This window comes from Rhea pennata, chromosome 15, assembly GCF_028389875.1.
Source record: "Rhea pennata isolate bPtePen1 chromosome 15, bPtePen1.pri, whole genome shotgun sequence".
Lineage (NCBI taxonomy): Eukaryota > Metazoa > Chordata > Aves > Rheiformes > Rheidae > Rhea > Rhea pennata.
The window spans coordinates 15487862-15750517 of NC_084677.1; the positions used below are offsets into that span (position 1 = coordinate 15487862).

General features: G+C 54.5%; 10 protein-coding genes and 3 long non-coding RNA genes across 27 annotated transcripts; 7 read left to right on the forward strand and 6 right to left on the reverse strand.

The window, feature by feature from the left end:
• The first annotated feature begins 213 nt into the window (after positions 1 to 213).
• Positions 214 to 11748, forward strand: AP5Z1 (adaptor related protein complex 5 subunit zeta 1). 2 transcript variants are annotated; one of them, XM_062587911.1, is made up of 17 exons: positions 225 to 283; positions 618 to 758; positions 1118 to 1304; positions 3346 to 3490; positions 4549 to 4661; positions 5156 to 5324; positions 5787 to 5927; positions 6318 to 6355; positions 6435 to 6597; positions 6873 to 7051; positions 7822 to 7964; positions 8811 to 8960; positions 9209 to 9320; positions 9716 to 9813; positions 10266 to 10398; positions 10568 to 10782; positions 11093 to 11748. In XM_062587911.1, the coding sequence occupies exons 1-17, from the start codon at positions 243 to 245 to the stop codon at positions 11361 to 11363; spliced, it is 2439 nt and encodes an 812-aa protein (XP_062443895.1). In that variant the 5' UTR covers positions 225 to 242; the 3' UTR covers positions 11364 to 11748. The 2 variants fall into 2 exon arrangements, with proteins under 2 accessions (XP_062443897.1, XP_062443895.1); XM_062587913.1 differs by lacking the exon at positions 618 to 758 and having other exon boundaries at positions 214 to 283.
• Positions 11749 to 11908: 160 nt separating this feature from the next.
• RADIL (Rap associating with DIL domain) lies at positions 11909 to 26981 on the reverse strand. Of its 2 annotated transcripts, none has more exons than XM_062587910.1 (14): positions 26349 to 26981; positions 22045 to 22352; positions 20285 to 20908; positions 20088 to 20125; positions 19371 to 19531; positions 19167 to 19279; positions 18711 to 18948; positions 17975 to 18147; positions 17725 to 17875; positions 17260 to 17450; positions 16558 to 16897; positions 16291 to 16430; positions 15282 to 15421; positions 11909 to 14552 (listed from the first exon to the last, which is right to left on the reverse strand). In XM_062587910.1, exons 1-14 carry the CDS (start codon positions 26896 to 26898, stop codon positions 14444 to 14446), a joined length of 3276 nt encoding a protein of 1091 aa, XP_062443894.1. In that variant the 5' UTR covers positions 26899 to 26981; the 3' UTR covers positions 11909 to 14443. The 2 variants fall into 2 exon arrangements, with proteins under 2 accessions (XP_062443894.1, XP_062443893.1); XM_062587909.1 differs by lacking the exon at positions 26349 to 26981 and adding an exon at positions 22765 to 22973.
• Positions 26982 to 27825: 844 nt separating this feature from the next.
• Positions 27826 to 54822, forward strand: LOC134147096 (uncharacterized). Of its 2 annotated transcripts, XR_009959941.1 has the most exons (5): positions 27826 to 28523; positions 31170 to 31349; positions 47021 to 47185; positions 51985 to 52036; positions 53550 to 54822. It is a non-coding gene; the product is annotated as an uncharacterized LOC134147096 (long non-coding RNA). The 2 variants fall into 2 exon arrangements; XR_009959940.1 differs by lacking the exon at positions 47021 to 47185 and having other exon boundaries at positions 27839 to 28523.
• Positions 37679 to 55366, reverse strand: MMD2 (monocyte to macrophage differentiation associated 2). Its single transcript, XM_062587860.1, has 7 exons — positions 55228 to 55366; positions 40837 to 40918; positions 40130 to 40290; positions 39361 to 39435; positions 38942 to 39043; positions 38401 to 38470; positions 37679 to 37932 (listed from the first exon to the last, which is right to left on the reverse strand). The coding sequence occupies exons 1-7, from the start codon at positions 55272 to 55274 to the stop codon at positions 37729 to 37731; spliced, it is 741 nt and encodes a 246-aa protein (XP_062443844.1). The 5' UTR covers positions 55275 to 55366; the 3' UTR covers positions 37679 to 37728.
• A 4814-nt stretch (positions 55367 to 60180) lies between these two features.
• Positions 60181 to 83632, forward strand: WIPI2 (WD repeat domain, phosphoinositide interacting 2). 5 transcript variants are annotated; one of them, XM_062588340.1, is made up of 14 exons: positions 60386 to 60437; positions 61459 to 61575; positions 68859 to 68941; positions 73122 to 73207; positions 73573 to 73742; positions 75343 to 75439; positions 76022 to 76119; positions 76550 to 76642; positions 77436 to 77506; positions 78613 to 78720; positions 79466 to 79630; positions 80589 to 80696; positions 82021 to 82151; positions 82929 to 83632. In XM_062588340.1, the coding sequence occupies exons 3-14, from the start codon at positions 68937 to 68939 to the stop codon at positions 83039 to 83041; spliced, it is 1245 nt and encodes a 414-aa protein (XP_062444324.1). In that variant the 5' UTR covers positions 60386 to 60437; positions 61459 to 61575; positions 68859 to 68936; the 3' UTR covers positions 83042 to 83632. The 5 variants fall into 5 exon arrangements, 4 of the variants coding, with proteins under 4 accessions (XP_062444322.1, XP_062444323.1, XP_062444324.1 ...); XM_062588341.1 differs by lacking the exons at positions 60386 to 60437; positions 61459 to 61575 and adding an exon at positions 61597 to 61703; XR_009959986.1 differs by lacking the exons at positions 61459 to 61575; positions 73122 to 73207; positions 82929 to 83632 and adding an exon at positions 80823 to 81126 and having other exon boundaries at positions 60181 to 60437; positions 82021 to 82100.
• A 556-nt stretch (positions 83633 to 84188) lies between these two features.
• Positions 84189 to 87792, forward strand: LOC134147403 (uncharacterized). Its single transcript, XR_009960003.1, has 2 exons — positions 84189 to 86635; positions 86963 to 87792. It is a non-coding gene; the product is annotated as an uncharacterized LOC134147403 (long non-coding RNA).
• A 10637-nt stretch (positions 87793 to 98429) lies between these two features.
• On the forward strand, positions 98430 to 103784 carry SLC29A4 (solute carrier family 29 member 4). Its single transcript, XM_062588523.1, is given in 11 exon segments — positions 98430 to 98592; positions 99734 to 99865; positions 100217 to 100330; positions 100413 to 100541; positions 101128 to 101202; positions 101587 to 101863; positions 101998 to 102125; positions 102448 to 102635; positions 102997 to 103180; positions 103183 to 103236; positions 103368 to 103784. Coding segments are annotated over 11 exon segments (1587 nt in total). The 3' UTR covers positions 103511 to 103784.
• A 2015-nt stretch (positions 103785 to 105799) lies between these two features.
• On the reverse strand, positions 105800 to 162950 carry TNRC18 (trinucleotide repeat containing 18). 7 transcript variants are annotated; one of them, XM_062588100.1, is made up of 29 exons: positions 162936 to 162950; positions 161554 to 161971; positions 147384 to 147509; positions 145060 to 146862; positions 140724 to 140826; positions 140070 to 140275; positions 139717 to 139863; positions 138868 to 139052; positions 137806 to 138229; positions 136343 to 137287; positions 135530 to 135705; positions 134494 to 134630; positions 133916 to 134044; positions 131869 to 132043; positions 130441 to 130804; positions 127169 to 127459; positions 119549 to 119788; positions 116624 to 117066; positions 115622 to 115786; positions 114595 to 114736; positions 114038 to 114155; positions 113693 to 113768; positions 113209 to 113317; positions 111919 to 112035; positions 111477 to 111641; positions 109630 to 110924; positions 108928 to 109164; positions 108382 to 108456; positions 105800 to 108216 (listed from the first exon to the last, which is right to left on the reverse strand). In XM_062588100.1, exons 2-29 carry the CDS (start codon positions 161756 to 161758, stop codon positions 108010 to 108012), a joined length of 8805 nt encoding a protein of 2934 aa, XP_062444084.1. In that variant the 5' UTR covers positions 161759 to 161971; positions 162936 to 162950; the 3' UTR covers positions 105800 to 108009. The 7 variants fall into 7 exon arrangements, with proteins under 7 accessions (XP_062444084.1, XP_062444086.1, XP_062444087.1 ...); XM_062588102.1 differs by lacking the exon at positions 162936 to 162950 and adding an exon at positions 162752 to 162838 and having other exon boundaries at positions 135530 to 135702; XM_062588103.1 differs by lacking the exon at positions 162936 to 162950 and adding an exon at positions 162752 to 162838 and having other exon boundaries at positions 130555 to 130804.
• Positions 162951 to 195017: 32067 nt separating this feature from the next.
• Positions 195018 to 212458, reverse strand: LOC134147292 (F-box/LRR-repeat protein 18-like). 2 transcript variants are annotated; one of them, XR_009959985.1, is made up of 4 exons: positions 210939 to 212447; positions 207830 to 208048; positions 195657 to 196090; positions 195018 to 195054 (listed from the first exon to the last, which is right to left on the reverse strand). XR_009959985.1 is itself a non-coding variant. In XM_062588308.1 (3 exons), exons 1-3 carry the CDS (start codon positions 212429 to 212431, stop codon positions 195934 to 195936), a joined length of 1869 nt encoding a protein of 622 aa, XP_062444292.1. In that variant the 5' UTR covers positions 212432 to 212458; the 3' UTR covers positions 195559 to 195933. The 2 variants fall into 2 exon arrangements, 1 of the variants encoding a protein (XP_062444292.1); XM_062588308.1 differs by lacking the exon at positions 195018 to 195054 and having other exon boundaries at positions 195559 to 196090; positions 210939 to 212458.
• Positions 212459 to 213248: 790 nt separating this feature from the next.
• On the reverse strand, positions 213249 to 214418 carry LOC134147293 (F-box/LRR-repeat protein 18-like). The gene is made up of 2 exons (XM_062588310.1): positions 214269 to 214418; positions 213249 to 213588 (listed from the first exon to the last, which is right to left on the reverse strand). The coding sequence occupies exons 1-2, from the start codon at positions 214401 to 214403 to the stop codon at positions 213358 to 213360; spliced, it is 366 nt and encodes a 121-aa protein (XP_062444294.1). The 5' UTR covers positions 214404 to 214418; the 3' UTR covers positions 213249 to 213357.
• A 5433-nt stretch (positions 214419 to 219851) lies between these two features.
• On the reverse strand, positions 219852 to 224742 carry ACTB (actin beta). Its single transcript, XM_062588759.1, has 6 exons — positions 224617 to 224742; positions 222974 to 223102; positions 222395 to 222634; positions 221437 to 221875; positions 220935 to 221116; positions 219852 to 220582 (listed from the first exon to the last, which is right to left on the reverse strand). Exons 2-6 carry the CDS (start codon positions 223094 to 223096, stop codon positions 220439 to 220441), a joined length of 1128 nt encoding a protein of 375 aa, XP_062444743.1. The 5' UTR covers positions 223097 to 223102; positions 224617 to 224742; the 3' UTR covers positions 219852 to 220438.
• Positions 224743 to 239648: 14906 nt separating this feature from the next.
• LOC134147391 (uncharacterized) lies at positions 239649 to 242354 on the forward strand. The gene is made up of 2 exons (XR_009960001.1): positions 239649 to 239740; positions 241482 to 242354. It is a non-coding gene; the product is annotated as an uncharacterized LOC134147391 (long non-coding RNA).
• Positions 242355 to 250533: 8179 nt separating this feature from the next.
• FSCN1 (fascin actin-bundling protein 1) lies at positions 250534 to 261366 on the forward strand. Its single transcript, XM_062588612.1, has 5 exons — positions 250534 to 251416; positions 257423 to 257579; positions 258169 to 258290; positions 258467 to 258634; positions 258840 to 261366. The coding sequence occupies exons 1-5, from the start codon at positions 250594 to 250596 to the stop codon at positions 259040 to 259042; spliced, it is 1473 nt and encodes a 490-aa protein (XP_062444596.1). The 5' UTR covers positions 250534 to 250593; the 3' UTR covers positions 259043 to 261366.
• Positions 261367 to 262656: the final 1290 nt, after the last annotated feature.

The window sequence follows — 262656 nt, forward strand, 5'->3', positions numbered from 1 at the left end:
CCCCGGCGCCCCTTTGGAGGTCAGGGGGGTTTGGGGAGGGGGGGACGATCCCGCTTGGGGCGGGGGGGGAGAGAGCGGACAGTGCTGCAGCTCTCACCCCCACCCCGGGGCCGGCGTGACGGGCGGAACCTTCGCGCGGCGGCAGCCGCGTCCCTCCGGAGTCGGCACGGCGCGGACCGCCCGCCTGCGGGGGGCCGCTTTGCCGGCGCACCGAGGCGGCGGCGGCGGCGCGGCGGGACGGGATGTTCACGGCGGCGGCCGAGAGCTTCCTCAAGCAGGCGAGGTACCGGGGGGGGGACGAGGGAACCGGGAGGGGCCTGGGGTACCGGCGGGGGGACGGGGGAACCGGGAGGGGTCCGAGGTACCGGGGGGGGGGTTGGGGGGGAACGAGGGAACCGGGAGGGGCCTGAGGAACCGGGGGGGGAGGGGGAACGAGGGAACCGGGAGGGGTCCGAGGTACCGGGGGGGGGTTGAGGGGGAACGAGGGAACCGGGAGGGGCCCGAGGTACCGGGGGGGGGGGTTGGGGGGGAACGAGGGAACCGGGAGGGGCCTGAGGTACCGGGCGGGGGTTGGGGTGGGGGGGAGTTGGGGCCTCACGGCTCTCGCCGCCCCGCAGGGAGATCCCGGCCGAGGAGCTGCGCCGGTTCGCGTCCCGCGTGGCCGCGCTGCTGCTGCCGGGCCGCGACGCGGGCCCCGAGGCCGTGGACGGCCTGCAGCGCCTGCACCTCGTCGTCGCCGCCACCAAGTACCCCCGCCCGTGAGTGCTGCCTCCCCGCCCCGCAGGAGAGGCCAAACCTGACTTTCCTGAGGAAAGAAGGGGAAAAAAAAGCTCGGTGCTTTGAAGAAACTCTCTGTTTTGACAGCACTGAGCTAGATGCCCCTGCAAAAATCCTGTTTGCCTTTCTTCCTGCTGCAAAGAGAATGCTACCTCCTTTTTCACCGACAATAAGTAGTGTTTGTCAATGAGCATTCTTAAGTTCCTAAGGGGAAAAAAATTTGGAAGTGACTATAATAAGTTAGTTGGAGTCACTGTCAAAAGAGACCATCCCAAGACCAAGAATATGTATGTTTGCATTTTCCTTGCCTGGCAGTGATGCTTTACTGTGGTTCTTGCAGGCTAGATGGCAAGTTAGTGGAACTGCTGCAGACGGTGCTGTGTTTACCCAAGTGTCCTGAGCAGGTTCAGGTGTTATGTGCTGCCATCCTGAGAGAGATGTCGCCTTGCAATGAGCTGATCCTCTCCTGTGATGAGGTTCAAGATACAAAGCTCTTGAGTCTGATATCCTCCATCCTTTTGGCTCAGGTAAATAACCCGTTGTATCAGAAATCTTCCCTCATCGATATGGATTTGCTTTCTGGTTTTTTTGCCTGTCTGCTAAGCTTAAGGAGAGTGAAAGTCTGCTGACGATCTCTAGGAGAAACTAGAAGTGTTTCCATGTTTGTGTAAAGAACCTAATAATTCTACTTTATGTAAACTTAAATGGCAGCTTTCTTGTGTTCAGTATTTGATAGCAGGTTGCTTAAAGTTGTGCTGTGTAGGGCATGAGCACATAGGAGCAGTAGACTTCTAACTTGGAGCAGAAACGATCATTTTGATGCTAGCTGCTGTTAAAGACTTTGAGTCAAGCCTGTTTGTACCTGTAAGAAAAAGATTTGAAATTGAATTTATTGCTTCTACTTTTTTTTTTTTTATGGTTCTGGCTTTCACAGTCAAATGTAGAATATTACACATATAGCCCGATATATGTCATAGGTTTTAATTGTGGATGTTGTTTGAAAGATCTAGATTAGTCACAGAGAAGAAACCGTTAGGATGTTCCTGTTTGTAATGCTGCCTGAGTGCTCCCAGTTGCCCTCTGGGAAATAAACTAGAAACACTTTTTCCCCCTTCTTCTTTTATATGCTGTTATCATGCCTATTAAGGATAAAATATTTTTTGTGAAGTGCTCTGAAACTTCTCATTCTGAGTTTTAGCATGTGATCAGAAATGCTTCCTACATTTCTCATGACCTTTTTTTCAGTATTTAACTATTTCAGTATCGCTTCTCTAACACATGGCTAGAAGTGATGCAACCAGCAGCAGCCCTACTCAAGAAAGCAGGCAAACTTTAGCAGAGCCTTTAAAAAGGTCTTCTGCTCATTCTCATTTGTTACTGCTTTGTCTAGAAACCCTCTTTTTTGCCTGCCTGCTGCCCCTCATCCCTTTGGCTTTGCAAGGCTGTTCTTTATACAAAGTTCTGGGCTTTCCAGAAATCACAGCCTCTGGTGTTGTATTAGGAACTGGAGACTTTCTGATGATATGAGTTCAGTCAGGTTTTGCTCTGAGTAGCAAGAGGTGTGTCAGCTACACATAAAGGTAGCCCATCATTTGCAGTGGGCTGCAGTGATATATCTGCAGGAGAGGGGTTGTCCCTTCTATTTTTCTTCATTGTGCATGTTCCAAGACTGATATGCCCTGGTTTGAATGTTGCTTTGGTCAGTCTATCCACATCTATTGAAGGGCAAAATACAGAAAGTAGCCCCGGTCGTGGATCAGTTTGCAACATGAAATTTCCTCACTGGAAGCTGACCTGAAACTTCCTAATTGTTTCCAGTGATCAGATGCAAATCTGACTATTAGATGGGGAGTGTTAGAGACTGGTGTTTGTTCCCTGCCTTCAGCAACCAGCTGAAAAACCCTGAGCACACAGAGAAGGTTCTTTTTTTTTTCTTTTCTTTCTTTTTTTTTTTTTTTTTTTTTTTGGTGGCTGGTGGCATTCATGGGGAAAGAAAGCCTCTCAAAAGGCTGGTCCACCTGTAGTCTGTAACAGTCGTCTTAGACAGAATGGTTTGACAGCATCTCAAAACTGCAGCAATAACAACTCCAAAAGAGGAAGCTGCTTTATTTTCCTTCTTCTGAGCATAGAGACTAACCAGAGAGTCCTGGAGTGTGTTACAATGACCTACTTTATGATCATAAATTTCTAATTTAACAATTGAACTAGCAAATCGACCACAGGGGGAGTAGTTAGTGCTGGTACTCACTGCTCTAGAACTGATGAATTGAAGTAGCATTTCATTTTAACAATTAAAAATAACAATTAATATCCATTGCAGCTGATAATTTCCAATTTAGGTGATGGTTGTCCACAAACCTGTTGCTTCATTGAAGTATTCTTCCCTACTGGGAAGTATGAATTCACATTACAGAAGAGCTTTGGAAAGCATAGTAAAATAGCCTGTATTGTGAATTCTCTTCATGTTTAATCCTGGCATTGCTACCTGATGGAAGGGTTTGTAGGGTATTCATCTCTAGCCCTGGCAGAAAATCACCTGCCTAGCTTTACCTCTGCTTTGTTTTTAAGGGCGATAAGAAGGCTGAAGTGTCTGCTGTGGGGCAGCGTATTGTAAAAGTTCTTGAGGGGAGACTACCGGAGGGTCAGAGTTCTCGGCATCTTCTTCCTGTCCTGTCAAATGTCATCAGTCTTTCGCCAGTATCTTTAACTGAAGGTAAATATGAGAGGGCCTGAGCTTATGATCTGTGTGGTGATCAAAAGGGCTTCTGAATGGTTGGGCTAGGAGTATGGCTTGGAAACCACCATTATAAGCAATATCTCTGTCGCAGGGGGAGTAAGTTTCTTGGATGAAGTGTGTTCCACCATTCTAAAATTGCACTGGGCCCTCAGGATTTCTCCTGGGAGACAGACAGAGTCCCTATTCTGTATAGATTTGTGTCAAAATGACACATACCCTAGCTGAGGTCTCCAGATACAGTAGGAATGTTAATCTCCTAAAGAGCATCAGGCCAGGTGCTGAGAAATGAAGAGAATTTTGTCTGTGTTGCTGTTCAAGGGGTCAGCAAAAATAACTAGGAAGTGGAGAGGTCATAAGAGAGGCAGAACAGTAAGGTAGTAATATGTCCTGGTAATAAACTTTAGGAGAGACTGTGGGCATAAAAGGGTGAGGAGATGTGTTGTTTGGTTGATCAAGAGTTTGTTTCTAGGAGTTTCCTGTGGGGTTTGCACATGTGCAGGAAGTAGGAGAAGCTTTGGGGAAGACACTGGGCTGGGGCATATGGGTTGACTGAGCAGGCAGAATTAGCTGCCTTAGCTTCTGTGTGTTCTCTGTGATGGATTTATGCTTTTGTGTGCAGAGCTGAAGCCAGCTACTGCATGAATATACTTGACAGTATTCTAGCACCTTTCCCCTTATAGCAGCTGTGGTTAGAGGCACGAGAAAGGAACAAGTATCTCTAGACTGATCTAGTACCAGAAGTCCTTGATTTTAGTGCTTGCTTCCTGTTTTTTTCTGACAACAATGAAACTAACTCAGTGGCTAAGAATGAGAAAAGAGCACATAGCTCTGAGGTGGGTGAATGATCCTAGACTCTGAAATAGCGTGAGGAGGAAAGGGCGTCCACCCAAGGGGTACCCATTTCTTTGCTGAGTGCTGATTCAAAGAGATCTAGACTGGAAGAAGAGCACAGCAGTCAAAAGGCAGCAGGTATATGCTGTGGAAGCCACTTCTGTGCCTGCTCTAGCAATGAACTTGTGATTTTCCTTCTATAGAGCAGACCAATGTGGTCAGTAAAAAGATGGTGGATTGGCTGAGGTATGCGAGCACTCAGCAAGGAGTCCCTCAGTCCTCTGGAGGCTTCTTCTCCAACCCCAGAGCAAGACAGGTGAGTGCTGACTTGTGGTTATTTCACATGGGCATTTGCTAGTCAATTCCCTGCTATTTTGTGTTCCCAAATCAACTTCTTCTGGGAAATGGTGATCTAGAAGTATTGCTGTTCTTTGTTGCTTTGTCTGAGGGAAGTGGTCAAGACACGTAGGAAATCAAAGTAGGGGGCAATTATAGCTCCAAAATTCAGGAAGTGCTGTCAGGCCAGAACTTTTGTCCGTGGAGTAGGTGTGAGGAGGGAGTGTCTTCTGCTGATCAGATACCTTGGACTAAGGATATTGAAAATGGGGCCTTTGTCAGATGGAGGAGAAATGTTTGGGGTGTTTCTGCTGGAGAAAATTAATCTAAAATTCAGCAGTTTCTCTCTCTGGAGAACTGCCCCTCTGGACGCCCCTAGGTACATATAAGCAAGGGCTGCTTATCTCCATGTGGTAGGTGGAGTCTTGCTTAGCCTCTTCCCGGGGATCTGACTTAGTGCATCTTTTCTCCCAGCCTGGCCCTATCACAGAGGTGGATGGTGCCATTGCCACAGACTTCTTCACAGTACTCTCACTGGGTCAGCACTACACAGAGGACCAGTGGCTCAACATGCAGGCCTTCTCCATGCTGAGAAAGTGGCTGCTGTGCTACGGGGGCGAGGGGCTGAGCACCCCTAATTCAGGTGTGAACTGAAAGCCTGTGGGCCAGTGTGGATTGCACCCTCAGAGAAGTGAGCTGATTTGATTGCTTCACCAGAAACCCTGGTGAAGTGGCAGGGTCTGGGCAAGTGATAGCTGTGGGTTGCAATTCAGGGGTCTTGGACTAAGAGCAGGAAAAATTAGGGAAGGAGTATCGCAGAACCTCCTGACTGATCTTTCCACAAGGAGCTACTCATGCAGTCATTCCCAGAATTTTAGGCAAAACCCCTGTGGCTACCTGGGAAGACAGTCCTGGGTGGTGGGACACAACATTTCCCTAGTGTTCCCATAATACTCCCATCTTCCTCCCTTCTTCCACAGGCTCCTTTATCTCATAGTGCACCTAGTAACAGGCAGCTCTCCCTCTGTTGCTGGGCAGCTGTGTGGATCTGTATTGTCTCTACTGCCTGTTGTATGGCTGATACCTGGTGACCTTCACTTTGTAGATGACAGATCAGAAATGGATGGCTCTGTCATGTCCATGGTGTCAACGACCTCCACATCTAGTCACCTGCTTCCCCCAAAGGAGCGTCTGCGTGAGAAAGCCTTTGAGTACTGCCAGAGGCTTATTGAGCAGAGCAACCGGCGTGAGTCTTGCCGTTAACCTTCCGTGGAGCCTTCTTGGGCATGTTCTTGAAAATGCTTCTGTTTACTGCCTCTGTGGGCTGGGATCTCACTCTCTAGAGTTTAGAGTTAGGGTCTGGGCGTAGGACCAGCTTTGGCTGCTGGTGCAAGTCATTGACCAGCCTTGAGGTAAGTGTTGGGAGGGACTTGGAGGCAATGCCCATTTCTGCCTCCTGCCCTTGATTTCCAGGGAGTGTCTTCCGTATTCTCTGTCTCTTGGCTCTCATTAGCCTAGAGCCTGGAATTGGGATCATTATTCCCTCTCAGCTGTCCTGAAATCTGGGCTTGTGCTCAAACTGACAGCCTAATGCACCTGTTTGAACAGAGTTTAACTTTGACTTCTTTCTCCCCAGGGGCCCTAAAGAAAGCTGATGGGGAACTGCAGAAAGCTGTAAGTACACAGAGGAGGGGTTGGAGCTTTGGGAGATGGATCTTCCCTTACTCTGACCTGTCTCTCTGCTCCTCTGCAGTGTCTCATCGAGGCGGTGACGATCCTAGACATCATCTGCAAACAGGACTCCTCCTATGTGTATCGCACGCTTTCCTCCCTGAAGACCCTGCATGACACAATCAGTGGGGACTTCACTTATGCCAGGGCACTGCTGCCCATTGCCCAGTTCTTCCTAAACCATGGTAAGTCAGCAATGTTCACCCCCTTCTCCATGGTCTAGTCTTGCATGCTCTCAGAGCAGCCTTTTGTCCTGGAGACTTGCTGGCTGCCAGACGTGGTAATTCAGCCTTGATTATACTCCAGGGTGAGTGTTCCCACTCCTGGAGACACTGGAGCTGCACTGCCTTGCACTCTCTAGAGTAACATACACCAGACTTGGGCTTTACCTAGCCATTGGAGCCTGTGCCAGCAAAGCTGCTGGGTGGACTGTGCTCAGGAGTGTGTTGTATTCTCCCAGGTGAGATGGCAGCTGTGGACTCCGATGCAATCTACAAACACTTGTTCACTGAGATCCCAGCTCAGCTCTTCCACAACCCATCACTGGCCTTCGAGTTCATCCAGTTCTGCAAAGACAATAGCCAGCTTTTCACTGTCACCTCCAGCATATTCAGACAGACCTTCCCAAATCTCTTCAAGGTACCGCTTGTTGGAGCAGCACAGAGGAGAGCCTGCTGTGTGTGCCTTTTGGTGCCCCCACCGAGCCCTCCATGCGCCTTTTGGTGCGGTTCAGAGCACCAAAAACCTGTTCCTTTGTGACAGTGCTAGAGAGGAGGAGGACTGTGATAAAAGCAAGTGTGAGTTTGAGAAGGAAAGGTGATTCTGGGTGTGATTAGTATAGGAGAGTCTGGGTTAGTGTCAGTGGGGTGGGAAGTACAGTGATTTAGCAGCTAGAAAAGGAGCAGGCTGTAGTGGAGGGGAATGTCTGGCTTTTGGCACAGAGAAGATCCCTGTTCCAGGCAATCGTATTCCCTTCCTGTGGAGTGCACTGAGTTTGGGTACCAGTGTTTAGAGGCCATGAGAGCTTAAGTTACCTGTAAGTTCTCAAGAGAAGTCTTGAGATCAGCCCTCATATAAATGGTCACAAAGGAGCTTGTGGTGCCCTCATGTTGGGGGATGGCCAAGGAAGGCTCACCATGCTGGGTCAGTCAGCACAGTTAGGAGCCAGTATTTTGTTTTTTGAAAACTTCACTAAGTTGCAACTTGCCAGCCACTGAACCAGCTGCCAGGTACCAGTGATGAGCTACCAGCAGCCTCCCCAGCTCTTGACTGAACCCTCAGTCTTCTCTGTTCTTGTTTTTCACAAGTGACTTTGCCTTCCTTATCCCCTTTGGTCACAGTGGGAGAGTCATCTGGGCCACAGAGCAGAGGGACAGGTTAATGCAGCAGTTGATGCTTGTTCCCTGCAGTTTCTGGCATGGAACAGCCCATCCCTTATCTCTGAGTTCGTGGACCTTCTCCCATTTCTGCTGGATGCAGGCACAGCCATTGAGATCTTCCATTTGCTACTCGACCTGCCCTGTTTAACAGCAGCTCTGGACATCCAGCTGAGGTAAGGCTGCCTTCCTCGCCTCTTGCTTCCTAATCGGGGTCTTTACATTGACTACAGCCTAGTACCCACTGCTTTGAGCCTCAGCTGCCATCTGGCTGCTGCTGTTGTGGAGTGGGAGGCATCTGCTACAGCTAGGTTAAAACAAAGCTGCACATATGTCAGCCCAGTTTTCGTAGTCTTGCTATGCACAGGGAGAGACAACTCTCTCACTTCAGTGCCAAGTTGTCTTTGGGGCTCAGGATGTTGTCACCCCATTCCCTTTATCTACCTCTAAACTATCACAAGGTGCTGTTCCCGTTAGGTGTCCAGCATTAGCCACTGCCACAACGTGAAGGCATGGGCTTTGCTGGTCTTCTCTTCCTGCTCTTATCTCTCTTCGTTGGTTTTGTGCTCCTGGATGCAAACGTAAGTTCCCTCTTAAGGTCGTGAGGGACTGGACAAGTCTCTAGGGAGGTGGCATAGGACTGGGAATGACTCTCACAGCTGTACCTCTTCCCTTCCTTGTCTTCCCTGATATTAGCACCACTTTCTGGAGTGCTTAGAAAGGGGAGTTCACCCTGGAGGCAGGAGGTCAGTGGGCTCTAGAGGATACAGAGCACCATTTTCTGCTTTCCCAAGAAGGATACAGAAGCAATTCTTAAACTACTACCTGAGCCTGAAGGCTGAGGTTGTCTGGGGGCTTTTACTCAACATTCCTGACATCCTGGTTTTCTAGCTTCCAGGAGGCCTGAACTGGGCTGACTTACTGTCCTTGTTTCAATGGCAGGGTAGTTATCATTATCCAGGATCCCAGCTAAGGTCCAGCCCATTTTCCCACTGCAGCACATCTTGTATGTCTTCTGCTAGGTCACCCTCTCTCCATGTGTCTGAGAAGGCTGCCTGTGACCCATCTGTGAAGCCAGCTACCTCTCTGGAGGCCTTTCGCCATCCCGTCTACAAGAGCATGTTCCAGTACCTTCTCCGCATTGAGGCTGCCCCTGAAGACTCCCCAGAGAGGTAGGAGATAGACTTAGGAGGCTGTTGCAAGGGTTTGATTGAGCTGCCCAGATCTGGGAGGCAGCACTGGGATTTGTGAGAAAGGTGTAGCTGCTCTTAGCCGGGATCAGCTGGGGTGTGGTGGGCTTGACTTTCCTGTGTTTTCTTTGCCAAGCGCTCAAAAGCCTTGCAGGGGAATATGGAAGGAGGACCTAGGAAGAGTAGGTGGGAACAAGCCAGCTTCAACAGTAGCTTACTGTTGCCCACAGGCTAATTCCACTCCGGCAGCTGCTAGGATCACTGGCCAGCAGCCCAAGGGTTGTGCAGTGTGCAGAGACCGTCCCTGTCTTACTGGAGCTCTTCTTCAGTGTGGTGGCAGAGGTAGGTGAGGCAGTTTGGCTGCTGGACATACCGGGGAATTTCATTACATGGATAGCAGCCATGAATGGAAAAGTGTTAAGAACCTGCAACCTTGACAGAGGTGAATACATCTGTGAGAGGAGAGAGGGATGGTCTAGTGCTGGTATGAACATAGGCTGAGCCAGCTGCTTCATCCAGAGAAGCTGAAAAGCTCCGTGGTGTAGCATCAGTGTTTATGCTTTCTCTCAGCCAGCTATAAAGCAGGCAATCAAGAGTGAAATGAGTGCCTCGTGCCTGCTTTGTACATTGTTCCCCTCCTGCTGGATCAAGTTGCTTCTGTGTCGGCCTCGTCCGCTCTGGCTGGGTAGTTTGATTTTTGGCTGCTGGACGTCACTGAAGCAAGGGCTGTGTTTCAGTTTGCAGATAAGCCACTGGTAAACCAGCTGGTGCTCCTGGTGCTGCAGAGGAGTGACCAGCTCTATGAGACCCCAGCATTTAAAGATGACGTGCACAGGTGAGACCAGACAGGAGGCACAGCCGATCTTCCAGCCCCAGGACAGCCTAGCAGCCTCTTCCGTTGTGACCAAATTCCTGCTGTCACCTATCTTTGGAGAGTGCGGAGTGGGAACTGCATCTTCACCCCTGCCATAGATGTACTGAGCATACTGCCTGACCTGTGACGAGGTGGCTCACGAGGGAAGCCTCCTTCCCAGGGAGGAGAAAGGTCCAATTGGCCTTGGGGATAGGACTCACTGTAATGAGAGGTTCTGAGCTGTCTTGTGGAGATGTTAAGGGGGATGGCACTGCAAGAGAAACAGCTTGAAAAGCAGTAAGTTGTGTTGCTCTGGACACCATTTTTGGGATGTGTCTTAGGGTGATGGTCAATTCTATGTGCTTATGGCCAGACGCTGCTAGCATCTCCTTGGTTTGGCTGTGATCTAGGTGTTCCCCCCCTCTCTGCTTTAGGGTGCTGAGTTCACAGCTGCTGACTCTCTGCAAATTGCACCCTGCGTTCATCGTGGAACTGTCCAAGGAGCTTCTGGAGTTCTTGGGATCTGTCAGCAACATCCGGAACAAGGAGCCTCTCTTCACCCACCTGGTAAGTGGGGCTTGCCTACTTCTGCCACAGGACACTCCAGCTGATGTGCTCTGCTGATCACTTTCCCTTTCCTTTGTCTTAGTGTTCGCTAATCTGATGTATCATTCCTTACAAAAGATTCAGACCCCTTTGCTTTGGCTTGCCCTGAGCACATCTGCCTTTGTTTTAGGTCTGGGCTGTTGGAGAGTACATGTCTGTGTCCTACGACAAGCGCTGCACCGTGGAGCAGATCAACCGGTTCTTTGAGGCTCTGGAAGCCACGTTGTTCGAAATCACCCAGCTCCGACCACTGGCCAGCATCCCCAACTACGCGCCCCGCGTCATCACTGTCCTCATGACTGCGTTGACCAAGTTGGCGTCTCGCAGCCAGGACTTGATTCCCAGGTGAGGAGGGATGGCAGGAAAGGGCACAAGGCTGAGACATACAGATCTGATGGGTTCAAACACAAATGTCTGCCACTGTTAAATGACTTAGCAACTTGTGGAACCTGAAACTGAAACAGGACTGAGGAAGCAAGCTGTGGAGGAGCATGTTTTGGGGAAGTGGTGTTTGGTGGCTAATACTCTGTGAGAAAAGGAGGGGCCTCTTTTGTTTGCCTGCAACAAAGTCTTTTAAGGGAACACAGGCTTGAGTAGTGACCTTGCTGGGTGTAAAGGCCTTGCCTGCTGAAGACTGCATCCTTCTCTCCTGCAGAGTATCCTTGTTCCTGTCCAAGATGAGAATGTTTGTGCAGAGCCCTGCTGTCACTTCTGTGTACTGCGAAGAGGACCGTGAGGAGATCCTCATCCGGGCGACTGAGCTCATGAACCTGCTGAAAATGCCAAGTGTGGCTCAGTTTGTGTTCACACCACCTGTGGACGTGGCTAGTACACCATTTCAGAGAGATACGAATGCATCCCTCCCTTTTGCCCTGAGGATAGTCAGCCGGCTCTTAGAAGGGGGCACTGGCTTCATGCCGGGGTGAGAGAACAGGGTTTCTGAGAGGCTCTAGCTTCTTATAACTAATCTGCTGCTGACATTTAAGACTGAGGCCCTGCTCTGAACTGGAAATGAGGAAGAAATAATTGTAAATAAAATGGAAAACAGGAATAAGAAGAGCTGAGGCATCTGTTCTGGCCTGAGCCTGTTCTACTTTTCTTTCCTTTCTGTTGCTTATCTTAGCATTCCTTGACCACTAGATTGAAAACTCCAGTGGATTTATATGAATGTGGCAGGAATGTAAGTACCTGCATCAATACCCTGCCAGCAAACCTCCTCCCTTGGGAGATGTTCTCTACTTCCCTCTACTCTGATTTATTTCTCCCTCTCCTTTTTTCTTGCAACACCCTGGCTATGCATATGCTTCTTCTCTTCCCCTCCTTCTTTGGAGCAGATGGGCCAAGCAAAGCCTCACCTGTGTGAGGTGGAGATGGCAGAAGTGGCTCCACTAAGTCTGCTATGAGCCATCAGTAGCTTTTTGTCTTACTAACACAGTGAATATGTCGAGACCCAAAATATATCCACCAGACAGAAGGTTAGACAGATTTATTGACACAGTTTATTATTGACACCAAGAGCATTTTTTTAACATACATCAGCCCCATGTCAAACAGGTGCCATGCTGTTCTGTATCTACACTAGAAGTTTATACACATTCAAGCTGTACAGTATTAACAAATTGGGGAAGTATGTCCCACTGCTCCTCGCAAGAGAAGCAAGCCCTCATGCACACTAGTAAATAGCAGGGTTTATTTACAGTTTATTTTAATACTTGACTGCACTATGAGCAACATACAGCTCTAGGGCTGTCTCCTGTTTCTGGGGGTCATACTCAGCAGGAAGCAGAGGGAGCCTGGACTGTGGCTGCTTCAGTACCGCTGAAAGGAGCCTGGGTGCAGCTAGTGCAAACAAAGCCTCCCCTGAGCCCTGGCTCCTGGGCAGAGGGTAATAAGGAGAAATGCAGTTGCCCAGGGACTCTAGATAGTCCATTTGCACCTCTCCAGACCTCAGGAGGGCCACTGCTGACTCCGTGGAGGATGACTAGGCCAACTCACTTGGCTCAAGGTTTAGTGAGTCACCAGGAGCCCTGTGGTGCTCTGAGTGTTTGCTCATCTGCCTTGTACAGCTGCCTCAATGGCAGGAGTGATGCATTTTTCCGAGTCCCTGCTGTGGTGGTGCCCCAGGCCACTTGGTGCAAGCATGGCCCAGCAGGAATGCAAGGCACTAGCATTTTGGTGAAGGTGCTTTGTCCATCTTGGCCTAGAAAAGGCAGTCCAGGCTGCATTCAAATTCAGTCACCTGGGTGTTTCCACTGCATGCATTATTTTGATACCTCTAGCCTTCTGCTACCTGTGAAGTGCAGGACTAAGAGCACAGAAACCAAAATACAGCAGTGAAATATCTAAGGTTTAATTAAGGCCAACCTGTTAAGTACCCCCTTTTAAGCATCGCAATCCTTGGAGAGTTGCTGATGCAAAATGCCATGTTAGTATCTAATCTGCTGCCAGAGCCTGGACCATGCTGGCTTGTTAAGTGCAGGATGTAACGTGGGGCCTTGTGGCAGTCTGTTTTAACAGGGTTTGGCTAAACTAGGTCTCGGTATCTGTCTATATGTGGAAACCAGGTCAGGTTTATCCCGTTAATGTTGCTAAAAGCACACACAGCTTCTCAGGCATAGCCTTCAGGAGGCCGGGTGTGCCGGCAAGCGGCCAGCCGCACGGTGGAGCTGCGGCCTCAGCTCTGCGGCCGCCGTCTCTGCTGGCGGTAGAGAGCGGGGCTGTTTCTGGGACTTGTGAGACTGACCTTCGAAAGGGAACCTGTGCTGCCTGTCATCGCCTGCACTTCCGAGCTGCTCCGCGCGAGGCAGGAAACAGGGTGGCCTCGCGTGGGCTAGGAGAGCTGGCGGGACAGAACCAGGACACGGTGCCGAGCTGCTTTGGCACCAGGTGCGGCCGTGGTCAGTCAGGTCCCTGGTGGCAGCAGGCACGGACCCTCCAGTCCCAGGATGCAGGGGCCAGAAGCAGGCATAGAAGCGTTAATTGGGCTGTAGCCTGTTGGAGGCGGGGGGCGGGGGGGGGCGACAAGGCCTGTGCGGGGAAAGCGCTGCTGTCTGCTCCCAAGCGCCCTGCTCTGCTGGGCTGGCCCTGAGGAGAGGAGTCGGGGGTCTTCTGCTAGGAGCGTGTGCCGGAGCTGGGCAGTAAAGCTGCTGCCTGAGAAAGGAAGAGAGCTCTTCTCGTGAAGGCTCTTCCCCCAGGACTTGCAGGGACTTGCTGGTGGTGTCAACCCACTGCTGTAGCTGTTTTCCATCCTGAAGCAGGATGCAAAAATTTCCATCGTGGGGCAGCACAGCTGCGGCCCAGCAGCAGTAAGGCACTACACTAGGGCTCCTGACTTAGGGTACGGTACCAGGGGGCTTAACTCCTAGCAAAGGCGTCCTGCTCGGGCTCCTTCCCTGTGCTGCGGTACTGCTCCTGGACCCGTGTGCTGTGTTTGCCACCCGCAGAGCTGGGCACTGCTCTGACTGCCCCTTTCCAGCCTGACCTGCCACAGCCTCAGGTGGCCGAGGTCGCAGTGAAGCCCAGGCCTGGCCCACGTGTAAATCTTTAAATTCCAAGGGTGTTTCAAGCCTTTCATCTGCCAGCATTAGAGAGTAACGGGAAAGCTAAAAGTCTCTCCCCAAAACCTGTGTCAGAATGAGAAAGATCATGCAGGGCTGTCAGCCTAGAGGAATGGAGGAGCCTGCTTACAGCCGCCACAGAGGGGACATCCCCTTCCTGCGCTCTGCCAAGAGCAACGTAAGAGCAGGAAAACTCCTGAGAAGGAAGATGCAGGGTATCAGGTGAGGCCGCGCAATAGATTAGGGAGTGATGCTCCCAGCCAGCGCAGCGGGAGAAGCTTACGCCACCTTTGCATCTCCTTTCATCTGCTGCAGCACAGAGCAGGATGCTGAAAAACAAGTTGAGGGCAGACGTAGAGTCCAGGTTCTCCCTCTTGCACTCTGGGCTGCAAGACGTCAGCCTTAACCAGAACTGCATCCAGAAACTGCTGCAGAACAACCCACAAGAACTAAGAGGAACAAGAGGAGCTGGAACTGATTTTTTTGGCTATTTCCATGTCTGACTTGGCAACCAGGAATCGCAATTTCTTCCCTCCGGAGCGGATGAGGTCCACCGCACTGCAGAGACCAGCAACAGGGAGAGGTGAATTCTGGTGCCCCTAGGAGCCTTCCAGGTCACGGCTCACATGTTAAAGCACCAAGTCTCCGTCTCCCTTGGACACCCAGCTTACAGCAGCGGTCACGCTGGGCAGCGCAGGGCAGCTGTTCTCTAGCTGCAAAACACCCCCCACCCTCCGTTTTGTGCCCGCACAGCCTCGTTCGGTGCTACGAGCAGGGCCTGCTTCCCCTCTGCGTTCAGCGTCACGGAGAGTCTGGCCTTCACGCCGGTGCTGCCAGGACAGGGGAAAACGAGCCCAGAGCCGCTCTTTGGCCCCCGTGGCTTGTCGCGAACAGCAAGGCAGGGTGCAAGCTGCCTCATCCCGTGGCATCCGAAGGAAGCCCGGGGCCGGATGAGGCCGGGCAGGACTGGAGCAGCTCTGCATTGCTCAGAGGCCCCTTTGGCGGGGGGGGGGGGGGTCATGTTTATCTCCCAAACATGGGCCTTTCCTCCCTGCATCCTCCTGCAAACTCCCCACACAGCTGCTTTCACCACGTCCCGCTTAGGTAGCTCTGCTCTCTGCCGCCTGCCTTCACCGCAGGCGCCAATGTTTTGTTTGCTGCGAGCGTAGCAACAGGCACTAGGAGACCCTGCGCAGCTCCTTTTGCCGCAAAACAGCAGAAAACCTGGATGCAATAACCCCCTCCATGCCGATACCGGCGCGGCCCCTCCATCAGGCTGGGACTCACCTCTGGTAGTCTGCCCCGATTAGACTGGTGCCATTCACGGCCAGGATGCGGTCCCCGACGGAGAGCCGGCCGTCGGCGGCCGCGGGGCCCTCCGGGATGAGGGTGCGGACGTAGATGCCCGGCGAGCTCAGGGGAGTGTGCTGCGGACGGGGACGGGCAGTGAGCGCCCCGCCGGGGCGGCCGGGCACCCCCCCCAGCCCGGCCAGCGCCTCCTCCCCGCGGGGCGCAGCAAGGCTGGTGCCTGCTGGCGGGCAGGACCCGCAAGGCGCTCGGCCCGCGGCGGCCGCGCGCTGCCGAAGCACGGCTAACCGGCAGGTATGAGACGCGAGCCTTCGGGTTTTGCAGTCCGCGTGCACGCAGAAAGGAGCGGCAGGGGCAATCTTTCCTCGTTCAATTTAATTACGGGTACCACGTCGTTAACAAGCCTGCCGCCCCGTCTGGGGAACGGGAGCCCTTTGCGCGAGACTGTCCCTGGGGCTGAATGATGCCCTGTTTCCTACTGACTACCACACCGCCCTGAAAGGCCACTTTGTAAGACGATCCACTGCACGAAGCCAAATTGCGATGAGCCCTTCTGCCAGGGCAGGGAGGGCCGGAGCGCCGCTGGCACCCCGCGAGCCTCCTGCAGCCCCGCCTGCAAGGGCAGGGCGAGCTGCCGCGCTGCTCCCGCGCCCTTCGCCGCTCGCCGAAGGGTGGAGGAACGATCTCGCCTGAGTCATTTTCCCTCTGCAACAGCTTCAGGCCCGTTTTTGCTCTCTCCAGCTGCAGGACAGCTGGGCTGGACTCAGCACGCACAGCGCAGCGAGCCAGGAGCAGAGAGCTGTTTCTCCCAAGAGATCCCTCCGTGCCTCGTTTCCCCGGGAGAAGCAGCCTACCCCGGCGCTCGGGTTGGCATTACGCTCCTCGCTGGCTTTGCCCGCGGTACAAAGCAGCCCCTCCCTCCCGCCCGGCCCTCTCCAGCTGCGCGGTGGGACAGCCGCCCTGGCCTGCGGCCCGCGCCAGCGCTCACCGAGCCGTCGATCAGTCCCATCCCCAGCCCGGCGGGGCCTCGCTCCAGCTCCACCACGAAGACGTAGCAGAAGTCATCGGTGGCAGAGCTGCGGCTGGAAGATGCCGGTGTGGGGTAGTCGTAGGGCGTCGGAGAGCATCCTGGCGGCAGGGAGACCGTGTTACTGCTCCGGTGTCACCCGAACTCTGCCCTCCGACTTCCACGGAAAGCATCCCACCGAAACCCCATCACCGCCGCCCTCGAGTAGCCCCGGGCTGGTTTCGATACCTTCGGGGGTGCCGGCCTTGGTGCCGTTCAGCCCGCTCCTGCGTGCGTCCTGGAGGCTGGCGCCCTGGGGGGGCTCCAGGCTGCGGCAGTCGAAGTTCAGGGGGGTGGTGGGTGGCGTCAGCAGGCAGGAGGGGGCCGTGCCGCGTCCCAGCTGCAGCTGCTTGAGCTTCTCCCGGAGCTGCGGCTCGCTGCCGGGCGGCTCGCGCGGGGGGCCCCCGTCCGCCTCCGGCTCCGCGCAGCCGCCCGGGGAGCGGCAGGCCGGCGGGCCCAGGCTGCTTCCCAGGGCAGGGACGGGGCTCTCGCCCGCCTCCGGGACATCGGGCGCCGCGGCTGCCTCTTCCTTCGGGAGGAGAAGCACGCTCAGCGTGCGCCCGCGCGGGCGCCATCCAGGTCGTGTCCGCCCCCCGCCGCCCTCCTGCCCGCGCCCCCCCGGGCGCTTCGCCCGGCTCTCGGCTCCATCCGAAGCCCGAGCAGCGAGGACGCGGGACGGGTCCGTCCCTCCCGCTCCCCGGGTGCGGATTAGCGGGGGCTAAGCCCTCCCAGCGGCGCGGCGCGCCGAGTGGGCGGCCGAGGCTTGGCCACGGGCAAACGAGGGCAGCAAGCCCTCGGTCCGGGCTGCCCCGGCGGGTACCGCGGGAGGAGCCCCGGCGGGATGGAGAGGGACCCCGAGATCCTCCCCGGCCACCCCAGGGCCAGCGCTACCTTCGTGGGGGCCGGGCCCGGCCCGTCGCCGCCGGGGGGGCTCTTGCTCCGTAGGCTCCAGAGGAAGTGGCGGATGTAGAGGAGGTGCCGGTAGATGTTGTCGTCCAGCGTCTCCACCTCCAGGTCCACCTTGAAGCCGCCGCTGGGCAGGATGATGGGCGGGTGGTTATCGAAGGACTCCAGCACATCGTCTGACGGCGGAAAGGCAGGGGGGGGGGGGCTAGCGCCGGCCCGGGCTCCCCGACCCCCCTGCTCTTCTCCTCCAGCCCCACCGCCGGCGCCCCTCGCCATCCCTCCGCATGCTTCGCCAGAGCCCGGCGCCCTGCCAGCGTGGCTATTCCCAACGGCAGCAGTTACCCGCGGGAGCCCCGGGGAGGGGAGGGAATTGCCTGCCGTAGGCGTGAAAACCTCGGTGGTGGCCTGCAGGTGCCGGGAACCGCGCTGGGCACGAAGGCGGGGGCTCACCGTGCCGCGGGGCGGCCGCGCTCTCCTCCTCGGCGGGCTGCCAAGCCGCGACGCGGCCCGCGTCCATCGCCGCCCGGCACTGGCTCAGCAGGCGCCGGAGCTGCGCGGGGCTCAGCGCCGGGAATTCGGCTCGCAGGCACGGCCACGTCATCTGAGCGGAGGGAGGCGGTGCGGCGCGGCCGCGTTACCCCCGGGGCGCTCCCGGCGGGGCCGCGGCCGCCCGAGCTCCCCCGCGCCGGCGGCCCCTCACCTGCAGCAGCCGGGAGCCGGGCATGGCCAGCAGGTCGGCCGCGCCGGCCAGCTTGGCGAAGAACTGCTGCGCCAGCTGCTCCAGGCCGGCGCCGCGCAGCCACTCCAGCAGCAGCCGCACGCAGGCCCGCAGCTTCACGCCCTTGGACCAGTGGAAACAGCCGAGAGAGGAGCCTGCGGGAGGCAGGGCGGCCAGGCTGAGCGCCTCGACACGGAGGAGCAAGTCCAGGCTCACGCTGGCGGCTGCGGACATGCTAGACCCCGGCCGGCACTAGCAGCAGGGAAGAGCGCCCGGGCACTCGGCAGGGCTGCCGTGTTCATTAGGGCTAACGAGCACCATCTTGCTCCCCAATTAAAAAGCAGGTGGCTTATTAAGCAGGTGGTCCTGGGAAAGGTGCTGCGCTTGGCTTCCTCTGCTTGGGCTCAGGACAGTGGCCCTCCCGCGGGGGATGAGGGCGGCATACCTAAGGAGGCGTAGGGCTTGACCTCTCCCAAGGAGCGGAGCTGCGCCAACCCGGAGCTGGGCTTGGGCTCAGCTTCCCCGTGACGACGGTGCCGAGACGTGCCCCTCGCCAGCCTTCGCAAGCTGCCTGGCAAAGCCCCTTCTCCCAGCCCCACAACCTCTCAAGGGAGGATAGGGATGGACATGCTTTAAAATGCCCCGGGATGGTCCCTCAAAGCCATCGGCTTCAACCGGGCAGGGAGAGGGCGAGGAGCACCTTGCCGGGTGCACTGACCCTTGTCCAGGAGCTGGTTGAAGAGCAGGGTGTTGGAGAAGAAGAAGAGGTAGGCGAACATCTGCGAGGTGATCTCCGGGTGCACTTCGTACCGGCGCAGCAGGTCCAGCGTGGCCTGGTAGACGAGCACGACCCTGCGGAGCTCCTCGGGCAGCGCGGGGGGCGTTCGCCACGCCTCGCGGCCCTCGGTCTGGAAGGGGTCGCACTCCAGCAGCGCGGGGAGGGACACGTACAGACACTGCACCGGGACGTGCCAACAGCTGGAGACTCGCAGCAGGACTGATATTTTTTTTCCCCCCTTTCCCCCCCCCCCCCCCCCGAGCCCTCGCCGCAACGTGATGCTCTCCCCACGCCGCCACCCAAAGCGGAGCCTTTCAGCAGGAAACTCAGAGCTGGCTCAAGCTCCTGCCCGCCAGGGAAGTGCCGGCGGCCCCGTGTCCGCCGCCGCGCGCCTACCTTGGAGATGTAGTAGACGCACTGCTGGAAGGTGTACATGATGACTTCCTCCAGGACCGTCATCGCCTCCTCGCTGGCTGTGATGGTCGAGGAGAACAGGGACTCCTTGGACCCTAGGGCGGAGCAGACGGAGGTGAGAGGCGGGCAGGGGGACGGCAGCCGGCTCCTGATCGGAGCGGAGATGGAGAAGGGCCCGCGTCCTACCCTTGATGTCCAGCTCTTCCTCCATGCTCTGGATGTAGGCGGGGGATTTCTGCTGCACGAAGTAGAGGATCTCGATGGCGTTGGACATCCAGAAGACGACGTGCTGCAGGTCCGGGAGCAGGTCTGTGATGGTGAAGCGGGACAGGGATGCGGGATCCTGGCTGGGGAGACCAGGGAGAGCGTTTCTGGGTACGGATCCACTCGAACCGCGGTATAAGAGCGGCTGAAGAGCAGCTCCCTGGGAAGTACGAGCTGCTACGCCAGCTCTGGAGGTTTGAATCCAGCCTGACTGTGCTGGGCTGCTCAAAAATAAAGCAAAATAAACAAAAAGCATCTGGAAAGCTTTTCAGCTGCTGAACTGCTGAACTGTTTTCTTTTTTTTTCTTTTTTCTTTTTTTTTTAAAACCTATTTTTTCCTGCTATAAGAAAGTCTGGGAAGCTTCTCCTAGAGCTAGCCGGGGAAGAGACCTGGGAACAAGCGCGAGGAGCTTCTCCAGCCGCCGCTTCGGAGCCCGACCGCCGGGAACGGCCGCCAGCGCGGCCCCGGGCTGGCGAGAGCTGCGCCCCAGCGCGCCGCCTGGCCCCGGCACGGCGGCACGCGGCTGCTTCGCCGCTGGCCCTCGCCGGGCCCCCCGGGAATCGCTCTCTCCCGGCGCGCTGAATTCGCCCCCGTGCCGGGTAAAGCAAGCGGGGGTGGAGGGGGGGGGTCGCACTTACTGCTGCGACTGCTTCTCCGCCAGCTCTTTGGTCTTCTCCTGCGATCGGGGAGGAAAAGAGAAGGCAGCAGTGAGCGTACGGGGGGTGGCAAGAGACCGGGCAGCAGCGACGGGCGCCTTTGCAGCGGGGCAGAGGAAAAGCCCGGCGTGCGGTGCATGGGGGGGGAGGGACGCACACACGCGGCCCCGCCGACTGACCCGCACCGTCCGCTGGATCCTTCTGGCCGCCTTGAGCAGCAGCTGCCCGAAGTCCCCCGGCTCGAAGGCGGCGGCCGAGTGCTGCACGCAGAGGCACAGCAGGAAAGCGGGCGTCAGCTTGTGGTCGTCGCCCGCCGGCTCGACGAGGCTCAGGATGCGCCCCAGCAGCGCGTCCTCGGCGGCGCGCTCGAACTCCAGCAGCGGCTTGCGGCGTGCGGCGGCGGCGGCGGGGCGCCGGGGGCCCGGGTGGCCGCCGCAGCCGGCGCAGCACGGGCCGGCGGCGCGCTGCAGCGCCCGCAGCCCCGCCAGCGCCGGGGCGGGCAGGGGCCGAGCCTCGCCAGGCTCCTTGTAGAGCAGCAGGTAGTAGAGGCCCAGGGAGAGGAGGTCGCCGTGGCGCAGCGCCACGGGTCCCGGCGCCTCGCGGAAGTTGACGGCCACGGCGGCGCCGGCGACGGGCTCGAGGAGCAGGCGCTCGCCGGGGCGGCGGCGGGCCGCCGGCAGCCGCCGGATGGTGCAGTGCAGGGGCAGGATGTCCGGGGCGCACAGGGCGATGCTGGGGCTGCTGGCCGGCGTCCGCTGCCCCACCGTGTGCTGCTCGCGGGTCAGCAGGTACACCAGGCTGTCCTGCGAGGCGGGGGGTGCGCGGGCCGTGAGACGGGGCGGCCCGCTGGCGGCGGCAGGAGGTATCGTGCAGCCCCCCCCCTCCCCCCAGGAGCCCTTGCACCCCGTGCACGGGCGGCCGCCCACGTGCCAGCACGCCGGCTCCCCTCCCCGCACCACCAAGGGCACCTTCCCCCTGCATCCCGCTGCAGAAATGCCTCTGCTCCCCCAAAACCCACTGCCGGGGCTGCAGGGAGGGGAGGAAACGCTGCTAAAAGCATCATTTTAAGGATGCTCTTCCACAGCACCCCGTGCCCAGCGGGGCCATGCAAGGAGCCCTTTAAGGATGCTCTTCCGCAGCACCCCGTGCCCAGCGGGGCCATGCAAGGAGCCCTTTAAGGATGCTCTTCCGCAGCACCCCGTGCCCTGTGGGGCCGTGCAAGGAGCCCTTTAAGGATGCTCTTCCGCAGCACCCCGTGCCCAGCGGGGCCATGCAAGGAGCCCTTTAAGGATGCTCTTCCGCAGCACCCTGTGCCCAGTGGGGCCGTGCAAGGAGCCCTTTAAGGATGCTCTTCCGCAGCACCCCGTGCCCAGCGGGGCCATGCAAGGAGCCCTTTAAGGATGCTCTTCCGCAGCACCCCGTGCCCAGCGGGGCCATGCAAGGAGCCCTTTAAGGATGCTCTTCCGCAGCACCCTGTGCCCAGTGGGGCCGTGCAAGGAGCCCTTTAAGGATGCTCTTCCGCAGCACCCCGTGCCCAGCGGGGCCATGCAAGGAGCCCTTTAAGGATGCTCTTCCGCAGCACCCTGTGCCCAGTGGGGCCGTGCAAGGAGCCCTTTAAGGATGCTCTTCCGCAGCACCCCGTGCCCAGCGGGGCCATGCAAGGAGCCCTTTAAGGATGCTCTTCCGCAGCACCCCGTGCCCAGTGGGGCTGTGCAAGGAGCCCTTTAAGGATGCTCTTCCACAGCACCCCGTGCCCCGTGGGGCCGTGCAAGGAGCCCTTTAAGGATGCTCTTCCGCAGCACCCCGTGCCCAGCGGGGCCGTGCATGCAGCTCCCACCCCACGGGGCTCGGCAGCTGCAAAGAGCCTGCGGGGAAGACGGGCCGGGAGCAGGGAAAAGGGGGGCCGGGGTGAGGGGGGGCCGGGCCGCGCGGTGCTCACGTGCTGCTGGCTGTAGCCCTGCAGGAGCAGGAGGTGCGGGGACTGGTAGAGGGAGAAGCACGCGTTGCCGGCGGGCCGCTCGCCGGCGGGGCCGTCCCGCGCGCCGGCGGGGCCGCGCAGCGTCTCGGGCAGCGTGGAGTAGTGTCGGCGGAGCGGGTCGTCGCGCCGCGGCGCCGGGCGGCCCAGGCTGGTCTCGCTGAGGCTGCGCCGCAGCGTCGGCGGGGGTCCGGGCGGCTCAGCGCCCGCCGGCGGCCGCGCGGCCCCCTTGGCCCGGTTGCGCTGCAGCTTCCGGGCTTGGGCGTTGATGCCTGCGGGACGAGAGCCAGGATGAGTCCCGGGCCGCCGCGGCGCCGCCGTCCCCACTGTCGCAGCATCGCCACGGCGCCCGGCTGGGAGGAAGCAGTTCAAGCCCCCCCGGGAGCAGGGCTGATGTCCCCTCGCCGCGTGCCCGGCCCCAAGGATGCTGCCCACCGCCCAATCTCCTCCCCGCCGAGCGGCCGGGCCGTGGCTCGTCCTCCGCAGCGGAGCCGCCCGCCGCAGCAGCCGGCTGTCGGTAACTCCGCGCAGCGCCCGCGCGGGCAGAGCCGTCAGCAAGGCGCCCGGGAGCTCGAGCGAACGAAGGGGGCTGGCGCAGGCGGGGAAGCAGCCCCGGTCCCCGCGCCGGCACCCGGCGCCGGCAAGGAAATCCGAAAGGAGCGGCGGGGGCGGTTCGGGATGTACCTTGCACGGGGAGCATCCCCGGAGCAGGTCGCCGGCATTCGGAGATCGAGGCAGAGGACGAAGAGGGTGGGGGGGGGGAAAGGGCCCGCGGGAGCCGGGTCCCCGCTCTGGCCCTCGGCTCCGGGTGGGAGCCGGCGGCGGGGCCGGGGCGAGCGGCAGGCTGGAGCCGGGAGCCACTTAAAGGGATGCTCGCGAGCTCAGACCCCCAAAATGCCATCTGCCTTATTTGGTGTGGAACGGGCTGCCGGTTCTGAAATACATTTTTTTGTTTGTTTGTTTTAAGTCGAGCGCTCCTTTGCTGGGAAAACGAAAGAGACGGGGCTGGGAGAGGGAGAAAATAAACCCTGCTGTTTACATGCCTTAGGATTAGGGCGAGCGATGGCCAAGCAGCCCGCAGCGATCCGAACTGCGGCCGGCCGCCTCCGCCGGCAGGGGCGGAGCGGGCCAAGCCGGGAAATGCCCTTCCGTGCACCCCTCTTCCTCCTTAAAAACGCAACCAGCCACGCGCCGCGGCACAGCTCGCGCGGCCGGCGAGCAGCATGTCGCTGGCACGTGGCGAACGACGCCCTCGGCCGGGCTGCGGGCCGAGCTCGCCGAGGGCTGCGCGGGAACGGGGCGCGGGAACGGCGGCGGGAGGCTAACGCGGCCCCCGCGGCTCCCAGGGAGCCTGCGAAGCACCAGCTTTCGGGGTGCAATAGCTGGGGCCAGGCTGGGTGCCGGGGGGGGGGCTCACCGGCGGCCGGGTCCTGCCGGCGGTGGTTATCGCCCCAGGTAGCCCACGCCGGGCCGGGAGCGAGCAGGGCCGCCGGCTCCCACGCCAGGACGGCCAGGCCGCCATCGGCCCCTTATCTAGGGGAAAGGAAGCTTCTGTATTTATTTTGTGGCATTAAACCCAAAAGGAAAAAGCTGCTTTTTCGCTCCACGCAGCGGCCCCGCCGCGGGCTGGCTGCTAACCCCGGAGCGGCGCTGGAAAGATAAACACAGCTCTTTTCCTGAGCGCAGCGCCGGCCTCCTATGAACCGGGGCATTTTTTTCGATCCGCTGGTACCGGATTTGGGTGGTTAACGCACCCAAAACACGGGGCAAGCCGCGCCGAGGCCCGGCAGAGCCAGCGGCTGCCTGCCTGCCGCAACGGCAGAAAAACGCAGCGGGGCCGGGGGCGAGGAGCCGCGCGCGGCCCAGCCGCGACGGAGAGGACGGGGGCCTCGAGCCCAGCCTCCTCGCTCCTCCTCCCGCGCGGCCCCGCGGACGAGCGCCCCGGCATCCCCGACGGCGCCGCCGCCGCAGACCTATTTCGTCCCTACGTCGAATCCGAAGGGAATCCCCCCCCTCCCCCGGATGCAATCATGCTAAGGGTTTTTTTTTTTTTTTGCTTTCTAATTGATCTACAAAGTCAGACCCTCAACAATACCCTTTAATATCTGTATCTTTTAACGCAACAGGCTTAACTTTTGCATTCCCCAAAGCGTGCATGCAATTCTGCCTCCAAACTCCGGGGAAGTCGGGGCCAGCAAGGGCCGAGGAAGGAGCGAATGGCAAGCCTGGGACACGTTTCAAAACCAGGCCGCTGCGGCAGAGGTCGGACGCGGTACGGAGGCCGGGCGCAGCACCGCGACCGCGGCTCCCGCTCCTGGCGAGCAGGGCTCCTCCTGCCTCCTCTCTGCCAGCCGGGAGCCGGGCTGCGAGCTGATGCTGCAGGAGGAGGTCGCCCCTCGTTTGCAGCTGATGTGCGCAACCTGGGCTGCTAATTAGTGGCGCCAAGCGGGAGTGACTTCCCTCTCAGCAGGGAAGCAGCTAATAAACTAATTAGGAGAATGGGTAGCCGAGCATTTAAAACTCTTTAAGCTGGTTGCTACGAGGTCACAGATGGATGCAGAGCCCTTCCTGCCAGCTCAGCAGCGGGGCAGCAAAGCCGGGCCCTCCCGGATGGCCCTGGCGATTCCCCAGGCTGGGAAGCGCCTGGATTGTGTTTCCATGTGGATTCTGCTCTCCTGCGTTGCCCTGCTTTGCTCCGGGGAGCTGGGAGCCCAGAGTCCTGCTTTCCTCGGGCAGATGCTACGTTTTGCACACCAGCTCCTGGGAGCCTCCGCCAGGCCTACCGAGGTTCCTCATCCCGCTCGCGCGCCTCCGGCAGCGGGAGGGCAGGGGAGCTGCGTTGCCGCCGCCGTGCGGCAAGATGACCGATGGAGCCACCAGCAGCCCCCAAAGAAAGGTTGTTTTAGAGGAAAAAAAAAAATGCAGCTGGACAAGACCAGTCAGGGCTTGGTAGCCTGCAGAGCAGCTGCCCTGGGCGAAGGTTGGTGTCCTGGGGCAGGTTCTCTCTCAGAATAGAGAAAACCCTCGGAGGTAAGAAACGGAGAACTTCCTTCTGCCGTCCCCGCGCGAGACTGCCTGAACACACGAAGCGCCGTCCGCGCATCAGAAGCAAAACCAGGCTTGTTCCCAGGTCCGGGGCACGTGAGCCGGTCAGGAGCTGCTTTTTACTTAGAAATAGCGAGAGGCTGCCAAGGCTGGACCCGCGCTGCCCGCTCCCCCGCGGGAAACCGGGGCGGAAAGCCCACCGGAGCCGCAGCCCTGCGGTTCAGCGAGCCGGGGGAGGTCTCGTCCCCGCTGGCCGCAGCACCCGAATTCGCCGGCGCGTTCCTGCCCTTCGGCTTCCCCCGCGGGGAGCGGGACCAGCGAGGGGGGCTAAGGGCCAGGCTCTGCCGCCGGCACGGACCGCGGCGCGGCTCGAGCCGAAGAGACCTCCAGCCCGCGGGCGACCTCGGCACCCGCAGCTAGTTTTTTCCCTTTTATCCACTCAAAAGGAGCCATTTTTAGAGTCCGTCCAGCCTGTAGCTATTCCAAAGCTCTTAATCTCCCTCTGATCCCAGCTGGAAGAAGAGCAGGAGCTAAAAGCAGACCTCTGCATCCTCCTCCCTCGCTCACCCGAGCCCGCGGCCCGAGCCCTGCGCCGGGCGCGCGCCAGGAGCAGCCCTGCTTCCTCCGTCTGCATCACGCGCCGCAGGGCAGGAACGAGCTCCTGGAGAGCCGGATGAGCTATTGAGCCACTTCCAAACCCCGCACTTGGATTTTGGGGCATAACTAGCAGTTTCCAGTATGAAACCACGAGCCAGCGAGTCGCAGCCGCCGCCCGGGGCCCCGGCGGCCCATCTCCCGCCGCGGGCTCTCGCAGCCCCTCGTCGCCCCCATCGAGGCGAGACGAAGCGCGGGGGGGTTTGCTTGAGGGCCGCTTACGGAAAACGATCCTCCGGATGCTTGGAGAACCAGCCACCGCCTGCGCCAGGGAGGCAGGTTCCTGTGCTCGGCGGGGAGCCCAGTTTGCTTAGAGCCCAGCAGCGGGGACCGCGGGAAGCGCGGAGCCGGCCGCTCGCCGTGGCCGCACCGCCCGTATGCCGGGCGTCTGGGCTCCCTCCAGCCCGCGTTAAACCTGGCGGGGAAGAAGAGCCAGTTGGCCGTCAGCTCCCGACCCCGGGGCGTCCTGCCCGCTGCCCGTCCGCCCCGGCGGGCTCGGCCCCCGGGAGCCGCTCCGCGCCCCTCTCCCGGCCCCGGGCAGCTGCCGGGAGCTCGCGCCCGGCTCTGACCTGCGGTCGTGGTGTCCACGTCCCTGGACGCCAGCTCCTCCACCTCCGCCCTCTTGCGCAGCTCCAGCCTCCGGGAAAAGCCCTCCCTGGGCTTCCAAAGGTCCTGGATGAGGAGCGGCTTCTCGGTGTCCCCAAGGACCCTCAGGCCTTCAGTTTGCCACTGCTTTTCCGAGCCTTCGAACCGCCCGATGACATCGCACAACACGTACTGGCCCACGTTCACCTGGCTCAGCCCGTAGCGCTCCAAGGCTTCCTTCACCAGCTCCCGCGCGCCCGAGCTCCCCGTCGCCAGCACACTCTTGTAGTTGGTGCCCGCGCAGATGTTGCCTCCAAAGATCTTCAAGACGCCCGGGGCAGAAAGCTGGGTGGACAGTTCAGCTGGATCGTCACTGCCAGCTGTGGAGAAGGAGGATGCTGAGCTCCGGTCCTTGTAGCTCAGTGTGCGGTACAAGACCTGGGAGAAAATCCGGCTCTGACGCTTCAGCCTGCTCTTGGATGGTGGAGCCATGGTGGAGGAGGACCCATAAAACATAGTGTGTGAGGCTGTCATGGGATGCTGCTGGGCAGGGGAGAGAGACAGAAAGGGAAGAATCAAGATTTTGAAGGCCAGGTGCGTGTCCAGTAAGGGCAAAGCAGCCATCTGCTCCAACGGGGCATGGAGAGCACACGGCAGCCTGCTGCTGATGGCCCACAGAGGATCTTCCTCCTCCTCTCTCCTGTGACATGGAAAGAGGAGAGCAGAGGAGGGTGGTTTCCCTTGGGAAACCCAGGACACCAGCAGCCAGGTTCATCCAAACTCCTTGGGATCAGCACAGTTAGCCCCAGGAGGGATTTGTCCTCCCCCCTCCCTCCTCCCCCCAAAAAACTGCCCTGGAGCAGCCCCAAACTTCTGCATTGCACATATTAATAGTGATTGCCTCTTGCCTAAGCAGGAACGTGCTTATCTGCAGCTGGTCTTGCAGCGAGGGAAAAGCGGAGCCCAGCAGTTTTGTCACTCTGGGATTCGAGAGGGACCTTCCTGGTTGGGAGCCAAGGCATTAGGAGTCACTTTCACTAAAAGGTTTATGGAGCAATCCCATTTTTTAAAGGTGAAACGCAGAGCTCAAATGCAAATTAAATTGCGCTCAGAGGTCGCTGCTAAATGCCTTTGCCAGCTAAGAGGCCCTGGGTGAAAATGGGCTTTAATTAGCCTTTCTAAAAACGTCCTTACGCTGTCAAAGCTTTTGGCAGTTGCTGGCGTGCTAAGGACGTTAAAACAGGCCGTGGCATCGCCGGGAGCAGTGCCCACGATGGGGGCCGCCCGGGTCTCAGCCGGGGTGGGACGGCGGGAGCAGCCTCCGCAAAGCCCCTCACGTGGATTTTCCTCTCCGAGAACTTACCCCCCACCGAGAAAACGGAGCACGTGCTCGCAGAAAAATCACCGACCCGCGCAGCCCGTCCTGGCGCTCCCGCCCGCGCCGTCCCCGGCGGGACGCTGCGAGGCCAAAGCCCGTGAGGTTTTATTTTTATTTATTTATTCGCTCTAGGCAGACGACAGCGGAGGCGACGCCGCTGCCAACATCTGGGACTGGCTCTTAAATCGCCTGCTGCATGCAGAAACGCTCTGTTTGCACAGCGTGACGTTACGCAGGTTAAATACCGGGCTACACAACGAACCACTGATGGGGACGGCGCAGAAACCGCCTCCGAGCACTTCGGGTCTGGACAGGGCCGAGTTTGCCCAGCTCCAGCGTTACCAGCGGCTCCCCGCTTCTGGACCTCTTAGACATCGCTCCCCCGAGACCGCCGCGATTAGGAAGAGTGATGTCAGTCCTGGAAAGCCTCCAAACCACCATCTAATTCAGGAGGAAGCAGCGTCCCTGCTGCTAACGGAAGAGGTCACCTTCTCGCCCAGAAGCAGCCTCCGGGCTGCGTGGGGGGACTCGCGCCAGGCGCCCGTTCCCCGCCGGGCTCGGCCGCCGCGGGCCCGGACCCCGCGGCTCGGTTTACGAACCGCTAACGGCGCTGACTGTCGATAGCGTTGGAGCACGGAAACCTGCCCTAGCGTCCCTGGAAGACCCCGCTGCCAAGGATGCAGGAGGCCGAATAACCTGGTTATCAAACCGCCGCTTTCGACACGCAGATCTAATCTCATCCATCCAGCGCAGAACGAAACCTCTTCGCATCTGCCGTCGGGTAAAATCATTCCTCCGAGCCCACATCACAGGCAGCGAAACCGCGCTGGCGTCTTGCAGGTCCCCGCCTGGTTTTGAACACGTTATTTATAGCTCAACTACTTCCCTGTTCTTTCTATCAAACGCCGCTTCTACGGCGCGCGGGGGCAAAGCCATTTGGCAGAGCAAGTGTTGGGGGGGGGGGGAAGAAAAGACGAAGCTTGTCTCGAAAGAAGCTGCCAGCCTGGCCCTTCCGCTACCCGATGGTCAGAGCCGCCCCGGGCCGGCGAGGCTGGACGGGACGCCGCGCGCGAGGCGGGCGTCCGTCTGTCCGTCCGAGTCCGGGCGCGACCTTCTCCCTGGCGTTCGCTGCTGCGGGTTACGCAGGAATTAGCCCGAAGCCTGTTGCTGGCTCCCTGCGGGATTGGTGCCAGGCGGGACCGTGCCCCGGCACGCCGCGCCGGCGGGCGCCCCCGACGCAGCACCCGTGCCCCGGCCCCCTCCGGCCTCGCCGTCCTCCTCCCCTCCGTGCCCCGGCCCCCGGTGCGCGCCGCCCCGGTTAATCGAGCCCTCCCCTCTCCCTCCCGTTCTCGTTTTATTTACAAACGCAGTAAACGGAGGCTGTTCTCGTCTCCTGCTGTAAGGTGTTTTCCGCATCTTTTTGGGGGCAGTTTCCAGTGTTCTCCGCTTTCCAGCCCTGCTAACGGTGCACCCAGAGGCGCAACGTGCGTGGGCGCAGCGGCCCCGCGTCTCTGCTTCCGACGCACCCAAACTCCGCTTTTGGCTGTTTTCGGCTCCAAATCAATTCTCACGGGGCTGGGACAGAAAATGCCCTTACTGCAAATGACTTTTTTTTCCCCCCCACCCCTCCAAGTGAAATTTTTTGTCACCTGGAAAATTGTCAGCCCCCCAGCAGAGCAAGGACGGGACGGGACTCCCCGTCGGCCTCACCCAGCGGCTGGAAACTGGCTCCTACGGAAAAGGGCGAGTGTCCAATCCGCCATCCCTGCTAGGGACGGGAAAACGTTCAACACTCCGGCTGGGATTTTTTTTTTTCTTTTTTTTTTTTTTTGGTGCAATAAGATTTCCATTCTGCTCTAACTACGATGCTTTTCACATGCCCAGTTTACAGTCTGGATGCTATTAACACTGCACTGACTTCTGTATCATCTACAGACTTTTCCAGAAATGATTTAAATCTCTCTTCTGATTACTGATAAAAGCACTCTGAAACTACCAGCTAGCAATGCCCAGCAGTGGGTGATAATCTCCTCCGATAACTGCCTTTGCAATGCATCAGGTTTATTTAATACAGGCTGCTTTGACGCTGTAGAACATCAGCTCTCAACACTGCAGAGGACTGACTTTTTTTTAATACCATACAGCGCAGATTTTAACAACAATATCACATTGCATAACTCAAATGCCTGACAAAAGTGTACCACAGTCACCTCTCTCATTGGAGAATGAAATCACTCTTACTTGACAAGAGTTATATTCCGTGCTGCATGGCACAATCTTTTTTTCATGATGTTTAAGTCTTTAATCAATTAAATCCTGAGCCAGGTATCTCCTTATTTTCCCCAGGTAGGATGCTATCAAGCCAATCAACCTGTAGCTACCAGGTCATCTTACTCCCTTTTGAGAACAGCAGCAACACTATTAAAACACTTTTTAATCTTCTGGAATTTCCCAAGGGTTTATCCCAGCGTAGACGCGGCTCCATGCGGCAGCGGGCGCGTGTGAGCGCACGGGCAGGCAGGCGAGACTTCAGCTACAGCCATCCCCCAAGTACAAGCAGAAAAACTATTTCCCCAGATTTTTATTTGATTTTTTTTAATGGAAACCATGCAGATTTGCAGCCTCGCTGCAATGCAAACGACCGCAGCCTGGATGCTCCGAGCAGAGGGAGAGGCCGCTCCAGCGCTACAGTGTGGAACAAATTACAACTCGGAGAGCAAAGGAAATGAGAACGCTCTGGGCTCGGCGGCGGGGACACGGGCTCCTGCGGCGCGAGTCCTGCCCCGCTCTTGCCCCGCTCCCCAGCCCGCGCAGCCTCTCCCCTTAATTTCAGATCGAGCCGAATCGAATTTCGGATCGAGCCCAGCGTTTCGTCGCCGGTGTTTTATCTGTCTAATCCAGGGACAGATCCAAGCCCGGTAATGTCAGTGCCAGGCTGGCTGCTGCCTTTAGCCGGATCAGAGCCGTAAACTCCTTACCGCGTTATTATTAGCAGTGGGCGCCCTGCAGTAGCGCCCCAGACCCCGCACCCTGGCGCTGTTAAAGCGGGATATAAAGGCAGTCCCAGCCCTGCAAAGGTTGTTTTTTTTTTTCCTAAAAGCAGCTACAGCTCCACAGATTATAACGATTTGGGACCCAATTCTGCCGGGAACACGCTGCAGCACGTTCCGCTCAAGGCAACGGGGGTCCTTTCACAGTTCTTCTCTTGCAGTTTTCATTATTTTACAGGGTCGTCCTAGCTGCCAGCGTGCGTCAGCTCGGTGGTAGCGCGAGTGCTAACGACAGCCCCGCGCCTCTGCCACGCTCCGCTATTCACACGCGCGCGAGCGGCGTAGAGCCGGTTTGCCTTCGGCTGCCTTTCAAGCAGCTGGGTCTCGGTAGGCTGCCTAATTATAAGATCTTAGCGGTATTTTTTTTTCTTTTCCAGTGATGATTAACTGATCCTGGAGAGCCCTGAAAATAGGCACTTTGAAGGCAAGCGACAAACTCCCCCGAGTTTCCTCTGCGGCAGTTACAACTCTGCAGGAAACTGCTTTGGCCTCGCTGGACACGGACGATCCTGCCACCCTCCCCGGCGAGGCCGAGGCGCCAGGGCAGCGGCGAGCAGGTGAAGCGGGGTGCGCGCAACGGGAGAAGGCTCCCGAGGAGGGAGCGTGCAACGGGGAAAGGATCCCAAGGGTCGTGCAAGCGGAGAAGGATCCCGGGGCGCCGCACACGAGCCCTCCCGCCTGCCCTCCGCCCGGGGCCGGGCGCCAGGCAGCAGGGCAGGGTTGGGTCTCCACGGGCAACCACGCAAGCCTCAGCTCCCGCTGCTTTTCCTCCCGCCCCTACTTCCTAAGGGGATGAAAACAGCTCCTCCCGCCCGGGCCGGCGCGGGGACCGGCCCGCCGCACCCCGAGCGGAGGCTCTTGCTGCCACGGTCCGCGGGGCTCGGGTGCCTGCGAGCAGGGGGGGGTCCTGGAGGGGGCGGCCTCTCTCGGCCCCCTCGGGGCTGCAGAGGGGGATCTGTCCCCCTCCCCCCCCAAAAAAGGCGGAGGGGGCCGCTCCGCGCCCTCCCGGCGCAAGGTACTCACCGTGCGGGGGGCTCCGCGGGGCCGGCTGCGCGCCGCCCCGCCGGGCTGCAGCGCCCGGAGCCGCCGGGGCTCTGCGGCGCGTCCCGCCGCCGGGGCGGAGCGCGGCGCAGCGCAGCGCAGCGCGGGGGAGCGCGGCTCGGCGCGCAGCGCGGCGGCACCACGGCGCCACCCCGCGGCCGCCCGCGGCAGCGCCGCGCAGCGCCGAGCACCGCGGGCGGTGCCGTGTCGGCGCCCGGGGCCCCTCGCTTGGCCCGGGGGGCAGAGGCGGGCGCTGCGCGGGTGCGGAAGCGAGAAGGGCGCGGGGAGCGCCGCGGCTCGCGTGGGTTCGCCCTGCCGGCCCCGCCGGTGCCTGGGGAGGGCGACGGGGCCAAAGCCCGAGCGGGCGAGAAGGACGGGCCGGTGCGGGCGTCGGCGCCCGGTCTGCCTGGCCCTGGCTTCGTGCAGCGGTTTGGCCGAGCGGGTTTTATCCGACAAGTTCTAAAGCCGACCTGGACGCTCCCGATTTGACGGTGGCTTATTACAGGTCGGTAACTGAAATCAGTACGGAATCGATTTTGACTCAGCCGAGGAGTTAATCAAGCCAAGGTCGTTGCTGATGCTCTGCCTTGCTCGGGTAAAATTCCTCCTTTTAGTTGAAGGAGCATTTTGGTGCTTGAGGCGCCTTTTGGGTGAGAATCCCCCCTGCCGTGCGACCCCTCCGCAGGGCTGCCCGTGCGGCCAGGCTGGTGACAGCCCACCCTGTGACGCCCTTGTCGCAGCGCCCTGCGACCCAGGCGCCCGTTGGGAATCACGGTGTGAAAGCAAAGCCCAGCCGGGAGGCGGCGCGGCGCAGCCGGCCTTGGCGATCTGGTGGCGATCAATCGTAGCCCTCCCTGCCCCAAGAGGTGACGGGGGGAGTCATGGAAGATGTGGAAAGGCCGGGCCAGGTTTCGGGATGAATTCAGCAGCTCCCTTGGAAAGCAGGGAATCCCCCCCCCCCAGGTCTCAGGAGATGTTGCTCAGCACCTCACCCTATGGGGACCCCACGCCAGGCGAAGCGTGATGACAGTGCAAGAAGGTCGAGGGAGAGGTGCGAGCGAGAGGGTAGCAAGCGGACGTGCACAGCCCAGGGCACGTCCCAGAGGAGGCAGCCACCGCCTCCTTGCGTGGGGCCAAATCCTGCCTGCAGGCCAGGGAATGGGGCAGGCGGTGGATGGGGGGTATCACGTGCGATGCCTTTGGGGTCCGCGGGGAGCGGCGGTTGCCTGCTCTGCCCAGCCTGCCGCAACGCTGAGCTTCCCCTTCTGCCTGCGGCAGCAGCGCCGCATCTGTCGGGTTTGGCGTCCTTCCTCCCCCAGCGGCGGTGGCCCCGTGGCCTCGACATATGTCAAATGCAGGCTCAGGCGCTGCGGGAACAGAAACAACAGGCCAGAGCAGGAGCCCAGGGCTTTACACCAAAACTGCTTCGGTGAAGGGCTTGAAACCCCTTCAGCAAGTCAAACACAACAGCTGGAGTCAGCAAACTCAGCAACTTTATTTTTTCCCAATGAAGCTCCATGGCTTGCGGACCAGCTCCGACCTTGGTCCCCCAACCAAGGCCAGGCTTGAGAGGCGGCTCAGAGCCACGGCCCTCGCCCCGGCCGCGACGGCTTCTCCCCCCACCGAGCCGCGGGGCTCGGAGCGGTCCCTCAGCACCAGCAGAAATACCGGCTCTGCTTGGGGGAAATTCACTGCGCTTTCGTCCCTTAAAACGATGCCAGTCAGAAAATGGGTTTGGGTTTCTTTCCAGATCCTTCAGGAAAACTCATTTTGACTTAACAAGCAGGCAGAAGCGAGGTATCTTGAGTTTTTATTTCAATCCTACTCCACAGGAAACAATATTCACTAGTGTTACCTTTCTTACGTTGGGCTTTAATAGTATCCAGTACTGTGTTAAATATAAAATACTGATAGAACAGGAATGGCGGGTGAAAAGTAAAGGATGCTAAAAAGATCTTTCGAATCCTCGTTCACGGACGTCCTGAATGTTACAACTCATTTAAAGTTAGTATAAAAGGGGATGACAGTCCCATAGCACTTCCCCCTGAACCTCCCCCGTGCTTTACAAGGAAAGGACTCGTAAAGCGCGAGGAGACGGCGAACGTATCAGCAACGGAGATGCCTGCTCCGCAAATTGAGGGTCTTTGCGAACCGGCTGGATTTCGAGGCAGGGTAGGGATGTTCCCGCACCCTCCAGCAGACCTGGTTCCCTGTTCCCGCAACTGCTTCTCAGTGCATCTTCGCTCCTGTTTTCCAGGTGGGGAAGCTGAGGCACAGAGAAGGGTCCCGACTCGCCAGAGAGCAAATCAGCAGCAAAAACGGCAGCTCGTGTTCTGGGTTCATGCATCCCTCAAGTCCAACCCAAAATTTGCTCCACAAACAGCCAGTTTTCAATTCAAAAGCTTTATCTTCTCCTCTGACCAGTAAAACTGAGACCAGCCAAGGGCCAAGAAGCAAGAACGGGGTCCCAGAGGGCGTGGGGAGAACCAGCAGCGGTGATGTCCACCTCGGACGGGCTCGCTCGCCGCTGCGGGCCCTGAGCCTGGGCCAGGAACTTGCTGCAAGGGGCACGAAGCTGGGTTGCTCGCCTTGGCACGGCACGGCACAGCACGGCTCCGGGCTGGGGGGACCCTTCGCTCTCCTGGGGAGTAGTCAGGCAGGGAGCCTGGCTCCTTGGGCGGGCCGCTGGAGAAACGGGAGCTGTAAATCTCCTTCGCTTGCCAAGTCCAGCTGAGGCTGCTGCAGCTGCAGTTAATCAAGGGGACAAGCGGGGCCGATGGGCCATGGATGCCTTGAGGGACTCGCGAGGGGTTTGCAGGCAGGCCTAAGGGCAGAGGTGTCAAAGCCCGGACGATGAGCAGCCCCCACGGCCAGCAGCGCTGCTGGCACGGCTGGGAGGTGGCATCCCGCGGGGGGTTTCTGAGCCTTGGCTAGCTGGCGTGTTCCCCCTACTAGCACCGTTGTATCTTAGAAATTGCCAGCACCAGAATCGAGGATCTTGCAAGGTTTCCCTATAACTTCTTGGCAAATAATATCCTCCCTGTTTATTTACAGGAGGGAAACCGAGGCACCAGGCGATTAAGTGGGTTGTGCAAGGAGGTGCAGCAGTTGGTGACAGCGATGTGCGCGTGCCACCTGGCAGCCTGGCTCCCCGGCCCCACCACCGGCCCCCACCGCAGGGCCCAGGGAGACTCTGCGGGGCGAAGGGCTGGCGGCAACGGCCCCAGCGCTCCGGGCTCGCCTCGGAAACTTGGGCAGCGGGAAGGGTTTGGAAAGGAAATTTACTGCGGCTCAGTTAGGTTGGAGACGTTTCCATTTCGCTGCTCCAGGACTCTTTTTGCACGGTTAAAACGAAGGCTGCAGCTGAGCGCTTTGGACTCCGGGGACGCACAGCTCCGCTCTCAGCTCGCTCCTGGCTCTGCTGCCAGGAAGAAGTGGCAACGCGTTGCCCAAAGAGCCTGCTCCCGGAGAGGAGCCTGTGCCGGGGCTCGCGTTCCTGGAGAGCCGGGCTGTGGGACCGCGGCGGGGACCCGGCAGCGCGGGAGCGGAGCCGAAGGCTTGGCAGCGGGCGGCGCGGCGTTTTCCCGTTAAGCGTAGCTTGGCTTTGCAAGCAGCCGGGCGAGCGAGGAGTTCGGTCCTCGGCAGCGCGTTGAGCAGGACGAGCGCACGGGGAGGAGCAAAGCTCGCGCCCGCGTGGCCCTTCGGTGGCCGAGCGCGGGAGGAAGAGGGCCATGTCCTCCTTTCCCTGCCTTGGCAAAGCCCGCAGCGGCGGCGATTCATTCGCAGGGGGGTCCCGCTCCCTGGAAGCGCGTGGAGCCGCTCGGCGCTGCCGAGTCTCTGCCCGGTGGCTGTTTGCTCCCTACCTGGCGAGCGAGCGCCGGGCTGGCTCGCGCCCCGCCGGCGGCGAATCCCCCCTGCCGCGGGGCCAGCCGCTGTGGGCGCCCTGGACCCAGACACGTCTCCGTCCCGGCCGAGGGCTGCCCGATGCTCCGTGTCTCCTGCCGGTGACTGCTTCCTTGCTGCCCCCCGGGATTACGTGTTCTTGTCCAGGAGTTTGGAAAGGAAGTATCGCTAGGTCTTCCCTGCCTTCACTGCTCCTCTCCAAGCGTCCCAGGGATGCATCCTTTCCCTGTGGCCTTCCTGGGAATGCCAGAAGTCCTCCCACAGGAGGATTTGATCTAGGGATCAGCAAGAGACCGGAGCAAACCCAGAAACTACAAAGCGGGAGAAGAGAAAGGATGCAGCCCCGGAATCTCGATTCAGAGAGGTTCACTTCCCTCCTTGGAGGGCAAAAAAGAAAAAAAAAAAGAAAGAAAAGAAAAAGCGTTCATGCAGATCCTCTGAATCCAGCCAGATGGGCGCCGAGAGCCGAGCTGCCCTCTCCTCCCTGCGGGGCAAAGGCACGCGCGTGGCGGATGCTGTGAGCGGGGCCCTTGCTCCTGGGCCGCCGCTGCGACCGCGGCTGGGGAGAGGAACAACGCGCCCCACGGAGCGCGCGCCCGTCGGGGCTCCGAGCGCCCGGCCAGAGGAACGCGGCGCCGTGTGCACCTACTGCTGGCTTACACAAAGGCGTCTCCAGTGCTCCGGGACTCCGGGGAGACCTGGAACGCGGTCAAGCCTCAATCGCACGTCGGGCCTTGTTGACTCTGGCCCTTCCAGTCGAGGATTTGGGAGGGGGGAGCTTAAACCCAAAATGATTTATGAGCGTTTAAGAGCAAACCGCGGCCGAGCGCTGGGGCCAGCTCACAGCCCCCTCCTGGGGCCGGGTGCAGCGCCGCTCCGCGCTCCGGCCCGCGGCTGGCCACGTTGCGCGCTCGGGGCGCTGCCGGCGCGGCTCAGCTGCGGGCGCCGGCGCCGGCTCGCCTGGCCGGCAGCGCGTTTGCTTCCCGACGCGGGCGGCTCGGGCCGCTCGCGCTTCCGCTGAGGGATCGCGGGCAACGCTTTGACGGCCCTCTGAAATCACGGGAGGAAAATGCAGCGGTCCCGGACCGCCTCTGCTCAGAGATGTGTCTCGGCTCTCTCGTGCCCTAACCAGGAGACACCCTTGGCTTCTCCCTGCCCCGTCTTCCTGGCCCCATGTGCTCTCCTGCCCTAGACCTGGCTGTATTCCCTCTCTCAGCTGCAAGCCAGCCCCAGACACCACTGCGTGGACGTCCCAGCCAAGGCAAAGCCCAGTTTCCACCTGCAGCTCCAGTAAGAGCAGTAGGACCTGCTAGTGCTCAGCGTGCCAGAGATCAGGTCCTGCTTGATTCACGTGCCAGCCACATCCACCTCTGCCTGAATGAGGGTTTCTCTGGGATGGCCACCACAGGATCGGACCTTGGGGCTGGTCTTTCTTGTGGGAATGCTCTGTGTAAGGGGCATGTGGTCCCTAGATCCCCATGGCCACACACCAGGTGAGACAGCCCTTATCACCCCCCTCACAAATCCCTTGCACCTTGTTCTGTGGCCCTGAGGCATCAGACCAAGGCTGGGTCCAAAAGCAGCTTCTCAACTCACGTGGACCAAGCTGAGGGCTCCAACAGCCAAACCCAGGGTGGGCCTAGCCAAGAATGTGCAGAGCTGCCAGCTCCTACAGGATGCTTGGGGACAGCTAGATGAACAAAGTTTTTGAGATGAACCTCCCTGAGACCCTGGCAACCCCTTGGTTGGTCATCATGTTATGAAACCTTTGCCTACAAAAATAGACAGTTCTCAAAGTTACAAAAGAAATCTGTTTAAAATCAACCTTCAGGTTCTTCTCCCTGTGCAGGAAGGGCACCAGAGACTGCTGCTTCTGGGTAGAGCAGGTGATGGCGGAGGGCTCTGTGACAAGTCCATGGTCTAAGCCCCCGCTCCCTGCTCCCCCTCAGTCCCCCAACATGCCAGCTGGCATGAACAGTGTCTTTAAAGTGTCTATCGGGACATTTTGGCCTCCAGCGCGTCAGGTTGGTAGAGGTACCTCCAAATGGCATAATAGTGGATACCAGCTCCGATGGCCACGAAGAGGTGCCAGATGGCATGAGCAAAGGGGATGCGGCCGTCGCTTTTGAAGAAGACCATGCCCAGGCAGTAGAAGAGCCCGCCAGCCACCAGCTCCAGGAGGCCATCTCTGTTGGGCTGAGAGCAAGCATGGAGGCAGGGGTCAGCAGGAGCCACGCCAGCCTGCTCGTTTGCTCCTGCCCTGTCCCCGGAGCACAGTCAAGACCAAACAGCAGCGACAGCTGAGAGACGCGAGCAAGCCTCTTGCCTTCCTGTCTACTACACCCTCTCCTCCAGCAAGAGAACGTGTGGCCCAGCAGCACAGCTTTCCTGGGACCCTTTCAGCACCAGGGCGTTCAGACAGTAGGTCCACTGGAGAAACCTAGTGACACACGTGGATGTCTGCTGGGCACCCGAAACGTGCAAAACTGAGCCAGGCCACATTGTACACAGGCATCGCTTTATCCATCATGCAGCCGCCTCTGGTCTGGACCATGCCAGCCCGCAAACAGCCAGGAGATACAGCAGCTCAGCTGAGACTTGCTCTTCAGATGTTATGGACCCAAGTATTGAGCTCGTACGCTTCCTGGGCTGGGAGTGACTTACCATGGACAAGATGACCAAGGCGGGGAAGAATCCCATGATAACGTAACACACCAGCTCCACCAGCTTGTACCTGCAACGGGGAGAGAACAGCCACTTGGAGGCAGGGTGTGGAGGGAGTGTCGCAGCCTGGCCTTACAGTGACTGCCACCTCGCTATAGGTGCCAGCAGTGCACTGAGACCCTTGAGGCGTTTTGCTTTCCATTTGGTGCCTTTTGCTTTCTATTTGGTGCCACCACGTGGAAGAACCACCTCACAGCAGCATGTCCTCTGTTCCCACATCCCGGCTGCCAGAGCTGTGTCCTCAGCCCTAAAAACAGGGTGCAGATGTGAAAGGTCGTGGTGCAAGAAAGCCCTCCACTGCCTGCTGTTCAGGACACTGCCCAGGGCCCCCAGACCCATCTACCTACCTACCTGTCCGCCTCCATCTTTCTTGCTCTGCCCTGCAGCTCGGCTACCATCGGGGCGTTAAGAGGGGACGGAAGGGCTGAATGAGGCAATGCCGTGCACCCCTGCGAGCGCAGGGCTGCGGGGAGGCACTCACCGCTCGTGGAAGAAGAAAACGTAGATGGTCCCGATCGAGGCCATGATCCAGATGATCCAGCGCATGTGGGACGCCCAGGGGCCCAGCTCCCGCAGGTTCAGCCTGCAAAGCCCGGGGTCTGCGGTGAGGCAGCTGCGGCGGAGCCGGCGGCAGCGGCCCCATCCCGGCTGCCGTCAGCGGGTGCGGGGGGGAAACGCTGCCCTCGCCCCACGGCGAGGAAGGAGGAACCCCCAAATCGTTCGGGAAGCTGCAGCGCTGCCCGGGACAGCTCGGAGGAGGGAGCCCTGCAGCCAGCGCGGGTGCAGAGCCAGCACCAGCGGGCCAGGTTCGTGGCCCCGTGCTCAGGGAGGAGCCGGTCGGAGGTTCCCCGCGGCGGCAGGACCCGGCGATGGCTCCCGCTCCCCTCCCCAGCCACTCACCAGGGCGCGTAGGAGGCTGCTATGAAGAAGTAGATCACCATCCTGTCGAACATGTGCAAGCAGTGCTCCACCGTCCTGCGGGACGGACAGACAGACGGGCGTTAGGGTGCTGCTGGGCCGGGCACAGGGCCCGGGGCGGGGGGGACGGCGAGGAGGGCGTGGAGGGGCACGGAGCTGCGCTCCGGCCGCGGGGCCGCGATGTGAGCTCGGAGGCTGGGGCTGCTGCCGATGCCGGGGGCACCCGTAGCCCCTGCCAGTGCTGCCCCTCCTAGGCCAGCTTGCTAAATTTGGGGTGCTCGGGGCTTGGGCTGGCGTGGGGCACAGCTCACCCCTGGCTCCAGCCCCTCCGTGGTCTACTTGCTGCTAGTGGCTTTGGGGACTTTGGCCTCCGTCTTTGGCAGGGGAAGGAGTCGGTGTCATTGGGGTCCCCATGGCACCACATGGAGACACCAGGACCTCAGGTCCTCAAAATTTTTTTTGCCTGGAATATTTCACTGATTTTTTTGTTCTTAGTGATTGTTTTCATTGGGAGATTTGGAGACTTTTAAAGGGAAAAGCAAGGTGTTCTATAAAAGCAGGGACTTTTGCAAAATTTTTACTTTGTTGCAGTAGTTAAGAAAAAACTCTTGACCCAGAGGACTTGGCTGAGCAAGAAGAGGGGCAGCAGGGGAGGAGGCAAGATCTGCTTCGCAGGGCTCAGGAAACGACAGCTCCCGGCCGCCACCACGGCCCTTCTCCACTCGCCCCGGCGCGGCCAGGGCCGGGCTACCTGAGGTGCCTCTTCTTCCAGGAGATGGTGTGGAAGATGGTGGAGACGATGAAGAGGCTGGACAAGCCGAAGCCATAGATCCAGGCTGAGATGGTTTCCCAGCGGTCGTCAGAGAGGACGTAGAGGATGGAGCTGCCGAGGATGCTGGGCAGGATCCAGAACTGGAAGGGAGAAGCACTCGTGTCGCTCGCTCACCACGCTTCCACCGAACGGCACCGTCCGGTCTCTGCTTTTCCTTTTGGGATGTTTTTCACCTCGAGCTGAAGCCACCGCAGTAAGGGCGGGGGGCAGAGAGCGACCGAGCGCTTCATGCCGGTGGCGGTTTTATTTGATCCCCGTAAATCTGAGAAAAGGGGAGACCCTGTGTGGCTCGGCAGGCTGCTCGCGGCCCCGTCCCTGGGGGTGGACCCAGACTGCCGAACGCACTGCGCCCTCGGGGAGCAGTATTTCTCGCTGTTAGCATCGAATTCTCCCACCCTAACGCCATCGCTTTGGGAAAAAACGTTGTGTTTGCAGGGAGCAGCTCCCAGCAAACCTTCTTGCTTTGCTAGCCGGCGCGGAGCGTGGCGAAGGAGCTCGGCATCCCAGGGCAATCCCAGAGCACATCCCTGCTCCCCAGGAGCACTGCGCCGGCCCTCGCGCCCTGCTCCGCATCCCCGAGCCCCCGGCATGGCCCTCGTCCCGCCGGCAGCGGGACCGGGACTCACTGCGTGGGTGGCGCAGTTGGCCGCGTGCTCGTACTCCGTCGGCTGGTACCGCCGGTTGGATGGGACGCGGTGGTTCATGAACCTGCGGGGAGAGAAACAGCGTCGGGGACAGGGCTTGGGGGGAAGCGCTCTCGCGCGCGGTCTGCACGGGCGCAGCTGGCATCACTCGAAGAGCAGGGGAAGGAGCCGGCTCTGCCCGTTGCTCCGGGCAGGAGACGACAGATGCAATGACGGCACGCAGGATGCAGGCAAAAGCTGTTGCAGGTACGGTTTGGTAAAGGTCTGGAGCACTTTCTGCCCCAGGATATGGTGTCCCAGTTAGAAAAGTTAAAAGGCGCAATCCCGCAGCAGGAGCGAAGATGCTGGGATGGGTCAGACTCACCGTGGGGCCAGCGCTAGCGGGCAGCGATGCCAGGGTGGCCGGCCACCGTGCCCAGCTCTGGCTGCTCCTCCAGGTGATACCCTCTGCGATGCCTCGGCTTTGAGCTGTCACCTGCGCCTGTTTCCAAGGCCTCCGCTATCCGCAGAGGCAGCATCTCGGCACAAATCGCTGCAAAGGGAAACCGTGCCGCGTGCTCTCTTGCAAACTTCTACCTTTTCTTCTGTTTCTCTCCTGAGCCAAAGTATCGGATCGCTCCTGGCATCTGGAGGAACGTATCAATTTCCCTTGTCAGATCAACACGCACAGCGATAAAAAACGGTCTCGGGGTAGGCTAGGCTGTTGCTAGGTGCATAACGCTCTGCCAGGCGGCAAATTAAACGTGCAGCTGTCAGAGCAGGTCGGAGCAAAGGGCCGTCTCGCTCAGCACCCTGGTCCCAGCAGGGTGCAATAGCGGCAGCTTAAAGGCAGAGTATAAGGAAGGGGCAAAAACAGGGTGATCGGTCCCAGGTTGCGCCCTGCTGCTCCTGCTGAGCAGCGGTTTAAAGGCTTTTCCGGGGCAGATCGGATCCGGAGGGCTGAGGCCAGCAGGCCCCAGCGGAGCCTCCGTCACCGGCGTCACCGCGCTCACCGAAAAGTGGCGTGAACTCAGAGCGGGAAGCGGAAGGGTCAACGCTCGCGCTGCTCCGCCGAGAAAGGGGCCGCTGCTGGCAGCAGGCGAGCGGGACGGCTTGCGAAGCCACCAGGAAGGCTGGAAACGCGGCACGGCTTTGAGGCGGTTGCTTATTTTTTTAGCGCCGCGACCTGCAGCTTCGGGAGGCGGGCGCGCGCGTGCGCCCAAACCGTTCGCGCCCGCTGCCCCGTGCGGCCGCCCTCGTGCCGGGTGCCGTGCAGCACCGCGGCCCCGGGGCACCCCCCACCCCACGAGGCCGGCAGGGGGTGGGCGGAGGGCTCTGCTCCGGGCCCCGGGGATTTTACACGCTCGGAAGGCACCAAGGGGCCGGCCGTGGCGCGGCGCCGCTCGGCTCCGGCACCGCGCTGCCTCCCAGCGCGGCGAGGCCGTTCCCGCGGCCGGCGGGAAGAGCATCCCTCCCGCCGGGGGACATCGTCGCTCTCCCGGCGTTGCCAGGCGACCGTCCCCAGCTCCCCTTCGCTCTCTTTTGCCTTTTAATAATAATCAGCAGGGAAAAAGAAAAAAAAAAGGAAAAGGCCGTGCACGCAGCCCAGGCGCCCGGCGTGACGTCGCGGTTGCCGCAGAAACGCGCAGGAGCCCTTTGCCATTAATTTATTTATTTTAACAAAGCCTCGCTCTGTCTCTCCCGCCGTTCCGGCCCTAACGATTGTTATTGCTATTAGCAGTAGTAATAATTAAGGCTGAGAGAAGCCGGTTCCCACAGCCTGGCGGGGCCCGGGGGCGCCCGGCGGGGGTTTTTTGTGCGGGAACGCAGGCAGGGCCCGGCCGGCTGCTTTTTTTTTTTGTTGTTTCCCCGCAGGAAGGTGCAGAGTGGCGGGATGCTCTGCGGGCAGCGCCGTGCACCGCAGCCCCGCGGCACCGGCGGCACCGGCGGCATGGCGCAGCACGGCGCGGCACGGCACGGCACGGCACGGCGGGCTCGCCGGGAGCTGCTCCCGCTGCCGGGGGCACGGGAGGGCGCTGGGCGGGAGGATGCCTCCTCCGCGGCGCTCAGCCCAGCCCTTCTCGTGAGCGTTCAGCGGCCACAAGCGCTTGCGAAGCAGGGAATGGCAAAGGCGGAACAGCGGAGAGTGACCGACGCCGCTCGGGCAGCCAAAGCGGCGCGGGGCAGGCACGGTGCAAAAGCCTGCTTTTCCTGCCGGGTGAAACAGCCTCGAAAAACTCCGGTTATTTTGGTTGCCCAGAGTATCTCTTTTTGACCTCCGAAGAGATTTTTCTCATTTTCCCCATCTGGTTTTCTAATAAGCATCAAGGGAATTGAATTCTCCTCTCCCTCGGGCTGCTTTTCTCCTTGAACCTGCAGCCGGGAGGCTTACGAGTCCCCCCGGGCCTGTCCCTTTGGGGGTACAAGCCCCGGGACCACCCTGCCTGAGCCCCGCTGCGGGCAGGGCAGCGAGCGGCTCCCCGGGGGCGCGGGCCGGGCTTGCTGGCCTGCAGCGGGCGAGCAGCGGCCGGGCGCGGGGAGCAGCGCGGCACCGGCCGGCCGCTCGGGGACGACGTCCCGCCGGTGTCCTCAGGCACGCTGCTACCGCGCGTGTTTTGCTTTGCAGGGGGGGGCTCTGCAGAGCCATCAGCCCTCGCTGGGGCTCGGCGGGGAGCCGACGCGCGGGTGGGTTAACTGCGGCCCTGGGGCTTTTGCCTGCCCTCCCTGTGCCCGCCTCACCCTGGCCCCTTTCCCAGGGAGGGAGAGCGCAAAGGGCCCGTCCCGGAGTCTCGGCCCGGGAAACAAAGAGCCCCTTGTCCCAGGGAGCCGGGGAAAGCGCGGAGGCGACTTCCCAGGCTTGTTCCTTTCTCCTTCTCTTTCTCCCACTCTGCTTTTCTGTGGGATTGTTTTGGGAGTTTTTTTTTTTAAGACTTTTATCCAAGAACAAAGTTCTGACCTCAAAATCATGCAGATCTGCAAATTGCCTCCTGGCTCTTGCTTTGCTAGGGGTGGAGGAGGAGAAGGTGAAAGGAGGATTAAAGTAAAGTGTGCCTTGAGGCAAGTTGTGTGGGAGCGCTGGAGCACCTGGGCTCTCCAGGGCACCCGGGGCTGGGCACCTGCACGGTCAGGATCACGCGCGCCCGCGGGCGATGAGACACAGCGTGCCTGCCGTGCGGCTGCTGGGCACGCGTGCACCCGCGGTGGAGGCACGGAGCGAGACGGGCGCGAGGGGTTCAGGGGAGACGGGGTGAGGATTCAGGGTTTTGCTCCTGGCTTTGATGATGGCTCTCTGTCTGCCCTCTGTCAAGACCCTTCAGCTTCCTTCAGCCTCAGTTTCCCCATCTCCGAGATGAAGGCAAGAAATTTGCCATCTCCTTTGGCAAAGGAGCCCCTGAACAGCTCACCCCCTAAACCCGTAGCCAGCTCACTCCCATGCCATTGGCTTGCTGCAGGCTGAAACGAGGTGGGAAAAAGCAAAAAGAAGCAAAACATGGAGCTTTTCAGGCAGCTGTCAGTGGAAGGTTTGTCAGGGAAACCCACCTAGCAGCTTCTCGCAGGAGCAGGCACCTCCTCAGGGCTTGGAGGAGGTCAGCCAGCCCAGGGGACCAGGCTTGAGCCACCTCCTAAGAAGAGCTGCACAAGGGTCTATGCACCCTCAGGACTCCCTCGTCTCACTTCAGTTTGAGCAGGCCACAGCCTCGTCACCCAGACACATCTCCTGGCTGGATGCTCCGAGAGCCACTCTGTCCTCCGCTCATTTAAACAGGATAGATGTACCCTCAGCAAGACATGTAGGTGCCCTGGGGTTCCTCCCTGCTGAGGCCTCGGGTGAGCACTGTTTTTACAGCGGAGACTGGTTTGATGACTCTGCTACGTAGAAACAGCACGGAACAGATAGAGGAGGTGGCAAAAGGTCCCATCTGGCCAGAGGAGGGTTGAGGAGCAAGAGGCTGCTCCAAGAGGGTCCCTCATGAACCTTCATGGTACTGAAAAACTGAGACATCGGGTATCTCATCACAGAAGGAAGGTTGACGTCAAAGGCCTGTTAAATCCAGCCGACTTCGGATCAAATTTGGGGACATCCCTCTGTTTGCTTTCCAAGTCCTTGAAAGGAGCTGTTGCAACACTTGACATCCTCAGTCTTGCTACATGTTTCACTGTATATGTGACATACAGTTAAGGTGCTGAGCTCTCTCTGCACATTGCTGAGTTAGTGTCCATGGCTATGACATCTGAAGAGCCAACACACCCGGCATGTAACTCGCCTTCCCACTAAGCAGTAACTCTGGGCTATATGTTGAGTCACGGGCTTGGGTACTAGGAGGGCAGCAACTTGGTGTCATTGGGAAAGATCTCTCATGGCTGAATAAAAAGATGTGAAAATCCTGGTGAGCCAAAGGGTAGCAGAAACCACATGGGAAGGAAATGCAAACTGGTAGGTGAACATCCAGCTCCCATGCAGGATTTGGCTGAGGAGGGGCTTGTTCAGGGCTGAAGGCAAGCTAGGAGGCCAGGCTGGCACTGGAAAGAGATGGTTCCCAGGTGATGTGAATCCTGCTGTGGCTAATCCCCCACAGGTTTCAGCTGTGAATGACTTAGAAAAGGGCAGGGTTTGGGTGAGATCTAGCTTAGTGTCTTCAGAAGCAGGGGTGCTGGTTTGATGTGCACTGCCCTGGGAGCTGTAGGTGTGAAAGCTATTTCTAGGTGGGGCCTGTCCTGGATTTCTTGCTGGCTGCTCTGCAATGCTTTGGGATTTGACTGTGAGTTTAGAGGATTTATTTATCTCCTTGTGACAGTGTGTGTGACAACTGCTTTTAAAAGGGTAGTAGAGCTGCTAAAGGATTGTAGTACTATAGTGGCCTATTGACAGAGAAGAAAGCTGCAGAAAGCACAAGCCTTTGGCAGGAGGTGACCTACAGTAGTGGTGAGGCCTGCTATGGCCTTTCTGGCCTCTTGGTCATCCCTCAGTGGCCCTTTGGGCCCACTTTAGGTCCTTTGGGTCTACTCGAGGCTTGAGAGTGTGTATTGCAATGCTCTGAGGTAAGAGTGACCCAAAGGACATGTCTCTCTGGGACAGACTGGCTCCTAGACCCACTTCTCCAAGGCTCCTGAACTTCTAAAACTTGCTTTTTTTAGAGCAGTGTGGGGAGCCACCAAGAATGCACCTCCTGCATGCTCTCACCCTCTCCCAAAGGCAATGTACATACTTGTGAGGCTGGAAGCATTTCTGCACCAGTGCAGCTTTACTGCTTCTGTGTTGCCCCTACAGGGTGCCTTCACACTGTAGCCTGGTGCGTGGACTGGGCTAGCCCTAATAAGCCCCTGGTGATGCCACCCAGCCACAGCAAACGCTGGAGCTTGAGCCTCAAAGTTGTGCTCATGTACAATGAGCTGCTGTGGATACTGCTGTAAGCTGGAGCTTGGCATATGCTATGCTTTTGGCCTGTAATCTGATAATGCTCCAGTTCTGGTCCCTGCTAATAGGATTCATCCTCTCAATCTCTTCTGTGACTTGTAATTAGCTCACTCCTGGAGAGCTGAGTGTGATTGGTACTGAGTAGAGGGCCAAATGTGGCTCCTGGATGGGGCATGCTACCCAGGCTGAGTGAGACAGGGAGCAGGAGGACAAGGAGTTGCTTGCGGCCTTCTCGAGTCTAGGACGTGACATCTGCAACTTGATGACGTGGGAAAAACTTGGCAGTTTTCCCCCCTGCCAAACTACTTCAGCTCCCTGAGTAGAGCCCCCAAATTCTGCAGTACCACAAACCACTTTCTCCAGACCTGGAGCACTCCAGAAATCCTGCTTTTCCTTCCTACCTGCCACAAGAACACTTTCCTTTGGAAAGCACAAGAGGAAAGGCTTGGGCTGGCACTGCCCAATATTGCCATCTGCAAGGCCACCCACGCAGGCGTGTGCTCGAATGCATGGCACCCCATTAAAAGAGATGAAGCCTCTATTTCCATGCCTGTTTCTTGATGTCTGTATGTTCCTATGTGAACATATGGTGCTTCAGGTTTGGAAAGATGAGCTGTGCATGCTGCAAGTCAGCTCCCTGTGCCTCCCAGGCAGCCAGAACAAGCTAGCTCTGTTTCTCCTTTGCCTTGACTCCAGCCCATGTCGTGTCAGAAGGGGCAATAAGGCTGAGGAAGCAAGACAACCCACTGTTTTCTTTTCTACTGATTTCAGCGTTATGCAAAGAGCTGACAACTTGGAGAGGGAGCAAGTGAGGCAGGAAACTGAAAAGCTCCCAGTCTATAGCAGCCCTCTTCACCCTTCCTTGTGGGTAAACCAGAAGATCACCAAATCTTTGGGTATCCAGCCCGGAAGCCTCTGATGTTCTCCTTCCACAAAGTAAGTCAAAATGGGCTGCAGCTTCAATGCTCTTTTATCACCTTCAGTTGTCTCCATCCCTGTTCTGCCTGTTTCTGCTGTTCTGACACGTGCAAACGTGCTGGGCTGGTTGTAGACCACTTCCTGGCATTATACAGTCTGCATGCCACAGGCTAAGAAATGCTGAGCAAGATCACTTCTCGTCTTAGAGACGCTCCAGGCCAAGGACTATGTATTCAGTTGTCTGTGCTGTGCCTAGCTGGAAGAGATCTGCCTGCCCTGACTTGTCCTCTGGACCCTTGTCAGTGGCAGAAATGACAGTGTTGCATATGCAAGGCTATATTTTTATGGAAATGCCCTAGTCCTCAGGGTAAGAGGGAGCAGACTTCTCTCTCTCCTGCTGGAAGACGGAGCGCTTCCAGGCTCAATATAGAGTTCAGATCAGCTCCTTGGTGTAGCAGAGCTGCTGCCACAGAGCAGGTCATGAGTGAGATGGATGGTGTAAAAGGGCAATTCTGGCAAGCTCAGGGGTTAAGGTGGGGTGTTTGGTCCTCTTGCTCTGAGAGCAAGCTGTGATAGCAGTGTGTTTGTGAGGGACCAAGACTGGAGGAAGGATATGTGCTGCTGCTCATCTCTCATGGGTTCAGAGAAGTAGAAACACTTTTTATTTTCCCTTATAAATCAATAGGACTCTACCAAAGGTACACCAGACTCGTCTTACTTATCTCTTACTCTAGCAGAGACAACCTTGGAAGATTCCAAGCCAGGAATCCAGACTATTCCTATGCCTGTGGAAGCCCATGTATCTCTGGTGGGGTTTAGTTGGTAGGTGGAAGGAAATTCAGCAGGTAATTCTCAGCAGGATTATATCTGTCCCCATTCCCACCCTATTTGTAGGGATATTTATTTTTCTCCCCAGTGGAACTTCTGCTGTTTATGTAGATGGTATCTCTAACTCCTCCATGTCAATGCATAACCCTGCAACAACAGCAGATCAGTTTATTCACAACAGATGGGATTGAGTGTTTCCCAAATTATTTTTGGAGCTGGGACTTCTTGTTTCATTTGGTACTCATGAGACCTCCAACAGCAGCTGATTAGTCACGAAATGACTCTGATGTCCCAGGTGTTTCACAAATGCTAGGAAGACTGCTTTCATAGCCAAAAATTCCCTATTCATTATTTTCTTGCTTGAAAAGTTACTGTGCATGCTCCTTGTTGCCTTGCCTGTATTACTTGTAAGCATAGAAGTTAGTGTGACAAATTTTGGTGTTAAACCTGGTTTAAAACCTCTGTGACAGCCCCTAGAAGACAGGAAAGTGAGCTCAACTGCTTGCCCCATTGCAGGGGTGAGACCCAGCTGGCTGTGCTCCCTCCATCAAACTTGTGGCACAGGTGTTGGGCAGACTGGGAGGCTGGAGCTTTCCTAGACCTCTGCTTCCAGGCTTCTTTAAAGCACTGCTGTTAGCAGGGACCAGAGTCTGGCTCGAAATCTTGAAGGAGATCCCTTGTTCCCTCTAGCCAGCAACATGCTCTAGTGATTAGATGCCTCCAAGTTTAATCCCTTATTTAGCCCTGACTTCTACCACTGCTGCTAACCTACATGAGTAAGTTGCTCTGTTTCTCAGGTCTATGGAGTCTCCCCATAGCATCCGCTGAGACGCATGGTCTTGCTCTCATTTAGGATTTCTAGATGCTACTGAAATACAAATAATCTCTGTAAATTATTCAGCAAATGCCTCTGGACAACAAATGCAGAGAAGGAGAATCAGCTGTTTCAGAAACCAGGAAAGCAGATGCAGTGATTTTAATTAGTATTATTCACAGCCAATAGTAAGGCTCTGTAGTGCTACTGTAGCAGCCGGTGTTGTTGACTGCAGCAGAGGGGGAAGCCAACTATGGAGGTAACTATTTACCTCTGACTTGCTGATGTCTCTGTGTGTAAAATCCTTTCATCACCAGGAACAAGCCTGCGCTGCAGACTTGAACAGGGACACCAACTTTGGTCTAAACTTTGCTCAACTAATTGACTCCTGAGGCAAGTACAAGGAAAATGATGCTCACAGTCCTTTTTTTGTCACAAGAAGCTATGCCATGTCACACTGAGCCCGTTTGGATTATGTGCACTGCATGAAAGTGTTGAGGTTCAAGTTTTGCTTATGCCTGCTAAACCCCGAAGGGAGACCTGAAGGCCCTTGCAGCCCAGCTCTGGCAATGTCTGATTTCTTGCACGGACCTGTGTGCACTGGGCTCCCAGCTGTGTGGTGGTTTGAATTTCCCATGCATCACATTGGCTGCTATCTTGTGAGATGTGCCACAGCGAGCTGTGCCAAAAAATCACATCAGGCTGACATCCAATACCGGTGGCAAGAGGGAAAAGACCATTGTGCGTCTGCTTCCCTGCCAAGGAAGAGGCAGGCCTGAGCACAAGGGGCAGGGCTTCTCGTGCCTGCTGCTGTATGCCTCCTATGGGTGGTCTCACTTGACCCTGCATCTGGTCCCTTCTGGCCCTCCCAGCGAGGGTATATGGGCAGTGTAAGGGAAAGCCTCATCTCCAGCGTGCTGTGCAAGTCCTGCTCTGAGTACTTGTTCTCTGCCGAATAACTGGCTCCAACGCTAATTACACTCTGGACATCTAAAACTACATGAGACGAGTCCTACTAGTGGCATATTAAAACGATATCTGAGTCGAACTGGCATCACAGATTAGGCAATATTCAATTATTCAACAAGATCAGATGATCCTGGTTTTTATTAATGTTTTTAGGGGCCCTGTATGGCCTCTCTCATCTCCTGGAGATGCATCTTTCTCGGACCTGCTCTTCTGGAGGCTGGCTTTGGATAGCACTGGGCTACACCAGCTGCGAGGACAGTAGGGTGGTCCTCAGCCCGGAGGAATGGGGCAGCTGGCCCTCCCTGCGAGGGGCACCGTGAAGAACTGCCACCTTTCTGGTGGCTCAGAGCCATGGTATCGGTGCTTTAAAGCATTTCCCTTCTTGCTGTTTCATCCTACTCAAGCCGCGGGGAAGAAGAGCTCTTGGAAGGCATTTTGGAGCACGTGGGAGCTGGCGAGGGCGGATCGCGCTTTCTTTGCAAAGCAAACAGGGAGCGAATCTTTCTGATCCAGTAACTAGAGAGCAGGAGCATTGATTGGGCTGTCAGCCTGCTATTGCTTTTCTTTCTTGTTTAGGATTTGAGTATCCCAGTGCTTTCTCTCCCACCTATTCCTGCTGTGCCTGTGGGGTGTTGGACATGCTGGTTCTCCTTGCCTCCCTCAGCATGGAGAGGGAGGTGGAGGAGTTTCAGGGGATGTTGATGTCTGTCTCCATAACTGGGAATAATGAGGGAGGCTTTTCCAGCTGCCCTTCCCCAGATTCAGAAGATCTGTTTTTGAGGAAATATGGGGTTTGGATCTCTGTCATCTCGTGCTGGAGAGGAGGTGGTGTGGATACTGGGCTGGCAAGAACAGCTCCTAAAGGCAGGAGAGCCAGACCTGGATCCACGCACCTGTGAAGGTGGTCTGTCTCTCTAATTTCCTGTCCCTTCCTGGCTGAGAAATTGATGTCAACTTTCCTGGCTGCTCATCTTTTTCTTGTTATTCTGTGCAGGGCAAGACAGGCAAATGCAATAGGATTTAGAGCCTTTTACATGCATAAATCAAATCCTGAATCTGTATCGGTTAATTATGATGATTCAGTGCCCTGCATAGCCAGCGGCTCCCGGCAGACCTCTCTCCACCGCCTGAGCCAGGGGGTGGTGAAGCTGGCCAGATACACCAGCTCCCTGTCTAATTGTGTTTCCCTTCAATTACAGCTCTTGATGACCAAAGTCCAGGAAGCACTTTAGGTGCCTGCAGGGGGATTTGGGATAAGCCACAGCTGGATGCTTGCAATGCAGGCAGGAGACACTGGACCACTTCTGAATCTAGAGCAAAAAGTGGGACAAACCAGTGACAAAGCGGTGATGTGGAGGATGGTATCAGTTACCAGCTTGGTGTAACTTAGCTGATGAGATCAAATGATGAAGATGTGCAATTGGCACCACTCTGTTAATGTGGGGATGTGGAAACAAGCACCACTTGTGGAGAGAGTAGGGAGAAAGGGAGGGGGTGAGGGCAGGGGCAGAGGGTAATGAGAAGGAACTAACAGAAGTGGCCAGATGAAGCAGAAGGAGGTTTGAGGGGGGGGGGTTGTTTTGTTTTTGTATGTTTTTTACTCCCTTTGCCTATGGTCTACTGCTGGAGGAGGAATGGAGAGGACTCTGCTCTTGCTGACCCTGCCTGTGCCTCCCATGTCCTTTGGCTCCAGAGGAGGGCATACCGGGCCTTCAACCATTGCTTGCTCCCACTATCCTATATTGGAGGCAAAAATCATGAAGAGCTTCACTTATAACCCAGTCTGCTCAAAAGGCATCGCGGTCATCAATATTTCCCTCTCACTATGGTGACGGTCCCATCCAGCTTCTTCCTTCCCATCCACCCCAGCTGCAATGCCCCATCTCCAAACCATGAAGCCAAGCTGGGAGGCATTCAGGGACATCTTTGTGCCCCTTCAGCCTCAGATTTTCTCCTGGCAGCCCACAAAGTGCTCTCGCATTGATTATTGCCTTTCATCTCTTTGTTCAAAGCCCGGTGCCTTCCTTGCAGCTTTTGCCCAACAGGTCTTTCATCATGATGCTGCATTTTATTTATTCCTTTTGGTGTGCATATTGATGGCTAAATTCCTCCTTTCTTGGTCCTCACTTGAAGTCAGATAAAATGACATTAACAATGACTTTTCCACTGCAAGAAAAACTATCTGCTATTTTCTTTTGTTTTGCAGGATTGAGGAAGGCTACAAGCAAGTGTTCCCCATCCTCCTCCAAAAGGATGAGGTGAGGTGCTTCAACTGCCTTCCTGCAAAGCCCAGCTATTTCTGTAGAGCTTGTGCCAATGTGTGCAGCAGCGACCCCCGGACTCCTGCTCATGCCAACCTCCTTCATAGAGCCCAGTCCTGCCCCCACTGTTCACTGCCTGCTGGAGAAGCAGAGAGGCAGGGTCCCTAGATTAAAATAGCTATATATATATATATATATATATATATATATATATATATAATAGGATCATTCTTCCAGCATGACCCAGCATGGTTTGTCCATGTTTCTCCTCTCTGTCAGCTGGGGTGATCCTGACCCCCTGTCCTACAAGGCACCATGTCCTCTTTTAGCCTCAACCCACCGGCTGCCCAAAGTCAGACACCAAGGGAGGATCGATGGAGCCAGGCTTCCTCCTGTGAGTGCACTGCTTGTCAAAGCCAGCTCTTTCCTCTGGGATGTGCCATGCTGGAGCACAACCAGAAAGCACCCTTCCCCTCAGCAGTGGCGATGTGATGTCTCCCAGCTTGCCTCCAGGGCACTTTCTGCAGAGAGGCAAGCCTGTACGTGAAGCCCTGAGAGAAAGGGGATTAGCTGATGGCTATTTTTAAGTGATAAGCTAAGAGGATCTCTCAGGTGATGTAGGAAGCTCTGGGCTAGTGTCACGTGTTGACAGTGCATCGGCGTTCCTCTGGGTGAAAGCTGAGGGAGCATGAATCCCATCCTGCTTGCTGTGCTCTCACTGGTGGTGTGGAGCTGGCCAGGGACCTCATGGTGACACGCTTGGTGTCCCCTCCATGCCAGGAGTCTACATGGCTGCTTATCTTCCCCTGACTTCCTACATCACCCAGTTGTTCTTCTTTGTCTGTTTTTTCCCATCTCTGAGTGAGGAAGATAGTCCAGTGAATGGGAACCATGCTGGGAAGGGGAGAAAAGCAGGGCAGAGTGTCCCCATCTCAGGAGAGAAGCAAATCTCTTCTCTTCTCCTCCTGCATTGTCCAGAGCTTTTCAAAAGTTTATTGAAGTCATCTGTAGGATGCATCCAGTGGCTCAGTTCTCATCAGTTCAACTGCTAGCACCCAGAAACGTCCTGTGGACCTGACCCTTCCTGTGCCCCACAATGTAAAGCTCTGGTCTCGCCCCAAGGCCTGCTGCAGTGCTACCATCTCATGTGCTCTGCCACCTGGAAGGCCCTTTTTAGTATGCTGGGCATATTCAACAAGCTTTCTACATGAAGGACTATGAGGTTTGAGCAAGCTGGATTGGGGGGAAATCAAAAGATGTGGCTGACAGGTTTTGCTAGGGGATCATTGAAGTGGGAGGTAACTGCCACCCAGCTCCCAAAGTGCCTTTGTGCCACTGCTGGAAAGTACCTGTACCTCTCCGTTCTGCTCCCATCTCTCACTGGCCATGTCCTTTGCACAACAGCTGGGAGAAAAGTTTTGAGTTCTCTGTGTTTTCACAATGAGTTTTGGGCCAGCTACGTCAATAAGCATCATGTACAACTGCTGTGTAACTTCTGTCTCCCCCCAAGGCACAGGTAATCCAGAGAAAGCTACAGCATCAAAATAGTTCTTGGACAGAAGCACCCTGCTTTCGGATAGTCTCTGGAGGTGCAAACAGATTTTTCCCCATGGAAACCTGGAAGCAAGGGAGCAGGCATCTTGGGGAGGACGGGATGTCTCCAGCAACACTGCACTTAACCCAGCCCAGGTAAACGTCTCCTGGGAATGCTCCTGCCCAGGGCAAGAGAGGAAACACCATTATCACTCCTGGTGCTCTCCAGACCTATTTTTCTGTGGATGTCTGCCTCTAACCCCAGCTGCATGGGAGTCTGACACCACCAGAAGTGGAGATCTGGGTGCCACTTGGAAGAGCACAAGCCAGCTAAGCCCCTCCAGAGCCACAAAATCCTTCCCCACCACTATTATGAGTGGGAATGCTACAGAGGCTGAACCCTTCTGGACAAATGCTGCAGGGGTCTTGCAAAGCACCAAAATGCCGGGCTCGCTCATCGCCATGGTCTCTAGAGCCAACCTCAGTGTAAAACCCTGCTAGAAGATCTCAACCAGCTACCCCCACCGTCCCTCTCCTGCAGCATCCTTTGGCTATAGCTTGTGCCAAGGGCTCTGCTTCCCGACTCCCCCTTCAGCTGAGCTGTGTAACCAAGGTATGTGGGGCAGCTTTTCGCCCTGGGTTACCTGCCAGCTCGCCAACCTCGTCCGCACCTGAGCCCTGCAAGTGGTGCAAGCACGGCTGAGCATGCTCTTTGACCTGGCCCGAGCGTTGCTCAGGTTTCCTCGTAAGCAGATAGCACGGTTGCCTCCTAGCAGCCCTAGCCATTAAAATGTGTCCTGCTCCTGCAGGAGACAGCTGCTCTGGTGGAAACCTCCTGTGTCTCTCAGCAGGGAAGGAGCTGCATCCCAGCCCCGTATGGGAAGCACCAGACAGTGCTCACGGACCGGTGGGTCTGCAGATGTTGGTAGCTTGGTCCATCCTCTGTAATCCCCTGCCTGTGGGCAGCCCTGGACACCCACCAGGGTCCTATCTCTGCAAGCGGGGAGCGTGTGGAGCAAGGCGTCCCACATCTCCCCCAGGTGAGCTTCAGGTTCAACAGCATTGCAGTGACCCCAGTGGGGAAATGTCTGTCCCCTACGGGGAGGGTTTGCACCCCTGTCCCCATCAGGACCTGGGCTGCCTGGAAGTGGAAGGACAGCCTCGAAGCTGAACCCAGCATGGACTGAGGGGAGAAGCCCAGGACCTAGCCTTAAACCCAGCACCAGCTTAAACAAGCTACTTGATTCAAATACCTTTATTCTGAATGGAGGTTTTGGGGGTCAGGATGCCCAAGCAGCACCCAAATAACAAAGAGCTCCCCCATCCCTAGTCACTCTTGGCTTATCCTCTCCAGCTGGGAGAGGGATCCCAGCTCCCGGAGCAGCTGCTGGGCTGAATCCCTTATGGATGCAGAACGGCAGGTTGTGTTATCCCAAAAGACAAACTGTGCAAGCACACGAGGGCAAAGGGACCAGCCTGCACCTGCCCTCCCGGGCTTTGAGGAGCTCGGCATCTTTTGAAGGTCTTCTTCGGCTCGGTGAGAGCCGTACCCTTCGCAGGGAGAGGCGCGGGCTGGGGACTCTCGGGGGGGGGGGGGGGAGGCACAAGCACAAAGCAAACTGAAGGAATCAAAACCGCCGGGCGGGTGGCTTTACCTGGCGTATCGGGTCTTCTGGAAATCCAGGACTCTGGACACGAACATCTCGACGGGGCCATCAGCGTCCCGCGCCGGTCCAGGGCTGGCCGAGGGAAGGGGGAGGACGGGCCGGAGAGCGAACGCGGCGGCGGGCAGGGCAGCCGGGGCCGTCCGGGGGCCGAGCCGGGGGGGACCCGCGCCAACTTCGTCGGCCGCCGCTTCGCCTGGCTGCCGGAGGCGGCGGCGGCGCCCGGGACCGCGGAGCTGCGCGGACCCCTCCGCGCGGCCGAGGGGGCGAAGGAGGAGAAGCGAGGGCCGGCCTCGGCTCCCCCCCCCCCCCCACCCCGCCGCCCGCCCCCCTGTTGCACGAGAGAATAATCCGGTGGAAAGGAAGGCGGGCGAAGAGGGGGCCAGCGCGCCCGGCCGGCTCCCGACCATCGCCCGCTCGGAGATGAGGAGGCGGCGAAGCGGAGACGGGTTGGGGGGGCGGGGGGGACCCCGTCCAACTCCGCCTGGCCACGGCAACCTGCACCATCTCCCTCATCCACCCAAGCGGCTTTAACCCCCCCCCCCCCCCCCCGGCGCTGTCATCCCCCTCTCCTTCCCCGGTGGATCAAATAGCAGCAGTTTTGAATTGAAAATGTAATTAAAGCGTATGGGGGAAGGGAACAGCGAGTTCCCTCCCCCCCAGCCCCAACCTGCGCCCATCACCGGGGCTCCGGGCGCGGAGGGGACCTGCGTGTCCCCGCCCAGCGTCCCCACCCTCCACGGGGCATCGCCGCGTCCAGCTTTGCTTCTGTTTCTTGTCGTTCATTATTTCTGTGTTTATTCGCCGGGGGCCCCGGGAGGGCTGCGCGGCTCCGGCGAAGTCCGGCCACCTCTCCGTGCTCGGAGCAAAGGGATGGGGTTAGCCACGGGCTGGAGAGCCCGGCGCCGCTCTCCCCGTCCCCACCCAAAGCTTGCCGGCGGGTGCTGCGAAGGGGGTACCGCTGCCGAAACACCAGTTTGCAGCAGGTTCAAATCACGCTTTTAAGCCACTTTGTGCGTGCTGATGAACCCTGAAATCCCTCGGGAGGGGCGTACGCGCGTGCTGCCTGCTTTCATCTGGGGCGTTTTGGGCTTTCCCTTCGGCCACCATGTGCAAAACCCGGGGAGGCTTCCAAACGCAGCGTCTCCCTCCTGGAGCCAGGCCGGGGGCGCTGGAAAGGGGGTGACGCTCTGCGGCACCCACCCCTGCGCCTGCACGAGCGCAAGCAGCACACTGCTTCCCTGGCGCGAGGGGAGCTGGAACCTGGCAGCAGGTCAAATTAGACGCTTAAAGCTGGGCATCAAGGTCTCCTCCAAGTCTCTGATGCACCGCAGTGCTCATTGCAGGAGACTGGCAAGGAAGCGTGTAGTTTATCTAGGAGAGGTTGCTGATAAACAGCTCTGGACCATTGGAGGTGAAGTCTCGTAGGGATGTTCAGCTCCGCTTGGGGATGGAGAAGGCACTTCCCGGGCTGTGACAGGTTTAAAAGAAGTCCTGCTGGACGCGATGCCTTTGGGGTCCCTTGCTTTGCTGTGGAGATGGTCCAAGCACCAGGTCGAGGTTTCCAGGCTGACTTGACTGCCTGCTGGAGGTCTCCTGCACAAGCGGTGCCACCTCTCTTTTCCGGCTGAAATCAAGGCCTCTCCTTAGCCTGGCAGAAACCCTGACATCCCCAACAAGGAAGCATGTGCAGGCAAGCAGAAGGCTTCCTCCTGCAGAAAATGTCGGGTGAAATTTTGGGTGCTCTAGCAAGCAAAGATCAGCGTGAAACTTGGGGCAACCACAGCAGAACGCCAAGAGAGACCAAGGGCACCAGGGGATTTGCAGCACGTTTCCACCGTGGTCCTGTCTCCTGGGAGTTTGGACCAGTTTGGCCTCCATCCTGCAGCCTCTCTCAGCACATGGGGAACCAGCAGAGCACACGCATGGCTGGGGAGCTGGAAGAAACCTTCAAAGGCACAGGGCTGATGGCAGTGAGACCCCAGGAGACACGAGGAGGAGCAGAACATCCCCATCTTCAGTAGGATCTTCCCAGTTTATCTGGGACAGCCAAGCCCTGGCTGAGAGTGGCAGGTCCAAACTGAGATGTACTGCGAGATCATCTCTGAAAACCACTCCTACGCTCTGCCACTTAGCTGTGAAGATTTATTTCAAGTTCTTTCCCCAGCCTGCAAGATGATGAGGCTTTGACAAAGGCTATTTAATGATGCCTCTTCCCTCTTTTACCTTTCTCTTGGGTTTGGTGGGAGAGGGAGAGAAAATGGTGATGAGCCATATTTAATGAAATAACCCCCATCCCCAAAGCCACTGTCCCGTCCCCAGGATGGGGCCGGGACTGCAGAGTTCATCGGGAGAGGACACCTGGAGTGAACCATCAGTCTCAAAATAGATCTGCCTCAGAGGGCAAAAGGCAAATTGAATGAAAAATAAGTTACTATTTTTGAAGCCTGAATTCAGTTGTTATGGCAACGAAAGCCTCCCGAATCATGCTGCAGAATAACTCCAGACCGAGCATTGCCTCCAAATCTCATGGCCGGAGAATTGCACGTGGCCGAGACCTGCTCGGTGGTGGGAGTCGGAGCGCCACCGCGGGAGCCAGCCTGGACACATCCCTCCCGAGCCAGCGGCCTCCCTCCTGTACCGGCTTGCTTTCCTTTCCTCCCCCATCACAGGCTGCCTCCCTCCTTCTTGCAAAGATCTGAATAATTGCTGATTATATTGAGACACAAGGTGCTAGGGGAGGCACTGGTGCGCCTGCGGAGGAGCACGGGCAAGGCTTGGAGAAGCCCTGGGGTCTCCGGCGAGGCTGGAGCTGGCCGTCCCACAGGGGCAGGTGGGTGCAGGGCAGGGGAGCCGGCATGTCCCCGCGCTGCCCGCTGGATTTTGCAGGCAATCGATCCCAGTGGCTCCAGCATTCCCCGCTTGCAAACGTCCCTCACAGACCAGACTGGCCAAGCCAGCCCAAGGAGGGGGAATACCCACGTCCCCTGCTCTCCCTTCAGGAACGCACTGCACGGTTCACTTCCCAGAGATTAATTCTTTTCAGGAACACGCACTTGATTTTCATCCAGTTCCCAAGCTTTCCAAGTTCAGTTGTGACGCTGGCTGCACTTCATTTCATCCCGTACAAAGCTTCTCCCTGGATTGCCCAGCCTGCGCGTCTCCTCGCACTGAAATTTTCCCCTGGCAGCGCCTGCCTGTCCTAGCAGCTGGGGAATGCTCGTAATCCCCAACGGCAGGTGAACCCTTGGGCTCAATAAGGCCATTGGCAACTGCACGCCGTCGTGGGCTTTGCAAAACGCCATGTGAGTAACACGGGCACAGCAGAGCCTCTCCTCCTGCCCGCGGAGCCACTGCGTGCACTGCTCTAGCGTAAGAAATAAAACCCAAGCACCAGCAGTTAGACAGAGATTTGTGGTCACGTTAAGAAAAGCCCAGATGGGGAAAAAATCTGTCCCTTGCCATGAATAACTTTGCCCACAAGAATTTATGGCACTCTCTAGCATCCTTGGCATATGCCAGCCTACACCCAGCTGCAATCTGTTTGCAGGCCTGCATGCCAGAAGATGGGAGTTTGAGGAGTCAGGGCGCAGTGTGGGGGGCTGCTGCATCTGCTAAGCCTTGGTGACCTCCCGTGGTACGAAGCAGAACTGCAAAGACACTGGCAGGATGGAAATGTGCAGTAAAAAAAAAGATCGCTGGGCTCAAAGCTGGAGACCCTGGGGATGTCTCTGGTGCCTGCTCCTTACATGGCCTCGAGCCACTTTGCACCCCACCCTTGAGCCTCTCCATCCGCAAATGGCGCTTGCACGCCTGGCTGCTCACTCTCTCTTCAGTCTTTGCCAAATGCCTCGAGTCCCCCGGGTATATTAGGGTGAGATAAGGGGCAAAGTATTAAAAAGCAATAATGTGAGCAAGCAGCCTGTCCGGACGGCACTCAACTTCGTCTTACTGAGTCTAAAAAGAGATCTGCATTTTTCTGACATTTGTTCATTCCAGCAAGCACACCTGAACTGCAACGGTTCCCGTCTCACCCGTCCATCGGGCGCGCTGTCCCGACTGGCACCTGGAGACCAGCCAGGTCCTGCCTCGTCTCCGCAGAGGTCTCCCGCGAGCCTGCACAGGGACACGGAGCGGGATCGGCAGCCCAAAACTCTCATGCATGTTGCCATATCCCTGCCTGCTGCAAGCACCACCGTGCCCGTGGCACAAAAAGGGAGGAGGGACTTGCTGGGGCCAGGCAGTTTGGCAGGGAGGAAGGATGGAAGCAGCTTCTTGGAGCAGAAGCGGGGCTGGAGCAGAGGCGTAGGGCAGGGGCTCCCTGGGATGGTCCGATTGGAAGTGTTGCTGCCTGCCCAGTGGAGAAGGGCTTTACCCCTGAACTAAGCAGGAGATAAAGAGTCTGGGATAGCTGGAGCTGGCAGGGAGAACTATGTTAAATGAGACAACTCCAGCCACTGATACTTGGGGGTAGAGCTTGTAGCACAGGAAACCAGGCTGGGTTTCGGCCAGAGACCCGGTCTGCGTGCAGGGAAGGAGAGCGCTGTGCACGGGGGAAAGCGAGGTATCAGGAGCGTCGGGGAGGGGCCTTGGCCACGCTACGCCGACAGCGATGCATCAGCAGTTCCCTCGCAGCAGCCCGCCGTCCCCCCGGCACGGGGCGCGTCGCGCCTCCGCTGTCTCCCATCCAGCGGCCGACCCCCAGGGCGCCCGCTTAGCTTTACAGCGCCGCCGCGCCCATTCTCCCAACCAAGTTCGGCGCCGCCACCTGGGCGCATGCGCAACTGCTCCCTGCCGTCCACGCCCCCTTCCCCCCCACCGCCGCCGCAGGGCAGGCGCGTGCGCAGCGGCAGTACGGTGGCCGAGAGGCAGGCGGCGCATGAGGGCGCCTGCGCGGCGGCGCGGGCCGCTGGGGCGGGGCGGGGCGGCGCAGGCGCGGGGCCGCGCCGCTGCGCGGGCCGTAAACAAGGCGCTGGCGCGGGCATGAGGAGGCCGCGGGTGCGCGGCGGGGGCCGGAGCCGCAGCCGCAGCCGCCGGGGCTGAGCCGCGCCGCCGCCGCCGTCTCCTGCTGCGGGCGTCCCCATCCCGCCGGACGGGGGTGGCGAGGCCCGTCCCGCCACCGCCGCCATGAACTTGGCCAGTCAGAGCGGCGAAGCCGGCAACGGCCAGCTGCTCTTCGCCAACTTCAACCAGGACAACACGTAAGGGGGGCGGCTCGCGAGGTGGCCGCGTGGTTCCTTCCCGCTGTGGGGGCTCCTGGGCCCGCTCCGCTCCGTGCCTCGCAGCGGGGCGGGGGTCTGTCCCGTGCCTGCGGTCAGCAGAGGTGCCCGCCCCGGCGCACGGCAGAGCGGAGCTAATGGTCGCTGGAGCTGTGGCTCTCAGCGCGCTGCCTCCCTCCCTCCCTCCCCCAGGCTCTTCCCTCAGGGAGCTCATCCTTCTGGTCGCCCTTGCGAAATATCGCTGCCTCTTGTTTTGAAAGCAGGCGGGGGGGAGGGGAGAAGGGGGGGGTTGCTTGTGCTTCTTGGTGATGCCCAGCCCTTCAGGACAGGCTGAGATGATTCGAGGGCCCAAGTCTTCCTGGAGTTGCTGAGACTTAGTCTGCAGCTTGTTGCAGCTGTCTTCTCGTATAGATTTTTTTTTTTTTTTTTTTAAAAAAAGATCACCTGCCGTCTGTGGTGAAGCAGTATGCTGCAGGCTTAGGGGTATATTTATGAGCATATGCTTCTCTTGAGTTTTGACTTTTCCCAAAGAATCTCTTTGTCTAGAGAGAAATACAGTCCTTGAAATTGTGGTTGCTTCCATCGTTTGTTTAAGTTCTAGAAAGAGTCCGATAGTCTGTGCTATGCATCTTACAAAACATGTGACTGTTTCAGTGTATTTAAATTGCAGCATAATAATCTTACATGGGATATTTTAGTGCAATATTTTCCATTTAAGAGGTGTTAATAGTAGGGACTGGATTAATCTAGGTTCTTTAAAGGAAGATGGGACTGTTTTGAATACTTAAGAGATGAGACTAATGGGGATAACCTAAAGGGACTTGTACATGAGAATGAAGGAGGAGTTTTGTTTTAGGAAGTGAGTAAGAGGAAATGATCTCAGACTGGGATCATAGAACATAATCCACTTGTGGATTTGGGGGAGGGGGATTCTGACAACTTATTTGTTAGTTTTATAAGCTATAGTAACTTATTCTCACAATAGCTTTGACTTTCTTTTCAGCGTATATTGTAGTGTTTGGAAATTTTGAAGGCAAGAAGATTGCTTGTGGTGACTGCTAAAATTGAGGAGAGAGGCCACATCTCTTGCATCACAGAAGGAAAAGCTGTATTTGCTTTTGTAGGTTATGTTGGGGATTCTGGGGTGAAAAGAACAACAAGTGGGGCTGAATGCACTTGAGACAGGAGACTTCTAAAGTAAATAACTTATGATATATGACATGGGGAGAAATAGCCTTCTACACATTTGTAAGTAAATCATTACCAGTATTCTGTTGTTTGAAGCTGAAGATTTTTACAGCTGCTTTTCAGACTTTTTATTGAGTAGCATGTAGAGCTCGCTCTGTCATTGAATGTACACGCCCTCGTTGTGCTCATATATGGTGCTTTTTTTTTTTTTTTTTACTCATTACTAGATAAAACAAGTCGTAATAACTGGGAAATCTATCACTTCTGTTTGTTGGTATTTGTAAAGACCATTATATAATTTCTGAACTGTGTTGCCCTACTTGATGATTTAAAAACTTCAGTATTTCTGCTTGCTTAAAACTGGTGCCTGTTTTCACTTTTTCCTTAGCTTTGTGGGATACTGTATATAGTTAAATATCACCAAGTTGTCACAAGACAAGAATGTATTTCTTTTGAACAAGACAGTTATAGGCTTGACTTGAGAACTGACCTGAGACTGAAGGAAAAAGAAAACATAGTATAAGCTTATCTCAATCTTCTTTGGCTTATGCAACTTGAAACGTTCAGTTAGCTTTGTACGGAAAATAATTTTCTGGTGCAATTTTATTTGAAGGGCTATTAGGAAAAATGCTTCTCCCTTAAGGAAGAGTGAGGTGTGATTTTCTTTTTAACCTCTTTTTATCAAAAGGAAAAAATGGGGTGAGATGAGTTTTCTTTTGTCTTCTAATTTTCAATTGTATATCCTACTTTCCACGCTTTTTTTCATAAATTCATTTTTTTTTTTGTGTATTTTCATGTTAGAGCTGCATTTTGCTTTCAGCATTCTGATTTCCATTGTGTGGGTAGATTTAAAAAAAACACCTTGAGAATAGCTGACTGGGAAATTTTTGTGATGTTGCAATTGTATTTTTATGCAATCCAATTCTAAAATCTTGAGCTACTAAGTCTTTCTCGTCTTCCTGGTATCTTTTTGGTTTTCAGTTATCCATTACTGAAGCTATATACTGAGGAAAAAAAAGTGCCTGTTCGTGTGTGGGGTTTTTTTTTTTTTTTTTGTCTCAAAATCATTCTCTTACTAAAACATTGTCCAGTGTGTTGTGACCTGAAAAAAACAAGATGTATTCTAGATCTTTGTTTGTTTTTCCTTCATGCATGATCTGTCTTCATTTCTTGTTTGAATAGAGAAACAAAAAGTCAACTGTCTGGGTCTGTTAGCATGTTGTTATAGGTATCTAGAAAATACCAATTTGCCAGGTGGAAAGAGCTGAGATGAAGTATTATTAGGAATTAATTACGTTTTCCAATGCAGAGCCTCAGAAAACGTATTTATTTTCAACTTGTGTTATGGGTAAATAGAATCCTTTTTTTTCCTTCAAGATAGACAAGGTGAACAAATGCACATTCTTTCAATTGGTATATGAAAGGCAAGCTTTATTTACATCTTCCTAATCAGTAGAACTCATGTCATATTTTAGGGTGTGCTCTTGGAAAGATCACTGACAGAAAACTGAAAGGCAAACAGCATGGGTGCTTTGGTATTACATGTAAAGCTTTTGCCTTCAGTTTCAGCAAGGTTCCAGTTCCACTTACATTCAGATGTGTCTTCCTTACCTAGATAGTAGTCCCAATTGCCTTGTGTAAGGGAAAGATGGTACTTGTTGCTGGAAAAAAATAGGTCTCACCTAACTTTTTTTGAGCTTACCAAAGAGTTTATTACTAAACTACTGCATCCTTCCTAGAGGAAATGAACCTACAGTACTATTTTACAGTCTTGTGAAAGTTGATTTGTTGATAGTTGGAAGAATGCTGTCAGCATAAAAGCTGCTGTAAACTTTCTCAGTTGTTGCAATTCCTCTTGATACAAGCCAGTATCCTCTTTATCTTGTATTTTTTCAGACCTGCTATTTTTTTTAGCATTCATTCATGAATGCTGTATGTAGTAACATTAACTTGCAATGACATAGATACTATTCCAAGAGACCTGTCTTGCCTCTTCATTTCATGTTGCCCAAAGCTTTATTTACATTAGAATTTTGAATTTGTGACTGAGACTGGGGCTCTGCTTGAAAAACGCCCCATCTATAATGCAGCAGAAGCAGTTGCTTTGTGCGTTCACTTTGATGTAATACATTCTTACTAAGTAAAACATGGAGAAGGTCATTTTTGGAAGATGAGAATTTGCTTGTTTTGGACCTTTCTACCGTGTGAATCAATCATTGTACAACTCAGTGTGACTGGCATTTTCTGATTAAGAGGCTGCAGATAAAAGTGAAATAACTGATCAGAACTCAGGTATTCTGGCAAAACTGTGCAGTAGAAGCTTGTAGCTGATCTTGGTGCAGGTATATTCTAGCAGCTACAAATCTTTAGCTATATATATTTAGTATGATTAAGCTAACCATTGTTTGTATTATGTCTGGGAGAACTATTAAGTTACACACCTATAAAAGTGTGTAATATTTTTAAATATTTAAACTTTGTAAAAATTTTAAATAGTTAAAAGCTCATATGAATTTCTGTGAGATGAGTTTAACTTTTCAGTAAATGTAATCATGACCAATGGTAATGGAATATTCAACTTTCTAACCAAAGCATAATTCTAAGATCTCAAGATTTCTATATATACCTATAAAATAGACAAAGGTTTTAGTCTTTAAATTATTACATAAATATTTCTAGAGAAATACCTTGAAAAAAATAGATTCACTTAAAAGGCCTACACGTTCTATTTAAGAAAAAAGCAACCTACCTTTGAAGTTACACAAGTTAGCAGATTTTTAGAGAGGTTCTGGTTGCTGTTTAAAAAAGAATGACAGAAGTTGCAAACTGCAGTGACCATTTTGTTTGTAAAACGGACTCCTGACTAAAATACAACATAAAACCTTGATTATGGACTTCTAGTTAAAACATTTATGCATCTTATTGACAGCATCCTCTACAGTCTCTACTCCCATTTATGTATGGAACTACATGAGACACCTATCATCCATGTATCTGTTCTTTCTGATTTAACTCTGTCCTTTCTTGCCCAAGTAAACCACTTTAATTCTATATTGTGAGCAAAAAGCTGGTACGCTAATTTTATAGTGCTTCATGTTACTGAAATTGCATTATAATTCTCATGCCGTATGATGGTTGGACTTCTGTATTACAACTTCTTTTTAATTATTTTTTTATACCTGCTTGTGATAAAAGAAACGAAGTGTGATGAGCATTTACTTCTATGCCTTCATTTCTCCTGGGTCCAGGTGTCATTTATTGCAATTCCTGACAGAATCGGGACAGGAAAGATCTTTATTCCAAGAAGGATTTAAAACTAAAGGAAAAATAGAGGGAAGAGAACATTTAGCTGTTAAGAGTAGTGATGTTTACTTGGATTGTGAAGTTTCTGTAGTGCAAAACTATTGCTGCCCGTTAAATGATGGAAATTTTGGCCTTCTTTCGCTGTAGCACATTTAAATTTGTGGGTTTTCTGTTTTTTCTTCTTGTTTTTTCTTTTTTAATATAAGACCAATGGGGAAATCTCCTGCAGTTTTTTTGGAGTGGTGCTGGTACATGTTGAACATCTGTATTGGCTCTTGCCTTAGTAGAAAGGTCATGAATGTTTGTATTTCAAACATGTCTGCAAGATGTTATAACTTTGGTTTCATCATATGTTTAGGAGAGGGGGAAATAAAGCAAAGTAAGCTTTTTAAATATTTTTTTTCTTTTCATTGTTTTTTCTTCCCTCTTCATCCTAAGCCTTTGCTCACTTTTTTTCTCTAGAAATGTACATTGGTTTTGAAATGGGATAGAACAATAGTGTAATGAGCCTGTATTGTCATGAAAGTAGGTTTAATGAACAAGTTAAAATAGTAGTGACTTCTCAAGTCATGTCTATGCTGCAGCTGCAATTGATTTTAATCTTTGAGAGGGTTGCCCTTCAAATCTTTCTGATTATTAATTAGAGTTCCCTATGAAATGGAAAGGAAAAACTTGTTTTCTTCATTTGGTTATTTATGTTAAAGAAGCAAAAGAAAACCTGTACCAATTTCTACCTCATTTGAAAACTTGTTTTAAAATAGCCACAGAGATTGAATCAGCTGATTTCTTGCTGTAGGTGAGTGTACTTCACAGTGAATGTCAGCATCTTGAAATGAGTGTGTGAAATATCTGAAAACGCTATTTGCTTGATGTGGTTAACTTTATTTACGGCAGCTTCTCTTAAAAATGCTCTCAAGATTTATATAGTCTTAGATCAGACTACAGTATTGTCTTTGAAAAAAGTGACTAAAAACAGCTTCATAAATCATGAATATATTGGTAATTTCGTATTTAGTAGACAACTGATGATGAAATAGCTCAAAATCTACAATATAAGGAGCTTGTAATAGAGGCTACACATGATAGGGCTAAAATCGCATGTGTGTACCATAACATTAGAAGGAAAATGGTATTTTTTTTAGATATTGATTTTTATTTTCAATTTCAGTCTCTCATCAGCATCTGAAAATTGGTGGTAATAAAGCATAACGCCTACACTGTAAAGGGAGCTTCTATTAAACTTCAGTTTCTTCTTGTTGGCCACTCTCTGTTTGGGCAATAGCTGAATGGATTATTGATCTTATTTCTTCCCATGTGGTTGCACATTTTTTAGGAGGTGAGGTAATTTTGGCTAGATACTTAGACATCACTGTGGGATTTGGTCATTTAAATAGGTATTAGGTGTCTTAAGGGCTTAAGTGTAATATCAGTGTGAGGGAAGATGAGGAATCTAAATCATTGTGATTATAACAGTATAACATAGTAGATCCTTTTTTTTTTTTTCTTTTTTTACATATACAAAGCTCTTTTCCAGTTGCCTAATAAGTAATCTGAGAGTATTAAAAAAAAAAAAAAAGGCAAACCCAAAAATGGTATTTTTGAACAAATTTGGTTAGTTTTGTTGTGCCTGTGTACTGAAACAAGTTGAATTATGCTGACACAGCTTGTGAAACTTTCCTACATAAGCAAATGTCTTCTGACTTCTTCATCACCTTGATTCAGAAAGAAAAAAGTCAAAATCGGTTGTAATGGACGGAGAGAGCAGTTCTGTGGCTTTTTCTTTTGGGCTATTACTCTGCCTAATTTTTTCTTTTCTTTTTTTTTCTTTTTTTTTTTTTTTTTTTTTTTTTTTTTTTTTTTTTTTTTTTTGTTATCATAAATATAACTTGGGCCTTAGCAATTCCTTGTTTGAAGCTCAGTTAAACTATTAAGGGTGGTCAGTAGGACAACATGGGGGAGTGCTTTCTGGTTCCAAGGATTCTGTCGCTGGAAGAGTGATGCAGTAATGTTGTGTATTTAAAGTTATAAGTGCAGAACAGGAATGAACTTGGCTATTTGTTAGTGTATTACTAGGCAATGTGAACTTCTCTGTGAGGAAATCATCCTAGGTCTTTTGCAGAACGTTGATATTGCAAGGAGCCTTGTGACTCTGCATATTTTTAACTCAGTTGAGTGCTTGTTTACCTTTGAAGTGACAATTTTAATGTTATTCTGCATTCAGCTTTCTTTCGAGGGAAGCAGTGGATGATCTAAGAAGAGCTAACTTGTGACTTTTTTTTTTTTTTTTGAATTAGGTTTGTATGTTTCATGGAATTCGTCTTTTTTCATTGGGTTATCCAAAAATTTGTTGAGAATGATGCTAAAGAGTTTTTGGCAACTCATCAGATACAATATGTTGAGCTTATCAATTTTGTCCAAAGTAAAACTAAATTTAGTGTTTTTAGGGTGACTTATAGTAGCAATGGAATTTTTCGCAGCTGCTTCTCTGTCTTTAAGCCTGATATGCTTATTTAATATCATGGTTATTGACTCTAGAGAGGCTTATTCTTCCAGCCTAGATGGTGCACACTTTTTAATTTGAGCACCTACATCTTCTTAAGTATGTTTTCTTAATCAAACTGTGCCAATCCTATTTCTTCCAGAAAAGAAGACCATACTGTAATTCAACAATTCACTTAATAGCTTGGAACTTTAATTTCAGAGAGCCATGTTAGTAACAGTTCTTAATCTTCTGAGAACCTTGAAGCTTAAAAAAAGGCTCACTTCTGGAGCCAGGAGAGGGAATATAAGAGCAAGAAATCTAGGAATCTGCGTTATATTCTAAATGCAGAACTGATTGTTACTGCATCTGAAATAGTGACTCATCTTGCTGAGTACTGCTTGGGAGGGTGGTGTGGCAGGTGACTGACTGGCTTTGGTTTGAGCTTTGTACTGCATGACTTGACAGTTTAGTTTATCAAAATACAGCAAATTGGGAGCTAACGATTTATTTTTTTGTGTCCCTGATAATGCTTTTAGTTTATATATATACTTCTGTAAAACTATTCATTGTTTTCTTTTTCTGTGATTTAAAATCATCTTCCAAGGAGGGAGGAGAAATAAGAATGTTCCATCTTGGTACATGAAAGTAGCAGAAGATCATCTGCAAGATAAGCTTAAAGGTTTTGCTAGCTGGAAATTCAAAACCATCTCTTTGACTCTGACTGGAAAAGCAAAAGCAATTAAATGGTCTATGAGCTAAGTGTGAAAAATTAGTAGAGGAAAGAAGGATTTGTAGTCAGTTTTATAATGTTTTAATGTTAAAATCTGTTTGAAATCAGTGACTAGCATTTTTGAGAGAATGCCTCCGATCAAAGATTTGGCATGAAAGTTTCTGAGATTGAGACCTAACTATGCTCTTGGGACATGCCTGAATGCCATCAGATAAAACCAGAGGAAAATTAGTTGGCAGTCTTAATTCCTTTTTATTTTTTTTAACTTGAAAATTGTTTTGGGGTGGTTGGGAAAGGTTGCAATGTGAAACTTTCAGACAATCCCAGTTTAAAAGGAGTTTCTTGTAGGTCACCTTTCATGATGAGGTAATGATGTAATTGGTTTGCATTACATTATTCAAGTCATCTTTCAGTTTCAGTTTATATGGGATGGTAGGGAGAAATTGCCAGTAAGAATTTAATGGTAGGGTTAAATTAAGCTGTGAAGTCTCATGTCTGAAGACATGAAATAGGATTCCACACTTGGGACAGCTCTAGAGCTATTTGGGCTTTTCATACTTCAGGAGACTTGTCTATATCTTTTTCTTGCTGTTTCTACTGGGCTACCCCAATGAGAGTTGTAGAATAGGGTAGGAATCTGTCCAAGGGTAGTTCTTAGCAGATTTTATTTCTGTTCCTGACTGGTTTGTTTCTTTTCCAGATCCCTTGCTGTTGGCAGTAAATCGGGCTACAAATTCTTCTCCCTTTCTTCTGTGGACAAACTAGAGCAAATCTATGAATGCAGTGAGTATCTATTTCTTTCCTCTTTTGTGTTTTTTTTTTAATTCCATCAGCTGACTTAATTCAGGATGAGTAAGACAGATTTCACTTTTTCACAGCTTGAGAGTCACATAAGAGGAACCTTAAGTTTATGATGAAATATCACACAAATACAAAACAATTGATTGCTGACAGGGTAAAATCACATGTCAGTGTTATATATTTAAGATTAGAGGGCATGCGGTGAAATCTGATAATAGCTATGAGAAGGACTATTTGCTTTTGTAATTTTATGACCAGTAGTCAGGTTATCAACTGAGTACAACAAAGTTCAGTGAGTTGGGAGAGTGTTCTGGGTCTTTATCCTGACTTTTGGGGCAGGTTTTGAGCATGATAACTGAAAGTGTTCTCATCCAAAATGTTCTCATCCAAAAGGGGAATAATCTAAATACTAGAAACTCTTCTGTTCCTGATCACAATTGAATAGGATATGAAATGGAAAGGGGGGAAGGCTCAGTGGAGAAGTGTTACTAATTGTTTTGGCAGGAGTTCATCCTCTTCCGTTTTTTGAGATGCTAATACACTATGAATGCTATGCATGAGTGTTCTTACTGTCCTACAAAGTCTATGTGAATGGATAGTACCAGTAACTATGATGCCAGGGTTTGTAGTAGGATCCTAATGTATCATGCTGCAAAAGAGTTGTCTTCAGACTCCATTCCCAAAGTGGCCTGACCTTGTGGCATCTCAAGTTTGAAAATGATGTGACTCACCTTTTACCTCCAGCAACAGCCTGATTCTGTATACAGTCAATGGAGAGAAGTAATTGTGAAGGGCAAATTAGGCATGTGTGATCAGCTTAATTTGAATGTTGCAGCTACATCTGTCCATTTGAGTCATGGTCTGGTTGTACTGGTTAGTAGAGGTACTTGGCTTCTGTAGTATTTTAGGCATTTATAGTATCTGGCCTGATATGACCCTAAAACTTCATTGATGATGGTTCCCATTATATGAGATGCTGAGTAAATGTACTGAGAGAGACAGGAGTATGTGGAGCTGTTTCTTCTAAGGTGGTCCTTGAAAGGAAAAAATGTAAATTAATTGATATGCTCAAAATCTTGTGGCAAAATGTTGAAGTAGCTGAGATTAAATTTAGATCTGCTGATTCCAGTCCAGTGGTGGAATTGTTCTAGGCTGCCTTTATTAGCTTAACTTCTTTCATATTAGAAGTCTTCTCTGTGAGCATTAGGGCTGTAAGTGTAGAACACAAAGCAAATAACTTTTAGTAGAAAATGGATAGTTTGAGCTGTGTAAGCCATTCTGTCTTCATAGGGCATGCAATTTCTGCAGCAGATCTGAAGACTTCGATAGTTTTATTTTTTTCTGTGTCATTACTTGTTAAATAATTTTTAGTCTTTTGGTTGAAAACAATGCCTGTTTAAAGCTGTGCTCTTGGTATGGAGGTAGAGGACTTCATGCCTGTTGGGTACCTCAATCCATGAAGGAAAGATATTTTGAGGCTTTCTGTTCTCTCCCCTTGTCCCAGTTTAGTTGGTAAGTGGTTCCCACTTTTTCAGGACTTTTTTTTTTCCCAAGAAAGATTGATCTGCAAGTTTCTATGTAAGTGTCTAAGCTGGGGAATATGCTGTAACTGTCTTGCGTTTTTGAAAGCGTGACTGAAAAGAATGGGAGGCTTCTCTGTCCACTCTCCTCACTGTAAAAATCGCTTAACTCCCAGCTCAGTTGATTCCCTTGTAGAAATAAGTATTACGGAGGAGGATGCTTTACAGCATAATGAATGCTTATAATCTGCTTTGTTCTTGGATTAAAAATTGAATAAAAGCACAGCTGATCATTATCTATGTGGTTCTTACCAGCCCTTGTCTGTGATGCTGCATGCTTGTGTTTATGAAGCTGTAATCTTGTTATGTATTTACTTGTTCTCCCCTTGCTGAAACTTAAATCACTTTACAGTTCTGCTCTTTGTTCTGACTGTATTTTCAATCTTAGTTTTTTCATAATCCTCACTTGTACAGAGTAAGGAATGGCATACAAATAGGTAAAAACTGTGTTTAACTACATTACTGTGGGACTTAACTAGTACTTCTGAAAACATGGTTAATTCAGGTCAGCTGGACATAAGATGTGCAGTAGAGCCTGGCACTTTACTTGAATGATTTTTCATGGAAATCATTCATGACTTGGCAGCTATGAAAAGATTGTATCACTTGCTTCTGTTACAGGAAGACAAAGTAAGAGATGCATCCCTTATTTTTAAAGCGAGCTTGTTTAAAAGCCCATCACAAAGCATTTCTCTAAAAAGACCATCTGTGTTGTAGTATAGTAAGTCTTTTCTTGCAAGACTGAAGAAATTTCTCTAGTTTTTAAAGATCTTCTCTGAAAGTTTTTCTTCATGCTTTTGTGGCTGCTTAATTCTTAACAGTGTTCTTCCCTGCTTGCTTTCTCTGCTGGCTAACTTGCATCATTGCAGCAGAACACAGCACAACACTTTTTTCCATCTAAATTTCTGCTGCTGCTCTTTCTGCTCTCAATTGCCTGTTCTCCTGCCAGCTCTGGGAGAGGTTTTCTTTAAAAAAAAATAAAAAATAATCCCAGCAACTCTACCACATTTGTTCCTGAATGGGGAAAGAAGCTGACTTCTTCCTCCCCAGGGATATAGAGCAGCCATACTGCGTTTGGGGTCTTTTTATGCTGGTCTCCTAACTTGTGAAATTAGGAAGGGCTCCAGGATAGATGGAAATCTGATAAAAGATTAAGCATTTTACAATATAGGGTATGCGGCCAGACTGGTTCAAGGGAACATGGACCTGTGCCTCTTTTCATGTGGTGTTTGTGGCAACAAGAAAATGATGAACAACTTGAAAACAAAATTATTGCTAAAACACACTATTCCAGTTACAAGAATGAGGAAGCAATGTTTTCAAAGCCTCTCTGGAAAAGTATTGATAGAATATTTGGATAAAAGTTAATTCTGTTGCATAGAATAGTGAAAAAGCTTAGTATTAACCAGCTGCTTCTCCTTAAGGGGAGGCTATGTTCGTGTGCTGTCCTCTTGGAAGAGCTTACAGAATTTAAATATTCTCAATATTTTTCTGAAATAACTGTTGAGAGTGATCACTTTAAAACCAGATACGTTAAACAGTGGTGCACTGTTACATGCTGAGACTGTAGTACAGATAACACTTTCTCAGGGAATTTCCGTCTTTGGTAACGGGAACATGTTAGTTGTTTGTATCTATTGGCCAAAACAGAAGCCTTGAGAAAAATATGTATTTATTTTATATATATACTTATGTATATAAAATATTTTAATATATTTTTTTTCTGGCAGTATTCCTCTTTGGAAAGTGTTAAGCATTGTGCTCATCCAAATACTGGTTTCTGAAAAGTTTAACTGCTCTAACAGACCAAGGCTGAAGGCTCAAATAGCTTGTTTTGATTCAGTTCTGTAACAGAATGGCAGATGTAGCACATAGTAAAATTCTCTTCCGCTTCCTTCTAACTCTCTAGGGCTGATGTTTAACAACTCCTTCATTTTGCTTTAGTATCAAATGCATACATGCAGCTAGCTTTGCTAGCAACTGCCATTTGTCTAGCAAGGGAGTAGGCTTTCTGTTTTCTTTGATTGCCTTAGAGCTCAAAATGCCCCCATACTGTTTTGAACTGTTCCTCTTGACTATTTAAAAACTACTCTGAAAAGTATATCCAGACAGCTTTCTGAGGGAAACCTCAGGAAGGGAGGGGGAAAGAAGTGCCAGGCTAACAGATGATGGGCCTTGACTCCTACCACCTTGGTCTAATGCCAGACTATAATCAGATACTCTGGAAGCACTTTGCTGAAGAGCCTGGGCTCTGCTCCCTCCTGCTGTTTAGCACAAACTTTGAATTGTGACTGTGTTCCTCCTTTGCCTCCAGTGTTTTCATGGTAGAATGCGTGGAAAAAAATAAAGCTGCTTTATGGCTACACATACGTGCTGTGCTTCCAACCTCAAACCATTCAACCATTCTGTGGTTCTATTAAAGTGTTTTTAGCAACTGTCAGGTAAAAGGTTTGTGGGTGTGTTTTGTGTTTATTTTTACTGAAAAAAAAAAAAAAAAAAAAGACACACACCCACACACCCCTACTGATTAGTGGCTGAAGCAGTCTTAGAGCAAATGAGTTTACCTGCTTTTTTGACTACAGTAATCTTTCTTCATGGATCCTTTGCGCAGAAGTGCTATGCTGTTTGTCACCAAAAATTCTTCAGGCACTGCATCACAGAAATCTAGGTAAGTGTAGGTTTTTGGCAAGGTATATGAAGAGATAATCGAAAGGTTGTAAGATTCTGGAATTTGACACCCTCGTATTTTACATAAGTTTGCAATTTTTCTTTTGGATCAATGGAAAAAATAGTAGTAGATGCTGTGTTCTGAACCACAGGCTTGCGTGATGTCTGGAAAAAGCCCTTGTGAATCAGCTTTCACTGATTTCAGCTTTTTTGCTTTAAAAACCCATCCTGCATCCTATCTTCACTTAGACCTGTTGCAGCGGAATGTTTTTCTTAGAAAATACTTTTAGACAGTTATTTCCTGATAATGTGTGTCATCTTCCCTGAAATCTTCCTCTCTTTTTCCCCCTTACTGTGGTGTCTCAGCTGACACAGAAGACGTGTGCATTGTGGAGAGACTGTTCTCCAGTAGTCTGGTGGCCATAGTTAGCCTTAAAGCTCCACGCAAGCTGAAAGTTTGTCACTTTAAGAAGGGGACTGAGATTTGCAACTACAGTTACTCCAACACCATCTTGGCTGTGAAACTCAATAGGCAGGTGAGTAGTAATTTTGACTGGGTGAAAACAAGGGGAGGGATTATGGGTCTTCCTATGGCACTTCCTCTGCCTACTCCCTCCCACCCTTGGTGACGGAGTTACTATTTGAAATTTTTACTTTTCCAGTTATAGCTTGGAAAGGTGTGTAGACACTTGATATGATTTCACATAAATGAAAAGGTTGAGTGTTAATATTCACGTGAAGAGTCTCCCATGGCATCTTCTTCAAAAGCAGATAGGAAACTCCTATGCGCTTCTTAAATACCTTTTATATGAGACACTAAAATGTTAAAATTGTTAGTATGGCCCTCAGATATGTACTCGAACCTAATTTAGACAAAGCTGCTTGATCTGTTCTTTCACAGTGCAGATGTTCATTATGTCTTGATTTGGGGACATGGGGATTAACATCATATATCTCATTGAGGAAGTGGGTTTCAGGCTTCTGTAAAGTCATATGGCATCCGAGTAAGCGTATTAGGTTAAATATTTTTTATTCTGTATTTATGTCGTTCTTTAGAAAGAAGGTCTTGAGTAAACTGGTCTGACCTTGTAGCTGACCCTGTTTTCAGCAGGAGGTTGGGCCAGTGACCTCCTGAAGTCCCTTCCAACCTGAATCATTCTGTGACCCTAAATGTAAAAACTAAGTGAGGCTGCCCATTCCTGTTTAGGCTTCAACTTAAAATTTGAGTAGATATACATACACACTTGTAATGTTTTTAAATACAGTTTTACTGAATTCTTAAGAAAGTGGAATCCCTGAACTAGTAAAGTTTTTGTGCTGAGTACCTGGAACCGTGCTCAGATACAGTACTAAATCATCAGTAGCTTCTGCTGCAGGTACAGGCTTCTCTGTATTCAACTAGGTCATTCAAAGTGAGAAAATGGTATCTGAAGGAGGAGATCATCTTTCTCATTCTCCCACTGCAGTAAGGTTTGAAAAGATGAAATTCCCATTTAAAATCACAAAGAGCATAGTGACCAGTTAGATTTCTGGCATAGTGAGGTAGCATAAAATAGGTGATTGTCTTGTTAGTCATCCAGATGTAGTCTAACAAAGCACAAATGAGATGGTGAACTTAATCCAAGTTCTAAAAAAAGTCCTTCACTAAGATTAAAGGACATGAGAAAACAATAAGTTCTGTAACTAATTTTAAAAAGGTATGTCTTGCATATTTTTCTATTTAACCAAAGCAGAAAATTAAGTCCACACGTAAGAATCTTCCTTTTGGGGAGGAAAATATATGAGGGCAAGTGTAGAATAACAATGAAATAGCATTAAATGAAGGTTTCTAGCCTGCTGATTTAAACTAGTAATTTAAATTGTTTTAATTTAAATCAGTTTGCACTAGTGTGATTGAGAGAAGTCAAGTGCACTGGTCAGTTCAAGTGACTGAGTGTAGTATTGCACTGTTGAAGCCTTGTCAAGAGATGTATCTTGTCTATCTTCTGTCAGACTCTTATTTCTTCCCATCAGGTGGGTACAACCTTTTCTCGATTAGAAGGTACCTACAGCATTTTGGGCAATTTTTTTTAGGATTGATAACTTTATATAAACTCTGGTTTTATACCAGCATTTCATTTTTTTTCCTATATCTAGAGGCTGATAGTGTGTCTGGAAGAGTCTCTTTATATACACAACATACGAGACATGAAGGTATTACATACGATCAGGGAAACACCTCCCAATCCTGCAGGTAAATATTTTGTTAGACCCTAACATAACTCTGGAAAAGCGTATTCTGTGTCTGTTTATGACTGTGTTCCCTAGAAGGAACTAAAACATTGTTAGATTAAAGTGACAGGTACGTAAGCAGTGTAATAGTCTGCCCCTTCAGTCCAGGTGAAATTTTTAGGAACAAATGGCAGATTATGCCCATCTCTTGAGCTGTATCTTTCTGATATCTTTGTTTCCTAGAGTGGATGTAACAAAATGTTAGTTCAGAAAGGAGAAGTAGAGGTCCTTACAAGCTAGATACTGCCTGAATTTGGTACAATTAAAGCGTATGTCGGGTCAGTGCTTCCGGAGCTAGGGTGAGTTTGGGAAATTCTACCTCTTCTTCAGTTATCGTAGTTCTTAGTGTTTTTGTACAGTTCTTTGTATTTCATTAATCTTTAAAGTTGGTTGACCCTGAGATTACTTGTCCTATTTCCTGTTTCTGTCAATGCCTTGTGAGGATGTTTTGAATTAATATTTGCAATATACAAACACAGAATCAAAAGCTCTGCTACACAAGTTTTGGAATTTACCTTTTTATTGTTTTTTCTTATCCCTCTAGGATTGTGCGCATTATCAATAAACAATGACAACTGTTACCTGGCCTACCCTGGGAGCGCAACCATTGGAGAAGTACAGGTCTTTGACACCATCAATCTGGTACGGGTCTTCATGAATGCTATTTCCACTTTTAAAGATGCAGTTTTTGGAAATGATTTACCCTCAGAGAAGAGTTAGTAGATACTCAGGTTAGCTCCCCCTACTACAATTTACAGTATCTGTTGTAGCCGGACTTCCCAGAAAGTTGACAAAGACATTAATGTTTGGGTGGAGTTAAGCATATAGATAGAGTAGAAACACAGTAACTTACATTTTAATTTTTAAGTAACCTCCTTCTGTACATTGGTATTCATACCTCAGTGATAAGTTTTATACTGTTATCAGTCACTGAAACAAATATCCAAGCTGTTGCATGCAAAATAAGACCTGTTTGCTTTAAATGCTCTTGTATATAAAGGATAGAGCTACTTGTTCACAGCTCATAACCTGTGCTATACTAAGGTTCTATTCTATTGACTCACTCCTGCAGAGAGCTGCTAACATGATCCCAGCTCATGACAGTCCCTTGGCTGCTTTGGCATTTGATGCAAGTGGTACTAAACTTGCCACTGCATCAGAAAAGGTAAGGTGGCTTTTCATGGACTTACAGACTAGCAATCAACATGAAATTTGTTTCAAAGCATTTTAAGTAAGTTTAAAAAAAGAACGATTGCTGTACAAATGCCAAAAAGGAAGGCTTATGGTTATAATGACAAAACTAAGAACTGTTAATGATATTTAACACAATTTTCATGCTGTTAAATGTTGGGTAATAAGGTTATTTAAATAAGTACATTTTAATCTGGCTAATCAGGGCAATCCTCTAAGCGTTCCTGCCATTAGTGCAGGATATTCATTAGATATTGTCTTATTTTGATGCTGTCTTTCTAATGAGAGCAAGACAGTTGAAGTGAAGCATCTTTCATGTCTTTAGCACATGATGACGAATTATTGTCTCTTTGAACAGTATAAACTGGAAAATGTGAGGCCTCCCATGTTTAGCTAATATGCTTAGAATCTAGAGATGCAACATGCTTTCACCTGATAAAGGCAGAAATATGTCCAGGTGATTATACTAGTAGGTAATATGATTGTTTTCATGATTAAATATGATAAAAGAAGAGGCTATGCTTTGATGCCTAGCTTGTACTTATATTAGTAGCTCTCACCTCTCATTTCTCTGCCCTTCAAATACAAAATATTTACAGAATTTATTCCTAGGATGTATTAGTGTATGATGTACATCAACTGTGGTAAGTTTATAGCAAAATGAGTTATTGCTTGTGATTCCAATGTTCACCACAGCTAATGTCCAATGCAGGTACTTGAAATCAAAAATGGTTTGGGGATGATTTTTTTTTCTTCTTTCTTTACAGGGGACAGTGATCAGAGTATTTTCCATTCCAGAGGGGCAGAAACTCTTTGAATTCCGAAGAGGAGTGAAGAGGTAAAGTTCAAATAGTCAGTTTTAAGGCTCATTCCATGCATCTTCCGTATATTCCACAGTTGAGTTGACATCCTGATATTTTTTCTGCTTTCATGTTCTTTTGCCCTACCTGTATGCTTAACATCTTCAGATTGACAGTCTGTTGGGGGGGGGGAGGGAAGATGTATCTGTCCTACAAATCAGTCCATTCACAATTGTACTTCTTGCCTTTCAAAAATGTATTGGTAAGGGCACTTGTTTAACATAAGTTGCCTTTTGTAAGGTATATAGTGATAGTATTCTTATGGCTTTACATATGGCTGCAGTGTTTTCTGAATAGTTACTTCAAAGCAACTGATTCCTCTGTCTGATTGCCATAGTGCAACTTCTCTTGAGATTATTATGCTAGTTTCCTTAAGCTCACTGGGGATTCGTTTGGGAAAGATTGCAGTTCCATCACAAAACGGAGATGTGAAGCAGAGGCAGTACAGCTAGTATTTTCTCTCTCTTCTAAGTTTTGCTAGCACTGTAATGATTGGAAGTCACTGTGATGTGATACTGCAGCTTATGGTAGTAGTAACTATGTAGTTCTTCTGGATTCTGTGCAGAGATAGGACTGGGTTCGGACTTACTAATTAACTTATATCTAACGTGTGTCAGAGTTGAAAGTCATTAATGGGGATTTTGCTCTTGAAGTGCCCTAAGATGGTATCAGTGAATAGGAAGGCCTGCTGTAGAAATGTTCTCTTTGTTATCTTCAGAAGTAGTGATGTTTGAGAAAGCTGCTTCATTATACAGATCCTTTAGGCACTTTTACTTAATTGTGTGTGACCTGCTGCCTGGGAGGGGGGAGAGGGGGGGAGCAAGTGATTCTGCCATGCTGCCAGAGTACTTGCTAGCTCTCACATTGCAGCTCATGCGAGCGTCTTGGAACTTTAGTGTTGAATGTACAGAGAGACTCCTGCCTGACAATGTGGAGAATTAATACTCCCATTAGAAGCCTCATGAGGTACTTAACAGTACCTTTTTTCTTACAGCACTTGATGCAGCATTTGAATGTCAACGCTGATGCCCCAATGTTTTGGGGGATGGGGCTTTTTGTTTGTTTGTTTGTTTTTTCCCCCTAGGTGTGTGAGCATCTGTTCATTGGCTTTCAGCATGGATGGCATGTTTCTGTCTGCATCCAGTAACACAGAGACAGTGCATATCTTCAAACTTGAGACTGTGAAAGAAAAGTAGGTTTCAAAGGTGCTTTAGATTATTCGAGAAAGGCTTTTAAACTGATTATACTTGAGTGGATATGTTCTCCAAAGTATAGACGGACTTCTTTTGAACACTTCCTTAAAATTAAGGGCGTAGCAAGTAAATTATGAATCTGTTGCTGCTGCTGAGTTGCAAGCTGTTCTGGTGAATAGAAAAGGTATTTCTACCAAAGAGAAATTGGATGTCCTTGGCAAAAGAATGTGAGGCAGTTAAATGTTTTCAGTATGTTTTGCCTCTTCCCACATCAATATGGGAGGAACTGCCTCAGCAGTACCTTCCAGCTGCCTATAGGGATTTAAAAGGCAACAGGCTGTTGAACGTTCTTGTTTGTTTAGGAGACCTTCTTATTTGTAATTTCTCTGGAAGGTTTTGGAGACAATGATTGGTTAGTGATAAAAAGTGAATAAAAACTTGTTGATCAGGTGTAGTACTTCCCAGTGGATTCTCCTTGTATGTAATAAAACATTGAAATGCATTTTCGTAAACAGAAGTGTCAGTTTACTGTAAATGTTCTTCAGCAACAGGTGGAGGATAGTGTAAATTGGGTGTATCAGACTTCTCAGCAGTATAAGTTTTTTTTCTGAATAGAAACAAGATAACTGCTTAACATCTTCAGAACTAAAGATTTCAAAGTGCTTACACCTCTGTCTCCTACAGTGTGAAGCCAACATCAGTCTCTTCTCTCCTCCCTCCCCCTTGCCTTTTTGTGCACTGTAGACCTCAGGAAGAGCCTACAACCTGGACAGGTTACTTTGGAAAAGTGCTCATGGCCTCAACAAGCTATCTGCCTTCTCAAGTTACAGAAATGTTCAACCAGGGTAGAGCCTTTGCTACAGTTCGACTGCCGTTCTGTGGACACAAAAACATCTGTGCGCTTGCTACGTGAGTAAAGGAATTGAAACTGCGTTCGCCACCTAATGGGCTGCTGCTATTGAGCTAGGGAAACGCTGACATTATAGGAGGTACCTCATCTCTGCCAAAGCGGGTAATATGCAGGGCATTGGTTCATCTGTAATTATTTCAAGGCCTCTTTCAGTTTAAGAACTGTGTGAGAGCTCTAATCTCACAGTCCATGGAGGAGCATAATTCTTGAATGTGTGATAGGCTGTTTCTAAGCATTGTTTAAAGATGATGATATCTTTTAATTTTGAAAGAAGGGTTTTGAGAATGCACCCATGAGCTTATGGCACTTACTTTAGAGTTATACAGAGTAATATTGTATTTTATGCTGCTAAATTGCAGAATCTGTTAACTCTGTGTTAAAGTCTTTGAAAGTAATTTCATATTATTCTTGTCTCTAAAATAACAGCTAACATCATAGCATTCACTTAATTATGATGTCTAAATGTAGCCTTTATTCTGTCTTCACCAAAGGCAGGGCCCGTTTGGCACAGCTACTAAAGCAATAAGCTGAGCAATAGCTTATTTTGTGGGGTTTTATAGTTTTATGCTAAACTGACTTAATGTTTGTACTTCTCTGATCTCAAGGCCCAGTTTAAGCAGTATTTAAGCCTTGTAACATTTATGAAATAAGTAAATACTTCACGTTACAATGCTCGTCCACAGAGTTGCACAAAGCTGGTAACAGGGTAGTAACTTCTGAATTTGTTTTACTGTGTTATATAAGAGTTGTCTGATTTCCATGGCATCCTGCTAGCCCACAGAGTGGTGATGCCCTATTCCTTTGTGCACTGTTCCTTCCTATGTGCTGTGTCTGTGCATTCCTTATCTAGAAGTAAGAATGTGTAAAAATAATGGCTAAAATCACAGAGGGAGGAGGGATGCTCTTTGATATGAAACCTGTGTTCTTTATTTCTCTTCCTCCCATAAACCCTGCTAGAATTCAGAAGATCCCTCGTTTATTGGTGGGAGCTGCTGATGGGTATCTCTACATGTACAACCTAGACCCCCAAGAAGGAGGAGAGTGCACACTAATGAAGCAGCACAAGTAAGTTCACGTGAGATGAGGACTATTGCATTTCTTTACAAAATCCAAATGATTTTTAAATTTATTTCCTTGCTGCCATAGTCTAACCTAGAACAGCTCATTTCTTTAAACTAATTTTTTTTTCAGGCCTGTGACATGAATGAGTAACTCCAGAATCTTTCTCCCTGGTATCTACTACACTAAGCACCGCTCTACTGGCAGAAAATTAACAGTGTCTGATTGCAGTGGAGAGTCAATCGTTGTTAGCCATATTCTCCTGTTTCCTCTTAGATGACAGTTTAAGTTGAGTTACTTTGACAAGAACTTGAAATGTCTGACACACCATGCACTTCATCAATAAATGAAGTGGTGACAGATGAGAAAAAGGCATTATTTTGATTTTACAGAGGGAAGTCTAACCTATGGAATTACCTGTATTCTCTCTCTACAGGTACCTTTAATAAATTTCCTTGCTCATATAAGACCAGCCAAACAGTGTATTTTGTAGCAGTACTGTAGAATGGTTCAGGGAAATATAACAAGGCCTTGTTATTTTTCTAAGCACTGGAGAGAACAGACAAGGTAATATGATTGGATTGCATTTATGATCAATCATAGAATTAAAGCCTCGTGCTGATGATTCAGATCTGCAAGTTCTGTCAGCTGTGTAATACTGGTCAAGAATGGATCTTTTAGAAAGCTTTTATCTGAACGCTTCAAGGCTTGACCTGTGCTTTCACTTGCGGATGAAGTGATGTCTGTTTAGAGTGAAGCTTTTTGTCAAGTTCTTAATCTTTGAAATAGTCTAATACCCTCACTAGGAGGATTTTCCAGTACATGTGAAGCCACCGCTTCTGTTGTGGACACTGCTCAAGAGACAATCTGTAATAGTGCTGATTGGATTTTTTTTTTAACTTGCTTGCTTGCTTTTTGTTTTGGGGGATTTTTTTTTTTTTTTTTTTTTGGTTTTCTGTTTTAAACATGTGGTCTGAGTCATTTTTTTTCCCTAGGATCAGCTGCTAGGGTTCATGTCCTGATGCTATGTCAGAGATAAATGCATGGCTGACACGTCTTCAGTGTTAAATATGAAATACAGTCAGAAAAGTGTCTTCTTGACCGTCCTCTGGCATGGTGTGATACTTCTCTCATATGCAAGTGATGCATAGTATAGGGATGGGAAAAGATGCCTGGCATTCCTGAAGAGACAAAGTTTCCCATATTATATGTGTACCTGTATTATTCTTGCATGTCTGATGGGATATTCTTGTGTAGCTGTTAGCTAAAGCTGTATTGTGCCCTGGTAGATCACCTTAACCTCTCCAGCTAACCTCTCTCTGCTTGGTAGGCTTGATGGCAGCATGGAGCCGGCCAACGAAATTTTAGAGTCTGCATCCCATGACCGACCATTGGTAGCACAGACGTACAGTGCTGCTGTGACTAAAGGTACATATGTGCCTTCCTCACCCACAAGGCATGGTAAGGAGAGGGCTGGAAATGGGGTGGAGAGCACCTCTGCGTATTGTTTCGTTCTAGATGGCTGATTGAGCTCTTCTGTTTCAACTCCGAGCTCTTCATAACTATCGATGTGATGTGAAACATTGGTGAGCAGTAGGGAAAGAGCATCTGTGATGCACAGTTGCCTCAGCTAAATGGATCAGTGATCTTTGCTGCTTCCTGGGTAGATCTTTGTCTTGGATTGTGGTTGGTTACTGCAATATTTGCAGTATTTCTGAAATGGTTTTTTTTGAGATGCCTAATACATAATTACTTCATACAAGGGTTCTGCTTCTAGGCCTTGTGGAAAGCATCTGAACTACAGCCCTTATTTTGCAAGGGCTGTGGTAAGTGCTTCCACAATTCCTCTGTGGAAGTGGTGACCTTTTACCATGATTCACTGTTTTGTTAAATTGAGCAGATGAGAATTTGGTTAATGCTGGAGTTCCTCAAGTGAAGGGAGCCTGTGCATGCAGAGTTACCATCTCAGTATGGTGCTAAAGTGCTGCAGTTGCAGCTGTTGTAGTTCATGAGTGAGAGTAGAAAACCAGCATGCATTCTGCACACATGGAGTTCAGAAGTTTGATCAGAAACTGCTTTTGACTTGGAGAGGCATGGTTCATGATGAAGGCAAACATAGGATGGCAGTGAAGCTGTTTCAAGTAACGTTTGGTACTTCAGCTTGAGTCGGTCGCTTTCTTGGATCCGACTTTCAGTTTGTGCTGCTGATCCCTCAACTACTTACTCTTTTCTCTGCAGCCTATTCAGATGACCTGGGTGCTGTGGGTGGAGCTTGCCTGGAAGATGAAACCAACGCACTTAGGCTGGATGAAGACAGTGAACATCCTCCCATGATTCTTCGGACGGACTGAACTTTGACCTGTGAACTCACTCCTGAAGCAGAGAACACTGGCTTGATGTTTCTTGAGGAATCTCGTGTTATGCTGCTATGAACTTTGACATGAGCTGGGAGAGAGGATGATAGACTCTTAAGTTTTAAAAGTCGTAGCTGTAGTTCTAATTCTGTACCATTGGAAAAATATATGATTTTCAATTCAGTGGCTTTTAATCTTGCTTATCTATTTTAGCTGTGGTTTTTTTGTTGCCAAAACCTGCTGTTTGTGCAGCCCTCAGAACCTACTAGCTTTGCATGCATTCATGTGCCAAGCAAGCATAGGAGAGGGAGAGAGAGAAAGAGAGAAGCCACTTTATAACAGACTCAAGTTTGTATTTTTTTTATATATGTATATAATATTTAGCTTATATAAGGAAGGAGTAGAGAAGTGGTTCTGGAAGCTGAGACTAGTTCTGCACTGACAAAGGTCCAAATGGTTTCCTGTGCATGGGCTTGCAGGCATACCTAGTGACTGACACGCAACCTTTCAAATGCAATGGCCTGTCTTTTGGGTTTTTCCTCCCCTTTCCTGGACCATTTTGTTAATTAAAATTCCTTCTGAATGTTGTGTATTTGTGGGAGTCTTCTGTTTGCTGGGATGGAAAATGAAGTCCTTCCTTGCACAAGGATATAGAATATAGAAAGTGCCTGTGCAAGGAAGAAGAAAAATCACTGCAGGAGGAAGGCTTGAATAAAGGAGGAATTGTTAGATTCTTATTTGTATACCTTTAGTACTTAGCTGTCTCTAGTTTATAGTAGCTGGTACACTTGTGGGTATTTTTAAAGATGTGGCATGCACTTTTTCTTCTGTAGATTACTTTATGTCCATGTCAGAGTAGCAATAATCTTTTTTTATATAAGCTTTTGAAAAAATTGTTCAAAGCCAAGACAGTATCCTTTCTGTTTGGCTTTCTGTCACACTTTAGAGTACGTCAGCCCTGCTCTTTAAATGGCCTTAAGATTTTTGACTAGAAGGCATAACTCTTGCTTTTTGTTCCCCTCCAGCCTGGGGCTGAGTGTATTGCTCTAATACTGAAGGTTCAGGATTTTTTTTTTTTTTTTTTTTTTTTTTTTTTTTTTTTTTTTTTTACATCCATTGATGTAAATGTAAATGACTTCAGAAGTTTAATTTTCTTCTGGGCTCTCTTCTGTTGGATAACCATACTCATCTTTCATCAGAGTACCTCTTGTGATGCTCTCCAAAGAATGGTTATCTTTCTGGCAGCTTTGGAACGAATCCTCAACTGCTCTGACTCTGGCTAGGCCTGTCCAAGGCTGAGCAGTGCTGCAGTCTATTTTTAGGGTTATAATGTGCCTTCTCTTAAGTTCTGGATAACAGCTAGTGAGCAAATGATTAGCCAGTCACTTCGGTGAGTGTTGCTTTTCTTTGCCAAAATGAGCCTGTTTTGCATTTTGTGCAGCAATGCGGGTTGCTTCCTTTTCCCTCTACTAACCTTTTACAAAGAGATAAAAATAAAAGCAGAAAAGGAGATGACTGATTTTGAAAGGAGGACAGAAGCTGGACTTAACTGAGTACTCTGTGCGTAAACTTCCTACTGTAACAAGACGGTGATGTGCTTTTAGGATTTGATACTGTGATGTGTCCTCTGTCAAGAAACAGAGCAGTGACACTGTGTCCCCAAAGCCCACTGTGGGCATTTGGACTTTCCCCTCTAAAAGAGCAGAGGGGGTTGGTAGCCCATACCGAAGAGCTGGGTGTAGTTAGTCCCTCTGCTGTCAGTGTACAAGGGAGATGTTCCCACATCCATGCACGTGGGAGGGAAGGGATCAGGCTTGCCTATTCGGTGAAGACCTTTGACTGTCCTAGGTAGTTGGCTAGAGTGACTTGTAGTGTCTTCTTTGGAACCCGCTGCTTTTAGAGCAAACCACTGAACTATGCTGAAATCTTGTTTAGTCTCTCGACTTTAGGCTCTGGCTGACAACTAAATTCCATGGACTGGAAGAGTTTTCACTACGAGTGCTGTCAGTTTTGCTGTGGAGCTCAAAACTGCAGAGTAAAATGTAAATCTTAGAGTAAATATAAGCCCACTGAGTTTTGCAGGCAAACTGAACCACCTGGGAGCTGTCAGATGGCTGCTTGTTCCAGACTAAAGCTAGTAACATTCCTGATAACATACTTGGAGACTTGGTGTAAACTCAAAGTTAGTAGTAAACACTAGTAAGCAATACAGGTCTGATAAACCTACAAGTTTTACAACTCTTCAGCTTTAACAAAGGCTGTGAAACCTAGCAAGATACTGCCCTTTAATGTATTTACTAACTTCTGCTGCTTAAACTGGGAGCATTTATCATGCTAATTCTAACCTCCTCTTAACTCTTGGGCCTGCTTATCTTCTTGCACATGTGGTTTGGAGATCCCAGTGTCTTCCATATGCTGTAGTCCAGTCACTGCGCCCTGCTTGGCTCACTCTAACTGGAAGCCAGTAGGAGTGTCTAGTTTTTTCCTGTTGTAACGGATTAAAAATCTGCAAAAGTAGCAATGTTCTGGGGTTAGTAACCAGCATGCACCTAATAGGGTGGAACAGCTGGTCTTCTGGTCAGTGCTGACAGTGAATTTAAAGTGGTGACAGCAAATTGTGTTGTCCAAGTTCACGGCGTGAGGATATAAAATTTTTCAGATGAAATAGGACTAATGATCTCTGCCCTTATGGCCTTAGGCCCATGTTAGGCCCTCAGTAACTGCCCTGTTGCAGTACGCTACCAAAGTTGAAGCCTTTAAGGATGGGGTTTAATCCCAGTGACGCAAAGGCTTTTTCTTTTTTTCCTTTTTTCCCCCTTTCCCTTAAACATACCAGAGATGTCGTTTGCGGCTGCGTCCTCATCCGCGTTTGGAGTACTGACTGAATTGTTAGGCTCCGCAGGTCAAGCGGTGTCTAAATGAATTTTTGTTCTGATACCTAACCGCCCTGGATTCCCCAGGATGAGCCAGGGAGGCTGCAGACCTGTGCTGTGGCCCTCGGCTTTGAGTCGTACGGTATGGGAACAGCTATACAGCCCCCCTCATTTTAGACTGACCTTCCTCAGAAGGACAGTGTTCCTCTGAAAGTGTCTCTCTTTCTCTCTCTCCCTGGATGCTGACTGCACTTCTCGGCAGCTTTTTTGTTCAGTAGTGCCTGGGGGGCCAGACACGGACAACGGAAACAACCAAAGCTGGGGGTGGGGGAACTTCATAAACTTGGATTTCTAAACTCAGGTCGTAGGTTCTAGTGGGATCTGTTCCAGGTGCGTATCGCCGGGAAGGAGCAGTTTCTCTTCAGGTGTAAATAGGTCGCAAGTGTATGTACTGTGTCTCGACATCAGTCTGTTTAACCTGCTTCGGCTTTCAAGTCCTGAAGCCGAGAGTTTCTGTGTGCTCTGGGCTGTTATGTCACTGCTTACAAGATACAGATACAAATCTAACAGTTAATTTCCTTCTCTGCCAGGCCCAGCCATTTGAAAGCGTGAAGAGGTTAGTAAAAGCCATTTCCTCTGACGCCCTGGTCAGCAGGACACTGCCAGTGCTCCCCCCGAAGCCGGGTGCGTGCGTGCGCCTTGCTGGTCCAGATCCTGCGTGAGTGAGTTTCTTAGGCTTGTGCTCCTATGGAGGGGAAGGGGGAAAAGCTGCTCAAAACCTACCTAGATGCAAATAAATATTAGAGAAGGAGCTGAATGCAGTGATGTGTCTCTGGTTCACAAAGGAAACTTGTGACTGACCTCTGCCTAACAGGGAACCCCTAGCTCTCCAAATGGGTTAGCCAGAGCTCTGAGGAGCTCATCAATAAAACCCTTTTTTTTTATATATGTATGTTGGATCTCATGCTGTGCTTTCTTGGCTCTAATAGTGGTGTCAGCACCAAAGCAACGTTGTAGTAGGACTGTAGAATTTCTTTCCTTGCAGGTCGCCTGAGCTATTCAATACACCACTCGTGCGTGCAGGCAGTCTGCTGCTACTCGGACAAAGACTCCTGTTGCTGTGCAAAGCACGGAGGGGGGATTAGTTGCTGCAGAGATTTGGAAAGTTTTATTCTTTGCTCCAGCTGTCCTGGCTAACAATCGCCTTGACTTAACCCGCTACCATCCGCGAGCAGCACAGAGCGTCGTCTCTACGTGCGCAGAGCAGCCTCTGCAGTCGGTACCTCACCGTGAAAGGCTTGCAGCGGAGAGAGCGTGGCTCTCTGAGCCTGAATAAATCCGTCCGGATGCCAGTTGCGCAACCAAAGGAATCTAGTGAATTCCCATTTTTCTGAACTGCAACATGCTTTCATTTTAACACTTTAAATTGGCAAATACCGTCTTACATTGCCTTGAAAACAACAGGCAAGAAGTTTTTATTCTGGCTTGCAAATAGTAGTGCAGTTGTGCTCGCTACCGCTGTCTCGGTTCTGTGACTGTGACCGTGTGGCTGCAGTAGTCTGTACGCTGACTTCCCCTGCGCTGCCTCTGCGTGCGTCCGATTCATCTCGGAGCAGCGAGTTGTCCCCAGATCCGCAGCTCTGGGATTCTGGGGGATGTCGACTCAACCCTTCGCTTTGATCTATTTGCTTTCATGTTTGCCTCCTTACCTAGCGGAAACCGCATCTTGCGGTGCTCACTTAGGCTATTCAATATCTGTCTTCGGTGGAAAAAGCTAACGTTCCACATCGCTAGGTGTCTGGCTCTCACTGCTAGCCTGTTGCTGTTTGTAATTTTATAATTGTATATGAAATTAAACCTGTGTTGTGATAAGTATTCAGCGTCTTCCTCCTTTTGTTTGCTGCTTGAAGATGGGGCCAGATAAGGGTGATGCTACATGTGTTCCATACTTTGCAGCCCAAACCGTAAAATCCTGTTAGTAATAAATCTTAGTCCTGGCTATGTGACATAGCAGCTCTTCAAAGCTGTCAGCATGGATTTTTGCAGAAACCAGGAGAGGTCCAAGTGAGTTTCTACTGGCGCATGGTGCACTTTCTCTAAAAATACCTTTTTTTTTCTTTTTTTTTTTTTTTTTCCTCCTTGCTTTTCCTTAGAACTGTTCTTGAGGGACTCAGTGGTGCACTCTTCCGCTTGCTCTTCAGGTAAGTTTAGATACCTTCCTTTTTTCTTTTATGGGTTTCAGCTGTGCTAGTGCTGTTTAAATATGCACTGACTGAAGCTTGTAAAGAGAGCAGAGCTCTCTCTCTCCTCACCTTCAAGCCCAGAGGGAAGACACAGAGCAAGCCCGTGAGGAGGTACCTCCTCTGGTTGCTCCTTCCTTTTATCCTGTATGAATGCTTTCCTCTGCAAAGCCGGCATAAAGATCCTGGTGAGGGTGGGAGAAGTCTTTCTGCTGTTACTAACAGTGGAAGAGTTGCAGTGATGGGACCCTCCGTGTTTCCCTTCCTCATCCTGTAGGGAGTAGGTGTGCAGATGCCTCCTTTCTCGGATCCGGCTTGGGCGGGGAATGGTGCCTGGCTGGCGCTGCTGCTGCGCGTTCATTTGCTTCAGGCAGAATCAACTATGTTAGCTCAGATAAGTGATTCCAAACTGTTTGTTCAGCTGCTGATGACTTTTTCCTTTTTCTCTTGCCTGGAGCAAAGTAAGGATCTGAGACAAACTGTTTGCTGGCAGATTTAGTGGGTGGCAGCAGCTTCCAGTCAACGTGGTCATGCTGGCAACTCTTCCTGTCCCCAAAACCCTGCGTGGATCGAGTCTTCCAGAGCTACTGATGCAGGGGAAGGTCTGACTGCCCCTCCCCTCCTGCCCTAGGTCTGCCGAATGCATAAATGCAGATTACCATTCAAAAATGGAAACGACTCTACTTGCTAGCAGAGAAGTGATTTTTTTTTTTTAATGACATCCAGCCAAATGGCAGCAGCCAACTCTGCTGTTTAAGTGCTGCTACTTAACGCTAAGTATGATCAGCCTAGGAAGGAGCTCGTGGCTCCAGGGAGAGTCACTGGAATGCGGATACTGGACACCAGATGAAGGGAGAAAAACGGACTGTGTATGAAGGCAAAAAGGAAAAAGAGGTTTGGGGCAAAGCAGCTTTCCAACTGTTTGCCAATAAATGCTGATCAAGAGCTTTCAGGTGAGTGTTGACTGTACTTAGGGTTCATCATTAGGTCTATAATTCTCTGCCATTTTCCCCCTCTCTCCACCCATTCACAAACTAAAGATCAAGAAGGGGGGAGCTCCTAAAGCAGTAGCTCCATACTGGAGCTAGTCCCAGTTCTCGTCAGCCACTGAGTCTTGCAAATCCCTCTGCATCCCGCAGACATATCAGAGGCCTCCAGGGTAGTTTGATGTTGACAACAGTTACCCTCGACTCTTTCTGGACTTGGGTGGTTTCATTGCCTTGGTCTTGTCAGTGAAGCATTTCCTCCTTCAGGCTGGTGGAGCAGGCGCGGAGAGCTTGGCGGCGGTGTGCCAGCCTGCTGGCCACAACGCGCTTGGTGCTGGGGTGCAGCTGGAGGATGGTTGCAGAGCTGTAGTTGGGTCGCAGGCTCCTGTTGTAAGCTACAGTCTGGGCAGGTTCCTTCAGGTACGAGATCCCTGGAGAGTGGGTTCACACTCGCCCCTTCTATCGCCACCCCTTTCTTTGATTCCAAATTGTGGCAAAACACCAGAAAATGTGAACCTCTTGGCCAGACTCTTCTCTAATGACCCACCGAAAAATCCTGAATAACAGCTCAAAGCAATGAGAGAGGCAGCTGCCCTTCTGCTGCGATCGCAGCCGCCTGCGCTGTTCCCGAGTTTGGCCCCGTTAAGCCTGATTGCCCAGGGAAGGGGCTGAGAAATCTCCTGTGCAATTATTTGCCCTATTACAAGGGCAGGCGCCCTCGCGCCCGCTTTCCCCGCCGGCACGCTCTGCGTGCTGCTGAGGAGCCGGCCCTGGAGTTCGGCTGGGTTGCTTCGAGCGGAGCGACGAGGTACCAATGCTCTTGGCTACTTTTCCTCGCTTGCGACCCAGGACTCGAGTCTGAGATGGAATTATTCAAGCCAGAGCAAACAGTCCAGCTCCGTGCCAGAGACAAGCTTGCTGCTAATGGAGCATCGCTGCTTTTTGGAGAGCAGGTGGAAAAAGCCGCAGCTGAGCATCCCCCCTTGCCCTCGCCCGGCTTTTGCAGCAGACAGCTGCTGCAGTGCATTCAGCGTGTGCTCGGGGCCCTTCTCCCCAGCCTGGGGCACGGTCAGGTGGAGAACAAGATGGGGGAAAATAATCCAGTTTGGGTTCAGCTGAAGGGGCTGAGAGCAAAGCTGCTGGGGGGCCGATGCCCGGCCGTGCGGGGACGGTGCCGGAGCGGGAGCCGCGCAGCAGGGAGCCACGCTGGCGCCAGACTCTGCCCCTCCGGCCGCGCTTAAAGCTGCGTTTCTTCCTGCGGGGCCCCGCAGTGCCTGCCCCATGCGGGAGGGTGGAAAGCAAAGCAGGGAGCTTCGCCGGCCCCGGCCGGAGCTGCTGCAGCCGTGCGCCAGGCCAGGCTCTGCAAAACCGGTGCTGTGGCGGGGGGGGCGGAAATTCAATAATCACCTCGATTAAAAAAAAAAAAGGAGGAGGGGAGCAATAAAACCTCCCTTCCTGTTCAGCCTGGAGCAACTGCGGGGCTGGGAGCGGGCTCAGCCGCCGGCTTTGCTCCCGCCGCGCGCCGCCCGCTCTTATTTATATCGGTGTGTGCATTAGCGGATGCACGCTGGGACATTCAATTACCTACCGCGTGCGGTGGCAGTGCGAGCCTTTGCGGCAGCGATCGAGGAGTTTTATGGGTTTTTCTTTTCTTTTTCAACTTGCTTTTAAGAGATGCACAGCACGGGGATGGGCAAAGCGGTGGCGCCGAGTAAAACAAAACAAAGCAAAAAAGGTGGAGGAAAGAGGGGGATAAATAAATAAGCCTGTTTATGAAATGAAACAGCTGGGTAGAAAAATGATCTCCGGGAAGAAAGCAGCATCCAGGGGCTATTTTTAGCTCTTCTATTTCTTTTCTCCCCTCTCCCTTGAACACCGGAGCAGCCTGCCCTTCTCGGTGTGCGTCAGTCTTGCTTTTCTCATGCACCTCTTGAGAGCCAGGTGCTGCTTTTTGTTGTTTTGACTTTTTTTCCCCCCTGATTTATTTATAGCACAGAGCTGAGGCGGAGAGGCCGGGAATTGCCCCTTCGCAGCACTGTGATTCCTTGCTCACGCCGCGGCTCTGGATGCAGCTCCGGGCTGCCAGGCTCAGACCCGTCTCCCCGTGGCGTCCGCTCCCGTGGCAGTGCACTAGGGCAGATACCCGTGCGGGCTCCCATCCTTATGCCTATGTGGAATAAATATGTAATTCCCTTATTATTCAATTAGGAATTTAATGTGCAATCAGGTGCTCGCTTTAAGAGGATTTCCTATAAGATGGGATTTGAATAAACAGGCTACGAGTAATATATCCCCCTAACTGGTTTATGCCTTTATCAGGTTTTTTCCCCCCCTCTAAGCACTTTAACGCAGTGACTTTCCCATTGTCGCCGCTTTTCTCCCGGCTCCTGCCCCCTCCCCGGGCTTATGCAAATCCCCCGTAAGGCGTTTAAGGCGCTCGGCGGCCGCGGGCAGTGGAGCGGGGTGAGGAAGGGGCCGTGCGAGGCCCTGGCTAGTGCGAGCCAGAGCGGCTGCGTTTCCTCTAAAATCGGTGCCCTCGTTTGCCTGAAACGGGTGCTGCCCGCGGCGCGCAAAAGGCCCCGCGGCGGCGGCGCGTCCCGGCCGCCCTGCGGCCACGGGCTGGGCATGGCTCGCTCGTCCCTCGGAGCGCTGGATTTCGCCCAGATCCCAAGGGGATCGGGGGATTTCCCCGGAACGGCCCCCCATCGCTGCCGGAGCGGCGCGGGCCCCCCGGGGCGCTGGGGCTTCGCTTGCTGCTGGGGGGCTCTTCTGATGGAGGGGGGGAGGTGTCACCGCTCCCTGCCTTCGGGGAAAATCTCTCTCTCGCAACCTGGGTCTTCGAAAAGCCCAGAGCAGGGGGCAAGAGCCCGGCTCGCCCCCCCCCCCCCCCCAGGCCCTCTCTGCCCCCCCCCAGGCCCTCTCTGCCCCCCAGGCCCTCTCTGCCGCTGTGCCTGCTGCTGATCGTCTCCTCCCCTTCCACCCCGGGGCTGTGCAGCAATCATGCAAAGTTGCAATCAAGGAGCTGAATTAGCAGCTCGTCTTGGATTAATTAGGGACGGATGCAAATCTGTTCCAATGGGGAAGGGGGGAGGGAGGCTCAGGGTTTCCTCTGCGGGTTTCTCCAGCTCTGCCAGGTTGGCGTAGCTGGTGCGGGGGCCGGAGGGAGGCCGAGAGCAACCCTGTGCAGGAGAGAGTCTCAATCAAAGCGGCTGAATGGAGAAAGTTTGTCACCGTCCTTGGTAAGCGACTGGGACCCCAAAGATGATAAATTCGCCTCTAATTAATCCCTGGTGGGATTAATCCATGTTTGACTGGCTCTGGGAGAGGTGAGGTGATGGTGTGAGCAGCCAGGAGCCGTGGCGGGAGGCCAGGGGCTGCGGAGCTGCCCCCATCCCTGCGGCAGGGAGAGCCCCTGGTGGGGGGTCTGGAGTCCCCCAGTGCCCAGGGAGCTGGGGGTGCGCGGGGCCATCCCTGCCGGGGCCATCTTCGCCCTCGCAGCTGTGGAGCATCGCGCCTGGTGGCTTTTCCTAGCTTTTAAAGTGGGTCAAGCAGAAATGCAAGGAGCATTCAAGCTCAAAAACCACAAGCGAGCTGCGTCGGAGCTAAATTATTCAGGTCTGGGTAAAAAATTTAAGACCCCAGCGAAACTCAGAGAGAGAGATCAGATTAGGGGATCCTTGAACGAACCCCATCCTCACCCTCCTCCCCCCAGAAAAAAACCCCTTGGCACTGCTGAAGGCACCAGGAGCTGCCGCACTCAGCAGCCATCAAGCTTCTCCTGCGATAAACCATCCTCATCATGGCCTCAGGGCACCGTCGCACCTCGCTGCAACCTGTTGGCCCAGGCGCGGAGGAAACGGGAGCCGTTTTGGAGCAGGGCCGCGGGCAGCCCTGACCGAGGGCTGCCGAAACCTCCGTGGGGGCCAGCAGAGCTCGGAGGGAGCTGTTGCCCCGGGTCCGCGCTGGGGGAGGTGGCGCAGGGTGGTGGTGGGGTGGCCCGTCGCACGGGAGCAGCATCCTGTCCCTGCCCCAGGGCCATCTCTGCCGCCTGCTGCAGATGAGACCCACAGAGCGGAACTCGGTAGGCTGGGGATGAAGGCAGTTTCATCCCTGTGCGAGGCAGATGATGATGACTGATGATGATGATGATGATGCACCAACCTCATTTGTTCGTGCACTGGGAAAGCCACAACCTTTCACACCATCATCTTGGGGCAAAACATGTTTCCCATGGAAATGCAGGTGCAGGAACCCGCCAGGGCTTAGACACTGGCATCAGCTGTGTGTCCGAGTCCTCCGAGGGCTGAGCCCCTCACGGGCTCTTAGAGCAAAACTGAGCATCTTGCAAAGCCCCTGGGTCAGTGTCTGCGGCTTCAGGAGGGGGAGAATTGGTTAAAAAGGGGGAATTGCTGCAAAAAAAACCCAGTGAGTAACACTGCTTAGAGAGCGATGAGACAGCGGGGCCTCACCAGGGAGCCAGGAAAAGGCACGCGCACATATGCTTCAACACATCCTGCTCTTTTTTTTAAAGTATTCACATCTTCGCGATGCCAGTCCCAGGCATCCAAAGGCACTAGGCAGCCTGGAGGAGCCGGGTTCCCGGCCCCGCAGCGGGGCAGTGCGCGGCCTTGCTCCTGGTGGACTCTTTGGTGTCTAACAGGGTTGTGCTGAGCCCTCTTTCCCTCGGAGGTGGTACCAAGATGGGCTCTCCAGGGCATCTTCACAAGAGCGTCGTGGCTTGGCAGTCTCTCCTTTGCTGGTTGGATGGGGAGGGACAGCCCAAGCGCAGCAAAATCGCACCCTCTTCGTGGGAACAGAAGGGGCCATTTAAAAGTGTTCGGTCCTGTTATTGTTATAACACGGTGCCACCGCCGTCTCCGGGCTCTGCCCGTTCCCGGGTGCCCACCTGTGCTGGGGCTCCTTCCTGGCTGCTCCATCCCGACTGCTCGTCCTCCAGGATTTAGGAAATCCTCCACTGCCACCGCTCTGCATGGCAAAAACAGCAGTCTCGGCCCTGCAAGCATAGCATGGGGGAAGAGGAAGGTCCCGGGGAATGGAGAGGGGATACGGGGAGGGGTATTTCTTTGGAGAAGCAAAATTCCTTGGTGTAAACCAGGGGCTGTTAAGTTAGAGCTGAACAAAGCCATCCAAAACGGATCTGTCCCTTGCAGCCTGAAAAAAAAAATCCCTCGTGCACTAGTGCAGCGAGTCCTGCATGTGCTCAGCCAAGAGGGGAGCAGAGAAACAAGGGCCTCACAGCTCCCTTGGCCTACAAGGGCTAAGCAGGGCAGTTTGGTTGCTCTGAGCCAAATTTTGGCTATTATTTCAGCCAAGGAGAAAAGATGGAAATTTCCACCTGTCTCCTTTTTTTTCCCCCTTGGATGCACTTGCTGGAGACCCTTTGCTCAGCTCTGCTCCCAGCAATAAGGCAACGGAGGAGCTGCAGCCTGTTTTGTCACTCTAATTTCCTCTGGCGTGAGAGCCAGCAGCACATCCCGCCAGGCCATGCGCTGATTTATACAAGGCGGCATTTATTGACTGCAAGAAGATTGTAATTCATAGCCTGGCTCCTTGCAGTTGCATATGAGGCGGGAGCAGTAACTCTTCCCCTTCCTGCTGGCTTTCGCCGCCCTCCTCCCTCCAGGAAAGTCCAGGAGTAACCAGAAAGCACAGCAAATGTTGCCCCTGCATGTGGCTGGGGTTTGGTCATCCCACAGGGTCTCTCTTGGTCCTTCCTCTTGCGAGGAGCACTGATCTGCAGCCCAGGAAGGGCTGCATCAAGAGGAGGCATTGGGGGTGACATGGGATGGGTGGGAAAAGCTCAAGGTGTCTGCTTGGATGGAGGTGAGAGATGCCCAGCTGGCACTAAGTCATGGTGCCGGTGCAGCTGCAGCGATTCCTGGGGTGAAGGACGGCACCTCGTGCCATCGGGAAAGGCTTGGCCATGTTTTCTGGATGCCAAAGAGCTGAACAGCCCCAGCTCCCTGGAAAATGGGGAGATTTCTGCCCACAGCCAGTCAGTCGCACCCGTCCACTCATCCATCACTTTCTGGGACAGCTTGTGCTGGCCCCGTTGGCAGCGCTTGTCGGCAGCGAGGGGAACGCTCTCCTGTTCCCTGTAACTGGAATAAAGCTGATGTGGTAAATGAAATTATCTGGGCACCCTGCCTAAGTGAGCTCTCCCGGCGGTTAGCGCCAGGCCTCACCGGCTGCCCCTTCGGAGCCTTTCCTGGTACCCGCGGAGGGCACCTAAGGGTGGTACCTGCGGACTGGCGAACGAGGAGGAGAAACCCAGTCCCCGGGGCGCAGCGGCCCTGGCTGGGGCCGGGGGCTGCGGGGGGGAGGAAGAGGAGGAGGAGGAGGAGGAGCGGGAAAGGGGAGGAGGCAGGAGGGATGCGCGGCGGCGGCGGCGGGGGGGGAGCCGGCTCTCGCCGTCGCTCGCAGCCTCCCCGGCTGCGGGTCCCCAAGCTCGGGCATGGCGCGGCGGCGGCGGCGGCGCTGAGCGGCGCGGAGCAGCGCGGAGCGAGCCCCGCTCGCCGCAGGTGAGAGCAGCCGCGAACCTGTTGGGCTCGGCGCGGCCGGGGCCGGGGCCGGGGCCGGCTCGGGCTCCCGCCGCCTTTGCGCACCGCGGACGAAGGCAGCGCGCAGCGGGGTGCCGGCACCCGCGGCCTCGGCGGCGGGGGCAGCCCGGGGGCTCGGGGCCGCCCGGCTCCCCCCGGGCCCGGCCGCCGAGCAGCCCCACGCTGCTACGTGCCCCCGGCACCGGCTTTCTGCCCCCTCCCGTAAGCAGCTTCTCCCTTGCTCACAGACATGGTTTTATTTGATTTGCTGTTTTACTGCAACTTCAGTGTTTGCGAGATGCCCCTGAAGGAAGCGCTGCCGAAATGCGGGTGCCTTCTTGCCGGGCAAAAAGCTCTTATCTCCCCGGATAGGCGGTGGTGGATCCAGGGGGTCTGCGCTGCCCAGGGCCCTCCTGGAGCCGGGACAAAGTGGGGCTGTCCCCAGTTCTGCTCTGCCTTGCAGAGCTCCTATCCGTGGAGTCGCGGCTGCAAATCTCCAGCCCTGGCTGTGGCGGAGGAGCCTGCTCACCCGCGGGTGCTGTGGCCACAGAGGCACCAGGGCCTGATTCTCCCGTCGGGTACGAGGGTGCAAAAGCAAAGGGGCAGCCGGCTGCGGCGGTGCGAGGCAGCCGGGCGCCGGCGGGCTGGGTCCAGCACCGTAGCCGCGCAACGCAACCCGCTTTGCTCCTGGCTCCCTTGGCTGCTGCTGCCAATAAGTTTGGGCCACGTTAAATAAGAAGCTGTTACACTAAGCCTATTCTCCAAGCAAGATCTCCATTACAAAACCTGCAACAGGTTTTCCAAGCAGCCTGGGAGATGGCTCCGGTCTGGTCCTACCACCCAGGGTGCCTGTAGCATCAGGTGTGTGTGTGGGGGAGGGGGGCAGGTTGTTTTTTTGTGTGCAGTTGTTTTAGTACCAGGTGGAAGGGGTTCACGCCGGGCTGACGAAGCACAGCCCTCCCAAGGAGGGATGGGGCAGGGCTGAGGGCGGGCTCGTGGTGGGAAGCGCCTGGTCCTTGCAGGAGGCCGATGGAGGATGCACTTGGCTGTGCAAGGCGCAGCAGTGACACGTTGCTGGGGTGTGGGAAAGGCCCTTTAGAGACATAAGCTGTTGCTCAGGCCCAGAGCTCCTGGCCCTGGCCTGATTCAGGGCCCTTCGTGCAGGACTTGTGCTGCTCTGTGGGTGCAGCAAGTCCCTGCAATGAGCAAATATATTCCGAGGTTGAGGGAAAAAAAGGGAGAAAATACAAAAAGCAAAATCTCCGGTGATATCCAGGCTCAGCTGCACTCGCAGGAGTCTGGGCAGCTGCATTTGCAGCCTAAGCCCTGACTTTCCCTGTCTGTTCATCCGATACATGTCCTGGCAGCTTGGAGCCAGGGAGGCTCTGGAGAAACCTTTCTGTTCCTGCAAACACCACGGCTCACAGGGAGACAAGACAAATGGCTTTAATTGATTTTTTCGTCCCTTGCCGGCCTCAACCTGCTGGCTTGAAGGTTTTATTCCCAGCCAGATGGGTGGTCCCTGGCCCAGCTGGCGACGGAGGCAGGCTGGCATCTAGCGACTGGCGCCGGTAATACAGAGCATCCCCTCCTGTATGCCAGGGCTGTTCCCCCCGGGGGATTTGGCCTAGGATAGTCTCGAAAGGAGGAACCACCTTTCGGTCCAGTGCTGGTGGGGTGTCTAAAGGTTGCCAGAGGTTTTAGAAGCTTTTCTCGAGAAGCAAGTTTGCCTCAGCTGGCATTACTATGCTCGTAGGCTGGCCCCTCTCACACGCAGAAGAGCATCTTCTCGTTCTGAACCCATGCCAATAGTTCAGCCTCCAGCCGCGGTCAGCCAAGAAAAGAGCACAAAAATAGCGTTAACATGGCATGACACATGCTCAGGATGTGGTGAGCAAGGACTTCCCGAGGCAGCGGGCTCTTCCCCTTCAACTGCCCTCTGTGAGTGATTTTCACCCATTAATTTATCTAATTGCTTTTGGAAATCATGCCAGTATTTGACATCGGCAGCTTCCCATGACGAGCAGTTCAGTAGGTTAATGCTGCCACTGCTGGTTTGCACCTCCCCAGTTTGCCTTGGACCCCAACAGTTCTCCACTTGCAACCCAAAATCTCCACTCTTACTCGAAGCAGGACACTCGGAACAGGGACTTCTGCCTGTTTTCCTCAAAAACAGCATTCCTCCTCCTCCTCCACTCTTGAGGCTTGTGGGCCGCTTCACCTCGGCACGAGGCTTGAAGCCCAGCCTGCTGGAGCCCCACTCTGCTCAGCCTTGCTCCCCTCCAGGGCAGGACATCAGGGAAAGGAAATCCTGGTTTCTCTATACCCCATGTGGGTTGCTGGTGGGATGCAGGAGAAAGAAGTTGAAGACCTGCTTTTACTCAAAGCCAGAAGAGCATCAATTGCATCCCAAGGTCACATGCAGCATGGGGACATCACTGGGGTCACCAGGGTGTTGGAGACTCACGGGGAAAAGGGTGAACACAACAGGGGTATCGTGCCCTGAGTGGGCACATTGGTCCCGCTGGGGACAGCAGCACGGCACGGGCCCCAAGCCACAGCAGCTGCAACCACCCTCTAAATAACAATCCTGCAAGGAGGGCTGCAAAAAGATACCACGCCACCTGCGCGGGGATGCCCTGGGGCTATCCAAGGTGGGGGACGCTCGGATCTCACCGCTTGTGCCCCGATGGGTGCTGCTGCAATATTCCAACAGGTCAGTCACCATGGGCTCGGTGGGAGCCGACCGCTTCAAGGATGTCAGCCCAGCGGGGACGCTGGAGGGCAATGTGGTGATGAGCTTCAGCTTTGACAGCTACCAGCTGGAGGAGGAAGAGCTGCAGGGAAAAGGGAGCCAGGCCAAGGGCGTCCTCACCTTCATGGAGCCAGGTAGGGAGCACAGGGTGATGCGGCCTGCGAGGAACCTGCTGTCCACCAGGTCCTGGCACACTGTGGCTCATGGATGGGAGAAACTCAGGGGAAGAATCAGGAGGGTCTGAGGACAGGGCTGCTATGCCGGGCACCTGCCACCAAGGGACAGATTCAGGAGGACAGCAGGGCATGAGCTACCTACACTGCTGATTTTTCCACTTCCTAGCAACATGGGAACTTCCTGGGCTGTGTTTAATAGCCAGAAATGGACTGAAAAGCCATAAAATTGCCTAATGCCTTTTTTGGACTTATTTGTACCTATTTTAGCCTGCACAGCATCATGCAGTAGCAGGTCGTGGTGTTTCCTGGCAAGTTGTGGGTTTGGTGGCCTGTTCCTCCTACTGGGCTCTCAGCTCTCTGCTTGGCTTGTGCCTTCTGCACCCTCTGTCCCGAAATTTTACCCTTTCCTGGTTGAGCAGAGGCTGGACCTCGGGGACATCTCCTGAGAACCCAGCGAATTTGCACTGAGCCCTGCCTTGCCCCTCCGCTGCCTTTCTGCACGGGGCCGTCGGTGTCTCCGCTTCCTGCGTGCTGGGTTCGGTTCTTACGGACGTTATCCGGCCGTGAGGTTATTCGGCTGTTACCTGAAGTTGTCCCCCAGCAGAGCTCTGCTATTTCCCTGCCTCCCGGGCCTCTCGTTGAAATGCCTTTTTTTACGGAAGGAATTTCTGCAGCCTGGTGCTGTTTATTAGCGCGAGCGCTGCCAGGTGCCCGCCGTTGTCAGAGCGCTCGCTGCATGCAGGGCAATTTTAGCTGGTCATGATACTCTCCTTTGCCATAAAGGATCCTCATGGGAGCTTCCCCCAAGCAGAGGAGGCTGGTGTGAGACCAGCCCTGAGCAGCCAGACGTGTCCCCCCAGAACCAGAGCAGAGGCACCGGTCCCAGGAGAGGTGCTGCCCCCAGGATAAGAGACTTTCCTCTGAGATGTTAAAACATTGCTGCCCTGAAGAATCCCACCCTTTCTCAGCGGCTGCAGAGCTGTGCCACTGCCAGGGGCTCGTTCCCCTGCGCAAAAGCAGCATTTTGTATCTACCAGTGGGGTTTGGGCATGCAGCATGACCATCACCGCCTTCTCTCTCCTTCCCCTTTCAGGGACAGTTTCCGAGGACCCCGAGCCCCAGGATCGATACCATGGGATTTACTTTGCCATGCTGCTGGCCGGGGTGGGATTTCTCCTGCCGTACAACAGCTTTATCACCGATGTGGACTATCTGCATCATAAATATCCAGGTAGGTCTTCTTTTGGCTGCAGCACTCTCAGCATGTCCCGGACCTGTGTCCCGCATGCCGCGATGGTGAGTGGGGAGATGAGGCAGGGGCAGGTTTAGGGGGCACCAGTGAAAGGCTGACGGGGCCAGTGTGGGAAGGTGTGCTTGAGCAGGTCAGCAATTCAGGCTGATCTGTTCCTGAAGCTAAGCCATCCCGGCACTAGAAAGGCTGCTCTTGACTGAGCTAAGAGCACCGAGCAGGCTCAGAAAGGCACAACGGCCTCTGGCCCTAAGTGCAGAAAGAGTTGGGGAATGTTTCCCACAAGAGCTGGGCCACCAGGCAGCCAGCTCCAGCACCCTTCCTGCTCCACAGGGACCTCCATTGTCTTCGACATGAGCCTCACCTACATCCTGGTGGCCTTGGTGGCTGTCCTCCTCAACAACGCCCTCGTGGAGCTGCTGAGCTTGCACACCAGGATCGCCGTGGGTGAGTGCATGGCCCTGTGCATCCGTGGCCAGCCCCAGCTCCCCGCTCCCCGCCACCGCCCACCTCTGTGCCCCCCTTGCAGGCTACCTCCTCGCCCTGGGGCCCCTGCTCTTCGTCAGCATCTGCGACGTCTGGCTGGAGCTCTTCACCCACCGGCAAGCGTATGCCATCAACCTCATCGCCGTGGGGGTGGTGGCCTTTGGCTGCACAGGTATGTCAGGGCGCCTGCTGGCATGGACGGGGGACAAGGACAGCCCTTCCAATAAGGATGGGAAAACAATCCCATCCCAAAAGTCCGTGGAACAAACACTTGTTCGCCCATCCCACTGCCTGGTCCCCAAGCTCCCAAATCTGCGTGGAGCACGCTACCTGCCCTCAGCATTGCTGCTGGGGAGGTGAAGCAGGAGGAAGGAGTGTGAACGGCCTCCTTGGGATGGGACAGTCCTTGCAGGACTTTTCTGCTTTTAGGGCTGTTTCCAGCCATTCCACGCTGGTTGTGTGATGATCTTCATTCTTGTGATGTTGGACGTGTTCACTCCTCCTCTTCCTCTGGCCACTGAGGATAGGGTTTGTGCCCAGCCTTGCTTGCGCCCCATGGCAAGCCAGGCTCTACAAGGTGTCTTGGGCTGCAATATTCCCTTCTAGCATCACTCAGGGTGGTTCTGTGCCCTCTGAGCAGCCCTGGCTTGATCCAGCACGGCTGAATCACACCAGGGCTCCAGTCCCTGGGGCAGGGACGATGCCGGCTGGAGCAATAATCCTCTTCCTCCTCCTCTTTGCACATCTCTCTATTGAAGTGCAGCAATCCAGCTTCTACGGCTACACCGGGCTGCTGCCCAAGCGCTACACGCAGGGGGTGATGACAGGCGAGAGTAAGTACCTGCATGCCACTCACTCGGCTCTCTGCACGTGCTTGGGACAGCTGGGTGCTGGGGCAGAGTCGTAGGGACTACGAGTACTTCTGCGTTCCCTGATGGATTTGGTTATGGGTTGCAAATTGGCTGGAAGTGGACAAAAGGAGGCCCCATCCCCTCAGCCTTCATGCTGCCCATGCGGGAGGTCCTCGGCTGAGGGATGGGTAACAGCCAGGTTCATCTCCTCAAAATTGTTGCTAGCAGCTGCGCCATGTCTGGAGGCTGGCACTGCTTACCATCGCATCTCCACTCAGGGTTGGCCTCAGTAGGGTTTTCCTGGGCAGCCGTTCCTTCGTGGTGGAGGGGGCTCTCTTGACCATCCCACTCCGGTTGTCCCGCCAGGCACTGCTGGGGTCATCATCTCCCTCAGCCGTATCTTCACCAAGCTCCTGCTGTCAGACGAGAAGGAGAACACAGTCATCTTCTTCTTCATTTCCATTGGCATGGAGCTGACGTGCTTCATCCTCCACCTCCTGGTAAAACGCACCCGCTTCGTTCGCTACTACACCACCGGCTCCCACAAGGGCCTCCCCGAGCCCAAGGGGGCCGGGGACTGCGGGACGGGCTACCGAGTTCACCACGATGTCACTGCTGAGGATGTTCGATTTGTAAGTGCCCTGTCACAGAGAGCGCTCTGGCATAGGGGCAATGTCCCCACTCACCACTGTGGTCTCTGTCACGCTCCCCTGCCTTGAGCCTGCCTGTCCCAGGGGTCACAGCTCAGAGCCCCTCTTCCTCCATGCAGGAAAACAGGCCTCAAGGGCAGCCAGTATCCCCCACAGGCAGCCTGGGACATGAGGCAGAGCCAGCCGGCAGTGGGACCTACATGCGCTTCGACGTCCCTCGGCCCAAAATCAAGAGGAGCTGGCCGAGTTTCAGAGGTATGTATGTCTTGAGCTTGCAGGACAACCTGTTTTGGCATGCTGGTGGAGGGCACGGGGCATTTTTCTAGCATTTTATGGAGCAGATGGAGCTATCCACTACCCAGGACTTTTGGGGGAATGGGTGTTTATTTCTCTCTGTGCCCAAGAATCTCTTCCTGAGAAGATATCCCCAAATGCGTCAATGCGTGGGAGCTGCCATCTCACTGGTGTAGTCATTTTGGCTCTGACTTTTGGACTGAGGCTGACAGGAGGCTCAAAGAAGGGAAAAAGCTCAGATATTTATCCATTGCTGGCTGAGCTGCTCTGCCATCTCTCCCAGACATGCTGATCCACCGCTACGTGGTCTCCAGGGTCATCTGGGCCTACATGCTTTCCATCGCTATGACCTACTTCATCACACTGTGCCTCTTTCCTGGGCTGGAGTCAGAGATCCACAACTGCACGCTGGGGGAATGGCTCCCCATCCTCATTATGGCCATCTTCAACCTCTCCGACTTTGTTGGCAAGGTAGGAGGGCCCCATCAGTGTGATGCTGAGGAATGGGCTGAGGGAAGACCTCTCCACCTTGCCATGGGGAGAGGGCCTGACACTTTGCACCCTTTTTTTTTGGTCCTTCTCCTTTTCTGCTCTTTCAAAATTTCTTGGCTTTATCAAGGGTGATCTCTGACTCTTGGGTCATCTAACCAGTGTGAGGTTGTGCATCGTGATGGCTGGGGTCAGGATCCTGCAGCAGATGATTTTCTTGTCTCCACCAGCTCCTCTCCTCCTTGTGGCCACTGAATTGGGCCTCATGGTCTCAGCCCCCCTCATCCATCTAGTCTTTGCTTTGCTTTCCACCCCAGTGTGGTCTCTCCCTTCCTTGGTTCAGATACTGGCTGCCCTGCCTTACGACTGGCGAGGGACCCACCTCCTCGTCTACTCCTGTCTCCGCGTGGTGTTCATCCCTCTCTTCATCATGTGCGTGTACCCCAATGGCAAACCCGCCTTTGGCCACCCTGCATGGCCCTGCATTTTCTCCCTCCTCATGGGCATCACCAACGGGTACTTCGGCAGCGTCCCATGATCTTGGCCGCCGGCAAAGTGAGCCCGGAGCAGCGGGAGCTGGCAGGTAGGGAGTGCATGGTGCTGGTGGGGATGGCTGGGAATGGCTGGCACAAGCAGGACCAAGAGCAGAGCGCTAGTGGACCTCTCCATGCTCCCAGGCAACTGGCCCTGATGTCCACGTTCCTTCCCCTGCAGGTAACACCATGACCGTGTCCTACATGACGGGGCTGACACTGGGATCTGCTGTTGCCTACTTCGCCTATAGCCTCACCAGTGCATCCCACAGTACCTGTTTCCACACCGAGACCCTCAACAGCTCCTTCACGGCGGGGTACTGAGCCCAGGCACAGGGTGACAGAGCGGAGCAGGTAGCAGGAGCTAGTGGCTGGGGATGGGCGCTCGCTGCCTCTGCTCTTGCTGTGGTCCTGCCCTCCTGCTCAGCTTCAATGTCCTTGCCTGTCCCCATCCTGCCATATCCCTGGTTGGGAAGAGCAGCACCGTGGCACCGGGTGGGAAAGGCCACTGATGCCCAAGAAGCTAGGAACTGATGCCTGGTTGGTCAAGGTTATGGCATGCAGGGCAGGTGCCGTGCAGCTCTCCAGGTGGTTTCTGCCCCTCCCGTTTGAGCTAAGCCATTGCCAGCAGGAAGAAAATACTGCAAAAGCTGCAAGGTAATAGGACCCCCCCCCCCCCCCGGCCCCCCCAACAGGCAAAGGCGATGCGGATTTTTGCCTGCCAACCCCGGCTGGTCCCTGCCCCATGGTGGCTGTGGGTGGACTGGGGGGCCAGCACCATACTGCTGCCCCCCCCACACTGGGAGTCCTGGCTGCTGGCACTGGAGTTCACCCAGAGCAGATGGGCTATGAAGAGAGCAGGGTGGGAGCGAGGTGGGGGCTGGTGAGGACGAGGAGGAGCAAGAGAGGGAGGACCCGCTCCTTCAGACCCCGGTGGGGCCAGGCAGGTGCATCGTGGCGCCTCGTGATGGTGCTGCAGGCTTCACTGAGACCAGCTTGAAATCGTGACCCTCCCCGAATGCTCAGACCTCTGAAGATAGGTGTAAAAGACCCAATTCACTTCCGTTGGCTGGAAAAAAAATAATACTTTTCTTTTTGGTTCTGACTGTTTTTTTTTTTTTCCCCTCCTGCGTGTGAAAGCCCCAGGGACTCGGGCGCGCACCACGCGGCAGGGCTGCTCCTCACCGCCCCGCCGCGCTGTCCCACCCGGGGAGCCAAGGCCGAGCTTGTGCGGCCCGCGGGGAGCAAACCTTGGGGGCACAAAAGCCGTCCCCGGCCCCCTCCCGCGCCGGGGCACCCACGCCGGGCCAGCGGGCTGAGCGCCCCGACCGGGCCAGCCCTTGCTTGGGAGCCGGCGCTGCGGGGCGAGCGAACGCCTTTCAGAGCCACGGGGTGGAGGATGAAGTCAGGGCCAGCCTCATCCTCTCACGAAGGTGCTGGGCCCCACTTTAACCCTCCTCCTCCTCTGCAGAGCCTGGCTGTCAAATGGAGCTGGGGAAAAAGAAAAAAAAAGAGGGGAAAAAGAAAAAAAAAAAAAACCAAAGAGAAAAGGCAGAAAGGCGGGTGGGGATTAGGCGACCCTGGAGAGCTGCTAGCACGTGGGCCAGCTCATGCAAGCATGGCAGGGGTGGTGGTGGTGGGGGGAATAAAATTGCCTCCCCTTGCTCTCCCATTCCCAAAAGGAAAGACCGGGTGCTGAGGGAGCAGGGTGCTGCAGGCAGGGCTGGGTGCTGCCGAAACGTGCCCGCTTGCGTCCACAGGGCACGAGAGCCCTTGGCTCGGCTCCGTCTTCGCACTGCTGGGTTGGGGGGGGGGTCTGCTGATGAATAAATGACTTTTCCTGTTTTTTTTTTTTTTAATATTTTTTTTTCTTTTCTTTTCTAAATGGCACCAGGCTGCAGGTCCTGGTGGTGGGGGGGGGGAGAAGGGCGCCGTGGCTCCTCGGAGCTGTCGCCAGCTCCCGTTCGCCGGCCGGGCGCCCGGCGGGACGTCCAGCTGGGAGGGCAGCGGAGCGGCGCGCTGGCCTGGTGGCAATGCTGGGGGGGGGGGGGGGGGGGGGGGGGCTCACCAGCATCCCACCCACCTCGTGCACAGCTGGAAAGGGGTGACACCGAAGCGTCCACGTGATGGGGGGGGACTTCAGAGGCAAGACAGCCCCAACCAGTGCTCCCATGGGTGCTCCGGCGCGCTCGTCACACCTACGCCAGTGCTGAGGGCTGCTCATTTTCGGGGCTGCCCGCCCCCACGTGCGAGCCCGGAGGCGCCAGCGGCTGCCGCTTCCCAGGGGTCGGAGGTGCCGAGGGGGACGCAGAGGGAGCAGGGAAGAAGAAAAACCAAACGCAATGTTTTTTTTCTCTCCTCCCTGAATTGGCCCCCATCGCCGGCGGCTGCGGGAGTCCGGGCCGGGCTGATGCGGGGCTCCCCTCCGCTTTCCGGCACCTCTCCTGCTCCCCGCGGAGCCCTCCGCCCCTCACCGCAGGGTCCGTCGGGCGACATCGAGGACGGAGAGACGCCAAAAAAAAAGACAGACGCCGCAACCAAGGCTGGGAAAAAAAAAAAAAAAAAATGTAGTCAGGAAAAGTGAGACAAAGAATGATGCTTCGCTGGGTTTCTTTTTTTTTTCAATTAATTTTTTTTATGAAAAAAAGATCACACAGAGTTCTCCAACAAACAGAATGCCAAAAAAATTGTTTTAAACAAAACATAAACAAAACAAAACAAAAAAAAAAGACAAAAAACCTGGCTCTCCTTTCCTCTCGATTGTCTGAAATATCCTTGTGTTCCATAGAAGGCAGTGGGTTTTAAGTGCTTTCTATTTAACATTAGCATAAAATCTCTCTCGCGCGCTCTCTCTCTCGCTCTTTAAAATATGCTCACACAATTTGCTTCTAGAAGTACAGTACACTTTGAGCGTGGGGGGGGTGTGCCTGTTCCCAGATCATTTACAATCACAATCCAACAGGAAATAAAAAATAATATTCTAAACGTCAGACTGTGTTCATTTCTGTCGTTGTCTCTTTTTTTTTTTATAATTTCATAATTTTTTTCACAGTTTTAAAAAGTTTATATTTATATATATATATTTATATTTATATTTATAATTAAAAAGTTGAATCCATTTAAACTTATAATACAGGAGGGCTAAAGAGTCTTTTGGTACATTAAAACTGTACAGTTTAGAACCGCTAATTATCCGCCACGTCTCGAGGCGCCCGTGGCCTGGGGTAGAGATGGTATGAGTTCAGCACCATGTGGTTCTTCTAAAGTGTGAGGGGTTACTCTGCAGGGCGGCGTCCCTCTCCCCCGAGCCCGGGCCTCTGGTCTCCGGCACGCCGGCGGTACCAGGGCGGCTAAGCGTCGAATCCGTCCTCGTGAGCGTCTCCCCACCGGGCCCAGCTCTACGTCCTAGCGATCCGTAGTGCGAGTGGGTAGTTGCAAAGGTCAGTGCGTCTTTTGGAGTTTTCTTCCGTTTCGTTTTAAGTGCAAGGATGTTGCGTGGTCGTGGGGGGTTCTCCTCCGGCCCCGCTCCCCCGGCCGCACGCCGCGTCGCAGGCTGCGGTCCTCCGCGGCCGCTGCTCCAGCGGCAGCCAAGCCGCGGGTCCGGCCCCCGCCCGGCCGCAGCGAGACGGAGGCGACGGGCTCGGCTCCCCGGGAGCCGCGGGGAGGTTGGCCAGCTGTGCGGACGAAGCTGTAGCGCTCCCCTTCCTCTCATCCCGAGACGACGGCGTGACTCCGGCTGCGGAAATGCAGCTTGCAGGCTCGGCTGGGGCTTTGCATGCTCCAGCCCCACACCCTTCGGATGAAGGGTGAGGGCTTCCCTGCAGCTTCAGCTCCACAGCTCTGCTCAGGCAAAGCTGACGGGTGAAAGCTGGCTGGGGGAGGTGAAATCTCTTCTGCCAAGAGTTAGCTCCAGTGGCCTGGGGTCTCCTCTGCTCCAAGCTCCAGAAAGCAGCTTTTCCCAGTTGTTTCCTTCCCCGCTTTGCTGCACATTCCAAAACGAGGCCTTTGTTCACCAAGCGCCACCCCCTCGCCCCGTGCTCGCAGGGGGTCTCCCCCATTGCCCTTCTGGGGCCAGAGGGACACAGAGGGTAGGTGAAGGAGGGTTCAGACCTTTTGTTCGAGGCAGTGGGAATCGCAGCCTCCAAAACCCGCTGGCTCCTCTTCTGCCAGGCTCCTCCCAGCCTGGAGAACCTCTCCTGCCATCTCTGTGCTCTGCTCCGTACATGCTGGGCCAGGGGTTTCCAGGGAAAGGGGACTACACAAAGGCGCTGAGAGGATCAAGATGAGGCGCTGAGAGAGACTCATCTCCTTTCGCTTCCACCCTGTCCTTCCTAAAAGGTCATGCGAAACTAAGCAGGAAAGGGAATATAAGGACGGAGAAGAGTGTATGCAGAAGGCTAGCAGGTCTACTTCCACATACAGGCAGCTTCTGGGTTAAAGATGGGGGCAAATGACACAAAATGGATCCCTCCTGCTGGGGGGGTCCCGCTGGTGAAATGATCATGAGACCCATGTGCTTTCCAGGACCAAAAGGAGGAAGGGAGAAGTTGGTCAAGTGTCACCTTAATTAAAGCCACTTCCAGAAGAGCCTTGGGGTTCAGGCATCACCACCACCACCACAGCATCTTCCTCAAGTCCTGTAACTGCTTCCCCAACACCTTTCTCCAGCCCTCTCCCTCCTCCTCCCTGTCTCTTGCGCTCTCCTGTCTGTAGTGTGACACAGAAGTCATGAGCATTGAAAGAAACAATCATGTCGTCTGAACAGGCACGTCCTCAGGTTTGTCCCGTCCTTTCCCAGGGGGTGGCACGTGTCCCCCGGGCAGTCAGCAGATGACAGGGACCCCATCGGTGTTGAAGATCATGCCCGTAGTGGGCTCGTAGGTCCCTGCAAGGTAGTAGAGGTCCTCGCTGTCTTGGTATTTCTTTGTCTTTAGCATCTGCTCATATTGATCCAGACCAACAACAAGACACTTGTGTGAGATGGTCTGGACATCATTTTCATCCACATGAGAGGACTGGTAGAGGGCTCGCTGCATGACAGGAATGGAACGAAGGAGACAGAGAGAAAAAGAACAATTAGTAGATCACACAGCGTTTAAAGCATCATCTACAATATGCAGGAAAACCATCCATTGCAATCCCCCAGCTGTGCAATCCCCTGCAACCCTTCCCAGGGCTCCTCCAGCCTCACCAACCTCCATAAAGTCCTTCCTCTGGTTGGATGCCTGCAAAGCTGTGGACAGACTCCTGCCGGATTTCTGATCCCAGCGCTGTGCCCAAGAGAAAAAAAGGGGAGAGAAATGAAAAGAAGGTGAATTAGTTGTTTTTCCATGTTATCATCTACACTTCACTGCATGTATGTTCACAGCTCTGATCCTCATCCACAACTACCGGTGGTAAGTACAGGAAGCACGCTGTAAACCACACTGCACATGTGTGTGCAAAATTCAGTGTTTTTGAGTACTGGGCCACTAGTCTTTACCCTCAGTCTGGCTCTTGACAAACTTTAGATTCACACACAAGTCTTTATTTCCTAACAGGATAAAAAAATACCCTTCCCTTGCTCAAAGAGTAAATGCCAGGCTTGTCCATACCACAGGCAGCCCTAGCAGTATAAAATGAGGGGCCAACCCCATCTTGGGTCCTGGTAATGAATGGGGCCATGGGTATTTCCCTTGTCCTTTGAAAAAAAATGGGGACAAGCAGCTTTGCAGCCCTCTGAGCAAAGCAGACTAGCCTACCTTGCCTTCATTGAGTTTCTTCCCAGGGTTTGTTTCTTCTGGGTGATAAAACCATTTGACTCGGACCACCATGTTGTTCCCCCACGACTCCCACATGCTCTGGATCCGGCCAATGTAGGGTAGGTTGGGGCGGCCAGCTGAGAGAAAGACCGCACAGTCTCCAATGCGGATTATCTCCTTGCCCCGGACGATGGCCTTGTAGAAGAGCTTCCTGGCCTTCCCTTTCATTCCTCGTCTCTGTCAAGAGAGGGTGCGCAGGTGAGCTGCCAGGGATCACTCAGGTTTCCCCAGCCATCACTGCTCACCTGGTTTGACATCCTACTCTGTCAGCAGAGCCATCCACAGCCTGGCAATGACTATAGCCGCCCCCCCACTGGGATGTCTTGCCATGGCCTTGGTGCTACACACCATCTAATGGAGAACTAGGAGATGGGGCCAGGTGTTAGCCTTCAACTAGGACATCAACAAGACATCCCCATAGGAATAAGTGGCAGAAGGACAAATCAACAACAACCTCCTTTCAAACTAGAGATATACCCACAGCCAGGGTCAGGCTGGGAATACACCATATCAGCAGAGTTTTGCCAGTCCAGAAGGGAAAGAAGACTCCTTTGGGCAGCCCTAGGAGCACGGAGTAAGAGGCACCACTAGGCAAATACCAGTGCCGAAGCCCTACAAAGACATGGGAGAGGTGATATTTACCTGCGTGGGTTTCCCAAACCACTTCCACAGCTGCCGTGCAGGTAGGAAAGCAGCTATCTTGGGCCTGTTCTCCACTGAAGGCAGCCGCTGGCGCTTGGCCAGCTCCTTGGTGGTGGGCAGGTGGATGCCCTCACGCTTTTTGGGCCTGCTCTTGTTGCCGCTCTGCTGTGGTGCTGGCTGCTGTACCGGCTGCTGTGCTGGCTGTTTCTGGCTCTGGGGGTGGGAGGATGCACGGGATTTCCCTGCCTGCTTCGTTTGCTTGGGAGGGAGAGTTTGCTGGATGGAGGAGCTTGGCTGGGCCTCAGCTACTTCATCATCAGAGCTACAGGAGGAGTCTTCATCTGTGGTAGAGGAGGAAGAGGAGCTGGAGCTCGATGAAGAAGAGGTCGATGAGGCAGAAGAGGAGGAGGAAGAGGAGGAAGAAGAGGAGCTGCTGCTAGAAGAGGAAGAGGAGGAAGAGTTGGAGGAAGAGAGAGGAGTGGATGCTCTCGAGCTGGCCGAGCTGCTATCCTGGGCCTCTCCCTGGTTCTTCTCAGCCTCCTCTTCTCCCTCTGACTCTGAGCTGCTGTCACTGCTGTTGCTCTCAGACTCCTCCACAGCTGCAGGAGCTGCCGTCTTGTCTTCCTGGTCCTTTGAGGCAGTCAGGCTTTCACCAGAGCCATCAAACTTCCCTGCAAAGCTGGTAGGGCAAGGATCTCCCTCGGCTCCCTTGCCTCGGGAAGACTTCTGCTTGCCTTCAGCACCCATGGCAGGGGAATAGCCCAGCCCCAAGAGACTCTTGCTGTCCCTGCGACTCGCCATGTTTGAGTCCTCCAGCATCCTCATTGCCTCCTTCATCTTCTTTGTTTTTGGAGACATCACGCCTTCATGGTCTAGCTTGATCAGGATTTCGCTGTCATGCTTCCTCTGAGCCTTGGCCATGGTGCCAAACTCTTGCGTCTCTTCTGAGGCCCGCCCTTTTTTGGCCTTGGCTTTTGCCGCTGAAGTATCGCCAGAGCCAAAGGCTGTCAGTGTCCCTGGGAGGTCACTGTAGGCCTCTGTGCTGAGGATGCTGCCAAACACAGCAGGCTGGTAAGCAGGCTGTGGAGAACTGTGCAGTTTCGTGGAGATCTTCATCTTGCTGGCTTTCAACCGCTTTTCCTCCGTGGGGACAGGAGAGCCTCCAGCCGGCAGCGACTGGGATTTTCGCGACCCTTTCACACTTGGCTTGCCCAAGCAGGCTGGCTTCTCTGGGACTGAAGAGGCACCAAGTGAAGGATCAACCTGATCTTTCTCCTCTGGCAAGGCAGCCTCTTCTGCAGAGGGGAAGAAGCACATAGCACGATGGTATCTACCCAAATGAGCCCCGTTAGCTCAGACACAGCCTGACACCAACACTGACTGGAGTCTGGCCAAGGGTGGCTTGTTCCTGACTGTTTATAAATCTCCACAAAGAGGAACAGGTCCTCACTTCTCACTCAACAGGGTTAATAAGGAATCTGGGCCAGCCTGGTGTGATGCCAGTGCCCATGAGGGCTGACTGGCAATGCCCAAGGGTGCTGCTTTGACTGCAGAAGAACCAACCTGCAGATCTCCTGCATCTTTGGCCCTGCTGATGGCCTCTGAGATGCTCAGCTAAAAAAATGACTGCTCTGTAGCCCTGACTGACAGAAGGAAGCTCTCTGAGCCACCCTCCTGCAAAATGCAGCTACTGCAGAGAAGCCTCATTCTCAGGCACTTTGCTGGCACCAAGCAGCGCATCCATTCCCCTCCAGACCTTGACACAAACAACTCTCCTAAGACAGGGAGAGAGATGGGAAACTGTGCAAGGACTCTCTGTTTCGGGTGCAGCAGCAGTGACGACTTACCAGCTTTCGCCTTGACACTTGGCTTTCTCCCACGTCCTTTGCCTTTTGACACGGGCTCCTCTGACCCCAGTGATGCTCCCTCTTTTCCTTCTCCAGCATCCTTGCTGGATTTACGGCTACGGCGCTTGGTGCTGGGCACCAAGAGGGCAGGAGAAGGCTCAGCACCTGCAACAGGTCAAAGAGACGGTCAAAGGCAATCGAACAACACATGCAACAGAGGGGAGACATGGGGAACACAACCCTGTCAATACTACAGTAGGGATCAGGCCTTTTTCCTGACAGATTATGTCCCACTCCAGCCTTCCACACCCATAACTAATGGTGTAACCTTTGTGTATCAGAGTCTGTGAATTAGCCCCAAAATCTCAGAGGCTGGTGGCCCCAAACTCCCTAAGCTTGGCAGTAAGAAGCATCATGCAGAAAGCTGAGTAGCAGGACTCACACTGGATCTTGTAGTCAGGTGGTAGAAGCCGAATGTGAGACAGTGGGATGCGTCCTGTGTCCCCATCATCAAACTCTACTGTGATGAGATCTCCATCTTCCTCCATATCCAAGGATCCTGTGAGTTTGGAAGACAAAAGAAAAGTGTTAGGAATAAACACGAGAGCACAAAACCACTCATCAGGGAAGTGGGGACACGCACGGAAGACAGGCACATGCAAATGGCAAATCTGTTTGTTGGAATTGGATCCAAATTAGATTATGCTGGTAAGCTGCAGTAGTTCCTGGCTGTGAAATCTGGCTCACTGGGGCTAGGCTGAAGGACCTGGAGCAGATATAACCTGACAGGGGCAGCAGAATGAGCAGAAAAGATCTGGTTCTGCTGCTGACATTCCCAGGATTCAAGAAGTAGATGGGATCCATTCCTGCACGAACTCCAAAGTATCCTGTCCCCATCATTCCTACATATCTGTGCAGGGAGAGGGCAGAAGGCTCACTCCACAATGAAAAATTCCTGATAATACTGAACTTTTCCACCAAGTGCAAAATTTCCTTGTCAAGAGTATTGCTCCAGTGTGTAACAACTGTTTCAGTTTGACTTCCTGCCTCTTCTCCCTATTTCCATCTATACTTGCAGAGATTCACTTTTCAATTTTTATTGCAGTTTCTTTTTTTTTGACCTGTGTTTTTTAACTACTCTCAGTAATCACAAGCTCCAGTTTTTCTTCATCTTCTCTCCAAGAGAAATAAGCCGTGTTCCCTCTCTCTCTCCCTGCATCAGCACCTCTAGTCTATACACTATAAATAACAATTCCTTCATAAACATGCGTAGTGTGACTGAGAGCCCAAAGCAAGACCAGTCATAGTAGAACTGTCCAGGGCTCTTCACTGGCTTTTTAATGGGTCCAGACTGGGAGGCATCAGGCACTGGCGTTTCAGAGGCAGCTATGAGTGGTCAGGTGATTTAGAAACTTCCAGTACCTCAGAAATCATGGACCTCTGGGCTGGAGTCAATCCTGACCTTTTGAAAAGTGCTGAATTTCCTGATATTTTATGCTCCTAAATCCCTTAGACCTCTTCTTGCAAGAGCACAGCTCCTGGACCATGGGATGTTACTACACCAGCATCCTCACAAAGTTGAGCATGGCCAGAGAAGAGGAACAGGACAAGCTACAATCTCTGCGACATTCATAGCAGACCTCACAGCTGCCCCAGACAAGGCTGGTGTCCCTCAGGACACACAGGGTTGAGACGTCCTTGTTTCATGGTGCAGGGCAGCTGGTGGGCTTACCTCGGACAACTGTCCCTGGGTAGAGACAGCGATACTGCTGGCTCCAGTAGGCTGCAATCCTCGTGCCCTCAGGCAGGAATCGCACAGAAGGTGGCTTCACATCAATGATCTGCTCGGGGCAAGAGGGAGGCAATTACTGACATTCTCAGCACGAGCACAGACCATCCCACCACACCTGGCATGTAGCAATGCAGCTCTGGAGGAGGCTGCACTGGGAAACAGCCCACTGGGAAACAGCCTCCTCTCTCCTCACAGGGCAGCATGAAGGGCTATTCCCACTGACACATAGGGCTGGTGCTCATTTCCAGTGGGGAACTGAGCCCACAGAGCAGCCACCTGCACGAAAGGGAGCTCTGCTCAGATCGTCCATGGAGGCAGGACTGGGACTCCCCTGCTGCCCCAGCCATGGGGACTTCCCATTAACCTCCTCCACTCCAAACCAGGGCCCAGGCACCAGGGACAGGCACTCCCTGGCCTCACGTACCGCTTCCTGCAAGAGCTGCTCCAGGCAGTAGATGTGGGGACGGTTTCCCCTCTCACCCTCCACCACTACGCGGTATCTGAAACACAAAGGCTGTCAGACTCAGCATGTAGACGAGGTCACCCCAGTCAGCTAACACCTCCCTCTGAGCCCTGCCGCCAGTTTAGTTGAGAACATATAATAAGGAGTAATTGGATTTTCCTCAGCACTGAAAAATCAGAGAAAATTCTTTTTCTCTCCCTGCCAGACTCTGTCTGTCTCTTTCCAAACCCCCAAAGTTGATCCCGGCATCAGCTACGTTCCATTCACCAGAAAAGTCCGGGCAGATAAGGGAGCTCTTTAACTTACATGTCAGGTGAATGCACCGTCTTGACATGACCAGCATAGAGCAGCTTGTCATCCATGGGAATGAGGACACGCAGGCCATCTTTCAGCTCATCCTTGTCAATTATGCAGGAGCGGGGAGCTGTGAGGTGTTGGAGCAAGATGGAGATTAGAGAGCATCGTACATGAAAAAGTAGTAGCAAAAGGAGAGGGAATTTTGATGGTCCTAGCACCACCTGCCCCTACAAAAGGGTCAGCAAGCCCTTTGCAATAAGGGCTGTCTCTAGCTAGCTCCTGGAAGAAAAGAGGGCCTCCTTTTCAAGCAGTAATAATACGCTGGTTAATGAAAACAGGGCAGCTCAGAAACTGGGCTTCATCTAGACATCAAATACAGTTGATCACTCTGATGGGGCTTACATTGGGCAAATCAAATTGACTGGAAAGGTGGGACCTTCACCCCAAGGACTCATGCTCTTGACAAACAACACAGGAAAGTCAGCCAGCCTTCCTTTGAGCAACGGTGGGAAACACGCCCTGCTTTGCCACCTGCACAGTTAGCCTCCGACCCCTCCTTCCGTCACCTGGTGTGGGTGGCCGCTCGACCAGCATGCTCAGCGGGATATTCTCATCCTCTGAGAAACTGCTGTCTTGGTTGGGTTCAAAATCCTCCTCAGCTGCCATGCTCTCCATGAGCTTGCTGACTGCTCCTCCTTTCCCTCGGTTCTGCAGAAGAGCAAGCAGCACATCACTGGGATGCGAAGAGGCAACAGTTTGACCCCATTTCACCTTCCTCCAGCAACAAATAACTTGAAGATGTTGAGACAAACTCATCTTCATCCCCAGCCATGTTAATCACTGCAGAGAGTTAAGCGGGTGTACCCCAAATTGCCTTTTGGCTGCAAAAAGACCTCTGGTTTTCTGGGTTTCTTCCCAAGCATTACTGAGAGCTGAGCAACAGCCCTTTCACACATCCTAGCTGCATCTGATTCCTGGACATTACAAGAGAAGCTCAGAAGACAGCCATAGCACTGCTCTGCATTCACCATCTCTCTTTTTTCTTCTTCTTTTTTTTTTTTTTTTTACAAAACGAGTAGCAAACACTCTTCATATTTCTTCTAGAAGTCCTGTAATCTGTTTCTTGCTGTTATGCACAGACAATAACCACTACACTCATAAATCATGCAAAAAAAAAGTTGCCATAACGTGTATTATGAGAGAAGACAGGCCACAGTAATGGAGGAGAAACCAGCGGTGACATGGCATGAATCATACCACTCAGTGGTGAACAGAGCAACTCCATCACCATCTCCTGACTTTTTGCTGTCCACGAAGGCTTCCCTCCGTCTCTGTGGTGGCCTTAGAGAGAATCCTGTCTGCACATTAATTTGGGGGATGAAGTTAAGCTAACTTAACACTGGATGGCAGAGGTAAGTACCCGCTGTTAGCTTCCCTTGGAGCTTAGGCTTCTCAAATCAGCATTCTGCCTCTAAAGCACAGAGCGAGACCTGTGTGTATGGATTTTTCCCCCTCACATCGCAACAGGTCAGGAAAAGAGCAGAGCTCTAATGGCCAGCTCCATCTGATCCCAGCCTAGAACCAGCCTCTCACCTCTTTCTTCACCTCCTTGGCTTTCACCTTGGCTTTGCTCTTCTTGGTGGAGCTCAGAGCATTCGCCAGGCTGACTCGGACATCAGAAGGGGAGCTAGGGATGCCAGGGGGTGACATGGATGAGGAAGAAGAGCAGCAGGGTGCTTCTTTACCCTTCTTCCGCTGCTAAGAGAAAAAAGAAAATACCTCCCATCAGTAAAGAGATAGGGTTAGTAAAGATCACGGTCCAGGGAGAGGTTAAAAGTGGAGCAAAGCAGGCTGCATACCGGTAGGATGACATTCAGCCAGCTACCATTCACTGGCTGTACCACATCTTACCTCTCCCAGCTCTGCATTCAGGGTTCATACATTCCAACAAGAGCTCTTCATTACCCCAGAGAGCAACTCCTATCAATCAAACTTTCTCTCAAGGAGCTCCAAGAAGATCCCAGCTGGCCTCATGTCACAGCTTGTCTAACTCTCCCCACAACCAGTGCTCCCCAGCAACTCCATCAGGAGCTGAAATGGAGCTAAAGGGAGACAAACCTTCAGCCAAGCTGAAGAATCAGCAATTGTGGAGAGACCGCTGCCATTACCTGCCAGGCACAGCCCTCAGAAGACACCACATATAAAAGACGAACAGCCTTAATGGCTAGCATACAGGGCCACAGCTCAGCAAGCCAACAAGCTGTGCTTGGAGCATGAGAATGTTCACAGGGCTTTTAAGGCAGGATTTCCACTCTGGACAATCCAGGCAGGGTGGATTTGGGACACAGAGGATGTCACGACAACCTGCCTTACACAACAGGCTTTTAATCCTTATGAGTCAGACCTGAGCCTGTGAGCTCCTCTGGGTATACATGGGGCTGGTGGAAGAGAACGAAGGGCACTTAAACAGCATCAAGGTAACAGCTGAGACAGGCTCAACTCTCCTCTTTCCTAGCGGAAACAATCGCCCTCCCTTCGCCCTGAAATTCCAAGAGTCTCATTGCTGCATCCCAATTCTGCCAACATGGTCCTCACCTTGCTTAGTTCCTTCCTCTCCTTCCCCTTGCTGCCCTCCTTTTTGGGGCTCATGGGTGCCCCCTTCCCACAGCGCCCGGGCTTGGAGACGGGAGTGGAGCTGGTGGGCACTGCAGGGGTCAGCATGGTTGAGGACATGGTGGCATCGTGGAGGAAGATCCGCTCACTCCGGCGCCGGTTCCACAGGTCATCATCGCTGGCCTCCAACCCAAACTCAAAGCTCAAGTCCTTGGGGGACTTGAACTTTTTCAGCTTGCGACCTTTCTCAGTCCCAAGTTTGGCCTTGTCAGTGCTCCCGGATCCAGAGTCGAGGCTGCTTGGGGCCTGGCTCGGTGGGATGCTGCTTGAGTCCAGTGGTCCCTTCTTCCCCCGCAGCAGCCCTGAGGGTGATTTCTTCCTGATCTTGATCTCACTCTCAGAGTCAGTGTACTCAAACTCCGTCCCTAAACACAAAGTATTTAACCATCAGCCAAGGCCCTGGCTGGACCACGTCCAGCTGGAGGCTTTTGGGCTTTGCAGAAGATGTCATGCCTGTTCCTCAACACTACTGATCCTTTCCTCCCCTCCACCCTCATTCCCCCATCCTTCAAGATTTGTTTCCATTCCCCCAAAAACATTGACTTCCCCACAGATGAGGCTCCCCAGAGCCTATCCATTCAGGCAGGCTGGGGTGTTCGCTGCCTCCATTTCTCCCTTCTGCCACAAAACCCTGCAGGAAAGCTCGTAAGACGAAGATTATCTAACACCTCCCCCCTCCACAAAAAGGAATTGCTTGGCTGAAGCAAAATACAAACCCCACACGCTGAGTCTTCCTCCCCTCCTGTGCGGGGGTCCTCTGCTGCCTCACCTTTGTTTCAGGAGAATGATCTCTTTAATGAATTCAGTAAACCCAGATGTCAAGCATATTTTTCCCCATTGGTCAAGAGATAGCAAAGAGCTTTTTATTGGCTCAAGTAATTGCCTTAAAGTCAAGAGAGGTAAATGATCTTTTGTCTGTGGCAGATGGAAATCCCCTCATGCTGGCCTCCGCTCAGCATCACTGGCATGGCAGTACCCAGTAGCCTAAAATATTGTGGTAATGCCAAGGTGTTCACCACCATCAGTGTGTTTCCCCTTCCCAGAACCTGATGAAGGAGAGCAAGATCACATGTTTCCAGGGAGAGAAGGGAAACTGTCCCCTTCTGGCACAGAGGCCACATCCACAACTATTGGGCAGGAACAGGGGTAGGAAGCAAGGTGCCTTCACTTGTGGCTCAAGGTAGATGGTGGCTGTGCCTTCAGACAGCTAGAAACATATCTGGAAAGAAATTTGCCCAAGGTCACGCAGTAAGTGTGGGTCAGCACAAGGAACTGAACCCAGATATTATAAATCTGTTTACTTCCCAGAGTATTGGGCTTTGCGGCATGGCAGAGCACCTCCTGGGAAGTGTGGAAACATCATCAGAACCTGGTTCTCCCTCTTCAAAAAGAAGCATCAGCCAAATGTCTCTCACGGGCCCTCCTCTAACCCGCAACAGACCTGTTCCCTCTGCACACGTGTGTGACTTCATCTTCAGACAAACCAGCTCTGAAATCAGACCTTACTTCATGTCGGGGAGGTGACAGGAGTCCAAAGCTGCAAGAGTGTACCAGCCTGGCTTATATGTCGAAATAAGCAACAGCTACAGGGATAGGCTGGCAGAAACCTTTCTCAAGCTGAACACTGAGCAGGCCCTGCTGTGACAACCACTGCTTGCAGGAGACCCTTGAGAAAGGCAATATAGGACCAAACAGCATTCATGTGGGTGAATAAAAATGTACAAGGCACAGACATGGAGAGAAAGCATCTTCTCTCAGTTCTTCTCTCTGAAACACAGTCTACAGGAACCTGCACTCATTTTCCACCCAGATTTCCCCCTGTGATAGCCCCAGCAGGAACAGAAAAAGAGTAGGCCTGTAGAAATCAAAGCTGGCAATGTTCAAAATGAAAAAAAAACACTGAAAATTACAACACACTTTCTCCTTTCTCGCTCTGCCGCATGAGATAATTTCTAGATGTTTCCAGTTTCAAGTAGGGCAAGTTACAAGACAGAGCCATGATAAATTCTTAACAGAGGCTGTTGGAACAAGTCGGCAAAAGCCTAATATAGCAAGGAAACAGTGCTAAAACAAGCCTAGCTCCCAAGAAAGACATCATTTTCCATTCTGAAGCATGCTATAAATTCTATTACCATTTAATAAATATTAATAGAAAAATTATAAATGGCAGCCATTTATATCTGTCTGACTTGGAACCACATTACCCAGGGGCACTTGTGCAACAGGGCACAAGGTGGGAAAGGAGTGAAACTCCTGTTACTTGTAACACGGTGAAACCGAGAGAGGGGTGGAAACATATAGTCTGGCATGGCAAGCACACGAGCAAAGGAAGGAACTCTTGCTTTGAGTATCCTTTGCTGGACTCTGTGGGGAAGCTGAAGCAGTTGGCAGACTGAAAGGGGTTTTCCTTCTGCTTGGGTATCTCTGCCTCTCTTGAATATCTAAGATCAACTGCGTTTAGCATATGACTCCTTCCCCGAAATTCAGCAGCACTTCACTGCCTGCAGCACTCTGACTGAGGGAACACTTTATCTCATCACTTGCCTTTGCAGTGCACGCAGGCATGCCAAGGGTTTGCCAGAGAGGAAAAGAGGAAGCTTCGAGGAAGCCACTGGCAATTGCTCCTAGGGAAGCCATGGCTGCAGCACATGCCCTAGCTGTGGCAGGACTGGTTCTTATTTCTTGTTAGCAATTTCCTCCTTCACGATCAGGACCAAGAGGCCAAAAAGGAAAGAATGGGAAAGACTGTGTCTGGGCAACAAACTGTTTTCTTGCAGCATATCTGGGACCTCGCTAAGCCTTCCACCTTGCCTCTCTACTGGTGCCAAAGCTAAACATGCAACTCACCCATCAGGCTCTGCCGCTCCTCCTTCTTCTTTGCCTTCTGCTTGGCCTCCAGCTGGACAATGGAAAGCGGAGGGGGAACGATGGGGCTGGGCATCGCGCTGGCGGCAAACCTCGCTAGCAGGCCCAGGCCACTCTCATCAAGGGCAGGCGACGAAAGCCTGTCAGTGCCATCCGTCCCATAGTCCTCCACTTCCTCCTCTTCCTCTTCATCCTCCTCTTCTTCCTCCTCTGAGCTAGAATCTAGCATGCAGAAAAGGAGGAGCTCATTACAAATCTCACAGGGCTGTGCACTGGCCACATTTCCACCCCGAACTGCTTGCTCTCCTGCTGCTCTGTGCTCACCTAAGCAGCACCGAGCCACTCTTGAGCCAAGTTACAAGATGTTGGTCATGGACACCCACAGATCTTTGCAGCCATATGGCTGATATCATCCTGCCTACCACCACCCTTGAAGGGCACAGCAACACAGGGTATGGCAACTAGGACACATCCAAGGCAAGGGAGGGAAGAGCAGGGTGTTGCCCAAGCTTTGTAATGTAAGCCAGGCGCCCTTTCCCCACAGTTTTCAGGAGGAATTAAAAGTTTAACTCTTTTGAAAATCCCAAACTTGGAGCTGTGGGATTCCCCTCCCACCCACCACCTCTTCCTGCGTAACGAAATCCAATAGTGTAACTTGAATTGGAGATCAGCATGGAAGGGGAATACCAGAGATTAGCCTGTGCCATGGCAAGAGGCAAGGAGGACACAGAGAGGAGAAGGAACAGGAGGCAAAAATGCAAGGAGTGGGGAGAAAAAATAATAACTGAAAGCAATGGATTTGGAATGCATAAGGGGGAAAATCATATCTGCATATGAAGGGACACAAAGGGAGAAGAATGACATTTGCTAGAGGCAGGCTTCAGCAGGTAGTTTTGGAGCTGGCAACAAGGAAGAGCATCTAAATATTCTGCCTCAAAACTCTCCAGGCCTTTCAGCATCCTCTCTACAGCTCAGGCTAGGAAAGCCCAGCTCAGAAAAAGCAGAATGAGCTGCCCACAGCCCAAAGTCTAATTCTGGCAAGGAAATCAGCCTTGCAGCCTGCCTGGGCCAGGATTTTCCTTTCTGGTGTGCAGCAGGTATTCGTGGGTGGGGGATGCTCCAGAAGAGGTGTATCTCCCTTCCCAGGAATCTATCATCAGCTCAGAGGCGATTAATTTTAACCTCTCATCTAGTTAGTGCTGATGAGCGAGAATCATTATACAAATGTGTACAGACCACACACATACATATACACATATATAAGCACATATACGTATATATACACACATATATACACAAATACACACATATATATATGTAAACTTTTTAACTGAAAAAAGTGGGTCTAGAAAACATACTTCCTTTCTCTTGAAATTGAGAGCTTAAGTAGGATCATGACGGATACTAGAAAATTTCCACCGCTAGCAGGAGCACTGCTCTCCCCGCCAGAGCCTACTTGTCAGCTCCCTGCTAGCCGCTATCCTTGAGTCGGAAAGCCGGCCAAATGAGAAATCAGATCCCTTCAAAATGAGCTGAAATGAACATGAAAATCCTTTTCTTTTCACTTGTGCCCTCTGGGATAGATAAAAATGTTCTCAACAGTTGGTTGTTCAAAAAAATGGAATAACACAAATGTTATTTTTCCTCTTTGGATTATTTTTCCATGACATTAGAAATAACAGGAATATCAAAAAATCGTGTTATCATCCTTGGATTTTACCAACTGAAGTAGCTAGGTTTTGGAGCTTCTTTTTTTTTAAAAAAAAAAAAAAAAACAGAGAAAGCTTTTCTCCATAGCATACATCAGGTAACAACAAAATACTGCCTTTTTACTGCATAAACATCCCTTCCCCATTTCAGTTGTTCTGACTGGTTCCTCGTGATATAAAAAACGCTATTAAACCTACAGTCTTTCAGTAAATACCAAGAAATCCAGCCTTCTCCACTCCTTGCACAAAAAACACATTCCCCCCCCCCCAAAAAAAAAAAAAAAAAAAAGAATCAAATAAGGATTAGACTCTTTCCTCCAGTGGACAACAGAGAAAAGGGGACACAACTGCTACTTCTCTACCACATTTTGCCAAATTAAAATACACCCAGATGAACTTCTCTATTCTGAGATGTGGAAACCACCTGCCTGAAAAGCAGCAAAACCACATGTGGCTGGTGCTAACAGGGCACTGCTACAGCCATCAAACCAGACGGTGGCACAGCTAAACCAGCTCTTTTTCACTCAAATGTGGGATGTCCCAATTTTGCCTGTATTTCTGCAGGCCATGGCACAACAGCAAAGCTGCCCATCGTCACGGCAGGTACAGCTGCTCCCTCGTCCAGCAATTTGGTCAACACCCAGGGGGTACTGAGGCCTCCACTGCCTCTTTCCTGCGAAATATTTTTTAAGGCCAAACTCCAGGGAGATTTCTGCATGCCCAAAACTTCCCCTCGCCCTCCGCCTCGCAGATGCGAGAGGCTGAGGGACCTCCGTGCCATGCCTTTCCCTCGCACACGAGCCCCGGCGCCGGGATGCACAACACCCTCCAAGCTTCTCCTTCGCTTCCAAACCTCAAACCGCTTTCAGGGGAGACCCTCGGCGAGCAGCCCCGCAGAGCACGCTCGGCCTAGGCCCTGCCGGCGTCTCTCCTCCCGCGCCTCATCACTGCTCTTCCACAGCTGCCAACGCGGATTTTGCACGTGCTAGGGCACAAGCGTAGCCAACAGCTACAGTATTTCAAATGCACTAAGGTAAAGCAGATTTAAAAACCACGACGAAAGCAGCTATTACTCACGCTATGGAAAATATACGATACAATAACGCGCCTGGCAGTTATTCTAACCTCTTTCAAATATATGGTGTCACATTATGGAAAGACGACTGAAGATTGTCTCTTGTCAGCATTTTTACCAAAACACTTATAATTTTATCAGCATGAGATTCAATTTTCAGCCTGAAAAACACATTTTAATGGGCTCACAGCCTTCCCCCACGTATCTAGCTTCCTCCGCCTCTTGCCAAGAGGGCAGCTCTTGCTACTGCTGTTTTACACACACGGCATGTCCCTGCTCCTCGTCCTCCTGATTTTCCATGGGACAAAATCCACCAAATGGAATGGTAAGAACACACCTGGGGCTCATCTCAGAACTCATACGCTTCTAAACTAAATCCCCAAATTCAAGTTTATGGTGGAAAATAAGCTGTTATGTTGATCTATAGCCACTTGCACAGCTTTTTGGAGAGACCCATGATACCTGCATTTAATCTGAAGCAGGAGATTTACTCCTACTGCACCCAGACTACGTATGGGCTTAAAATGAAGCATGCACAGATGCTTCATTCTGAAGCCTCGATTTTTTTCTCCTGCAAAGGTGATTTTTGGTTAACAGGGGACTGCAAAAACATTGAAAAAAGAATTTTTCTTCAACTGTAGTTATATAAAGGCTGAGCACAGGCAAAAAGAAAAACATTTAAAGTCAAAAATCTCTTCTCTATCTGACATTTTTAAGAGCACGTATATGTGTGTATATATCCACACATGCAATCACACATGTACACACAACCCTGTAACAGCAACAAAAAAATCGTGCTTAAATACTACTGATGCCTGATAAACTAGAGCCAACGAAGATTTTACTAATATACTATTTACCTGCATTAAATTCAGAACAAAAAAGAATTACAAACATTACTCTTTCTTTTTGTCTTTAACAACCAAGCTGCCACAGAATTTTACTGTAGGAGAGCAGTAAATGAAGATGATTTGTTAATGATGAACAGAAAGTGGTTAGGCAATTTGGTTTTTAGAAACTGATGTAACACAATGGATTGAGGAGGGTGTGGAGAGGAAAGGTTCGGGGAGGGGGGGAGTAAAGACACACACTTAAAAGATTCATTTCACATTATAAAAAAAAATAGCATGATTTTCTCATAATGCCAAGCAGGCCTACAGCATACAAAGCAGGCTAAGTACAGGCAGACTTTAGACAGCTATTGGGTCCTTGACATCTGATTTGCTTGATCTGTCCAAATTCTGGAGGTTATTTTTTTTTTCAAATTTGCAAATTTAAGATTGTACCTTTTTTGTCAAACATACCCAATTCTCATCATTTGAAGTTTTTTTCCCCCATGTGTGCTGTGCTGCTGACTCCAGAAGTACTTTTTGTTATTAAAAAAAATTTTTTTTGCAAGAATTACGGAGGATCAACTGTGTAGGAAACTAGTTATTTTTCACTGGCTTTACTTGGGTATAAATCATCCTCCAAGTCAGCGAAAGGTGGCATTAATCTTTTACGGAAAACAGAGTACAGAGAAGAAGAAGAAAGTCTTTGGTTTTGGAAAATCCGTGGTAGCCATACCTTGATGGCTTTCAAAGCTCCTATGAGTTTTTGGCCCACAAAAGCAGCTTTTTCTCCAAGCTCATTGGGGTGAAACACCACGAGCTTTGTCCATTAGCTGAACGGTCTGCAAGAAAGTAGCATGCTCCTACCTCTTCTATCTCAAACCAGATGAAAATATGTCTTCCTGCAACTCCTGATACATCTGACAAAGATCGGCATGGCCACAACCCAGCTTAGTACCCTGATACCAGAGCAGTCTGCATCAGGGCCCAGCAACCTCTAAGGAATGTGGCAGCACCTTTGCAGGCAACGCCATGGCTTCCCATCTCGGATCCACCTGTAAACTCTCCCCTTTGCTGGGGTAAGGAGTTCTCCAAAAGAAGGTGTTCAAGCAGTAAAGCATTTCTGGAGTCCTCAAGCACACACACTCAAGTATATCCTCCATGCAAGATTCTTCATGGACAGAGGAAAATCAAAAGTGGACAGCAATCATCTTCAAAATTAATATAACCGAGAGAATGCAAAGAACTATGTGTCATTATTCATGGAGGTAACATCGAAACATCTGAGGCTGACAGATGACATAAAGAAAAGTTATTTTGCCTACCTACATAACAATGGTCAAGGTTCGGGTTCATGGCTAGTGACCCTCGCTGAGAAGTGTCTGCCCTACAACCAGCCAACCACTTTGCTTCTTTAGTGCAGCGTGAGAGCAAATGCAAGAGACCGACACAGACATTCAAAGCATCATGGATAGGGGCAGGGGTGAAAGGGTTGGTCAAGCAGCTGCAAGGAGAAAGCGAGCACTTCTAGAAAAGCTGAGGTTATTAATCGGTTTAGTATCAGGGAAAGCCATTAGAAACCCTATTACCCAAATATCCCTTCAAGTAATGCTTCTGAGAGAGAACAAAAAAAATCATTTGCAGAAAAAACAAAATTGTAATCAATAATCCCTCCCAGCCTCCCCCTCCATGCCCACCTCCCACCCCAGGAGGTTTTGCATCTTTGGTTTCCCCACCGCTAAATGATACCCCAGAGGAATTTACAAAGCATTGCCCCATTTTTTCCAGATTTCCCGTCCTCCTCCCATCTCCCCTCCCCTCCCAAGATCTTACCCCATAAAATTGTCTTTTTTTTTTCTTTTTAAGCAGACAGATTACTTGAAAAATAGGAAGAGCCAATTAGGAACAAGTTACCTATCTGCTTGCCTGGAGCAAATCCAAAAAGTAAACCCCCCCCAAACCCTCAAGAACTTGGAAACTAAAAGGGATTGATATCCTCAAAATTTCCAACAGCAGCCAAAAGAAAAAAAAAAAAGCAAAAACAAAAACAAAGAAAAGATGCAGAAAGAAGCAGGGAAGGGAAGACATGTCAAGTTGAATGGAAGTTAACACAGACTCTTCATGGAAATGTGGAAATCTCACCCTTTGAGGACATCCACTATCCCCAGAACATTTTGGGTTCTTTAAAAATAAATTCCATTTTTTTGAAACATGTATTTCTCTCTTTTGGATTTCCTTTTAAAAGCATTGATGGGTCCAGCCCAGAAACACATCAGACCAAATCAGCATTCTGTATCTTTCTGCTGCGCTTGCTAATTTTGCTTAGCTTAAATCATCTTTCTTAGGAAGCTGGGTTTGGAGGGAGGAAAAACCAAACAGGTGCACGGAAGAGATTAAGACAAAATAAATAAATAAATGAAAAACAAAACCAGAGAAAAACTACCCTGCCCTGTCTTGTATTAACAGCTGTCTGAGCAGTGTGAAACGCTACAGGGCGTTCGCTGTGCTACATCCAAATCTGCCGTGTAACTTAAATGATAACAACTGGGGATGCTCTTGCTTAGCATTCAGCCCAGACGAGCTACCTTCTTTTGGGAGCCGAGGGCTCATTAAAATGACCTTTCCCCACAATTATTATTTAATGAGTGCGCTCTAAAACAGAACCCCCTTGTGCCTCTGGAGGAAAAAGTCTCAAGTAATCTCTTTTCCCACTGAAGTACTGATGACAGGCTGACAAAAAGAAAAAAAAAAGGCATAAAGAAGAAAATTGGAGTGAGGGTAGGGGACCGAAAGCACCAAGTTTAATGCAGTAATTGCCACAACCCTGGACACCGTGGGTTATGCCTGGGCATGTGAAAAAAAAAATCACCCCAAGAAACAAACTTTAAGTATGCATTTTAGAGAATGAAGAAAGAAAAACTCTGGCTTTCAAACAGCAGAGACCTTGCACTCAGCACCCACCTGGAGCCGTGGGAAGGACCAAGCCCCCTCCCGGGTTAACTGCCCGTGCCTACGAACAGCGGGAACAAATCTGGGGTGGGGGGGAGAGGGGGAGAATAAAAATAAAAAAGAGAGAAAGAAAAAAAAAGGATGAACAAAACAAACAAAAAAAATGGAATTAAGAGAGCGAGGGGGTGCGGGAGAGAGAGGCCGAGGCTTTAATCTTGACAAAGGCAGCGAAGGACAGTTGCTAGCAGGGATATTTGAATAATAGAGAGCACCCAAGACTAGGTTAATTCCAGTTCTACTCGTGGGGAGCGGGAGCAGGAAGGGGAAGCAGAGCAGGATGGGGTGAAGCGGCAACCTACTCGCCTAATAAGAGACACAGCAAGAGAGACAAGGTACACAGGTTTAGTTAAAAATGAACTCGGTCTGTTTAATAAAGCTTGGTATACCAAATCGCAGTACAAACATCAAGTCACACGGCCACACAACAGTATCCCGGTATTTAAAAAATAAAAAAAAAAAAAAAAAGGAGGAAAATAACACAAAGAAAAGCTCCTTCCAAACCTCTGTGAATGACCAAAATAAAATAATAAAAAGAAATAATATTAAAATAATGAGAATAATAAGATAATAAAATAATAATAAAAATAATAAAAATTAAAAATAATAAAAATAACACTATGGTGGTGGTGGCAGCAAGGAAGAAAGTGAGGGGAAAAACTGAAGGGAGGAAGGGGAATAGGAAAGCGGGGGAGAGGCGGACACTAAAACCCAGTCAATATAAAAGCTCTCAAAGAGCCAGCCGGTAATAATATCACAATGATACAGGTACAAAAAGGATAAAAAATAAAAGCCGGGCTGATAAAGCAGACTACGCTGCCAAGAACGAAGATGGCCGCCCTCGCTCCGACCATCAAAATGGCTGCCCCGGCCCGCCAGGCCCCTGGCTCGCCCTGGCCGCCCCGGGCCCGCCCGCCCGCTCGCGCGCCGCCGCCCCGGGAGAGGGGCGCGCGGGGGGTCGCGTTTGCTATAAGCTAGTAACCTTGATCGAACGAGTCCTCCGAGGAGTCGCTGAAGGAAGATCCCGCCTCGGCCTCCCGCAGCAGCAAGCAAAAGGGCTGCTTCCGGCCCGCGGCCGGCTTCGGCTTGAGAGTCCGCCCGGCCGAGAGCCCGCGGGCGGCCGCCTTGAGGCCGCCGGCCGCCTTGCTGCCCTTCCTGGCCGCCGCGCTGTAGAGGCCGGGCGGCCTGGGCTTGGAGCCAGACGGGGACTGCGCCGGCCACTCGTCCCTCAGCGATCCCTCCTCCTCCTCCTCCTCCTCCTCCGAGTCCGTATCTGCGGTCAGAGCGGGGGGAAGAGCGTTAAAGCAGCCGACGGGGGCGGTTTTTTATTTTTGGGGGGGTGCTGCGGCGCAGTTGGTGGGCTGTGCGCCGCGGGTGTCCCTGCTCCGGCACGGCGGGAGCCCAAAAATACAGACAGAGGTGTTTCCCGGGGCTCCGCCAACTGGAACAAACACTCTCCACCCAGGCCAGGCGACGGCCGTCCTTCCTCCTTTTAAGGTAGATTCAAGAGGCGTTTTAGGCTTAAGAATGGAAAACTGAGGTAGGAGCTGCTGTCAGGAAGATGCCCACTGACAGCGTAGCGATGCCAACAGCTGATCTGTTGATTTGCGTTACTCCTAATTAAAATTACGTGGAAATACTCCGACCTAAACCCCCCTTTCATACACGAGTCCTTCTCCCGCAGGGTTTTTGCTGCGGGCAGCCAGACAAGCGCAAGGAGAGCACGGGCGACACCTGCTAAGCAGGCAGCGCATCTAACTCCAAACAAACCGCCCCGGATGCTGTCTGGAGCGAGGCCTTTGACGAGTGCAATGAAGAAAGGTGCACCAAGAAGTAGCGGAGACCAAGTCATTCCTCGGTCCATGAGCTGAGGATTTCCTAAGCTGACAACTCCCATGGGTGCTGAGAAGTTATCCAGTGGTTCCCTCCCAAGTCGAAGGACTGGAATCGAAAGTATATGGTACCCACAGATTCAGTAAAAATGGGTACAAACTGCTACATCCCAGCTCACGAATGTGGGCCATGCTACGGGCATTACAATGGGGACTGTTGTGGCTTGCGAGCAGCAGCAGATGCTCTTCTATGTCGGTCCAGCTCAGCCACTGCTTCTCCACTTCTCTTGCATTGGTTTTGGAAAGGGAGGAACAAGCAGTGGCAGTTTAGGAAGCTCAAAGGCCAAATCCACAAATGACCTGAGCACTTAACTTCTATTAAAATCAGTGGGGATCACTCAGCCCACTCTTTGGACCTATGCCAAAGATTTTTCAAGGACTCAAGCTAAAAAGTCATGAGGTTAGGATGAGGCGGAAGGATTTGGCACTAGTCCCACTTCTCCTCCTCCACAGGAAGAAGCCTACCAGTCATGGAGATGCTGCCATATGCTCAACCTGCCCTCCCAAATCCACCACGCTTGGGTGACCAAACAACTGGCTGAAGCCTTTCTTTTGCTTGAAGATGTACACGGTTGAAAAGCCTGGTACCAAATGCTGAGCCATTTCAGAGTAAGTTCTTCAGTAATGATTATCTTCCTGCACTGAGGGGCACATTCCTATACTGATCATGAACAGGCAGACTTGTTGGAGGGATGGTGGGGTTCAGACAACAGCTCCTTTAGATCTGGGAGGCAGTTTTTGGTCTTGAACACACAGCACCAAGAGCAAGCACACTGCAGAAACTCTCTCGGCCAAGAGCAAGGCTTCCAGCTGTAACGCTGGCTTGTGCCTCCTCTCCACCCACGGCCCTGCTCCCCTCCCCAGAAAACATAAAGCTCCCAGACTAGGAGCCATAGGGCTGTTCCTGGATGAGAAACACATTCAAGAGCAGAACAGATGGATGGTTTGTACATCACTGCCAGCCAAAGGTTGAATGATATGTTCAAGTCCAGTGGACACAATGGCTCTTATTTTGCCAAGTAAATGGCTAATTTCATGCCAAACATTTGTTCAGTTGGAAAATCACTAGCTCATCATCATTCCCATTAGTGAAGTTTCTAAACTGGTATTGCATGCAGTCTGAGTACATATTTGTTATACTCACAAATACCCCCCAAGTGTTTCAACATAGGACTTATGTAGCTGCAAGCAAAGGAAGATACGGATTTAAGTGAGCTAAGACAATTAAACAACGTAGTCTCAGATCATAAACTCCAAGTCCCTAACACACTCTATGCCCCATCTTCTGCCTGAACCATCAAAGACTGTCATATATTTTTCCTAGCATCCTCTTTACTCTCCCAGGGATGAATGGCAGTGCACACAGCACATTTACGTGCTGTTGTTTCAGCAGACACTCCTCTCCGCAGACCCAATAACAGCATCTCATCATCACCCCGAGTCGTGAGCTCTCAAAACAGGTAACCCCTGGCAGGGCTACCCCGGCACACTCAGACTATCAGCCAATGAAGGCCACACTGGCACAGCCAGCTCCAAAGGACATTCAAAGGACTACCTTGCTTTCTTAAACACTTTTAGCACCTGACAGCCTACCACGGATGGCGATCACAATGTAATGGCCTCTTTCTCATATCACAAGTTGACTGTTTCATCTAACCACCTTCCCAACAGTATCTGGAATTCAGATTTTTCCTCCCTTAATAGGGGTCACTAACTCTGCTTCGTTCCCAAATTCAAGATTCTCCAGCTCAGGTGCACTTGGGGTTCAGAAGATGCTGGCATGGAGATGAACCCCAATGAGATAGATAAGAATGCTGAGCATAGCCAGCTAGGAACCACGGCATAAGAAACCAAAGCCAGACACTGAAGAAGAGCAAGAGGACGCTTGTTAACTTCAGTGCCTCCTGGCAGGCTTTGTCTTCTCTAGCTGCCTCTATGGCATGATCCTATGGCTAGTCCTACCCAAGTAACTGAGGACCTCAGAAACCAACTACAGAACACCTCTGGAGCAGAGGCTCTGAGTTCCCTACTGGCAGGCAGATGAAAAGTGTTTACTCCCACTGAAAGCAAGGACATAAGTTAACTTCATTTTTAAATCATTTTTCCTCACTGACCATCTGTACAACACTGGCCAGGAAGAGGCACGCTAATGTCAGCTAACTCTTGGACAACAATTTGAGCGAACCCTGGGCAACACACATTCACCCAAAGACATGCCAGTGTTGATTAGTTGGGGAGATCCTTTTGTCACACAGCAAAAATAGACCCATCTCCAAGACCCCTTCCAGGGGGCCAGAATCCCCTGCCATAAGCCCTTACGACAGATCGCGCCATAAGAAGAGATAAATGAGGGGTTACTTACTATAGGAGTAGCTGCTAACTTCAGATATTGCTGGTGAATGGGAAACTTTGAGCTGATTTTTGACTTTTAACCCCACCTCCATCTTCTTCATTTTGGCAGCCACTTTGTTTTTACCTTCCTTCGCAGTTTTAAGCGACAGGCCCAGGTTCTTGGCCAGATTCTTCTTCTCCTCCTTGCTTGGCAGAGCCTCATGGGGTGGGAGGTACCTGCCACCACCTCCGCTAGTTTTTGGCTTCCCCCCAGAGCTGTCGGCAAACTTGAAGGGGGATTTGAGCTTGTCTTGTTTGGTGAGCGACAAGGCCTTGTCGAGCTTGCTAGCCAGCTGCTCCTGATCCGATGGTATCTTTTTCTTCTTGAGCTTTAGCTGCCGAGGGGAAAGGAAGGGACAGTGGTGAATACAGAACAGATATTGTGGCAGACCCTATGGATTTTAGAAGCTCTGATTTCAGTCTCTTGTGCATGCCAATTAATAAGGTCTCGAAAGGAAGGACTTAACCACTAAGGCTGCCATAACCAGTCAAGGCACCGGGGAGAAAGAGGAGGGAGATGCCAGCCAACAGTGCAGCTTCACTGCTGTCAAGAATTACAAGATTAACTTAGAAAAATTGAGTTTTCTTCCAAAAGAAATATATCCACAGAACAACATGTTCTTGAGGGATTTTTTTTTCTCATGGATCTTCTGGATTTTAGGATATGTTTGGGCCAGTTTTGCAAGCTTTTCTCTAAATCACAAGGATTAAAAGTCTTCTTTATCCAAAAACCCCAACTAAATAAGTAAAGATTTCCACATCCAGGGATGGATGCCCCAAAAGAGCCAAGTATGTCTCAGCAAGAGCATCAGAACCACTGTGTTATACACAAGGCTTTACATTCTTCTGTATTTTCTTGATCCTTCAATAATGCAAATGTACTTTACATGTGCTACAAGTAGATAACAGCAGCTCTAATACAGTACTTCGCCTGTATGAATCTGGGATTTCATCATTAGCTTAAAGGTCTGGTAAATATATCTCATGTATCTATTTGTTTGACAGGAGCAGAAGAAAACCCTGCATCTAAAATAGCAAGGTTGCACTCCCTTTCTTCCCGCACTTTGGGAAGTCAGTCCCAATCTGCTGTCTCAACAGTCAAAGGAGTAAGGCAAACACTGCTCTGGACTCAGAGCTAGTGCATCACTGTGATGCTCTGGCTGGCTTAAAGATAGTCGCCTCTCTCTGTTGCCTACCAAAGAGGTCCAAACTCTGTAAGCCCACACTAGCCTTTGCACACACCCCTCCACAGCACAGAGAACCCTCCCACGAGGAGCTTCTAGACACAGGAGGACTGAGAGTAAAGGCTCTAATGCAATCCAATCCAACACAAATTTGCAAAGCAGGGAAGAGATCGGCTTTCTGCCTGCAGCTCTGCATCCCCCATGAGGGCACTGACCTCGTTTGAGAAGCTGGGAGTCACATCATGCTCTTCCCAGCTCTGGTTTCTCCCTTTCATCTTGCCACTGCTGCTCTCCATATCGTCATCCTCCTCCGGGAGGGCCCCTTTGTGCCTCTTCTTCATGCCCTCACCAGTCTCGGAGTCTTCGGAGAGCAACAAGGACTTGCTCAGTCTGCAAGCCAAGCACAGGATGGGTCAAGGTGGAGGGCTTTCCTCCCTATGATCCCCACCAAGCTCAAAAGAGAGGTTAAACGCCTCCTAGGGTAGCAGGAGCCAAGTCCATTGTGGAGTGACGGCTGTTTGGACAAGCTGAGGGTCTGACCCTTGTTTTCCACTGAACAGGAGAGCCAACAAACCCTTCTTTTGCACGCTCTCAGCTATCAGCATAGATGAGGTTAGCTGAAACCAGAGACCTGCAAGGTGGCCTCTGAAAGGAAGTAGTTGCCATCTTGAGAAAAAGCCACCGAAAAGTGCCCAATTTGGTACAGAGCAGCAAGGGGAAGAACAGACAGCTGAGCTGATCCTGTAGGTCTTTTTCCACCTCTGCTTTCATGGACTCTCTAGGTGCAGAGGAAGATTCCCAAGACCCAGGGAAGTGCTGCACCACCCGGACTCTTGCTCTGGTCAGTCAGGTATGAGCAACAAGGTGGTAACCCAGCAGAGGTGAAAAGAACCAGCACGCAGGGTGGCTGGGAGGGGACTGGCTTGCACAAAGGACGGCAATCCGCCTTACAAGCGTGGCCCCTCTGTAAGAGATGTTTGCAGTCTGCATCTTTAGTCTCTCTCCAGGATTTAGGGAGAAAGAAGAGGATAAATAAATAAAAAATAATACAAAAATAAAGTAGGTGAGACTAGAAGTACATTTCTCATTGCTCCCCAGCAGTGTCCAGCAACTAGCTGATGGATCAACACCTCGAGACCTCTACCAAGCCTCCATTAACTGCTTTCATATGCCATTTCCTTCATGCTAAGCCTACTGGCCCAGGTCAGCCACATTATGAAGCTGCTGACACAGGGCAGCCTCCTCAGTTTCCAAGTGTTTTCCCTCCCCTCCATCCTCTCTGCTGACCTCCACAGACAGTTGAACCAACACTTCAGGTCCTACATGCTGGTTGAGGGTGCATCTCTGTCTCCCTGCCAGGTTGCTGTAGTATTCCGGGGATGTGCACATACAACACACACGCACACATGCACAATTCCATGTGTGCCTCAATGCCTCCAGCCTTTCCAGGCACCCAAACCAGAGAAGCAAAATACAGAGCCACCAAGAGGACAGATTTTCAAAAGCATGTCGTCAGTGGGAGCTGGGGACCTGAATCTAAATTGTGGTCTTGAAAGAACATTTGCAAAAACATATAACACATAGGGAGGCAGCTTGGAGGTGCTTCCCTTTGGAGAGACTTGGCCCTCTACGGATGGTTATATGGCCAACTGTGTTGTGATGCAGGCACCCAAACAAGAGCAGCTGGACTTGCAAAAAAGAAAAAAGCAAGAGACAGAATGATCTGGATGCTTGGTAGAGAGAGATCAGGCCAAGCCAACTCCCACTGATTAATGGAACAGGAGAAGACAGCAGAAACACAGAAGAAAGGCCCTAAAAAGTAGTTAACCTGAAACAGCTCTGTCTTTCCAATTTGTGACATTGGTTTCCTTGCAATTAGCTTTACAGTGCCCACATGCACTACCTGCTCTCCCAAACGCACACCAAGAGACGTTCCCTGACACTGAGAGCTCACCTATCAGTCCCTGCCCAGCCGGCTGATCCATAAAACCTCGCCACTGCTCAACTCAGCCTGCCCTACCTGTGCCCAACACCACAGTCACACGCTCTACCAGTGGGTAGGGAGGAGGCTGGCGCCGTATTCCCACTGCAAGGACACACTCATGTTAAATACACACGCTTCCACAACAGCACGGCCGCCAGAGACCGGCCTGCCAACACAACACCACGGCGGGCCCCCGCTGCATCCAAGTTGCTCTCCCCAAGCAGGACCCTGTGCAGCGACCCTGCCATTTTCCCATCTTCCCCAAATTCCAGCCTTACTTTCCACTCTTGCTGTCACTCTTCCCTCTCTCCTTAATGGGCGACAGAGCGCTTGATCCAAGTTTCCTCTTCCTGGGCCTTCCAGGGCCTCTTCTCGCCAAGCTTCTACTTTTCTCGTCATGCTTTTCCCTTTAAAAAAACCACACGCTTCACTGTTAACCAAGGCAACAAAAAAAGCAAAGAAAAAAAAAACAAAATCAAATTTTGCAACCAAAAAGCAAAACGAACAGGAAAAAAAAAATAAAGCAAATAAATCCAAAAGGAAGAAAAAGGGGAAAAATTAAAAGAAAGCAAGCAAGAATGGGAGCCAACCCAGGACCTTCGCCTGTCACCAACTGCTAAACTGAGCTGCTGAAGCCAAGGTTGTCTCTAATATGGTCTCCCAGCTGCATTCACCAGTCATCGTGTTGTCGTGTCACATAGCCTAGGACTGTGTTGTGCAAAGCTCTGGTGGGCCGTACTGGGAGGAGAGGAGGGGAGACAGGGAGGCCTGGAGGCATGTTTTTTCTCCTGGACTGAGAGGCAGTGGAAGTGCCTGGCTGGAAAGAAAAAGACCAAGCGAACGGCCTGCAACTTACTCGGAGTCCCTGCGTCGCTGCAGCTTCACTAGCTCCCGCTGCTTCTCCTTGTACCGCCGCTGCAGCTCTGCCAGCCTCATCCTGTAGTCCAGCTCCATCGCGTCCATGTTCTCGATGGCCGATTTGATGGAGTACAGCTGGGGTGGGGAGGCAAGACAAGCACAGAGGGTCAGAGCATGTCCAGGCCTCTGTCTAAATCAGAATGGTGCACGCAGGGGTGCTCCTGTCCTTGCAAAGGCCTGGTGGATGGGCTCCAACTCCGCACGCATATAGGGAGGACGCAGGCCTGCTCCCAGACAGCTGCAAACGGCAAGTCTGGGGGGTAGCTGGGTCAGGGACAGCAGCACAGAGCAGTGGGGAGTAAACACAGGAGTTAGCAACAAATAAATGAAGTATCTAAAGCTTCTCCCTCATCCTGCAGCTCAGATGCAAACCAGGCAGGGAAATCCCTCCACACTTTCAGTGGAGCAGAGCATTCTCACCTATGTTGAGCCCAGCCCCAGAGTGTTACCCAAGCAAAATCAGCCAAGCAAAGATGTTCTGTGGCTTAGATAGGATGGTATCAGGTTTGAGAGTAAACAATCTTGGGATATGACCTGCAGAATAAAAACTCAGATCAAAATATTCCCAGCCTTGGAACCTTTACATGCTGGATACGAAAGAATTTGCCAGTCTCTCCCCATAGAGAAGAACTGAGAATTAAAAACCACGGAAAAAATCCTCCTGCCACTATCTTTATTTATCCCCCCTGCCAAAGCAGTAACATACGAGTTCCTGCTGGCTTTGTATTACAAACACCACTTCTAGGGCTGTGGCAGGTCCTGCTGAGATCAGTGGTGCTGATTCACAAAGGAAAAAGCAGAATCACACCACATTGACTCCTGCTCAGCCACAAATGCAGAGAGAAGCAATGTCTCACTTTGCCAAATGCAAAAGGGTAACACAAGCCAGGTGGTAAACTGTGGCTGGAAGAGCGAGCTGCAGTGAGCAGATGCACTATGGCTTTCCAAGCTCTGCCACATGAAGAGCTACTTACGGGTTCATCTTTCTTCTGCATCCAGCTGTACTTTTTGTTGGGATTCAGCTCTCGAGGCAGCCGGATGGTTTTCAGACTTTCCATAAAGGGGGTGGAAAGTACTTCCATGAGCATGTGGGTGCTGGCAGCCAGCAAACTCTCCAACGTTGGCCGGACAGGGAAACTCTCTGGACCTGCTAGAAAGGACAGAAAAAATGCTACAGAGATTCACCCTCCAAGACTGCCTCTCCAAGGGGCACAAGGAGAGGCTGACGACCCGTTCTGTGCCAGGGCAGCTCAGCTAGCTTCCCTGCTGCCTTTGAGGCCCATCCGAGACCTCTCCTTGTATCCAGCCATGGTACATCTGGCAGAACCCCCAGCGTCCTGAGTCAGGAAGTTACTGAAAGGTGAGATCTTTTCAGGATCTGCCAAGCTCTTATTGGAAAGCATCATCTGGAGCTACTGGGGCATCTTATGCCAAACCCCAACAGACTCTGGATTCAGCTCCTGCCAGAGGGGTGTTAACCTGGCAGAACTAGACAAATGGGCCTTCGTTTCCGCTCTGCATACCGTAAACTGTCTAGACATGGAGAGAGCATTTGGAAGAGAAAAGCAGTCCAGAAGCCACACACATCTCAACCTACTGCAGCAAGAACTCTGCTCCAACATTATCTGAAGTCTAGCAACCCCTGCAGCGCTCCTTGAGCCTGGCTGAGGTTGCGAGACACCCCAGCTGTGCCTCTGCTCCTCTGCCTAGTTAAAGAGGGCAAAGGGCTGTACACAGGGAGGTGCCACTTAGCCCAAGGCTGCCCAGACTCTGCACTCACAACTTACTTTGCATTTCTTGCTTCCGCTTCTCCAGCTCCATCTCTGCAATTTCACTCAGCAAAGTGATCCCTTGCAGGAAGGAGTGCTCCAAAGCCTGGTCAGGTAACACCTCCATCTTCACCTGCGATGAAGTGACACTGGCAGTAGTCAGCAAGGAACAAGCCTGAGGCATCTCTGTGGCAGCCACCAAAGCATTCATCCCCGCCAACGGGTCGCCCGGTTTGATGTCCAGAGCTGGGATTGGGCAAGAGATCGCCTCATCTGTGTAGGAAGAGATCTCTGGCCTCTGCTCCCCCTCCTCAGGGGGAAGGCTGGGAAACTCCCTCCCCCGGGGCACATCACCGCCCTGCAGATCCATGGATACAGAGGCCTCCTCCTGCTGGGCCGTTAGGTCCATCTCAGGCGGCTCGCTCTCTGCGTGCACGAGCGAGCCGTCATAGTCCATGTGCATGGAGGTTTCTGCTCCACTCCCAGCCTCTGCCTGGGCCTCTGCTTCTGCCGAGCAAGTCATGACCTGGTAAGGGGGTGGGCAGCTCTGAAGGTCTTCCTGGTCCTGCTCCATAGCACTCAGGGCTTCACCTTGATGCAACAGGAGATTGCAATTGTCCACATTCTGCACTGGGACGGCTGTGGAGGTGGCAATGTTCAGAGTCCCCATGTCCTGCTCGCACATGACTTCTTGACCTTCCTCTATCTGCACCTCAGATTTCACCCTCTCTTCCAAGGACTCCTCTTCTGCTGCTGCTTGGATGGGCTCTAGCATTTTGGACGGAGATAGATGGATGGGCTTGACCTCTGGAGACAGCTCCATGTGCTCAGAGCCTTCGGCAGGCAGTGGGACATCAGGAGCCAGGCCGTCCGCATCAGATGCTGCAGTGGGCTGAAGGAGGTAGGGGTAGTGTCTTCCGAAGGAGGGAGGCAGGGACTGGAATGGGTATCCCGGGGGGATCTCTGCAAGACATAGAAGGGACAGGCTGTATAATGGCTGGCTCTCCAAGGCACCTTCTCTCTCACTAAGGCATATGGATGGCTTCCCTTTGTCTCCATCACCTCTCAACTCTTCCCTTTCTCAAGTAGTGGCTGCTTTGAGCACCTCTCTCCTGGTTAAGATGTCACCCTCTTCCTCAGACAGCAACACCCAACAGGCCCATTCTGTACATTTCCAACATTCTCCTCTGACAGGAGGGGGATTGGTTTCCTCCATCCTTCTCCCACCAAGACCTCAGCCCTGGAGGAACCGACCCAGGCTCAATGCACAGGAAGAAGAGAGCCCATAGCCCCAGGTGCCCTATGACCCAGGCATTGACCCCAGCCCACCACATCTCCTCCTGATCCTTGCCTCTCCCCTGCTTTTTAGAGGAGCTACATGGTTTTCTCTGGGGGAAGGGTTGGAAGCAGGAAAGAGCCAAGGAGAAAAAGGGAGCCAGGCACAAACACAATGGGACTCTGCCAAAGCAGGGCTCTCTTACCTGGAAACAAGGCCTGAAAGGGACCAGCAGCCTCTTTTTCCAGCTCCAGATCTTTCTTCTCCACAGTCTCAGGTGCCTCTTCTTTTGGAGGGATGGCAGGGGCAGGGGGTGGAGAGGCGGGGGGTGGGCTGGAAGGATGGGAGCTGGGGGTGGCAGGGTAGGAGTAGGCTGGCTGCGAAGGTGGCTCCTCCATCTTTTGGATCACCTCAGCTTTGAGCACAGACACGGGTGAGGCCCTGGGAGAGAGGGGAGGTGGACTCACAGCCTTGCTGTAGGACGTGGAGGCGCTGGGAGACAGCACAGGTGGCTTTCGGTGCACCAGTCCCGGGGCAGAGGAGGAAAGGCCTGATTTGGCACTGTCCAGGCTCCGCTTCGTCACCTTCTCTTCCATGTCTGCACGCTGCTCACTCGCCTTCAACCTCTCCTACGGTATGAACAGACCAAAACTCAGCACACCTCTAATCACCCCTGGAAAGCAACATGGGCTTACCACCAAATGAAACCAAAATACAGTCTTACCAAATACAGGCTGGAATAAAACACGTGCCCCCCAGCGCAATACCATTTTAAGGCCTATCTGACTGAGGGGCGCACCGGCCTTGAACTAACATTTCCTACGCAGGGAGCATGCCAGGATAGAGGAGGTTTAAAACGCTCACAGAAGGCTGCAGGTCTGGGGCTCCAGGACCTAGGGCCATTGCTGCTAGCATCGCATATGTTTCTCTGAGCCACTACAAGACATTTGTTTGGAGGTGACCCAAAACGAAACCACTCACCTAAACAGACGTTCCTATGGAAGGAATCAAGGTCACACTGTTCCTGGGCAGCTCACCTAACTACACTGCTCAGCAGCACCACATCAAACCTTTCCAAAACCTACCCCCAGCCCAGAAGGACACACGAAATACCCCAGACTGCAGGGACTACGGTTGGACTGCCCAGTGCATCCCCACCCTTGAGACCCACTTGCAACACCGTCAGGGCTACAACACTGTCTTCCCCATCAGATACCCCAACTTCAGGTTCATTTCACCTCCAAGCAAGTTGCTCCTGGGAACATACCACGAGCTGGGCGCTCCTCTGGAGCTCCATGGCGTGGGCCGCTTGCTGCTGCAGGATGTACAGCTCATGCTGCCGCAGCAGCTGCTGATGGGAGAGGAGCTGGAGCTGGTGAGCGTGCTGCAGAGAGCTCCTGGTTGGGGGGTACATTGCAGGCCACAAGGGGGGTGCCCGGTCCATCAGCTCCGCTGGGAAATGAGCAGAGGCACAGTCATGGAGGCACAAAAACAGGGGTGGCTGGAGGACTCAGGACCCCTCACTGCAAGTGTCCCTACCAGGGTGTGGGGGATGCCATACACCACACTACAAAGAAATGCAAGCAGAAATGCAGAGGGGGAAGTGCAATGTCTGCCCCCCAGCAGCCCCACTCCCACTCTCACATGGGCCCTGAGGCCACCTGACTTGCTTTGCTCTCTATGCTCCTTTGCCTTGCCTGTCCCAGGCCCATCACAAGAGTAGATCCTCCTAACCAGGAGGATCTCAGGCTAGCAATAGCCTGCAAAACTTTCCCTTGCTTTGGCAGTAGCTTCTTCAGAAGTAATGGGACTCAATCAATGCAGACAGCACAACGTAGCTCCAGGCAACTGGAAAACAACCCCCACACTTCCCCACTGCATGTCCCAACACACAGTCTGTCTACTATTCTCACTCTTCATTAGGTCCACTTTGTTTCAAGGTGAACAGAAGGGGACCGTCCCTCTGGGACACCAGCGCTGCCTGGATGTGAAGGCTCCACGCTCCTGCGCTGTTCGAGGTCCGGCAGACACCCAGCCTGCTCGGACAGAGCCCACCTTGCTCCCTCCCACCAGCATGGCACACCACACAGGACCTGCCATGTACTCAGGTCCTTACCGAAGTGCGGCAAGTGCTCGCTGGGGATCACGACAAGCTGCCCCGACTGAGGGTCTCTGGCAAACTGGTAGGCAGAAGGGAGAGCTCCCCCCATGGCAGGGGGGAAGCCTGGAGTCATGCCCTGGTGTAGAGAAGGGTGGCCAAGTCCTGGAAGAAGAAACACCACGATCACAACTCAGGGGATGCAGTACAGCTCCTGCTGGTGCAGAGGTCACACACAGTTTGACTACTCCAAAAATTCCCCTTCCCCTGTGATCAGACACACGCCTTGCTGGGCACTTAGGAATATTTCTCCCTGGACTGCATCAGCACGGATGCCCCACGGGCTCATCACTCCCTCCCAGCGCACTCACCGTAGGGGTGGCTGGCCAGCCACATGGAGGGGCTGCCTGTCCTGGGGAGCCAGGGGTGGGCTGCCAGGTGCGAAGCTGGGTCTGCAGACCAGCGCCCGGAGCCCGACAAGGTTGGGCCTCCTGTCACCATGAGGTTGGAGTTCAAGCCATTGGTGGCACAGCCTGAGGGGTGTATCCGAGCAAAATCTGCCAGCTCCTTGCTCTCTCTGGACATGGGGGAGGCAAGAGAGAGAGTGAGAGATGATCTAAGGTACTGAGCGGCCGGAGGATCCCGAGGGTATGGACCAGCCTGCAGAGTAAGTATGTTTGCATATCAGGGTCAGACACTCAAGGGAGCAGTGGCAGAGGGTGGTTATCATCACGGCCAGAATAAAATAATTTCTCCATCTCTTCAGAGGAGACACAGATTTGCAGGAGCACATTAGCATCGCTCTGCTGCAGACTTGGGACCGTCTGTAACCCCGTGACACCCCACTGAGAGCCACGGCCCACCGCAGCACTCCTCTCCATTGCAGCAAGCTACGATGCCAGCAGCTACACCAGGACAGGCACAACCCCGGCCCCTCTCCAGACAGGCTGTCCCCAAGTATGACATGCAGTAGCTGCAGCGGTCTGCACCCTGCAGCCAGGACCCCGGCCCCCACCGAGCCTCACCTGAGCAGCTTCTCCTGATCCCGCTCCAAGCGCCCTGCCAGGAGGTGGCTGTCTCGGTGGCGGCTTCTCTCCTCCCCACAGTCATCCTCCGAGCGTCCGTGCCCTAAGAGGTAAACCAGAGCCATCAGGCACAAGAACCAGCTTGGGAAATGCTGTCACCTCAGAGCTCCTTGGAACCCTAAATGACAGGGCAGGGCTCTACCCTCGGCTACACGATCAAGACACTCTCACTAAGGGGGGTTCCTGGAAGTGCCCAGCTGTGTGCCGTTGAGGTCCCTCCACCCCTCAGGTCAGGCCAGTCTCCCAGGACAGCAGAGCCACCAGCCTGTGAGCAGCAGGACCAGCTGGACCAGTTTGCCTAAGGATGGTGGTGGATTTCACATCTCTCTCCAAAGGAGGCTAGGCCCAGCTTTATCCCCGTATCAAGCCTCACAGTCCTGCTCAGCATGTCGTGCAGGGGGAGATTTTAGCTGTGTTACTAAAGAGGCTCCTCCTGGTCTTAAAACACAGTCCACAAGCACCAGCTATGCCTCGAAGCCTTGTCCTTCGGCAACAGGCCACGGCACCTCTACGGACCCCTCGCAAACGCAGCACCTTCAGCCCCGCACAGTTCACATGTCTGCAGGAACCTGCAAACCCCAGCTGTGCGACAGAAAGGGGCACACGGTGCAGGCGAGGGCAAGAGCCCAAAGAGGGGACTGGATGTTTGTCTGGAGAAACAGCTCCAAACAGTCCAAACAGCCCACGCAAATGCAGCCTGGTGCGGGCGGCAGCAGCCGTTCCTGCGAAAGATTAGGAAGCAACTTTCACGGGAGCAAAAGATGGAGCATTTGCTCAGCAGCACCTTGCTGGCCTTACGAGGACACCATTGTGGCCACTCGTTCCTTTCTTCATCCAAAGTGCAACCAGCTGTCTCATTTTAGATTTGCTTTTCCCTAGTTTCTTTCTTGTACATGCAATTTTCCACAGCTCCCAGTAGCCCCCATCCATTTTACAGCTCCAAATTTCAGCCCTGCTTGCAGCAAGCTGCAGGACAGTCTAACAGGGCACGAGCGGGTCCAGGAGGAAGGCGTCCCGCTCCTGGCTGTCCCTGCCAGAGCGCGTCCCCTGCCTGGGTGATGCTCTGCTCCTGTGGGGCTCAGCGGCACCGCGCGGTTTCGCATAACTGCGCCCTGGCTCTCCAGCAGCCCTTCCCGGGGTCCCTGCTCCCTCCTGCGGATAACGTTGGGCACATGGGAAAGCGTCTCGTAACATCGAGTCTATTCTGCTGACAGGCAGTCTTTTAAAGGAGGGATCCACTGTGTATTTCCACAAATCCGGACAGCCCATGGTTTTTGCTGTCAAGTCTCCAATTCCCTCAGCTATTACTGTCAGAAAGAATCTGGGAAGACGACAACATCTCTCCCACCTCCTCTCCCCATGCTCCTTCCACGGGCTTTGGGCAGAAAGTAGAGATGCTTGAAAACCTGGCACACCTCTCTCCCTCTCAAAGGACTTCCCGCACTTCACCTGCACCCACCACCACGCTGCATGCAACGGCCATCCCGAGGCAGCCCCTGGCTCACGCAGAGATGCCACAGGCCATCTCCACCGCCCAGGTCCATGGCAGGAGGCGCAGCGGCTCCCAGCACACCCTGCCTGCTCCCTGCGCCGGGGGCCGGACACCCCCCAGCCCCTCGCCCCAACCTCGGTGGTGCGTGTTTGAAATCCTTATCCAACCTCTGGCCCAGGTTTCCCATTCGGAGCCCCTTTTTGTACTTATTTTCCCACTCGGAGCCCCTTTTGGTATTTATTTTCCCAATAAATGCCTGGCCATCTCTCTGGCGTCTGCAATTTGGAGCGGTCCCTTGGTTAACTTGCAACCTCCTTCCCCTCCTCGGCTCGAGGCGAGCGACCCTCCACCCGCACGTATCCCCCTCCCCACCAGCCTTTTATTAGAAACGTGTTATTTTATCCCAGCTCCTCCCTCACCCACCTACATTATTTGCAATCTGTTATTTATAGACGGGTTTATTATCTTTTTTCATCCCCCATCCATGCACGTACACTTTCTTATTCACATAATTTCTCCCTAGCCCTGACCCCACTAACAGGACGGTCCCTCTTCTGTACAGACCAATGATTGTCCGGACAGTGAATGATCATTTTGTCTATATATATGAACATGACGCACGGACCACATAGAAAAATTCAATCAGTTATGCACAAGGAAAGGCTTAGACCTGTTTCCTTGGCAACCAATGCCCGGCACTAAATACTTGCATTTTACTTGCCAAATACTACAGATTAGCCAACTAAAGCCTGCTTTCTCGGTCTTAAAAGGTCTAAACATTCAAGCACCGTCCACTCAGTGCAAGCAAGCTAATGTTATTAGACGAATATCTCCTGGCACACAAAAGTGGGGGGGGAAGCATTTGGGGGGCAAAAGGAGGAGAAAAGCCGACTTGTTTTCTGTCTGAAAGCCAACTGCATCACTTAGCAACAGGCCCAGCGGCCTGCCAGAATCCAACCCTTGTTTGCAGCCTTTTAGTTCGGCTCAGTAAATTACATTTAACGCAAGCTGGGAGGGTCTGGGCAATTGAAAGGCTGAACAAACAGCTCCCTGTGCTGCCCACGAGGTCCTCGGGCGGCTCCTGCCCGGCCGCGGGGAGGGTGCCGGGAGACGATGGGGACGGGGAGCGGGGCTGCGAGCCCCGGAGAAGCCACCTCTCGCGACCAAGGCCCACCGGCTCCTGCGCCAGCAGCCCCAGGAGGTCCATAGCCCTCGTCGCCTTGTGGCCTCAGGTTTGCCGTCTTGGAGCTGGGGAGCAACTTGGGAAATGGCCAAGACGCAGACGGACACAACCTCTGCTCCTGCACTGTCTCAACACCTCTTTGCAGGTACCAGCGCCCCGCAAGGACGAGTGGAAGCTGCACTCAGACCCTCCAGGGCTGGAAGCTCCAGACGGGACCACCAAGGCATCAGCGGTGCCCGCCGGCAGGCACCGACAGCAGGGAAGAGAGCTCTCTCAGGGAGAACATGTTTTCTCCCACCATGGCAGGCTCTGCAAGCCATAGGAGACGAGTCAGCCCTGCCCTGACTTCACTGAAATTGGTTTCTAAATGGATTTAGTTCAACTAGTGCAAAGCTTTCCATGTATTCCCCAGCAGATGCTGCTACTGCTGCCTCAGAGCTTACTCTGATTGAGCTTTTTAAATCAAAACCATTAGATTAAAATGACAGCAAAAAGGCAGATTGGACTTTTTCTGTCACCTCCTTTGCTAATGGGCAATGGGTCAGCCATGGCGATGGGGTGTCCTCAGAGGCCTGTGCTCTTCTCACCCACACACCTTCCCTCCAAGATGCACAGCAGAGCAGGGGCCAGAGGGAGAAGCTACTTTTCTACTTAAAAAAAGAAAAAAAAGTTGCTAGAAAAACAGGGATTATATGGGGGTGGGGGGGCATACATTTGTAAAAGAAAAAATGTATCTGAGGCTTGTCAGAACCGATCCATCAGGTTTTGGTGGATGTTGCCCAGAGTAAGAGGACCACTCTAAGCCCTCACTTGGTGCCTTGGTTTTGGTCACTGGCCCCTTTGGGTTTTTCATGTTACTAACAAGGTATCAACAATTTCTCCACACCCAGAGACCTGCTCACATCAGAGGAACCCCTGTATCCTCCCTGATGGAGAGAGTTGCAGTAGGCAAGGAGCAGATTTGCAATTCCCGTGCTTGAAGAGCAAGGCAGGTCCATGCCTTCGAGGACCTTGTGGGAGCCACCAACCTTCTAAAACCAGGTCAGTCAAGAGCCCAGGGAGACTGCGTTTGGCTCCCAGGCTTTTCACGATCTACTCTCACAGGACTCTCAGACAGGAGGACATGAACCAGAGGAGGAATAACAGATGTGGGCAGAGGGGACAGGATCATGGGGAAAGTGAGGTGCTGAAAACGAATTTCGCTTCCTCCTCCCTGCCTACCTGAAGGCCTCGGCGCAACCAACAACCTGGAACAGGACCTAGTTTGGCTTGACTGTAGCCTTGCAAGATCTTAGGGTTCAGTTCAGTGCAGTTTTATCCAATGGTACATGGCAGAACCAAAGAGCACAAGACTCACACCACTGCCTCCGCACCGGGGATGGTGCAGCCACAATCACAGTCTAAGGATGTGAGGACCAGCCCTACCTCTTGCACCAGGAGTCCAGCTTCACCATGTGGTTTGTCACATGCCTTGGGCACAGGAGGCAATGGGAGCTGAGGACACGCAACTCAGCTCATGCCACACAGGCAGCTCAGAGCACCCATTCTACCTGGTGACCAGTTTTGTGCAGAAAAGGCCAAAGACAGACCCAGGGACCTACCTTTGATGCTGCTGAGAGACAACGAGCGATCTCTGTCTGCCAGGCTAGGCCCCAGCTTGCTGCTGCTGCTGCTGCTGTTGTCCTTCTGTCGGGCCACAGCCACAGCAATGCCAACAGGCAAGTGTCTCACTTCAACCTCACCCTGGGAGCCGATGCTCTCACGGCCAAAAGATTTGGCACTTTCGGGTCTTTCAGGGTCCCTCTTCAGCTGCTTTGCTGGCTGCTGTGACAACAGCTGCTGGACTTTGGAGGCGCCCAGCTGCGCAGAGTCCAACTTCATGTTGCCCAGGCCGCCAAAGGGGCTCTTCTTGCCGCAGCTCTGCCGAGATGTGGTCTCCTTGGCAAAGCTGCCGCTGTACTTGATGAGGCTCTGCATGGCCGACCCTTCACCGTGAGAGGTGGGGTGGAGGACGTCCGCAGTGCCCCGTGAGCCCACCACTGAGGACCGCGGCAGGCCGCTGGGGTCAAGGTAGACCTTCTTGGCTTCCTCCTCTGCCCGGCTGACGTGGTTGTGCTGTGCAGCCAGCACCGCCATCTGCGTGGTGGCAAAGTTGCCCATCTCAAAGGGCTTCCACTTCTGCTCAGGGGGCTTCAACTGTCCGTGGTCCAGGTGCTGCCGGGAGGAGTCCAAAGTGCTGTAGACCTTCACTGCTTCTTTGGAGCTCGACCGTTGAAAGCGGTCTCGGTCACAGGGGCGATGCTCTGCCTCCGGACTCGGCTTCAGTAAGTCCTTGGAGGCCAGGAACTCCCTGCTCTCCGGAGAGCCCAGCCCCGGCCGGTTGAGGAACGGCTCCGAAGCGACCTGCCTCTTCAGCGCCATGGAGTTCGCCCTGATCACTGAGCCCTTCTCCCTCAGAGCCTCCATCCTTTTGGCATCGCTGTGGCAAGAAAAGTCCTGGGACAAGAGCGTGCGGGAGGCATCCGCAAGGCACCGCTCCGTGGGCGACTGCAGCACCCCCACTTTGCCCAGGTCCTTGTCCTTTGCCTTGGCATCGCGAGCCTGCGAGGCGATCTGGATGGGCCCGGTCCTCTCGTCGTAGGCTTCGACCGAAGGCACGAAGGTGGGGGCGATGACTTTGTGCTCCCTCCCCAGCTCCTTGGCCGGCGGGAAGATGGTGTACATGCTGGAATGGACGGGCTGCGGAGGGAATGTTGTGGCGGGCGTCATCTTCCCCGGCTGCGAGGGGTGCGGGGACGGGCAGCTGCAGGAGACGTGCAAAGCACCCACGGAGGGCAGGAGGGGCTCACCCCGCTTCAGCCGCTCGGCGTGGGCGTGCGCGGAAGGCCTCATATTCTCGTCGTGCCGAGCGGGGTCCTTGGCACAGCGGTCCTGCTCGGCGCCCAGGACCTTCAGCATAGGGTCCCCACCGCCGTTGCAGTTGCTGAGGGAAGAGCTCTGTAGCGGGTTCTTGGACTTCGGTTCCCCGCTGCCCCCACCCCGATTTGGCATGTGCTCGGCCAGGAACGGCGAGAGTCGCTCGCTGACCTTCACCGCCTTCTCCACCACGCTCGTTTTCCGCTCGCTCTCAGGTTTGGTGTCCTGCGTGAGGTCGACCACGCTGCGGGGCCGGGGCTCCTCCTTCGGCTTGCCCTCCTTCTTGGCGAAGGGCAGGGAGAGATCGCTCCGGCATGCCCGCTCCTTCCCACCGGGGTCTTTCAGGCCTTCCTTCGAGCTCTTGTGCAGTTGCCCAAGGTCCTTCTCCCGCAGCAGAGTGCTCGGCGTGTGGTTGCCTGCGGTCCTCGAGAGGGGAGGCTGCGGGTGCAAAGCGGACTGGCCCGCATGGCCAGACAGGTAGAACCCATCTGCAGAGCAAAAGTAAGCAAGATTACGGTGGGCCTCCATCTGCCTCTGCAAAAACTAAACAGAGACAGGCAAGAGGTGGCAAACGGGGAGGGAACGGGTTATTTGGATGCCAGAGCGTGTCCAGGGCAGAGGAGACTCAGGCACGCACATCCAGGTGGGACGCGAGACAGTCCCATCTCTGATGCACACTGAGCCCTTTACTCCAGCAGCGAGGGCATCAAGGGGGGACCTGCTCGTTCCCTAGACCACAGCCACACCCCAAACAGCAGAGGAAGATACTGAAGGAGAAGGGTATCACTGAGACCTTCGCCACAGCCCCAGGTCCCCCCACCATCTCCAGAGCTGTCTTTGGGGAGCGGCGACAGGCACTCATTCGTCCCAGCAGCACCCTCAGCCCCCCAGAAAACCTTGCCAGGCACCAACCCCTGGGGTTCCCGCTTCTTCCCTCCACGTCCCAGCATCCGGCAGCTCCGGCCGGCCCGGCCGAGCCCCCCCGGGACGGACGGGGGCCCGCACTGACCTTTCTGCGACTCGAAGAGGCTGTGCTGTCCCAGCTGGGCCAGGAGAGGACTGCCGGCGCTGGGGGGCTCCAGGTGGCTCAGGGGAATGTACGACGGATACAGCCCGTTAGGCAGGTGGGAAAAGCCTGCGGGAGCAGAAGAGGGAAACACGTCTCAGCCCCGTGCGGCTGCCGGCGCGCCAGGAGCGGCAGCAGCGAGACGCAGCCCGCAGCCGGGAGCTCCGCCGGCCCCCGGCTCGCCCCCCGCGCCGGGCCAGCTTGCCGCTTTCTGAGCAGGGCCCTAAATCCGCGGGTAAAAAAAAAACCAAACGACCAGGCTGATAAGCTATTTGATGGCACAGCGACCCGTAGGCAAGGGCGCTGCCCAGGACGTTTCCCCCGCAGCGGTAAGACCCTCTTCCCGGCGCAGCTCGGCAAACACAGCCCGTCGCGGCTGCAGCTGCCCGGCGCCCCGGAGCAGCTCTGGGGGAAACGCAAAAGTGTCGGCTGCAGCAGCCTGCGTAAAGCACGTTTCACGTGCCCCAGACCAGCATCTTATCCCGGGGTGGGGGGAGCAAAACAGAGCAGAAAACCTGCTGCCCACCCGCGAGCTGATAGGAAAGCAGTGCGTCCCCGCGGCCCCGCTGCCAGCGGTCTGGCTTACGCCCAGAGCCCAGGGGCCTCGTCTGCGAGCAGCCCCCCAGCAGCACCCGCACACAAACGCTCAGCAGCAGCGTTTTGTCAGCAAAGATAATCGCAGTAACGGTAATAAAACCAGCTCCTGGCTGCAGGCTGCGATCCTTCTGCAACACTGCCACCCAACGGCACAGGGGCAATATTACAAACGCAAACACAGGGCTTGGCTCTACAACACGCCAAATGCAAATCCGCTGCCCAGTTTGTGCCATCGCTTACAAATGGAGCAGGAGCCAGCAGGACAGGCCGGAGGAACCAGGCAAGCCGCCCGCAGCCGCTCTCCCTTCCCCCTTGCGTTCAGACCCCAGCAACAACAAAACTTCCCCAAACTCAACCACCCCGCTGAAAGCAACCAGGCAACAGTGAGTTTGTCGAGAATCTAGCATCCAACTGGATCAAAAAAAAAAAAAAAAAAAAAAACACACCAAAAACCAACAGGAGAGAAGTTCAACCCCCGACGCTGCACGTGGAGCACCATCTGCGAGAGCTAGTCAATATTTCACATTATTTAGACAGCCGGGATCTCTTCTGCGTACATATTTGCATCCCAGCACATGTGCTTCACCGACTCGGTGCTCCGCACAGCTCCTGGCTCAATTCCACCGCCCGTCTGGCTTGGGAAGGGGCTCGCTTCCCGCGCTCGCCACGCGCAGCCGATTCCCGGCGGCAGGCACCTTCGCGCCAGCCCTCCTTGCGGCAGGACCGCGGGAGCCGTGGTCTCCACGAAGCTCAAAGCAGAGCTGGCTCGCAGCAGGCGAGCTACCTAGACGTGCTACCTGACCTGGTGCGCGGGGCTGCGAAGGCGCTGGGCGCGCGCACGCATTCGCGCCTCGCCTCTGCAACCGCAAAACCTTCGCGCAGGAGCGTCCGCTCCGCGGACAGCAAACGCCTCTCCTCCCTGCAGGGATGGAGCGAGCTGCGCAGCACCCACGGATGGATTCACCCCGGGTTAGGTGGGAGCAGCTCCTCTCCGAAGCGCGTTCGCCTTGGCCGCACCACCTCCACCGGGCTGCTCTGGCGATGAGCCAGTGCCTGGAAACCAGGAGATCCCTGTCTTCTGCATCTTATCCTACACGAGGCGAGGGCAGGCTGGAGAGCACTGAGCCGGGCGGTGCGCCGTGCTCGCAGGATCCACTGCTCCATCTCCCTCTGTGCCCGGGACGCACCTGATGGAGCACGCGGCAGCCTTGGGTTTACCTGCAACACCTTTTTTCCCTGCTAAGCGCCCAGAGGGAGAAGCTGCCTGGGCAGAGTTTCCCAGGACGGTGCCCTGCCAGGAGCCAGTGCTGGGGGAAGAGGGAAATAGGGGCAGAGCCTTCCCGGGGATGAACCCCACGCAAATCCAGCCCAAAGGCAGCGCGAGAGCATCCCTTCCTCCGTACAGCGCCCCGGGCACGCGGGGCTCCTTCACGCGCCGAGGAGCTCCGCTCGCAGGAGACGGCCGCGGGCAAGTCGCTTCCTCCTTGGATCCGCGAGCCAGAAAGCGATGCCAAGGGGAGAAACTCTACCGCAGTGAGCAACGTACAGCTCACCCCAACCATGGGCTGCTGCCAGGGGAAAGGGAGGGGAACGGGGGAAACCGCAACCACCTCCATCTGCCCCGGGTCAGAGCGTTTGCTGAACCAGCGCAAGATCCTTTTTGCCCAGGGACACGCCGACAGGTCCCGGCAGGCTGAGCCACGCTCCTGGAGCCGGCTGCTCGCCCGGACGGCAGCTTGGCACTGCCGGGACAAGCGGCAGCGCGGGCACGGAGGCGCCAGCAGCTCGAGACCGAACGGGGAGGCAAGTCGGGGTAGGAAAAGGGTCTTTTCCAGCACCCGCTGCCTCCCTACGTCCCCCTGCGCCTGCCAGGAGCCTCCCCGGGAGGGCGAGAGTGGGCGGCCGAGACGCCGTGTAACGCACCCGCTTCCCCCGGGAGCGGGCGGCCGCGGCACAAAACGCCGCGGGCTCCTGCCGGAGGAGCTTCGCGGGCGCAGACGCGTCGGCCCCGCTGCCAACACCCTCGTCCCCGCTCAGCTCTGCGGAAGGGGGAGCGGTACGGCCGGGTGACTCACCGCCGAGAGGGGACGCGACCGCCGGGCGGACGAGATAGCGGCGACCGCGCCGACCGCGCGCCCAACGCCTGCAGCCGGCTCCGGGGGAAGCGGAGGGGGAAGGGGCGGCAGGCGCGCAGCCCGGCCGGCGCTCGCGCGCCCCGTGCTCCCAGGGAGGGAAAAGCCGCCAGCAAACGCGGCCCCACAGCAGCCGGCGCAACACGTCCGGCGCCGGCTCCGCGGTGCCGGCTGCCAGCCGGCGAGGAGCAGCCCCGTCACCGGAAAGCCTGCGGCCGCCGGCACCACGCCGGAGGTTAAGTAACTCTCCCCCGCCGGGCCCGTTACGGGTTTCTGCCACTTATGAAATATTGCTAACGGCCGGCACGCCGCCCGCCCCGCCGTCTCCGCCCGGCTCGCGACGGCAAAATTCACCGTCCCGGGGCGGTTTCAGGGAAAACAGAGACGTGGGCTCGCGTTCACGTTGGCTGGACGTTTTCAGCGCCGGGGGGATCCGCAGCGCCGGCAGCCGCCGGGGCCTCTGCCGGCTCCTCCGGCGCGCGGACAGCCGCGGCCGGCCCTCGGCCCCCAGCACCGGCACCTCTGCCCCAGTCCGGCCCGGAGCGCCGCATGCGCGCTGCCGAGCGGGACATCGGGCCGGGACGCGAACGGCTGGATAAACGCTTCTGTCCGGCGAAGCCCCCTCTCCGTGGCGGGGGGAGCCCGAGCACAGCGAGCAGCCGGCTGGCCGCCCCGCGGGGCTGCTCGACCCCCCGGCGCGGCGGGCGCCGGCGTCCCGCAAGTGCCACCAGCAGCCCCGTATCGCTCCCGCCCGCGTTTACGGCTCCGAACAGCTGGGAGCCGGGCAGTGCTGACGGCGTAAATCTTTGCCACCTCCTCCCCTGTCTGCCTGGGCAGCTCCAGCGCCACCCGAGGCACCGGAGCCGTCTTGACTCGGTGCCATACACGAGACGACAGCGACGCGAGCCCCCCGAACACGGCGGGCTGAAACCCGAGCCCCCCGGATCAGGCGCGCCTGGGCCGCAGACGGCGGCGGGTCCCCGTCCCCGTCCCCCCTCCCCGAGCTGCTCTCGCGGCCGCTGCAGCTGCAACCCGCCGCCGGCCCCCCGCCCCGAAACCTCACCCCGCCGTGTTCACACCCGCGCACGGGGCTGGCAGTTGCTTTTAGGCTTAATTTACAGCCTCGATGCTGTGCGGCCCCTGAAGGCCTCCGATTTCATCCCTCGGCTACAGCAGCCGTATCGATTTAAGCCCTCGTTTAATCTCCTGCGGGCCCTGGAGCGCTCCGCGATCGCCCCAGCGGACACGAGCGGCGTTCTGCGGAGCGGGGGCCACGCTTGGTGCCTTTGCTGTCTCAAACGTCCTTGCATCGTTTTCCCGCTGCTGCTGCTGCAAACCACCACCTTAAAAGCCAAGGCAAGTCCTCAGCTCAGCACAGACCTCTATTGTTCCTTTTAATTTCATTTTATTACACGTGGGAATACGTGCCCAGGCTGTTTTATTTTCAAGTGGCTCTTGCTCAATGTTTACCATTGCTTGCAGCTGCGTCAGCGCAGGAACACCGGGCACGCCGGCCGGCCGGCCGGGGGAGCGGGCCGCCGCTTTCCCCGTGCCTCCGGCAGCCATCGCCCCGGGCTGAAGGCCACGCTGTGATCCTGCTGCCGTCCCACCCCTGTGGCGCATCGCCGCTCGCCTGACAGTCAGAACGCACAAAGCGCGCGGAAGGACAGGGCGCGCACGGGAGAAGGGGGAGATCCCGGGATCGACGGAGAAAAATCATCCCTCAGCATCCTAACGTCCACCTTCTCCTCGCCCGAGAGTGCGACCACGGCTGGGGCAACGGGAACAACCCAACACCCCAGACACCAGACAGGAGAAAAGGGAAGAAGCGGCCGCCGGCGCTCAGGGCTCCGGCATTTGCCTCCCCGCTCTGCCCTCGACTTCCTGCAGACTCAGCGCGTGCCTCAGTTCCCCAGCTGCAAAACCCAACGGACCAAACACAATTCAAGGTCCGCCAGCTCTTCAGGACTTGGGGTCACAGGAGAAGACCTCAGCCGCGATGCCATGATGACTCCCTGCAAAATCCTCCCAGCTAACTCCAGGCAGCAGCCAGGCACTGCGAGAAAGCCATCCCATGGGGACACGAATCCCCCTAGAGAAAGCCATCCCATGGGGACACGAATCCCCCTAGCAGAGCAAAGGTGGCTTTTCCATCTGGAGGTCACACAAGGCTCTGGAGGGGACAGGATGGAAACCACCCCCTTGGACTGTTGGGACCCCCTGCCCACCACGGTTTCCTCAGCAGGTCTCCACCCTCCCCCCGGATGGGGCCATTTAGACCCCGGCCTGCCAAGCATAGCTGCAGGGGGGTGTGCACAACCCGAGACAAGAGCCGATCGGGTCCCACATGTCCCATGGCAAGCCCAAACCCCCAAAACAGGCAAATCGGTATCAAGGTCTCCGTTTCACAGCTCACTGTTAAGAGCAAAAGCATCTCCGCTGGGTCCCCAGCCCCAAATCTGCAAACCCAGCTGACGTCTCTCCTTTGGCACTTGCATAGACAAACCAGACGCCCCAAAGGGTTTCTATCAAGACCTCAAGGCTCCCTTTGCACAACTACAAAGCTTTCTTCAAATAGCAAGGAGAAAACTCATTGCACTCTTCAGCTCCAGATTCAGTAAAATACTGCATGGAAATTTTTTAAAAATTCTGATTGTCAGACCATTTATCAAAATCCCCAGAAATTCAGGACCTGGTTGCTAGATTTTAGTCCAGGCTTGGTCTTCTGATTTTCCAGGACAACACCACAATGTCTTTGCACTGGTCCATCCTTCAGCATGACTTTCCAAAGTAACAAAATCCACTCCAACCATTCATTCCCTATGCACAGGTGGACAGGCATTTCTAGAGGAACCATACAAAATAATCACAGCCACCTCCATCCCCTCCGTTCCCCAGCTCCCACTGCTCCCAGGAAATGCCCTCGGAGAGTGAATCAATTCAGTTCTCCCCCTCCCCAACACAAGCCAATTCTCAAAGTCTCGGGAGGACTCTGAAGGCACTGCCAAGCTGCCAGACCAACCCACATCGAAGTTCTTCCCCATTCTGATTCACCTGGATCCTTTAAGGACAGACCCTTCTGTGCCTACCACAAAGGCAAGGCTTCAAAGGGAGGGTAGGACTCTGCAGATGCTCAAAGGGGCTACTTGGGCACGATTACAGAATTTAACCTTTAACGACGAGGTATTTTGGCCTCTTCTCCAGGCAACAGTATTCAGCTGCTTAGGAGGAGCATGTGCCTTGCAATTTGGCTTTCAGCTCCAAGAGGAAGCACACTATACATGCAACTTGCTCTATGCTTTACATGCCTGAGAGTGGCCCAGTAAGCAAAGAGTGGTGGTCCAACAGCTTGAAACCCCCGGTCATCACAGATGGATGCTAGGCCCCACTAGTGTTCACACCACTTGCATGCTAGGAGACCAAAGTTCATCTCCCAAAGACGGAGCATTTGCTCGTGCAAGAAAAGCACAAGGGCATCGTCTGCCACAACAACCTCGGCGGAGGAGCTTACGGCAGGATGGCACGGGTGCTGGTCCCTGCACCAAGTCCCTGCCAGCAGCAATTAAGCCCATCTTCCAAGCGAGATCCCAGCTTTCCCAGCACCGTTACCCAGGCCCTGGAGGGAATGCCGTCTATTTTCAGCCACGGTGACTTAAGACAGGTCACCAGCAGGTTAAATGGGACCGCGGGCATGACCTTCCTTCCCACCCGGCGAGGGATTACACACGGCTGCAGCCGGAGCCGCGGGAACACCGCGCCGCTCCGAGGGGTAGGTGCCACCTGCCCTCTCCTCCCGCCGGCTCCCGTGCAGGAAACCGCCGTGGGATGCTCCCCGGGGTCGCCCCCGCTCCTGCTCCCGCGCGGGGAGGAAGACGAGGGTTTTCTCACGCAGATCCGCGTGCAGCCTGTGCGCCGGCACCCGCGGGCTCGGCTCGGCGACGTCTCCTGGCGGCGCGAGCTCCGTCCCGGCCGCTAACATCTGGCTGGGAGGCGGCGCTGGACGCGGGTTTGTTTTGCCTGCCGGGCCCCTGCCAGGCGAGCGCGCCGCGGCCGGCGCCGGCACGAGCTGAGATGAGTCAAAGCCCCGGGAGCAGCGGCCTCCGTCGCTGCTTGTTTTAACCGTCTCCTCCTTCGCAAAGCAGCAGCCGCCGCTCGGCGCTTCTCAAGGCGCCTTATCGAGGGGGACGGCACCGCCGGAGGAAACCGAGGCAGGGAAGCGGCGCGGGAGAGGGGAACGGCCCCCAGGAAACCCACCCAGCCCCTCTCGCCGTCAGCCCCCCGCCGCCCTTCCCTGCTGAAAAAGCGCAGGGCCGCGAAGCGAGGGGCTCTCGGCCGCGGGCGACCGCCCAGCGCTGCGCGCTGCCCCGGGCAGGCCAACACCCCGGCGGGGCGGCTCAGCTCCCGCGACCCGACGCAAATCCGCATCCAGATTTAAGCACGGCTCTGGGGCTCCTCACGAATTGCCCACTGGGCCCCGACGGCCCGAGGCAGGGACGGGCAGCCCCCACCGGGACCGGGCACCGCAGGATTTCCCGTTGACATACATGTGTGCGTGTATAGACAGGTTTTTTTTTGGTTTTTTTTTACATCAACCAGATGCATCACGGAGCATCCGCAGGAACGATCCACGAGCAAGTCTGCACGTCTCCCACCCGCGATCAGCTTGGCCAGGGGAGGACGCCGAGCGCTCGCGTCCCAGGCGAGGCGGAGGCGGCTCGGAGCGAAGGAGAGATTCGAAGAAGGAAAGAAGATAAAATCAACAGCAGGCGCGGAGAGCCCACAAGGCTTGTGCCCCCAGGAACGTCACCGCCGAGGAGCGGGATAACCGCAGAACGGTTACGGCGGGGGCTCGTCTGATGGAAGCAGGAATTTCCGATCCCCACCCCAAACCCTGTTAAAAGCACGTTAAAAGCAGCGGAAGAATCGTCGCTTTGTGTCGCTAATCTCATTAGGGGGGGAAAAGCCCCGCCGGCCCGCAGGCAAGGTGCTCCCCGTTCCCAGGGTCGCACGCGAGCCCCGGGCGCCGCGGGGACCGCGCTCGGCTCCGCCATCGCCTTCGGACCGCGAGCGGCGAAGAGCAAGAGCCGGATCCTTTCAGAAGGCTTTCCGTCCGAGCACGTCGTTAGCCATTTAAATCTCCTTTTTTTTTTTTTTTTTGGGGGGGGGGGGGAGGGTAATCGAAAGCAATTAAAGCAAACATATTAAAAGCATATTCGAGCCACGGGGAATTCTGCTTAAAATGAACGGCACACTGCAATGGAGCGGGGGCAGAAAGAAAAACACAGGCGATATATCTAACCACGGGGAAAAAAAAAAGAAAAAAAGAAAAGGCTCTTGGCACCGGGGAGCGGGGCAGGGTAAGATGGATGGCAGCACCGGCAGGAACTGCCTCCGCTGAAGTTGCCGGGGATGCAGATCTGGAGACAAGGGCCGGAGTGCCCTAAAACCTCCCCGCTGTCATTCCTCCAAAAAAGCACGTTCTCTCCCCCAAACATACCACGCTGCTCCTTGCGTTACTCCGGCCCCGCCAGGCTCAGCCTGCCTGCCTGCATCCCACTCATCCCCAAAATGGCTCTCTGGACAGCGTTACGCTGGTCATAAAATTTATTCCCAAGGTCACTTCTGTCCTTCACCAGGGTTAGGTTTAAACAAAAAAACGAGCCTCGGCCGTGCCACGCGGGCGCCGCCGAGCCCTCCCTGCCGCCCGTCGCCTCCCGGATTTAGTGCGAGCCCAAACTCGAAAGCGCCTTTCGCTTCCCGTAACCATCAGCCTCAACAGCTGGGGGGGGAAACCGGAGCATACTGCGCAGCCGAGGGCTGATCCCGGCGGATCAGGATCGCGGGGAGAGAGCCCGAGCGCTGCCGCCGCCGGGGTTCCCGCGCCCCAGCCTCCTGCCGGCGCGTTTCCCATAGAACGAGCCTCGGCCTCTAAGAGCCGGAGAGGAGGGAAAGATGAGCAAGAGCAAACAAACAGCCGAGAGGGACCGGGCTTTCCTCCGAGCCGGCAGGCGCATCGCAGATGTGCAGCTGGGCGACACCACCGTGGAGCCAGCAATGCACGGATAGGGGGAAATAAGGGGGAAAAATGGGAATCCAGAACCGCTCTGCTGCCCTGCCCGGGAAAAGGGGAGAGCTACGGCAGGGACGAGCCACGCCGGAGCGCTCCCCTCCCAAATGCGCTTCCTTTTTTAAGGGGGAAGACGGTAAAGGCGGCCATCGAGGGACCAAGAGCTGCCCCTCACCCCGGCCTCGAGGCTCTTCCCCGCAGCTGGAAAATCCCCTGGGAGAAAACGCCAGCACGAAGCCGCAGGCCAGGTCCCGGCAGCATCCTGGGCTCGTGCGCGCACCGGGCTAGCCGGGATTCCCGGCATCGGCCCCGGCCCGCGAGCCCCCGGCGCCTCGTCTCGGCCGGCCGGGCGCTCGCCCGAGCCGAAGGACGTGCTCCGACAGCTCCCCTCCCGCTGCCGGCCGGGCCGGGCCGGGCCGCAGCGCGCTCAGCCCGGAGGCACCCACCACGAAGCTAATTGCTGAAACGCTCGTTTCCATATTCATCAGAAGCCGGTGAAACGACAAGATTGGGGTTATTTACTATACGGTTATAAACCGATTTCAGCTTTTCCCTGGGTTACGCTAGGAAGGAGATCTAGAATTTCCCTTACAAAAGCCCCAGCACCGCCACCGCCTCTGAACGAGATTAATTCCCAGTTTTCCACTTCTCCGACAGCTGCTGTGCCGGGAAAAAGCAGGACCCAGGCGGGGGCCTTCCCAGCACCCCGCGCCGGCCCCAGCTAGGGTTTCCCAGCCCGGGAACCACGTCCTGGTCGTATTTTTGCCGGCATGCTGTGAGCGAGGGTGCAAGGGGGCTGGGTCCGGGGGGCGCAGGACCTTGCTGCGAGCGAGCCCACGCGGCCGGGCTCACCCCCGAGCCGGAGCCGCGCTCCCGGCCGGGGCTTTCGCCTGACGCTCCTGCTACGGGCACCCGAAGACGTCGAGTGCCGTCGCCGGGCGGCCAGGCCTTCGTGCCGCTCCCAACAGACAGACGGACGGACGGAGCTGCCCCGCAGCCCCCCAAGCGTGGGGCAAACGCTCCCCATGGCACGAGGACGCCCCGTGCCTGCCCTGCCCTCCAAAAACGCAGGAGAAACCCTTCCCCCCACCACCACCTCCACCGCCGGCGGAAAAAACGCGGATCAGCAAGCGTCCGATTTCCCCGGGGCCCCGAGGGAGGGGAAACACCTCCCCAGGCAGGTCTCCAAGCCGTGCACATTCCTCCCGGTTTTACACCCAGCCCCTGCCCCGGAGAGCCCCCTGCAAGCAGCCCCTCGCACCACCCCCTGGGCGGGCAAGGCGGGCGGCTGGGGGGGGTGGGGGAGAAGAAACACAACGCTATTTCAAGGGTCATTAAACACGACGGTATTTTCCTTGCACCATATTGTAATTGTAAAAAAAAAAAAAAAAAAAAACATAAAAATAAAAATAATAATAACAAAAAAAATTAAGCCAACTGGAAGCTCAAGGCTGAGCCGCCAAATTCGCGCGGCTGGTCCGCGAGCCCCCCGCTCCCCAGCCCGACCCGGGCAGCACAGCGCGCTCCGGCGCTGGACCAGCGGGACGCAGGGGCTGCCGACGGAGAAGACGGGCCACGCACCCCCCCGGGCAGCGCCGCGGCCGTCCCCGGATCTGCTATGAGCAAAGCGCTTTCAGCGCGGCTGCAGTTTGGGCGAGCAAACAGGGCTTTGCTGGCAGCGCCGACTCCTCCTGTGCAAAATCCGCAGGCTCAGCAGAAGCACGATTTTGCCATTAAAAGTATGTTCACGCTGGGATTTTGCTGGCACAGCTAAGTTATCCTGGGGGGAGGGTTCCCCCCCCCACTTACATTCCTACCTGGCCCAAACGCCCTGGAAAACTTCTCCCTGGACATGTCAGGCCTGGAGCTAGACCCCAGGAGTGAAGCACGGACGGTTTGCAATCTGCTTTAGATCTCTGCGTTTGGATGCACGCGCCAGCATGCGAATGTGAAAACAGGCAAACAAAAATCTCTCCCTTCAGTCCAGCCTGCTCTCGAGTTGCATTTAATGCAAAATCAGCGTGGCTCGCTCGGGTTCGGCGCTCTTCCCGGGCGCTGGGCAGCGTCTCCGAAGCACCTTCCAGTGGAAGGGGCCGGAGGGGCTGCGCACCCCGGCACGCGACCGCGGAGCCGGCTGGGCACCCCATCCCCGCGCTGCAAGAATCCCAGCCGCCCGCCCGAGAAAGACTAGCTCAGTACGTGGGGGAAAAGCAGTTCTGCTTTTTATTACTGTTATTTTAAACTCCGGGCCCCTTTCTGGCCGGGGACGGCGTTCGCTCGCACGCGGGCTGCCAGGGACACGGCCCCGGCGCCGCAGCCCTTTGGGCTTCGCTCCGCGGGAGCCTTTTTTGCCCCCCCCTTCCTCCCTCCCCAACCCCTTTCCAAAAGGGCAAAGGCTGCCGGGGGGGACAACACGCCCATCGCCGGATTAAGGCGAGACCGGGACATTGATTTCGCTTTTGCCCGAAGGAGGTGGCGTAGGGACGAAAACAGAACTGCCCCTCGGATCCTGCCGCGCGGCTCCGCGGAGAAGAAAGCCGCTGCCTTAACGCGCCGCCCGGCCGCATCGGCCACGGCCTCTTCCGTGCAAAGGAGCCGCGGCCTCCCGGCAGGCTCGGCCGCCGCCAGGGATAAAATCCCATTGCAATCAGCCGCTCTCCTCCCGCGGAGCCCGCGGGAAAGCGCCCCGCAGCCCCCCTAACCTCCCCCCCCCATGCCCCAGTCCCCGGAGCAGGGCGCCGAGTCGCCCCCCGCTCGCTCCAGCCAAGCGGCTTCAGTCCCCGTCCCCGCGCTGCCGAAATCCCGGGAGAGGGGGCCCCCGGCGCCGGGGCACGGCGCCCAGCCCGCTCCAGCCCGCAAAGGCTACGGGAAAAACAAGAAACCCGGGCCGGCGATAACTGGATCCTCAAATATGGCAAACGGTGCTATTTTTACAAGGGCGTATTTATTTTAAGAGGAGGCTGGGACGGGTTCAACAGTCCCTTCCTTCAGCCTGGCGGTATTTAAAGGTTGGAACGGGCTCTATTTAAAGGCTTCGCCTCCTGCCCATTTTTCTTAATCCCTTGCACAAACCTTTGCTTTCCAGCTCTCTCTCAAAAAAAACAAGAAAAAAAAAACAGAAAAAAGAAACAAAAAAAAATCACAACCAAACAACAAACGCAAAGCTACAAAAGGCCTCATCATAGCAGGAAACGATAATCATTTCAAACAATACTGTTAAAGCCGTAAAAAAATAAAATTAAAAAAGAATAAATCCCTGCCCACCAACTACCGTGATATAATGGAAGCTTAAATTGTTAATTGCACATCTCTTTTAAGGCAGCTTTGCCTGCCACAAATTACGGCGCCGTGACGAAGCCGATCTCGCAGGGCGAGCTTTGCTAGCGACCGTCCCGGGAAGCACCGCGGAGGCGCGAGCAGGGAGGGCTGCGGGAAGGCTGCAGAAATGGGAAGGGGGAGGGGGAAAAAAAAAGTCAATAAAAATTTTAAAATTTGGAGGGACAGTAAGACACAGGCCCTCAGCGAGGGGCCGGGCCGGAGGCTCGCTCCCAGCGCACGGCGAGGCTGCGGCGCAGCACGGGAAGCTCGGGAAGGGCAGCGGGAGCAGCGGCCGCGGAGCTCGCCACCGCCCTCCCGGGCTGCCGGCCTTCAGGGAAGCACCACGAGAAAGGAACTTCCAAAAAAATGAGAAAAAAGAAAAAAAAAGAATAAAACATCCCCCCAAATTCCCGACAGACAATCCCCAACAACCCCCACTAGGTTTGACTTGAGATTGTCCAGACAAATATTTGGAGAGATTGCGTTCTGCTTTTAGCAAGAGGTGGGGGAGGAGGAAAAAAAATTAAGAGGGGGGGAAAAAAGGGTAGACAAAAGGGAAGAAAAAAAAAGGTGTTTGCCCATGTGCTTAGCTTCATGGCTTTTTGCTTTACATCTCTTCTTTTAGCACCTGAGAAATTGGCACTGCCACCTAGTCTAAAACTAATAAATCTTTTCCCTCGATTCGAGCTGCTTCCTTCTTCGCAGATGTTGGCAATCAGGTTTGCAAATTTCAAAGTCATTCATTCCGGGCGGCTGGGAGAAAAGCAGGTTTATTATTGCAAAACCTGTCACCCTCCCAGCGCCTAAAGTAAACTCCGAGTCACCTCTCCACGCCCAGTAGAAAGAAAGGAGGAGAGGGAAGGCAGGAAAAAAAAGGAAAAGAAGAGAGAGAAAGCAAAAAAAAAAAAAAAAAAAAAAAAAAAATATATATATATATATATATATATATATATATACACACACACACACACATATATCTCAAATGGGCAGAAAACTCTCGCGTCCTCGCAGCCCGGGGCCAAGGCAGCTACGCCGGAGCGCAGCGTTTTCCATTTCGCAGCTGCAGGGACCGAGGGCGCCGCCGCCTTCCGCGGAGCCGTTCCCGACCGCCCCTGCTCAGCCCCGCTCCCCAGACCAGAGGGTTTTCTTTTTTCTTTTTTTTTCCCCGAACCAGGAAAAAAAAAAAAAAAAAAAAAAAAAAAAAAAAAAACACTCCAGGGGAAAAAAAAAAAGTAACGTAAGCAAACAAACAAAAAGCTGACTAGGGATTTTTTTTTTTCAAACCACACATTTCCAAGGCTTGCTTTCTTTTTTTTTCGTCCCCTCTTTTTTTTTTTTCCTCCCAATGCACGGACAGCGAGGCAGCCATGGGGCTGCTCAAGGTTGGAGCACATCGAGAACGCAAAAATACAAGGAGGGAACAGTCTAAACATAGAAGTTTTGGCTGCAGATTTAAAAATAAGAATTGCCAAGAAACGGGGGGGGGGGGATAAAAAACCACCACGACACACAACAAGCACCCACCCACTCCCAGCACTTCGGCCTCGCCGGCGGCAGCAAAGGCGGCGACGGCCAAGCGGCGGGCAGGGAGGGAGCCGAGCGCGCCGCGGAGCGCCCAAACTTTCCCGTTTCGCCCTCCCGCCCGCGGGGCGATCCCGACAAAAAAATAAATCAATCAAAAAAAATAAACCAACCACAATTTAGTCCTCTTCGCCTCAAGAGAAAAAATAAGGGGGAAAAAATACATACATACATACATATATATACATATATAGCCATGCATACACTGGTGCATGAACGGGGGAGGCGGGCGGCGGGGCCGCCCCACCGGGGATTTTTCCCACCGCCCCGATTTGTCCCCGCTCCCCCCGACGGAAGCGCAGAAGGATTTTTTTTTTTGGGGGGGGGGGGGAAGACGCAGAAAACAGCGAGGAATATATATTTTTTTTTCTTTTAAGGGGGGGGGGTTGCTGACGCGCTGCCGCCCGCGGAGCCTTACCCGGGTGCGAGTGGAGGCTGATGCCCGAGGCGAGGAACTTGCCGGGCGGCAGCGCGGCGGGCAGCCCCGCGGCCAGCGGCCCGGCGGCGGGGGCCAGGCGTCCGGCGGCGGGGGCCAGGCGGTGGCTCTCCATGGCCAGCGCGGAGAGCAGCGGAGGGGGGCCGTGCACCGAGCGGGGGGGCCCGAAATCTCGGCCATCCATCATCCACTCGCCGGCTTCGAGGAGTCCTCCCGGATCGCTGTCGGTGACCCCCCCTTCTTCTTCTTCTTCCTCCTCCTTCTTCTTCTCCCCCCTCCCCGTCCGTTTTTTTTTTCCAAAAAAAATTAATAAAATCAGATGGTTTTCAAAAATAAGGCGTCCAGGCGTCCCATGGCGCGGTGCAGCCGGCCGGCCCCGGCGCGGCGGTCTCGGCGCTGCCTGCAAGAAAGACGGGGCGGGCGTGAGCCGCGCTGCCGCGGGGCCCCGCCGCGGCGGGGAGGCAGGGGAAGGTCTGGGATAGCGCGGCAGATACTAAAATAATAACAATAACAACAATAAAAAGGGTGTTAAGGCGGCAAAGTGCGGCCGGCAGCCCGCAATGCGCGGCGCGGAGCGACGCTGGGCGCCGGCCGCCCCGATGGCAGCGGCTGGGAGGCTGCGGGAGTATTTCTAACCCACTGCAGAGGAAAAGCAAAGTACCACGGAATAGGTAAAAAAAAAAAAAAAAAAAAAAAAAAAATGTTTTTTTTCTCTGTCCAAAGGGATGCTTTAGTCCCACTTAAAATAGCTTTCGCGTGGCAGCGGGCTGCCGGCCCAAGCGCCCCGTCGGCAGCAACTCTGCTTTCGCCCAAGCTGCGTTTTCCCCGGTCTCGGCTCCGCTCCCGCTTTTCCCGGCACGGCTCCCGCCCGAAAACAAAGTATTTCGCGGCTGAGTTTGTTCTTCCCTCCTCCACTCCGCCGGAAAAAAATAATATAAATACATATATATGTGTTTCTGCATAGAGATATACATATATATATATACGTGTTTCCAGGCTGGAACGGTGCCGTGCGCCGGGCTTCCCCCGGGGCGAGCGGCGCGGCGCAGCAGGCAGCGCCTCTTCCCGCCGCCCTGCCCGCTCCCCCCGCCGCGAGCGGCCGGGCCACAGAATGGGGGGGGGGGAAGGAGGGGAAAAATTTAAAAAATTTTAAAAATAAATAAAAAGAAATGCTCCGCACCGCCTCGGTTTTTTTTTTTTTATCCCTTCTCGCGGAACCGGAGCGGCGCGGATAAAGGCGGGAGGGGGTCGTTCCGGCAGCGGAAAGCGCGCGGATGGCCGCTTTGGGGGGAAAAAAATCAAGGCTTTGGGGGTGTGTGTGTGTCTGTTGGGGGGGGGGGGAGCAGCCCGCCCCGCCGTCCTACCTGGGTGCGCTCAGGCCGCCGTGTCGCGGGGCCGGGCGGCGGCGGCGGGGGCCAGGCGGGGGGTGCCGGCTCGCCGCCCGCCCGCCGCCGGCGGCTCAGGGGCAGCGCGGAGGCGGCGCGGCGGCCGCGCCATAGACCGCGGGGGCCCCGCGGAGCTGCGCGACGCCAACCCCCTCGGCAGCGCCCCGCGCGCGCCGGCGCTTAAAGAAAAAAAAAAGGGGGGGGAGAGAGCAAGAGAAAGGAGGAGGGGGGGGGAAGGGAGAGCGCGGGAGGAGGGGGGAAAGCGGAAAAAAAATAAGAAAAAAAAAAAAAAAAAAGGGAAAGCAGCCGCGCTCGGCGCATGAAACGCGCATTGTTCTCCCGCGCGCCCCGCCCGCCGCGGGGCGGGGCCGCCGCCCCCCGCGCGCCGCCTATTGGCCGCCCGCGCTGCCACTCGGCGGCGGGTAAACAGGCGCCCCCCGCCCCCGCCGCGGCCACGCGGGCCCGCGCGCCGCGGCCGTTTCCAGGCTCCCCCCGTCCTCCCTCCCCCCCCAACACACACACACACACACAGAGCCGCCGCGGCGCTTGAATGGGCCGCGCCGCCGGTGAGAATTTCTCGCGGCCGGTTTCCAGGCTCCCCGCTCCCCCCCACACACACACTCCCTCCTCGCGCGGGCGCGCGCGCGCGCCCTGCCCCTCCCCCCCCCCCCCCCGCCGCCGTCCCTCCCCCCGGCCGGGGCCGAGTGATCAAAATAGAAGATGGTTGTAGCTGCGATTCGCTTCTTTTCATTTCGCTCTATTTAGTGAGAATGCTGTCAAGTTCCCCATTTTCTGGGAAGCTGCCCGTGGAAAGGCGGCGGCGAGGGAGCAGAGCGCCGCAGTCACCTCCCTTCCTTTCTTTTTTTAAATTCATTTTATTTTTTTAATCCTTCTCCCCCCCTCCCTTTGCCAAATCCCCCCGCCCTCCGGCCCTTCTTCTCCAGCCCTTTGCAAAACACTTCCCAAATCGGGGCGGAGAGGAGGAGGGGGCGGAAAGCCCAGGCGGCTCCTCTCCCACGGCCCGACCGCGGACAAAGCGGCCATTCAGGGCCGCCCCGGGGGTGCGCCGCCCGCCGCCGCCCCCGAATAGCGGCCCCCCCACACTCACCCGCCCCCCAAACAACCCGCTGTCGCCGCTTCCCAGCGCGGCTCTGCGCCCTCCCCCCTCCCCCCCCCCCCCAAAATCCAGCCCCCACGGCAGCCTGAGCCGCGCGTGCAGCGCCGAGCACCGCGCCGGGGCCGCCCGGCTCCGCAGCGCCGCCTCTGCCGCCCACCCTCCCCGTTTAGTTAACCCCCCCCCAAAGTCCCCCAAAGAGCCTCCAAACTCACCGCCCTGTCCCTTCCCCCCCTTTTTAATTAAAAAAATCAGGTTTTATAGAGTCGGGGGGGAGGGGAAATCTAATTTAATCCCAGTCTAAATTAAAAAAAATAATAATAATAAAGTCGATTCTCCCCAGCGCCGCCCGCAGGAGAGTTTCAAGCCGCCCGCGGCCGCCCAGGGCGGTTTCCAGGCTGCCCCCCGGCGAGGACGGGGGAAACACCCCGAGGCGCCGCGGCCCCACGCGTGGGCGGCCGCGCCGCGCCCCCCCACCCTGCTTGCAGGCAGCGAGGCCGCCGCTGCTTTCCTCGAAAAATAACAATAATAATAATAAAAAAACTCGCGCGTTTCCCGCGGCGCTTTTTTTTTTTAACCCAAATGCAGCGTGCAGGGTTTGCACGTAAGACGCGCGGTTGGGGTATTTCGGGGTGTATTTACGCGCGGCTCGGAGCGCAAACGCGGCGGCGGCGGAGCGCGGTACGGGCGCTGCGCAGCTTCCAGCGGGGCTGCGTTGGTTTTTCCTTTCTACCTTCTTCAGTAGACCAAGTTGGGGGGGGGGGGGGGGGAAGAAGGAGGAGAGTGGGAAAAATATATATATATTAATGGCTTAATCGCTTTTATGTGGCTTTAAAAGCATATTTTATAAATGTTTAATGTTTTCACACCCGGCTCCTACGCGCCGCTGTAATTGCGACGGTGGGGTATGCATGCCATAAATCACCCGGTTTGCTAATAAAACCCCTGCCTACTCGGCCGAGCCGTGCCAACGGGGCGCGGGGGGCCGTGTCCGCCCCGGCCCGGCCCCCCCGGGGCGGGCAGCGCCGCGCGCGATTCCCCGCGCCGGCGGCGCGCAGCGGCTCCGGCCCTTCCTCCTCCTCCTCCTCCTCCTCCTCCTCCTCCTCGCTGCAGGCGCAGCCCGGCTGGGAGCCATCTTGTAGAAGGGCTGGGGAAGCGCTGCTGCAAAGGACGGGGCTGCCCTTCCTCGGCAGCAATCCCCTCCCCCCCACACACATAAATATATATATATATTTGGGGGAAAATACATATATTTTTAATAGGTTTTTATTTTTTCCTGCCTCCGGCCGGGAAGCCGCGGCGGCTGCGCGCACGGCGCCGTCGCTCCGCGTGCAGGGTATTATTTCCCCCCTATTGTTTCCCAGGCGGGACCCCCGTCCCCGTCCCCCCCGCGCCCCCCGTCCCCTCCCGGACGAGGGGCATCGGGCTCACGTTTCCCCTGCAAAGCTTTCGCCGCGGAGCCGGCAGTCCCTCGCCGCCGCCCTCTCCAAAGAGGCCGGCTCCTATTTATTTTTTATTTTTGGGGGGAGTGGGGGACGAGGGGGGTGCAGAAAGCAGCGCCCCCTCCCCCCCCGTCGGGGGGGCTGCCGCGGGCGCGGCGGCCGGTTCCCACGGTGCGGCCGGCCCGGGAGGGCTCCCCTGCCCCCCCTCCCTTTTTATCCTGCTTTTCCCCTCTCGTTTTGTTTTTCCTCTTTCCCCCCTCCCCTTTTTTTTTCCTTTTCCTTTCTGTTGGGACACGAAGGTCTCCCCCGGCCCCGCGCAGAGGGGGGCGCGGTGCGGGGCGCGGTGCGGAGCGCTGCCCCGGCCCCGCGGCGGGCAGAGCCGCGCGGCCGCGGCGCTCGGGGGCTCCAGGTAGGACGGGGCGGGCGGCGGGGGTTCGGGGGGGGGGGGGGTCGCAACCCTCTGCTCCGCGCTCCGAGGGGCGCAAAGAGCGCGTGTGCGGTGCGTGTGCTGGGAGCGGGCCGTGCTGCAGCCCCACGCCGGTCCATCCGCGGGCGGAGGCGCCCGCTCTCCCCCCCCCCCGGAGCCCCCTCTGCCCCCCCGGCCCACGCACACATAAGAGCGCTCTGCGCTCGCGGCTCCGCGGGCGGAGGGGGCCGCGCCTGCGGTCCGCCGTGCGTTTTTACCGCGCTTACTGCGCGGTTTCGGGGTGCTTGGGAGCGGGCGAGCTGTCTTTAAAGTGTGCAGTCGGTGACTTGATTTAGAAAACCAGGCGTAAATCACATTAAAATCCTAACAGTGAGGATCCCAAAGCGTGGGGATCTTTGTCCTGAGGCGGTTGCCTTGGTTCCCCCCCGCCTCCACCGCCGATAACCCCCTGATGGGGCGGGTGAGGAGAGACCCAGCGCCCAGGCCGGGGGGGGGCAGAGGGGGCGCCGGACAGGGCCGATTTTGATTCATTTTGATGACGATCAGACAAATTGGGGGGGGGGGTTAATTCGGGCTCTCTCCCCCACCCCGCCCGCCCGAGGTAGGCAGCTCCCCCCCCCCCAGTCTGCAAGGAAAAACCTGGCACCCGACGTGCGCCCGCGGGGCGGGGGGCTCCGGGCTGGGGGGTCCCGGTAAAGAGATCCCCGGCAAACAGCTTGGGAACAGGGCGAAGAATTCCTGATTAATGACCAGAACAGCTTGGGATTTCGTTTTTCTCCATAAATCCTGGCTGATTATAAACCCAGCGCTCAGCCTGGCTGCCGGCTTTGCGCGGGGAAGGCGGCGCGCGGGGAAGGGGGGCCGGAGCCGGTGGGGCTGGGGGCTGGCGGGGGGCCGAGCGCGGCGAGGGGGGCGCGTTCCTCCCCGTTTGCAGGAGCTACGGCCCCCTGCCCGCACCCCAAGGCTTCCCGGCAGCTCCGGGGTTTGCAAAGCAAAACACTTCCTAAACAGCAGCACGTTTGTCGAGTAAAAATAAAAGTGTGATTTGATTTTTTTTTTCCTCTATTGCGCCGTCAGCCAGCTGTGCCCAGGCAGGGCTGATGTTTATGCACAAAAACGCCCTTCTTTCCCCCTCTGCCCTGTGTGCGCTCGCTCCCCCCACGCCGAGCGGGACCCCCCCGGCACCGGGCCCAGGCCCTGCACCCCGGCACCCCCCCGATGTGGACAGCACCAGCCCACGGCCTCGTCCGCTTAAATAATAAACACATTTTGCAACGTAGGATTTGAAGCTGTGTTACTCTCCTAAGCCTCGCTCGGGCATTCGAACGCCATTCTCTTTTTGTTTTATTTTATTAATTTTCCGCCGTCTGTGGAGAGGGGAAAGCCAGCCCCAGCCTGCTGCAGAAGTTGTCCCTGCATCCATCCACCTCACGTCCAGTCTCACCTTCCCAGGCAAGCGCTGGACCGCTCGCATCCGCCGAGGAGCCTGTGGCGAGGGGCTTTGTCACAGCCGGGCAGGGTGCTGGCTACATTAGCGTTGTTTGTTTTGGTTTTTTTTTTTTTTTTTCCTTTTACCCAATAATACACTTTTTTTTCACCCAAGATCAGGGGAAAAAAATATAATAATAATAATAAAAAAAACCAGGAAGGCAATGGATTGCGCAGCCCATAGATAGCTACAAATCCCAAAGCTATAATTACCGCTTGCATTTTTGGGCTATGGGCTGGCTTCTAAATCGGGCGTAATATGAGGAAAAGGCAGTTACACCTTTCTGCGAAAAAGATGTGGTTTAGCAGAGACCTCGGCAGGCGCGTGGCAGGGGGGCGGGGGGAGAGAAAAATCCCTCCAAATCCGCAGTCCCCGTCTAACTTCCCGGTGCTGCGGCTTTGCGTACGTAAGTTTAAACCGATCGTACGTCCAGTCGAATGGGACTGCTGGCAGCGCTCCGGATGGCGAAGATTTCTACATCGCCGCGGTGAATTGGGTATTTTTCCCTTGCAGTGTCAGTTAGGTCAGAAATGCGCTCCTGGGTGCGAGAGCGAGAGGGGGGAGCGTTTGGAGAGCTGGGATAAAATAGATCCCCTTGGCTTAAACGCTCCGCCGCATCGCGGCCCGCAAGGGTTGCGGGTGCTTTCATACGCGTGCAAAACATCCTCCAACGGAAAATATTCGCCACCGCTCCTGCCGTCCGGACAGGGGGAAGGAATCGCGGGGCACGTTAAGGAGAGATTAAAAGTGGCGGGTTGAAGCTCCCGAAGCGTTTGCTCCGCGGGAGATCCAGGGAGCCAAGTTTGGAAGTGGACTGCGCGGTCGCGTGCCTTTGCTCTGCCCTTCTTAAAATTCACCTCTCCTGTCTGCTTCCGATTTAAGCAAGCAGAGCCCACCAGGAACTGGAAAATCCAGATCTGCAATATCTCTCGGAGAAAGAGGACTTGCTCCGGAGGGGGACCGGGCGGCCGCCCCCCGCCCCGCGCAGAGGTCCCGCCGGAGGTTGGTCACCCCGCTGCAGCTCTCCTGCTTTCCCACCGCATTAAAGCCCGCGGGGCTTTAATTGGGAAAATCAGGGTTTTTTTCCCCCGTGGCAGGGGCTCCGGGGCCGCCAGCACCCGCCGCCGCTCCCGGGGGTGACCGTCCCTCCCCAGGGCACGCTGTCGCGGCTTAAAATTGACTCCAACGGATGTGTTTTCGAATCCCTCCGCGAAAGGCGCTGGCGGCGCTGGGTGTTAGTCTGGGAGAGCTTTCGCCTGTTTTAGCAGCTGTTAATTGCCGTTAAACCGAAACGTCCCCGGCTTTACTGGAGCAGAATCTGAATTCCGGCGCAGAGCCCCTGCGCGCTCTGCCTTGCTCCCAAATCCCTGCAAATCCCAAATCCCGCAGGGAGGGAAGCAAGATCCCGCGGGATTCAGCAGCGGAAAGGGGGAAAAAAAAAAAAAACCCAACCCAGGAGAGGTGACAAATGGGTGGGAACCCCACGGGCACCCGAGACAGGAAAGTCCCTTCTCGCCGGAGCGGGAATTTGATGCCCAAGCGACGGGATTTGGACCCTGCCTGGTGGAGGAAGGAGCTCGGCGGGAGGGCGAAGGCGAGATTTAATTACAGAGCCGCGTTGTGATTTTGCACGCACAGCCGGCGGGTGTAATCAGGTTACGAGTGTATTCCTCCTCTTTTCCCTTCTTTTCTTTTCCTGGCTTTTTCTTTCCTTCCCCCCCCCCTTTTTTTTTCTTTTCCCCCGTGGTCCAAACGAGCTGCTCGCGTTCGGGTGTCCCCGAGACGCGCTGTCCTTCGGCATCCCTGGAGATTCCCCGGCGGGCGACCGGCGGTCCCGGAGACGCCGCAGCTCTTTTCCTGCTGCCCGGCTCCCGCGGAAACCCGAGCGGGCCGCAAAGGCACCGAAATCCCTGGAAAATGGGGGTGGGGGGAAGGGGGGTGTTCCTCTGCGCAGGCACTGCCCCGAGACGTGTGTGGGGGGGAAGATGCCCCCCCCACCGCCGCCCGCCCCCAAGGGCCAAATCCCAGCAGGTTTATTCCGATTTCCGCGGTAAATGAGGGAGAGCAGGAATCCTTTTCCCCTCGGTCGGCGCGGGAGGAGGTGGAGAAGGGCAGAAAGCGCCTTCGCGTTTCCCTGCCGGAGGCGAGTGATGCCGCCCTCGGAGCCCGGGCGCGTTGTTAGGCTCCGTTAGGAATCCGCTGTTGTCCGTGCAAATTCCTTTTTTTTTTTTTTTTTTTCCTGTAGCATTTCAAATAACAGGATTATTTCCCCAGGGGGTGATGTCCTGTAATTTGAACACAATAATGGGAATAAATTACTTACTTAGAACTAATAACGACAGCCTGATTCCAATATATATAGGAACTGTAACAGCTTTGGTTAGTTAAAGCGTAATTGCGTCGACGGATGACATTTTCTTTCAAAGGAATCTGCGTGACTTTTAATTAAATTTGTGGGAGGAGGAGGGAGGGATGCGGTGGTGGCCCGGCGCGGACGCCCGCCCCGCCGCGCCGCCTTGCCCCCGCAGGACGGAAAGCTCCCAGCGCCCCCCAGGCTGAGCAGGCTCCTGCGCTGGGAGTGGGGCCGGCGCCACCAGGGCCCTGGAGAGGGACGAGGAGGTGGAGGGGATGGAGGAGATGGAGGAATGGAGAAGATGGAGGAATGGAGGTGATGGAAGGGATGGAGGGGACCGGTGGATGGAGGCATGCAGAAGATGGAGGGAATTCAGGAGATGGAAGGGATGGAGGAGATGGATGGGATGGAAGGGATCGAGAGGATGGAAGGAACTGAAGGACGGATGGGATGGACAGATGGAGAGATAGAGGGGATGGAGGGGACGGATGGAGGAGATGGAGGGATGGAGGAGACTGGGGGAGTGGAGGGATTGGAGGGAAGGAGGGGATAGAGGAATGGAGAAGATGGAGGAATGGAGGTGATGGAAGGGTTGGAGGGGACCAGGGGATGGAGTCATGGAGAAGATAGAGGGGATTCAGGAGATGGAAGGGATGAAGAAGATGGATGGGATGGAGGGGATAGAGAGCATGGAAGGAACTGAAGGATGGATGGGATGGACAGATGGAATAGATGGAGGAGATGGAGGGATGGAGGAGATTGCGGGGGTGGAGGGGGCTGAGGGATGCAGGAGATGGCAGGGATGGAGGGGACCAAGGGATAGAGGGGACGGAGGAGAAGGAGGAGGGAGGGCTGGAGCAGCCAGGCCCATTTCCAGGTCCCCAGTGCGGGCCGCGGCAGGAGGGCTCCAACCTCCTTTCTCCAGCCCTCAGCGCGGAGAAAATCCTCCGTTTTCCTCAAACACAGAAACATTCATAACCTGCCCCGGCCGACGAGATTAAATTACCTGCTGCCGCAGGAATAAAGGAGGCATTCAGGGGGGTTCGAGTTCATAACCGCCCAGGCCAGACGCCACGGTTATGGGCACGCGCGGAGGCCGGGAAACGCACCGTTCGCAGCCAAACACGGGCTCAGCGCAGCCCCGTCCCCGCCGGCTCCGTGTCCCCCTCCAGCAGCCCCGAACACAAATTTACTGCGCTTGCCCGTCGCGGGCTCCCTTATCTTTTAATAAAACCTTTAAGCGCAGAAGTCGGGCCCTGCCGGCACAAAGGCTCCTGAATCTCCTCCCGGGACATTAATCATTTTCTTTGACACATTTTGCTAATTAGCCAAAACGTTTGCGTTGAAAGGGGAGAAACAGGAGCCTGGATGAAAAGGGGGAAAGAGCGGAGGAGCCGGGCGCAGAAGGGGCCGGGGTGCCGCATCCCGCCCGCCCGCCCGCCCGCCGCCCCGGAGCGGGAAAAGCGGCAGCGTGGCGAGCACGGGCGCCGCCTCCCCCCCTCCCCGCGCCACCAAAACCATCCCAAATGCACACTTTCGCCTTCCCCAATCCACTCAGAGCCCCCCCCCCCCCCCAGTATTGCACCCTGCACCAGCGCTGGGTTGTTTGAAACCCGCTGCTCGGCGGCTTAACTCCCTGCTTTATCTCTTACACGGCCGTTAATCCCCGGGACACATGTTTCCTATAAACTGTTGATATTTAACATACAATAAGTGTCGTATTAAATTGCGGTGACTAGCTCCGTGCAGACCCGCGGGAAGCGCCCCGGGGGGGCTGCCCCGAGGCCCGCGGAGGGGCAGCCCGAAGGCCTCCGGGCCCGGAGATGCCGGGATGAACGGGGCGACTGCAGCATCCGAGTAGGGGGCGGCCGCTGCCTGGGCGCCCACACGTGCGTGCACGCACTCGCACACATCTACGTGCACGCACACGCACGTGCACGCGCGCAAACACGTATATGTGCACACACACACACGCAGGCATATGCACGCATGTGCTCGCACACATTTATGTGCATGCACACGCATACATATAAGTGCACACACACGCAGGCACATGCATGCACGCACTCGCACACCTATACGTGCATGCACACGCACAAACACGTGTAAGTGCACAGAGCAGGCGAGCAGCATGGGGCGGATTCGGCTTTTAGAGCTGTCTCAGCTTCGGGAGCCCCGAGGGGCCGTCGCCAACCTCCGCCCGGCGAGCTGATGCTCCGGAGAGCTGCAGTCGCTTCACACGCGTTGCTTTTCCCCGGGGGGCTGCGGGCGATGCCTTCCCGGTCTGCAGGCCAGCGGGAAGCCAGAGCGCACGGATGGACGAGGGGGCCCGAAATGAGGGGACCGTCCTAGGGGTAGCGGGAAAAAAGTAACTCTCAGCTCCCTTTGCTGCTCTTCAGCACGAGCTTCTCATTGCTGCGGGATGACACACATGCCGCCCCCTCCAAAACAAGGCGCTTTATTATTATTCTGTTTCTAATTTGGGGTTTGGAAATAATTTTCCATCCCTGCTTCCAAACTAAACCATAAAAAAAAAAAAATGTGCTTTCCAGAGAGCCCCGGAGGGGTCGGCGGGAGATGGAGGCGAGGGGGGTGGGGGGATGTGGAAGAACGAAAAGCCCCGCGGGAAAGCTGGCGGCACGCGTCGCGGCGCCCAAAGGAAAACCGCAAATACGCCCGCAAACGGAGCGGCCCCCGGTTCGCGCCGCGCCGCGGCTGCTGCAGGCAGCGGCGGGGCGGGGGGGGGGGAAACGCCTTCAGGTGAGGAGAGGCGCTGCGGGGAGGTCAGGATCCCAGATGTTTTCATACCAAAGTCCTTAAAAAAAAAAAAAAAAAAGAAAGAAAAAAGCGGAGAGCCAGGCACGAAGGCAGAAACACCCGGCATGCAGAGCGGCTGCTGCAAAACAAGGGTTTTTTTTTTTTTTCCGTGAGTCACCGGTGGAAAGAGCGGCTCAGGCGGCCCCGGAGCCCCAGGAGACGCGGCGCGTGCAGCGCCGTGCACCGCGGCCGCCCGCCTGGCCCTGGCTTTTCCCAATGCAAAAAGGCAGGAAAATCGGGTGCAGGTCGAGCGGGGCAAGATTAAAAAAAATAATAATAAATTAAAAAAAACCCTCCGCGAGGGTCGGGGCCTCCGGCCACGTTCAGAGGCTGGGAGCGGTGTTTAGTCCGGAGCGGCTCGGAGCAGGATTTTCCCGGTTCCCGGGGCTCCCGGTACCTGCCCCGGGCCCGGGCCTTGGTGCAAAGCCGCGCTCGAAACCCGGCCCGGCCGAGCTCGCTTTTCCTCCCTTTCTTTTTGTGGCTCACCCCAGAAGGGGGGAAGGAGCCGGCTCCGAGCGGGCGTCCCCGGGCGCGCGGTCCCGGCACAGGGAGGCGGCAGCGGGGGGAGAAATTAAGGGAAAAAAAAAAAAATCGAAACAAACAGTTTTGATTTATCGTTCGCAAGAAGAAAAAGAGCATGTTGAAAGAAAGCGCAGGAAGTCCTGGGGATAATAAATCCTGCTCGGGAGCAGATAAAGCCAACGTGCTTCCACGCGCTGGGAAAGCAGCGGGGTTACGGGAAGGGCGGGCGGTTAAAGTTTAGGGAACCAAGGGGGGATTTTTTGGGTTTAAAAACAGCAGCAATCGCTGCCGAGCAGCGTGAGCCTGACTCGGCTGTTTCCAGCGGAGACCGACGCCGCGGGCTGCTGGAAAGGGAGCAAACGGCGGGGAAAAAAAAATAATAATAATAATAAAACCCCCCCAAACGTGAGCGGTGGAGCGCCTCGCACGCCGGGCGGCCCCGGGCGCCCTCGGCACCTCCTCCTGTCCAGGAAGGGGGGGCAAAACCGGAGCAGGAAGGGGAGGGGGCCGCGGCGAAGCGGCACGGCCGTCGGCATCGCCGCTTCCCCGCCACGGGGCGGCCTCGGCCCGGCCGGAGGGGACGCGCTTGCCCCTGGGAGGGCTCGGGGCGGCCGAGAGCTCCTGGACCCGCCGGCACCCGCCGGCAGCGCCGGTGCGGGGTTTGTCGGGGGGGTGGGGGGTGGAACGAGCACGTACTCGGTCCTGGCCGCGCTTGCTGGCAGCTCCAGCGAGGATTTGGTTGCACAGGAATTTGGAAGCTGCCTCGAATCTAGAAGGAACGAGAAAAGGCCGAGAGCGGCTTTCCGAGCGGAGGCCGGCGACGAACCTCCGCTCCGCGGCGGCCCGCGGGGCGCCCGCCGCCTCCCTGCCGCCGCGCCGCTGCTCCCGAGGCCCCGGCCGGGCCGCGCCGCGCAAAGCCCCGGGGAGCTGCTCCGGGCCCACGGGCAGGGTTAGAGGGGGGAAAGCACGGGCACGCCGTGCAAGATCAGGGATGAAACCAGAGTGGGGATTTTTTTTTTTTTCTTTCTTTCTTTTTTTTTCTTTTTTCTCCGCCGGTGCCTCCACACGAGCCTTGGTTCAACCACCGCGGGACGCCCAATAAATAAAAGTGGCGAAAAGCGGTTTCCGTGCTGCCGCCGGCACAGGGACACGTGGCGAGCACGTAAGCTGGCGCCAGCCCCCAGCGACGGCGTCCAACGGCTCCTGGAGGCGGCGGAAAGCTTCCCAAGGCGGCGTTTGAACCTCGTCCTAAACGAGGATTTTAACTCGGTTAGAAACTGCTTTTAATAACTCCTTGGACTGGCAGCTGATCCGTATCTTTGGGACAAATTTGCATGTTCTCACTCTCTGTGCTCCTGGCGAAGGGCTGCTCCCGCTCCAACGCTTCGCCCCGCGGGAGGCGCCGACTGCTGTAAAAAAAACAGCAGTAAAAAAAAAAAACACAAACAAATTGCAAAGCACCCCGGAGCGTGCTGCGGGCCGGGCGAGGGCGCGTGCCCCCCGGCACCGCCTCGGGGGCTCCTCTGCCCCCGGGTCCTCTCAGTCCATGGATTCCTATAGGAACGGAAACATTCCGACCATGCAGAGCTTTTGCAAAAAGCAAACCTGCTTTTTTTTTTTGGAAAAAAGAAATCGCAGAAAGACAAGCGGGCTCTCGCCAGCTGTACGTCCTTCCGAAACTAAACCTGCCCAGCGCCCCGGGGCACGGCTCGCATCGCGGTTTCGCGCCCCAGGGAGCGGGGGAGCGAGGGATGCCGGGCAGCGCCGGGGGATGCCGGGCAGCGCCGGGGGCTGCTCTGCGGGGCTGCCGCTGGCGTCGCCAGCCAAGGCGGGTTTTGCTGGTCGTTAATACCCCGCTACGAAGCGAGGTGGGGGGGGGGAATCCCTTCACACCCTAACTTATGTACAGGCAAGAAACCGCCCTTACACCGAAACAAACAAACGACCGAATCAGAAAGCCAAGAGAAAACCCGTGTTAATCCAGCTGCGGGTCGTGAATACTGGGGGGGGGGGGGGGGATGTTCGCAGGCCGAACTGCCGAGCGCACGTGAGCCGCGGGGCACCGGGAAAGCAGACCACGGCCCGGGGAAACGCTCCGCGGCGGAGCTGGGCCGCCTTCAGCCCGGACGGTCGCTTGTCAATGGAAGAGGGACGGGGGGGGGGGGGGGGGAGGCGGGAAAGGCTTTACGTTAACCTTTACAACTAGAAAGGAGCTCGTAACGCGCACCATATGGGGAGAAGCGTCCTCCTAACCCCCTCCCCTTCCCCCGGAGCGGCGCGGCTCGGGGGAGCCAGGCTGGGGCGAGGGTCTCTCCCGGGCTCTAACCCAGCCCGAATTTCGCCTCTCCGCCATCAGCGCTTCGTCCCGCCAGACGAGCGGGACGCGAACCCGAGCGCCTCGGCCCGACCCTGCCCCACGTGAGCTTCTTCCCCCCCCTCCCTTCCGTGAACAAAACAAACTGCAATTCCCCTTACGACACCGTCCCGATTTTATTATTTCTTCCCGGAGGGATGGAGGGAGCTGCTCCCTGCCCGCCCTCCGGCAGCCGCACGTGGTTTCTTTTTAACCCCTCCGAGCCGGGAGCGGCGCAGAGGAGGGTTGAGGCCGGTTACCGACTGCTCTCGGGGTCCCCGTCGAGCCCCCCAAGGGGCTCGGGGACGCCGCGGTGTGCGTTTCGACGAGAGCGTCGGTGCAGCAGCCCGCGGCCGCCCGCCTGCGGAGGAGCGAATAATTCAACCCGAATCCCCAGCGGGTCGGGATGGAGGCGAGGGAGCCCCGGCAGGTTTGAGGGTGGCGGGGGGGATGGCACAGCTCCCCGCCGCCGAAGCCCGATCCATGCACACGCACGCGCTCGTGTGCACACATGCACACGCTCGCGCGCACACGTGCACGCTCTCTGCAAGCACCAGCTACCTCCCGGCTGCAGGCGACGCTGCTCTCAACTTCTCCTCCCATCTTGTTCCCTCTCTTCCTCCCTTAAGAGCTGCCGGGGGATTTCTTTCCGCCTTCGAGGGTCCTCCTCCTCCTCTTCGCCCTACTTCCCGCCTCGCTCCGCTTCCCCTGCGGACGGAGGAGGAGGAGAAAGGCGCGGGGGCAAGGGGAGGAAGAGCCACGGGGCTCTGCTGTTCCCCTCCGTTTCAGCGCGCTACCAGTCGCAGCGAGCTTTTGCTCCCTCCAGGCCTCGGGGAGGTGGGGAGAAGGCGCCGGGTCGCTTCGTGCAGAGCTGGCACTCAGCTCGCTGCATGCAACAAGGGGAAAAAAGCAAAGAAACGGGGGCCCGGAGATTTCCGGGGTTTCCCTCTTGCAGGAGCACAAGACACGGAAACAGGCCGCGGCGGCGGAGCGGCCTTCGGCGCAGCCCCCGCCGTTGCCGTTTGCTCCCGTCGCCGCGCAGCCGTTGAGCCGATTGGGAACGAGGAGACCGGAGCAGCGCCCGGAGCTGGAAGCCAGCCCGGCCGAGCACGGAGCCGCGACGGCCTTCTTCCAGCCCCACAACCCGGCTGCGGAGGGCCGGGGCTGCGCTCCCGCCGGCCAAACAGCTCCCGTTGCAAACACGGGCTACAGAAGCTCCTTAATAATAACCACAAACCAGCCCTTGAGTTGTCTTCCTATACGAAAATAAACCGGCGACACCTGCGGAAGGTTCTCGTTCAGGGAAGCACCTGGAGTCAGCGCTTCTGCCCCGCGGCGCAGCGAAGGGTGCGGGGAAGCAGGAGCCCGCGCACGCGCCGCGGAGGACGAGGAGGAGGAGGAGGAGGAGGAAGGAGGAGGGTACTCGGGTGCCGGGGGAACCGATGCGGCTCTGTTAGCTGGATCCCGACGCCGAGGGGCAGCACCGCGCCGCCTGCTCGGGCGGACAGGGTGCGGGCGACCCCGGGAGGGCGCCGGCAGCCAGGCTGCTCGGGGCCCCGGGCCCGCGCGGCGGTGGGAACGCGGCTTCTGCAAGGGCAGCAGCTCGGCGCCGCGGGCGGCCGTCTTAGCACGGAGCGTTTGTCCGGGCCGAGGGGCGGGACAGGACGGCACAACCTGGGGACATCGCCTCTTTCTCCAGCCAGAGCCACCCGGGTCCTCCAAGGGGCAGGAGCCCCTCTGCCGCCAGCAATGATCCCGGTCCTTCCCGAGGGCGCAGGCCGCGTCCCCACCAGCCCGTCCCGTCCCATCCCATCCCATCCCGTCCCGTCCCATGCACGGGCTGCAGTGACATCTGCTGGGCTCCGGCCCGGAAAGCCCTGCCGAGCCCCCGCCGCTCGGCCCCGGCCCCCCGCGCCAAAGAAACGTTTGCATTAGGAGCCGGCTTTTTGGGGAAAGGCGCGGGGAAAGGGCCGTTCATCCAGAGCGCGCGGCGCTCGCCGAAATCCTTCCCGCGCCTCGAGGGCAGCCCCTCGCCCCGGCACGGCCGCCCCGGCCTCCATCGCTCCCCTAAGGGCGCTCGCCCCGCTCGGACAGGCCCTTTCCTCGCCGTCCTGCCGGGGAGACGCCGACCCCGCCGGCAACGAGCTCTCGGGACCGGAGAGGAGGAACGGCGAAGGGAGAGGAGCGGCGTCGCTCTACCGAGCTGGAAAGGGGCCGAGTCCCTCCGGAGGACGCTGGCGTCCGAGCGGATTTGCTTTGCTGCAGGGCGCTTTTGGCTTGGGAGGGGAACGAGCACCAGCAGAAAGGGGCGAAGCAAAAATACGCCGTGCAGGAAAGTAGCGACCTTCCAGAAACTGGTTCAGCTCGGAGTTGTCTTTGAAACGCCCTAAATTCGCTGCTCCAGGGTTAAAAAGCAAAGAAAGTTTCCCCCACCATGCTAAACACCTGGAAAACAAATCGGCAGCGACTCGAGCCGTTGCAAAGCGCGCTGCGAGACTCTTACGTATCGCTTCGCAGCGTTACTCCGCTTAATAGAGCGAGCGTCCCGCAGGAACCCCCCGTTTCCAGCGCTCCCCTCCTGCCGCCACGGCCTGGGGCGAGCCCAGGCCCGCGGAGCCCCGGACCGGCTGCGCCTCACGGCGGGGCTGGCGGACGGCGAGGGGGAGCGAGCTGGGATCCCCAGCTGCATCAGCTCTGGCACGCGTTGCTTGGATGACGTCCGGCTTAAGACACGGCGCAAGGACGGATGTGTTTTTGCAATCCCGGGACCACGCGGGTGCAAGGCTGGTGCACGTGTCCATTCCCGCCCCAAAGGCCGATCCCAAAGCTTTGGGAGCCACGGAGCAGCCGACAGCGCTGCCCCGGCGGGAGAAGCTTGCTCAGAGCAGCACCCTGCCCCGGCCGGGCTGCTCGCGCTGAAAGCGTGGTGCAGAGGGCTCCCCGAGCCGCGGGGCTGCAGCCGGCCGCCGCCGCCGCCTCCCCCCGTCCAGAGGGGCTCAGCGCGGGAGGAGACCTCGACGCCTCGGCCAGAACGGAGCCGGCAGGTGCCAGAGCCCCGGGCGGGCAGGGGCGCGCCGGCACCGGGGCGCAGGCTCAAACCAAACCCGCCCCGGCAAGCGGAAACGAACGCTAGGAGCAGCGATCGCGGCAGCCTACAAGGTGCTGCAGCACTGCAGAGATGAGGCAGGGGCTTTTCCCCCTCCATATCTTGATATTTTCCCAGGCTTTTCCTCCACGGTCCAGGGAGGAGCTGCCTGGATACCCGGAACACCCGAATCTCATCAAGCTTCACCCCAAAGCTGTTTAGATGGACGAGCAACTCCATCTGCCTCCGCCCAGCCCGAGCGCGGGCAGGATTGGGCCTCTGGTGCCTGGAGCCCCCGGGGAGCCACGTGCAAACGGCTGAGTCAGCTCCAGGAAAGTCACTCCCAGACAGGCCCTTTGGCAGGCAAAGGTTGGGAAGAAGCTTTTCTTCCGTAACAGAGCCGAGCGAATAATTCATAGTGGATAAATTATTCACTACGAGTTTAGCCTTCCTCTGGCAGCGCGTCGTCTGAGAGCTGTTAGCAATTATCCCGTATTTATTTGTGATTCAGAATTTTGAGTTAAATTATTCAGACAAGTCGCTCCCGAGCTCGGGAAGAGCTCAGGGGAAAAAAAGAGGCGATACCTGAAATTACAGGGGAAAAAAAGAGAAAATCATCAAGACGAGCTCGTGCTTCGGGAAGATGCGATGTCATTATGCATCCGTAGCGTGCAAGGGGCCCAGAGCCGCACCGGGGCCTGCAGGCAGCGGCGGCGGGCACGGCCGCAGGGAGAGGAGGCAGCAGAGCTGGGTGCTGGCGCAAAGGCGCACGGCTCCGGCTCCAGCCTAGAGCCCCCAAACGTCCCTGGAGTTTTGGGTTTGCTGCAAACTTCCCCACCAGCAAACTCCCCCGTTGGGAGGTTCATCGGGAATAAAGCTGGTCTGGCCGGGGGGGGGGAGAGACACCCCGGGGCAGGATCGGTGCTGCCTCGGAGGCGCCGACCTGGCCCCGTCCCGCTCCCGCGGCGCTGTCGCCTCTCGCGCCGGGGACTCCGGTGAACTCGTGTCCTCTGCGGACCGCCGCTGGCCAACGCGTCCTACGTGAAGCAAACCGGTCCCCTCCCCGAGCGCGCTGCTACGGGCTCAGGATCAACAGAGCGGGTGAAAGAAATTTGCATGACTCTTCCCTGACTGACGTTTCGTTGCACAAAAAGGAACGTTTCCTCCAGCTGTAATCATCATCATCATCATCATCATCATTTCTTCAATTTTCCTTTGAATTGCCAGTTACGCATTAAAAAAGCGACCCCCAGGGACATGCTGATTTGCAGACAGGGGCACGGGGCCAGGCCGAGGAAGGGACGCAGCGCCCACCTGCACGGGCGCAGGCCGCTTCCCAGGCGGCTGGAGAGCCGGCCCAAAGGCGGAGGGAGCCCCAGGGAGGCTCTTACCCCGCAGCGAGGCCCGGCTCGCCCTGCTCTGCGCGGCTCTTCCCCGGCTCCTGGGCCGTCGCCAGCGGTCTCGCGTCCCCCGGGCTTGCTCCCGGGCGTGGGGAAGGGCCCCAGGGCTCAGGTTTGGGGTTTTTAAGCCGTTTTCAGCACGCCAGGGAGGAGGAGCTGGGACTTTAGGACCGATCCCAGCTGCTGTCCCCGGTTGGCCGTGTCCCAGCTCAGCTCTGTGGCCTGCTCGTCACACGAGGAACGGAGAGACGGGACGGACGCGAGCGACGGACCTCCGTTTCTTCAGAAGAACCGGGCTAGGCAAGTGCAAAACAACCTTCAAACAAACGGTGTCTCTTTTCCATCCAAACCACAACGCAATCGCCGTTAAGTGACACAGTGCTGGAGTCCAGCCGGGAAATAGCGCTCCCCTCTCATGGCACCTCCTGTTCGCGACTTCCACCGTGCAGGACGTATTGCAAGAGCCCTGGGAGCTGAGCGTTACCGGCCAGGAGCAGAGAGGCTGAGCAACCTGCCCAGATCCAGCTCCCAGACCTCTGCTGTCCAGTTCGCACTCCCACCAAGGCCAGCAAGTCCCAAACCCCGTTTTCAGGGGCCCAGGAAGACAAGAACTTCCTTCACGCCTCATCCTACTGGTACGTCGTGGGGACTTGCACCCTCCAGCATCAAAGCTACCAAAAAGGGGAGCCAGCGACCAGGAGGGGACATTGCTGACCCACCAGTCAGTTCACATCAAGCGTCTCCCCAGCTACCACATGGGTCATTGGGTCTGGTCTCTCCAGCGCCTGCTTGCTCCTGTTGTCCATGGCCTTGGCTGTATTCCCTGGCCCCAGGGTACTTCCTGATGCACACACACAAGCTGGGCATCCATCTTTCCTGGTGTGTCATCCCACATGACAGGCACCGGTTCCTGAGATCGCACCCCACTGAGCTGGCTGGATGTCCAAATCTCAGTGTCCTAAGCATCCACTGCTGACAAAGCTGGAAGGCCAGGGCAAGAATTGCCCAAAGCACATCGCCAACCCATGGCCACCAGGAGGCCTCAATAGGACCTTCCAGAGAGGAGGTGGCTTTTCTAACAGCAAGAGAAATGTGATGGATCACCATTTCCAGCCACTACTCCTTTCTCTGTCCCATGTAGAACAGGGCTTGCCCAGTCCCAGGCTCACTCATGTCCTTCTTATTACTGACTCCTCTTCCATCATTACCCAGACAGGATTCATCTCCTCTCCACCTGGTTTAGGTGACTCTTCATCCTCTCTGCAAGGCTCCCATTGCACAGGGGGGTTCCCAGTACCTGTTGGAGCTGCAGCACCATCTCAGAGCCCCAGGTCTGAACATCTTTTTCAGGACCCTGCCCATTAGGTCATTTTTTGCTCTGGCATTGTGCTTGTGAAGGGTGCCAGATGTCGGGGACGCTGGCCCCAACACTGATCGGCAGGACCCAAGGGTGAAGCAGCGTTACAACTTGCAGTAACTCCACTGCTCACGGAGCAACCCAACCTGGCCCCTTCCCAGAGGTGATCTGCCCCATGGACACCCCATCCTGGGCACCACACAAGGATCCCTGGGGCTCCAATGGGCCACCAGGATGGCCCAGGAAGACAGGGATGGAGAGCAGCTCCCCGCGCGCAGCCACGAGGCGAGCTGCCCCGCGGCACCGAGGCCGGCGCGCAAAGAATGCGCTGCCGCTGCACTCCGCCAGCAATAAATAACAGAGGAATGCGGCGGGTCTGGCTCCGACGGTTTGCCAGATGCTCCCTCGGAGCTGGAATGAGGGCTCTGAGGATGCTCCCGCATTCGTCCTGGCAGAGGTTCCCCCCACCAAAGCCACCAGCAGCGCCTGCCTGCAAGAGGACGGCCTTGGCGCTCGCGCCTTTCCCTGCAAGGCACCAACACGGAGCGCGGGAAGCTCCCGAGCAAACCCCCCGGCGCCCTGCACGCTCCTCCTTGCTGGAGGCACAAGCCAGGAAAACTGCGGGACCTCGGCCGGGCAGGACACCTGGAGCGCGTCCGGTTTCACTCCATCTCTCCGGCACCTGCCGGCATTCCCACTCGCCTGGCTCCGTGCTGGGAGACGCCGCTCATGTGCGCGCTCGCGTCCCGACGTCTCCGCGGGCCGAGCACGGGGCCGCGCTCGGCACGCGCGGCTGAGCCACGCCAGCTGCAAAGCCCAGGCAAACGGCGGGGCCTTGCTCTAACCCCGCCGCTCACCGCAACCGCGAGATTTCCTGCACGAGCTGGAGGAATCTCAGGCACCTCCGTCCTCCAGGAACGTCGTGCTTGCGGGGAGGACGGGGGCCCCGGCCGCTGCTCCCGGCCGCCGGGCCGCCCGCGGGGGACCCAACGCAGGGCAGCGTTGCCGTCCCCGTGGGGAGGGGAAGAGGCAGCGGCGGAGGAGCCCGGCCCGGGGTGCCCCAAACCCGCTCCCTGCGCATCTGCTCGCGGAACAGCTTGGAGCCCGCAGGAGGAAGGACTTCGGCTCCAAAGGCAGCCTGGAAGTCGCTGTTAAAGAAAAAGAAAAAAGAAAGAAAGAAAAAAAAAAGAAGAAAAAGCAAGTGCCTGTCTCTGCCCTGTCCTGTCACCCCGTCCCCACCGAGGGGGACGCGTTAACCACCGCAGCTCCTGCCGCCTGGAGCCGCCTTCCCCGGCATCCCCATCCCAACAAAACCTCGGATTTCATCAGGAAGCGGTGAGAATTCACCTCCTCCGCCACGCCGCCTCCCCGCCGGTGCTCGTTCCCCGGGTGCTATTCCGCTCAGGTCCTGCTAGCGGGCTCGTCACCATAGCACCGGCGCGTTCCTGCCCCTTTCCAACCGCAGCCGCCCCTGCTGGGGGCCAGCAGCCCGCTTCGGCCCCTGGAAGCGCGTGCTGGGGGTGAAGCAAGGCTTCGCTGGGTGTTTGCACCAAAGAAGGCATCCTGCACCGAGAGCAGGAGGTAGCGATCGTGCTCACCATGGCCTGCGGTCCCACGGCTCCCTCTTCCGCGGCCTCAGCGTGCAGCCAGCTTTGGCTAGGATGAAACAGTAAAACGTCGGGAAGGGCAAAAGAACTTGTCCAGCTAAGGATCAGCACTGGCCCAGGGAGGTTACAAATCAGCATAACTTAAAGACGGTGGGAATTTGAAGAGTGCTCCCAGCCAAGAGAGCAGGGAGACACTGGCACTGCTCTGCGCAGGAGAAGCAGGCGTGAAACACCTGACTGCTCAGGACAGAGCTGGATCCAGTCCCCTGACACGGTCGTCTGCAATAACGGGAGATGACAGTCAAATCAGAGCCTTAACCTTGCCAGAAATGGAGAGAGACACATTCTGATTAAAACGACTGGCGCCTAGTTAAAGCCTGATTGCAGTAGGCTGCTTGCACATTTGTTGACCGGCTGAGTCGTGCTCCTGCAGAGGCTGTAGGGCAGGGACAGGATTATGCTGGAAATGGGAAGAGCCTTCAAAATCTTGCATTGCGATTGTGATGGGATCAGTCACCTTCCCCATGGCAAATGGGCCTGCGAGTGTCAACAGGACAAGAAAAAGTGGTAACAAGGCACTTGGGTACTGAAGGTGCCACTGGTCCTATGAGCAGAGAAATTTTACTCTAAGTCTTGAAAGAATAAAGCCCGGTGCAGATGTCAGACCTTCTGCAAGAGGCCAGCGAAACCCCTGCCCCCTCCCACTGCTCTTGGCAGCGGTATTTACAAACCACTGAAGAGCTCGGCGAGGTGCTGCACTGAACATCTGGAAACCGTGGAAGAGCTGGGAGGCCAGGGACATGAAACACCTCTGCATCCCACTTCCGACTATCACTGCCACCAGAAACATGGTTTGTTCAGCTCAGCTGGTGACCCTTCAGCTGGGCCAAGTCCATGTGCTTCCAAGAAAGCCCCAATCCCAGAAGGAACCCCAAGAAGCCCCCCAGACCTGGCCACACCAAAGCAGGACCTGATACACCCAGCTACATCAACCAACCTTTGCTGGCTGGGAAGCTCCTCTATGAAAGCTGTGCTGAGCGTGGCCATCCTGCACGGTCACTGCCCCACTCCAGGGAATGGAAACTACAGCAGTGTTTTACGACAGCGTTAAACCCCGTGTTCCCAGCACCTGAGGTAGCACAGGACCTACCTGGCACCAGGCCACAAGCCAGCACCGTCCGAAGGGAATATTCCAGCCTGAAGGGCAAATTTACCAGAAATGAACCCAAATGGAGAAGCAGTCACGGGGCTGTTTCCATGCCTTCTGCCAGGAACCGCTGGGCCTTTGGCTCAAGAGGGGCAACAACTTGTTTCTTTATCCCTCCTTTCTCTTTCCTAGTAAGTTTTAAAAATAATAGTAGTAGTAAAACCCCTTTGGCTTTATCATCTCCCACCAGAGCAGATCCAGTTAGCAGCTTCTCCGAGTGCCAGGTGTGGTATGGTTTACTCCCGAAATGGGATGCATTGAGATGCAGAGCAGTCAGAGGTTTCCATCTCCCCTCCACATCATTCCCACTGCTGAGGATCAGATCCCGTTCTTCATGGAAAAGGGATGCCATCACCCATCCAGTTCATCGCATGCTCTTCAGGTCCAAGCATCCCTCCAAGCCGTGGTTGGTACCCACTAGCAGGACACCAGCTACTTCATAACCAGAGCTGGAAGCTGCTGCTACTGCTAGTCAAAGTTCTCCAAAATATCCCAAGCCGTTTAGCAGAAAGCTGAATTCCTGTGAATTCCAGCAGGCACACCAAGGGAAAACCAAACAGGACCCCATGCAGCATGGGGTGCTGGCTCTCCGTGCTGAGGCCCTGCTGATGGGACGGCAGAAGCAATGGGGTCACCCCATGCTGCACACAGCTTCTACTCAAAGCAAAGCTGCTGGCAAGACGACGCAGGAAGAGCTGAAACATTAATACATCCTGTAACCAAAAGGCCAGCTCAGAGCCCGACACGGGATCTGGCCGCGGCATCTGAAGTGCTCAGCTGGCTGAATCAGCTGCAGCCAACCCTTTCCATGCCCCAGCATCGTCCCCCACGCAAGGGGCGCTCATCAGCCCCCAAAGAGGACCCCAAAAATGCAAGCTGCCTCCTTTCCACGTGCTAGTCCTCCTCTCAACACACTCACCCAGGATTTTGCGCCACTTCCCAGAGCCCAGCTCCCAGCGAGGGCCGACACGTCCGCACAGAGGCCGAGGAGGAGAGGCAAAGATGCTCCACACCACACGGCTCCCTTTAAGCCCTCCACATCCTGCAATTTCGATTCGATTCCTCTTTAAAGGGGCTGTAACATAGTGCGTATTTATACTTCAAAACAGCTTGTTTGTGTAATTGCCAAAAAAATGAAAAAAAAAGAAAAACCACACACACAAAACAACCCTGCTACAATGACTAATTAGCTCGCTCCTGCCTCGTACCCTGTAAACAAATGTATTTGTAACCAATTTGCAAGCACTTTGCATAAGGGGCCCAGAACACTCGTGCCTGTTTGATGCATTTTGACATTAATTTGATAATAGCGGCTTAACAAGGAATCCAGGCTCCCTAGCTATAAATATGCTGCTTTTCCACTTCCTTTTATCTGCACAGTGAAATAATGTTGTTTTTCCCCCTGCTGCAATAACCACCATCCAACCCTTTCATAAATGCCCTTTATGTCCTTTAGCATTTTCAAGGCTTCTTTTTTCCTCCTCAAGAAAGCAAAAGGGTTTTTATTAGTAGTATTTTTAATTCGTGCTTGTCAGGGGAAGAAGAGAGGACAGTGATGTTACTCAGCGATAGCACGGCATCTAGGAGCAAGGGCCGAGAGACTTATTTGTTCAGAAATACCTCTCCATCCATCTGCGCTTCATGGGAAAGAAAAAATCTCATCTTCCTCTTCTTCGCTCTATCGCTCTTCTCCACACAGGGCTTCAGCAGCACATCAGAAAGCAAAGTCAAGCACGATGAAACGGGAACAGGACAACGACAGGAGTCCACTGCGATGCGAGCCAGAACAGGAAGGTCACCACGGGCCATTGCCCAGAACACCTGTAGGATGGCACTACAGGACCACCTCACTCCAAATCTCTGGCCACAGGCCCTGTTCAAAGGACAGCATGTCCAGAGCCCACACTACTGAGAGAACTTTCACGTGTCCCACAGGGACAGCCCCCGAAGGGCTGGATCACAGGGTCTGAACCCTGGTGTTCCTCCAACACAACGGCCAACCAGCTTGCGTTTCAGCTACGGCTTGTCCCAGCCCTGACAACATCATTTCTGCTCCCCAGCTACGCCTTCCAGCCCAGCTCACCCCTCTCTAACCTCATGCAAACTGCAGGTGCCAAAGCAGGTCTTCTCTTCAGGTCCCTGCCCAGACTTTCCGTTTATTCTAGTATCAGAGTCAGACCTCAGCTCCTGTCATCCCATACACAGCTCTCCTTCCCCTTCTCATCCCTATACCTGCTTCCTTCCTTCTTCAGTATCACCCTAGGCATTGCCCTTCACTTGGAAAATCGTACTCAGTTACTTCAGCAACACTGTGAGCCGCACCAGATGTGGAGGTCCTGTTGCATTTGGTGGGCCCCACTTTTGCTCTCCAAAACTTCGGCTCTTAGATAACAGCATGATTTCCCCCTTTTAGAGAGATAGATACAGTGAAATAGCAATGCATATAAGGAGAAACAATCTCCCTCACCTAGACTAGCACTAAGGCCACCTTGCCCATCTGGGAACCTCACTCACTCTGCAGTCTTTCACTCACGCACCATGCTCCACCTCTGCCTCTCTCATGAGCACCATGGGGAGAGCCCATCTCTAAAGCCTGGGAAGCACCAAGCATGGGGCTAGCACCTCAGAAATTGTCAGCCACATCCTGAGGTTGGGGTGACACTGTGCTACTGCTAAAGTACCTCCTAATCAAAAAGAGCATCATCCAAATCCTTCTGAGGACTGAGAAAGCCTCTCCTCCTGCTGTCCTAGGCCTAGCAACCTTTCAGAAAGCGTCCCAAGCTGGAAGACCACCAAGCATTCATGGCTGTAGGCTCAGAGCAAGGGTCTGCTGAGTGCTTGAGCCAGTACCCTGCAGATCTGCTTCCTCCTAGCTGCTCTCACCCAAAACAGTGAATACTGAAGAGCAGCAACTTGTGGGAGGCAAAAATATAAGGTCCAGGAATAACAGATCGGGTGGACAAGCTCAGAAATCAGCATCAGAGCTTGTCCATGCGGTCCATTTTGACTTGCAGTGCTTACTCACCACCGTGTTAGCTTCAGTCTGCTGCTAGAAATGAGCATTGGTAAAGGTAGAAGGCACCCACACGTCCCTTCCCATCCAAAGGCCCAGCGATGCAGGCTACGCTGCCCCGACTCGCACATGGGAGCGGCTGCTTCTCAGCGTCTAGTAGGCAAGAGACTCCACAGAGAGAGAACAGGACTGGATCTCCAGACAGGAGAGAAGAACTGGATCATGTGGTCCATTTAAATATGTCCTCCCCAAACCCTTAACTATGATCGCCAGCCAGCTTGTTTCCATGGCTAAAGATGTTTTTAAAAGATATTTCTCTCCTACGTTTTTTTTTTTTTTTTTTTTTTTTCATCTGCCTTGCTGGATCTCCACGACTTCTCCCAGCCTTAAGTGCATATCTCACCCGAGCTGACCGCTTCAGCCCACACGCTGACCTTTCTCCGCCCTACACAAGCAGGCTGTAAATCTGCGGTATTAGCGGTAACCTGCTGCTTTCCAAGCAAGCTGGTACTTGCAGCCCAGCAAGCTCAGTGCAACCAGGCAGCACTAAGCAACACGAGCCACCGAGACCTTGGGCAAAAACAAAAAAAACAGAGGTGCAGAGGCAGCAAGGAGACAGGCTGCTGCCCACGGCGCTGCGTGACACTTCACAGGCAAAGGCAATCATTAACGCTCAAGACGTGCACGTGCAAGCTCCCCCTTTCTCCTTCACATGGAGGAAGGAAGGAAAGGGACAACTTTGTTGTCCATCATCAGGTCCCCACTCTAGGTATTCAGATACTGAACCTGGAGGACAGTGAAGGGAGTAGGAGCTGACATCCAGGAGCCTGCAGGTCCACGCGCCACTGCTAGAGCCCGGAGGAGCTCTTTGGCAGCTCAGGTGGGGATTAAGAAAGCATCTTCGCAGCTCTGCAGTCGCCCAGCCCTGTCAGGAGACAGCACGAGAGGAGGGGTGAAGCTTACGGGATAAACCAGGAGCCTTCCCAATTTAATTTTCTTCTCGTCTCCCTTAAACACATCCAGGATCACCACGATCTGACTTTAGGCACTTCCCCAGCCGCCTCCTTCCCCACAGCAAGCAGAAGTGCCTCCTGGTTCCTCTCCCAGACCCACCTTTAGAGCTCAAGACTGCATTTTCCCAAATACCAGCTGTATATTTCAGGGCAAAAACCCGAGGATAAAACCCAAGAGAACAGCTATCACAGCGTCATCCGAGACCAGGCAGGTAATCTGTTGCATGGTACCAGTGGGGAAAGCAGGGAAAAAAACAGTTATTACTTTTGCACCGTCGTTATTCAAGAAAACAGGGTAACACAGTGACACAGAAACCAACCAACTGGTTCCAGGAGATTTTTTTTTCAGCCTGCCCAGCTTGGCTCTGCCCTACTTCACTGCTCAACTATTTCACTCCTCCGTTTTCAGTCCCCCCCCCCCCCCCCCGGCGCAGAATCGGGTTAACGGACCCCCTCGCCGGCAGATAAGCTGGCAGAGGGCACGAGATCTGTACGAAATGGGAAGAGGGCTGCTCCGCGTGCGCCTTCGCCGCGGCTCCCCCCACCAGCATATCGTACGGACCGAAGCCCTTCCAGCCACTTCCCCCTCGCGTCCTCCTCTCGGATTATTAATGCTGAAACAACGCAGCGAGCCCCAGCGATAAGCTGGAGTCTAAAAGCACATTCTCTCCTCAGCCTCCTCCGTCCTTATCTCTTTCCTCCCTCTTCCAAAAACGCGTTCAGTTAAAAGTTATTGGCACGATAAAATCCATAACTTACATGTGAGCACAGGGGAGGAATGGAGGGAGGGTCTCTGTTCAGCGCCCTTTTGATCAGCCCTACAAGAACGGGGAAGCAGCCCCAGGGATCCCGTGATTGCCTTTAAAGCAAATCCCAGCGCAGGACCAGGATCGCTCCAGCAAGGGACCGCAGCACGCGAGCTCTCCTGCGGTCCCGTTAAGCCTCCTGCCCACGCTCACCCGTTTAAAACCAATTCTGCATCGACTTTGAGTGATCCCCTAGCGCTTTACTTACCTGGGTGAGCCCTTTTAAGCACATGGGCACACGAAGCTGCACCGTTTCCCACCAGACTGTTCTTCCCACACATTTATTTTGAGGATTTTTTTTTTTTAATCCAAAACAGGTGCTGCAAGTGCCTGTGGCCCAGCTTCCCTAGAAACAGCAACCCAAGACACAGCCAGCCAGACGCGCTTTTCCTTTAACGCTGCTGCGGTCAGAATTGATCAGCTTTTCCGCACAGGCAAACCCAGAGGCCGGAGCTGCCCAGCTGTTAGTAGCATGCACGCAGCTGTGGTCCAGCACATCAGTCCCATCGTTCTCCTTCCCTTCAATATTTAATGGCAATATGCTTCCAGGCGCCACTACGTGCCCCCAGGAACCGCGGGCCGTGCTTCCAGCCGCGGTAGCGACGAGGGGTTTGCAGAGCTCGTGCTGCCACGGCAGCTTAACGTCTGCAGAGCTCCTTCATCGCGAGCAGCCCATGCTGACCACTTCTACTAGAGCAGCTTCCTCTTCCGACACCCTCTGCATCTCAGGTCAGACACATTTCTGCAACCTCGATGACATTAATGGGGTCTTGACCACCCCAACCGACATTTACTAGATCTTGGCATGCAGCCAAAGACTGAATCCGAGGAAGTGGTGCAGGCCCAGCCTGCTGCCAGAGGGTGGAGGGACCAGAGCACGGTTTAAGCCACAGCCAGGCATTTCTCAAGTGATCGACCCTCCGCAAGTCGCTTCGGTTCACTCACCCGCAGCCCAGGGATAACATGCAGCAACAAGGCTCAGCCGGCTGTCGGTCAAGGTTGGAGGCCTGGAGCGACCACGCATGCCCTGAACGCCAAGGCGCTCCTTCTGCGACGCACGGCTGGACCCACGGACGCAGGCACCAAGACGCACAGAGCGGCCCCCGAAAACCGCAGACCTGAGGGAAAACAGGGCCGTGAGCCCCGTCAGCGCTGCCGGCCTCCGCGCTCCCAGCGCCCAAGGTTTTCACAGCCCCGAGCGCGGAGCAGGGCGACCCCCGGCGCGTCCCTGCCCCTGCGCCGTGCTGCAGCCACTCACCCCGCACAGCTTACGTGAGACACGCGGCACCAAAGCATGCCTCCTGGGAGGGTGGCTTCAGCCTTTAGTTTTAACAGGAAAATAAAAGGCAGGAGGCAATGAAAGGAGCCTAGTTCCAAATCGGTTTCACTCTTTATTTGAAGTTTTACATGCCACCAGCGTACATGAAAGTTGCACATTCAGAATTGGATTCACTACTAGCACGAAGGGCCAGATGCAAATACAAGTGTCACACGCGCGCACGGATGGAGGAGTCTGAGCCAAAGAGCTTGTCGGTATTTGCAAACAGGCTGCGCGGCATCCCGGTGTCACCTCACCCCTTCGAGGGCAGCCCCCGGTTTCACGGACCGCCTCTCGTTGGCATCTCCAGGATGCTGCTGGTGACCTGGGTCCTCTCCCCCAAGCACTGCAGTTCTCTTCCGACAAGCTAAACCAGTAGGTTGGGTAACATCTCTACCAGAACCAAGGGCCTTTGGAGACCAACTGCCCATTTAATGCTTTTCTGAATTCCCCTTTCTATCAGCGCCAGCAGTTTTTAAAATGAGAAACTATTTCCACCCGCTGTTTATATGGGAGACACGACAGAAATAGGGACTCTTACACTGACATTTTATTTTCAAAGAAAGTTTTGATAGAAAAACATTTTTCCAGCAGCCTTGGGCAGGGAATTGCAGCTTTCACTTCAAAGGACAAACTTCAAAAACAAATCCAGTGTCCTAATGGTTTTGTGCTACATTACTTAATTGTCATACAGCTAATTAGCAATGCCTGATTTCACATTCTCAGTACATAGATGAAGTTCACAACAGAAGGGGCTACTTAAAACAATAAATAAAACAAGGCACCAGGCAGCCAGACTCCGACAACATTAACATAAAGCGTTACACTTTACCATTTTAAAAACTGAAATAAAAACCCCATCATAATTAAACCTATATTGATCCATCTTCCTTCAGATCTCAGAGCTTTGAATTTCCACAGGGAAGGGGGAAGGACGCGAGGCAGGAAGCGGGGGCTTAGCATGCACGCCTGCGTATGTATTTTGCCAGTGCGCAGCAGAGATCTATAGGATTCTAATTATTTCCCTATCGCTAAGTAAGATCGGGATCAATAGATGGTACAAACTGACCTCTTTCCTCAAGTGTCAGGGGGAAATTAAAAAAAGAAAAAGAAAAAGAAAAAAGAAAAAAAAAAAAAAGAGGGAGAACCGAGAGCGTCAGAGGTCAATGCCACAAAACAATAGATATTGATGTCTCCATTCATTTCAAACAGCGGAAAGGTCAATGCCTCCCTTGCTTCATGTTTTACGGCTGAAATCCTGCTGCTAACAGCAACAATGTTAGTAGTCAGACCTCATCTATCCTTTTTTATGATTATGATTATTTCTAACCAGGTTAGCCATTTTGAAAATTTGACGAAAGCTGGGAAGCAGCAGTGGGGGGGGGGCGGGCAGGACGAGAGTAGGGGACACTGCCCTGGAAATTAATGGAAGGGCTGGTTTCCATTAGTTTTAAGACTGCCTATCCCCCTACCTGGGCTCTAGCTTGTCCCTTGCTGCCCCCTAAAAAAATGGAAAGGGCCTGAGGCAGCATCCCTTCACTATCAATCATTATTCCCCGTACAACATCCCAATTGGTTTCTATGGAAATGATTCTCCTGTTAGAGTACGCGGGCTGCCTGCGCATCTAATCAGAGAGGCAGGAGAGCTGCAGCAGAGGAGATCTGCCTCTGCAGCACCCAGCACCGCTCCGCATCAGGCTCCCCGCAGACGGGAGAGGAGCTCTGGCCAGACACGGTATCCGCTGGCACAGGCGCAAGGGGGGATTTCGTCTCCCTTAAGCAGCTGAAACACCCCTCTGCATGGTTTTAACTCCACAAACAAACAAGCTTGCAGTTCTGTAGCTCCAGAGGGATATCCCACCATACAAATAGGATGTTGGGAAAAAGCACTCAGCACCTCCCAAGGTACAGTCCCGCTCCAGCACAGTGCCCCAGGACCTCCTCTCCCTGGAGATCAGGCAGGCAGCAGGACAGCTCCCGTTGAGCCCAACTCCCCGGCCACAAAGGGACAGCTGGAGGCCAACAGCAGGGCACAGCCCCAGGAAAAGCAGGAGCTGAGCCATCACCCCAGCGCACAAGTCATTTGAATCCAAGCTCTCCTGAAGCTTTGCTGTCGTACAGCCCCCTTTCCAAACTGGACCATGAATGCACAACCATTTTCTAAACAGGCCACGAAACCAGATTTGCAGAAGGGTTGAGGAAGCAGTCCTTCAAATTACAGTCCTTCTAAGAAATCTATTGACAGGTTGGTGCCTCAGTCCCATCAAACCTCACTACACCAAAACTACTGCCACTCTTCAAATCTAGACCCTCCCAGTCTGCAGGAACCAAAAGCCACAATGATTAACAGACTTCTGCCACTAACAGAATGCCAAAAAGCTTTTGATTTTAGCCACAAGATGCACTTGCCCCAAAATATTCTTCTCCCAGAGGAATGTGGGGATCTCTTTGGCGGTCAGTGAAAAGATTTCTTCTGCAGTCTCCAAAAAAATGGGAGGTCTGATGTGGAGCACAGCAAGAAACATGCCAGCAGGGACCGGGAATCTCGCTGAGGCAGTCCCTGCGAGAAGGGCACCTTCCGTAATTGAATTCATTTATTTTAAACTATGGACAGTGGCATCAGCAGGCTCAGGAGATCACCTCATTTAGATGCTTACAGATAGCAGGGAGAGCTTGCTGGAGAGATGAGGGTAGAGAGCAGAGGAAAGGGAGGATTTCGTATTAAATAAGAACTAAGCACAAAATGCCAATCTCCTTGTTCCTCTCTCCTTTCTGCATGCTGTAGCCTCAGCACTGACTGGGCTCCGACTCCCATATATTGCTCTGCTCAGAACATATGGTGCTATGTTTAATAGCCTGGCTCTGCCAATTGGGGACTATTAGGGTGGGTTCTTTTGCCAGTGTAAATGTTGCAGAATATAAATTGTAATTAACACCGATGCCAAAATAGCACTTAGAGAAAATAAGCACATTATTAACATCTGGTGAATCCTGCCTGGAGTGCAAAAGCAGCGGAAATTCTCACTCACCATAGGAGGATTTGTAATACAGATACTAAGCATTGGCCCACAGCTGGGGAGTAGAGGGTGGAAGAAGTTTTTAGCCTTTTAATCACTATTTGTGGTGCTAACTTAATTACCTGTGGGTGATCTTTCCTAGCCCTGCCTGCAAATGGCAATGTTTATATCAAGACCACTGACCTACTGCCTTGAACACACATGTCTAAACATCGTACTCCAGGCAACAGAAAAATGGTGTCACAAAACCAGATGGGTATTGTTTTGGTAAGCATAAGGCCTAAGGAAAGCACGTTTCATCAGGTTAACCTCATCCCTAAGACCAAAGGGTTAACAACGGCATTAAGCAACAGGTGTGTTGTGCTTACCACTATCCCCAAATTCAGGTTTTCCAGCAGAATGGGAGCGAGCTGACAGTTCTGCCAAACTCCTGCCGGTGCCCTTCTGCATGCATGGAGGGGAAATCCCTCTCCAGGGTGGGACAGACCTTATTCCAGTGGCACGTACCAAATGTCAGTACTCCTCCATGAGACAAAACAGGTTCCCTGAAGCACTAGGGAGCTGGCTCCATACCTCCAAACACTCAGCTCTCCCTCTACCCTGCCTGAGGCTAGGGGCACAAGAGGAATGCAGCTTTGGTAATGCTTCAAAACACTGCTCACTGCCTAACCCTCCTCCTTCATAAAGGAAAGAGCTCCAGACACAAACCAGGCAGAGCTGAAGTGGCCTGAACTGGACAAAGCCGTGCCTCGTGTTCCTGCCAAAAAGTGCATCTGATTTGCTGAAAAGGCGAAGGAGGAGAGAAGGAAGCTGTTTGAAAGAGGGATTCAAGCAGGCAAATAGGATGACAAGAGGTAGAAAGAATGACCTCGCAGGGAGAATGAGAAAGAAAACAGTGGCAGGATGCCAAGAGCTGGGTACCAGCTCCTCGCACACATACCAGGATGGTACCTAATTGGCAACCAAAAGTCTCAAACAGTTCGGGAGTGCTCAGAGCTCAGCGGTGAGAACACAGTCATTCCCAAGAAAGTGTGAGCCTACCTCACCACCTTGCTCCTGGCTGTGAATCTGAAACTGCTGCTGGCACTCAGACCTGACCAGGCATGGAGGAGAAACCAAAGGTAGAGAGCAAACACATCTAAAGGTTCGTTTTAGCAATGCACAGACTTATGCTAATAAAAGGCTGCAGTTAATGAGTATGTTAACGTTAACCTATCTGAGCATAAGTGATACCACAGTCTGGCCCAGAATATAAACCAACAGGTTAGAGTTCCAGACAGGTACCTACCTGACCGACAGGAAAGCAAGGAGGGAAAGTCCTCTGAAGCTGTGACATGCATTTTGCTCTCAAATGCATCCCCGGTCAAACCAGGCTTCCTCAGTCATTGATCACAGAGCAGCACTCGGGAGGCGGCATCCTGTGTAGAAAACGCTGACGAGGAGATGGGAGACATCATCTCTAGATTACCCTGGGCCTCCCCAGAAAAGCAGTGTTGCAGCAAAACCACTTAACATATTAGGTAGCATTTAAGAGATTACAGATGAGAAACTGGATAAATTTGAAGCTGAGAACTGCAAAAGACAATCCAATGTTCTATTACGAAGTACTCCAGTAAAAGAAATCTGACCACCACCCAGAAATGTCACTCCAGGGCTTTGTAGCTTGGCTTTTGGTACAGCTGTCTGATGCTTTCAAAGTGCTCAATAAATAAGGCAATATGAAAGTGATCCAGACCACTACTGATGCCTGAGGAGGTTCTGTGGAGCAGAGAAGTCGACTGAAATCACACTGAGAAAATACTTCATTAATGTCTCTAAAATTAGCATGAGCTCAAGGCATGGGATCTAAGGACAGAATTGGAACACTACAATCCCATCTCAACTGCAAGACAGACTGCATTTAAATCAGATCTAAGCTTCAGCTTACTCACTGTGGGCTCCATCAATCCTAGGACAAGGAGTTCAAAAACAGCTGAGAACTTCTTCCACCAGGCCAACTGATGGAAACATTATCAGTAAGGAGAACATACCATGGCCAAAGGCCTAGTGACCATGACTTGTTATTCCAAAAAAAGAAAAGAGAGTCCTTGAGGTACTTCTCATTCAAAAAAACCCTTTAAATATCTGTGATTGCATGTGTATATGACTACAAATGCATATTTTAACATAGAAAAGATATGATGCATTTCAACCGAGCAACACACTTTTGTGCCTCTTAGCTGGCCTAGGCTATTTTGCCAAAAATAGACCAAAGCAAAGAATGATTTCCACCATTATCACAAAGCACACTGCCAAAGTACACAGGGGCCCTTACACCAGGCAACACACAGAAAGAGCATCACTAAGTCAGTTTCTCTTACCTTTAACTTAAGTAAAATAGCAAAGCAATTCATTATTAACCGCAAGGAAATACTCATTGTACTCCGGAAGCCTTGGAGATAGGCTTTTCAGATGCAAGTTTTACCCAGTAGATGTTTGCCCATGGCAAAGGCCCAGCATTTTTATTTTGTAATTGCACCTAATTAAAGTGATTGTACAGCATCCAGTGAGGTGTCCATGGGCTGAAGATGAGGAATCCAGGCTAATGAGAAGCTCTTTCATGTGTTCACTCCAATTGTCCTTTCCACACCGTGACAGTCACCACCACAGGTTGGGAGGTTCCTCGGCCACTCTGCTTTTAAACAAGGTAATTTCATCCAAGTGCCTCATGGGGACATCTCTGATGACCTCTGTCAAGTCCTCATGCAGCAGCGGGAAAATGACGACATTTAATGCAGGGCGGTCTGCCTGGAAACTAAATCAGACACAGGTTATTAGCCAAGGAGAAACACGAGTTCTCCAATGTAAGAGAAGGGGCTTGCATGGATACAATTCATGCAGCAAGGGCGGGGGGGCAAGGAATGGTTGTTCAGATGAGGCAGGAGGCACACTGGAAGTCAAGGTCTCCTCTCTCCTCTGTGTATTAGCAGAAAGCACAGGCTAGAATTGTAACACTTTTCAGCAAGTCTTTGGAGCTCACACAAGCCCAATTCAGGTCTGACATGAGGAAAGAAGGAGGATTAAAATCACAACATACAGGTATTCTCAGAGGTTCAGAGATCCCAAGAGCTTTACCCAAGTTGGGCAAGGTGCTCAGGGACAACAATTTAAAGTTTTTGCAAACCAGCAGCAAGTTGCAGAGCCATTAAAAATCAGGCCAGAATGGTGCCAGGCATTCCCTCAGGGCTGAACCTGGGATTATCACTTCAGGCTTAGTTGCTCTGCATGCAGTCTACACTCTGCAATTAGAACAGAGGCAAGTTTAGAAAGCTCAGATCTGCAGATAAGCATTAAAGTGTGTTCACACACACACACACTGCAGCCTCTTTTTTAATAAGAGCTGCCGAAAACCTGTCTTAGCAGCGTGCGAGTCTGCTCTAAACAGAAAGGCATGCAAGTATCCCCATTCACCAGGGGGTGAATTCTGGGTTCCAGTTCCTGAAGCCACAGCCTCAATCTGTTTGCCCCCTATTAAAAACTGCAGTCTCTCGTCCTCCCAGCACCCCTCACCAACATTACGCCACTGGGACTGCTTTGCAGCATGCTCCAAGCATCTCAAACCATGCAAGTGAGAGGCCCGATAATAAGAGAGGAGCAGCAAGGTTATCATTACACAGAGGAAGAGAACAGCAAATTAAAAATAATAATAAAAAACAAAAAAGCCCACACCCCCATCAGCTCTACAAGACAGCAACCTGGTGAGGAAGGGCACAGGGCGGGGAGAGAATGAGCACTGCTGAATGTGCCATAACAAGAAAAGGTCAGCTTCTCCCAGCTAGCTTTTAAAGCTGGTATAAAGAGAATTTATGCAATAGCTTAATGGTTATGCCCTTAAGGTTAAAACACTTGCAACTATTAGTATTGTGCCACCAAGACATTGCCTTATCTGTGTGATAAGGGCCAGTTCATTACTGCTGTAAAGAAGTTAGCGCCATACTGGCAGCATTAGTCCACCAAGGCTGAACCGAGTTGTGCTGGGTCTGAAGAGGAGATCACCGCTGAACAAGCTTCTCCATATATAGATGTGCACCTGGAAAACCCCCAGCGCATCCCTGGCACTGGAACAGCCAGACTTTTCTCAAATAGAGAAGTAGTAGTTGGAGATTTGGAAACATGTATGAAAGTCCCAAGCAACCAATGCTAGCAGTAGGGCCTGCTGAAGGAAAGGCCACGAGAGACTGGCATTTCTCCAGGAGACAGAAAAGGTGTTCTCATTCACAAACAATTTGGGATAGAGGTGCCAAAAACGTAGCCCGCAAATATCCATACCAAATTTAGTTGTTCAGTCCTGGTAGATTAAATTCATTCTCCTGGACTTACGTAGCTGCAGGAGCAAGGATTTCCCACACCAAAACTACCTAGGGAAATGTTACACCTTTATGTATCACAGATCTGCCATTCATGCCTCATACGTAAGGGCCGGCAGAAAAGAACACCCTTCCTTGAGCTCATCTGGAGGCTTGTGCAAGAGCTGTACAGTTTTACCTCCACAGTTCTGCCTACAAGAAACCAACTAGCAAATAAGCGCTAATCTGGGAGGCAGTTGGGTGAAGTCAGCAGGGAAATTACATAAAATACAGCAAATGTCTGATAGCCCCTCCTCTGCCTCAGCTCTTCATGTTTCTTATCCAACACCACAGTCCTGCAGAGAAAATTGTGTTAATAGACCAAATTTACTGAAGTTCAGTGTAGGAAAAAACAGACATCTTTGTAGGACACAGTCTTCCTGACCATAAAATCCCCAAGGCAAAGAAACCTCTGCTTCTTTCTTTGTATATAGACTCTCTCAAATTAGATCTGCATGCTGCTTTCATACCATATTTAAAATCGTAGCTTATGAGCAGTCTTTACATGTAGCTATAAAAACAAGAACCTAGACAAGTTTACACGACAATCTGCCACCAAGACAGCTGGGAAAAAAAAAAAAAAAAAAAAAGTATACTTTCCAAAAAGGCTAGATTTATGTAAAAGATTTGAACTTGATCAAAAAGAAAGAAAGAAAGAAAAAGAAAAAAGAAAAAAAAGAAAGCTTTGTGATTTTTCTCCCCCCCCAAACAGAAAGCTGTATGTGACTGCAAATCTTGTAAATTCCATACCCCAGCGAGCTGACGCCATAGAATTCTTTCCACGTACAATTTGTGTGATTTAAGGAAAAAAAAGAAAAAAATCAAATGCACATGGCTCACTATTACTCTCAGCTAAATGTGCGTGCAAAGCCTCTCTTTTAACTGCCTGTTAAAAAACACCCTGATTTTAACAAGCAGCTGTCATAATGCTAAACTAGGATTAGCAGTTCCCAAAAGCAGACTCCCTCTGCAATCTACGCTCCTTTAGTCCTTCCCCGGAAGGTAATTCCTTTCTTCGTACACCTGTCCAGGTGGGCTAGATTAACTGAGAAGCACTTAGAGCACTAGTTCAAAAGGCCCCAGGCATAGGGAGGAGATAACAAGAAGGGGAAGAGATTGAGTTAATGAGTTGCAGAATAGCTCCTGTAATCTTCTTGACAGTTCTTTCCTCATTCCACACCTGGATGGACTTCAAACTGGATCTACCTCTGCAAGCACGTGGCTTGTAAAATAAAAACCCGAAGGACAGAGAAGGATGTCAACCTGGAGGGACAAAAGAGCTGCAGGTCCAGACATGAAACCCTGCCTTTTTCCAAGGGAAAGAAGCCAAGGATATGCTTGCTTGCTCTCTCCTACAAAACCTCCAGACTAAACTCATCACAATTAATTAAATGAAAGCAAGTTTTCTAGGCAACTGACTAGCAGCCCCTTCAAAACAGATCCTTTAATCAGAACCAACCAGTGGGATAACAAAAGAAAATACCCTTCCACACACATTTTCCAGCATAGCCTCTGGTCCAGCTAACTCAACACCAAACCAACAACCACCCAGCTGGAACTTTTACAAGGAGGTCTCTGAAAGTGTCTTCATTTGGATGCAGGTACAGAATAGACCTGGCTTCAGCAGCTGGCTGGAGTCAGCCATGGAGCAGGGAGACAGGTAGAGATTAAAGTATACTCTGCCTCACAAATTCCTCCTGGCATCAGCCAAAGTATAGTCTCATACTACAGTCAGATCTTGAGCATGTTGCATGTGGCTGGAAGGGTTAACAGCGCTTTGTTATTTGCCTTCCACAATTATCCCAGAACAGGTGTGGATTGGACACAGTAAGGTTATTTTCAAGTGAACAGCTTAATAAATAGCCTACCGCTATGGTCTCAATTATTTCTAACCAGCATGGTAGGATCCAGTATGTAGGTCAGGGACAAAGTCAAAAAGAAGGGGAAAAAGCCTAACGCAAGGCTGCACTTCAATCAGATTTCCTTGATTTTAGCAAGACAAAAAAAAGAGTCCCTCCCTGGAATGTAGTTATCTCCCAGCAAACACCCTCAGAGTGTGTTTTCAAACATACTTCTTTAAAGAGGAGGCTGCTGAGTCCCCAGAACTCCACCTGCTGACACAGCTAACGGGCAGCCCAAAACTATGGGTAAGTCTCACTAGACAGTCTGCAATGATGGACTATGCTCCAGTGTAGCTGTCTGCACCACAGCTCCCACAGACGACAGATCCACTGTGTTAGACACTGCTCAAACTTACCTTACAATGCAGTATCTGAAAGTGAAGAATGCATTTCCTCTTGAGATCTCCAGAGGAAACTAAGATAAAACCCTATACCAAATTCAGATGTTTCAGCACATCCCACTTCAAATACTGGCAAGTAGGAATAAGGACACACAAGGTGGTATAATTAAGCACTGGCAATGAAAGAAGTACACATCAGATAAAATGAGGAAATATGGAGCATCAGGAGTAGATCAAGGCCAGATTTTTAAACTCAAGGAAAAGAGATAGTCTTATGGAGAAAAAGACTCTAGAGAGAATCTGAAAGGAAACCTCAAGGAGCTTGATTTGGGGATACAAAGTACAGTGGGACTGGAGAAGGTTTGGACTCCAGCCTACAGGACTCACAACAGCCCTCTAGTCTCTGCTGTGGTCGCACACTTTCTCTCTCCTTCATACAGACTTCACATACAGCCCTGTCACCTGGCAAGTTGCTTTTGGAGAAGGAGCAAGTTTCCCAAGAGAATTCAGCCTGACTCTCATTTTGGCCCGAGCACAGTTCTTTCACCCACATGCATAAAAAGCCTGTTAATCCTCTGCCAGGCACAGCGTGAGTTTGTTTTCGCTGGAAGATGGAAATCTTACAAAGTTCAAATATGGCATCTGCCTTGTAAACTTCAGCCAACATACCTGAACCAAAGCTGGAAACTCCCATCCCTGAAGCATGGCACGGTGGAATGGAGATGTGCCAGGACAAGCTGAAGCAGCTGACAAGTGATGGGACCCAACATACACACACTTTCTTTTCTCATCCTTTCAGGAAGGCCAGACATGCACTTAGGACATGTTCCACTGGTCAGTCCCAGAACTCAGTAATGTGGAATTGCAAGACTTCTCTTTGCTTGCGGGGACTGCCAAGAGCATAAAATTAAGCTACTCCTGGAGCTTATTCCAGTCACACTAAGGAAATCAAGGGTTGAATCCCCTCCAGGCACATTCATCTGTGAGCAGGGTGGACAGTTGGCACCCACCCATTCCCCAGACACCTCTCAAGGGGGCACCAAAGCCTGCACATAGTGATTGTAAAGCAGACCTCTTCCCTAATACCATCCTCTCTACCAACCCTGACAGAGTATCAGCATTGAGCAGACTTCACCTTCTAATCTCAGAAATGGACCTCAAAAGTTCCCTAGGAAAGCAGCTGTGATTCCTTAGGTTGCCTTACCTCACACAGCAAGGTATTTCCTCCTTCAAGTGTTGTCTTCTAATGGCATCTTCCACCTCCCTTGTCAATACTGACCAATTGGCATCCTACCAAAGCCTATAATTTCCCCTCACCCAAAGTTCCATTTTTACAGCCTCCAACCTGAAATGAAGGGTCATAAACCAGACTCTCTGGAAGTCAGTCACCCACAATACTGGTAAGTCTCCCAGTACATGCCAGCTCATCCCATGAGTCGAGGCAAATTCTCTCTGTACTGTAGTCTCTAAGAGATGAATGACATTCTGCTACTCCTCCTGCGTGAGCTGAGGCTTATCAAACATGCTTCCAGAGTTTGAGGTTCTTGCATTATTTGGCCAGCCAAATTCCGCATCAGTTAGATGTGACCGGACAATTAGAGAGGAAGGGAATAAGAACCTGAGGAGCAATGCCAGAGTGCCCAGGACACGTCCTAGGGGAGTGCTCTGCCAGAGCAAGCTGAAAGTTATTTCCTAATCTCTTCCACAAATTAAAAAGCTACTGCAATAACTGTTCAATTAGATTTATTTTACTATGGAAATGCTTTAAAGCTGCAGTTAATGCTTCCATTCAGCCTTTTACACCCTCATGAAGAGAAGCCACGGCAGTTCTATTCCAATATTATTTTCCAGCCAAGAGAGAGGAGGGCTGAAACCTTGCTTGAAACTTATTTCACATACAAACCAATCTACCCTCTAAGGAGGGTTTGGGGACTGAATCCCTTTAAAACACATGAGCTAGCAGTTAAAACAAGTTATTTGGTTTAGCCATTGGAATGCACTGAGGAAAGAGACATTAGTACCCTGCAAAGAAGATCTGTTAATACACAAAATTGGGGATGGTCCCACAAGTGGTGCTAGCATGCAAAGCACTTGAACCCACCCTTAAACAGCATCCCTGGTAGAAGCAAAGGTGTCAGGACCACACCCCAAGCAAAGTCCATCTATGCCAAGCCCGCCAACAAATTCTTGGGTAATGCAAGCTGACAAGGATGCAGTTTGTTATTCAGCCTGTGACAGAATGATTCAGGGGTTTCTAAGAGCAGGAAATGAAACAGACAATGAAAGCTGGAGCAGGATGCTAATGATTCACTACACCAGCCTAGCGATACATTAAGTCTTCTGCAATCAGACGCAGGGACTAAACCCACAACATGCTTAGGCTAGCGGACTGGGATTGGCAGCTACCGTGCTGGCTCCAGGATTCAGGAGAAACAGCAGTGTACTGCGAGGTATTTTTTTTCAAGGTCAGAAGGAAGAGAAGGTGGTGAAGGGAAGCTAAAGACAGCTTGAAAAATCTCAAATAAGCCCTAGGTGGTAATACCAGCTTTTTGCAGTGTCAATACAATTGCGGCAGTCAGGTGGGCAGTGCAGAAGGGACGGTGGAGGACTTTGCAGAATTCAAAGAAGATTTTCCACTCACTTACTGCCCTAACAGCCCCCTCTCATCCGATCCACAAGTCAGAAGAACTGTCACAAGGGCTTTTCTGAGGCCAAGCCCAAAATGAGAATGAGGGCATGAAGAATAAATCAACTTACTAGAAAGAGAAACTGAACGGACTTCCAAGGTAATAGCAATAAGGGAGGGGAGAAAACTTTTGCTCCGAGTTGAGCAAAAATTCAATCGTGATTATTTAGTCCTGTGCCAAACACCAGAAGAGAGACTGGCTCACTCAGCACTTCCCAAACACTCACAGTTTCAGCCCCAGGCTCCCACCTGCAAGTCACACTTCTGCAACTGAATCACAGATGGGTCCTGCAACCCTTCCACGTTGTGGCTGTTGCAACCTCCCAGGGCCTTTGGCATCAGTAGTTTAAGAGGAAAGATCTGGTCAAGAATTTAGTGTTAAAAAAAGGCCAGTAACAAGCAACAGAAAATTTAGACAACACTAGAAAAGTTTGAATAGCAAGATCAAATTAGGATTGAAATAGCTATTCCTGGAAAGCAGCAGGACTCCTGTTGCAAAAGTCACTTCAAACTAAGCAGTGCTCACACCTGACGTTGGCAGCAATAGGAAGGCTAAGCTGGTATCTCTCTTCCTGCAGATCCTGGATCCTCAGAACAGGCAGGTTCTCCTAAAATAGTAAAATTCTTTGCACTCAAGAGCACTGGTTAACCCTCAGAGCTACCCAAGGAGCGAGGCACAGCACTGCAGTCACGTTACAGAGCCGTTTGCTAGAGACAGGTAGCCAGCATAGCGAGGGTGCCAACAGCAGAGGCATCAGCTTGCTGTGCAGCAGGTAGTGGACCTAGACCTGCCAAACACTGCAGCTCCAGCTCGGCATACAACCCCTGGTGGATGCTGCACCAGGACCCGAGCCAGCCCCAGTTCTCGATTCCGTCTCCAAGCAGCTTTCATGCTGCAGATTACAGCAGTGCTTTCGGGAGATGCGAGTAGCTGAGCCAAGCTGCCCATTCACCTCCCTAAAACGTACTTCAGCTGCGCCAGACTTTCACTTCCTGACCACGCTTTCTACCACAGCTTAACTTGGATTGCGTTTCTATAAATCACAACTCAGCTCTACGTCTTGACACTTTCCCCCTATGTATGAAGAATCCCTAATGACACTGCTGTCTCTCAGAGACTTTCAAGGTGTTTTTTCAAGGACTTTTCACAAGCTTGTATTGTTTGGTATTAGAGTCCTTGAAATCATTACAATGATAGGAGCTACCTAAACACTTAAGCTAAAACCAGCAAAATTCAAAGAAATCCACTGGAAAATAGAATCTGTCCTTGAGACCATGGGACATTTTCCAAGCGTTTCCCATCCCCTCTCCCAGCCTGTTTCCTGCTGGTAAGCTCTACCAGAAAAGCAACTTCTCTTGCTAATCTAAAGTGCCCAGTAACCATGCCATGCAGCAATGCTACGCTGAAGTCATCTAAATTCCTTTCCCCACAAGACTTCTGGGGTAGAGAAATACAGGCATATAAACAAGATTATTTAGCAAGCAATACATCAGGTCAGCATTGAGTAGTGGGACACCTACCATAGGTCACAGCTCCATCTACTGACTATTCCACAAAATCACAATTTGAAAATCATCGAGGAAGGCAAGCCACATCCTCCCGGACCACGCTGGCTGGACAGGCTTTGGACATGCTGGCTCTTTGCAAACATTTAAAAAGAGCACAGCACAGCAAGTCAACCTGAAAGCAGGAAGTAAACCTCCCATTTCAAAGAGGCCCCCTGCACAGCAACAGAACTGGGCTCGCACTTGAGTCTACAACCTTGGGATTGTGGTACTTTACAGTGTTTCCGAAATTAACACTGCAGTGGTTTTCATGTAGGAGTTATTTAAGCAAAGACAGCCTGGAGCTAAGCGCTTTGCCAGAGTTTGGGCACAGCTGTAAAAAAGGAAATACTGTTCATTAAGTCTGCTTCTATCCGAAGCATTGCAGCAGCTAAGCATCACATGATAAGAAAGAAACGTCGTTTTACAGAGAAGCTGTGAGATGAGGCCAGTATCACATGTGAAATCTGAGGAAGATCAGGGAAGTGGCTATGGATAACTCAAGCCACATCTCCCACTCTAACCACTGGGCTCTTTTTCCCCTTATGTGCACAGAGTACATCCCTGAACCATATGGGAGATTACCCCTGCCATACACACAGGAGAAAAAAAGAAAAAAAAAGAAAAAAAAAAAAACACTGCAGTGATTTATCTGCCCACAGGGAAACAGTCTTCTCTAAAGCTCAGAGGAGACCTTGCCCTTGCACTGATGAGAGTTCCAGATGATTTCTGTTCGGCTTACTGTGTTTCACTGCAAAAGAGGCAAAATGGAATCAGAGGCTTTTAATGATTTAAATATGAAAACTAATCCCTGTCAAATGGTAGCAAACTTCAACCAGGAAAATGCCCACAAGAAAAATGGACCAAGGGACCTAGCTTAGAGCTGTCACAGGACTAAGAGATGTGAGAGCAACTCTCTTGGCAGGCAGGCAGAGCAAATACATAAACACTGTCTGTATTCTATAAACAAGGAGAAGAGTTTGAGAATCAGTTTTGGCTTTATGTCATCCACGTGAAACAAGAGATTTGATACTTGAGCTCCCATCATCACTCCTTCTATATACACCATCTTCCAGTAAACTCAGCAGTAAAGGCCAGGTAACTAGTCTGTTCTCTCCCAGTCAGTCCCAGTCTTTTCCATGACCTGATCCATCCTGTGAATCAACATCTGAAAAAAATCCTGTACTGCACTAGATTACCTTTTCAAGTCCTCCCAGATCTACAGCCTACAGCAGACTACTGGTGCATGCTCAGCCCTAGGCCTTTCCAGCTCCTCATTCCCATTCTCCCAATCTCCTCTAAAAAAAGAGAAGAAATGAAAGTCACTTTGGCCACATCTCCCTGCTCAAAAACATCAATCCCTTGGCTGTTCTCAGCCTAAAAAAGGTCATCTCAATTGGCCCTGAACCAGGAAGTCTAATCCTTAATGGGACCTGAGGAATACGGATCGATTCCCCCAGCTCAAAGGCAGGGGAGCAAACAAAGGAGGCTCGCAGCTTCGCCAGCCCTGCTCTTGCTTCCGCCTTCCTACCCGCTCTTTGCATTTTCCCTACGCATTCAGCATCTGCACAAATTCCAAACCAAAAAAGATAAATCACTTGCTTTCATTCTGGCACAGGATATCTAACTTCAAACCAGCAGCCCGATAAGCTCTTACAATTTAGGGCTTGGATTAAAGACATGCGAGCAGCACATTTTTACAGGAAGCCATGCTGTGTGAACCCGAGCCCTCACCCACAGGTTTAAGCAATGAACTAGCCAGCAAGAAAACGCACTCAGGGATTTTACAGCATGTCTCTTTGCCCTTGGAGCAACAGATAAAATGCAGTCAAGAGAAAGTCAATTTCTGACCCCATCTGTAGGCACATTTGTGCAAGGACAGGAACGAGACCACTGGAAAAGTCACATGGTTAAAGGCTTGCTGATGGCTCATGGAAAACTCCAGGCTTTGCTTACACATCATTTTCTGTATTTTATTCCTTGCATTTTATTACTAGAGACAGTTGCATGAGAACAGGTTCTCTGTTGCTTAAGAGAGCATCTGCTCCCACTGCTTATCCTCCTCCTGAAGTCATAATCTTACGTGACATCAAAGTCATTTCCAGAGTCCCCAATTACTATGTCACAGAGCGTTATGACTTCAGGTGCAGAACTAGCACTGGAAGCAGATGCTCCCCCCCCCCCCAAGAAAAAAAATAAAACACTGTTTTCATACAAATGTCCCTATTAATAAAATACAAAAGAAGAAAAATAATATGACAGCCAGGATTGTTGCTAAATATAAAAATAGCTTTTAACATTTCCACAAGGCATCAGCTGCTCTTTGGAAAGTTCCCAGGGTTTAAATTATTAAGAGGTACAGAATGTAGCAAGGATCCACACATGATAAAAAGGAGGAAGAGATGACCACAGAATACCATATTCCTGTCCAGTAAAAGGATGTTAAAATTTTGGCCAGTGCTGCAACGGCATCTCAGACAGGAGAGCAGAACAAAAAAAACCAAAAAACAAAAACATGAACTGTGGATGCTCGATTCTTTCTAAGGATCCTGAAAGCATAACTGCATCAGACCAAAGAATGCCTTTATAGATATGAAGCCCTGAAAAAAGAAAAGAAAAAAAAAAAAAAAAAGGAAGAAGTCCTTGACACATCACAAGGAATTTACTTAGATGTGTTCAACAATCACTATCCTAAAAGAACACAGGCCTTCTCAAGGCAGTAACAATCTCATACACAGTTTGATAGGTAGCTAATATAGTCATAGGCTCTTCTGGATTTGATTCTAGGAAACAAGCCAAGTCTAATAAGTCAGTTTGAAGCTACAGAAAGGCTGGGAGGAGGAGCACCCTTTAAGATGCAGCAATAATGCCATGCGATTTGAAATTTTTATTAGAGCTTAACAGAGGCAAGCAACAGTAGGTGACAAAGAAAACAGACTGAAGGCGGAGCAAATGCCTCATAGAAAAAAAAAATAATGGAAAGTCTGTTGCACGGGAAATATTTTGTAAGATGACTGCCACTATTAGAAGATTTCAAAATGCCAAGCGTAATTAAAAGCTCTCTTTTCAAATGCAGTTCACGGCTCGCACACAAATGCTTCCCACCATGTGAGCTTCAGAACACTGCAAGGGGCCAGGCAAGATGCATTTAAGAACTGCCAAACGTGCAAAGGCAGTTTGTACCATTCCCACCCCCCCAAAAAACACCCCTTCACAACAACCCTTTAAAGGCTTTGGGTTGTGCTGCCAGGGGATTATCAGTAAGTGACATTTACAAGTGATTAGAGGACAGAATTATCTTAGTCACTTGTGGGAAAGGAGGAAAGCTTCAAGGTCAAACCTCTCAGCACTTAAAATGTCGCCAGATGTTTTGTTTACACAAAATTGCCATTTGATTTATGATGGAGCTGTACATTCAGAACTTCAGCTCAGCCCTGACAGAACCACAGAGATCATGGGTGGGAATGGAATCAAAAATTCATATAATATCTTCAAATATTTCACTTTTTGACTCTTATTAAAATAAGAGGCCAGTTCATGTGCCAAGCAGTTACACAGTACCTATTAGCTTCTTGGAACGAGTGCTCCAAGCCATATAAACGTTGGCGGGCAAGAAAACGCAGATAAATCTCGAGCAGCTCCAGAAATTCCCCATCAACCCCTTTCCGCACTCACCTCCGGACAATAGACTGCTGAAGATTTTTGCAAACGGTAAGAGATTCTCCCATAAACATGTGGCACATGATGACCTCAAGGCAGTTGGCCATGAATGACATCACTGCGTCAGACTGCAGAGTCCCACTCCGGGAGACGATGCAAAGCCGCTGGAGAGAAGAGCAATGACTCAGTGCCTGGAAGAACTGGGTGCCCGCACTGAAGTACGGCTGTTCTAGCCTGCAAGAACAAATAAAAGCAAGTCAATGGGCAACTCACGCTTAAGCCACTTTCAAAACAGAAGAAAGATGGAACACTTAAGGGGGTTTGACAAAAGGAGCAATCATTTCTCCCACCACCTGTTTCACTTACGCGTGTGATGCCCTTCCATGTGCATCTGTCAGTAGTATGACAGGACAAACAACTTTGCAAGCTCAGACATCTTGCTTGCTAGCTACCCTTAAGCTATGCAAGCTGGAGGACAGAGACGAATATTATGCCTATGCAGAAAGACCCTAAACTGCAGAATTCCAGAGCCTGCACTGCATTGCCAGAGAGCAACCCTGTTTTTGCCAGTTTTCCACAATAGCACATTGGTAAGATGAGCCTTAGATTTGACCAGTAGGTCCATCCTGTTCTTAAAACAAGAATAGCCAAGCTTTTGCTACCCAGCATCCACTAAGTAGCTGATGTGAATTGGGGAGTTACTGCTCCAGTGCACCAAACACCGATCAAACCAGTCATATTCAGTGTACTGCCTAGACAGAAGCAGGCATGAAAAAAATCATGACGCATACAAGGTGATGCAGAACTCACACCTCTGAGCCAGAGCAACCACAATCAGCCCTCCCTGGTCAGCAGAAAAAAGGTGGAAAAGGATCAAAGCTACTGTTCTCCCACAGCAAGAACCATCATCAATCCAAACTTTATCTTAAACGCTAGGCACAGAGAACGGAGCCAGGATTTGCTATTACTGTTACGCACAGTCTGGCATCATGGCCCAGAAGACCACAAAACAGCTCAGTGAAGCCACACATGGCCACAAGGAGCCTGTGTTTCAAGCAGCAGCCAAACTGGATTGCTCCCTAACACAAATCGGTCTGCAGGAGCAGAAGCTGTTCAAGGGATGGTCTCACCAGGAGAGTATGTCTGCTTAATGCGATTTACTACAGAACCATGGAGTACTTGGGAATCCCAGTCACTAGGTCAGCAAGGCCAAGAGCTCCAAGACAGTTAATCCACTAGGTAATAACATGCTGTCAGTCCCAACCTGAGCTGGATAATCTCTACACAGGCTTTTGTAGTATATGGGGGTATCTTAGCAACTTAATCTTGTTAATTGATAAACTGTGGCTTAAAGTCCCAGTCTGAGACTGCTGGTCAGGTAACAACAGCAGAAGAACATAAGAGCCCACTAGCACTTTGGGTAACTGCTTAAAACGAACATTATGGAAATGAGAAGCCTCTCCAAATTTTCCCACCATTTTATTGGTTCACAGTAAGTTTAGATCAAAAAGCACAGAAGCTCCTGCCTTCTCACAGCAGGTTTCTCAATCTCTGGAAGTGGCAAGAGTACCACACTTGCAGTACCTCCTTTCACTCGCTAGATGACAATGTTGCTTTGGAATATCATCATCAACTAATTTCTAAACCTAGAGAAAAATCCTTCACAGGGAGAGGACAAAAGGGTAGAAGTAGAGAATTAGTTAAATAGAAAAGGAACTGCATTATCAGGAGAAAGTACTGTACATTCAAAATCTTTTAAATCTGCATAGAACCTTCCTAGACTTTATTCCAAAAAAGGACACCTTAGGTTGCAATGCATAACTGCTGCTGCAAGACGACACCCCTGTTTGTCCTCTACACTGCTTCACATTCGGCCTCCATTTCGAGATCTCTGGAAACTACAGGGCCTAAACTGAGCGATGCAGCAGCACACAAAGCCTGTTTCTCCGTACTCCCACAGGCGTTTAATCTCTTGAAGGGTAGATGCATTCACATGACTCCAGCCATCAAGCAAGTCCATCTCCAACAGCTACCATCCCTTCTCTCAGAGAGCGACCCATATGCTCCTTGCTGGTTACAAAGGGGAAGTGGCATAACAGGAAAAATCTCCGTGATGTTTTAGCTACTGTTTCCATTCTCTACTGCAATGGATTAGGAAGATGCACACAGAAACCACTTTCTGCTGATGAGCAGTAGCTTTTTGTCAGGCTATAACTGTCTCTACAATCAGATCAGCATTCTCTGAGAGCTTGGCCTTGCTTTTTACTGCTGTTGTGCATTGCACACTTGTTTTGTGAACTGAGGGGGGCAACAGAACAGGCAGGTCTAGCAATTTCACCAACTGAAGCTGCTTTTAAAAAAAAAGAAAAAGAAATAAAAGTTTATTTCTAAAGTAATAACATTTGAAGAGTCCATATGGACTGTTGCAAGGAAACCATGCTCTTTAGTAAGCATACTTCAGATACTATAAAGTTTCTTTATGCACCCAGGGACATTCAAAAACTTTTACTTGGAGCAGCAAAAACATTTAGATCCCACTAAGAAAGAAACACCATGGGAAGAACTCTAAATTGTAAATGTTTTCAATATATTATCAAAAAAAAAAAGAAAAAGAAACAAAAAAAAGGCAAAACTTTGATACAAACCAAAGGTAGAGAAATCTCAGTGGGAAACTTGAAGAGCTCTCCGCATTAACTAGACATCCCAGAAGCATCTTCCTCCCTGGAAGTTTTTGGAAGATCTAAGCATATACAAAGCCAAAAAGTCTTTTTTGTGTTTAACCCTGCCCTGGCAGGCTGTTAGCTCACAGACAAGTTGTATCCACTCCTCCTTAGCTAAAAGGTAGTTGCAGCACAGAAACATTATATTCTTACAGTATATATACTTTATACTTATATACTTTATATAAAGCATATATACTTGGTTAAAGGGCATAGCGTGAACCCTACAGGACAGCATAAGATGCGCTCCCATTCTCCCTAACCCAGGGAGAAAAATACTCCCATTTTCAAGTAGCTGCAATGACTTGAAAACAAACGCTATTTTTACGCTAGCCACAACAACCATATACTAGATTTCTAGAAGTCCACACGCAAAACGGAGATGTTCAGTGACAACCTCTCACCTGAGATCTCTCAAACACTTGCAGTGTTTCAACATGTCCATGAGAGCAGACATATAGACCACGTTCCCCATCATGCCCAGGTTGGCCAACGAAAGAGTCCGCAAGTGCTGGCACTGCAATCCAATGCTAACAAGCCCAGAGCCAGTAAGGATGTTTGGCAGCTGTGCTAAGGTGAGGCTTTGCAAATAAGTCAGTTGGCCAATGGCAGCTACCTCCGAATCCCCCACGCTCTGTGCCCGGACACAAGGGGGCAATGAGTTCCGAATTGCTGGCTCGTTGCGGGGCATTGCAGAGGAAAAACTGGACCCAATTATTTCCAAGTTTTGCAAAAATGGAAGGTTTCCCATCAAAGCCCAGAATACTGAAGACTGTGACTTCTGATTTGAATACGTCTGTATCCCGATACGGACTTTCTTTCCCAATGTTTGGGGCATCACATTAGACTGCACGGGAGGCTTTTCCATGTTCGCAGCAACATCTGTGATGGAGCAGACTGGTAGTGCTAATGAGAGTAGGTGCTTTAGTCTGGCCAGAAGTTGGCACAAATGATTCCCTATATTTTTTGAGCTGTGATGGTGAGCTGCAGAGAGGTTGAGGTGTCTCAAGTTGCAGCAAGACACTACCAGACTTTCCAGAATGCTACTGTCAATGTCATCTTCTGCTTTTCGAAACAAGGATTCCGGAGCCAGACAATGAATACAGCCACTGAGATTCAGACTGGTCAAGCTTTTAAGATCCTTCCCACCATTCATAACCCTCTGGATCAACTGACCACCAGATAAGGTGCATCGGCTAAAGCTGAAGTAGAAAGGGTTGTTGAACTTCAAGTGCTGCAGGAGGCCAGAGCCATTAATCCAGGCTTTGGGCAATTGCAAAGCATCCAGACGTACGTTTCGAGCCATGGAATCCAGAAGGTTTTTAGTGGCTCCTGTCTCTGCAAAACTACCAGGGGCAGAAATGAGGAAGGCATGAAGGTTCTCAGGAGTTCGATCACTCAGCACAGCCAAGTACAGCCTCACCACCTCCTGATTAACATAGCCAGGAGCCAGCCTAGCGTAGAAGACACGAAGGTTCTGGTAATGGGGGACATTGCTCTCACCTACCATTAGTTGCCCAGAAAGCATAAAACCTTCCCGCGAGTGATCAAGGATCTCAAAATAAAGCAGTAGTTTCTCAAGGCTAGTGCAGCACGGAACAACACCATACGATGGAGTGTAAAGGGTTTGCTTCAGTTCCAAGACACGGCTAAGAGTGGCTTTACACTCACTGCTTAGTTGACCGGCATCGAAACCTGGATTGACATCTATTGCCAGGGAGCGCAGGTGCTGGAGCATGGACAGTGTCTTTGAGAGATGGAGAGAGGTGATGTGGCACCCAGACAAGTTCAGTTTTACCAGGTTCTTGCATCGTCTTATATGATCAATAGAGGAGCTGGGCAGCCAGTAGCACCCAGCCATGTTCAGGTGGTAAATCTCTTTTCCGATATCCCTCATCAGCTGCTTCACCTTGTCTTTGTTTACCTGTACTTAAACAAAACCAGATTCAGTGAGATATATGGTAATAACGTGTATTGACTCAGTTTCCTATCTGAAGATGGAGATAACAGCGGTTAGCATTCAGATTACGTGGCTCATCCAAACATCAGGACACTAGCACAGTCTAAGAATTATTAGACAGCTGATAGCTGGCCTAATTTGACATGCTTTGGACTCTTAAGGTTATACTTCCTTTACCTTCCCAGTTTGTGCAGTTTTGCAATACTGACTGTGAGGCTGAATCTTTTCAGCAAATGGCAGAGGAATGGAAGACAATCTCCATTTTCTAATGGCAAAGCTATTTCAGTAGACATAGAAATAGCTATCTATGGAAATATTCCTCTTCCAGTATGAGTTTCCATTCTCCTTCATCCAATTCCTTCTTTGGAAATGAAGGAAAGAGGCTCCCTTTTGCCTACACTTGGTGTTACAGTCCTCAAAAACATATCACTCTTCATTCCCTATTTTTGTTTTTGTTACAAGGTATATAGATTTTCTGGCTTAGCTGACGGCATGCCTGACAGCAACACACACTAACTTGTCTGTTTGTACAGACTTTTTTGTACAACATGGGAAAAAAAAGAAATAAGGAAACATCAGTTTTACACAACCACAGTCAAAGGCAGCTATAAATGGGGGGACAGGACAGGACACAGATTTACTTTCATTTTAGCTTCCAGAAACTAGAAGACGACAGTTTTCACTGATGGCATTTTATATAACTAATGGAACAGAGAGCTCTTCTAACAAAGCATTCTGGAAAACAAATGCTTTTATAAAAAACAGTTTTATTGTTTATTTGCTTTCAGAGTTCAAGAGCAGCACATTTATGGAGACACACAGAAAAGTTCTGCTCCTTGGAACTTTTTCAGACGTCTTCAGAGCTAACAGAAGAGGCAAGCTACTGTCCCCACCTTGTAGTCTTTCTGAAGCAAGACTGTATGGGTTAGACTCTTGTCAAGGCAGAGCGTTGCAAGTTTCCTGCAGGTTCCCCTGACATTCAGGACAAGGTCTGTGCAAGGGACGTAGCTTAGGATGTGCAAGAGGATCTCATCAGAAAAATCCATCAAGTTGACACCACTGCTTTCTTCTTCACTCTCCCCACTTATGATCTCCTGGGAAAAAGAAAAAAAAAAAAAGAAAGAAAAAGATCAGAAACATCAGCAAAGCTCATGAGAGGACAAATACCTTGAGACTTGGAACGATTTATTAAGCGAAGAAAAAAATGGAAACGGAATCACTTGAATCATGAAGTACTTCTGTCTGCATAGAGAAACCAAAAAAAACCCTTTCCTTTAGAAACCAAAACTGATGTAGCGCAAAGCCACGGACAAAGCCACAGTACTCTTTTGCTACTGACCACTTCAAAATGAGAAAAAAATGTTTTACATTCAAACTGCTTCTGCTGCTTATTTCGTAATTGGGAAGTGATTTTCCCTGCTTCTTTCACAGCACAACACCTCATTCTCTCTCCTTCTTGCTTCCGAGTGCAATCTATTTAAATAACCTTTAGTCTTCTGAGAGGTTTCGTGTATACATCCACGTATGTGTAAAATAAATTCAGAGCTGCTCCGGTCTGCCGCTGCACGTTCGCGCCTTAACCCTCCCAGGCAGCCGCGGATTCAGAGTTACGGCCCCGCCGGCGCAGGGCGGCTTCCTCCGCCTGACGCCCCCCTCCTCCGACACCGAGCAAGCGAGGGACAGGGCAGCCGCCTCCCCGGGGAGGACATCGCCGCCTCGCCACGCGCCGCCGCTAACGGCCCGCCGAGGCCTCCCGCCCGCGGCCCGACCTCACCTCTCCACAGCGGAACATGGCGGCGGCACCGCGCGCCCGCTGCCGCCGCCGCCCCCGGGCGCCGCTCAAACCAGCCGCCTCCCGGCCTGGCTCCCAGCCGGCCCGGCCGCCGCACGGCTCTTCCGGCGCTGCCATGACCCGGCTTCCGCGTCTCGCCACTCCTCCGCGGCCGCCCCGAGCCTCCATCTTGAGCGCGGCCGCGGCCCGCGTGCGCGGAGGGCGGGAAGGGGCGGGGAGGCGCAGCCGTTCCTCGGCGCCATCTTGGGAGCGGCGTAAGGGGCCAGCACCGCCATCTTGGGAGCGGCGGGGTCCATGTTGGGATCCGGCCGCCCCGCTCGCTCTTGTTCCCCCGCCGCGAAGCTGCATCCCCTCCCGCCCGCCTGCTGCTCGGGGGTGGCGGCTCTCCCCCACACCTGCCTCACACGGAGCGCAGCAGAGCCCTGAGTCGGCTCCGAGAATGCAAATAGAGCCTTTGAGGCACGGCAGGAAGCCGGGCGCAGCGCTGACTCACCTAGCCAAGCAACGCCGGCGGCATTGGAAGCGCTTGGAAAATAATCCTCTCTGTTCTTGGTGGCCTCCTAGCCTGGAGGCAGCTGGGATGTGGGAGACATGACACACATGAGCCCTGGATTGGTTAATGTTGACTGGGGGGGGGGGGGGTTTGCATGACTTCCTCGGTGCCCATCCTCTTCCCACCAGTGCATCCACCCCACCTGGAAAACCCAAAATATAAACTAGCTGGCTTCACGTTCACTGCTGTCCCAGGTAACGATCGTAAACCTGGGTGCTAACTAGTCTCAATCAGCTTTGGCTGCAGGTGTGAAGTGTGATGCTTAGCTTAGAGGACCTTGCAGAACTCTTCAGGAGCTGCTGTGAGCTCAACCTTTGCAAAGAGCAACCTGCTTTGGGTGCAGCTGGCTTGGCACTGCTATTATTAGCTCCTGATCCCAAATCTCAAGCACAGACAGGACCAGAGTGCTGGAATTTCTACAGTTACGTGTACACTTCATTATTCATAGAAAGTGTTCTTTAAATATGACCTGCAAATGAAGATGACTAGGTTGCTGCTTTCTTCCTGTTTTGTTGTTGTCGTTTAAGGCCATGAATGAGGACTCAGAGGGATGGGTTAGGCATTTAGCTTAGAAGTATCAAGTGCCTCAAATCTTGAGTTACCTATTTTGCTTCTAGGCCTGTGAGAAGGATCTGGAGATAAAGAGGAAAACCTCTCTGAGCCATCAGCTGAGTGAGAGCCTCAGTAAAAGCATCTGTACCTGTTGTGTTTGTTATGTGTTTCAGTTAAATAGAAGGTAATGACAAATTAAATGCAGAGTCAGGACTGACTTGTCTGATATCTGGGACATCTACCAACCTACCACATTCGCAGTCATTAGGGAGAGCAGAGACAAGAGTGGAGAAGACCTGAATTTCCAATGTAAATGTACATAAAATCAACAGCAGGGCCAGGAAGCAGAGTAAAAGCCCTACCAAGAGTCTAGGCTGAGCCTCTTAGAAGCAGCACAAAGTAGAGATGCAAAGATGGCCAATGCAGGGTTAGTTGCAGCCACAAGGACATGTTGGCTGTGTTAGGACTAGCTGCAGGTTCCCGCCACTTCTAGGTCATGTGTGGACCATGCAGCAGTTGCCAACCGCAGCCATGAGCTGAGAACTGAGATAGGTTAAAGAACCTTCCCAAGAGAAGCTAGGCTTACAGCAGTTCATAAGAGGAGCTGCGCTCAAACTCACCATCCACCAAGCAAATAAGCAATGTGGCACTATAGATAAGGCACAGAGCTTTAATACAGGGTGGCAGTAGGACATCAGATAGACCATAAAGTAGGAAGGAGATGAGCACTGCCATGCCAAACACTGACATACCTCATGACACTCACGACAGCCTCCACAAGAAGCAGGATTTGGTTCCAATCTGGGCCAGCTTAGAGCAGGCTTTGATCATTTTATGACTAATACACAGCTGTTTTAGCCCAAAGAAGGCAAGCACATACCATGCTACCCCAGTCCAGGAGAGCAAACAAACAAATCCAGTGCTAGTATCAAGTCATTTTGTTCTGTGTAAGGCAACATCTCTATTGTTCATGACCAGACTGACTTGGTGATTTTTGCCCTTGGAAACCCTTGAGTCATTTTTCTCCATTGATTCCTAATAACACTGATGCACTCCAGACATCTCTTTATCAGCATGACTAAAGCCCACCTGGGCTACAGTGGATAGAGCACTTGGTATGGTGATTTTGAATACTTGATACAGTCTAATACAGTAAGGCCTACTAAAGCAGATTACAGATGGGTATAATGCAAGTCAGGGCAGGCTCCAGGTCAGTAATCCCTCTGCAAAGACCAACTTCAAAGGCCAGGACTTCTCCTCCTAGCACAGAAAAAACTCTCAGTCCAAACCATGAACTGATACCTCGGCCCATTTTTAAGCTGATGCTTTGCATGTTTGGAGGGGACTTTCACAAAGAGGCAATTCAGTTTGAATGCCATGGGATTTCCCAGGTCATTTGCATGCAGAGAGCCTGTACCTTTCCTGGAGCAGCTCATGCCCTCTAAAGAGCAAATTGGACCCCACTGGTGAGGAAACATTTCTCTGTAATGCAGCAGGCTGCCAGGTAATGAGAAAGTGCTCCTTCGTGAGACTAGGAGACTACTGAACAAGAAGACCCTTCAAGAACCCTAAATCCCAAGAACTGCAACAGTCTCCTTTGCCAAGGACATCACTAATTCCCGGCAGTGGCTTGATTCCATAAGCGGCTCAGTGAGGTGACTTTCCAGGTCACCAGCTAAGTGCAGGTGAACTGCCAGTGATTGTCTCCAGCAGGAGCGAAAGTTGGGTGCTTTCAGCGAAGAAAGGGCATAAACTGCGTTCATTGAGCTCCTAGATGAACCGTCTCCCCCTGTGCAGCTAAAGAGTGGCAAGGAAGGCCTGACTGATTTGTAATGATCTCAAAGGTCTTGGAGGGAGATGGCCAAGTTCTGCCATCTCTGCAGGCCTGAGAAATGATAATACCTCACAGTCACTGAGCCAGACCTGCTCAGCCCAGGCCATCTGGGGAGACCGGCCCATTGGTGGCCATTTTAACCTCTGCTCCACACACAATCCCTGACTCAGGAGATGTCTAAGCTTCTTTTCCTCAGAGAAGGCGGAGGAGGTAGCCAGGGGACTGCTTATTCCCTACACATCTTTGACTTCTGCCTTAAAGACCTCATTGCTGGTGGCTTGAAGAGCCAGGACACAACTAAATACACTCCTCTGTGGCCCTCTGCAGCCAGTGAACAGGCCCCATGGTATTTTCCCAACTCTGTGAAATATCAAGGGGAGTAACTGGGTCCTTCAAAATACACCAACAGAGATGCTGCAGTTAAAAATGCCTCCTTTTCAGTCCCTGGTGTCCCTGAAAGGAAACCACCCTGGACTTCCCCCTGCTCGCAGGAGTCCGGAGCAGTGAATAATGCTTGCAGGCTTCCCTGCTCGGCACCACATACTTTTCTCCAGCATGTAATGGCCCAAAGGAGGTGTAAACCATGTCTTGCTTGAGCCGCCTGCAAAGCATCTGTGCACATGGTGGCCCCATGCCGGAGAGGCATCAGGAAAGAACACAAAAGCTCAGCCTTGTTTTAGTGGGGCCTAGTCACCTGGAGCAGCAAAACAGGAAGAGAGGGAAAAAAACAGCAAAGTGTTAACTGAGAGAAAGCCTGGTTTTCTGCTCTCTGAAGCATGCGAAATCAGCCCAGCTACCCTGCGCTCAGGTGGCTCTGCACCAGCAGAGTGCTCGCCTCTCCCTGTACCCACACCTCTTCCTGCCTGAGCTGCACTTAGCCCCAGGCGTTCTCCTGCTCTGTAGTTTCTCCCTCACTGCCACCATCACCTCTTGTTGTTTGTGTCTCAACACATTTTTCCACAGCAATCAGCAGAAAGATTTTTCCAAAGCAATCAGGGAGGACTGAACACAGGAGCCCGACTTGCAGATAGATGCCCCATTTCTCAATCTCCATCTTCTCTTCTCCCTTCCTGGCCTCTCCCTGGGCCCGCTCTCGCCAGCTCCCGCCCCAGGGATGGCCATTGCCTCCTCCTCACCCCAACTCCCCCCCAGACCCCAGGTTATAATCCCAGTTTGTGCCTTGCTCCATCCTGTTTCACCTCCCCCACTGGGAACTGGTGCTTCCAGTAACTCCTCTGCCCAGCCTGTGTCTGCACCTACAGACCTGTCAGGCTCCTACTGTACCTGGACCGGTCGAAGGGAGGCTGGGGAGATGAAGGGCAGAAACCAGCAGGTCCAACCTGAATACAGCATGACGCCAGATCGGGATCAGGGCAGGCAGAGGATTAAAGAGCCAACGGAGCCTGCTCCCTGCCTTTCATCTGCTGTGAGCATGACACAATTAGCTCTTCAAAGACAGGCAAGTTAGAGGAGCCTTGGAAAGCCAGCAATGCCTGTAAGCAAGGGCTCCAAGGTCTCGTCCTCCCTTACGCAGGCAACACAAAGTGTCACCTGGCATTACTTGCTTAGTCCCTGATCTGTCAGCCCCGCTGCTCTCTGAACTCCTTTTCACACCAGGGACAGTGGCTGCAGTTCCCCAGACCTCAGAGGTTTCCCTGCGCCTGATGGCGCTTGAGCTCCCATCAAGGCTTTGTCAGGATCCCCAGTGCAGTTGCTTGTTTAACACCTGCAAGAACTCAAGGTGCTAAATAAGGCTGAAATTTTACAGGTTCAGAAGTCAAGAGGATGGGGACTATGCTGAAGAGCCATATATGCCTCCTCTCTGGAGGCCAGGCCAGCAGCAATTTCTGCAGAGCCCACAGCAAGCAGAGCAGTCAGAGGAGTTTCCGCACCCAGGCTGCCTCACCTGCTCAGCCAGGAGTGGGGTAGGGCCTGCCTCTAGTTGTTGCTGAGTAAGTAACACAGCTTTCTCACACCCCTTTCTCACCCCCACCTAGGCACAGCAATGTATTAACAGCCCAGTGTCTCTGCTCTGCAAGGTTGCTGTTTTCCTAACTCAACAGAAAACTCGCTCTTGCCTTTAACTCGTTTATACCCCACTGAGCACCTGTGTCCCATGCAGAACTCACTCACAGGCTGCAGCTGGGGTGAGCTACAGGTATGGTCAGAGGCACAGAAGTGCAGCAGGATGCGGGGGGCTGGAGTACAGCAGGCACACTGCTCCGTGGGATCTGGGGAGCTACACACCTCAAGCAGCTGCTTTGGGGCAGTAGTTACGGCACCCCTGCTCCATTTGTTTTCACCAGCTGCAGAGCCAGGTTATACTGCAGCACCAAGGAGGGAAGAGAGAAGGTTGCCTTTAATCCCCTCTCCAAACCCAGCAGCTCTTTCCAGAAGGTGGAAGCACACTGCCCACCCTTCGCAGGGCAGCCGTCAGGCTATTTTCGCCAGCTCAGCTCTCACACACAACCTAGTGAGCTATCTGGCTTCCACACCAGCCAGCCCCCAGCACAAGCATACAAGCCAGATCAGATACCCAACTCTAGCAGCCTGGCAAGGCTAGATTGGAGCATTTAGTAACTGCCACAGAACTACACAAGAAAAAGAAGTTAACACCAGTCAAGCCTCTATTGTGTGCACTTTTATTTGAACTGGTCTTAAGTCAGTGTACAGGTAGCCTCTCCCTCCCCCACATACAGGCACCACTTGTCCTAAATCCTGCAGGGGACTGTAAAGCCTTCATTCACATCTATCACTGGGGAACACAGCCCGCTTGCTTGACAAATCAGAGAGAATCAAGTGTGTTTTGTTTAAGGCGGAAGATACAAAAAGACACTTGTTGGGTTACATAATTTACAGACAAGCAATTATAACCGAACACCAGTAGCTGGTATTGGCTCCTCAGAGCTGGGCTGCTGCCTTCACAGAGGCGACTAACTTCCTGTAACAATGCATTATAACAATATTTGGAATGACTATTAAAAAAGAAACAAATGTACAATCAAAGTCCTCAGATGCATTGTAGAACTTTGGGGGCGTTCGCTCCAACATCTCATTTTATGACTGCTGCTTCACCGTTCCAGTTTTTTAATCCTGAGTCAAGCGCCAAAAAAAGAAAAAAAACAAATAAAGCCATGCCAATCTCGTCTTGTTTTATGCGCATTTATGGGTTTCATCTCATCACAAGGGTGTGGGTGTTGATAACAGTCTGGTTTAGAAGCATTTGCGGTGGACAATGGAGGGTCCGGATTCATCATACTCTTGCTTGCTGATCCACATCTGCTGGAAGGTGGACAGGGAGGCCAGGATGGAGCCTCCAATCCAGACAGAGTACTTGCGCTCAGGTGGAGCAATGATCTGCAGAGAAGAGGAGGAATGCATCAGGTACACAGTTACGATACTACACCTACTGCTCATGCATGCACAGCCCTGCAAGACAAGGACTCCCCTATCTAGCCTCAGCCAAGAAACAACCAAGTTTGAGCAACATGGAAGTACAAAATCCTGCAACTACTCCATTCTCCCCCATTTACAGCCCATTAATGCTACTATTCATGTGGTTGAACAGATGTTACCTTGTCCAAACAAGGCTGTTAGACTGGACTACTCAGACAGAGAGAGGTATCCCTAGGAGTTCAGTTCATCCCCTCCACCCACCCACTCTGGATTTTGGCAGGAATGCCAAGAGGTTCCCATGGCTCCAACCTACCTTGATTTTCATTGTGCTGGGTGCCAGGGCTGTGATCTCCTTCTGCATCCTGTCAGCAATGCCAGGGTACATTGTAGTACCACCGGACAGCACTGTGTTGGCATACAGATCCTTACGGATATCCACATCACACTTCATGATGGAGTTGAAGGTAGTTTCATGGATACCACAGGACTCCATACCTGTGAGGAAAAAAGTCCTAGGTCAGCAAGAGCTCATGGACACAGCCAAGGAAGCAGGACTGGCAAGTGAGAGCCAGGCAACTCCTGCAAGCAGGAAGGCACTACAAGCAGAGCTACAGCTCTAGAAGTCTCCACCTCCCCATTTTACTACCTTAAGTCCCTCATAGCTTCAGGCCATGTGGAAAGAAAAACTAAGTGGTGAGACAGGATAGGTGGGCCTTGCTAGCACCATAGTGACAGTGATAAATGCTAGTCTCTAGGCCACTCCTTTACAGGAGGGAACAGGGAGGCGTAAGGTCTCCTAGAAGAGTTGGACTTACCCAAGAAAGATGGCTGGAAGAGGGCCTCGGGGCACCTGAACCTCTCATTGCCAATGGTGATGACCTGACCATCAGGGAGTTCATAGCTCTTCTCCAGGGAAGAGCTAGAGGCAGCTGTGGCCATCTCCTGCTCAAAATCCAGGGCAACATAGCACAGCTTCTCCTTGATGTCACGCACAATTTCTCTCTCAGCTGTGGTGGTGAAGCTGTAGCCTCTCTCTGTCAGGATCTTCATGAGGTAGTCCGTCAGGTCACGGCCAGCCAGATCCAGACGGAGGATGGCATGGGGGAGGGCATAACCTTCGTAGATGGGCACAGTGTGGGTAACACCATCACCAGAGTCCATCACAATACCAGTGGTACGGCCAGAGGCATACAGGGACAACACAGCCTGAATGGCTACATACATGGCTGGGGTGTTGAAGGTCTCAAACATGATCTGAAGGAAGAAGAGAAGGCATTGAGTCAACAAGACAAACTAGGGTTCACTCACTAAAGGCCTACACCAAATCCATGCAAATTGTTTTGCTTAGAAGTGCTTGTCCCTAGACAGGACTCTTCATTCCCTCTGGAAGGGGTCAGTGCTTTTATCTCGCCTATTATCAACCCGTATCTGCCAGGTCAGAGCCTCAGGAGGACACTATCAAAGGCCCATTCAAGTGTCACAGCAAGGAAAAAAATTACTAACTACAATAGTCACTCAAGGTTGGTAAATGGGTTAGTGTCTAGTCAGAAACAGCAGTTAAACAAGTTGCTAGTCAGTCTCCGAGAAAGCCAGCTTATAAGAGCAAACAAAACCTGTCAAGGTCCAGCAAAGAGGAGACTCAGGTCAGGAAAGGAAAACCCTGTAAAGATGGCAAAAAGGGAGAATAGTGGTGAAGGTGCAGAGAAGACAACATAGAAGAGGAAAGCTGGCTGCAGCAGTATCTGCTCTAGCACCAAGTTCAGTTTTACATACCTGTGTCATCTTTTCTCTGTTGGCTTTGGGGTTCAGGGGAGCCTCTGTGAGCAGCACAGGGTGCTCCTCAGGGGCTACTCTCAGCTCATTGTAGAAAGTATGGTGCCAGATCTTCTCCATGTCATCCCAGTTGGTGACAATACCGTGTTCAATGGGGTACTTCAGGGTCAAGATACCTCTTTTGCTCTGGGCTTCATCACCAACATAGCTGTCTTTCTGGCCCATACCAACCATCACACCCTGCACAACAAGAAAAATGAAGTAGCGAATTTAACTGAAGGGTTAGCCACACTTGGTAGATAACTGGAAAAAAAAACCCACCCTACACCTGTAGTGACTTTCCTCTTCTGTCCCCACTCCTTCAAGAAAGCAGTTTGTCAATTCCCCTAATGTACACTGATAAACACTACAGCAGAGCTCCATACAATGCACTCCCACCACCAGCTACTGCTGCTCCACAGAAGCCAGATGCACCACAGACAAATACAAGGGCTTCTTTAAGCTTATTGCCTTTAAGGGCATTGTTCCCACTGCAAACTCCTTTGGACTGTCTGATAAAGAGGTAGTCCAGCCACATACCTGATGTCTGGGGCGACCAACGATGGATGGGAAGACAGCACGTGGGGCATCATCCCCAGCAAAACCAGCCTTGCACATACCAGAGCCATTGTCAACAACGAGCGCAGCAATATCATCATCCATGGCTGACTGTGGGAGGATAGGAGAGCATGTCAGTGAGCATAGCCACTCGCGTGCCAGCAACCGAGAAAACCTCGGCAGGGAATTTCTTCTCCAAAGCCGCAGCGGAGAAACCCCACACAGCACAGAGCCACCGGTGTCCAGGCAGCCGCCCTGGACCACGCCGCCAAGGCCCTTCCCCACCCATTTCCTTCCTGTTTGCGCAGCACCGCTTCGCCCAGCGCCCGCTAGAGGGGGCGGCGCATTCCAGCCTCCGGCACCGCACGGATTTGGGACAAAGGAAGTCCCCGCGCCCTCGCGCAGTATTACCATAAAAGGCAATGGATCGAGCGCGCCTCGCACCGAGCCGGGCGCACGGCCCCGCGCCAGCGCCGGGAGGGGGGAGGCGGCCGCCGCCCGGCCACGCCCCCTCCGCCGCCCGGCCACGCCCGCGGCCACGCCCTCCCCCGGCCACGCGCGCGGGGCTCCGGAGCGCGCCCCCGCCGCCGGGCGCCCGCCCCCGCCCCGGAGCCGCCGCCCCTCCCCGAGCGCCCCGCGGCTCCGGCCACCTCCGTTTCAGCCTCCTCGCCCGAGCCGCCCGCCCGGCACGGAGCACACGCGGGATTAGAGCCGCCTCGTTATGCAACTGTCACCCGCCCCGGGAAGGGCGAGTTCAGCCAAGGCGCTTCTACAAGTGCCAGGTTTAATCTGCTGTGAGGCGGGGCTGGCGGGGGGAGGCAGCTCCCAGCCCCCGAGCCCGGCACGCTGGGAACTGTAGTCCCCGGCAAGCAGCCCGGTCCCGACAAGGGCACTGCGGCTCCCGGCGGGGGGGGGCCTCTTCCCCATCCCCATTTTTCTGCCCGTGCGAGCCGGCAGCCACCTCTCCCTCCGCGGAGGGAGCACCCGGACCCCCCGCCCGCAGCGAAGGCGCGGAGGCTCCCCGCGTGGGTCCAAGCACCGGGGTGGGAGCGACCGCACCCCCTTTCCCTCGCCGCTGGGGCCCCCCATGCTGCTCCCACCCCGCCTCATGGGCTGGGGGGAGGGGGGCGGAAGGCGGCGCAGACAAAGCCCCATCGTCCCATCCCCCCTGCTCCACGGCACACAATAGCCGCCCCCTCCCCTCTCCCCGTCGGGCAAAGCCGCCGCCCCCGAGAAATCCTCTTAGGAGGCAGATCAGCCCCGCAACAGCTCTCTCCGCAAGCGGGGACCGGTGGGGGAGGAGGGGGGAAGAAGCACCCTGCGCGGCTGCACCTGCGCCCCAACCGGGCGGCTCCTCATCTCCCTCCCCCGAAACAAAGCGCGCCCCAGGAGCGTGCCCGCCGCGAGGCGCGCCGGCACGCCCGGCGCCCAAGGGGGAGGGCGGCCCCGCTCGCAACTTTTAATTTAATCCGCCGGTGCAAACCAAGACCTGCTAGAAAACTAAAAAAATATATATAAAAAAAAATAAACAAGCACAAGAGCGCGGGAAGAAGGCCGTGGAAACGCAGCGGGCAAGGCCCCCGCCCCCCTCGCCCCCACCCACCCCCACGCGGGGCCCCGCTCACCTTTAGGGAGCTGCGCGGTCAGAGCCGGGGCGGGCGGCGCGAGGCGGCAGCGGGGCGCGCAGACAGACAAACACACACACGCGCGCGCGCGCACTCACACACGCGAGGCGGAGGCAGCTCGCAGCGACTCCCGCCCGCCGCGCGCCCCGGGTTATATGGGGCCGGCGCCGCCGCCGCCTCGCCATAAAAGGAAACTTTCGGAGCGCGCCCTCCTGATTGGCCCCCGCCGCGCCTACCCGCCTCGCGCCGCCGCGCCTCGCGCGCGCCGCCCCGCGCGCGGCAGCGCCCCCCACCCGCCCTGTGAGGGGAAAAAAAACCCACCGCGCACCGCGGAGGGGAGGGGGCGGGGGGCGCCCGCGCGGCCCCTCACAAAGGACCGGGGCCGGCTCCGGCTCGGAGGCCGCGGCGGGAAAGGCCGCAGCGACGGGGCTATGTGCGGGCGGGGGGGCGGGTGAGGGTCCGCTGCTCCGCTCTAGCCCAGCCCCAGCCGCAGCTCACGGCGCGGTGGCGGTGCGGGGCTGCCGCCGGGCCGGCTGCTAGAGTGTGTGTGTGTGTGTGTGTTGGGGGGTGGGTTGCGGCGGGGAAGGAGGCCGCGGTGTGTGCCCGCCGGGCTGCCCCGGGCACGGAGCGGCGGGGAACCGTCGCTGGGAGCTGATCGCTGTCCAGAGCTGGGTCTTGGGCCGAGTTTGCCGCCGATGTCAGCGGACACCCGGGGTGTGTGTGTGTGGAGGGGAGGGGACAGCTCTCGCTAGCCCCCTGCGATCAGCCCCCCCTCCAACCGGGGAACGCTGCATGCACCTTCAGAAAGCCGTTAAGAGGCTACTGTATTTTTACTGAGAGAGAATGTGCTGCAGACATGTCACCTGGAAGAAGGAAATGATCCCCCGGCTCTGACTAAGGCGTTGAGTCAAGCGGAGCAGTTTGGCTCACGGGCGAGGTGCCCCCGCCCCTCCGCGCCGAGGTCGCTGTGCCAGCAGCGCTTCGGCTAGATCGGGGCGATGCTTGTTTCTTTACCGTTTGATCCATGTGGGGCAAAGCCTGCTGGAAGGGTGTGTGGCGCCATACGTGGCCGCTCCTCTCTGGACTGCATTTCTGCAGTCCTGCGTTTCGTTATTATAATGAGACACCAGTTCAAAATAAAGGCAAGGACACTATTAGCCAAATGGTTCCCAGCAGTGACAGAGGGCTTTGCATCCCCAGAACATTGTACAAACATGGGCTGATTAATCAAGTTAATTAAGCAGCCCTGTAAGTAAAGTAGCAGCATCTACTTGCAATCTGTTGCCAGTGCGAAGCGCACAGACTTCAGCTTAGGTGCTTTAAATATCCAGTCTCGTTTAAAGCACCAACCACAGGAAAAAGTCTCATGGCAAAAAAAAATATATATAAAAATGCGTGTTATTCACGGGACACCTCTGATCCAGCGTCTTAGAGAGGTCATCCAGGGGAAGGATGTGCTGAGCAGAGAGGCCCCAGGTGAGGCTGCAGGAAGAGGGAGGCTGCCGCTCTCCAGGCTGCTCCCGCATGCTCTTTGTCACTGGAGAGCCGCTGCGGTGGCTCAGCCGGAGAGGATGGGTGCGGGTTAGGGCCTGGAGGACTGGGCCTCCGTCCCCAAGCTGGCGTCGGTCCCCGCGGTGGGGTCCCTGTCCGCAGGGAGGCAGGAGCGCAGCGCAGTGTCTCCCTGCGAGCGCTGATAACCGCATCGGTGCTCCCTGGGACAAACAAAGGAGAGAGCAGCAGGAGGAACTGTGCAAAAGCCTCTGAGATGGAGTTTTGCAGTTACCTCATGTGAGGAGGGAGGGACGGGTGGAGAGGAGGCACAAGGTACAAATTGGGAACAGCAGCCCTGTCCCAGAGCGATGGCTGTGGCTGGCACGGTGGTGCTTTGCCACCTCTTCCCCATGGATCTGCCCCCTCCACTCCAGCACCAGTCTGAGACTGTTTTTTCAGAGGGGATGGAGCGGGGAGTAGAGAGCTGAGAGCCCAGGAGCCCAGTGACCCTGCTGGGACCCATTCCCTTCGCACCAGAGATGGTTATCACCATGGACCACCCCAGATCCACGCCCAGTTCCCTCAGCACCAGAGGTGGCCTTTGCCATGGACCACCTCAGGTCCATGCCCTGTTCCCTCTAGCCTCTTGGGAAGCACTCAGCCGAAAAAGATCAAGTCCAGGAAAGCAGGAGGTTTTTGTTAGGGCCATGCAGGCATGACAGGGACATGGTCTCCGGGTGTAACGTGCCCTTGCTGCTGGTTGTTTTCTCTGCAGCCTTGGGCAAATGGTACCAGATCTCTGTATCTCAGCTTCCCTTGCAGGAAAATGGAAATAATCGCTGTTAATTACATACCTCACAGGGAATTAATTAATATTTGCACTCCACTTTGAAGAGACTGATTATTAATTAGAAGATTATATGTCAGATAAGGGGAGCTACAAGGCATGGGTATATATGATGGCTTTTGTGGGTGGCAGGGATAAAACAGGGTCCGTGAATGCGCTGATGAGGGGCCTGCAGAAAACAACCACTAGCAAACAGCTAAATGCACCAGGATGACGGGTACAGGGAGGGAAATGTCAGTGGGAGGTCAGTATGGGTGAGTAACTGTTCCAGACAGTGGTCGCTTCACTGTCCTGTGCAAAAAGGGTGATGGAAGCAGGGGCTCAGGTGCATAAATATGAATGAAGTGTGGCGAGGGCCAGGGAGTGGGCAGTCCTCGGGGCAAGCAGGAGGACAGGGCGCTTGGGAGCACCTGTGTTAGCTGGACCAGGTGTGCATCTGCTGCAGCCTTTCTGTGGAGCATCCTGGTGAACAGGTAAGGTGTATCAGAGTTGGGGAACCACAGATGCGAGACAGCCTATTAAGCAGCACAGGAGATTATCAAGCAATTAGAATCTCCTAATTACGAGAATGAATCAGAAAGCAATCAATCTGCCGGCATCCGGAGTGCAATAACACAGGCCCCAGGTCTCACGTCTTTTAAAGGCAGCGGGACTTTTGCCCCAACAGGGATCATAGGATGTGGTCTGCAGCAACCAGACAGTGGTCCAGGCTCTGCCACTTCCTCTGAGGTTGAGATGGGCCAAGATTTGTGTGACGAACATAAAGGCAATTTAATAGCAAGGCCACCTGCCCATTGCTGTGTTCAAGGTTTAGACACGCCATAATGTGATAAACAAAGCCAGGATCATCCAGTCTTGCATTCAGGGCTCTCCTAATCTGTTCCTGGGTGTGTCACAGGAACAGAAAGGCGAGGAAGAGGAACAGTGAGCGGCAAAGGTCCACAGCTATTGTCCTCTGCTGTGTTGGGCCTGTGTTGTCTCTGAGTCCCTCTCGAGCCCATCAGACCAGGACAAAAGCCCATGTAGATCCCCGCTTTTCATGCGTGCGCTAAAAAGTAACGGAAAAGAAGTTGTGCCTCTAAGTGTTAGAGAGAGAAGGAAAACGGAAGCAAGACTTTCAATAAGCAACATTCAGGGTTTGGGATCTGAGCTAAGGCAATAGTCAAAACTCCATACCAAGGGGGTCTCAGTTTCCTATTGCCATAAAACTGCAGAAGTGCATCACTCTTCAACACACAGGGCACATGTCGTGGTGCAAACAGCCTCCACGCAGCCGAGACCTGCCACAACCCAGGGGCAAGAGAGCAAATGAAAGCGCAGGACAACCCCCAAGATATTTTTCAGTGCCAAGGTCTGTCGAGGCTTGTATAAAGGTCCATGAGGACAGTGATGACCGCAGAGCACCTCCCAGCACCAGCCAACCTGAAACCAGAAGCAAACTCCAGAATTTCTCTATTTTGCTTCACTTCTCCTTGTCTGTCCTTGGGTCTGTGCTGCAGAGCTCAGCTCGCGCTGGCTCTGGACAAAACCATCTGGAGGAGGATTCCTCCTACCCTTTGCTGGCTGATACGGTCAGGCTCGGCTCCGGCAGCGATAACACACGGTCCGGCCTTTATTTCTGCTTCTGCCCTGTACGTCCCACTCCTTTAATTTTACTTCAGCTGCATTCATGGGACAAAGTGTGAGCTCTGTTTTCTGCTCGCTTCTCCCTGTGGCTGTAATTGGGCCCTTATTTTCTTTAGCATGTGCTGTCACCACGCTCCTTGTAGCCACCTGCTCCTGCTGTCTCCATTTCCAGCCCCCTTGGAGAGGCTGATCTGAGCCCCCTTGTTCGCCTCCCCTCCCCGTCTTTCCCCCGGAGCAGAAGCTCTTCACCAGTGCAGCGACTGCATCTGCCATGCTTTTCGGGGGAAGGAGGGATAATCGGGCAAGGGGGACAAATTACCCAGCCAGCTAAGGGACTGGCTTGAATTCTCGCATGTCCTCTTTAGAGCCAGCTGATCTCTGCGTCCGTGGCTTCCCTGGCTCGTTCATCTGGGCTTCAGTTCTCTCTGGCTGTCATGAGGACGAGAGAAAAGATGGAAACTTCTGAAAGAGGAAAAGCTGTTTTAAATCACCATCCTGAAACAATCATAGAGGTTTTTTCTAAATGCTGCCTTTTCCCTCTCTTCCTGCTCCAAAGGGGAAGAGGGAAAGGCCCTGGCCACATCCCCTGTTTCACAGCATGGGGACCCATCCCAGTGCCTTTCTGTTTCGCAGTTCAGCCCTCAACACATTGGCTTCAAAGGGGATTAGCCTGAAGAGAAATCTAAGCAAAGAGCTGAGGCCTCAGCCTGTGGACAACTGTGAGGCCAGAGACTTTACCACATCGTCCCCTCCTTTGGAGGTACTCCTTCTGGTCTATTTAATCGTCCAAGCACTGAGGGCCTCCACCTCTCCCTCTATCGAGACATGTTCAATCTAAAACCTCTCCAGGCTGAAGCTAAACAGCCCCTGACATTTTCCTTACTCATTTCATTTTGTCCCCGATGCTATCTCATCTCTTTCAAATAGCTGCAGACTCTCCTCTTCCCTTTTAAGTATTACTCTATATTCTCATACATCAATCCTCAAAGTTCCTGCTCCTTCATATTGATCTCCTTAGAGCTCTTTCCAATTTATCGTTGCCTTTTGCAGGAGTGAGATTAAAGCCTTTCTCTTCGCAGACCCTCCATATATATATACAGGACTGTTGTCCCCTGACTGCTGCATTTGCATGAAGGGGCTAAAACTTCATCAAGCGTCTCCCGCGTCCAGGGTGAATTATTATTTTGTATCGCACTGAAAAAAAAATGTGTGTAAATTCTTCAGGACGCTGATGGACAAACAGTGCCAGATTTAGCTGGGGAAGTCAGGGAAAGTACAGCCCTGCCCAGTGGCAGGGGTGGTAGAAGGGGACGTGTGTCTGATTTATAACCTATTGTACTAGCTTTAGCCCCTCGTAATAGGAGTTGGGAACGTTGAAGTACCGAACAGTGCTTGTTCCCACATCCGTTTCCCCAGCTGTGCCTCCAGCTCTGGTTTCTCCTGGCTCCACACATGGCTTTCCCAGCTCGTTCGCTTGTGTGCCCTCAGGACTGATTACTATGCCTTTATTTCCAGATCATGACATTCTCCCAAGGATCACCCGTTCCTACCAGCCAATGCACGCAACATTGCTCTGTAGGCAGAAGACCAGATCTGAATTTTCAGCCCTGGCTGAATGAAGCGGGGTAAAAAGCCAGGCATTGTGCTAAGAGGTGTCCTGGCTAGCGCCGGGGCTGTGCGTCCCCGGCCCCTCTGCTCAGCTCCGCTCGACTCTCCATCCGCCGTCAGTGGAGCGAGGCACTCCCTCCCCCGGCTGTTAAACGTGCTGCTGGTGCTGTCTGGTTGACCTTGACAGCGAGAGATGGTGAGGCCTAAGTGTTGAATCATTTCTACCCAAGGTCATTAGCCAGCACAGTGCGATTACACTGGCGCAAGCAGACCGCTGTAGCAGCGCTGTCTTGCTCCTTGCCCCAGAGCTCTCTGCCTGCCTCGTGCATCTTTCAGGTTCGCTTCAGTCCCGGCGATGGGAGAGGAATAAGCTAAGCCCTACACTGGCCTCTTATTCCAGTTGGAGAGCTTCCACATGGGGATTTAGACCAGCCTCGCTCAGCTGAAAGATCCCCTCTATGGACCTGCCCCTCCAGCTAGGCAGAGCATCAGCTTTGGGGGATATTTCCTCCAGCTACAATCAGAAGAAATAAGGGAAGGAGAAAAAAACAGACATTCTCTGGGCCTTCCTTGCAAGCGTCTGCCCTCCGGCACTGTTAACCGCCCCACTGACACAGCCTCTGACACTGAAACTGGGGACTCCCAAACCGGCATTGAGCAACACGCTGCCATGGTGCAGTCCCTGGGGGACTTTCCCACAAAGGATGTTCCTCGGGGTTTTGTTACCTGGCCCATCAGAAGGCTCACACACATGTTACACAGCATTATGTCATCCCATACGGTGTATTTTCAACTGCTTTTTAATTACTTTGAAAATTGATTTTTCTCCATTGTTAACAATAAAGGCAGGGAGACAGCTGGATGGTATTTTCTCCTGTCTAATACTGTACCTAGGAAATGAAACAGATACTGGAATATCCAAGCATGCCATGAAAGTTGCTTTGATCTCATCTCAGCTTTGCTGACAGCAATGAGGCTAATGGCACTTTCTGTCGAGGGATCTTTAAGCCTTTTGCAGAAACCATTGTCTTTATTTTCCATGTGCAAAACTGAAGTATGGAGAAGGTGGAAACATATTTCCCCCAGTCTGGAGGATTGTGTATCTCATGTCATGTAATATGAGATGCTACAGAGTCTTTGCATGCAATTCTGCTTTGCATTTAGGGGGTTTAATACCCATTTATCTCCAGCAACAGGAGTCACTTTGGCTTGATTCTACATGGAATAGAAAGATCTGGGATAACTGGTCATGAGATCGTGCAGATAGGTACCTAAACCTGTCTGGGTGCCCCAAGCCCATGCCAGGCTCCTCAGCCCGCCTGGGTGCACAGGGTGCAAGCAGGCAAGGTGGGAGTTTTTCCCTTCCTAGGAGCAGCACTGCAGAGACCCTCAGGACTGATTACTTTGGCTGTAATCAGGCCCATGTCAGAGCTGCTGGGGGCCTGTACAAGCTGTATTTCTGGCTCTTTTTGTGCAGATGGTGGAAAATCCTGATGTAGTGTCTTGCCCAAGGCAAGGAGTCCACGGTGAAGGAGTGATGCCAGCTGTTGTCAGTCCCCCATTCACTCCCCATCTTTCCCTTGATTAAAATAACCCCCTGGGCGTGATGCAGTGTGTACAGAGCACTCAGTCCTTTTACCAGAACCACCAATAACCACTCGAGCTACCATCTGCCATTCCCCACCTCGTCTTCTCGAGGTCCCAGGCTTGTTCCCTGCCATCACCGAATGGATACCAGCGACTCAGTGGGGCAGGACCCGGGAGGTGCTTCCCCTGTGTCAGATAAACAGGCTCGTTGCAGGGCCGATCCCCACACCATGTGCCGCGCAGGGTGACTCTGCTCACATTGGGCAGCGGGACGAAGGAAAGAGCCTGCTCTCTCCAGGGATAATGTGGCTCCCGACCAGCCCTCTGGTCCAGCTCTCACTGAAATCAATAGCAAACTTGGCTTGGGGGGAGCCTGGAGGGTAGGAGGTGCAAGGAGATGCAGTAGATGAATCCATTTTGAAATCACCTGGATGTCACTCAATATGCAAATACAGGGACTGAAGAAATCCACCTGCTACAAAGCTCCCATGCAGAAATACTGATCCCTCCCAAGAGAAATCATAACAACTGTATTTTATTACCATCTCAGCCCATTGCCCCAGAAGTTTCCATCTCTCCATCAAGACAGTGTTTTGGAGTGTGCTTTGGCTCGTGTCACACATTCCTGCTGGCAGGAGGTAAGATCTCAAGAGAAAGTTAAACAAAAGCCGTCAATGTCATGTGCTAACTGTGACTCCCTTGGCTTGTTAACATACTGCATGCCTGGTCTTCACCAAAGACTGAAATTAAAACTTTCCCCAGAGACTAATAAGGACACCTTCATATTCATCTTTAGCAAACTGCTAGAGCATGGTGGCCCACATAATACAGCTTGAGAAGGAGAAAGTGTGAATAGACTCAGCAGATTCCTCATGGTTTTGTCAGTTGTCAAGTCTCTCCTGCTGCTTTCGAGGAGCACATTGAGGAGCTGGCCTTTCCTTGTGCCGGGGTTACTTCGCAACCCTTGAATGCCTCTTTGCAGTGCCACTGCCCACATGCCCTGGGGCTGTGGTGGTCCTGTGCAGGCAACATGTGTGTGAGCTTGTGTTGGTCTGAGCCAGGGTAGTGGTGACATTATTGTCTGGGAGAATATTTGAAAAATGCAGTTTGTGTGTACGCATGGCATGAAACTCCCTATCCGGTGGGAGGCCAAACTACCACTTAAATCTCATGTAAGCCTTGAGGGCTTCCAAGCTTGCAGGTAGTGCACCCCAGAGGATCACCTCTTATGGCACAGTGCCTCCATGCTGGCCAGTTGGAGGTGGAAGGATGAGGAAGCCCACCTGGAGTGTTTGAGTTTGGCTCTTCCTCCGATGGCCAAGAAACGGGTTTGGGACATCCACATTCCTGCTCTCTTCCCTTTTCCTTGCCAGAGCTGTGCAGGGTTTCAGAGGTGACTTCCAGACCTCTTCCTTTGCTGGAGCACTGGGGTCAGCAGAGCAGCAGAGGAAGCCAAGCAGATACAGAGGCCACCAGGACCACGGGATTGCTCAGACACAAAATAGGTCATGACACGGAATAGTTACTGTCTCTGCAACTTTCCACACCCCCCAAGGAAGGGGCAAACCAGCAAACAGAAAATTGGGGACTGGGTTTCCTGCAGGGATTTTGTAGGAGTAATCCACAAAACAGTTCCAACCTGGATCCTCCTTAGTGAAAGTATTTTTCTCCAAACACTGCTGTCTGTGGCTGTAACATTCTTTGCACAGCACATTTCACTCCTTGTAACCTCTTGTTCCTGTTTCAAAGGACTCCAGGGTGACGAGCAAGAGGAAGGCACAGCGATGAGTCGCTGTGCTGGGAAGGAAGAAGCCCCAGGCAGGGGCAGATCTGGCCTGTGCAGCACTCTGGCCTCACTCCCAGCAGCAGTGACAGGCTAGCAGGCCAGCTGCGCTGGAGCTGCTGCAGAGCGTGTTTGGGGAGAAAGGAAGGAGTAAAAGACATTATCAGGGTTTGTTGGGCCACGGCAGCACTGCACAGGCAGGCTGGGCCCAGGCAGCTTGAGGAGGAGGAGGAGGAAGAGGGAGCTTCGCTGCCTGGGGGGAGCCAGGCAGGCGCAGAGCCATGCCCGGGGCCACAGGACCGTTCCTGCTCGAGCTCTGGCCCGCCTCGGAGCCTCCCTGTTCAGCATTCAAGGTGATGCCGGGTGGCACCTGGGAATAAGCACAGCGAGCCGGCTCCTCTCTGCCTCTTCCTAAAGCCTGCCCAGGGCCTTGCTCTCGAGGGATCGAGGGATCGCAGTGCCCTGCTCCTCACCTGGCACATTAGCCTAACTGGCTCCACAACCACCCACTGGCCCTCCCTGCCCCGAGGTGCTGGGAACGGAGGCATCCAGCTTTGTCTGGGTTTGATGACGGCTCCCAGAGAGAGCTCAGCTGCCTCCTGGCTCCCCTTTTCCTTCCCTTGAGACACATGTTCTCCAACAGTGGGGCATTTGCCCCCAGGTTTGCCCAGCCCAGTGCTTGTTTAGGGCACAGGTCAACTTGGTGGCAGGTGTCTCTGCTCTCCAAGCCCCAGGGCAACCAGAGCCCCATACCCAGGTGCTGTGGCATCTTAGACCAAGAAATGTTTTGTCCTGCCCTGTGGGGTCATCTAAAACAGGAGCATCCCTCCATAGCCAAACCCAAATCCATTCCCTCTAATTTTTCCTCTGCCACAGAGATCAGCAAAGGCCGGAAACATCACCTCCCTGCAATGTGGGATGGAGGAAGGTCAGGATGGAGAGGAAAAGAGGGAAAGGGAAAGAAGACAAAGGTCCCCCCTCCCCTTCGATAAGCCTTTGTGACTTTAGGGACATGCATTTAAACTAATAAAGAGTAACCGATGGACAGACCTACCCAGCAGCTTTTAGCACAGCCTTGAGCCTGGGGAAATAAGCCTTAAATGGCAAAACGTGGCTATAGCCTCGTTTAACCAATGGGGCCTGGGCTCGAGAAAGAGGCAGCGGAAACAGGAAACCAAAGAGCAGCTGAGGCCTGCAGTCAGCAAAAGATGCCTTCCCCCACCTCCTCCTCTTTTGCTTGATAAGCCATATATTTGCCAGAAATGTGCCTGAGAAATGCTTCTCTTCTTCCTCTCCCCATTCCAAGTGCCTGGTGCGACGTCCCCTCATGACACGAGTGCCCTGGCCCCTCGCATCCCTCATGCCATAGGTGCTCTGTGTGGAAACTCCCTGGCAAGGCATGGGTGGAGAAGAGGTCATTTTTCTTTCCTTCTTTGTGCATCAGCAGAAAAGCTTTAAGTCTGAGAAAGAGAAGGAGAAGAGCCCCCCCACAACAACTGGTTGTTTTTTCTGGGTTGGCTGCCAGCAGATACTGGGGCATGAACCACTGAACTGCAGGCTGGTGTTTGTGTCCAAGATAACTCTATGCTCAGCAATGAATACATTTCTGAACTCCCAAAGTTTTCAAGTATTGTAGTAAGGAGGAGTTTTGATGCCAACTCATCTGCTAGGGATTTCAAAGTGCGCCCTCAAATCTAGCAGCCCATAAAGGAAAGCCACCAATTTGCCTATGGCTTAAGCCCCTCTCCCGAGCTTAATATTCTTCATGGATGGTTTCTCCACAGAGACAGACAAGGAGCATCTCGCAGTGAGGACAAGCTTATTCCCTGGAAACCTCAAAAAGGCAGAGTGGGACTTTTCTTTCATAAGTTACTGGTCCTGGCTAATGAAATAAGCTCTGGTGCTCAGCATGCTGAGGACTCCTTCAGACTGTTAGATCTATTAAAAGAAGGAGAAGAAGCTACTGAGAAATGGTTCCATGCAGGGAGGGGGACCTCAGTGGTGTTTTCCGTGGGCTCTGGCACTGGGTGCGCCAGCCTTGCGCCTGCAGCCCGGGCTGTGCTGAGTGAATCATGCAAAATGGCTAGTTTATTGGCCATACTCTGTCTCTTTTTCAGTGCACACATTTCTTGCACTTAGTCAAATTACATACTGGATTGTGTCACCAGATAATTACTGGGCAGTGGACTGTTAGCAAGAAGCTCCTTGCTGGTACTTCACTTAGAAAGCAAGCTCCCTCGCCCAGCCTCAAGCTCATGTGGATTTGCTTCTCCGGGTGAACAGGAAAGGGCAGGCAGCATGGAAAGCTGTGATCCCAAAGCTGAAGCTTGCTACATTCCCATTTTCCAGCATGTTTCTCCATAAGCATTCTGCTAGCAAACTTGTTAACATGACATTTCAATAAAGCAACCATCTTTGAAGGAATTTGCTTGCACGTGTGAACATGGTTTTTGGCGTTGTCCTTTTCTTCCCTCCTCACTCTTCAGATCCTGGCATATCATGAGTTGGAGGCCAGAGCAATGACTGAGCAATGCAGGGAGACTTGCCTGTTTGGGCTACAAGTGCAGTTACTCTCGTTACTGCAAGGGAAAAATTACAAAGGAAAGTCAGAGGGAGAAGTTTGGACACATGAAAAGAAAAATTACAGCAAAGTCCAGATTATTTAAAAGCCTCACAGACAGATGCCTCCCTACAGATTTCACTTAACCTCCAGAGAAGATGGGCTTGTCATATGTAAGGACTTTTTTTCCAAGCTGCAGCTCGTTTCTAGCCCTGTGGGGAAGGAGTTTTTCCCATCAGCTCCGCTCCGCGCTCTGTCGCACGGGCCCCCACCCAGTCTAGGTGCAGCACGGCGGCATCATGAGCAGCATGCACATCACAAGGGCATGGGAACAATTTCTGCAGGCAGAGAAATATGAAAATGACCTGGAAACTGGCTCTAGGTGGATTTAACCCCAATCAGATTTCTTCTGTGAATTTCACCTGATTCTTTTGAAATTATTTGCACTCCTAAATAATAAGAAATGTTTCCAGATTGGATATGCTCTTCTTCATCAGATAGGAAGGCACTATGCCCTTCATCTCTCTCTGCTGAGAAAGTCCTGATGGCTTACGTTCAACAGGACAAAATTGTCCTGGTTGGATAAAGACCCAGATTCCATAATACTAAGCTTGGCTTTAAACCAAGGTAAAGGTAATGCCAACACTGGCAACCAGCTGGTGTGCGGCATCACCAGGTAGACTGAGCCACTTCCCATTTTTAAATCTTCCCCAACTGCGGATCACGTAAAATAAGACTGGAGAGGTCTCAGGAGCCTCTAGACCATTCCCTGCCCTGAGACAAGATCAGAACTACCCAAAACATCTTTGAGAACTATGTTTAACCTGCTCTTAAAATGACCAAGGACAGGGACTTGCAGGGAGGGGGAAGGTTTTCCCCATGTCCGACCTGTTTCTCCACTGCTGAATGTTCAGCATTTCTTGCGTGATCACCATGATTTCTTGCATTGTTTGCTGTGGACACAGAGGACAAAGTGCCTCTTCCCTCTTTGCAGCAGCCTTTTCCATGCATGTGTCTCCTCTGATTGCTCTCTGGACAGATAATTATAAGAGATTTTCTGCAGCCTGAGTGCTAGAGATGCACAAAACGCTTATAAGGTGGGCAAGGTTTCAGCCAGGGCACCTGGAGCTCGCATCTCCCAGCCCAACCCCACTCTGCTTTTTTTCTAAATACCACAGGCTCCCTTTCACATGGGGGGGGTTTGAGCATGGCCAATTCAGGGAGACAAGGAATAGAAAAACAACAATGAAAAAAAAAGTGTTAAAACCCTTACCCAAACTTTTTCAAGCTGCTGAAAAGTTCAGCAACTTGTAGCATGAGCTTCTGGTGATGTTTCAGGACATTTCTTACTTCATCTAAACTGCTATACTCATCTGCTCTCCAGATTACTCAACCAGGGCTTTCCACTGCAGCAAGCCCACCTCTAGCACACCCCCAGCCCTGCATCCCACCCTGCCGGTACCCCTGGAAGAGCCACGGGTATGTTGCACGAGGGTCTTCATCTCCAGATGAGGGCCATCTATACGTCAGGCTATCTATATCGCAGCTGTCGTGAGCATCCTAGGGAGGCAATGGGCCCAGGAGAAGAGAAACGCGTGCCAGAAGGTGGCTCCTTGATGAGCCCAGCTCGGACTGTGCTGGTACTGGGGACACACTGGTAAGTTATAGCAAAGGCATGAAACCAGTTCTGCACCAGGAACCCAAGAACTTGGCCTCATGCTGAAGGCCTTCAGAAGAAGCGCCGTTGCTGTGATCTGCCTTCATGGGGCGCATTTGTCCAGGGAGCCTGTTTGGCTGGTATTTTCCCTTTCTCATGTTCGCCTGCTGCCGGGTAGGTGCCGAGGACTCCTCTGTTCAGCAGAGCATCTCCACCACAGGAGGAAGGCAGCTTGCAGAGCACTTGCACCCACAGCCCGACCTGGGCAGGGGGAAGAGGAGCCCGGTGCTGGCATCTCGCAGGTCGGCATTTAGGAGCAAGCGGAGGAATTGCACAGAGCCAGCTATAAGAAAGCCTAGTGTGCCAGGTCAAAATGGCAGCTTTGCCCCCTCCCCTGTCCCAGGGCATAAGAGCAAATAATAAGAAAATGACTCCAAAATCCTTCTCTGTGGCTTCATTTTTCTGCCAGGAGCAGCTGTGATGCTCAGCAGGCTGGACTGTATTTTTCCCCATAGTTTTCCTGACCTCAGGTTAAGCGAGTCCTGCCCTCAAGCCAAGCTCAAGTGCCGGCAGCCCCAGCAGGCTCCGACGGTGCTGGGATGGTGGGGCACCCTTTCCTCCATCCAGCTTTTCCCCCAGTCCCTGAGCCTTCAAAGGCTTCAGCATCACCAAGGCGGAGCAGCGCCCAAAGACAAGCGAAGGAGGATGCCACACCTGCAGAAAGCCATTTTTGCAAGGACACCTGGGGAAGAAATGAGTCTCATGTCGCTACTCTGTAATTAGCATTAATTACTGGCGCTTGTGAAACCTCTTCCTGATTTACTCCAGGCGGCACCCGACGGAAACTGTGGGAATCCCAGGCGGCTGAGTCGGGCGGCTCTTGCCCATCCCTCTCGCCCCCGGCGGGATAAGCCCGACCGGGGGGTTCCTGCTGCCGCCTCCGGCCGGCACGGCCTCCTGCCCCGCTCCTCGGCTCTGCCGGCGCACCGCGGCCCTGGCAGCCCATCTCCTCGCATATCTGCGTTACCCCAAGCTGTTCCCTTTAGCAACACCCTGGGTGTTATCACAGATCAGGGGAAAAACAGCCCCCAGAAGTTAACCTCCCCCCCCAAACAGCCGCTAAATCATCGTCAAACGGCAGGGTTATTGCTGGGTGACTCATTTATTTTTTTTTTTTCTTTTTTTTAATATTAATAATTTGAATGAATCAGGACATTTCACCATCCAGAGCTGCTTTGGAGTCAGCTCCTGCTTGCTGCAGTGGCTCCACGGTGGCCGGGGCCAGGGTCGGGGCCAGGCTCCCCCCGCATCTCCCCGGCGGGGCTGAGTCCCGTGGGGCTGGCCACCGCGGGTTCGTCCCCGAGCCGCCGGGGTTTAGCTTTAAGATAGAATGGAAAAACAAGACGGACAGCCCTTCCCTGGCCCGCTGCGGCTCAGGGTGCCTCCAGCACCCCATTCCCCCCCGCCGCCGGGGGCACCCACAGCCCCGTTCCCGCGCGTGGCCCTGGCCGTGGCTCCGTCCCCGGGGCGCCCCGACGGGGGACGCGGGGACATCCGGGCGGGCGGATAGCCAGGTGTCCTCCCTGCCTCTTCCCGCACCTCATCGCTGCCGTGATCCCTGGGGATCCCCCCCACGCGGGACCCCCACACACACACCGGTCCCTCCCCACGGGGCCCGCGTCCCCTAAGCCTCCCGCGTGACCTAACCTCCTGTCCATAAATGGAGCGGTTGGAGAGCGCGTCCCCGGGGTGGAGGGGAGGAGGAGGAGGAGAGAAGGCAGAATAACGCCAGGAATGCAGGACACAAGGGAGGAGAGCAGTCCCAGCCCCCCCCCCCCCCCGTGGGCTGGGGGCTGCCGACGGTGGGTGGCTGCCCCGCGTGCTAGGGGAGCCGAAGCCCATCCCCGTCCCCTCAGTCCTGCAGGGCAGCGGCTTTTTAAGCCGTCCAGCCCACTGGAAGGAAAGGTGCCGTTTTCATTTCTCTTTCTCCTTATTTCTCAGCAGCCGGGGACTTTCCGGGTCTGGGCTGCCCTGGGTCCGTCCGTGCCCGGCGGAGCAGCCCCAGCACACAGCGGTGCCTCTGGCCTTTGTCCCCGCACCAGCGTCCTCCCGTGGCGGTGCATCCCCCTCGCCGTGGCGTGGCCCCCCCCCGCAGCAACGTGGCCCCCCCCGCACCCGCAGCGAAGTTTCCCCCCTGGGGCGGCGTGGTCCCCTTGCAGCGATGGGTGCCCCCCGGCCCGGGCAGCAGCGTCCCCCCTCGCGGCACTGCACGGCCAGACCTCCCAGGGCACTCTGCAGCCCCCTCTGCATCCCTCCCCTCTCCCACCTCCCCAGGAGTCAGGCGCAGGGTGCTGCAGCTGGAGAAACTGAGACACGGGGAGGGAGGGGGCTGCAGCCATCTCCAAAAGATTTGCCCTTCCCTGAGGTCTCTGGGGTGCAGCAGGGCTGCGGGCCGTGGCAGCGATTCCTGCAGCACAGGCGGCATCGCGGTGGCCGGAGCAGAGCTGAGCGAGGGGACCAGGGACGCAACGGGGCACCCGCTGCCAGGAAGGGGTTGCAGACACCCCCCGGCACCTCTCCTTCACCCCATGCCTCGAGCTGGCAGGTTAATGCACCTCGGGCACCCAGGACACGTGCACAGCGCCGTTTAACCCAGTGGGAGACTGGCTCCCGGAGCCAGCGGCCGGCTCCTTAAAATAGAAAGTGAAAACATTCGGGTGCCCTGGCCGGACAAGGGGCACGGCGCTGCCTCTGCCGCCGCGGCGAGGCCAGCGTGCTCCAGGCATGCCCCATCCGAGCCCCACATGCCCCCATCTCCCCACTGCATGGGGACTGTGTGCCATGTCCCCTGCAGGGCCCCCAACTCCCCCCGGACCACCAGCCCCTGCAGGACCCCAGCCCCTCGGGGACCACCGGTCCCTCTGGGACCACCCTCTTCTGCAGGACCCCTACTTCTCCAGGACCCTCATCCCTCTGGGACCACCAATCCCTCCAGGACCACCCTTCTCTGCAGGACCCCCGTCCCCTGCGGGACTCCCAGCCCCTCCAGGACCACCAGCCCCTGTGGGACCCCCATCTCCTGCAGGATCTCCATCTCCTCCAGGACCCCCGTCCCCTCCTGGACCCCCGGCCGCCTGCATCCTCCATGGGGCGGCCGCCCGCCTCCCGCGGAGCCGCGGGCAGGTCCGGCCATCGCCGCCCTGGCCGCGTCCCCGGCGTGGGAGCAGGCGGTTCCCGGGTCCCGTCTCTCTGAGGTCAGGGTGGATCCCTCCCGATTCGTAAGGAGAATTGCTCCAGTGGCTCTCTCGAATCCTCCATAAAAGGCAAAGCAGCGGGCAGGTAGCACTGCCAAACTTAGTCATCCGCCGTCCACCAGCGCTCGGCGCGCCGTCAGCAGCAATTTCCTCCCGGAACGTCCCCGGGCAGCGGGGGGAGGACGGGGAGGAGCGGCCGCGACGCCTCCTCGCCGCCCCGCGAGCGCCTTGCTCGCGCGGCCGCGATGGGGGCCGCCGGCGGCGCGGAGGAAAGCGTAAATCTTGGCACGTCCAGGGCCATCGGCAGCCCCGCGGCCGGTCCCTGCTGCCGGCTCCGGAGGGGCCACGAACCGCCGCGGGATGAGCAGGGGGTTTTTGCCCCATGCGCTTAGACTTTAGTGATGTAGACATCAAAATCTCCTTTTATTTATTTATTTATTTATTTTTGCAAGGAATTACGCCCAGAGGCAGGAAAATGTAAATCCACACGGAAGCGCCAGGGGGCTGGAGGCGGCGTCACCTCCGTTCCCCGCACATCGGCCCAGCAGCGAGGCGAGAGGGAGCCGCCGGCGCCCGGCGCCGGGCCGGCACTGCTGGCTCGCGCCTCCGGGCCTCGATTTCCCCATCGGGGCTGATCGCCAGCTCTGTCCCCGGGGTTATTTAGCAAGCAGCGGAGCAGCGAGCGGGCCTCGGCGCTGCGATGACTCTTCCCTCCCAGTGATTGCCTGCGTGACGCATCTCGCCCGCGATGACGCCGCGGGAGCGGACGCCCCGAGACTTGAGGGCAAAAGCGGCATTTCTGCCGGCGCTGCAGTGGGCTCGGTGGTGATGCCCCCAGCCGGGACCCGGCGAGCTGGACCGGGGGGTCGGGGGCCAGGGCATCCCCGTGCCCAGCCATGCTGGCGGGTGGCCGGGAAAATACGGGAATGGAAACCTCCGGCCCCGACGGGTTCGCTTTGCATCACTGCCTCCTCGCCCACGGCGCCTCTCCCCATTTGCCCCGGCAGCCACTTTCGCCTGGGCTCTCAGCTGCTCCCCCGAGTCCGGGCAAAACAACCTCGCTCAGGACAAACCCGTGCACGAGCCCAGGGACGGTCTGGGCAAGGCGGCGATTTCAGCCATATGAGCAATAACCTGCCCCGGGCCCTAAATTCCCCTTTTGCAACCCGTTCCCGGTGCCAGGGACGCCCTCCCCGGCTCGCAGATTAACTCGAGGAACGGCGCGCCCCGTGCCAGCCGCGTTCGGCCGCCGCCGGGCCGTATCGGGGCAGGCTTTTGTGTGCCGGCTGCCCGGCCCCAATAAATGGTTCACTGGAGTGATAAAAGACTTAGGAAATCGCTCTGATTGCATCTCGCAGCATCAAAGCTGTGCAGGCGCTGGGTGGGGGGGGGAGCCCGGGGGGGCTCCAGCTTTGTCCCAGGTGATTGCCCGGGCTAATTGCTTCGCCCCGCGGTTCCCAGCAAGGTGCCATCGCTGGCGAAAATCGCAGCCAAACGTGGCGGATAAAGCGGCGTTTTGCAAAGCGCCCGGCATCGCAGCAGGGCCCCCGGGCACCCCGGGGCAGGGACGAGCCCGGGACTGCGAGCGCCGGGGCGGCACGGCGGGCGCACGGGGCAGGCGGCGCTGGGAGGTGTCCCGGCGGGCGGTGGCGGAGGGGGCCGCGGTGTCGTCCCCCCCCCGCCGCGCAGCACCCGGCCGCCCAGCTGTGCAAACAGCGGCGGCACCGCGCCGGGCCCCGCGCCAGCCCCTTCGCCTCCAGTGACACAGCGCGGCAGGAATGAGGCGGAAGCGAGCCTGGCCTGGCTGCTGCACCGCTGCCAAGGCCCCCGGGAGATGGGGAGGGGGAGGAAACCTTAAAAAAAAAAAAAGAAGAAGAAAAGAAAATTAAAAACCCTGGGCAGTTTGGGCTCTTCACGCTGCTGGGGTGGTTTCCACGCTCGCACCCGGCGCATTTGCTTTGCTCATGGAGGCAGGAGGAGCCTGGATGCAGCTGCAGCGAACCCCTGGGGCCTCTGCATGCAGCGAGAGCGAAAGGCCTCAGGGCTTTAATCGTTTCCAGGTCTCTCGGCCGCAAAGGCTCCGACAGCCTCCGCTGCTGGGGGGCAGAAACCAGGAGGCGGCGTGGAGCCAGGGCCGGCGCAGCGGGGACGGGCCGGCGCGCTCCCTCCTGCCGGACGCCGGGGCTCGCCTCCCGCCCCCAGAGCAGACCTGCCCGGAGGGGCAATGCCCGTCCCCGGGGCCGGCAGACGCAGAGCGCGGGCGGCTCGGAGCAGGCACCCCGCCGCGCTCAGGGGACACGAGTGTCGCCGGGTTGGTGCGAGCCCCGTGCTGCATCCGGGCCCGCAGCTCCCGCGGCTCCCAGCATCGTGGAGCCGGGGACGTGCATGCACCCGGCGTGCGTGGGGCCAGGGGACACCCGTGCTCTTGCCTCCTTGCAAGGGACAGACAGCTGACAATATCTAGTCTCTGGCGCGTCCCCAAGAGGTCGGGTGCCCCTCTGCTTTGCCCAGCTCCCGGCCCCGTCACGGGCCGATTTCCACCACCTGCTCCCCGCTCGCCGTTCCCAGCCACCCTGAGCAAACATGTCTTGGGGTCACCAGGCTGAAGCAGCGGAGCCCGGTGAGTCTGTTTCCTCCAGGACAAGGAGGAAAGCAAAAACCAGAGCAGCAGGAGTTGGCCAGACGTGTCCTCTTCCTGAGTGCCTGCTGCGCCCTGCCTCATCCTGCATCTCCTGTCCCGCCAGCTGCCTGTGTCCGCCCCGTCCTCGTCCCCTTCCTCATCTCTGCAGCAGGGATCCAGCCACTCTCCTGGGGTAACGAGCAGTCCAGGGTGCTCCTGGGCTGCAATCACTCCCATTGCAGATTCCTGGCCCAGAGGAGCAGGAACGTCCCGGATCAGGGCATGGCAGCACGAACGGTTTCGCCTCCGCTTTGTAAAATCACGGTGCAAAACGAACCAGCCCGTACGAATGGGCCAGGGACTCCTCTCGGCAGCACTGAGCCGTCGGCCTCACTGGAGGGGATCTGCTGGTCCTGGGGCACCCAGGTACCCTTGCCGTGATGCTGGCTCCTGCCCTGGGCTCGAGCCCTGCAGCATCACCTGCCAGACGGCTGCAAAGCCCTATTCCGTGTCCGCAAGCGATGCGCGTGAGCAAGGGACCTGCTCCTGGGAGAGACGCAGCCTCCCCAAACGAGGTCCTGTGCGCTCCCGGCTCCACGGGGCCCTGCCCAGGCTGGAAGGAGCTGGAGGGAGCCAGCTCCGTTAAGCGGCCTCGCTCGTCTCCGTATCGTCCGCCCGGGCAGCGTTTCGAGCAGCCGGGCGAGCCGCTGCAGAGCGCGGCCGGGCTGCTGGGTGGCAGTGTTGGGATGCACACCGCGCGCGGGACTGCGCACGCCGAGCCGCGCGGCGCACGCCGGCGGGGGTGCCGGCTGCGCGCGGGGCCAGGCCGCACCGCGTGCGCCCTCCCCGGGGACCCCGTCCAGCTCTGCGCTGCGCTGCCCGCTGTCACTTCGCCCTGACGAGTCCCATCCCCTGCTCCCTCCGGGCCCCTCGGGGCTTGATCCAAGCGGTGCGATTCCTTGGGAGCGTGGCCGTGCCCGACACCAGGGAAACGCTCTGCATTCGTCCCGGATTGCCAATCCCACCTAAACCTTATTTATTTGCCTTTGCGGCTCTGCTGCCTCCCTCTCGAGCCGATTCCCGCGGCGCCCGTGCTGGGCTGCCCGCGAGCGCGCCGGGGCCCTCCCGGCTGCAGCCGGCTCGCGGCCGGATGCTGCGACCCGGGGCCCCTCGGAGCCGGTTTTGGGTTTCAGCGCCCGCCCAGCCTCCCCGCATTCCTGCCGTCCCGGGGGCCTCCCGGCGGCCAGCCCCTCCGTTCGGCAGAGAGGACTTTTGGAGAAGCCCCCCGTGCTCCCTCCCCGGCTGACGTGTCTCCCCGTGGCCATGCGCCCGGGGACAGAGCCAGCTCGACAGCGCCGGGCATGGCGAGCCGAGGCAGGGGAAGCACCCCCGGCTCCCAGGAGCAGCAGCTTCGCACCCTCGAGCCCTCGGGTTTTATCACGGCGGGGGCTTGCGCAGGGTGCGGTGCGGCAGGGAAGCCTCCAGCGGGCCCTCGCCTCGGAGCCGGCACCCACGCAGGGAGCAGCGGGAGCCCCGCCAGGCCACCCTGCGCTCGCCCTGGCCCGCTTGCCCTCGCGGCCCGGCTGCCCCCCAGCAGCCCCCAGGCTCAGCTGGCAGCTCCAAGCGGCCTCTTCCCGGGCTCCCGTGGAGGGAGGATGCGGCAGGCACTGACGGAGGGCGAGCGCTGCCGGCGTCGCTTGCTGCTCAGCCACGCCGTGCCTCGGTTTCCCCGTGTGGGAAGCTCCGGGGAGAGGAGCAATCGCACCTCCCTCTGCTCCTTGGCGCCGGCAGCTCCACTCCGGTTGGAAGAGGTGGGCGTCCGTCGCCTTCCTCCTAGCAAAGCAAACCCCGGCGCTGCCGAAGCACCCGGCAAACGCCGCCCGGGCTGGCGCGGTGCCCAGGCTTCTGCTTCCCTCTATCCGAATGGGGGGCGGCGCTGAAGGGAAGCCCGGGCCGGGTCGCTCCGGCCACCCAGGCGCATCCCGACGCTCCCCGCACCCCGACCCTCCCGCGGGAGCCATCCCCAGGGCTCGCCAGGGAGCACGGCCCAGCACCTGGGATGGCTGCCGGCAAAAAGACGGATTATCCTGAACGACCCTGCAGCATGAAGGGGGGAGGTCGGGCTCTGAGCCCCTCTGCGGGGAGGGCAGAGGACGCCCCAACTCGTCACACCAGTGCAAAGCCGTCCGGGGATCCAGGCCACCTTGTGCTCTCCCCCTCGCTCGGGGGGCCCCCAAGGTGCCTCACGACCAAAAGCAGAGGGGGGAAGCGCGCCACGAGAGGACAGAGGGGCCTGGAGGGTCCCGTCCCCGTTGCCCCCGTTGCCCCCGCCGAGGCAGCGCTAATGCCCGAGGGCCCCGTTTTCGGTCCCGGCTAATGGGCTCTTTCCACCGGCACAATGGAGCCGGCCGGCCGAAGCGGCGCTGGGGCCCCAGGAGCCGCAGCCGGCGCCGGTGGGGAGGCTCGAGGCGCCGCGGCCAGCGCAGCGGGGCCGGAGCGGGGCCAAGGCGCCTCCAGGGCTTCGTCGCTCGCGAGCGCGAAGAGCCGGGGCGGAGGGATGCGCCCCGGGACGCGCTCCGGCGCGGCCGGGTAAACAGGAGCCTCCTCCGCATTGTCCCTCTTCCTCCGGCCGCTTCCGCCCGGCCCCACTCGCTCCTTCCCCAGAGGAAGCGCCCGCATCCTTCCTCGCATCCCTCGGACCCCTTTCCAGCCACCCCGAGGCTCCGCCGCTCCCATCCCGGCCGTGCCGTGCCGCTCCGTGCCCTGGCCGGGGCGGGGATGGAGCCGGCGGCCCCGGCTCTGCCTCGGCAGCCGCTTTCTGGGGCGCGGGCAGCGCAGCCGTGCGTCGTCCCCTGCCGTCCCTGGCTTTCGCGGCTTAGTGGGGCTGAGCAAGGGGGCAACTTTCTGCAGGGGCAAAACCCTCCCCGGGCGCAGTTTGCCTCCCCGAAGCCTCCCCGGCCTCTCCGTGGGGCGTTCTTTGTTTTCCCCTGCCTGCTGCTCTTTAAATTCTCACTAATGCAATTTTAATCAGGCCGAGGCGCCTGCCAACTGTCACGCAAGCTGCCGCAGCACCTCCGCGAAATTTCGCAGCGGCAGACGGCAGCGGGGCGGCGCCTCCGGGAGCCCCCAGCCGGGGTTTGGTCCCCGGCGCCGCAGGCCAGTCCCCATCTCCTGGGTGTTTTTTTGGCAAAGTCCTGTATCCCGCCAGGTGAACGGCCTGCGAAGTAAACCGGGATGAATTGCATCTGATAAACTGCGATGATTTGCATCCAATAAGCCGGAGTGAATTGCATCCGATGAGCCGGGCTGAATGCAGCTTGCAGTTCCTTATCTTCTGATGATGCTCCGCATCCTTCAAGCCCCCGGCTGACAAGTGCTGAGCGAGGACCTGCTTTCCGGAGCGCCTGCTATTTAAGGCTCAGCCCTGCGCGCACCCCCACGAACGCCTCCCATCGCGGCGAGGAGCGCGAGCCCTCGTCTGCTGTCGTGCAGCCTGGTGGGCACGGGGAATAAAAGCCCAGACGCCACGGGCGATAACCGCTGCTGCAGCACCTCAGGGATAACCTTTGCGGGCCCGAGAGCGCCGGGATGCTCACGGCCCTTCCGGCGGCCCCGACGGTTTGGAGAGCTTCGCATCGCGTCGGCCCCTTCACGCGAATGCCGGCCGGCTGCGAGCTCCCGCGCGGGACCCCAACCCGCCGGGAAACCCTCGCGGCACGCCACGCTGCGGCAGGGAAACCCAGCCCCAAAATGGAGCACCAGGCAAAGACGAAGAAGACGCGGGAGAAAGCGGAGAGCGGGAGAGCACGGCACGCCGCAGAGCACGGGGGCCTTGCAAAGGCCGGAGTGCGTGAGCAGAAGAAGCCTGCTTCCTGCATTTTGGCAAGTCGATGCGTTTTACCCCAAGGAGTCACCTCTGCTGATCACATCCCTCCTCGGTTTCTTGCCAACTGCTGCCTGCAGCTGGTTGGAGACCACGGGCGAGCGGCGGCGCGGCCCGGCCCCGGAAGGCGGAGGTGGCCGTGCCTGGTGGCGCAGCTCCCGGCAGGGACAGCTCGTCCCGGGCCGGTGCCTGCTCTGTGCTGCTCCGCGCGGCTGCATCCTCCATCCCCCGGGTCTCCAGGGACGTGCCGCCGCAGTTGTGCTGCTGCCACCCTCCCAGATCGCTGCAGGAAGCTCCGCACTCACCCCCAGCCAGGCCGGCGTCAGAGCCGTGGCCAAGACGGAGCCTGCTCCAAGGTGCCCTCACCGGTGCGGGGACCAGCCTTTTCCCACCAGCACCTGCACAGGAGACAAGGACTTGAGGAAGGAGAGTTTGGGGGGAAAAGGAGCAAACTGGCCCTTGCCCCCATGCAGGCTGGCAAAGGGCCCCAGCACCTCGCTGCGCCAGGCAGGGCTGTGCTGAGGGGGCTGCGGGGATCTCCGGGGGCCCCCAGCAGCAATAAGCTAGAGATGTGGTCACCCTGCCTTCACCAAGGCCTTCCCTGGCCGGAGGATCTGCTTAGCGCCGATGCACTGCAGTATCGTGCCGCGGGCACGCAGCGCCCGCAGGCACGGCGGCCGGGAAGCAGGCCGCCTTCAGCCACCCGTCAAACGCAGCAGAAAGCATCCTCCGGCTGCTGTAACACGGGCTGGTGCCTCCGCCGCCCGTCCCAGCCAGCCAAGTCCCCCCTGGGCGGCTCGGGCTGCTGCGCTGGAGCGGCTCCTCTGCCTCCCCAAAAACAAAAGGATGAGCTAGCCCGCTGCACCAGGAGCATAAAATCAATTTGCATGCATTTCCACATGGTACGTTTGATGTTTCGGGTCCATTCCAAGGCCGTTTGCAACGCAGGGGTTTGCAGCGTCTACCCCCGCCGTGCAGAGCTCACCCATGTTACGAGCTTGATGTGCACGCCTGATTTCACGAGCTTGGCTAAAAGCCCCAGAACTTTATAAATGAAGCCGAGCTGCAGCAGAAAGTGCCCAGGCAAGCATGAAAAAGCGGGGTCTTTCCCGCACCAAAGCCAGGCGAGACGAGGGGCGTTTGATGACCCGCGTGCAGCCGGGGTCTCTTTTCTCTTTGGAGCCGGGGGGTGGGGAGCTCCCAGCGGGTGAGTCACGCGGCCCTGCACAAACCCCCAGGAAGGGACCCGGCTGCGCTCCGGAAAGCCCCTTGTTATTAATGACATGTGCCGGGACCTCCTCGGAGAGCCGCTCTGCTGTGGGAACGCCGCTGGGAAGGCGGCGGATGGGAATGACCTCGGCGGTGGCGAGGACGGCCGGCGCTCGCCGGGAGTGGAGTGGTGGTGGCCGGGGCGGGGGGGAAGGGGGGCTCCAGAGAAAAAAAGATGATGGCAGAAATGCAATATATAGAGGGAAATCCAGGGCTGTGCTCGGCTCCCCGCGCCGCGGCCACAGAAGTGGCGTGCGCCGGGGTGCCGAGAGCAGCCCGCGCGGCCGGTCCCTGCCCGCAGCATGGCCGGCCCCGCTGAGCCAGGCCGTGCCAGCCGTCCACCCCGCGCCGCTAGGCCGTGGGGGCAAAATGGGCTTTTTTTTTTCTTTTTTTTCTTTTTTTCCCCTGCACAATTGCTATTTCTTTTCACAGCACCGAAGAGCCGTTTGTTCCTCGGCCTCGCCACCATCTGCCCGGCGGGGCCGAGCCGCTGCACGGCCTCCTGCCGGGTCCTAGAGCCAGCCCCATCGCAGCAAGGGGAGCCCGCGCGGTTCCGGAGATAAAGGCGAATCTGCCTTGGCGGAAGGAGGGGGGATTTTCTGCAAGCCCTGCTGGATGCCTGGTGTCTGGTTGCAAACGGTTCGTACGGCCGGATTTGCGGGGCTATGAGGCTGGCGCCGTTAGAGCGCAGGTCTGGCCAAAACGACCCGGCTGAAACGAAAACACAATCTGACAAAAGGCGATGCAGGGCACTGCCGTGCCCCCTCTCCCCGGCACGGGGAACGGGGAGCGCTGCCTCGCAGCGCCGGCTCTGGCGGTGGGAAGCAGGAGCTGGGTGAAGGCAGGACCACATGCCGGTCACCTAAAGGAGCGGGAATGTTTGCAGGCCCGTGTGTGCAGCTGGGGGGGGCTTCAAATCCTCCAGTCCTCCTGGAAGCACTTCTAGGGAATGCCTCGAGCCCGAACCCAAGCCCCTCTGCAGTGAGGCCATTGGGTTTTGCCTTTGCAAGCAAAACCACTTCCCCTACCGCAGCCTCTCGTAGCCTGCCAGCATCTCCTGCTCTGCGATGCGCGGCTCGCGTCTCCCAGGGACCGCACGCCTAAGCCTCACTGGAGCTTGGCGGAGGGAATTGGGATGGCTCAGAGGTGGCTGGGAGACACGGCGTTACGCGCCCTTCTCCCCAGTCAACCCGTCAACTAACGCTCAGGGAGAGGCAGAGGGATGCAAGGAGGGGGGGGTGTTAAAAGGTAGGAGGAGTCTTGCAATGGAGAGGGGGGTCTCGCAGTGCAGAGCGGTCTTGCAAGGCAGAGGGAAATGTGGGGGGATCTTGCATTGTAGGGGGAGTCTTGCAATGGAAGAGGGGTCTTGCAATGCAGAGGGGGTCGTGCAATGCGGGGGGATGGTGCAATGCAGAAGGGGGATGTGCAATGCGAGGGGGGTCTTGAAAGGAGGAGGGGATCATGCAATGCGAGGAGACTTTGCACAGCAGTGGGGGTCGTGCAGTGCGGGGGGGACCGTGCAATGCGGAGGGGGTCGTGCAACGCGGGGGGAGGGGGAGGTCGTGCAACGCAGGAGGCCGGAGCGCAGCGCAGCGCAGCGGGGGCGGGGCCGGGCCGGGCCGGGCGGGCGGGGGGGTCGCGGCGGCAGGGACGGCCCCGACGGCGGGGGGCGGCGCCGCGGCGGCGCCGCTATAAGGGGCGGCGGGCGGGGCGGCGGCGGCGGCGGGCCGGCGGCAGCAGCAGTAGCAGCAGCACCACCACCACCACCATCATCATCATCATCATCATCATCATGACGGCCAACGGCACCGCGGAGCCGGTGCAGATCCAGTTCGGGCTCATCAACTGCAGCAACAAGTACCTGACGGCGGAGGCCTTCGGCTTCAAGGTGAACGCCTCGGCCACCAGCATGAAGAAGAAGCAGATCTGGACGCTGGAGCAGGACGGGGAGGACTCCAGCGCCGTGCTGCTCAAGAGCCACCTGGGCCGCTACCTGGCGGCCGACAAGGACGGCCGGGTGAGCTGCGACAGCGAGGAGCCGGGCCCCGACTGCCGCTTCCTCGTGGTGGCGCACGGCGACGGGCGCTGGTCGCTGCAGTCGGAGCCGCATCGCCGCTTCTTCGGCGGCACCGAGGACCGGCTCTCCTGCTTCGCCCCCGCCGTCTCGGCCGCCGAGAAGTGGAGCGTCCACCTGGCCATGCACCCCCAGGCCAACCTCTACAGCCTGGCCCGCAAGCGCTACGCGCACCTGGGCCCCCGCCGCGACGAGCTGGCCGTGGACCGCGACGTGCCGTGGGGCGTGGACGCGCTCATCACGCTGCTCTTCGTGGAGCAGCGCTACAGCCTGCAGAGCTGCGACCACCGCCTGCTGCGCCGCGACGGCCGCCTGGTCGCCGCCGCCGAGCCCGGCACCGCCTTCACCCTCGAGTTCCGCTGCGGCAAGGTGGCCTTCCGCGACGACGAGGGCCGCTACCTGGCCCCCTCGGGGCCCAGCGGCACCCTCAAGGCGGGCAAGAGCGCCAAGGTGGGCAAGGACGAGCTCTTCGCCCTGGAGCAGAGCTGCCCGCAGGTCGTGCTCCGCGCCGGCAACGACAGGAACGTCTCCACCAGGCAAGGTAAGGGGCGGCCGGCGCGACGGGGCGGCCCCCCCGCGGCATCGCCTGCCCCCCGGCGTCGCGGCCCCGCCGCTCCGGGGTGCCCCCTGCATCCCCCCGGCGTCGCCTCCCGGGTGCCCCCCCCACCCCCCGCATCGCTGCAGCACGGCCCTCTGGGGCACAGCCCCCTCATTGCATTCCGGCAGCAATTGCCTCCTCGGGGTCCCCCCCTCGGGCGCCCCTGCAGCATCCCCTCCCCGGGGTCATCGTCTCCCCAGGGTGCCCGCTGCACGGCTCCAGCAGCGCTCGCCCGCGTCCCTCCAGTGTCGCACCCCCACCCGCGCTCGCCTGCGTCCCCGGAGCGGGGGGCACGGCTAGAGGCCTGCCCCAGGCCCAGGGCCGTGGGGGCACCTGGGCTTGGCTTCTGCCTGCCCAGCGCAACAAAAACCTGTGCCCCCCCCAGCCCCACGGCGCGGCCCGAGTGGGGCGCTGTGATTGCCGCGGTGGGGCCGCGGGGCGCGCAGCCCGCTGCCCCGAGCCCTCGGCCGCCCCGCGGAGCCGGGCAAGGCTCGCCGGGGGGCCGAGCCCCCTTTCCTCATTTAAAAGTAACAGTAATAATAATAAAAAGCTTCCGGGCCTGGCTGCGCCGGGGCCGCGCTCGGGCGCGGGCACAAAGCACGTCGGGCCCTGCCTGCTCTGCGCTCCGGCGCCGGCCGTGAGGTTTCGGGCTGGAGAGGAGAAACCTCCGGCCTGCGGGCTTAAAAGGTGCTTTGTGAAGCACCGGGGCCTGCCGACAGGCGTCTGGGACGATGCTGCGGGCTCGCAACCGCCCCGTGCAGCCGTGCAGCCTCCCCGTGCGGGCTCGTAGCCTCCCCGTGCGGGCTCGCAACCACCCGCTGCAGCGGAGCCACCGCCCCTGGGGCCGGGAGCCCCCGGGCACCGTGCTGCTGCGGGTGGTCGCGCCACACGTGGGATCCGTGCGTGCAGGTCTTGCTGCAGAAGCTCCCCAGCATTGAACTAGAGATATTTTATTATTATTATTATTTTAATATAATATTCCCAGGTTGCAGCTTTGTCTCTATTTGCATCTGGGCAGCTTGTTGCAGCGCGTGATTTAACGCCCGGAAAGGAGAAAGGCAATGAAATCACTTCAATCAAGTACCTTTGAATAAAAGAAAAGGAGGGGGGGTTAAAAAAAAAAAAGGAAATAGAAAGCAGGTAGAGCTGGGCAGCTGGTGCATATCTGCCCGGCGGCGGGGGGGCGGCGAGGCCGGGCTGCTCCGGCCCTTTGTGCGCGGCGCTGGGGAAGGGGAGCGCAGCGGCGGCGGGGAGGGGGCCGGGGCGGCGCGGGGGCCCCGCCAGCTTTGTGCGATTTGCCCGGATGTCTTGCGATAGGGAGGGAGGGAAGGAGGAGGAGGAAGAGGAGGAGGAGGAGAAGGGAAGGGGGGGGGCCTGAAATCTCCCCAGCAACAGGGGTCTCTCGGCTCGCTGCGGTCCCTCTCCAAGAAAAATAAAGCAGCTGCGGGCTGGGAGGTGTGAAATCGGGGCTGGGAGGCTGCTGGAGCGCAGGGGCGGGGGGTGCGGAGCCAGCCGAGCGCTCGGCTTCCCCCCCCCCTCCGGAGCAGCTCTGCAGCGCCTGGAAGGGAGGGCAGCAACCGCTCAGCCCCGTCCCTTTCCCCCGGCGCAGGGAAAGCCGGAGCCCGGCTCTCTGGCTCGCCTCCCGCCATGCCGGCAGCGCGATGAGCCGGGGCTCTGGCTCGGGGGGGGGGGTCGTCTCACCCCTGTGCCGCCCGCCCCCCCAGCCGAGCTTGGCCCGGGGAGCGCGAGCCCCCCTGGAGCTCGGGGGCAGCGAGGGGATCTCGCTGCAGCCAGCGCAGCCCCTTGCCCTCGGTTAATCCCGGCCAGCAGTGAGCAGCCGGGAGCTGCCGCTCTCCGGGGCTCGGCCCCCTGGCCGGGCTCTCCCGCGCTTTGCCTGCCGGAAAAGCGCTTTGTCCCAAGGTTAATTAAGAGCCAGCCTAAAAAACACCCGGCGGCGGGAAGCGTTGCTGGACGGCCCTTTCCCCCGGCGAGCTGATAAGCGCAGCCCTGCCGACACATCTGCCGAGGGACTGCGGCGGCGGAGGGGCAGCTGTGCTGGGCTTTGGCACTGCAAACCTGCGGGGGGGGGGGAGGGGTTCTCTGCAAAGACCCTCTGCGAAAGGGGTTTGCTCGGCCTGGGGGGAGGAGAGGGAGAGGAGCAGGGCAGCCCCGCAGAGAAACCGGCCCAGAGCAGGCGGCTCCGGGAATCCCTGGGCTTCTCAGAGCTGGAGCCCGGCCAGCCTTGGGGACCGCCGTGTCCCAGGAGCGCCGAGTCAGCGCCTGGCTTGCAGGCTGCTCCCCGGCGGCAGCCGGGCTCCGACCCCGGCACCGCCAGCGTCCCCGGGGTCCCCTGCACGTGGGGGAGCTGGTCACGGGACCCGCCGCCCATGCCAGAGCGTGGTAGGTGCCCGCCCTGCCTCGTCCTCCCCCACCCCACATCGCCCGTGGGGCCTGCAGGCAGCCCAAGCGCCTCTCCCCCCCGCCCCGGCTCGCTCCGAGCCGCGGAAGGACGGTGCCCCTGGGACTTTCCCAGCGAGCCCGGGCTGTTCCTCGGCACCTGAGTCAACACGGAAACTCGGGTGCCTGGAGGCGGCGGAGGGGTTTCACGACGGGCCTCGCGCGTCCTCCGCAGTGGTTGTGCTTTCGGCTCCCGGGAGCCCTGGGGCAGCTTGCAACGGGCTCCTGTGGTGCCGGGTGACTGCAGGAGGACGGGGTCCTTGGGAGCCTGGGTTTCAAGGTCAGCCTCGCCTCACCCCTGTTCAGCGCCCCGCTGCAGCTAGACGGGGTGAAATGGCTGCTGGTTAGAGCAGGGGGTGCTGCCGGGGACACGGGCTTTGACCCAGGGGTGCTGGGTGACCTGTTGGCACTTGGGGATGCCATGAAGCAATAAGAAATCCATAGGAAATGGGGGATGGATTTTCCATGTTTTACCCCCGTTTTGAGCTTGCAGAGGTGCTGCCGCACGGCCCTGATGCTGCTGGGGCAGCCACCCGGCTCTGCAGGGTAGCCAGCACCGCTCGGGGACCTGCAGTCCCGCTCGGTGCAGGGGGAAGCAGCGGCAGCAGCGTGCAATCCTTCACCAAAGCCCCCGAGCGCCCGGGGGGGCTCTGCCGCTTGCCGGGCGCCTCCCGCTCGCGCGGTGCCTGGTGGCCAGCTCGCGAGCCCCTCGGTCGGGCAGGCCTGCGGCGCCGAGGTTCACATCTGCGTCCTATCAGCGCCGCGCGCGCGCGGCTTGGCCCTGGCCTCCCTCCCACCCTCCGTGCCTGCAGACGGCTCTTGGCACACCAGCTTCTGGCATTGCTGGCCAAGGTGACCACAAGCTGGGCCACCAGGAGCCCACCTGGGGTTAGAGCAACCCCGGGCGATGCTGATCCCTCGAGGGAAGCAGGCTCATGTCTTTTGGCCATTACCATATCTTTTTGGAAGAGTCTCCCTGACTCTGTATGGTTGCAACGATGGGAAAAGGTGCATCCAGCCCTTGCTCTCACCGCTCTGCCCTGAGTGCCAGGCTCAAACGCCAACTCCAGGCTGTGCTACTGGCTCCAGGTGCTAGAAACCAACCAACCAGTCTGTGCACGTGCAGCTCCCCGTCTGCAGAGCTCCTCTCGCCTCTTCCTGTGCATCCAGCCGCCGTAGGGGCGAGCTGCATTCAGGCTGGACACTGCTTCTATTCGGTCACGCTGCAGCTTCGCATTTACCTCCCGGACGCTTGGACCTGTCAGCACAGGGGTGTTCTGCCCGGGCTGGCACTGCTGCAGGAAAGAGCTGCCCAAGGGTCCCTGCTTCTCCTTGTGGAGCCAAGCTGCTTTCCTGGCTGGAGGAGCTCACTGCTTTGCTGGAGGGCAGCAGGGGAGGGTGTCTGCGCTCGCTCCGTGCCCAGCTGCCGTCCTGGGAGCGCTGCACACAAAAGTGGGAGACGGAAGGGCAGGGACGTCAGTCTTGCTGACTGGTGTGGGCGCAGTTGGCAGTTGAGGACTGGAGAACTCATTTCATGCTCCAGCTGGCTCAGCTTCTCCTCCCTGCACGCACCGTGCCCCCAAAACCCTTGTGCTGCAAGGACCGATGCCGGTGGAGCAGCTGAGCGCTTGTCCCGGCGGAGGGTCGCTCGGCTCTCGCACCCAGGCGCGCGCGGCCACTGGCGCCAAGTCCCGCGCCTTGCTGCAGCCGCCCCTGTCAGTCCCGTCCTGCCTCCTCCCGGAAGCAAAGACGTGAAAAACGTGCTGCTTCGCACGTGCAGCCTCGACGTCCGTGACGGGCAGATGTGCTCCCGAGACCCGTCCAGCGAGCCAAACCTCTGTCTCTCGGGTTTTCCAAAGAGGTTGCAGAGCGCAGGTGGGAAGGCGCCAGACACGGGGCTTTCCCGGGACGGCGGGGCGTCTCGGGCCGAGCCGGCTGCTCTCGCTTCCGCCCACGCTCCGCCTTGCCGCGGCGGCGCGCTCGGGCCCCCTCCTGCCCTCGGCTCTGATTAGCAGCTCGGCCAAGGTCAGGGAGAGTCGCGCCGGCTGTGGAAAGCGGCGCGGGGAGACGCCGGAGTTTTCCGAGTCCCTCCGGAAGGGCAGAGAAGTGGGGGGCACGGCGCAGCCCGGCACAGCGCGTGTGTCCCTGGCTCCCGGGAGGGTGCGGAGCCAGCGTGGGGCTCTCCGGGTGAGCGCTCCTGCACGCCCCTGGCCCCCCCAGACCTCCTGCTCGGGCTCAGTTACAGCCCTTTGAAGCCTCCTTCTGCCGGAGCCGTAATTGCATTCCTTTCCGCTGAGGCCCCGTAACCCAACCCGGTGCAGCTTTGCAGAGCGGGGGATGGCGGGAGACCACCCCCGCCCCTCCCCGGCTGCCGGGTGCTGGGCACCCCCGGGCACCACCGTGCAGGGCGCATCGCTGCCGGCCCGGGCGGCGTTTGGGCTCGGCCCTGCTCCCACTGGCAAGTGGGGCAGAGCGAGACTCGGAACGGTGGCGGTGGCTTCCCGCGGCCCCCCTGCTCCGGGCTGGGGGGGGGACCGAAGCTCGCCGCCCGCTCGAGCGGCCCCGGGGATCCCGCAGCGCTGCAGGCGGCTCTTCGCACCCGGGCGGCTGCAGAGGGTGCTGAGCGGTGGCAGCAAGGCGCTGTGAACGCGGGCAGCACGGTTCAGGCCTGGGAGATAAGACTGCAGACAAAGAAAAAGCCTCCGAAGCCTAGTGCCTTTCGGAGGGGTGGGGGGCAGAGGGGCAAACTGCGGGCAGGCTGCAGCCCGTGGCTCGCGCAGCGGGGGAGCAGCTGGCAGCGCCCGGCAGCGCCGCTGGACGCGGACGCGGGTTTGGAGATGCAGCTCTGGCGGTCCGGAGCCGCCGGGTAGCTGCCGCCGGGGCGCCGCGGGGGGCTGCGGAGAAGGCTCTGCCTGGATGGCCCCTCTGGAAAGGTGGTGCTTCCTTCGGCCTCCTCTGAGCGGAGCGGAGGGGGCTTTGCTGCCAAAGGGCCACGACGGGTGCAAGCTCCCTGAGACCCGACCCGGGGTGCTCTGCCCGCCCTGCCTGCTTTGCCCGGCTGTGGGACCGGAGGGCATCCGCGGCTTTTCCAGGGCCCGGGTGCCCCAGCGCTTCTTCCCCTGGCGCCGGCTACCCGGGCTAAGCCCGCTGGCCCGTCCCTCCCTAACAGGCCTGGACAAGCGGCGGATGAGAAACGGCGTCGCGGTCTTTAAACATGCCATAAGCTGGGAATTCATGGGTGATACGGTGCCCTCTGCTAATGGACTGAATAACCCGGCCGTCGCCTCGTAGCAAAAAAACCTGCGGTCCTGTCGCGTGTGAAGTACCTAAGCGCGTCCCAGGCGAGCCTGGCGCCGAGTGGCTGCTCGTTCCTGGCTGGCGCTTGAGCACCCCAGCGGGAGCCCGGCCTCGACGCCACGGCGCCCGTGGGGCGGCCACGTGTGGGGACACGCCGGAGTCCCCGGGTGCCCCCTCACTGCCTCTGCCCCGCAGGGATGGACCTCTCCGCCAACCAGGACGAGGAGGGCGACCAGGAGACCTACCAGCTGGAGATCAACAAGGACACCAAGAAATGTGCCTTCAGGACCTACACTGGGAAGTACTGGACCCTCACCTCCAACGGGGGCATCCAGTCCACAGCCTCCACGAAGTGAGTCCTTGGGGTCTCGTGCCCGGGGCCTGCCAGTCGGGGCACTCGCTCGGCACAGCACGGCATGGCACGGCACGCGGCGCGGCAGGGGTGCGGGAAGGGGCAGCGGAGGGCTTGGGAGCCGGCGGCGGCGCGGACAAGCCTAGACGCTCGCCCTGAACCGCTCCCCTCGCAAGGAAACGCATTCCCTGGAAAGCCGGATCGAAGCCCGGGCTTGCCGCTAGCCGCTCAGGAATTCCCTTGGGTCACGTAATCCTTTCCCGGCACGCTGGGCTTGGCAAAAAAAAAAAAAAAAAAAAAAAAAAAAAAATCCCACCGCGCAGTTAAACCCGGCTGCAGGAGCCAGCTCAAAGCCGGGCTGGCGCCCCGGCGTGCCTTCGGCTGCCCCCGCTCCTGCCGCCTCCGCTGACCGGGCCGAGCGCTGCCGGGAAGCAGCCGCCCGCCCCGCCGCGGCGCCGCTGCAGCCTCGCCTGGCGCTGGAGGCGAAATCCCGCGGCTCCGGGAAGCCGAGCGCGGCAGCCCGGGCGATCCGGCGCGGCGCGGCGCCGGGGCTGCCCGCTCACCGGCCGCCGCTCCCCCTGCCCGGCAGGAACGCCAGCTGCTACTTCGACATCGAGTGGTGCGACAAGCGCATCACCCTCAAGGCCGCCAACGGCAAGTACGTGACGGCGAAGAAGAACGGGCAGCTGGCGGCCTCCATGGAGACGGCCGGTAAGGATTTATTTTTCCCCCGGCCGGGCGAAGCGCCGGGGTGGGAAGCCTCCCCCCCCCCAGCACCGCTGGCAGCAGCGATGCCCCCTTCCCTCGTCGGCGAAGGCGGCCGCGCGGACCCGGCTCCGCCGGGCCTCGTGGCCTCTCCTCGCGTCTCCCCTCTCCTCCCCGCGCAGGCGAGACCGAGCACTTCGTGATGAAGCTCATCAACAGGCCCATCATCGTCCTCCGCGGCGAGCACGGCTTCATCGGCTGCCGCAAGGTGACCGGCACCCTGGACTCCAACCGCTCCTCCTACGACGTCTTTCAGCTGGAGTTCAACGACGGCGCCTACAACATCAAAGGTAAGCGCGGCACCCGGTTAAGTTCAGAGCACTAATTCGGGCCGCTTTCCCGGGAACTTTTTTGGCACTTCTGCCCGTTGAGAGCTACCCGTGGACCAAATCCTGCCCTCGGTCGCGGGCAGCGCCGGGCGGCAGGAGGGGGGGGATCTGCCGCCGGAGCGGTCGCTCACGGGCGCTGCGGTGTCTCCCCTCCCTCTGCCCGCAGATGCCACCGGGAAGTACTGGATGGTGGGGAACGAGTCGTCCGTCACCAGCAGCAGCGATACGCCCGTGGACTTCTTTTTTGAGTTCTGCGACTACAACAAAGTGGCTATCAAAATCAATGGCAAATACCTGAAGGGCGACCACGCCGGCGTCCTCAAGGCAGCCGCTGACGCCATCGACGCCTCCACCCTCTGGGAGTATTAATGCACTTTAGCGCACTTCCCATTGCCAACTTTTCTTTCCCCCGCCTTTTTCGTTTCTCCTCTCTGTACAAGGATTTTCAGACCGGCTTGCCCTCCCCTCCCGCCGTAGAATCCAGTGCGTTGGGGTGGAGGCGGGTCTCCCTTAAGCTCCTTGAGAACTGGAATTAACCTGGAGAACGTGGTGCAGCCTGCCTAGAGATTTGTAGAGGGGCCGTTCGCCCTGGAAGCTCACTGCCGTACCCCAGCCCGGCCCTGAGCATCGCCGACGTAGGTTTCGTTGTTGTTGTTGTTGTTTTTCCTCTCTCCTGTATTGAAAAAGGGAATAAGGTCACCCCTGGGCTCTCGTACACCATATCAGCGCTGGCGCCATCTCGCTCAGTCCCGCCAGCGTCCCTGCGGCCGCCCTGCGCAGCTTAACGCTGGACAGTCTCCCCAAGGACCTGTCCCACACTAGCATCCCTCGAACCAAGGGAGGCGAGAGACTGTGCTAGGCTAAATCCGCTCTTCCTGGCCCCAGGAAGGCAGCTTCTCGCCTCGCTTGGCTTTTAGAGATCTTTCCATCCCCAGCTGAGGTCTAAGAGGTGACCTTACATATCGAAACATCCCCGGGATGGAGCTGGCGCATGCCGGCAAGCATCCTGTCTGCAGGGTTAGCAAGCGTAACTCCTGCAGCCGTACAGGTGACGTACCGAGAAGCTGTTCTAGGGTGATACTGTCTGGAAAGCCTCAGACCTTCATCTCGCTGGAGTCCCGCACTCCTTTTAAACGGAGTTGTCCCTCTGCCCCCGCCTGTGCTTCTGGTTGCTGGTGGTGCATCTCAGACCCCTTGGGGGGTTTCAGCAGGAGCCCAAGGCAGCTTCCCCGCTCCTCAGGGCTCATCGCACGGCCATGCTTGGAAAGGGACCCAAACCGCGCTGGGTAGGGCAGGCTGGGTTCAGTCCAGCCCCCCTCGGGCACGGGGAGTCTTCCCCCCCCCCCCCCCCCGAGGTCTTTCGAGAGGGGCTGGTGAGCAAGGCCAGCCAAGATGCTTGCCCTCCTCGCCGGCCTCCTCTCCTCCGACCAGCCTGGCCGCTCCAGCAGCACCAGGTCTCGGCGCCGGCCGCCCCGCGAGCCGGGGGGGGACCCGCGGGAGCCGGAGCCGCGGGGAGCGCGCGGGCGGCGGGCAGATCTGACCTACCCTGGGCGGTGGCTGGAAGCAGAAACTGCAGATTTGGGTTTACAGAGTAGAAAAGTTTGTAGCAAACTTTGCACAGTGATAATTGTTCAGTACTTTCTTTTTTCTCGTAACCTACTGGAACGGCGAACCTAGTCGCTGAAAACCTAACGCCGAATTACGAATTGCCTGTTGCTACAGTGGGGGGCAGCTGCCTGGTCCCACCAGCCCAAGGGGCTCCTCCGCTTTGATAGCACATCATCTCGACATTACTGGAAGCAGAAAAATGACCAAAACAGTATTTTTGTTAGTTATCTATTTATATGTGCTCTCCATGGCACTGTGTTACCAGCTGTTGTCTGTAATAGGTCTGCATTAGCGTGAAATGTGAACGTTTGTTCTGGGTGATGCTGAAGCGTTCTCGAGGGTGGCGAAAGGCGCTTCATCCTTCGGGGCCTTCCCGGCGCGCCGGGCGACTTGCTCCCGTTGGCCTCTCGGGCGCCTGAACCGCCCGCGCGGTGCTCGTGGCCGTGCCGAGCCGGCGGCCGGTCCCTGTCGCCGGAGGCGAGGAAGCCTTAAAGCCATCCCGCCGGCACAGGGATGCCCTCCGCGGGAGCTCGGTGCTACACTCCCCGCTCGGCGGGCGCCTGGACCTTCCCCGGCGAGGGGCAAGGCAAGAACTCGGAGACGGGTCCCGCGCCGTCCCCGCGGACCCCAGCCGCAGCGCTGGCACACTACCTCGGCTCTCGCTCCCGAATCCCGGATCCCGGCTTCGCTCGGGCGGGCGAAACACCACCGGCCGCGTTGCGGGGGGGCCCAGGGAGCCTCTCGAAGGTGCCAAGTGTCTTGGCGAAAGCCGGAGCGACCCCGCGACTCGGCGCCCGCTTGCTGCTGGCCTTTGCGCCCACCGCGTCTCCTCCGCTCCCTGGTCCCAGTCGCCGTTTGAACCATGTAACTCCCTGCTCGGGCTTCTTCCATGTGACACTAGGTCAAGAATTTCTCCTGTCTCCTCTTTATCGGGTGTCGTGACTCTCTGAAAACATCTCACTCTGAAATTAAGTTTTGGGTTTTTTTTTTTTTGGTATTTTTTATTTTTATTTTGTAAGTGCCATTTGTATAACTTAAAAATAGCATCAAATGGAGAAAGGTGAATAAAAACCCGCATTCGGACACGAGAGCTTGGCGCGTGGTTTGTCACGAGGCGCCGGCTCCGCCGCCGCGCTCCCTGGTGCTTCGGGCCCCTCCGGCCCACGCCGTTCCCGGCCGGAGCTCGGCCGGATGCGTGGCCAGAGGCGGGACGGCGGCTCCGCGGGAGCATCGGAGGTGGCATCCCGAGCTGGCTCCGGAGGTCTCGGGTGACCACGCCAGCGCGCCAGGCAGGGAACGTAAACCGGCGGGTGCATCTCTCCGCTGAACGGGCTTAAAAACCCGAGCGGGAGGGGGCAGCCGCCCGGGCTGAGCCACGGGGGTTTCGCCCGGGGCGGCTTTGCCCAGCCCCAGCCCCAGCCCTCCGCCCAGCCTGGGCGAACCGCAACACACAGGTCTTTAAGCAGCGACTGCCTGCAGCCCCCCGGCTTCGCCCCCGCGCCCGGCTGCCGCCCCGGAGCGCCGCGATTCCTGCCTTACGCCCCGAGGGACTCGGGCCAGGCAGGACGGAGGCTCCTCCGGAGCGAGGACGCCCTTGGCCGTGCCTACGCGGGGGGCAAATCCTGCCCCCGGGGACGGCGGCGTAAGGCAGCCCCGGCTTTGCATCACGGTGCAGCCGCAACAGGTAAAACCCAGGGAGGCAGCGCAGAGCTCCTTCCTAAGGGCTTTTTATAAAAAATAAATAAATAAATGGATGAGCCATTTTGTGGAGGAGGCAGCAGCCCCCCAGGAGACCCAGGCAGGCACCATCTGCAGCTCTAGAGGAGACCCTGGGAAACCAAGGCTTTCACTCCGATTGCATTTACAAAATACAAAACACGTTCCCCTCCACGCCGCTTCTCTCCCCGCTCTCCCCAATCCCTGCTGCTTTTGTTCCCGTTTCCAATTTCAGGGTGGGAGGGACTGGGGCGAGCAGCAGCTTCAGCTGCATCTGTTCCTCCATAGGTATTTTAGGACAAATACATTATATATATATATATATATATATATATAAAGACACATTGCTGTGCAAGTTTGGGGACTGAAGAGAGACGGAGGAACCCGGCGCCGTGCGCAGCGCGCCCGCCCATCTCACGAGCCCCCGAGCCGCCGGCCGACATTTCCCTTTGTTCCCGAGATCCGAGGAACGCGGCGCCTGAATTTCCCATTAGCCCTCCTGCAACGGGGGAAAGGCCCCATGCTCCTTCCCCCTTGGAAAAAAAGCACACAAAAAACCCTACCCACCCACCCCCCAGGCTCCCCTAATTTATATATAGCCCTTATTTCCATTTTTTAAAAAAGCAACTGGAAACCATTTTATACTGCATTCAGTTTTT

Excerpts from the sequence above, each read along its gene's own strand:
- AP5Z1 (XM_062587911.1), top strand. The coding sequence starts at position 243 with ATGTTCACGGCGGCGGCCGAGAGCTTCCTCAAGCAGGCGAG. Across the intron at positions 284-617 it reads AGCTTCCTCAAGCAGGCGAG|GGAGATCCCGGCCGAGGAGC; the intron begins GTACCGGGGGGG and ends GCCGCCCCGCAG. Across the intron at positions 8,961-9,208 it reads CCTGAAGACTCCCCAGAGAG|GCTAATTCCACTCCGGCAGC; the intron begins GTAGGAGATAGA and ends TGTTGCCCACAG.
- RADIL (XM_062587910.1), bottom strand. The coding sequence starts at position 26,898 with ATGACAGCCTCACACACTATGTTTTATGGGTCCTCCTCCACCATGGCT. Across the intron at positions 22,353-26,348 it reads CGTGGACACCACGACCGCAG|GCATCAACGCCCAAGCCCGG; the intron begins GTCAGAGCCGGG and ends CTCGTCCCGCAG. Across the intron at positions 19,532-20,087 it reads GCGGAGAAGCAGTCGCAGCA|CCAGGATCCCGCATCCCTGT; the intron begins GTAAGTGCGACC and ends TGGTCTCCCCAG.
- MMD2 (XM_062587860.1), bottom strand. The coding sequence starts at position 55,274 with ATGTTCGTGTCCAGAGTCCTGGATTTCCAGAAGACCCGATACGCCAG. Across the intron at positions 40,291-40,836 it reads CCAACTGCGCCACCCACGCA|TTCTGGATCCTGCCCAGCAT; the intron begins GTGAGTCCCGGT and ends TCTCCCTTCCAG. Across the intron at positions 37,933-38,400 it reads CCTTGGTCATCTTGTCCATG|CCCAACAGAGATGGCCTCCT; the intron begins GTAAGTCACTCC and ends GCTTGCTCTCAG.
- WIPI2 (XM_062588338.1), top strand. The coding sequence starts at position 60,364 with ATGAACTTGGCCAGTCAGAGCGGCGAAGCCGGCAACGGCCAGCTGCTC. Across the intron at positions 77,507-78,612 it reads TTCCGAAGAGGAGTGAAGAG|GTGTGTGAGCATCTGTTCAT; the intron begins GTAAAGTTCAAA and ends TTTTCCCCCTAG. Across the intron at positions 82,152-82,928 it reads TTCCTCACCCACAAGGCATG|CCTATTCAGATGACCTGGGT; the intron begins GTAAGGAGAGGG and ends TTTTCTCTGCAG.
- TNRC18 (XM_062588100.1), bottom strand. The coding sequence starts at position 161,758 with ATGATGGATGGCCGAGATTTCGGGCCCCCCCGCTCGGTGCACGGCCCC. Across the intron at positions 112,036-113,208 it reads CCCAGGGACAGTTGTCCGAG|GATCCTTGGATATGGAGGAA; the intron begins GTAAGCCCACCA and ends CCAAACTCACAG. Across the intron at positions 108,217-108,381 it reads AGAGGAAGGACTTTATGGAG|CGAGCCCTCTACCAGTCCTC; the intron begins GTTGGTGAGGCT and ends CCTGTCATGCAG.
- LOC134147292 (XM_062588308.1), bottom strand. The coding sequence starts at position 212,431 with ATGAGGGATATCGGAAAAGAGATTTACCACCTGAACATGGCTGGGTGC. Across the intron at positions 208,049-210,938 it reads AAGTGTTTGAGAGATCTCAG|GCTAGAACAGCCGTACTTCA; the intron begins GTGAGAGGTTGT and ends TTGTTCTTGCAG. Across the intron at positions 196,091-207,829 it reads CAGCAGTCTATTGTCCGGAG|TTTCCAGGCAGACCGCCCTG; the intron begins GTGAGTGCGGAA and ends TGTCTGATTTAG.
- LOC134147293 (XM_062588310.1), bottom strand. The coding sequence starts at position 214,403 with ATGGCAGCGCCGGAAGAGCCGTGCGGCGGCCGGGCCGGCTGGGAGCCA. Across the intron at positions 213,589-214,268 it reads CCATGTTCCGCTGTGGAGAG|GAGATCATAAGTGGGGAGAG; the intron begins GTGAGGTCGGGC and ends TCTTTTTCCCAG.
- ACTB (XM_062588759.1), bottom strand. The coding sequence starts at position 223,096 with ATGGATGATGATATTGCTGCGCTCGTTGTTGACAATGGCTCTGGTATG. Across the intron at positions 221,117-221,436 it reads CTTCCAGCCATCTTTCTTGG|GTATGGAGTCCTGTGGTATC; the intron begins GTAAGTCCAACT and ends TTTTCCTCACAG. Across the intron at positions 220,583-220,934 it reads CCAGCACAATGAAAATCAAG|ATCATTGCTCCACCTGAGCG; the intron begins GTAGGTTGGAGC and ends TCTTCTCTGCAG.
- FSCN1 (XM_062588612.1), top strand. The coding sequence starts at position 250,594 with ATGACGGCCAACGGCACCGCGGAGCCGGTGCAGATCCAGTTCGGGCTC. Across the intron at positions 257,580-258,168 it reads CAGTCCACAGCCTCCACGAA|GAACGCCAGCTGCTACTTCG; the intron begins GTGAGTCCTTGG and ends CCTGCCCGGCAG. Across the intron at positions 258,635-258,839 it reads CGGCGCCTACAACATCAAAG|ATGCCACCGGGAAGTACTGG; the intron begins GTAAGCGCGGCA and ends CTCTGCCCGCAG.